This window comes from Doryrhamphus excisus, linkage group LG5 (genome assembly GCF_037039965.1).
Source record: "Doryrhamphus excisus strain RoL-2023G ecotype Guam linkage group LG5, RoL_Dexc_Guam_v1.1, whole genome shotgun sequence".
NCBI classification, from domain to species: domain Eukaryota; kingdom Metazoa; phylum Chordata; class Actinopteri; order Syngnathiformes; family Syngnathidae; genus Doryrhamphus; species Doryrhamphus excisus.
In genome coordinates, this window is record NC_136361.1 from 10,383,001 (window position 1) to 10,613,734 (window position 230,734).

At 41.4% G+C, this 230,734-nt stretch overlaps 10 protein-coding genes and 1 long non-coding RNA gene across 17 annotated transcripts; 6 read left to right on the forward strand and 5 right to left on the reverse strand.

Annotated features, from left to right (window-relative positions):
• Positions 1 to 23,729: 23,729 nt before the first annotated feature.
• mc5ra (melanocortin 5a receptor) lies at positions 23,730 to 38,124 on the forward strand. The gene is made up of 5 exons (XM_058053878.2): positions 23,730 to 23,905; positions 27,687 to 27,891; positions 29,353 to 29,459; positions 34,345 to 34,533; positions 36,994 to 38,124. The coding sequence occupies exons 2-5, from the start codon at positions 27,748 to 27,750 to the stop codon at positions 37,601 to 37,603; spliced, it is 1,050 nt and encodes a 349-aa protein (XP_057909861.2). The 5' UTR covers positions 23,730 to 23,905; positions 27,687 to 27,747; the 3' UTR covers positions 37,604 to 38,124.
• A 5,879-nt stretch (positions 38,125 to 44,003) lies between these two features.
• On the reverse strand, positions 44,004 to 45,574 carry mc2r (melanocortin 2 receptor). The gene is made up of 2 exons (XM_058054136.2): positions 45,225 to 45,574; positions 44,004 to 44,568 (listed from the first exon to the last, which is right to left on the reverse strand). Exons 1-2 carry the CDS (start codon positions 45,572 to 45,574, stop codon positions 44,004 to 44,006), a joined length of 915 nt encoding a protein of 304 aa, XP_057910119.2.
• An 8,202-nt stretch (positions 45,575 to 53,776) lies between these two features.
• zdhhc3a (zDHHC palmitoyltransferase 3a) lies at positions 53,777 to 87,953 on the forward strand. 5 transcript variants are annotated; one of them, XR_013627399.1, is made up of 8 exons: positions 53,784 to 54,002; positions 55,096 to 55,491; positions 60,071 to 60,195; positions 61,628 to 61,724; positions 61,837 to 61,918; positions 65,467 to 65,597; positions 81,403 to 81,706; positions 87,895 to 87,953. XR_013627399.1 is itself a non-coding variant. In XM_058052890.2 (7 exons), exons 2-7 carry the CDS (start codon positions 55,156 to 55,158, stop codon positions 65,728 to 65,730), a joined length of 837 nt encoding a protein of 278 aa, XP_057908873.1. In that variant the 5' UTR covers positions 53,777 to 54,002; positions 55,096 to 55,155; the 3' UTR covers positions 65,731 to 65,936. The 5 variants fall into 5 exon arrangements, 3 of the variants coding, with proteins under 3 accessions (XP_057908873.1, XP_057908872.1, XP_057908870.2); XR_009119878.2 differs by lacking the exon at positions 87,895 to 87,953 and adding an exon at positions 81,773 to 81,920; XM_058052890.2 differs by lacking the exons at positions 81,403 to 81,706; positions 87,895 to 87,953 and adding an exon at positions 65,665 to 65,936 and having other exon boundaries at positions 53,777 to 54,002.
• A 2,901-nt stretch (positions 87,954 to 90,854) lies between these two features.
• LOC131105115 (transmembrane protein 42-like) lies at positions 90,855 to 91,708 on the reverse strand. Its single transcript, XM_058052891.2, has 3 exons — positions 91,493 to 91,708; positions 91,166 to 91,312; positions 90,855 to 91,095 (listed from the first exon to the last, which is right to left on the reverse strand). The coding sequence occupies exons 1-3, from the start codon at positions 91,646 to 91,648 to the stop codon at positions 90,961 to 90,963; spliced, it is 438 nt and encodes a 145-aa protein (XP_057908874.2). The 5' UTR covers positions 91,649 to 91,708; the 3' UTR covers positions 90,855 to 90,960.
• A 285-nt stretch (positions 91,709 to 91,993) lies between these two features.
• Positions 91,994 to 94,327, forward strand: kiaa1143 (KIAA1143 ortholog). The gene is made up of 2 exons (XM_058053057.2): positions 91,994 to 92,209; positions 92,899 to 94,327. Exons 1-2 carry the CDS (start codon positions 92,096 to 92,098, stop codon positions 93,283 to 93,285), a joined length of 501 nt encoding a protein of 166 aa, XP_057909040.2. The 5' UTR covers positions 91,994 to 92,095; the 3' UTR covers positions 93,286 to 94,327.
• A 467-nt stretch (positions 94,328 to 94,794) lies between these two features.
• Positions 94,795 to 98,146, forward strand: LOC144898514 (uncharacterized). Its single transcript, XR_013627400.1, has 4 exons — positions 94,795 to 94,860; positions 95,358 to 95,428; positions 95,516 to 95,595; positions 95,898 to 98,146. It is a non-coding gene; the product is annotated as an uncharacterized LOC144898514 (long non-coding RNA).
• A 5,317-nt stretch (positions 98,147 to 103,463) lies between these two features.
• On the forward strand, positions 103,464 to 160,821 carry LOC131105180 (IgGFc-binding protein-like). Its single transcript, XM_078790508.1, has 38 exons — positions 103,464 to 103,521; positions 103,588 to 103,684; positions 106,175 to 106,225; positions 106,355 to 106,506; positions 108,710 to 109,368; positions 110,631 to 111,064; positions 111,819 to 111,982; positions 114,384 to 114,560; positions 114,626 to 114,851; positions 116,235 to 116,480; positions 116,653 to 116,754; positions 118,844 to 118,991; positions 120,447 to 120,567; positions 120,643 to 120,972; positions 123,312 to 123,483; positions 124,557 to 124,654; positions 126,438 to 126,568; positions 126,698 to 126,867; positions 128,148 to 128,362; positions 128,420 to 128,614; positions 128,691 to 128,876; positions 131,104 to 131,537; positions 134,895 to 135,013; positions 136,086 to 136,282; positions 136,458 to 136,596; positions 137,976 to 138,158; positions 142,893 to 143,038; positions 144,677 to 145,023; positions 146,163 to 146,386; positions 149,170 to 149,311; positions 151,874 to 152,210; positions 153,197 to 153,313; positions 153,396 to 153,497; positions 155,058 to 155,253; positions 156,201 to 156,464; positions 158,100 to 158,242; positions 158,317 to 158,385; positions 160,391 to 160,821. The coding sequence occupies exons 3-37, from the start codon at positions 106,177 to 106,179 to the stop codon at positions 158,347 to 158,349; spliced, it is 7,098 nt and encodes a 2,365-aa protein (XP_078646634.1). The 5' UTR covers positions 103,464 to 103,521; positions 103,588 to 103,684; positions 106,175 to 106,176; the 3' UTR covers positions 158,350 to 158,385; positions 160,391 to 160,821.
• On the reverse strand, positions 157,553 to 172,269 carry LOC131105187 (dysbindin-A-like). 2 transcript variants are annotated; one of them, XR_013627398.1, is made up of 11 exons: positions 172,076 to 172,269; positions 169,588 to 169,641; positions 168,456 to 168,506; positions 168,332 to 168,392; positions 167,155 to 167,287; positions 166,946 to 167,078; positions 165,193 to 165,215; positions 164,933 to 165,076; positions 161,568 to 161,696; positions 160,236 to 161,499; positions 157,553 to 159,446 (listed from the first exon to the last, which is right to left on the reverse strand). XR_013627398.1 is itself a non-coding variant. In XM_078790679.1 (10 exons), the coding sequence occupies exons 1-10, from the start codon at positions 172,129 to 172,131 to the stop codon at positions 161,306 to 161,308; spliced, it is 978 nt and encodes a 325-aa protein (XP_078646805.1). In that variant the 5' UTR covers positions 172,132 to 172,269; the 3' UTR covers positions 160,054 to 161,305. The 2 variants fall into 2 exon arrangements, 1 of the variants encoding a protein (XP_078646805.1); XM_078790679.1 differs by lacking the exon at positions 157,553 to 159,446 and having other exon boundaries at positions 160,054 to 161,499.
• Positions 172,270 to 174,353: 2,084 nt separating this feature from the next.
• Positions 174,354 to 200,329, reverse strand: LOC131105181 (uncharacterized). Of its 2 annotated transcripts, none has more exons than XM_058053046.2 (8): positions 200,145 to 200,329; positions 196,903 to 197,022; positions 189,788 to 190,409; positions 188,082 to 188,214; positions 186,482 to 186,654; positions 183,285 to 183,395; positions 182,964 to 183,169; positions 174,354 to 179,466 (listed from the first exon to the last, which is right to left on the reverse strand). In XM_058053046.2, exons 2-8 carry the CDS (start codon positions 196,945 to 196,947, stop codon positions 178,351 to 178,353), a joined length of 2,406 nt encoding a protein of 801 aa, XP_057909029.2. In that variant the 5' UTR covers positions 196,948 to 197,022; positions 200,145 to 200,329; the 3' UTR covers positions 174,354 to 178,350. The 2 variants fall into 2 exon arrangements, with proteins under 2 accessions (XP_057909029.2, XP_078646806.1); XM_078790680.1 differs by having other exon boundaries at positions 183,276 to 183,395.
• Positions 200,330 to 204,873: 4,544 nt separating this feature from the next.
• Positions 204,874 to 220,061, reverse strand: rbm42 (RNA binding motif protein 42). Its single transcript, XM_058053050.2, has 12 exons — positions 219,776 to 220,061; positions 219,302 to 219,358; positions 218,376 to 218,511; positions 216,372 to 216,438; positions 215,953 to 216,027; positions 215,725 to 215,873; positions 214,729 to 214,899; positions 213,065 to 213,205; positions 208,801 to 208,921; positions 207,578 to 207,675; positions 205,181 to 205,277; positions 204,874 to 205,060 (listed from the first exon to the last, which is right to left on the reverse strand). Exons 2-12 carry the CDS (start codon positions 219,355 to 219,357, stop codon positions 204,948 to 204,950), a joined length of 1,224 nt encoding a protein of 407 aa, XP_057909033.2. The 5' UTR covers position 219,358; positions 219,776 to 220,061; the 3' UTR covers positions 204,874 to 204,947.
• A 205-nt stretch (positions 220,062 to 220,266) lies between these two features.
• Positions 220,267 to 226,084, forward strand: LOC131105189 (uncharacterized). The gene is made up of 3 exons (XM_058053056.2): positions 220,267 to 220,462; positions 220,869 to 221,140; positions 225,321 to 226,084. The coding sequence occupies exons 1-3, from the start codon at positions 220,296 to 220,298 to the stop codon at positions 225,749 to 225,751; spliced, it is 870 nt and encodes a 289-aa protein (XP_057909039.2). The 5' UTR covers positions 220,267 to 220,295; the 3' UTR covers positions 225,752 to 226,084.
• The last annotated feature ends 4,650 nt before the right edge of the window (positions 226,085 to 230,734 follow it).

Sequence of the window (230,734 nt, forward strand, 5' to 3'; positions counted from 1 at the left end):
GCTGTGCCACCATCCTTGAAGGAACAGCAGGATGTGCTCGGATGCAAACGTTGAAGCTCTACAAAAGGCCGTAAAGTAATTCACACAATGTGTAACCTATGTTATACCTGTGAAATATAAAATTTTCCATCACACTCCTCCCTTTTGATTATTAATTAATCACGAATTACAGTACATTTACAGATAAACAAACATCAGACCGGGGTTGTCAGTAAACTAATTATCGTGAAAGTTAGGAATGTGGAAAACCTTATTATAATGTGTTCAATTGTTGCGATAGATGGTGGAGGTGTTGATCGACAGTCAGTTCAATTCATTTTGATATTTGGTGTCTGCCATGTGATTGGTTGGCAGTCCGTGCATCCTCTTGCCCAAAGTCAACCGGGATAGGCTCCAGCCTACCCACAATCCCAGTGAGAATAAGTGACACAGGAAAAGACGAATGGATGTCCAGGTGTCTTAAAGCGAATCATGTCCTTGTGCCTCCGTTGATGGTTTGCTGTTGTTCTATCGTGTTGTATTCAATCAGTCAGTCAGTCAGTCAGCCAGCCAATCCTCTTGATCGTAGCACTTGTTCTTAGGCTGCCGGAGCTCGCGGTGCGAACTCGTGAGCTCCATCCAAACACGCAGTTGAGAAGGTTGAGTGCGTCATGGACATTTCTCCGTTCTGGTTGTCGTTGTAGTTGTAGTCCTCTAGTGTTCAGGTAGTGTCTTTCTGCCTTGACCGATCTGTGTGCAGGTCTCTCATATGACCACGCTGACAGTGGAGTCTTCCCTCTGCTGGAACTCCAACACGTCCTCTCCATGGCCCCCAGGGCCAACAGATGTCAGGTCACTCGACACCCACCAAGAACATAGAAAGAAATGAATGAGCAACACAACATTTTACCATTACGCGATACATGTCAGATGTGTTCTCTACAGCAGTAGGCAACCTAAGAGCAGTAGGCAGCCATCATGTAGTGTCTGATTGAATACCAACACTTTGTTCATATTTTGGCCATTGAAGTTGATTGTAAATGAGCCTTAAAATTTTCGTCAGGAGAAAGCCCGCGTAAGCATGAGGAGAACATGAAACTCCACACAGAAAGGTTCTCAAACCTTCTTGCTGTGAGACAGCAGTGCTAACCACTCTGCCATCATGCCACCAATATCTATTTTAACTTGAATTTTCGAAAGTTGTCTTTTAACATCCACTCTCCGCATTTACGTTTTTGCCAAACAACACAAGGTTTCCCTGAACCAATACACCGTCTGGTCTCTGCCTGAATTTGCATTATCACACTGTAGTAGTGTTCCTTGCTCACAGCTGGAAATTTGGGTTTCAATGAACCATTTGCTCTCATTAGCATGACCATTGGCACTATGGAAGGCAAAGTACCAAATACTGTAATATAGTCAAGAAAAAACAAGATACAGTAACTTACCAAAATCTTCAGCGTGTTGTACAATCCATGGAGTGTCATTACTACTGCTGATCACTGATCATTATCAACCTCTAATGTTGGAACTCATACCTACCTTTGTTTCACTCACTTTGGTTTTGGAGAAACCAATTTTAGCAAAAAAAAAATATATCATGACCAATTGTTAACAATGATTACTCAACAAAATCACAATCTCCCCCCTTTTGACACATGTATTTCCCATGTGTCAACTTCCAAAAGCATTGGCAGTTCCCTGTAAAGTCAAATGATGGTTATCTTTCCTATACATCTGCAAACAGTAATATATGAAGCTGGACACATCAAACAAAGTTCAACAATTCAAACTCTGGATCCTGAAGAAGTGTCCTGTGGAACAAGTTAAAAGTTAAAATGATGACACACCCTGCCAGGTGTGTGAATGACTTCAAATGTTACAGTGTTAATGTTAGTACATGTTAGTACTGTTAAACGGTTTTAAACAAAAAGGATGTCATGTTTCGGCCACATATGACATTTGTCTTCTCCTCCTCCAGGAGAATGTGCTTTCCTAAAGTGGAACAATGAAGGTTAGGCTGGAATAGTTCATAGTAGTTTATGTCTTCCCACAACACAAGAACAACACTGAAAAAACAATCACATTTAAATTTCAGTCAATTTAAATTTTTGTCACAGTCCACTGTCCCCCGTGAAGAACCCTGCTGTCGGTGTGTCGCACTCATAGTCGTCATGTCAGGATGTCATTTGCAACACTTAAAAAGGTCCAAGGTCCTTTGAAAGTCGTATTGTCCTAATTTACAAGGCCTTTTTCATAATAGCTAATTTTTAGATGAAGGTTCTGCATACCCTAAATGAACTATCACATTTTAGCAGATGTAATTTATGCCTATTGATGCTAAAAGAGCAGAACAACCTAATATGTTTTTTGCATGCGTCTATTAGTAAACTAATCATTGGGTTTGTTCTGTATTGCAATACATTTGTTTCCCTTTCCCAAAGTGATGGTCAGGGATGGCTTCAGCCTCACATTCACAGTCACACAGACAAACAAGACAACACAACAATGAAAAACCAGCTGGACAGTCCTTTCGGAGTGTATTTTTGCCAAAAACACTTTTCAAAAAATCCAATTCCGGACTGTAATAAATTAGCAAATTCTTTGTGCATTCCCAATCAAATGTAAAATAGCATGCTTGTACAAAAAAAAGCCCACATTATTCCATTTGTCACTGTGTCTCTTTTAGATAGAGACCCATGAGGAATGGAATCATTGACGTAAAAAAAAAAAACAGTACCTGAGTAACCCAAATGTGCATAAAGGCAGCACTTATGCCCAGAACAAAATATTTGTGAGATAAACATTCCCTAACAGATATCCCTATGTCGATATCTTTTACCAAACTTCTCATCACCATAGAAAGGTATGATGTGCATTGAAGACCTTGAAGAGCATCAATTTGCAATAATTGTGTGTGTGCGTGCGTGTGTGTGTGTATGCGTGCATGTGAGAAAGTACATTCTTAACCTCCTCCACCAGTTGAGCACTCATGTCACCAGTTTGCATCTTCCTTTGATATGCATACAGCTGATTGGCATCTTGCTTCACCAAAGTGTGAACATCAGGGTCAGTGTCAGTTTTTACACCTTCACCTCCATCTGAATTAGAAAATAGGCCATTTGGTCCTTTGCACCATATGCCAACAAACTTAATTTTTGAAGTTGAATTTTCTCTGAAACAGAAAATCCAATGGTAAATTGTCTTCTGACCACTTCACCTGATTGGCCAACGAAGTTAACATAATTGCCATTCAACTTTGGAGAGGTTAGGAATTTGTCACTCTTAGTGAGTGTGTGTTTCATCAGAGTCGAAAGGAAAAAGAAATAACCTTGCCATATTTTGTATTCTTAGTCTTCTTATAGCATATTCTAAAAGAGAGAAGTAGATCATATTCTACGTAGTTATCAGCAAGAGGGGCTGATTTAAGCCAAGACTCTAAACAAAAGGAAGAAAAGGACAGAGCATGTAGATGTATATGTGTGTGTGTGCGTTACTGTCAACTTCAGTATCATCCTTGGCATCAGATGAGTCAGAGTAGCCACGATCCCATCACGCCCCACCTCCTTGCTTCCTTCCACCATGCTTGTTAAGAAAGTCCTCCATCAAGTCTTTGGTCCAAAGTCTCCTTTTGCTGCACATGCCAGGGTCATATTGCTGTTCCAGTCTCTTCTCTGGATGTCCTCCTTGCAGGTGGCCATTTGTTGCCACCCATTGATTCTGGTGCATGGCTTGTCCTTGCATCAAAGGTGCGATCCATCCAGTTCTAATTCGGCCACATTCCGCTTTAGTGGCTGGTGATGTGATTGTCGTCACCGTGAACACCATGTCAGCAAACGTCTTCAGAACTCTTCAGTGGTCAGGGAAAGTGGGACAACTTCACTAAACACAAGCAGGGCTGTTATGGCCTCCCTGCACGCCTTCCTTACACCATTGTCCCACTCATGGTCTCCACAGTCATTCACAAGATACTTGCTAAGCATCCGTTTGGATACGAGTGACAATGTATGTCTGGAAGGGATCATTTGCAGTCAGAACACAGTTCATTTGATGAATCTTCTTTAGGTCTTGGTGATGATGAAACTGGACATAATGGCATGGCTGATGATATTGGACTCATCGTGCATGTTGTTGTATCAGGATGTTGTTGTCAGGTTGTTGGCAGAGCATGGGTGGAGGTGTGCGATCAAGATCATGGTCCACTCTGAGACACTGAGGCACTGTAGGATACAGAGAAGAAGCCGCATTCTGAGAAGTTTTGTCTGTTCTATTCATGTCACTGTGAGAGACCCTCATTTGAGATGAGTTATCTACTTCTGTGAAAGAAGTAGATGTGGGTGTTTGGGTGTGATTGTTGGTGTTTTCAGGCATGGTTGGAGTAAAAGTGTGTGCATTTTGTGTGTGAGTATCAGCTTTGTTTGTGGTGATATTTCTATTCTGTTTTCTCTCCCTAATCTCTGCTTCTTCCTTCCACAAAGCCAGTGCAGTAAAATGGTCTTCAATGTCATCATAGTCTTTCTTTGACACCTTTGTTTTTACCTTTTTTGACCTTATGTAAAGGTTTATTTTTTCCTCAAGCACAATCAACTTGTTCAGGCTGAGAGATCCCTTTTCTGGGAATCCAAACTCAGTTATCCATACATCTACTGGGCGTAAAGCTCTTTCCCCGTATTTAATTTTCATGCATGTAATGATCGGGCTTGTGACATCTACAATGTCCTTGAATTTTTGTTTATTTGACTGATTTCCCATATCTACAAGTGTCACTACCTGTGCACAGTTACTTTTAGACGAGGCCGTCGCCCCGAATCCGAATTGTTTCCTGCTACAATTGGAAAAAGCTTAAAGGTGGTACTCAATCCTGAAGGTCAATATAAATTAACGTCAGCTTCTACCTACCCATTGGCGGTACTCAACCCTGAAATTGAATGGCAGGTATGTCTATGAGCATGACTGAATTCTGAAAACTGGTTTCAGCCTCAACATATCCATCGACAAGTTTTGCGCATTAATTTCAGCTTCTACCTGCCCTTTGGCGGTACTCAACCCTGAAATTGAATGTCAGTTATGTCTATGAGCATGACCAAAATCTGAAAATTGGTTTCAGCCTTGACATACCCATCGACAAGTTTTGAGCATTAATTTCAGCTTCTACCTGCCCATTGGCGGTACTCAACCCTGAAATTCAATGTCAGGTATGTCTATGAGCATGGTCGAAATCAGAAAACTGGTTTCAGCCTCGACATACCCATCGACAAGTTTTGAGCATTAATTTCAGCTTCTACCTGCCTAACAGCGGTACTCAACCCTGAAATTGAATGGCAGGTATGTCTATGAGCATGGCTGAAATCTGAAAACTGGTTTCAGCTTCAACATACCCATCGACAAGTTTTGCTCATTAATTTCAGCTTCTACCTGCTGATAAATGCCACTGCAGCGGGGTTGAGCCTTTTCTCAACCAGCCAGCCCTGCAGTGACACGTGACCAAATATATATATGGGAAATATTAAGGTGTGTGTATTGTTAAATTATGTCAGAATACAGTATTTATTTCAGGATTCTCACCGTGAAAAGGACGGAGTTCCACTCTTATAAGAGATTCCAGTGGAGATGGTCTGGATTCTGGACGTTCAGCCCTCCCTTCTCTTAGTCAATGAGGTAGAGGCTGGAAAATGAATTTACTTCCAGGATGATCAGTCGCTGTTCGTCGCAGGTCCAGATCCAATCAGCCAAGGAATCCCACTTCTGACACCAAATTGTTGTGGAAAAAATTTACCTTACTAAAAGAGAATGCCTGAAATAAAGACAGAGTTGCGCAGTTTATTTCTTTTGCAAAAGAGGTCAGACAGAAACATACATCATGCGTGGCAGTCTGTAGGTGTCTGACAAAGAGTGGCCTCTTGGTGGGAACTTTTATACTCCATAGCATGCAAATGAATTACATTACAAGAGAAAAGAGACATTCATGTCACTCCCCCGATGCCGCCCTCATGTAGGGGGGTTAGCCTACACACCCATTCCTCTGGCACGGTTTGTCACACCCATGTGAGATAACCTCCTAGGGTCAACCATTTGGTGGGACCTCTTGATGTCCCCTGTCCCGTGAAGGTAGAGCTTTGATCAAAGAATGACCTCCTCCGACACTGCCCCTAACCCCAGGTTACAGATAGCCTCCTGCTGTGCCACCATCCTTGAAGGAACAGCAGGATGTGCTCGGATGCAAACGTTGAAGCTCTACAAAAGGCCGTAAAGTAATTCACACAATGTGTAACCTATGTTATACCTGTGAAATATAAAATTTTCCATCACATCAGCCATCAGTCAAATGAGTGAATTCACCTCACATGTCTGGACCTTGTTTTTCTGCTGGTATACTGGAAAAGCGGGCAAATATTGCTTTATAATCATATTATTATAACCGACCCTAACAATACAGTGGTCATAATTTCAACCAGACCATTTTAAAATGTAGTAAAATGATTATTTTGGTTTTATTTTGTTGAAATAGAGTTTCCTGACAAAGTCAAAAAGCCTTGATGCAATAAACAAATGTTGTGTGATTCTTTTTATGCATTAATATGTAAAACGGGTCGGTGCCGACCCTAACACAAGAGGAGGGTTAAGGACATAGCAAACAGCTGCTGCGTATCAAGAGCCCATCGGATCTACTCTGACCCCACACACCCCCAGCATGGACTGTTTTCTGGCCTGGCGTCGGGGAGAAGGCTCTGCAGCATCCGCTGTAGAACAACCAGGTTGAGAGACAGCTACTTCCCCCTGGCCATCAGACTGCTCAATGCCAAATAAGCCCCTCTACCTGCCCACACACACACACGTAAAACTTTAATGATTATTATTATTATCATCTATTTATTCCCCACATTATTATGATTGTTATTTATTATTATTTATCTTCTTTTGTCTCTGGTATTATAGGGGAGCCAGGCTGTCACATTCCGGCTTGAGAGCTTTACGGTTCGACCCCAGGATGCAGAGATGACGACCCAATTGCAGGTAAAAATATATTTAATGATGCTATGCAGCAGAACAAAGCACTAGCATGACCGACTCAAACATGGCAATGACCCGACTGTTGGAAGAATTGTACATAAAGTTATTCTATTTTTACTATATTCTTATGACCTATTTTTACTATATTCTTATGACCTATTTTCTTATGACCTACAAATGTTTCATATCACTCACATAGCAATGTAAGATTAATGCTGTGACGCCTGCACATTTGGTGTATATCATGATTAGAGAAAACAGAACGTGACAGAACATTCTCTCACTAGATAGTTCTATCACACCCTCGTGGACAGGAAATAGCTACATGTGACCCAGAATGTATATGTGTGTGTGTGTGTGAGTGTCTCCGGAAGATCACATGCCAAAGAGGAGATACCCACACACTATGGATAACATGTGCAAAAGAACCGATTTCAACTGGAATAGTTAGACACCCCTTCCCTTAGCAGGTGAAACCACGTGTAACTCGGGCATTCCTGATTCAATAAATAGCGAAGAGAAATGGGGACTGTTCAGAGTTGGTTGGGAGGATTGTAACTGTGCAGTCTCCATCATCTCTCCTTGCAAGTAAAAAGAAACTCATCTCTCTGTGTCTTCCTTTGTACAGGCAGTGTTTTTTACAAGTGTTGGGGTTAAACCTGACACCGACCAAGAAAGGAGCGCGCACCTGAACTAAATAGAATCACAAATAATGGGAAACAGCTGCGGGAGATAATGGAAAGCAACTGAAAACAGAACAGAGCAACACAGGAAGTTAATACAAATAAGGGTATGAACTAGGAACAGAGGCAAAGAAGCAACTAAAGAACTAAGTGCCATAGTTCCTCCCCATATTGTGATTCACACCTTTCCAAGTGATCTGACCATATTTGCAAGATGGTGGCGGTAGCGATGATGATGATGCCATAACAAACCAACAGTAAGGAGCCGACATCTCTTACAATGCTAGCTAGCCTTGAGAGTAGCAGCTCAAAACCTGAACTTCATAGAAACTCTGCTTGAAGAAATTTCTCGGGCCGTAACAACGACACATAAAACACACCTAAAACTTAGGGCAATAATCATAAAACATTTCATCCAAATTGCAAACCTAATGTCATTTCATTTCTCTTTTAAAACACACTGAAATACATGGAAATTAATCATAATATTACAGTATACATTATTTTATTACAATACTTTAACTATTTCCACAGTTTTTGAATGTTTAATGCGATTTGTCCTACTTTTTCAACGGTCATTGAACGCACCGATGCACGATGCAAAGAGGGATGTATGGATGTATTTGGATGTATTTTCCCCCTTTTTCTTTCACCTCATACTTGTTCCTGAATGCTGATACCATGTGGGAATGCATAAAGGTAAGATTTGATGACTTTGAGTGCTAATGTGCATCATTGTGGTAGTTCCATGCTAAATCGCTAATGCTAGCACAACGCTGGACTTCAGCCACGGTCATCACACTGACAGCCCGTCAATAGCAGCTGGAACTCCAATTTAGCTGACAGTTCAATGCCAAAAATCAGCAGAGATGTAAAAATGTGAAAACCAATGGTTAGTTGGGCCACTCTTATGCCAAGGTAGCACTGTATATGACAATAAAAACAATACCTGCACTGCTCCAGTCTCTAGCAGGCCATGTAATCCGTGATAAGTCAAACACAGCGACAGTAGATCCAAATAACTTTGGTCTCACTACAAGAGCCATCTGCCAGGGCTTTGAAGCTAACTTTACCAATCTAAATACTCTTTTCTTTCTCCATTTCTGCTCAATATTTGATCCAGCTTGTGGCTACAGAGTTATCATGCTTCAGTCAAACTCAAATTCCCGCCATTAAAAGGAACTTTTAAAAGTCATTAAAGTGTTATCTTTGACAACCCTAATAATAATACATTGTCCTTGAACCGAAGTAAAGCTAAAATCATGCTGTTTGGTAACAATGGAAAAGACACGTACGAACAAATACAAATACATCCATAATAATAAATAATCCATAATCACAAATACTAGGTTTAAAAGCCATAGCATTTCAGTATGTGGAATCAAACCATGGAAAGGAGTAAGGACCTCAAACAATGCACAACAATGAGCCATTTAAAAAAACAATACAAGCAGTTGATGTTTGCTAAATACAAGGAAGAAAAGTTTTGAACGAGTCAAGATGTGTTCATTCGTTATGATATAACACCATTTTGATTGTTATATCAATGATCATTATTTGTTATGATTGTAAAAATCACCATGATGTCACTTTAACGTTATATTACCTTACACTTCTTTATGTGTATAAAAATGAAAAATCATACCTGGAATACAGGAAGTGAACAAATGTAACAATAATGTTACAATTGACAACTTAAAGCTGGTATTATTTGCGGATGATACCACTGCTTTTTGTTCTGGAGGGAGTACAGATGAAATCATTCGAAAGGTCAGAGAAGAAATGGTCACACTAAAAAGATGGTTTGATGATAATAGATTGTCCTTGAACCTAAATAAAACTAAAATCATGCTGTTTGGTAACAGCAGAAAGGACACACACCAGCAAATACAAATAGATGGTGTGGACATTGAAAGGGTGAAGGAAAATACATTTCTGGGGATCACAATAGATGAAAATATGAGCTGGAAACCTCATATTACAAATATACAACATAAGGTGGCCAGAAATATTTCAGTATTGAACAAAGCAAAACTTGTTCTCAATCAGAAATCACTCCACACTCTTTATTGCTCTCTGGTTCTACCATATCTTACTTATTGTGTGGAAATATGGGCTAATAACTATAAAAGCAATCTTCACTCGCTAAATGTACTGCAAAAAAGGTCAGTAAGGATAATTCATAATGCCGCCTACAGAGAACATACTAACTCCTTATTTCTAAAATCACAAATACTTCAACTTGCTGATACAGTTCATCTTCAAACAGCTAAAATAATGCATAAGGCTAAAAACAAGCAATTAGCTAAAAATGTCATCCAATACTTCTCTACAAGAGAGGAGAAATATGATCTCAGGGAAGAAGTACATTTGAAACACTTCTATGCTAGGACTACGTTATGCTAGCCATAGCATTTCAGTATGTGGAATCAAACTATGGGATGGATTGAGTAAGGACCTCAAACAATGCACAACGATCAGCCAATTCAAGAAACAATACAAGCAGTTGATGTATGGCATTGGATGCTCATATCACCTCATACTTCGGTACGAGATACATTGAAAAAATTAAAAAAAACAACAACCTTAAACTGTATTATGGAAAGCAGGAAGTGAACAAATGTAACAGTTAGTGATTGTAAAAGTACCAGATGGAGGGGTAGGATTTAATAAGCTTTGCTTCTTCCTACTCTTTTTGGACATGTGGAACTGTGAACTGATTATGGGATGCACTCAATTGGAATCTGATGCATGTTCAAATGAAATTAAACCATTACCATTACCAATTGTTACAATGTAACAATATCAATAACAATAACTCTTTTGGACATCTGGAACTGTGAAATGAATTGTGATGTATTCCATTGTTACCTGATGCATGTTCAAATCAAATGAAACAATTACCATTACCATAGCTGTTTTAAGCATTACCAGGTCAAGACATTTTACTAATTGTGATTTGTAGGAAACCAGAGTAGCAAAATAAAAAGTTGTGCTGGAAAAAGTCAAGCAGGGAACTACTCTACAACCAGGTAACCAATCAAGCCACTGCTGGAACTGCCAAGCAAGGCAAATGTACAGCCAAAAAGGACCAGAAGGCATACAACACAAGTAAGAGCTACACAAGGAAGGCAGCATGAAGGTACAATCTGGCACCGAATGCATCTAGGCACCTGGCACAAGTGCCACAGGTAATGAGATTGCTGGCAGGAATGTACCAGTGGCTCCTCCCCAGCGGGCAGCTCATGACCATGGGTGAGGGTGAGAACATAGATCAACCAGTAAATTGAGAGCTTTGGTCGGCCAGGCAACCACCCTCAACCGCCACCCAAAAACACAGTGCACCAGACCCTTAGGTTTGCTCCCGCAAGGTGGTGGGTCTACAAGGGAGAGATCCCATGTGGCTTCTTCAGGCTGAGCCCAGCCGGGCCCCACAGGTGAAAGCCCGACCACTTGGCGCTCGCCTTCAAGCCCCTCACCTGGGCCTGGATCCAGGGTAAGGCCCCGGTATCCCACATCCGGGAATCATTTTTCCCGATCATGAAAACTGATATTTAAAAAATGGTGTATATAACACATTCCACGGCGGCACGGCGGTCTAGTGGTTGTCTACCTTACAGCGAGGAGACTAGGGTTCAATTCCACCCTCGGCCATCTCTGTGTGGAGTTTGCATGTTCTCCCTGTGCTTGTGTGGGTTTTCTCCGGTTACTCCAGTTTCCTCCCACATTCCAAAAACATGCTAGGTTAATTGGCGACTCCAAATTGTCCATAGGTATGAATATGAGTGTGAATGGTTGTTTGTCTATATGTGCCCTGTGATTGGCTGGCCACCAGTCCAGGGTGTACCCCACCTCTCGCCCAAAGACAGCTGGGATAGGCTCCAGCAGCCTCCAGCGGGACCCTTGTTAAGAAAATGAATGAATGAATATTATGACTTCATTCCCATAATATACTTTTTTCCCCAAACTGTATTTTGTTTTGTTTACTAATAATAATAATAATAATACATTTTATTTGTATAGCGCTTTTCAAGATACTCAAAGACACTTTACAAAAGAATGAAGTTGAATAAAACAAGTAACAGAATAAAAGACACACCAAAATACAACATTCATTGGTTAATACATGAGTAAAAACATGAGTACAGTTAAAACATGAGTAAAAGCGGGGCGGGGCACAGCAGTCAGATATAAAAGGTTAGTGGGTGGGGCAGAGAGTTCCAGAGAATGTAAGTGATGGACGGAGTCGGGCTATGTTCTTAAAATGGAAGAATGCAGTCCGGGTTAACTGTTTGATGTGGGGTTCAAATGAGAGGGTGGGGTCTAGGAGGATACCAAGGTTGCGGATGAGCGGGGATGGAGTGAGGGTGGCGCTGTCAAATTGAAGATGGAAATTATGGGTGGGCGCTGTGGTGTTTTTGGGACCGATGATGATAATATCTGTTTTGTCACTATTAAGTTTGAGAAAATTTTGTTCCATCCAAGTTTTTATATCAGCTAAGCAGTTGGTGAGGGTGGAGTAGATGTTGGAGGTGATGGAGGTGGTAGAAATGTATAATTGAATATCATCGGCGTAGCTGTGGAAATTGAGGCCATGTTGACGGATGATATTGCCAAGTGGAAGGATGTAGAGGATGAAGAGAAGAGGACCAAGCACCGAATCTTGGGGAACACCTTGAGGTAAAGGGGCTATAGAGGAGGAGCAGCTATTTATGTACACAAACTGTTGACGATTGGTGAGGTATGATTGGAGCCAGGACAGAGCAGAATTGGTGATATTGAGGCTGGTTTTGAGGCGGGACAGGAGGATAGAGTGGATAATGGTTTCAAAGGCTGTGGTGAGGTCCAGGAGGATGAGGATGGTAAGATGGCCGGAATCGGAGGAGAGAAGAAGATCATTGGTGATTTTAAGAAGAGCTGTTTCAGTACTGTGTTTGGGACGGAAACCGGACTGGAAGGATTCAAACAGGCTGTTGGAGTTGAGGTGAGATTGAAGTTGAGCAGCTATGACACGTTCAAGGATTTTGGACAGGAAAGGGAGGTTGGATATGGGACGGAAATTGGAGAGGTTATTGGGATCGAGACCAGACTTTTTGAGTGTGGGGGTGATTGCCGCCAGCTTGAGAGACTGTGGGACGGATCCAGTGATAAGGGAGGAGTTAATGATACTTGTGATCAGCGGGGAGATGATGTGGAGGCAGGGTTTAATGAATGAAGAAGGGATAGGATCCAGGGAGCATGTTGGAGTCTTTATACCGGTTAGTATTTCAGTGAGTTGCACGGGTGAGATAGGTGTGAATTTGGAGAGTCGTTGGGTGGAGCCAGATAGCAGAGGGTCAGGGGGAAGCGAGTGAGCCGGGGGAGGGGGGGTAGGGAGCTGTATATTTTGGAAATTTTGGACTGGAAGTAGGTTAAGAAGTTGTTGCATTTGGTGGTGGTGAAGGATGAGGAGGAGTTGTCATTTGGCTTTAGCAGTGTGTTGATTGTTGAAAAGAGGGACTTAGGATTGTTGGAACTAGATGTAATCAGATTGGAGTAGTATTGTGAGCGGGCAGTGTTTAAGGCATCTTTATATTGCTGTAGAAAATCTGTGTAAGCTTGGAGATGAACAGTTAGGCCAGATTTCTTGTACAGTCTCTCAAGCTGGCGTTTACGGGTCTTCATATTATGGAGCTGAGGGGTGTAACAGGGGGCAGTGTGGGAGAAGGAGACCAATTTGTTTTTTTTAGGGGCCAGTTCATCAAGACATGAGGAAAGGGTATTGTTGTAGTCGGAGACAAGTTCAGAGGGGTCCTCGGACAGCGGGGGAGGGGAGATAGCAAATTTTGCAGTTAGAAGTGAGGTAAGGGCATGAGGGTTGATGGATTTGAGATTCCTGAAGGTTATTTCACGTTTGATTTTTTTTTTTACTATTATAATGACATTATTTCCCCTGCTAATATTATGACATCAATGTAAAATGACAACTTTTTTCCTTTTGAGAAATTGTTTGACTTTATTGTTGTAATTTAATTCATTCACTTTCTACCACTTCCTTACGAGGGTCGCGGGATGCTGGAGCCTATCCCAGCTGTCTTCAGGCGAGAGGTGGGGTACACCCCTGGATGCCCGAAGGAAAAGCGGTAGAAAATGAATGAATGAACACATTCCACCACAGGAGATATGTCCATATGTCATGTTACACCTATCAGTATCGGAAATTGAGTTGGACAATATCGGCATATTGGTTTTCAACAAAAAAGCCTCTATCTTCCCTAATTTGTATTATTCTTAGTTAAAAAAAAATATTGTACATTCTTTTTTACACTCACTTACACGTAAGTCATTTATATTCCTATTGTTACCATTTTATTGAAACATATTTAATAGGTCATTCACTTGTGCTCTTGTTAGCTGTTGTTATATCTTTAGAACACACAGAAAGAGAAAGACGAGCATTAAATAATAATGGTCATTGGAAAATGTGGGTCACGGGTTGAGATTTTTTGTGAATCCCTGATTTGAAACACATTGTCCAAGTGTAAATACAGTACATTTTCCATAGTGTCTGGAGTGTGGATTGGTGGCGCTGCACTGCCCACTATGAATCAATGACATTCATAACCTCTGTCACGAACTCCCTTAAACACACACACACACACACACACACTAGCTCTCTCATACAACCCCCCGCCCTCTGTCTTGTGTGTGTCTCTGTGAAAGTGTGTGACAAGAGCATCCTGACTTTCATTGGTAAAACCATGAGTGTGATGTTCCTCATCCAGACATCCACCAAACCACCCAGGATTTGAGTCCGGGCTCCTGTGAGAGGTGAGTGACTTCTTCTTCCATAGGTATCTGTACTGCACTCGGTTCGTCCACATACTTTGACATGCACTTGTCAAAAGTGACCATTTAGCGTCCAGGTGTCACCCTTAATATTCTTTTTCCCAACCGCTTAAATGCTAAATGAGTGAGCGAAGGGTAACGGATGACTTTATGGATGTAATGTATACAGTCAGTGTTGATGCAAAGGTGACTGCTGAACGGATAGAATGGATGGTACATTCACAAATAGTGGTGAGACCAATACAGGGAGCGATTCATGGACAACCTGACTTGACAATGTGGGACTGGCTCCAGAAGGTTCCATCAATTAAGGACAGAGAAGAAGCTCAAATACATAAATAAAAAGGTGAGATCAAAGGTGGACAACAAAAGGGTTGCAAAATGCTTGTAAAAATCCACATATTTATTAGTTGAACACAAGTCTACATGGAAGTGTAGGATTAAAAATAAGATTTGTAGCATGAAGCATCCAATGTAAACTGTATATATGATTCAAATCACTAAAACCAGAACCAAATACTAATTTGACTAATAATCTGCCGTAGTGTCAACCACAAAACTGCAATCATTTCTAAATTCATTTTCCGTGATCGAGAGAACCCACGTAATTAGAAGCGTGGAGTGGTGAAATGTGACTGTATTTTCTGCTCCTGTCTATAAGTAAAAGAAAGAAATTGAATAAATTGTTAACTCATTCAATCACAGCTGGGAGCGCATGATCGGCATTTTAAAGCAAGTATCGGGTGATACCGATCGGTGGCCGATCGATCGGCGCACCCCTTGTTGTGATAATATGTAGTATTCTACACCGGTCACGAGGCGTCAGTAATATTACATTGATGAAACATTGCAGGAAGTGTGCTACCCAGAAAAAAAACAAAGATCTCTCTCAATGTTAAAGGAGATCTGTTATGCTCAATTATTGAGTTGTGGACTTCTGTCTATAATGCTACACAGACAACTACTTCCTTACACTACATAAACACAGTTAGGACACTGATAAATTATAAATTGTTACTGACAGCAGGGCTCTACATTAAAAACAAAAATGACTTGCCCATGGGGAATCCTTAAGGTGAGAACTACTTGCCCGAACTTGCCCCATGTAAAATGAAAAGACTGCCATAATGATATCATATAAATATATCAATATATGCTGATAATTCATCAGATAATAGTACTGATGCATTGTATTTGGAGGAATGTCTGAAACGTATGTTAACATGGCATGCCATACTACCTTACACATGGTAGTCGTAGTTAGCAGTGATATTTATAAGTTGTGCACCACAATGAAACATTATTGAATAGACACATTTGTGTACTAGTAAAGTGTTTTGAATCCAGAAAAAAATGCTCAATGGTCAAACAATAATTTGTGAAGCAAAGGTGAGAAAAATCCACAGAGAAATGGAAGCGCTAGATTTTGTAGCTTGTGCAAAATCAGCACTTGGTATTGGATCTAATGGGTGGTGTTTCATTGTGACCACTTCAAATTGTCACAGCAATGTGATTCACTCACCTGTGCCATCGTTTGATTTGCTGCCGCTAATAAAATACTTGTTTAGGAGGCACTGGTTCATCACTTTTTGCTGTTTTCCTTCACAAGTTGTTGAAGAATTAGACCATGTTGGCAGGGACGCCATGATAGATGTTTTCCTAGTCAAACCATCGCTGATTGGTTGATCGCCAACAAGAACGGGTGTGGGTAAAACGCGATTCTGATTGGTCCATTTCAAGATTTGCAAGGATTGGTTTGCAAATTACCACCGGAATTACGCAGTCCGTGTTTTACCAACACCCAACAAGAACCACTTTTAAAAAAACTCTTGGCAGTATGGCATGCCAAAGTGCACTTCCCGAACAGGAATATCACTGATTGGATTTACTTGCCCCAATTTTGTTTTAACTTGCCCCGGGCCATCGGTACATCGTTATCGTCGAGCCCTGGACAGCTTGCGCGTCTGACTCTTCAACATGACTAAGTAACGTTGGAAAGCCATCTGGCTTCAGTAACAGTTTGGCGGATAGTTTTGGCAGCTTTGCCCATGTTCACAAAACAGTCCCATACTTTTCTTTTCACCGATGATCTGCAACTCCAATCACTTCTGACTGATACTCAACTCTTTAGGCAAGTTAGCTTGCAACATTAGGTACACTTGAAGCCGCACAATAGTGGCATCAAGCATTCTGCATTCATGGCTGGCATAAAATATTACTCCCCTCTCAATACGTTGCAGTATTCACCTTGAAATCTTAAACTTATTTCATAAAATAGATGGTGTTTTTAACAGGACACTTGTTTCTAACAGGTCTGCTTGTTTCGGGTGGTGGCTGGTGATACAAAGTCAGTTGGAAAACTGCTTTTAGTACTGAACGTGGTGCTTTTGAGAAAAATACAGTCAGCAAGGCTGACACATTATTCTTATGTTTATTGCCGTGTTTGCAACTTCACACAACTCATATTTATGAAATAATTATCATAAATATAGTAAATAATTGAACAATAAAGTCTCAATGATTACTTACACACATACACACAAAACTGAATAATAAACAATACATAACTTCTGATTTCAGATTTAAAATAATTTAAAATTTCTGAGGATCACAATAGATGAAAATATGAGCTGGAAACCTCATATTACAAATATACAACATAAGGTGGCCAGAAATATTTCAGTATTGAACAAAGCAAAATTTGTTCTCAATCAGAAATCACTCCACACTCTTTATTGCTCTCTGGTTCTACCATATCTTACTTATTGTGTGGAAATATGGGATAATAACTACAAAAGCAATCTTTACTCACTAAATGTACTGCAAAAAAGGTCAGTAAGGATAATTCATAATGCCGCCTACAAAGAACATACTAACTCCTTATTTCTAAAATCACAAATACTTCAACTTGCTGATATAGTTCATCTTCAAACAGCTAAAATCATGCATAAGGCTAAAAATAACCAATTAGCTAAAAATGTCATCCAATACTTCTAGGACTATACTGCTAGGACTACGTTATGCTAGCCATAGCATTTCAGTATGTGGAATCAAACTATGGAATGGATTGAGTAAGGACCTCAAACAATGCACAACAATGAGCCAATTCAAGAAACAATACAAGCAGTTGATGTTTGCTAAATGCAAGGATGAAGAGTCTTGAACCAGTCATGATGTGCTATATATATCACTATATTGACACTTACTATGGTACACATTATCTCATTGGATGCTCATATCACCTTGTACTTCGGTACGAGGTACATTATTAAAAAAAAAAAATTAAGCCTTAAACTGTATTATGGAAAGCAGGAAGTGAACAAATGTAACAGTTAGTGATTGTAAATGTACCAGATGGAGGGGTAGGATTTAATGAGGGATAAAACCATTACCATTACCAAAATAATGTACAGCTTTAAGCCATGCTCATTTACGATGAGCATGGCTTAAAGCCTGTTTATGCCCCCATGTCAATTTCAAATTTGTAATGGGAATGGTTTAATTTTATTTGAACATGCATCAGGTTACATGGAATACATCACATACATTTAATATTTACCTATGTGTATTCAAAATAATGTACAGCTTTAAGCCCCACCTCACTTAAACCTCATCCACTTCCGGGTTATGCCCCGCCCACTCTGAGCACGGATACGGATAAGGATACATCCCTACGTCACAGCAGGTCGATGTTAGGAGAAAAATGAGCATTCAGAGCCACCCCAAACTTTTTCAGGGCTCACTTCCAAACGCGCTAAACTTCATTATCTGAAACTTTGGTAACGTTTAACTCATGAATATAACAATATATACAATATAACAACATCTATAGGTCAGAAAAGTGGAAAAAGCATAATAGGTCCCCTTTAAATTTGTATCCATGTTATAATAATAATAATAGTAATACATTCATTTGTATAGCGCTTTTCAAAGTACTCAAAGACACTTTACAGTGAAGAAAAAAGAAATAAAAATAGAGTTGAGTAAAAATAGAGTAAACGATACATTAAAATACAATATCTGAAAACAATCATTCAGAGCTAAAACATGAGTAAAAGCGGGGCGGGGCACAGCAGTCACATATAAAAAGTTAAACATTAAAAACAGATTTAAAGAGGTGGGTTTTGAGTTGTTTTTTGAAGGTGGGAAGGTCAGGGCAAGCACGGAGTGAATGGGGCAAAGAGTTCCAGAGGGTGGGGGCAGCGATGGAGAAGGCTCTGTCTCCCCAGGTTCGGAGCTTGGTCTTACAGGGGAGTGCCAGGAGGTTGGAGTCTGAGGAGCGAAGGGGATGCGGGGGATTGTGTGGATGAAGGAGGTCTGTGAGATATGGGGGGGTCAGATTGTGGAGAGCTATTGTGGAGAGATTGTGGAGAGAAGGACTTTGAAATGGATACGTTGGGGGATGGGAAGCCAGTGGAGGTTTTTAAGGACCGGGGTAATGTGTTCACGGGTTAATTGTTTAACGTGGGGTTCAAAAGAAAGGGCAGGGTCCAGGAGGATACCAAGGTTGCGGATGAGCAGGGATGGAATGAGGGTGGCGCTGTCGAGTTGGAGACAGAAGTTATGGGTGGATGTTCTGATGTTTTTGGGGCCAATGATGATTATATCCAGGGCTCGACAATAACGATGTACCGATGGCCCGGGGCAAGTTAAAACAAAATTCGGGCAAGTAAATCCAATCAGTGATATTCCCGTCGGGCAAGAGCACTTTGGCATGCCATACTGCCAAGAGTTTTTTTAAAAGCGGTTCTTGTTGGGTGTTGGTAAAACACGGACTGTGTAATTCCGGTGGTAATTTGCAAAGCAATCCTTGCAATGGACCAATCAGAATCGTTTATTTAGACCACGGTCCGTAATCCACAGTCCGCGTTTTACCCACACCCGTTGTTCGCGATCAACCAATCAGCGATCGTTTGACTACGAAAACATCCATCATGGCGTCGCTGCCAACATCGTCTAATTCTGAAGGAAACAGCAAAAAGTGATGAACCTCTATCGTTGCATGGTTTTTATTTCCAAGGCAGCATGAAAAACAACTTACTGGCCTGATGCAGACTTAACTAACTAGCTGGGCGCATGGCAACCGAACTTCTCCTTTTTTCCCTCTCGTTCCTCTTCTTTGGTCCCAAAACGCCCGCTCCAAGACCGCGAGCTGAACATGACTGCCCCCCAGCGTCCATGCATGAAACTACAGCCCGGAATACAACACACACGCAACGCTACAGTATTATTTATTTTATTATTTTATTTATTTGAGATTCTCATGTGATGCCACAAAAAATTACATGATATCATTATGGCAGTCTTTTCATTTTACATGGGACAAGTTCGGGCAAGTAGTTCTCACCTTAAGGATTCCCCATGGGCAAGTCATTTTGGTTTTTAATGTAGAGCCCTGATATCGGTTTTGTCACTGTTAAGTTTGTGGAAGTTGTGTTCCATCCAGGTTTTGATGTCGGTTAAGCAGTTGGTGAGGGTGGAGTAGATATTGGAGTTGATGGAGGTGGTGGAGATGTAAAGCTGATGTAAATCGACGTAGCTGTGGAAATTGAGGCCATGACGACGGATGATGTTGCGGAGTGGGAGGATGTAGAGGAGAGGACCATGTCTGATATGTCTTATTTTCTCGTATTATGTCTACTATATTGGGTAAAAGGAGTGTAAAGGTGACTATAGGGGTGCTATTTCATGTGTAGAGGGCTCTAGTAAAGTTAAAAAGTGTATTTAGAAACTGGTAAATAGGTTATCGATGTCTTATTCTCTCTTAGTATGTTTACTATATTGGGTGATAGGAATGGAAAGGTGACTATAGGCGTGTTATTTCATGTCTAGAAGGCTGTGGGTATTGTAAGTATTTAGAGTTTATTGTTGTAAAATTATAGCTGTTTTTTTTATTTATGTCAACATTTATGTCAACATTCTGTCTCGTAATATTATGACTTCATTCCCATAATGTACTTTTTTCCCCAAACTGTAATTTGTTTTGTTTGTAATGACATTATTTTCCCTGCTAATATTATCACATCGTTATAAAATGACAACTTTTTTTCCTTTTGACGAATTGTTTGACTTTATTGTTGTAATTTCATTCATTCATTTTCTACCACTTTCTACCTTACGAGGGTCGCGGGGATGCTGGAGCCTATCCCAGCTGTCTTCAGGCGAGAGGCGGGGTGCACCCTGGACTGGTGGCCAGCCAATCACAGGGCACATATAGACAAACAACCATTCACACTCACATTCATACCTATGGACAATTTGGAGTCGCCAATTAACCTAGCATGTTTTTGGAATGTGGGAGGAAACCGGAGTACCCGGAGAAAACCCACGTGTGCACGGGGAGAACATGCAAACTCCATACAGAAATCATTGATGGTGGAATCGAACTCGGGTCTCCTAGCTGTGTGGCCTGCACGCTAACCACTTGACTAACGTACATCCTGATGTATAATAATACAATAATAAATAATTTACATTTTCCAATTATTTCAGCTTTTTCTCTCATAATATTTTAACTTATTGCCCAAGCAAATTTTACTAAAAACATTAAACTTAAATATATTCCAAGTCTAAGTAAAATGACATAATATTCCGAGTCGTTCTTCTAAAATTGCAACTTTTTTTCTCATAAAGGGGACCTATTATGCTTATTTTTTTGGCCCTTTGTGTTGAGTTGTGGTCTCCTATAGAGCAGCTACACACCATAACCAGCACAGAAAGCTTTCTAGATCTTCCAGTATCTGTACCTATTCCAGCGGCATTTCTTTGAATTTCGTGCTTCCCACAATAATTGACTGTTAAAATGTATTCCACTCACGCCCACTCACTGTGATTGGTCACACAAGATGTCTCTCAATGGTAAGTAGCTTTAGCATTTTAGCGTTCTGACTCTTCCACACGACATAACCTTGTAAAGCTAGTCCAGCTGCATAGTGGCCCATGTTCACAAAACATTCATCCATTCATTCATTTTCTACCGCTTATCCTCACGAGGGTTGCGGGGGTGCTGGAGCCAATCCCAGCTGTCTTCGGGCGGGAGGCGGAGTACACCCTGGACTGGTGGCCAGCCAATCACAGGGCACATATAGACAAACAACCATTCACACTCACATTCATACCTATGGACAATTTAGAGTCGCCAATTAACCTAGCATGTTTTTGGAATGTGGGAGGAAGCCGGAGTACCCGGAGAAAATCTACGCATGCACAGGGAGCGCATGCAAAGTCCGCACAGAGATGGCTGAGGGTGGAATCGAACTCAGGTCTCCTAGCTGTGTGGCCGATGCACTAACCACTCACAACCACAAAACAGTACAGTGTAAAATGCCATTGTCAGATTTAAATATTTTTCTTTTGCTGGTAGGGAATCAGGAAATCCAACCACTTGTGCCTGATGGTGGCGTCTTTGTGACATCACAAAGGAACAGTTATCCCAAACTTCTTTCAGGGCTCACTTCCAAATGTGCAAACCTCATTAACTGAAACTTTGGCATAGTTTAACATGAGAATACAACATTCAAACTATATTTATAGGTCACAAAAGTAGTAAAAGCATAATAGGTCTCCTTTAACATTTTTTTTCAAATTTTCCAACTATTTCAGCTTTCTTCTTGTGAAGTTTCCTCTTGTAAATTTAAGACTTTATTGACATAATATTTTGACTTTTTCCCCTACCTAATTTTCCAAAATGATTTGTTTGCTATTAAAATATATCCGGATAAAAACAAGGACTTTCTTTCTTTGACCCTATTGTTGTAAAATGATGTTTTCTTGTTCTGACAGAGGTGCAATATGTAGAAATTCTGCACCCACACTGAAATGTTTGTCATTCTTAGTTTTGTGCGTAACTGGTGATTGTCACATTGCCTTTTCCAAGCATAGAATATTGCTGATGGATCCTGACTGGCATGTCATAGTCTGTATTTCTGCTGTGGTCCTTTAAGTGTTTTGTTTATTCCACTGAAGCATTGCTTGTTTTTATTGGCGTTCTCATCTCATCTCATATATGGTTGTTATGTTACTTCTGGTCTTGGCGCCATTCATTGTGGAAAGCAAAGGAAGAATCTGGAATCCGTTTATTACAGTCCGTGCTGCTGGTTTGTCAGCTGGTGCCGTACAGATGTACCGTGGTCATCATCATCCCAAATGATGACACACGACTTTCACGGCCATTTGCAGCCCACGGCTCAATTTTTATTGGCACAGAGAGGATTCAAGCATATCGTCAAACATGACCGAGGCGGATTGAAGCCGTATAGTATAAGAGATAGTGTTGGAATAGTGAATGTTTGAAGAAGATATCCCAGGAGAAAGGGCAATGGCTGGAAGATTTGCGTGTGGATTCCGAATTACAGGAAAAGTGGCAAATGTCTTCTTTTTACATCTTGTCCTGGTTGTCTTCCATCCATCCATTTTTCTATTCATTTTCTACCGTTTATATCACTGGGATCACAGGGGTATGCTGGAGCCTATCCCAGCTGTCTTCGGGCAAGAGGCGGGGTACACCCTGGACTGGTGGCCAGCCAATCACAGGGCGCATATAGACAATAATTCACATTCAGTCACATTCATATCTATGGACAATTTGGAGTCGCTAATTAGCCTAGCATGTTTTTGGAATGTGGGAGGAAACCGGAGTACCCGGAGAAAACCCATGCATGCACGGGGAGAACATGCAAACTCCACACAGACATGGCCAAGGGTGGAATCAAACTAGGGTCTCCTCGCTGTGTGGCCTGCATGCTAATCACTCATCCGGCGTGCATCCTGTTGTATTTAAAAATGTTTTAATTTTTAATTCAATTAACCTAGCATGTTTTTGGAATGTGGGAGAAAGCCGGAGTACCCCGAGAAAACCCACGCATGCACGGGGAGAACGGAAAATCAGACCCAGGTCATCCCGATCTCCTGACTGTGTGGCCAGCTAGCTAACCACTCTACACCGTGCGGCCGTCCCGGCTGTTTATTATTGTTATTATTCTAAAGTGAGACAAATAGCCTGTTTTTTGTTGTTTTTCATTACATCGAGCAGCAAGTGTTGCCAAAAAGGAAAAGCCGTATAGAAAATTAATGAGTGAATGAATAGTTGTTGTGCCACTTCACAGCTCAATAAACTCTATCACAGTTTATCAACAACAACAACTATCTATTGTTTTAACGTGCGCTCCTCCTGTTTGACCCTTGGCCCCCACCATAGTTTGATTGAAGCATGATAACTCTGTAGCCACAAGCTGGAACAAATATTGATGGGAAATGGAGAAAGAAAAGACTATTCAGATTGGTAAAGTTAGCTTCAAAGCCCTGGCAGATGGCTCTTGTAGTGAGACCAAAGTTATTTGTATCTACTGTCGCTGTGTTTGACTTATCACGGATTACATGGCCTGCCAGAGACTGGAGCAGTGCAGGTATTGTTTTTATTGTCATATACAGTGCTACCTTGGCATAAGAGTGGCCCAACTAACCATTGGTTTTCACATTTTTACATCTCTCTGCTGATTTTTGCATCGAACTGCCAGCGAAACTGGAGTTCCAGCTGCTATTGACGGGCTGTCAATGTGATGACCATGGCTGAAGTCCAGTGTTTTGCTAGCATTAGCGATTTAGCATGGAACTACCACAATGATGCACATTAGCACTCAAAGTCATTAAATCTTACCTTTATGCATTCCCACATAGTATCAGCATTCAGGAGCAAATATGAGATGAAAGAAAAAGGGGGAAAATACATCCACATACATCCATACATCCCTCTGTACATCGGAGAACAGTGCATCGTTGCGTTCAACGACCGTCAAAAAAGTAGGACAAATCGCAGCTCCCATGAAACATTCAAAAACTGGGGAATTTCCAATTAATAGTTACAGTATTGTAATACCATAATATTTGCTGTAATATAATGATTAATTGAATGTGTTTTAAAAGAGAAATTACATTGAGTTTGCAATTTTGATAAAATGTTTTATGACAATCGCCCCGTGTTTTGGTATTGCCATTTGTACATTTCAAGAAGGAAAGGTGCATTGAGGCAGTTCTTTAATAATAATCCTTTCTGAATGTTCCCAAGAAATGATAAGCATGTCTGATGAATCCTCCAGCATCATGTGAGCATGTAAGTATGGTCAGCCCATGACTCAAGACGATGGATGAGTGATCAGTCACTGAGTTATATTTAAAAGCTCTCTCAAAAAGGATATGGAAAAACTCTGCTATGGTGGATATAAATAAGCCATCTTCGTGGCTGTGGAGGGGGTTATAAAAAGTCCCAAATGTCACCTGACATTCCTGCATGATCTGTTTGACAAGTCATGAGTCGGTGGTTGCCTGCAGGGAAGAGGAACCATCTCATTCCCTCTCATCAGCTGAGACCAGGACATGAACACTTGACGCCTTCTTTTCCCATAGCCACCGTGTCCTGTCAGGAGCATGCTTCATTTCCCAGCTGTCTCCAGAACAAAAGCACGTCCTGTGTGGGAGCGTGGCAAAACACCAGAAGATCGATTGGGCCATTCAAAAATCAGAGCAAGAAGAAAAACAGAAAAGAAGAAGAAGGGAAACTGGTGGGGGGGGGGACAGTAGAGAGAGAGAGAGAGACAAAAACAGCAGCAACAACAATTCCCATAACAACAGTGACAAACAGGACTGCATCAGTGAAATGTCAATGATGGCTAAGGGTAACATTTTTTTTAATTCTCATTAAATAATTCCACATATGTATAAACTACAAGAATGACATTGATCTTTAAAATACATTTTTTCTGCTTCATTAGACAAACACACATTTTGTAGTGGTGAGGTGGGCACAATTGGACAGCCGTGTGACAGCCCGGATGGATTTTGTAATAGAATAAAAAATCCAAACTGTCTAAAAGAACAGATTATTTGGTTCCAAACCCAACCGCAATATGTCCCTTTCTACAAAGTAGGATTCAATATGAATGAATTGAACCTTATAAATACATTTTTAACATTATGAGAGCCCTCTAGACATTAAATAACAGCCCTATAGTTGCCTTTACACACCTATTACCTAGTATGCATAATAGGAGTAAAAACATCTCATGTGTGTCATAATGAATGGGTTCCATAAGAGGACGGGAAGTGATGTTGGGGGTTCAGAGTTGACTTTCAGCTTTTCATTTCAAACCTTTACTGATAACCTTTATTTTTATTAAGTATAGTTTGTGCACACCGGTAAGAAGGACTGGAACAAATTAGGATTTGACCAAGTGTAGCTGTTGGTTTGTCCTAATCAAATATCATGACATGACTGCTAGCACTTTGCTACTACTATCAGGAGAACCAGAGTATAGATGGAGAGAAGCCACCTGATGTGGCCCAGCAAGGTGCACTGTATTTGGGCACACGCTCCGAACAGCTGGTGTGAGGCCACAAAGGTCTTTGTGCCTGCTGTGAAATGACTCGCACCTGTTGCTCCAGTGGTCAAACCTGGTGCTTATGTCACCAATCAATTACTGACACCTAGTGACCAATAATATATTGGTATATTGTATGACCAATACTACGCTACGCAGGACACAAAGCTAGTAGACCAGAGTTTGATTCCACCCTCGGCCAAATCTGTGCAGCTTCCTCCCACATTCCAAAAACATGCTAGGTTAATTGGGGACTCTAAATTGTCCATAGGTATGAATGTGAGTGTGAATGGTTGATTGTCTATATGTGCCCTGGGATTGGCTGGCCACCAGTCCAGGGTGTACCCCACCTCTTGCCCAAAGACAGCTGGAATAGGCCCCAGCACGCCCGTGACCCTTGTGAGGAAAAGCAGTAGAAAATCAATGAATTAATGCTTGCTTAAATACTCATAACATTTGAGTAATAATAGGGTACATTTAACCCCAAAACAGCAATACATATTCATTCATATGTGTTTGCAAAAACTTGTTTTTTGTGCTGCTTTTTTTCCATTTTAAATCGCAAATCTTTGGAATGTGTTTTTGTTGACTTAAAGAAATCTTTAACTTGTTCATCTGTGGAACAAGCACATCACATGGGTTTGCTGCATGCAGGGTAGGTTGGATTGCAAGGTTTATAGGGTGCATAAAGCACTTAATGTTTGCTTCCAATCCTGCCTCTGGCATCAAAATGTTGCGATTCATTCAGGGCTCAATGGCTGTCTAATTTCCCCCATTTTATGTAATCCCACATTTACCATTACCATATTGTGTGGAAAAATGGGCTAATAACTATAAAAGCAATCTTCACTCGCTAAATGTACTGCAAAAACGGTCAGTAAGGATAATTCATAATGCCGCCTACAGAGAACATACTAACTCCTTATTTCTAAAATCACAAATACTTCAACTTGCTGATATAGTTCATCTTCAAACAGCTAAAATAATGCATAAGGCTAAAAACAAGAAATTAGCTAAAAATGTCATCCAATACTTCTCTACAAGAGAGGAGAAATATGATCTCAGGGAAGAAGTACATTTGAAACACTTCTATGCTAGGACTGCGTTATGCTAGCCATAGCATTTCAGTATGTGGAATCAAACTATGGAATGGATTGAGTAAGGACCTCAAACAATGCACAACGATGAGCCAATTCAAGAAACAATACAAGCAGTTGATGTTTGCTAAATACAAGGATGAAGAGTCTTGAACCAGTCATGATGTGCTATATATATCACTATATTGACACTTACTATGGTACACATTATGGCATTGGATAAAAAACATTAAAAAAAACCCTTAAACTGTATTATGGAAAGCAGGAAGTGAACAAATGTAACAGTTAGTGATTGTAAAAGTACCAGATGGAGGGGTAGGATTTAATAAGCTTTGCTTCTTCCTACTTCTTTTGGACATGTGGAACTGTGAACTCATTATGGGATGCACTCAATTGTAATCTGATGCATGTTCAAATGAAATAAAACCATTACCATTACCATTACCATTACCATTACCATTACCATTACCATTACCATTACCATTACCATTACCATTACCATTACCATTACCATTACCATTACCATTGGAAATGCATGTATAGGTCCACAAGGTCTATTTCTCAATCCGTTCAAACCATCCCAGCATCAAAACATTGAGGCTCACATCCCAGGATTCCAACCTTTTCTCCATTTTCCATACAGCATTGATGTTCATTGTCATGTCTGGTTTGCAAATGTATCTGACTTTGACTTGTTCTGTCATTGGTACTGCCAGCCTGCAATGAAGTGGCCTGGGAGCTGAAAAAACAGTGAGGTGGACCAGAGCCCCAGCAGGGATGAACGTGTCTGCCAGGTCCTACCAAGAGGGGGCGTTCCTGGGTAACACCACTCTGGCTTACCTCCCCAACTCCAGCCTGCCTTCAGACAAGAGCGGCACCATGAAACCTGCATCTTGTGAGCAAGTCCACATTGCAGTGGAGGTATGTGCTCGCCAGGGTTGCTGTGTGGGGGCACCCTCTGTGGTCATGTGTGCAAAGCAAGGTGTCGCGCCATTCAGCCAGTTGTGTATCTTGTGTGTGTGAGAGAGAGAGAGAGCGAGAGAGAGAGAAAGAAAGAGAAGAGAGAGTATTATGGTCTAATACCGATTCTGTTCACAATTTTCATTGACAGAATTTCATGGACAGCCAAGGTGTTGAGGAAGTCCGGTTCGGGGGCCTTAGAATCTCATCTCTGCTACTTGCAGATGATGTGGTTCTTATGGCCTCTTCGGCCTGTGACCTTCAGCATTTACTGGGACCAGTTAATCCAGACCAGACAAATATTAGGAAAAGAGTACATTTTATAATGTCACACACATTTCTTTTGATGTGGATGCCACTCTTTGGCCCTGTGGTTGGTCCCGTGGTTAGCCCCTGGTTAGCTCCATGGTTAGCCCCTGGTTGCTCCCATTGTTGGCCCCATAGTTAGCCCCTGGGTGGCCCCATGGTTAACTCTATGCTTAGCCCTTGGTTGGTCCCATGGTTGGCTCCATGGTTAGCCAAAGGTTGGCCCCATGGTTAGCCCGTGGGTGGCCCCATGGTTAACTCGACAGTGTGCATCTGAGTGTGAAGCGTCTGGGATGAGACTCAGTACCTCCAAATCAGAGGCCATGGTTCTCAGTCGGAAAAGGGGTGGAGTGCTCCCTCTGGGTTGGGAATGAGGTCCTGCCCCAGGTGGAGGAGTTTAAGTATCTCGGGGTCTTGTTCACGAGTGAGGGAAAGTGGGAGCGTGAGGTCGACGGACGGATCGGTGCAGCCTCGGCAGTAATGCGGTCGCTGTACCGGACCGTTGTGGTGAAAAGAGAGCTGAGCCGGAAGGCAAAGCTCTCAATTTACCGGTGGATCTATGTTCCCACCCTCACCTATGGTCATGAGCTTTGGGTCATGACCGAAAGAATGAGATGGCGGATACAGGCGGCTGAAATGAGTTTCCTCCGTAGGGTAGCTGGACTCACCTTAATAGATAGGGTGAGGAGCTCAGTCATCGGGGAGGGGCTCAGAGTAGAGCCGCTTCTCCTTCACATTGAAAGGAGTCAGTTGAGGTGGCTCGGGCATCTCGTCCCGGACGCCTCCCGGACGCCTCCCTGGTGAGGTGTTGCAGGCATGCCCAGTCGGGAAAAGGCCCCGGGGCAGACCAAGGACACGCTGGAGGGATTATGTCTCACAGCTGGCCTGGGAACGCCTTGGTGTCATCCCGGTGGAGGTGGAGGAGGTGGCCGGGGACCGGGAAATTTGGGCTTCCCTACTAAGACTGCTGCCCCCGCTACCCGGACCCGGATAAGTGGAAGAAAATGGATGGATGGATGGATGGATGGTCTTTGTCAGTGCGATTTCAAAGGAAAGCAGAGACATCACTCATAGCCCATGTGAAAAACCAACATACTCCACTCTGCTTTCTCTCAGCTCTTCCTGATTCTGGGGATCATCTCCCTGCTGGAGAACATCCTGGTCATCACAGCCATCGTTAAGAACAAGAACCTTCATTCGCCGATGTACTTCTTTGTCTGCAGGTGAGGACTCACACACATCCAACAATACACACCACAATATTATATATTATGACTGCTGACACCAGAGCTGTCCAAAGTGCAGCCTGGGGGCCATTTGTGGCCATTTGCTTATGAAGTATGTCTTTTTCTAAGTCAAAGTTAAACAGGCTTAAACATTAAAATGTGAGGTTTTGTGATGAGTCAGTCAGTTGAGCGTGTGGATAGTGTTTGTTGATAGTTTGGAGGGTTTGGTTACTACGGTTACATTAGTTTGGAGTTCAGAGAGAGAAGATATGGAGCCAGCTAGAAAGAGGAAAATTTCTCCTGTGTGGGAACATTTTGACTTGATCAGTAAGCCAAATCCAACACTATTAAGAGATGGTATGTTTGTATTTCAAAACCTTTATTTGTACTGTTTCTCATTGTTATTGAGAGGAGAAGTGCGTATTGGGATACAATAATAACACCTCATCATGTTCACGAACATGAAGATGAAACTGGCCCTTCACCCATCCATGGTAAGGTTAATAGTACTGCATTATAATATTAATATATTACAGTAATACTAACACAACTTGTGTTCATTGTGCAAATGAAAGAGCACACGTTTTTATCAGCCACAAGAAAACAAGAGACAATGAGGCCCTTGTTGACATGGATGTCAAAGATAAAGCATAGTGGAGATGTATCAACAAAGAGGAATTGCCTCAAACCAAAAATTAAAAAAAATATTATTGAATAAAAATCAATTAAATCTCCCATATTCTGTCCAAGTTCCACAAGCATACATCTTCCTAGTTACACAAGCACTTTCCCTGAGCCCATGCCAGCTAGGTGACATAAGACCATGATGAAGCTAACCATAGCACATGATACATGGCATTTATAGACAAGAAAACATTCAGTATTTTATATATACTGTATATTTTATCTTACACTTTGTAGATTAATCATTTGGTAATACAATTTTTTGTAGTACATAATCATTTCCAAGAGCCAAAACAGATCAGCATTCACTGCATCACACATGAAGATCCAGCCGCCTGTAATTGTATCCCAGGCCAGCAGGTGGTGTCGTGTGCACATGGAGCTTCAAGAAATGAATCCATTCTCCAACCAGTTGACTGAAATGGTTGGAAGCCTCATGTGGCTTCATGTCGCCATCACTAATAAACACTGTTGATGAAAAGTTTAAAAGCATAGACTTTAAAAGGCACAATCTTGGCATAAATGTGATATTGTGTCAAGTGTTCACATTGTCATGATCTTTTGATAGCAAAGGCAAACAGCATTCTCTCTTTGAACGCACTGGGATTGTTGAGCTGCATAAGCAAGCTGATGATGCTGCTGCTGAGGATGGACGCGGTAAGACAGTCATTTGAAACTTCAGGTCTTCAAAGGCATCATCTTCTTCAAGGCCACAAAATCATCCGTTTGGAATTTTTAGGAGAGCACCAAACATGGTGGAAGAAATTCAATGTCCAATGTTACTGGCATGACAAAGAGATCCCACCTGACATGTTTTCCACACGGCACAGTGAAGGAGGGGCCATCATGATTCTTCAATGGGACATTAGAGCTTCAGATTGTGCAGGGGCGTCAAAAGACATAGCAAATGAAATGTGCAGATGTTGCATCAGTCATGAAGGGACATCCCTCAAGTCCGCTTGGGCATCTCTGTGTGGAGTTTGCATGCTAGGTTAATTAGCCACTCCAAATTGTCCATAGGTATAAATGTGAGTGTGAATGGTTGTTTGTCTATATGTGCCCTGCGACTGCCTCGCCACCAGTCCAGGGTGTACCCCGCCTTTTTGCATTGCATACCCGCAACCCTCCCTCATAGACCCACCACCTACGGGAGCAAGCATAAGGGTCCGGTGCATTGTGTGTTGGGTGGCGGTCAAGGGCAGGTGCCTGGGCGACTTGGTCTTCGGCAGCCAAATCTGGTTCTTGGGACATGGAATGTCACTTCTCTGGTGGGGAAAGAACCTGAACTTGTCGTCTGGGGCGATATGCCCCTGGTAGCGTCTCCCAAGGCAAACAGATCCGAGGTGACGGGACAGACTAAGAGTGATTCAGAAGACCCTTATGAACAAAATCAAGAGGAGGAACCGTACCTCGCCCGGATGTGGGATACCGGGACCTCACCCTGGAGCCAGGCCCGGGGGAGGGGCTCGCAGGCGAGCGCCTGGTGGTCGGGCCTTCATCCGTGGGGCCCGGCCCGGCCCAGCCCGAAGAAACCACACGGGATCTCCCCCTCGTAGACCCACCACCTACGGGGGCATGCATAAGGGTCCGGTGCATTGTGTGTTGGGTGGCGGTCAAGAGCGGGTGCCTGGGTGACCTAGTCTTCGGCAGCCAAATCTGGTTTTTGGGACATGGAATCTCTCATCTCTGGTGGGGAAAGAACCTGAACTTGTGCGAGAGGTTGAGATATTTCGACTAGACAGTTTGCGTTCCGGAACCAAACTCCTCGAGAGGGGCTGGACCTTGTTCTACTCTGGAGTTGCTGCAAGGGAGAGGCGGCGAGCTGGTGTGGGCTTATTAATAGCCCCCTGGCTTGGTGCCTCTGTGTTGGAGTCATCCCCGGTGAATGAGAGGGTCATTTCCCTATGCCTCCGGGCTGGAGAAAGGGTCCTGACTGTCATTTGTGCGTATGCGCAAAACGGCAGTTCGGAGTACCCGGCCTTCTTGGAGTCCATCAGGGGGGTACTGGAGAGCACCCCAGCTGGTGATTTTGTCGTTTTACTGGGAGACTTCAACGCCCATGTGGGCAATGACAACGTGACCTGGAGGGGCATGATTGGGAGGAACGGCCTCCCTGATCTGAACCCGTGCGGTGTGATGTTACTGGACTTTTGTGCGAACCACAGTTTGTCCATAACTAACACCATGTTCGAACATAGGGATGTCCATAAGTGCACTTGGCACCAGGACACCCGAGGCCGCAGGTCTATGATCGACTTTGTAGTCGTATCATCAGACCTGCGTCTGCATGTTCTGGACATACGGGTGAAGAGAGGGGCTGAGCTGTCAACCGATCACCACCTGGTGATGAGTTGGATTAGATGGCGGGGGAGGATGCTGGACAGACTTGGAAGACCCAAACGTATAGTTAGGGTGTGCTGGGAACGTCTGGCAGAGTCTCTCGTTCGTCGAGTCTTCAACTCTCACCTCCGGCAGAGCTTCACCTGCATCCCGGGGGGACCAGGATATTGAGTCCGAATGGTCCATATTCTGTGCCTCCATTGCTGAGGCCGCTGACTGGAGCTGCGGCCGCAAGGCGGTCGGTGCTAGTCATGGCGGCAGGCCCCAAACTCGATGGTGGACACCAGCTGTCAGGGCTGCCGTCAAGCTGAAGAAGAAGTCCTATCGAGCATGGATGGCTTGTGGGACTCCTGAAGCTGACAGGTACCGTCAGGCCACACGGCTCGCAGCAGTTGTCAAGGCAAAAACCCGGGTGTGGGAGGAATTCGGTGAGGCCATGGAGCACGACTTTCGGTCGGCCTTGAAAAGGTTCTGGCAAATCGTCCGGTGCCTCAGAAAAGGGAAGCAGTGCCCTGTCCACACTGTTTACAGTAGAGACGGAGGCCAGCTGACCTTGACTGGGGATCTAGACGGACGGTGGAAGGAATACTTTGAGGCCCTTCTCAATCCCACTGACATACCTTCCATAGAGGAAGCAGAGTCTGAGGATACATACGTAGACAGTGCCATCGCCGTGGCTGAGGTATCTGGGGTGGTCAAAACGCTCCTCAGTGGCAAAGCTCCGGGGGTGGACGAGTTCCGCCCAGAATTCCTCAAGGTTCTGGATGTTGAGGGAATGACTTGGCTGGCGCGTCTCTTCAACATTGCGTGGAAGTCGGGAACAGTACCTTTGGATTGGCAGACCGGGGAGGTGGTCCTCTTTTTCAAGAAGGGTGACCGGAGGGAACGTTGGCCTCCGCCAAGACTGTCCTTTGTCTCCGATTCTGTTCAGTTTTCATGGACAGAATTTCTAGGCGCAGCCAAGGTGTGGAGGGAGTCCGGTTCGGAGGCCTTAGAATCTCATCTCTGCTATTTGCAGATGATGTGGTTCTTATGGCCTCTTCGGGCTGTGACCTTCAGCGTTTACTGGGACCAGTTAATCCAGACCAGACAAATATTAGGAAAAGAGTACATTTTATAGATAATAATTACAATGTCACACACATTACTTTTGATGTGGATGGCACTCTTTGGCCCTGTGGTTGGTCCCGTGGTTAGCCCCTGGTTAGCTCCATGGTTAGCCCCTAGTTGCTCCCATTGTTGGCCCCATAGTTAGCCCCTGGGTGGCCCCATGGTTAACTCTATGCTTAGCCCTTGGTTGGTCCCATGGTTGGCCCCATGGTTAGCCAAAGGTTGGCCCCATGGTTAGCCCGTGGGTGGCCCCATGGTTAACTCCCTGCTTAGCCCTTGGTTGCCCCATGGTTGGCCCCATGGTTAGCCAAAGGTTGGCGCCATGGTTAGCCTCTGGTTGGCCCAACGGTTAGCCCCATGTTTAGCCCCTGGTTGCCACCATGGTTAGCCCCTGGTTGGTCCAATAGTTAGCCCCATGATTTTGCAGTTGCAGTAAGAAAAAAATGCACAGACAAGTCAACAAAGAGTAGGGTGCTTTGTTTGGTACTTGATGTGGCGGAATGATGCAACAATAGTTCCGTGTATCGCTGCGCAAAAAACGAGGAAAAATTTGGACAAAAAGTCTGGCCAAAAAGCAAAGAATGCCATGGCATACTAAAACCAAGGTGTTACTATGTGACAGCCGTTGACACACGTATATCAGTAAATAACTGGTAAGGACAGGTTTTCCTGATACAGTATTTCATACACTTCCATTCCGAGAACAAAACACTTCATGTTGAAAGTTTACCTTGTGTTGTTTTTCCAGTTTGGCTGTAGCTGACATGCTAGTGAGCGTGTCCAACGCCTGGGAAACGGTGGTGATTTACCTGCTCAACAACAAACAGCTGGTGGTGGAGGAGCACTTCATCCGACACATGGACAACGTGTTTGACTCCATGATCTGCATCTCCGTGGTTGCATCCATGTGCAGTCTGGTGGCCATTGCTGTTGACAGGTAACCTTCATGTCAATCATTGCTACGATCCAGTGCTTCTGCAGCCAGAACTTTCAAACTAATCTTGTGTTTCAATGTTGATGAAAAGGTTGGGTGGGGAATCATCGGCCCTGGGGGAACTTGGGGGCACTTGTCTGGTGCTCCGCTCGCTACAGGTTGGGTGACTGGTGACCCGGCTGGTCCAGTGACGAATTTAAGCTGTGCAAAAATGACAATACAGGGTTAATACAATTATTAACAACACTTTTACATTTCAGATTTGAATTTCCATAAATCTTCATTCACAACCAGAAGTGCTCATTCGATAAGATGGTAAATGCTGTTCCTCCTCCAAGGCTCTCAAAGCACTTTGACACATTTAGCTACTGATGACACAGCATCAGGACCAACTGGGGCTTCACTATCTTGCCCAAAGATACTGTACTTCCATATTATCACCGGAAGATCAAACCCGCAACTTTCAGGTTAGGGGACGACCACTCTACCGCCTCAATCAAGCTGCGCCATCATCAATATTTATTTTCTTGAAGCAGAATACCACGTTGCTCTAGAAAATCTGTCAATTAGTCATTGATCAATATTCGTCATCAAAAATGGTTTATCCCAGCTCACACTGAATCTGCTCCGGTCCTGATCCAGTCCAGCTTTCCGTAAAGTGCTACTTACAACGACTCCAGTAAACGAGCTCCGCTCCGACTGCAGCAAGCTCAGCTCCGGCTGTGGCAGCTTAACCAAACAATGCTCCGGTCTATGAAAAAAAGTTAAGACCCCAAACAGATTCTTACCATTCTGCCATACGACCACCGGAGACAGAGCTGCAACGCACACGGCTGGAGTGGGAGCCTACAACAGGGATTTCAACCTCAACCAGCCGCGATGGATTAAGTGTGAGCCATTCACAGTTTGGTGTGTTCAAACATTGCCCTTTAGCACTTCTTAAATGGGGATTCTTGTAGAATCTTATAACATTTATTTTTATTTATTGGGAAAACCAAAATAACTTATTTTGATAGGTATTTGCTCAATTTTTACATTTCTGAACTAGTCAAAAAGTGTCCCTCAGTATATCATATACACTGCAAATTATTTGCCATTTGCCAAGATTTAAAATCATATTTGGTAATAGTAATGGTAATGGTAATGGTAATGGTAATGGTTTAATTTCATTTGAACATGCATCAGATTACAATTGAGTGCATCCCATAATCAGTTCACAGTTCCACATGTCCAAAAGGAGTAGGAAGAAGCAAAGCTTATTAAATCCTACCCCTCCATCTGGTACTTTTACAATCACTAACTGTTACATTTGTTCACTTCCTGCTTTCCATAATACAGTTTAAGGTTTTTTTTTTTTTTTTTTAATAATGTACCTCGTACTGAAGTACAAGGTGATATGAGCATCCAATGCCATAATGTGTACCATAGTAAGTGTCAATATAGTGATATATATAGCACATCATGACTGGTTCAAGACTCTTCATCCTTGTATTTAGCAAACATCAACTGCTTGTATTGTTTCTTGAATTGGCTCATCGTTGTGCATTGTTTGAGGTCCTTACTCAATCCATTCCATAGTTTGATTCCACATACTGAAATGCTATGGCTAGCATAACGTAGTCCTAGCATAGAAGTGTTTCAAATGTACTTCTTCCCTGAGATCATATTTCTCCTCTCTTGTAGAGAAGTATTGGATGACATTTTTAGCTAATTGCTTGTTTTTAGCCTTATGCATTATTTTAGCTGTTTGAAGATGAACTATATCAGCAAGTTGAAGTATTTGTCATTTTAGAAATAAGGAGTTAGTATGTTCTCTGTAGGCGGCATTATGAATTATCCTTACTGACCTTTTTTGCAGTACATTTAGCGAGTGAAGATTGCTTTTATAGTTATTATCCCATATTTCCACACAATAAGTTAGATTGGTAGAACCAGAGTGCAATAAAGAGTGTGGAGTGATTTCTGATTGAGAACAAATTTTGCTTTGTTCAATACTGAAATATTTCTGGCCACCTTATGTTGTATATTTGTAATATGAGGTTTCCAGCTCATATTTTCATCTATTGTGATCCCCAGAAATGTATTTTCCTTCACCCTTTCAATGTCCACACCGTCTATTTGTATTTGCTGGTGCGTGTCCTTTCTGCTGTTAGCAAACAGCATGATTTTAGTTTTATTTAGGTTCAAGGACAATCTATTATCATCAAATCTTTTTAGTGTGACCATTTCTTCTCTGACCTTTCTAATGATTTCATCTGTACTTCATTCCACTTCTCATCCATCACTGTTTGTCTGCTATATGATATATTTAACTGAAATGGCTGATCCCAACAACCAGTCATTTATAAAGGACAATCTTGAAAAGCATCAGGGGTGTCCAACTCTTTCATACCACTGTAGATTGTCTAGATTGTTGTTTTCCACCGTCTTGACCAATGAGGTGAAAAAGCGAATCATCTGCAGGTACATCACCATCTTCTACGCACTGAGGTACCACAACATCATGACAGTGAGGCGAGCTGGCTGCATCATCGGGGGGATCTGGACCTTCTGCACGGGCTGCGGGATCATCTTCATCATCTACTCGGACACCACCTCTGTCATCATCTGCCTGGTGGCCATGTTCTTCAGCATGCTTCTCATCATGGCCTCCCTTTACAGTCACATGTTCATGCTGGCACGCTCACACGTCAAGCGCATCGCAGCCCTGCCCGGCCACAGCAGCGTCCACCAGCGGACCAGCATGAAGGGCGCCATCACCCTCACCATTCTCCTGGGCATCTTCATCATCTGCTGGGCTCCCTTCTTCCTCCACCTCATCCTCATGATATCCTGCCCAAAGAACGTCTACTGCTTGTGCTTCATGTCCCACTTCAACCTGTACCTCATCCTCATCATGTGCAATTCGGTCATCGACCCGCTCATTTATGCCTTCAGGAGCCAGGAGATGCGCAAAACTTTCAAGGAGCTCATGTGTTGTTTCAACCTCCGGACCTGCTACACCAACATCTGCACTCTGACCGCTGAGTGCTCAGCATCAGAGCGGCAATGTGTCGAGTGCAACGTCCAGTAGTTGACCGCCATTGGAGATTGTATACATACTGTACGTACTTAGATGCAGTAAACTGTGCAGGTACTGATATTAAATCATATTATGATATCATAGAAAACTTTTGGACTGTATAAGTGATACGTGATTTATCTGGTTCCTCTATCCTCCACTGAATCTGTGCCGTTTGCTTGCTGTGAAGCTCTCAGCGAGGGATGCTCCCATCATTGTTTTATGCCGCCAAGTGAATGAAATCCCTTTTCCGACTGAGACTGAGATCCATGGCCTCTGATTTGGAGGTGTTGCGTATCATCCCAGAAGCTTCACACTGCAAACCGTCAGAGCGGTACACCACTGGACAACATCTGCCGCAGTTCAGGTCGGTGGCAACTTCTTATTGCACAATTTCTGCACAATCTGAAATGTGTAAAAAGAGCCGGGCAGGGAGAGAAGGGGCTTTTTGCAGCTGCGTTGTTCTAAGACCCGCTTACCGGTAGGCCGACAGGGACTGTGATAAGCCCGGATGTCTGTATTAGGTTTGTGGTGTCAGGAATAAATCTTGGGGCATATTCTATCTTGGTTTGTGTATTGATCTCTCCCACCATCCACTCGACACCCACAAAGAACTCGCCTCGAAGTACTCGGAGGCCGCGAGTTTCCTTCATCCTATTCCTGCCTGGTCCAACATGCTACGCCACAGCCAGGGTCAGCAGCCCTGAGTCGGCTTTCAATTATTTTTTTTTACTGAGGACATGATCAATCTTATTGTTGAGATGACAAATTTACAAGGAAACCGAACGAGGACTGGGTGCATGGCGATGACCACACAAGAGATGAGGACCTATTTAGGGCTTTTGATCCTGTCTGGATTATATAAATCAAGACATGAGACAACAAGCAGCTTGTGGAACAAGAAAACAGGTCCCACATTTTTTGCATGGCAGAGGCAATGGGGCATACCGGATTTGTGCATATAAATAGGATGTTGCGATATGATGACCAAGATACGGAGGACACGGCGCCTATTCTGGAACTGTGGAGGATGTGGAACAATCTTCCGTCCCGCTTGTTCAATCTTGGCAGGGAGGTTTTGGATTGATGAGCAGCTCATTTCATTCAAGGGTCGCTGCTTCTTCCGGCAGTACATGGCCTCAAAGCTGGCCAAATACGGCCTTAAAATTATGGGATGTCAACACATCGCCCTTTCCATGCCTAGGAACTTGCTGTCTACACAGATGGGTGAAAAACCTGGCCATGCAGGTAGTCTTATGGTTGAGGGTCACACCCTCACAACTGATAATTTCTTTACATCATTCACCCTGGCTGATGAACTAAAAAACAAAAAGTCCTCGGTTGGAACACTAAGGAAAAACAAGGCCGAAATTCATCTGCAGCTCCTCAAGCATCAAGACAGAGCACTCCTCTCAAGCCTCTTTGGTTTCACCAAAGACAAAGTGTTTGGTCTCTTACTGGCCAAAAAAGGCAAGAACATGCTTGTGTTTAGCACAAAGCACAGGGATCCGCAAGTTGAGGACAGCAGCAAGAAAAAACTCAAATGATTCTTGACTAGAACAGGTGCAAAGGAGCTGTAGACCACCTGGACCAGGTAAGCACATGTTTTATCTTTGTTAGTGTTTTATAACACGAATCTTATTCATTATTTGTTGGTTGTTGATAAATTCTGTTAATTAACTATCAATTCTTTGTTGTGACTATCTATAGCTATAGTACATTTTGAGTTGGGATCACAACACAATACTACTTTAAATAAATACATACATAAAAATATATATGTAATGGTAATGGTAATGGTAATGGTTTTATTTGATTTGAACATGCATCAGATTCCAATTGAGTGCATCCCATAATCAGTTCACAGTTCCACATGTCCAAAAGGAGTAGGAAGAAGCAAAGCTTATTAAATCCTACCCCTCCATCTGGTACTTTTACAATCACTAACTGTTACATTTGTTCACTTCCTGCTTTCCATAATACAGTTTAAGGCGTTTTTTTTTTAATGTACCTCGTACCGAAGTACAAGGTGATATGAGCATCCAATGCCATAATGTGTACCATAGTAAGTGTCAATATAGTGATATATATAGCACATCATGACTGGTTCAAGACTCTTCATCCTTGTATTTAGCAAACATCAACTGCTTGTATTGTTTCTTGAATTGGCTCATCGTTGTGCATTGTTTGAGGTCCTTACTCAATCCATTCCATAGTTTGATTCCACATACTGAAATGCTATGGCTAGCATAACGTAGTCCTAGCATAGAAGTGTTTCAAATTTAGTTCTTCCCTGAGATCATATCAATAAAAATTTATTAATTTAAAACCAGTATCATAACATGCTTGTGTCAGAGTGAGATGTCTTTTTTATATTTATATTTGCTTCTTCCTACTCCTTTTGGACATGTGGAACTGTGAACTGATTATGGGATGCACTCAATTGTAATCTGATGCATGTTCAAATGAAATAAAACCATTACCATTACCATTACCATTACCATTACCATTACCATTAAGTCATCTTTTCTTTTTTCAGAGTGGAGTCAATGAATTAGTGGTAGCAATGTCAAGCTCTGTTGGTGGCCGACTTGAGGAGCCAGCAACATCCAGGAAATGAACTTGAAATGGAGGCAATGTCTGTGTTTGATCAGGTTGAGGATCCATTTTCCACAGTATCAACAACATACAGGCAGGACAGTGTATTTACAAATCATTTTACAGTCTCAGATGACATAACTGTGGGATATACTGCTTGCCTGAGGAAGAAGGAAACGAAAAGACTTGTCACACCCTTTTTTTTTTATTGCTCGACCTTCTTCTTTACAAATAATCCATAATTCTGATTAAATCTGCAATCCTTCTGGGTATCATGCTACCAAGAATAAATTGATCATGTTTTATTACACATTGGGAAATATTCATCCTAAATATACACAGATCAAAACTAGCTTCAATTCGACTTCTTGCCGCGGCAAATACAAATGAGCTCACTGAATGCAGAGTTGACAAAAATGTTAGAAAGACTTCAGGGAGATTTGTTGATACTGTATAATGGAGTAAAAATTCAAACAGAAACTGGTGAAAGGGAACAGAATGAAGCATTCATTCATTCGTTTTCTACTGCTTTTTCCTCACGAGGGGCGAGACAAGTACACCCTGAACTGGTCGCCAGCCAATCACAGGGCACATATAGACAAACAACCATTCACACTCACATTCATACCTATGGACAATTGGGAGTGGCCAATTAACCTAGCATGTTTTTGGAATGTGGGAGGAAACCGGAGTACCCGGAGAAAACCCACGCATGCACGGGGAGAACATGCAAACTCCACACAGAGATGGCCGAGGGTGGAATTGAACCCTGGTCTCCTCGCTGTAAGGTAGACAACCACTAGGTTAGCGCACAGACCTCACAGCTAGGAGGACCAGGGTTCAATTCCCACCCTCGGCCATCTCTGTGTGGAGTTTGCATGTTCTCCCCGTGCATGCGTGGGTTTTCTCCGGGTACTCCGGTTTCCTCCCACATTCCAAAAACATGCTAGGTTAATTGGCGACTCCAAATTGTCCATAGGTATGAATGTGAGTGTGAATGGTTGTTTGTCTATATGTGCCCTGTGATTGGCTGGCCACCAGTCCAGGGTGTACCCCGCCTCTCGCCCGAAGACAGCTGGGATAGGCTCCAGCACCCCCCGTGACCCTCGTGAGGAAAAGCGGTAGAAAATGAATGAATGAATGATCGAACCGGATATGAAGCCATTAGAAAAAGCTTTTTGAACTGGTCTAAACTGGTCTAAAGCCATTGGAAAAATGTTTTTTCACCAATAATTCTCAAATGGTAAGTCTTATCGACTTACAATCAATTCCCACCTGCAAATTTCAGTTCCCAAGATAAGCGTTTTTAATAAAAAAAAATTTTATGAACTGGTCTAAAACAGTATGAAGCCATTAGAAAAAGCTTTTTGAACTGGTCTAAACTGGTCTAAAGCCATTGGAAAAAATGTTTTTCACCAATAACACCCAAATGGTAAGTCCTATCGACTTACAATCAATTCCCATCTGCAAATTGCAGTTCCCGAGATACGCGTTTTTTAATTATTTTTCGGTTGAACTGGTCTAAAACAGTATGAAGCTATTAGAAAAAGCTTTTTGAACTGGTCTAAACTGGTCTAAAGCCATTGGAAAAAATGTTTTTCACCAATAATTCCCAAATGGTAAGTCCTATCGACTTACAATCAATTCCCACCTGCAAATTTCAGTTCCCAAGATAAGCGTTTTTTAATTATTTTTTTAATGAACTGGTCCAAAACAGTATGAAGCCATTAGAAAAAGCTTTTTGAACTGGTCTAAACTGGTCTAAAGCCATTGGAAAAAATGTTTTTCACCAATAACACCCAAATGGTAAGTCCTATCGACTTACAATCAATTCCCATCTGCAAATTGCAGTTCCCGATATACGCGTTTTTTAATTATTTTTCGGTTGAACTGGTCTAAAACAGTATGAAGCTATTAGAAAAAGCTTTTTGAACTGGTCTAAACTGGTCTGAAGCCATTGGAAAAAATGTTTTTCACCAATAATTCCCAAATGGTAAGTCCTATCGACTTACAATCAATTCCCACCTGCAAATTTCAGTTCCCAAGATAAGCGTTTTTTAATTATTTTTTAATGAACTGGTCCAAAACAGTATGAAGCCATTAGAAAAAGCTTTTTGAACTGGTCTAAACTGGTCTAAAGCCATTGGAAAAAATGTTTTTCACCAATAACACCCAAATGGTAAGTCCTATCGACTTACAATCAATTTCCATCTGCAAATTTCAGTTCCCGAGATACGTGTTTTTTAATTATTTTTCAGTTGAACTGGTCTAAAACAGTATGAAGCTATTAGAAAAAGCTTTTTGAACTGGTCTAAACTGGTCTAAACCCATTGGATTTTTTTTTTCACCAATAACTCCCAAATGGTAAGTCCTATCGACTTAGAATCAATTCCCACCTGCAAATTTCAGTTCCCGAGATACGCGTTTTTTTAATTATTTTTTGGTTGAACTGGTCCAAAACAGTATGAAGCCATTAGAAAAAGTTTTTGAACTGGTCTAAAGCCATTGGAAAAATTTATTTTCACCAATAATTCCCAAATGGTAAGTCCTATCGACTTACAATGAAGTCCCACCTGCAAATTTCAGTTGCTGAGATACGCGTTTTTTAATAATTTTTTTTTAATGAACTGGTCTAAAACAGTATGAAGCCATTAGAAAAAAACTTTTTGAATTGGTCTAAACTGGTCTAAAGCCATTGGAAAAAATGTTTTTCACCAATAACTCCCAAATGGTAAGTCCTATCGACTTGGAACTAATTCCCATCTGCTTTCCAACGGTACCAAGCATGACTCTCAATGACATTTGGCTCCCAATGAAAATGCACATTTCTATTCTTTCTTAAAGAATTCTTCAAATTTGGCTTAGCAGATATAGAGGAAACAATAATACAATTGACAGTGTCAACAGCAAGGAGTCATGTCTTGAATAAATGCAGTCTTTTTCTGCCAAGTGAAGAAGGAAATGAATGGATGGATGGATGGATGGATGGGCAAGTTGTTTCTTCAAGCAAAATAAGATTTGGTGTTTCAAATTCAAATAAGCTGCTTATATTGGGGGTTTAACAAAGGTAGGACACGGGCTGTGTACAGAATATGAGGACAACAGGAAGGTTAAATTGCTTGAAGTGTTGAAGGCAGATCAAGCGGAAAGCACAAGATCCGGCTCAAAAGATCAATTGGAAGTTTTGGTTGCTTGCGGTTCATTATCGTGAATGCTTCCAAATAAGTCTTGGCTAGATCAATTTCAACAGTTAAATGTACCAAGAAGAACGCTACACAGCTGCGGGGTCTTGTCTTCTTCTTGGGTGTAGGAGCGAGTCCGAGGCACTTCCGACGAGCTCAATGTTGTGATGAAGATGAGCTGTGAGGTCTGCGCGCTAACCACTTGACCGCCGTGCTGCCCGTGGTTTGAATTGTGTTTTTTAATTTATCAAATTATTTTATAAAAAACATTAAATTGAATAAATAATAATAATTTCATTTAATTTAATTAATAATTAATTTAAATTAATTTAAATGGACACATGAAAATGCATATACATTATTATACAATTAATAAAAAAGAAACCCTTTGACTTAATATATTAATGCTAATATATTTAAATTGATATTACTGTGTATAATATATTTTTATTTAATTTTATATTTATTATATATATTAAATATATATTTTATTTTATAATATATTTTATATTAATTTATTTTATTTTTTTAAATGATTCATCGTGAATTTTTTTTTTATGAATGATGAATGATTGATTAAATTAAGCTTTTTTGTGTAATGTGTGCATTATGTATGTCGTTTTATAAGAGAGTCAATGTTGAAATAAAGGCTGCATGCCTTCGGAACAAAGCAGCATCTTCCGGAAGGTGTGCCTCAGCTCGGTGCTGCGTAAGGCGTAGATGGCAGGATCAATAAGGGCGTGGCTCATCATCAACACCAAGTGGAGCTGGAAGAGCGATCTGTAACACTCACAGTACGGGTCTGTCGGGCACGCTGCCATGATGACCAGGTGGAAGAAAAAAGGCGCCCAACACACCACAAATGCCCCAAACAGGATGGTCAGCGTGAGGGCTCCTCTCACACCGCCACCCCGCCATCTCTGATGGTACTTCTCACCACCGCAGGAAGCCAGAGAGGCGATCTTCCTGGCATGGATTCGTGCCAGCATGAACATGTACACATAAAGGAAGCAGATGACGCCAAAGGAGAGAACGAAAAGGGCAACAAAGCAGATCATGATAAACTTGGACTCGTAGAAGTTCACCATGAGAACCGCCGACACCCCGCATGTTGTCCAGATAATACCTAAAACGCCCGCTGTCCGCCGCATTGTCATGATGTTGTGGTATCTGAGTGCGTGGAATATGGAGATATAGCTGCAAGGGAACCATAACAAATGATTATGGCATCAAAAACTACTGGAGTACTACAAGATACAGAACACAATGCAGTGGGGCTTTAATTACTGTGGAACCCACAGAGTCCAGCAGTCCAGATTGTCTGCATAAATAAGTTGAAACGACAAGATACACGACATCAATGCGAGACCATGGAAAAATCACAGACTAAACTCAAAGTTAATCCAAGGTTCTTAATCCAAGGGTCTCGGCCAGCTCTGTTATTGAAACCTGCACGTTAAACTTGTGATACTCGCTTAGCTGGCATCGGGAAGACTTTCCCGGTCTCGCACCATCTGGACGTCAACTTCTGCTTCAGCAGATCCGAGAGACCGCTGGGATCTGTGAGTCTCAGTGAGTCTCAGTGAGGCTTGCCTACCATGCAGAAGCCCTATGCCTCGTAGCAGGGTGAAACCCAGGCCACATCCATGCAGATCTGTCAGCCAGACCAGGACACAACCAGTAACCACAGTCGGTGCTGGTCCCAGCAAGAGCGAGGCAGCGTGCAGCTCGGTGATTGAGTGTGAAGGTTAACCATTGTCACGGAAAGCGGGATGATCGTGTTGGACTATGAAGGTTCCACTGTAATCTCCCCACCGTGGTTGTAAGCGTGGATGCTGTGTTCATGTACGTACCGGTCTGCTGCAATGGCCAGGAAGCTGAAAATGGAACCCACAAAGGACATACAAAGCAGCGAGTCCATCACATCGTCCAGCTTGGTCTCAGAGAAACCATCCTTCTTCAGTTGCCCCTCATCGGCAAACACAAGCAGCGCAGTCTCGCAGGTTTTGGTGAGGCTGGCGACCGTGTTGAACCCCGCCAGGCTACACATGAAGCAGTACATGGGGGAGTGGAGGTTCCGGTTATATATGACGGCCACCCCAACCAAGAGATTTTCCACCAGACCAACTGCACCGATGGTAAAGAAGATCGGGATGGGGACCTTCAACTCTGGGCAGTCCGACATGTTTGCTGTTGTGTTCATGGTCAGCCAAGATGGGGGCTATCTGGTTTACAAAGATGGACACTGTTGTTGTCCTCTGATGTTCTGGTTCAGTAAAGCCCAGAGACGTTGGTCAGTTGATGGCCCCCTGGGGGCACAAGGGAACATTCATTCCTTCTCGCTAGTTATAAAAGCCATTCCCAGAAGGCTTTCCAGACATGTGTTTGTTCTCAGGAGGATTGCTGCTGTGTTTGATGCCAGTCTGTCAGGATCACAACAAGCTGCTCTCAGAATTCTTAAGTCCTGAAAGACAAGATAGCAGGTTTTACTTTCAAATGTGTTCATGAACGTCTCCTTTCTAACGTGTTGATGTTGTCACACTTGCTAAACATTCTCCTGACATTCACGCTCACCTTTTAACTTCTTGCTTGAGCAAATAAATTAAAGCTGCAAGCAGCGTTGAAGGGACCTTCTTGGTGTTTGCTTACTTATTGTTGACATTTGCTCATGTGAAGTGTTTGGTTTCAATTGTATCTGTGGACTAGTGGTTAGCATGTTGGGCACACAGTCCAGAAGATCTGGAAGATCTGGGTTTGTATTGCCGTTTGGGCATCTCTGTGTGGAATTTGCATGTTCGCCCCATGCATGTTTTTTTTCGGGGAGTATAGCTTCCTCCCACACTCCTCCAATATGCATGTTCCTACAATATCAAATCAAATCAACAAATCAATTTTTCCTGCAAAGACATGCAACACAAAGTGCTTTACAGAATTAAAAACAATTACCACAATTAAAAAGAAAAACAATTACTAAGAAAGCCCCGCCCTCCCACCCTCCATACTAGACACACACACACACACACAATCACACACAGTAGGGAGACATGGCATGGCACTGAGGATCAAGTCCCCCCGACGGACCAGCACCCGGGCCCCCCGACTCCGACAGACGGGCGGACCCCCACATCAAAGGGAGGAACCCCCAGCCGGCCGGGTCGAAGGGACCCAAGGATGGCACCCCCTCAGCAGACCCGACACAGCCCCCAGTGTGGAGGACCCCCCCTGAGGAAACACTGGAGTTAAAAGCTAAAGACTAAAAGCATAAAATAGGACTAAAAAGATTTTAAAAAGTTTAAAATCTGAGTTAAAAGCCTGATTAAAAAGGTGTGTCTTTAATCTTCTTTTAAAAATATCAACAGTCTCTGCAGTCCTGAGGCTCTCCGGCTGGCTGTTCCACAGGTGGGGGCCATAGTGGCTAAATGCTACCTCACCGTGGGTTTTTGTTCTGGGTTTTGGTATTGTTAAAAGGCCAGTGCCGGAGGACCGCAGGGTCCGCATGGGTTGATATGGTAAAAGCAGATCAGATAAATAAGAAGGTGCAAGGCCGTTAAGACATTTAAAAACCAGTAAGAGAATCTTAAAATCCATCCTGAAGCGGACGGGGAGCCAATGTAGCCACTTTAAAACCGGTGTAATGTGCCCCCGCCCTACAATATGTACCGCTGCGACCCAAGTGAAGACGAGCAGCACAGAAAATGAATGAATGCTTTAGTTGAGCTGGAGCCTATCCCAGCGCTTCTTTGGGTGAGAGGTGGGGTACACCCTGGACTGGTCGCCTGCCAATCACATGCATGGAGTAGTCAGAGAAAACCCACCCACGAATGGGGAGAACATGCAAACTCCACACATAGATGCCCAAGTGAAGAATCGAACCCAGGTCTTAGGAGGGCACCGTTTGTCCTCATTTGTTTCACAGCACAGTTGAAGCTGACCCCATTGACTTCAGGTAAGAGGCCCAGCTTACATATACTGTATACAAACAAGCATTCATATTCATATTCACGTATTGGCATTGTTGTCCAAACCTTATACAGTACTTAGCGCTGAGCATACGTTCGGCAACCTCGCCACCATATTGGATGTGGCAAGGCTGTGTTGTGAAGGAATACATGTCAATGTGCTTACTTCCATTAAGCACCTTTCTACAAAGAAAATAAAGTTAAAGCGAACGTATTACACTCATTTTTCTGACACACAATACACACAATAAACAGCACAGAAAGCTTTCTAGTTCTTCGAGAATCAGCCCCTATTCAGCTGAATTTCTTTGCATTTTGTGCTTCCCGCGAAAACGTTTGTTTTAATGTATTCGCCTCCAGGCACACCCACTCCGCTGTGGTTGGTCCCACTCCCGAATGCTTAAAAGGACTTCTGGTTTGTGCCGCTAGCTGCGAACCCAAGTTTATTGGAGTTGATATACGGTAAAGGAATTGATAATAAGTCATTAGCATGGAGACCAAACAGTCAGGAGATCAGGATCTGTGTTGACTTTACATGTTCTCCCCGTGCGTGGGTTTTCTCCGGGTATTCCGGTTTCCTCCCACATTCCAAAAACATGCTAGGTTAATTGGCCACTCCAAATTATCCAAAGGTATGAATGTGAGTGTGAATGGTTGTTTGTCTATATGTGCCCTGCACCTTGTTTTCTTTCATTGAAGTAAACCAAGTCCATCCATCCATTTTCTACCACTTATCCTCACGAGGTTTGTGGGGGTGCTGGAGCATATTCCAGCTGTCTTCTGGACTGGTCGCCAGCCAATCACAGGGCACAATTTGGAGTGGCCAATTAACCTAGCATGTTTTTGGAATGTGGGAGGAAAACGGAGTACCCAGAGAAAACCCACGTATGCACAGGGAGAACATGCAAACTCCACACAGAGATGGCCGAGGGTGGAATCGATCTTGGGTCTCCTAGCTGTGTGGCCTGCACACTAACCACTCACCGCCGTGCAGCCTGGTATAACAAGTAAAAATGATAATTATCAAATGTTTCATTATATCATAATGCAATTATACATGATGGTATATGATATGTGGTATCTACTGGTCCGTTATGGTACAGTATATGATATATATTATCTACTCGTCTGCCATGGTACAGTATATGATATATGGTATCTACTGGTCTGCTAAGGTACAGTATATGATCTATAGCTTGCAGTTACAGCAAGTGGTCCTCTGAGTGTAACCATAACTGTGACGCGGGTGGCTCATGGTGAAAACGAGTTTGCAATACGAGCCCCTGCAATAGTGTAACAAACATATTGCCTGACATATGAGAATGAGTTAAATCCTTGATTTCCACTGAAAGGAATGGTGAAAAAAGTCTGATTCTCAATCAAAACATGCAGAATTAACCAATAAGCCTCTTAATTAAGTCTTAAAACTAACTCAATTTCAAACCTACCTTGTTTCGCATTTGTCCAACAGGCTGTCATAAGGATCTTATTTGAAGACCTTCCGTGTGTTCACGGTCAAAGTACTTTAGTGCTGGAATGAATGCTGCATGGGTGGACGTGAACAAGAGTGGCTTAGGTTTATGTGATAGCACATCACTGTTGTTGTAGCCTTGAAAGCCTGTCCCACCAAGGCTGCAACACAGAAAAGCAAAACAAAAACACAGGACAGCCAGGACAGCATGTGAAAACGGGACATGTCCTGGGAAAACATGACTACTTTGAGCTTAAAAATTCATACTACTTCCACATTCTGGTTCTGCACAACTCTGGTTCTACCATATCTTACTTAATGTGTGGAAATATGGGCTAATAACTATAAAAGCAATCTTCACTCGCTAAATGTACTGCAAAAAAGGTCAGTAAGGATAATTCATAATGCCGCCTACAAAGAACATACTAACTCCTTATTTCTAAAATCACAAATACTTCAACTTGCTGATATAGTTCATCTTCAAACAGCTAAAATAATGCATAAGGCTAAAAACAACCAATTAGCTGAAAATGTCATCCAATAAGAAGTACATTTGAAACACTTCTATGCTAGGACTACGTTATGCTAGCCATAGCATTTCAGTATGTGGAATCAAACTATGGAATGGATTGAGTAAGGACCTCAAACAATGCACAACGATGAGCCAATTCAAGAAACAATACAAGCAGTTGATGTTTGCTAAATACAAGGATGAAGAGTCTTGAACCAGTCATGATGTGCTATATATATCACTATATTGACACTTACTATGGTACACGTTATGGCATTGGATGCTCATATCACCTCCTACTTTGGTACGAGGTACATTATTAAAAAAAAAACCTTAAACTGGAAAGCAGGAAGTGAACAAATGTAACAGTTGGTGATTGTAAAAGTACCAGATGGAGGGGTAGGATTTAACAAGCTTTGCTTCTTCCTACTCCTTTTGGACATGTGGAACTGTGAACTGATTATGGGATGCACTCAATTGTAATCTGATGCATGTTCAAATGAAATAAAACCATTACCATTGCCAAAAACTCCCTATTCGAGCAAGGTACAGCCCCTCTTGAGGACTTCAGTCCCAGAACCTGAACTGCAGGTTAAGGTGAATCTGACTCTGTCGAGTAGGAATGTCACGACCTCTTGCACAAGCTCAGACCTCTTCCCCACCATGGCGGTGATGTTCCATGATTGAAGAACCAGATTTGGCCATTACGGTCAAAGACTCAACAAGATGCTGGATTGCCATCAGCAATTTTACCTGACAACTGGAGTACACGTCTTGTGCTGGAAAACACAGCCATCCCAGGGAGAGTGGACATCATAAGTGTAATAAGTGCTGGTGTTGTTATTGAAGGAACTAGCTTAAGTATGCGTATCAATCAAAATACAGCAAGATGTTATGTTATCATTTAAAATTCACCAAAAAGTGCAGTTTCCCTTGAAGGCTATGAGCAAGCAATGAATAATGAGCCTTTCATCACAACTGGATAATAAATGATTAGGCATCATATGAACATCCCAATCTTCTTTAATGAGGATGGCGATAAAGTGACAGTTTTTGTTGATTCATGATTTTCAGTCATTAATTTTCTATGCCGCTTGTCATCAATCGGATCACAGGGGTATGTTGCAGTATTTCCCAGCTGACTTTGGAGAACCAGTGGCCTACAGCAGCAAGCCCCGTCAAGAACATGGGCTGAATCCCCTCACATATAATGTGTTCCTCAAGGCTGACCATCCAGTGCTGAATACGTCCTGCCATTTCGTCCTGTCGACCTCACGCTCCCACTTTCCCTCACTCGTGAACAAGACCCCGAGATACTTAAACTCCTCCACCTGGGGCAGGACCTCATTCCCAACCCGGAGGGAGCACTGCACCCTTTTCCGACTGAAAACCATGGCCTCTGATTCGGAGGTACTGAGTCTCATCCCAGACGGTTCACACTCAGATGCAAACCGTCCCAGTAAACGCTGAAGGTCGCAGCCCGAAGAGGCCATAAGAACCACATCATCTGCAAATAGCAGAGATGAGTTTCTAAGGCCCCCGAACCGGACTCCCTCAACACCTTGACTGCGCCTAGAAATTCTGTCCATGAAAATTGTGAAAAGAATTGGTGACAAAGGGCAGCCTTGGCGGAGGCCAACGTTTACCGGAAACAGGCTAGACTTACTACTGGCAACGCGAACCAGACTCCTGCCCCGTTTGTACAAGGACCGGATAGCACGTGCTATCCGGAAATGACTTACATACAGTGCATCCGGAAAGTATTCACAGCGCTTCACTTTTTCTACATTTTGTCATGTTACAGCCTCATTCCAAACTGAATTAAATTAATCTCTTACCTCAAAATTCTACACAAAATACTCCATTATGACAATGTGAAAAAAGTTTTTTTTGACATGTTTTGAATTTATTAAAAATAGAAAACAAAAAAATCACATTTACATAAGTATTCACAGCCTTTGCCATGAAGCTCAAAATTGAGCTCAGGTGCATCTTTTTTCCACTGATCATCCTTGAGATCTTTCTACAGCTTAATTGGAGTCCACCTGCAGTAAATTCAGTTGATTGGACATGATTTGGAAATATAATAACTGTCTATATAAGGTCCCACAGTTGACTGTGCATGTCAGAGCACAAACACCAAGCATGAAGTCAAAAGAACTGTCTGTAGACCTGCGAGACAGGATTGTCTTGAGGCACAAATCTGGGGAAGGATACAGAAAAAAAAAACGCTGGAGCTCTGACAGAGTGACCATCGGGGCCTTGGTCACCTCCCTGACTAAGGCCCTTCTTCCCCGATCGCTCAGTTTAGAAGGCCGGCCAGCTCTAGGAAGAGTCCTGGTGGTTCCAAACGTCTTCCATTTACGAATAATGGAGGCCACTGTGCTCATTGGGACCTTCAAAGCAGCAGAAATGTTTCTGTATCCTTCCCCAGATTTGTGCCTCAAGACAATCCTGTCTCGCAGGTCTACAGACAGTTCTTTTGACTTCATGCTTGGTGTTTGTGCTCTGACATGCACAGTCAACTGTGGGACCTTATATAGACAGTTATTATATTTCCAAATCATGTCCAATCAACTGAATTTACTGCAGGTGGACTCCAATTAAGCTGTAGAAAGATCTCAAGGATGATCAGTGGAAAAAGATGCACCTGAGCTCAATTTTGAGCTTCATGGCAAAGGCTGTGAATACTTATGTAAATGTGATTTTTTTGTTTTCTATTTTTAATAAATTCAAAACATGTCAAAAAAAATCTTTTTTCACATTGTCATAATGGAGTATTTTGTGTAGAATTTTGAGGTAAGAGATTAATTTAATACAGTTTGGAATGAGGCTGTAACATGACAAAATGTAGAAAAAAGATTTGAACCCAAAATCTCAAGGGAGGTGTACTGCGAAGTGAGTTTAGTGAGTTAGTATACGTACGTATGTTGAGTTTAAAGCCGGGCTTACCTGTGCCACAAAGGTGGCTCTCTTGGAAAGCAGCTATATCACCATGGTCCTTATTTTTTCATGTTTGTTCACATATATGTGTGTTTGGTACAAATGAATTTGAAATGAACACGGTTTCCATCAGGCCTATTGGAACGCACAATCTAAATACATTGCTGTCTCCATTAATCAAGGGTGGGAGATAAAAGTGAATGTAAACTGCAGTATTACAATTTGGCCTGCAGGGGTCAACAGTGAGGCGTACGAATTACAACAAGGACTGCTCGAAGTAGAAGAATATAATGCAGGGGTCTCAAACTCAATTTACCTGGGGGCCACCGGAGCTAGGTTTTGGGTGAAGCCGGGCCGCATCAGGTTTAAAAAAAAAAACCCAAAACGCATTTATTAAAAACTGGAAAAAAATCAATTAAAAAAACTATCTTCAATGCTTTTGCTTCTGCTATACCCTACACTTTTTCAGTACTTTGGTTCCGGTTTTCCACACCAAAATATCTGATAAAACATTCCACTGTTCTCAAATATCTTAATTTTTATTTTTCTATACAGAAAATAAGATAAAAAAAATAAACAAATTAAGAATGAAGACAATAAATCAATCAATCAGTAATAAATAAGTAAGATAATAATAATAAAACAGCAAATAAGAAAAACATAAGAAACCACATACAGGTGGTAGAGAAATTATTTTTTTCAGATTCAAATGTACAGTATTAACAGTTATTTAACCTTTAACATGAACATTAATGAAACTTAATAATTTTACCCAATTAGCAAGTTAGCATCGTACTCAGTTCCATCTGGGAGCAGCGTCGTAACTTTAACAACATGTTTGATGAGATGATTTATCTTGACGTGTATTTTCCGTTTTATTCCAAATCATTTCCTGCATTTATTTGTACCCAGCGTCATAAGCCTTTAGCTTCATTGCTAATCCAAAGCAAAACAGGGCGGGGTAACAGGGTAGGGTAACAGTATGGACGGGGCAAAATCATGTTAATTGTGTCCGGTCTGCACACAGCTTTAAGCTGTCATTTCAACATTAAACTTTGGTATAAAGGTGGGGGCCTCAAACTAGCGTCTTGCGGGCCACATTTGGCCCGCGGGCCGCGAGTTTGAGACCCCTGATATAATGTATTTATTACATATAAGCAATATTAAAATATGAATGTGAATTCATATTTATTAAATGACCATATTATGTTTCAATTATGTTCCATTTCTAGCCATTTTTACGGAAACAACCAAACATACAAACTGTTGTTATTTTTCTCTGGATTGATTGGCTCACAGCATCACAGTACTTGGGCTGCCAAAAGCAAACGAAATGTAACGAGTCGCGACGTTGCTAATCAGATGTGTACTGGGGCAAAGGTATTAATTTTCTTTTGGTTGTCAACATAAAAGTCGCCCCTGACAACTGAAAACATTAAAAAACCACTTGTACAGCATTAGCCGCTGAACTACATTGGTTAAAATCACTGCAGTACATAGCTTAAGTTTCTCCTCCACTGTAGTGGGGGCGCTAATGCGCAGTACTTGGTGTACTAACGCTATTCAATAGCATAGAAGAAGAAATAGATGCAGGGAAACTGCAAGGAATGGTGTAGGGCGCTGCGTTCCCGTGAGGTGACAAAAATAATTAGGTAGTTGAACGCAATGTGAAGGCGGACCGATGTTTCCGGGTGGCAGTTGTGTGTCAGCTGAAGTGTTGTGACTGTTGACACAAAATGGCTAACAGGTAAGTCAATACTCTAGCTCGTTAGCTTTAGCAGCTAAGCGCAGGTTTGCTGATGGTTGTTTGACTCGCTAAGGCACATGTTTATTTCAGATGGGGGGGTGTCGCACAACTGGCGGGGCGTGCTAATTCCAAATGACCGTGTTTGTAGGTATGTTACGTGTCGACTTTACGTGGAACTTTACGAGTTGTTGTTGTAGTGTGTGTTTATTATGCTTTCCCACCTTGACTCCAAATGACACCGCTTTTCACCCCAAAAATGGAATAACGGTACCACTGACTAGCATGAGATACGAACAGTCCTGCCGGAAAACAGATTGTACAAATAAATGTCTATATTCTTCACAATTACGACTTTAACTGAATGGCATTTTTCTTTCGGCCGAAAAGGGGGTATGGCGTTAATGGCTGTCACTCTCATGGCTCGTGCACAGGCATACAGGCGCGGTTATGGCTGATCAGAAAGGGAGTTGGATATTCATTCATTCATTTTATGTAAATGGACCACTGTTGGCATTTTTTTTTTTTTCAAAATACCTATTTCCCATGGCGTCCATTGTTAGCTGGTTCATATTAACTACTTTAGTCGTGCTAGAATGCACAGAAAAGGGAATAATTTGTGTTCATGATTCACATAAGGCTTGGGAATGATGGGCAAATCTTTTTTTAAAAATGCGCAAATCATGGCTGCACGGCAGCCGAGTGGTTAGTGCACAGGCCTCACAGCTAGGAGACCTGTGGCCATCTCTGTGTGGAGTGTCCGGGAACTCCGGTTTCCTCCCACATTCCAAAAACATGCTAATTAAGGTTAATTGGCGACTCCAAATTGTCCATAGGTATGAATGTGAGTGTGAATGGTTGTTTGTCTACATGTGCCCTGTGATTGGCTGGCGACCAGTCAAGGGTGTATCCCGCCTCTCGCTCGAAGATTGCTAGGATAGGCTCCAGCACCCCGGCGACCCTCGTGAGGATAAGCGGTAGAAAATGAATGAATGAATGAATGAATGAATGAGCAAATTATCACTCAGACAATGAAGTGAATGTCTCTGGAAAAACAAATGTAAGTAAATGTGTGTTCCTTTTGCTCCTCCCCCAGCATGGACTGAAGCCAAACAGCACAGTGGGACCAGCAGTGGGTTTTTAGCATAGATGAAGCATGAAGAGTCCAGTACACAGATGCAGGGATGTGGAGCACGGCCGGAGCCACGCCTGGGCCGGATCCAGTTTCTTGCAAGCGGAGCAACGCATCCCCGTCTCCAAAGACGTCATCACCGCCTCCTCCGCCTCTGCCCTGTGGTTCATCAGGGACGCCTGCGGCATAATTTGTGCCATCATCACATGGCTGTTGGTTGTTTATGCAGAATTCGTGGTGCTGTTTGTCATGCTGCTACCCTCCAAGAGCCTGACGTACAGCGTCGTCAACGGCATTCTTTTCAACACTCTGGCCTTCCTCGCCCTTGCCTCACACCTCAGGGCCATGTGCACCGATCCTGTAAGTCACCTACTCAGATATCAGCAGTCACATACTTTCCAAAATACTGTATTTCTTCAGATACCAACATCCCATGTAAGAGACATCTTGCTTCATCAGTACCACCTTGTTTGGTGTATATCCCCCCATCACAACATAAACAATTAAAACTACACAGTGTAGCATTCTGCAGTCAAACACTTCAGCATTGAAGAAGAATCATGGAGGGTTGGGAGAAATAAAACAAAAGGACAATCTGATGTCCGTTCACAAGAAGAAAGCACGCATTGTTGTTGGGAATGAAAGCTAGTGAGGCGCTGGCGAGAAGGCTTTTGACTGCATTTATTCAATGCGGAGGAAGACGCAGGTTGTAAGACCATATCTATTTTATAGTAGGCTATAGTATTATAGGCTATTGTATATGTATGTTTATATATAATATCATATAATTCTGGCTTCTGGCTGGACCTCGATGAAGTGATGCAAAGCAAGAGTTGTCATTGGGGCAGACTTGAATGGGCATGTTGGTGCAGGAAATCGAGATGATGAAGAGGTGATGGACAGGTTCAGTATTCAGGAGAGGAATGCAGAAGAACAGATGTTGGTCGATTTTGCCAAAAGGATGGGAATGGCTGTAGTGAATACTTTCTTCCAGAAGAGAGAGAAACATAAGGTGATCTACTATAAGAGTGGAGGTAGGAGTACACAGGCAAACTACATCTTGTGTAGACGCTGTAATCTGAAGGAGATCAGTGACTGCAAAGTAGTGGTCGGTGAAAGTGTAGCCCGACAGCATAGGATGGCGGTGTGCAGAATGACCCTCATGGTGAGGAAGATGGAGGGCAAAGGCAGAGCAGAGGATTTTTAGGCAGGAGTTGAGACAGGCTCTGGATGGTCAGGAGGTGCTTCCAGATGATTGGACAACTACAGCAAATGTGATCATGGAGACTGGTAGGAGAGTACTTGGTGTGTCATCTGGAAAAGAAATCAGACAAAGAGACTTGGTGGTGGAGTGAGGGGGTGCAGGAGTGTATATAGTGAAAAAGGTTAGCTAAGAAGAAGTGGGACATGGAGAGGACTGAAGAGAGTAGACAGGAGTACAGAGAGATGAATGGTAAGGTGAAAGTAGAGGTGGCAAAGGCCAAACGAGGTCTATGATGACTTGTACGCTAGGTTGAACAGTAAGGAGGGAGAGATGGATCTATACAGGTTGGCAAGGCAGAGAGACAGAGATGGGAAGGACGTGCAGCAGGTTAGGGTGGTCAAGGATAGGAATGGAAGTGTACTGACAGATGCCAGTAGTGTGATGGGAATATGGAAAGAGTACTTGATGAAAGAGAGTTGATGAATGAGGAATACAAGAGAGAAGGAAGAGTAAAAGAGGTGTCGGCTGTGGACCAGAAAGTAGCAAAGATCGGTAAAGTGGAAGTGAGAAGATCATTGAAGAGGATGAAGAGTGGGAAGGCACTTGGTCCTGATGGTATACCTGTGGAGGTATGGAAGTGTCTAGGAGATGTAGCAGTAGAGTTCCTGACTGGGTTGTTGAATAGGATCTTTGGTGGTGAGAAGATGCCTCAGGAATGGAGAAGTGTGTTGGTGCCCATTTTTAAGAACAAGGGTGATGTGCAGAGCTGTGTCAATGTCAATGTCAATGTCAGTGCCATACAATGAAGTTATGGGAAAGAGTAGTTGAAGCTAGACTAAGACCAGAAGTCGGCATTTGTGAGCAGCAGTATGGGATTTCTGAGAAGACAGAGAAGGTCAGAGTGGAGCTGTATTGAGTCTTTGTAGATCTGGAGAAAGCCTATGACAGGGTGCTTAGAGAGAAACAGCGGTGTTGTATGAGGAAGTCTGGAGTGACAGAGAAGTATGTTCAAGTGGTGCAGGACATGTATGAGGACTGTAAGACAGTGGTAGGATGTGCTGTGGGTGTGACAGAAGAGTTCAAGGTGGAGGTGGGACTGCATCAGGGATCAGCTCTGAGCCCCTTCTTGTTTGCTATGGTAATGGACAGGCTGACAGATGAGGTTAGACAAGAATCTCCATGGACTGATGTTTGCAGATGACATTGTGATTTGCAGTGAGAGTCGGGAACACGTGGAAGACATGCTAGGAGAGTGGAGGTTTAACCTGGAAGAGAGGGAGAAGGGAGAAGAGATACAGAAGGTGGATAATTTTAAGTACTTGGGGTCAACAATTCAGAACAATGGAGATTGTGAAAAGGAGGTGAAGAAGTGTGTGCAGGCAGGATGGAACGGGTGGAGAAAAGTGTCAGGCATGATGTGTGGTAAATGAAAGGAAAGGTATACAAAACTGGTGAGACCAGCCATGTTGTTTAGCCTAGAGACAGTGCCACTGAGGAAAAGACAGGAAGCAGAACTGCAGGTAGCAGAGACGAGGATGCTGAGGTTCAGATTGGGAGTGACCAGGATGGATAGGATCAGGAAGGAGTACATCAGAGGGACTTTACATGTTAGAGACCTTGGAGATAAAGTCAGTTATCGGCCAGACTGAGATGGTTGGGGCATGTCCAGAGGAGAGATAGTGAATATATTGGTAGAAGGATGCTGCCAGGTAGGAGGCGTAGAGGAAGACCAAAGAGGAGGTTTATGGATGTAGTGGAGGACATGAGGGTAGTTGGTGTGAGAGAGACGGACATGGAAGACGGGGTTGGATGGAGGGGGTTGATTTGCTGTGGCTGAAAGGAAAAGCCGAAAGAGAAAGAAGACGTCCGTCCGAAATGAGTAAAAAAAATATTTCCGATAACCAATTTTTGAAAAAACGCTCCAATGAGGCGAGATTATCTGTACTGTGCTGATGAGTTGGCCTTTTTTTTCTTCCTGCCTGTGACCCATGTCGTAACTTCCCTGGAGCTTACTTGTAAACAAACATTCAGGATCACAATATTCCACATAAACCAAAATTCCCACTTTCTTGTAATGCCACATTTTCTGTTCCGCTTTTGCACTTCAGCATTCATGTAGTTTCTACAACGTGCCATTTTTAAAAAAGTGCAATCAGGTAACATTTACGTAAGGTATAATATTACTAATGATATAAATATTACCAGGTAAGAATTTTAAAATAAGCATATTCATGAAGATGATCATGCGGTATGATAAATAAGGCTGGGACGACGCAAAAAATAAGTCGATGCAAGAACTGCACGTCGATGCGTCATCACTCAGAATCAAAAATGGATGCAGCATCAAGTAGCAGCGAGTCCGGGGAGAAGAAAATATCTGTCAAAGGATGTCAAAATGATGGAAGTACTTTACACTAACCATTCAGTTGTCTGTGACCTGTGCAAAATGGAGACAGCGGGAGCTGCTTGTCTGCAGGATAAGACGTCGTAGGTTTTCAACTTTTTTTCTTTCCTTGTTTGCAAAGATTAACCCCATCATTAATCCAAACCGCACCACGTAACTTGTGCTCCAGCCTCACGCACACACACCTGAGTAGACGCACATACGTACGCACGTAGTGAGGGTGGTGGTGGAAAAGCAAGAGGGAAAGGTAAAGTGCTCTTGCAGGAACATACACACGCACAACTGCTGTTATTTTTTATTTATTTTATGTTGATATTTTGATTCAGATTGTGTTTTTTTGCACAATAGTTTTATTTATTGAAAGCAAGTTTAATTTATTATATTTTTTGTTATAGGATTCCACCGTGAACTTTATTATTGTATTGTTCAATACAATTAGTTTTTGAAGTTCATTTATTCATTTTCTACCGCTTTTTCCTCCTGAGGGTGGTCGCGGGGGGTGCTGGAGGCTATCCCAGCTGTCTTTGGGCGAGAGGCGGGGTACACCCTGGACTGGTCGCCAGCCAATCACAGGGCACATATAGACAAACAACCATTCACACTCACATTCATACGGAGTACCCGCAGAAAACCCACACATGAGGGTGGAATTGAACCCTGGTCTCCTAGCTGTGAGGTCTGCACGCTAACCACTCGAGCATCGTGCCGCCCAGTTTTTGAAGTTGTTAATACCAATATATTGGAAAGAGGAAATTTGTGTTTTATTCATTCATTCATTTTCTACCGCTTTTCCTCACAAGGGTCGCGGGGGATGCTGGAGCCTATCCCAGCTGTCTTCGGGCGAGAGGCGGGGTACACCCTGGACTGGTCGCCAGCCAATCACAGGGCACATATAGACAAACAACCATTCACACTCACATTCATACCTATGGACAATTTGGAGTGGCCAATTAACCTAGCATGTTTTTGGAATGTGGGAGGAAACCAGAGTACCCGGAGAAAACCCACGCATGCACGGGGAGAACAGGCAAACTCCACACAGAGATGGCCGAGGGTGGAAATTGAACCCTGGTCTCCTAGCTGTGAGGTCTGCGCGCTAACCACTAGACCGCCGTGCCGCCTGTGTTTTATTCATGGAGATAAATTAGTATTCATTACTATATAGGTCAAATTATGGGGATATAATCGAAATTGAATCAAATCGGATTTAAAAATGAATCATTAGATTAATCGATGCATCGAAAAACTATTTTCCAGATTAATCGATAATAATTAAAAAAAAACAATAATTTAACCCAGCCCTAATGCTAAAGTGTCTTTGTTTCTCTTAGGGGGCAGTGCCCAAGGGCAATGCAACAAAGGAATACATAGAAAGCCTTCAGCTGAAACCAGGACAAGTGGTCTACAAGTGTCCCAAGTGCTGCAGCATCAAGCCTGACCGTGCACACCATTGCAGGTAAGGCACGACGCAATCAGGGCCTGTCACGATAATGGCTAGATCCATGTATCAAACAAATGATAAATTGCTATGCATGTACTGGCTGTATGGGTGTCTGTTCGTCTCTCTGTGACACACAGGCTGGATGACAAGAGGATTCACTCTGCACCTGTCTGTACGCATAGCTTCTATCTCATTCAGCCTCTAGCTTTGGTAGCTCCTACCCTAGCTGCAGTTGACTAACATGATTGACTACACAAAAGCGATTTTAAGGTGAATGTCACAGTCACGATGTGGGAATATACGAGTTTTAAACAGAATGGACACTCTGAGAGCATTAACACAGACGACTGACATGGACAGCTTTCTCAAGTGGGGAAAGAAGTACTAATGGAGGTGCTCAGGCAGCGGCATCTTTGTCCCGACAGTCAATGCTTGCTGAGGCGTTTGCTCCGCAAATATAAACAAAACAGTGTAAAATGGTGCACGCCCATCGAGTAGACAGTGTTGCTGGCTGCTTTGCAAAAACATACCCACATGCAATCAACTTGTGTGAAGCTAATGTCTCACAGGTACACAGGACACTTGCAAAATGTCAATGACACCTCTCATGACTACTAAGAATAAAAAAATTGTCTTAAAAAATGTTGTGGTATGCTAATTTTTTTATTTTTTTGTAAAAATTAAGTCCGAATATATAGGCAAAAAAGTAAAAAAAAAAATCATAATCAAAAGTTGTAATTTTATAAAAGTAAATAATATGAGGGAAAATGTAAAAAAAAAAAAGTTGTATTCCAACAGGAATAAAGTAGCAGTTTTTCAAGAATAAACTTGTCATGGTCTGAGCAAAAATATCATTTTAGAAGCATAGAGTTGAAAGATTAAAGATGGCATCTTATTTATTGAAATATCAACTTCACTCTTTGCTCTTTTCACCATTTTTGCTTTTTAAAATTTTAAAAGCAAAAATATGGTGAAACAGCCTTTCTATATTTTATTCTAACTTTCCCACACTCATTTTTCCAAAAAATGTTTTGTTTGGTTCTTGTAATATTACAACTTTTTAAAAGGTATTTTTTTCTTTAATGTTTCAACCTTATGTTCCTAAAATTACCGTATTTTAAAATTAAAATTATGGCTTTTTTCTCGTTAAATTACAACATTTGGCTTTATTTTTCAAAAACTACTACCGATTTTTCCTTTTCCTTTGTTAGTTTTGGTGTTAAACTGTATTTTTTGAATGTGCTGCAGGCCAATAAATGAGCCACAATGACCTCTGGGCTGCGCTGTGGATTGCCCTGTGTCAGTCTGCAACGTACTCCTGAAATTGTGGTTCACTTGTATTTCTAGTATTTGTCCTGAGGTTTTTACTAGCAAAACTGTTTCCAGCATAAATAGCACAGTGTTTGGGGCTGCTTGATGTTCTAACTCATGTCCCTCTGTGCCCTAGTGTTTGCAAACGCTGCATACGGAAGATGGACCACCACTGCCCCTGGGTCAACAACTGTGTTGGGGAGAACAATCAAAAGTACTTTGTGCTCTTCACCGTAAGTTGGCTGCTTTTTTTAAGAACTGAGAATGCAGATGCTTTATTTGCAGTTGACTTTTCTGCTGCATGTACAGTGAGTCCTATTACCCTTCCTTCTTTTTCTCACCCAGATGTACATTGCACTGGTTTCTCTCCACGCTCTCGTCATGGTGGTTTTTCATTTTCTCTACTGCTTTGAAGATGACTGGACAAGTAAGTGTTTTTCCATTCACAATCAGCTCATAATTCTCTGATGCAGAAAAGTCCACACTATCCACTAGCAACGACTGGATGTTCAAATCCTCTGCCTCTCCCGCCACCCCAACCCCTTCTACGCCCCCCCCACATACTCTTCAAATCTCAAAACACTGAAAATCCAAGCCCAACCCTAGACCAGTCCCGCTTCTCCTCTCTGCTTCCCCGCATCCAATCTTCACTCCAGTGACCCTCATAACATCTCCAACTTAGCTTTTCATCTCCTTCGCCTTTGAGTTTCAAGAAAGGTGCTTATGAGTTCAAAGCAACGAAACAAAGCTACCTTTACTGTACCCAAAATGAACCGAGCTTCAAGGAATTTTTGGGCAAATTTTGCCCATCACCCACATGAACATGTGTCTTTCTCTTTTTTGTGCATTCTAAAGTTCTAAATACATAATGGGACACACTCATTCCGCCTAGAAAGCCCGCTATTAATTCAATGAAACTTGCTAATTTAACGTCCAACAAGGGTTTATGGTTTTACAGTATGTCCAAGCTATGACCGTGTAGTAACAGGTACGTTCATCATCACCATTATTTTAGTATTTTGGCCGTTTTAAGCATTAGCAGAACTTCCTTCCTGGGTGCATTGATTTCACATAGCAACATAGAAAGGAATGCTTCACTGGGCGTTAACCTTTCTAAACTCCAAAACAAAAACACAGCAGAAGTGGCGCCAATATGTAGCCATCCTGTTTGTGATGTACTTTTCTATTTGATAGTTGGGGAAATATGGTTTGTTTTTGCACTTGAAAAATGTTTTGTGTGCATTATTCCATGTTATTTCATATAATTATATGCTAACATATGTACCTCTGCTAAGATAGACATTCATGTCACACTGACTTGCAATGATCATCTGTTCAGCACAGGCCCCCAAACACAGGGCCGTGGAAAACCTTCAGGAGAATTAATATAAAAAAAGACATGTTCTTAATACTTTTGTAAATAACTACATCATATTTTGTATAAATGTACGGTTGTACATACAAATGTACCTCATTTATGCTGATCAATTGATTCCAGACCTGACCGTGATAAGGGAATTCCCACAAGGTAGGATTCTTTATTTATAATTGTATATAAATATACAACATAAGGTGGCCAGAAATATTTCAGTATTGAACAAAGCAAAATTTGTTCTCAATCAGAAATCACTCCACACTCTTTATTGCTCTCTGGTTCTACCATATCTTACTTATTGTATGGAAATATGAGCTAATAACTATAAAAGCAATCTTCACTCGCTAAATGTACTGCAAAAAAGGTCAGTAAGGATAATTCATAATGCCGCCTACAGAGAACATACTAACTCCTTATTTCTAAAATCACAAATACTTCAACTTGCTGATATAGTTCATCTTCAAACAGCTAAAATAATGCATAAGGCTAAAAACAACCAATTACCTAAAAATGTCATCCAATTCTTCTCTACAAGAGAAATATGATCTCGGGGAAGAAGTACATTTGAAACACACAAATATGCTAGGACTACGTTAAACAATACAAGCAGTTGACGTTTGCTAAATACAAGGATGAAGAGTCTTGAACCAGTCATGATGTGCTATATATATCACTATATTGACACTTACTATGGTACACATTATGTCATTGGATGCTCATATCACTTTGTACTTCGGTACGAGGTGCAATTTAAAAAAAAAAAAAAAAAAAACAACCTTAAATTGTATTATGGAAAGCAGGAAGTGAACAAATGTAACAGTTAGTGATTGTAAAAGTACCAGATGGAGTGGTAGGATTTAATAAGCTTTGCTTCTTCCTACTCCTTTTGGACATGTGGAACTGTGAACTGATTATGGGATGTAATCTGATGTTCAAATGAAATAAAACCATTTCCATTACAATTTGCTTATACAGTAAAGTCTCGTTATATCGATATTGTCGGGAGTCGGAAAAAATATTGATATAACCGGACTGTCGATATGTCCGATCCTGCGCCGAACTGCATTAAAAGTGGGCAATAATGCATATTATTATTAATTCTATAGTATAGAACAATGTGGAGCAGCTTAAATCAATCTTTGCTTAAGGATTTCAATACCAAAAAGAACACGGCGAACGGCTGCTTCCAGTCAACTTTATTTTTCACACTTCCACCACCAGAGCACAGCACACACACCGATTCCCGCACTTCCTGGTTCACAGGTCATGCTTAACCCGCCCCACATAGCTGGCCAAACACATGCCTGCAACAGAAGAACCAACTGCGTTCGTGGTTTCTCTCGTGTGTATAGAATCTATACAAACGAGAGAAACCACGAACGCCAGCATGTACATATGAAAAACAGTGATTATTGCAAGCGATAAAAAGATATCTGAATACAACACAATTAAATACATGTATTTGTACGCTTGTGTCTTTGTTGGAATAGGTGTGTATGCTATGTCAGTTGGTTCTTCTGTTGCAGGCATGTGTTTGGCCAGCTATGTGGGGCGGGTTGAGCATGACCTGTGAACCAGGAAGTGCGGGAATCGGTGTGTGTGCTGCGCTCTGGTGGTGGAAGTGTGAAAAATAAAGTTGACTGGAAGCAGCCGTTCGCCGTGTTCTTTTTTGGTATTGAAATCCTTAAGCAAAGATTGATTTAAGCTGCTTTTGTATCGATATAAGCAGACCAAATTGGCTGGCGGGAGATGAAAAGGACATCGTAGTAACCAGATTATCATAATAACCGGGTATCGTACTAACGGAACTAATTATATCATAAAAGACTAGAAATTTGCCGGGAAATGAAAATAGTATCGTAATAAGCAGTAATTCGTTATAACCGATATCGATATAACGAGACTTTACTGTATATGCGTGTGTTTTGACTAATCATAGGCTGTAGTCAACCACAAAAATGATCATTTATTCATTAATTGTTTGCAAAACCACATGGTTCAAACTTCTATGTAGAGAGGGATGGCTGTATATGAATTAAAATTTTTGACAATTTTATATCAAAATAACATCAGCTCACACCCTCCAGTCCGCTGTGGTTTTAATGCGAGCCGGTTCATGGACTCCCGCTGGAATAGAAGCTCCTTGTCTCCAAAACGAGTCCTCCACGCGCTTATCACCTGATTCAATTGGCTACGGGTGTCTGGGCATGTGAGTCTGGCCTCTGGTCTCACAGGAGGAAGAGATCACCTCTCCCGTCACTAACATTTTAGCATGAATAGTCAGACAAAAACCGTATGTTCTGGTTGTATTGATTAGCATCTTTGCATGCACGTTTGTAGCGTGCATTGTTCTCAAATCACTTGTCTTGTCTCTCGTTTATTTTGAAGCCAACAACGGATTTCTCCTTGACAACAGTGGACATGGTTCTGATGGGTGATGTGTAATTTGCGGCCACTCCTAAATTTTAATCTCAAACACTACAAGCCAATGTAGCTGCATCTGCAGGCCTGCAGACGATCCAGTAATAAGAAGTAAGAAGGCGCCATAGAGCATAGCAGCGTCTCATATGGTCCTCTTCCGTTATATCCCCGCTTCCCAGAGTGCAGTTCCTTCTCTCCACCAGCAACCGTCATCCTCCTCATACTCCTGTGCTTTGAGGGCCTCCTCTTCCTTATCTTCACCTCTGTGATGTTCGGCACCCAAGTCCACTCCATCTGTACCGATGAAACTGTAAGTAACCCATTTAGTTCACTAGCAGTCCTCCTCCTTTTACCTTCCAGCCTTTTTCCCCTGCCAGACCCTTTCTCTGCTCAATGTCACTCCTTGGTGGACAGCTGGATGTCTCATTTCTCTCCTCTGTTGAAATGCAGACAACTTGCGAGCAAAACAACTTCTGTGTCAGGATTTTGAAGTCCATTTTGCGCTTAAATGCCATTGCTTACTGACAGCCTGTGAACTATATCATAGTATAGGAAGTCATAACTATGAGATAAATAGTCAGAATGATGGTATCATTTGAAATTATGAGATAAAAAGTCACTATCACATAAAAAGTAAAAAGTTGGAATTACAAGATAAAACATCATGATATGGGGAAGTCATAACTGAAATGAGATAAAAAGGCATAATTACGAGTCATAATTATGTGATAGAAATGTGAAATTATGGGCTAAAAAGTCATTTTAAATAAAAAGTTAAAAATAATTCTAAGATGAAAAGTCCAAATGATGAGATACAAACTGTTCATGTGCCACCTTCCTCACACGCCACATGCGCATGTGTAGTTTAGCTCATTTGGACTTTTTATCTTACCACTTACCAGTGGAAACGGGCTTCCAAAGAACTGACAAACACATAGCCATCACAAAAACAATTCCGAGCGCACATCAACACTAACCAAGCGGGCGTACTGATGTCACAGTTAGCTTGCTTGCAATGGCTCGCCGTATTTCACCATGTTGGATTCTAGTACGCTGACAGGGGAGTTTATTAATTTGGTTTGCACTTTGTGTTAAACACCTCCCTTCTACGAGTACTATCAGACCCTGCAAGCCTGTCATACCAGGGTTGGTATAACTGTACCGGAGTACAGTCATCCCTCGCCACTTGGTGCTTTTTTACAAAAATATATTAATGAATAAATCATTGCTGTTTTGTGGTTGAATTACTGGTCAAACATGTACTGGTATATTTAAGCAAATATGTTTTGTTTTGTGTTTTTTTTTGCCTAAATGAACAATTTTCAAGCATACAAATGACGAAATGAAATAAAATCCGACTATAAGGCTTTCAGTAAACGCAGGGATTGGGATGTTCCGATCAGGGTTTTGTGCTGCTGATACTGAACCCCATCATCCGTTAGTGAAATCGTCCGATACCAATACTGATCCTGATTTGTCGTAGCCTCTATGCGGCAACATTGGCTCATGGCATTCACATTTCACAATTGCCACCTATTGTGTTTTAAGCCGCTATGTTGTGTAGGTTGGGTGGAAAAGTTACTTGCATGTTTGTGCCGTTTTTTTTCCAATGTACATGTTTTTAATTTATTATGTTGTGACTAAATGACTAGTGGTGTCATTGGCCTAAGTTTTTATTGTGGTACCTTGATTTTGGCTGTTATTTTTTGAATTAATTGTCTCTTTTATTGTGTCTTTAATGGTTGCTAAACTCGATGCTAACTAGTAGTGGAACTTGCACTGTGTATAATGCATGCTACGTAATCTGGTTGAAATGCTACTAATTGAATCAATGAACAGAAATGTGAAAGAATCCTACAATGTTCTTTATTGCCATATTAATTATTCAAAACCAGTAAGCTTTTTGACAATATTAAATATTGATGCATGTTTTCTGGTTTTTAAAGGACAGTTTTTGGTTTGTTTGTTTTGCTCAGCTTGGTTTTGCACCCAAACGATTATTATTTTGTTTCCTTTTTTTTCCCCAAAAAACCTTTATCCCGAGCAACTTAAGTAAAACCTGTGGTTTTCTGTTTATTAATTCATTGGTTCTATTGTTATATTTGTTCCACTTACCCCTTTTCCAAAACATTTATAATATACCATTTCAGTTAAATGTAATCTTTGCCTTAAGTTTGCCATCATTTGCCAACTTCATTCACAGCAGTTAGACTCCCTCAAGAACTGATTGTGTATGTTATATATGTAGCCCTAAAAATAACCACCAGTTACACTATGCAAATGTCCATTTAAGAACTAAAATGCTTAATTATATAAACCAATTGGTCATTATTTTTGAAAATTATTTAGCAAAATATTTTTCCCCCGATTAATCGACAAAAATTCAGCGAGAATACTTAATTATTATAATAAATGCCAAAATAGCCCTGTGATTGGCTGGCGACCAGTCCAGGGTGCACCCCACCTCTCGCCTGAAGACAGCTGGGATAGGCTCCAGCACCCCGCGACCCTCGTGAGGACAAGTGGTAGAAAATGAATGAATTACCAAAACATTCGATGCAGCCCTCCATAATACAAGGACTACCATTGATTTTCTTAATTGATTCATCTCAAAAGCTAGTTGTTTGGATAAATGGAGTAATGAGTTAGGACCTAGATGGACCAAATCACGTTTGAGATGCTGTAATGAGAGAAGATTTTTAAATGCAGTCAAATGCAAAAATAGTTTGGTATTTGGTAATTTGGTAATTGTTGCAGCTCCAATCATACACATCTGTTTGCCGAGTCTGGAAAAGTAGGGAATTTTAAAATGTCAAATCTGTAGGAGCCCTGGTAAACAATTGCGTCTAAAGGGGGCTATAGGGGTATTATTCTGTCTAGAAGGTTCTAATGATGTCAAAAAGCATATTTAGAAGGTTGTAAAATGTTTTTCCTTCTAACTGCAAGAATATTCCATTCATAAATAAGGAATTTGTTTGTTTATTTTGGAGTCACCACAGCGGGTCTTTTTTTTTTGATCCTCATACTGACTTTTTGGCTTGAGCCCTTTATATTCCGGATGCCCTTCATGACGAATACCGATGATGCTTACTAGTGGAGATTCAAACCGGAGGCGTCCGCTCAAAAGTCCAGAACAGTATCCACTATACCACGGTGGACTCTATAAATAAGCGATCCTATTGTGCAACAAATCACTTATCACAACTGATGCATTCAGTCATCGGCATTAGTTTATTGTTTTTTTTCCCACAACTTTTTCAGGAGCAAAAAACATTACGGTCTTGGTCTCGGGTGTCCAAAGTAAGTCCCGGGGGCCATCGACAGCCCACAGCTCGGCCCACATTTGAACATTACAAGAAAAACTCTCAGAAATAGTACCCTCAAACCAACCCATGTGTCTTCAGAAAAGGGTTGTTGCCAACTTTTGTGCATTTGCTATGGTCGTCATGCTAATTCTCACGGTTTACACATGCTTAAGATTTGGTAGCTTTGAGTACACCAAGTTAAAGACCTGAAAGTGTTCGTAGTAGTAGGGATGGTCAGGGTTTTATGCTGCCGTTCAGATGACCATCATCCGCAAGTGAGAACGGTTGATAATTATTGGTAATTATTACAAAATAAACTTTGGGGGGGATATTTCTTTTTTGCCTTTATTTGTGTGAATGCATTTTTGTTCAATTTGACACAAACTTGAATTTAAACTGTTGTATGTTTTTGGAGTAATATGAATGCACAGGGAAAAAATTGTTCAGGTTAACAAAATGAACAGAATCAAATAATAGAAACAAATATCTTTATGAAATAGAAATATGTCCGGCTTAAAGGGGACCTATTATGCTCATTTCCGGCCCTTTGTATTATTGAATTGAGATGTGGACTTCTATAGAGCAGCGACACACGATAACCGGCACAGAAAGCTTTAGATTCTGCATCTCTTTTTGCACCATTTCCATGGATTTCCTGCCTCCCACCCAAACTGTTTTGGGTGTGTTTAATTTACTCCACCCCGGCCCTCCTCCAGGTTTGCCCCCATACTGCTGTGATCAGTCACACTTCCAAGTGCTCCCAGGACTTCCGGACAGCTGCCGAGCTCATTTTGCCCAAATGTGTACACAAAATCAACACAGTTCGGACACTGATAAATAAGGAAGTCCGGCTTGCAGTGATGTCACAAAGAAAAACCGAACATGTAGAGCCACCCAAAACGTCTTTCAGGGCTCACTTCCAAATGTGGATACCTCTTTATCCGACTATGGTGTTGTTTAACTCAATAATACAACACTGTAACATTTGTTAGTCAGAAGAGTGGAAAAAGCACAATAGGTCCTCTTTAACATAAAAGTTAACATGTAACATTTCAATTATACGCTACTTTATTTACCAAACAATCAGATAGTATTGACATCATAAGGCTGGGCACACTGTGTTAATGTTGATTTAACAACCAGACACTAATAGTGTTTGGACGATAAGACATCATTAGTATCATGACAGTATCAAGACAGCAAAACTATTCAGTGACACTTGAAAAAGTGACTACATACCCCATAAACATGATATTCACTTCCTCGTGGGGCAAAAACGAGCTCCCAACTAACCACATTGCTTGTTTGTCTTAAATACAAATTGCCACTGTGCAAAAAAGTCACATTTGGAGTCCAAAGATCAGAAGCTAGCTAGCTAGCTAGCTAGCTTTCACCAGAGAAGCAAAGCGAGTAAAGAAAGATGCAAGAAAAGTCAAACAGCAATAGGTTTGATGGGTTAGGTTTGGTAGGTTTGGTGTAGCCTGTGTCAAGCTGTCAAACTGAAGCCATTGAGGTTTACCAGACTGGCGTTGATTCTTTGCGGCAATATGGGACAAAATGTCGCAACCCTACGTGACACAGCAGACATGTAGGGTTTGCAGTTGCACGCTGATCGTTTGGTTTGATTGACTTTGAAAGGCATTTATCGGCATGTGCCAGTTTACGATTTGTTTACGGAAAATCGGAAATCGGCCAATACTAATCAGTGGCTGATTGATCGGAGCATCCCTAGTAAATACCCATTTAGTAGCTCAGCATAGCTTTACTCACATTGGATAGATATAAAGATGTTTAATGAATGAAAATGTGAAGAATATCATAGTGGCCCCGCCGCACCCTGCACTCTTTCCGTGTGCGGGACACCCCTGGTCTTGGTGTTTCTCTGCAGCTGGAAAGAAAATCCAAGCAGGGACAGCGGCTAGCAGTTTGACACGGAGCTCACCAACTGAAGTTTGGCTATTTCTTGTTTCCAGGGCATAGAGCAGTTGAAAAAAGAAGAGAGAAGATGGGCTAAAAAAACTAAGTGGATGAACTTGAGGGCGGTGTTTGGACACCCTTTCTCCTTACTGTGGTTTAGCCCCTTTTCCACCCCTGACCATGGGAAGGCCGAGTCATACCAGTATGTGGTGTGAAAGGGGAGATTGAGTCTGCATCCCATCCAACACCATTTCAGCGGATGTGACAGTCACTACGTTTACATGCACTCCTTTTTTATAATTTTATTTTAAACGTGGATACCTGCATATTTGTAGTTCAATATTCGCGTCCCCAAGATTGTTGATCTTTGGTTTTAAAAAAAAATAAGTTTTTTTTTTATTTGTTTTTATTCCAGCAGGAATCAGGAATCTCTTCACCAGGTTGGTTGCAATTTATAAATATGTGATCGTAAAGTAGGGGTGCACAATGAGGTAATTATAACAGCAAACTGATAAAACATTAACAATAGCTCCTATAACCTTCCAATGAAGCAAGATTTCTTTTTCTATGTGGGTGAGGAAATCAAACGCTGCTTTATACCCCTGCCGGTGTCTTCATCATCCCCTGAGCTTGCTCGTTAAAAAAAAAAAAAAACATTCACTTTCGGAGGCAGAAATTGTGCATGCTCGTTGTACCAAATGAGAAAAAAAAAAAACATCAAGCACACAAAAGACCTTATCAGCCACCTGAAACGCCTGTGCCGCTGTGTTTGAAAAGTCCAAAAGGTTTGCCAGAGACTTCCATGGCATCACATCGGTTGCTCGGAATGCGTACCCGAATACAGTGCACCTCGCTGGGCCACAGCAGATGGCTCTCTCATCTCTGGACTCTGGTTCTCCTTGATTTAGGACTGTGATCATGTACAGTTGGTCAAAGTTCCTCTTACCTGCAGGTGTGCACAAGCTATATTAACCTTCCTCTTGTGTTAGCTTTCTGGTATCATCTCTTATGTTAACGGGTGGGTTTTGACCAATGTATTAAATCAGCTATAAAATACACTAAAAACAATAAGTTACCATCAAATTTGCTTCTCATGTCTTGGTTACCTTCTTAGGCTTCCTCATCCATGAAAATGTTGCTTTTAATACTTTTGGTGTGGGCATGCAGAAGTGCATTGGATAAGAACTCGGCAGAATAAAGTCATAATAATACGAGAATAAAATGTACAAGAAAGTTGAACTACTTGGAAAATTCATTAAAAAAATAACAGAAGTGTAAAAAAAACAACAACTGTAATTTTACAAGAATGAAGTCAAAATTTGAAGTGAAAAAGATTGTATTAAGGGCTGTGTAACAGTGGTTAGCACGCAGGCCTCACAGCTAGGAGAACCGAGTTCAATTCCACCCTCGGCCATCTCTGTGTGGAGTTTGCATGTTCTCCCCGTGCATGCGTGGGTTTTCTCCGGGTACTCTGGTTTCCTTCCACATTACAAAAACATGCTAGGTTAATTGGTGACTCCAAATTGTCCATAGGTATGAATGTGAGTGTGAATGGTTGTTTGTCTATATGTACCCTGTGATTGGCTGGCCACCAGTCCAGGACGTACTCAAAGACAGCTGGGATAGGCTCCAGCATACCCCGATAACCCTAGTGAGGATAAGCAGCATAGAAAATAAATGGACGGATGGAACAATGGGAGGGGGGAGAGCTGTCATTTTATGAGTATAACGGCAAAATACTGAGACAAAAAGTATTAAAGTACAGAGAAAAAAGCTGCAATTAACATATAATATTGTGAGGAAAAAGTAATGCCATTTTATTAAATTCGAAAATTTGATCATAAGTACAAAAAACTAATACGGTGCACCTTATGGTGTGGAAAATACGGTAATTGGGTAATTGATTAACTCTTGATTAATTGTTGCAGCTGTAATTGAAGCACCCATAAAAATGTCTATTATTGACATAGGCAGAAGTCCATCCTCCTTTACTCACGGTGCAACCAAATAGGAACTCATGTCACCGCACTACACTGACGACACAGGCATGGGAATAAACACTTTGACACTTCCATGCGTGCAAAACAATGCTATATTCCACTCATTTCTAACCTGCAATTGCATGTAAAGTGGCATATAGCATATAGCATATAGTATAGCAGGAATCCCACTGATGAGTGCATGGAAACGTACTGAGTGTGACGCCTGATAGTGACCACGGACAGCTTATTCTGTATGGAATACTTTTTTTGTCTGATACTTTATGTGACATTTTTATCTGTGAATGCTTTTGAAAACACGGATCTATTGGAAATATGGAAGAAATAACCACATTTGGTATTTGATCAGCTGTGACCTATTTGGTTTTTTATTTGCTACAGAAGATAGCCAAGCATAACTATTGTAAAAATCAACAACAAGGCATGATCTTTTTGGGAAATAAGTATTTGACCCCCTGATGATTTTTCACCCCCCCCCCCAACACCCCTGACAAAAATATGAACATTCCATAATTTTTATGGTCGCTTTATTTTAACAGAGTGTAAACATATCCAGGCAAAAGATAAGCTGATGTTATTAATGATGAAATTGATTGCAAAACCAGGGGATCAAATATTTCTTTTCCCCACTGAGACATGTCCAGTGGAACCTCGGTTAGCGTACGCCCAACTTTTGCCTCGGCTTACATACAATTTCTTGTTAACAGCTTGCATCCCAAAACGTCCTTAGCGTCTAACAAAGCAACCAGAAGACCACTACGTCGCCCCGTCTCTGATGGCATCAGTGGGCTCCCAGAAATGTTGACAAATCTTTTAGAGTTTTACTTTAGGGGTGCATGATGAAAATAATCAGGACAATATTAGGAATTCTGACATCATACCGATGAATCCCCTAACTTTAAAAAATAGTTCTGATAATTGATGTTCTTCAAACATTCCGCAGAGGCAAAAAAACGTGGATACATCCAAGCCACCTGAAACACCAACGACCACAATGCTTTGAAAGCTTCGAACACTCACATCAGGAATCATGTCTTCAATTAACCTTACGTGATTTCTTATGGGAACATTTGATTTGGTTCATGTTTCGGTTAGAGTCTAACCTTCTGGAACGAATGAATGATGCTAAACAAGGTTCCACTGTAGTATATATGTATATGGAAGGAGTCATATTGTTCTGTTGGGTAGAGCGGTGTAGCGATTTCCCATGTGCTACATCTTGCAAGTGGGGGACAGGAAGTGTCCTTTTGCATTTTTTTCTTTGAGAATTGTATTTATTTGAGAATTACGTGCCGGTTTTTCATGTTTCATTTAAACCCATTAAAGGTTTAAAAGAAAAGCTGAGCAATGGTTGTTTTGCATTTTCTTACCCGGCTCTACATTAAAAGAACCCAACCAAGGACTTCAAGGAAAAATGTACAGAAAAGCTAAAAAAGGCAGCTAAGAATGCACGAAATGGGATGCAACCATCCATTCATTTTCTATGCCGCTTAAGCTCATTAGGGTTGTGGGGTATGCTTAAGCCTATCCCAGCTGTCTTTGGTTGAGAGGCAGGGCACATATAGACAAACAACCATTCACACTCACATTCATACTTATGGACAATTTGGAGTCGCCAATTAACCTAGCATGTTTTTGGAATGTGGGAGGAAACCGGAGTACCCGGAGAAAACCCAAGCAGACATTCTGTATTCTGACTATATGGCAACATGCTAACCACTTGTCCACCGTGCGGACGGGATGCAACTCTTCTCCCTATAAAGCCTTTTGAAATACCTCCAAAAAGCACCAACATGCTCCATTTCCATACCACAGCGGTATTTTATTATTAAGCCAAAGAACTAACTTTCTGGCATAGTGACACCTTGCCACACCTAGCTAGCGACTAGCTTCACCATACGTTCGCTCACTACCACCAAAAGGAAATGATACATGTTGCTCTGTTTTGTTTTTGAGTTTGAAAAAGTTGACGCTAAGTTTAGCGTTCCTTTGTATGTTGCTATATGACATCAATGCACCCAGGAAATATGCTTAAAATGACCAAAATACGGTAAAATGCTTAACATGAATGTACCTGTTATTACATGCTCACAGCATGGATAGAACCTTGTTGGGCGTGTTTTAATGGCTTTCTGTATAGGCGGAATACAGTCTGTGTGCCCCATTACGTGCATTAATGCGCTGCATCTTCTTAGCTGTTTTTATCTCTTTAATCTTCCTCTTGTGTTAGCTTTCTGGTATCATCTCTTATGTTAACGGGTGGGTTTTGACCCATGTATTAAATCAGCTATAAAATACACTAAAAACAATAAGTTACCATCAAATTTGCTTCTCATGTCTTGGTTACCTTCTTAGGCTTCCTCATTCATGAAAATGTTGCTTTTAATACTTTTGGTGTGGGCATGTAGGCCTTTTTTTGTCACTATACCCCTCCATTTCAATTTCCAAAAATGGTAAAAATGAACCTCAAAAGAATCATATTCATAAATTGAAGGTTCTTTTGTTACCTGGGTATTATTGAGGGCTATAGAACATATCTCCTAAATCAATTAGTTTGATTTATTTTCTCATTTTAGTATTAATCACTAAAGAAACATCTATGGTGTTGGGGTGAATTTTGACCCATATATATTCATGTCAAGAAAAGGTATAAAAAGTGATTGTTTTCAGCAACAGAACTTTAGTATAAAGTGAAATGAAAAAGCAGAACAGGTCCAGATCTTGGTTCACTGTACTTCTTGCCATTCTTTCCATGATCCAAATTGTAAATGTGAAATCAGCCATCAGTCAAATGAGTGAATTCACCTCACATGTCTGGACCTTGTTTTTCTGCTGGTATACTGGAAAAGCGGTCAAAATGAGAATCCCCTGAAGCTTCCATGATGAGAAGAGGAGCTGGTTGTCATTGTGTTGGCTAATTGTACACTTATGATTTCAGTTTTGGCTCAAAATATTGCTTTATAGTCATATTATTATGACCGGGTCGAAACCGACCCTAACAATACAGTGGTCATAATTTCAACCAGACCATTTTAAAATGTAGTAAAAATGATTTTTTTGTTTTTATTTTGTTGAAATAGAGTTTCCTGACAAAGTCAAAAAGCCTTGATGCAATAAACAAATGTTATGGGATTCTTTTTATGCATTAAAATGTAAAACGGGTCGGTGCCGACCCTAACACAAGAGGAGGGTTAAAATGCACAGAAGAGCGAAAGACATTGATGTCTCACATGAGGATTGTGGAGTTTGTCCAAAATTTCCCCCAAAAGTGGAGTTTTTCTTTTGAGTCTTCAACCAGTCATGATGTGCTATATATATCACTATATTGACACTTACTATGGTACACATTACGTCATTGGATGCTCATATCACCTCGTAATTCAGTATGAGGTACATTATTAAAAAAAAAAAAAAACCTAAACTGTATTATGGAAAGCAGGAAGTGAACAAATGTAACAGTTAGTGATTGTAAAAGTACCAGATGGAGGGGTAGGATTTAATAAGCTTTGCTTCTTCCTACTCCTTTTGGACATGTGGAACTGTGAACTGATTATGGGATGCACTCAATTGTAATCTGATGCATGTTCAAATGAAATAAAACCATTACCATTACCATTACCAGTTGCAAAATTGGTTTGGGCATGCTTGATGCCTGTGTTTCTAGGGGACTAGTGGGAATGTTGATCCAGGTGGTGAACACAGCTTCACGGAAGGCATCCACTGTCTGGAACTGATGTCCATTTTTGTAAACTTCCCTTGCCATCCATCCCCAAATGTTTTCCATTGGATTTAGATGAGGGGAACATGCAGGAGTGCCCACATTCTGTTGAGAGTGAACTTATTCCTCTGGAAGAAGTCCTTAGTGAAGTGCAGCATTGTCCCGATGAAAAAGCCGGTCATTACCACACAGGCGAGGGCCTTCAGTCATGAGGGACGCCCCCTCCACATAGCCATAGCCATTTTTTTAAAATAATGTACCTCGTACCAAAGTAGGAGGTGAGATGAGCATCCAATGCCATAATGTGTACCATAGTAAGTGTCAATATAGTGATATATATAGCACATCATGACTGGATCAAGACTCTTCATCCTTGTATTTAGCAAACATCAACTGCTTGTATTGTTTCTTGAATTGGCTCATCGTTGTGCATTGTTTGAGGTCCTTACTCAATCCATTCCATAGTTTGATTCCACATACTGAAATGCTATGGCTAGCATAACGTAGTCCTAGCATAGAAGTGTTTCAAATGTACTTCTTCCCTGAGATCATATTTCTCCTCTCTTGTAGAGAAGTATTGGATGACATTTTTAGCTAATTGCTTGTTTTTAGCCTTATGCATTATTTTAGCTGTTTGAAGATGAACTATATCAGCAAGTTGAAGTATTTGTCATTTTAGAAATAAGGAGTTAGTATGTTCTCTGTAGGCGGCATTATGAATTATCCTTACTGACCGTTTTTGCAGTACTTTTAGTGAGTGAAGATTGCTTTTATAGTGATTAACAAGAACGGCACAGCTACTCATTACTCACTCCTTTTTTCAACATTTTATTTCTCCTTTAGAGGCAGGAATTCAGGGGTTGCTTTTAAACTGATCATCAGATGAACAGCCTATTTCATTTTAACGCTTGTTTGCAATAAATTGCTTCCACAAAAATCCACACCAATTTCTTTGCATTTTGAAGCGCCACTGAGAACCTTTAACAGTAGTTCTAACAGTGCAAAATGTATCTTGTTGCAAGTTTTTAACTGGTCTTAAAGTTAGATCAGGAGTGTATATTTAGATCGTTTGTCTAGATGTTAGTCTTTGGGGAAATAGAAGTGATATGCTTCAGGCCCTCACTTGCAGCAATGATCGATGAAGACCACAATCGTGTCCAATTTGAACCCCAGCTGGCATGAAGTTCAAAGTAATACTGCTATTTATTTCAGCATGTGCAGGGAATAAACCAGATCTTGTCGTCAGTGCGGGCCTACGCTGTCTACGTTTGCTCCTTTCGTATAATGTACAAAGTTAATGCTTTTGTGTTTCTGCATTCAAGCGGCATAGAAAATGGAAGAATGGATGTTTCTGCATTCAACAAATATCTGTTTGTCCTCGTCTGTCAGTCTGTTCCCAAATGATTGTGCCGTGTGCCCGCCCCCTCCTTTCCCTGCAATCTTCTCTCTTTTCTTGATAACTGAAGCTTTCTGAAGCAGACATCTTTTAATGGGGACAGAGGTAAGATGGCCAAGTAACTCTCACTCGCCGATCGTCATGCGCAGATCCTCAGCATGCAGGTCTCACTTCAGCTTCCAAGAGCCAACAATGCCATTGTGTGAATGTTGAAGGGTCTTCATGCACACCAAAGGTCCTCTTGTCATTAAATCACGCTCAACTACTTCCACATTCCCAACCCATTCAAACCATTCCAATATGAAAACGGTCTGGGAATTTGGACTGGCAATTTTCCACATCCCATATTGCAGTCAATATTCCAACCAAACCATTCCAATATCATATGTTTCCATTCATTCAGGACATGATGGCACATTTAAAAAAAAAAAAAAAACAAAACATATCACACTTTTTTCCATGACAAAATTCTCAATGAAAATGAATAGACAGTTTTCAAGTTCCTCATTTATCAACTGATTCAAACCATTCCGATATGAAAGCATTCAGGAAATTTGGACTAACCACTTTCCACATCCCCAAACTTCCCGCCTTTCCAGAAATTGTTCAAACACAATTTGCCATTTATATTTTAACCAAAACATTCCAACATCCAAAATTTCCATTGGTTCAGGACGTGATGGCAAGCTCTTAGCAGTTTCCCCCCCCAAAAATGCACACATTTTTTGTCATCACACTTTTACCCTGACAAAATTCCCACTGAAAATGCATGGACAATTTGGGGTTTGGGTTCGGGAACCAAACTCCAGTTGCTGCAGGGGGAGGTGGCGAGCTGGTGTGGGCTTATTACTAACCCTCCATCTTGGTGCCTCTGTGTTGGAGTCGTCCCCAGTAAATGGGACGGTCATTTCCCTACGCTTTCGGGTTGGGGAAAGCGTCCTGACTGTCGTTTGTGTGTACGCGCGTAAACGGAAGTTCAGAGTAGTACTCGGAGTCCATCAGGCGGGTGCTGGAGAGCACCCCAGCTGGTGACTCTGTCGTTCGACTGGGATACTTCAATACCCATGTGGGCGATGACAGTGTGACTTGGGGGGTCGTGATTGGGAGGAACATCCTACCTGATCTGAACCAATGCGGTGTGATGTTATTGGACAGTTGGTCCGAAACTAACACCATGTTCAAACAGAGGGATGTGGTAGTCGTATCATCAGACATGTGTTCTGGGCAAGCGGGTGAAGAGAGGGGCTGAGCTGTCAACTGATCACCACCTGGTGGATTAGATGGCAGGGGAGGATGCAGACCAGACAGACCTGGGAGACCCCGACATTAGGGTCTGGCAGAGTCTCTCGTTCGTCGAGTTGAAGACTCGATAGGCGGATCTGTAATGCGATCACTGTACCAGATTGTCGTGGTGATGGCAAAGCTCTTAATTTACTGGTCGATCTCCCACCTTCATCTGTACAAGCGGCTGAAATGAGTTTCCAATGTAGGGTAGCTGGACTCACCCTAAGAGATGAGCTCAGGGGTTCAGGGTTGAGGAGCTCAGTCATCCAGGAGGGGCTCAGAGGAGCCAGGTGAGGTGGCTTGGGCATCTAGCCCAGATGCCTCCAGAACGAGTTGTTCCGGGCATGCCCAGCTGGGAGAAGGCCCCAGGGCAGACCTAGGACATACTGGAGGTATTATGTCTCTGGGAAGGCCTTAGTGTCCTACCGGTGGAGCTGGAGGAGGTGGCAAGGGGACTGTGAAGTCTGGACTGCCCTACTGAGACCGCTGCCCACATGAAGAATTCTAACTAATTTCCTTACCTTCCGAACCTTCAGCTCATTCAGAACATTCTATTTATTTTTGGCATTTGGAAAATTGCCAATTTTCCGAGAGTTCAACATTTTCCAGACCAAAAATGACCACTGATCATAGTCATTTTTCCATATTTCTCAAAACATCTCAGCATCAATACATTTGGGATAAGAACGTTTCAATTTTCCCATAATTCCACATTGACCGTACAGCATTTTCGCTCTTCAGCATTCACACGTTTTGTCTACACAGATTTCCCAATTCCGCCAAACGCGACTGTGTGAAATGTATCCTACCATTGGAAATTTGGCTCTCAGACTGGACCAGACAAAATGAAGCTACTTAAATAAGTCAGTCCCTGACACGACCCTCCCATGTGTGCCGCATGGACCATTCCACCGCCAGGACGAAAAGTCCCAAGCACCACCATGAGACTTGGTGTGAATTATCAAAAGTGGAGTACAGTCTAAAACTCTGGTCCACCTCTGATGTGTTTGGATTGTGAAAGCATTTTTTTCTAGTTCTGAGTAAGAGAATTGATTGAATACCTTTTGCTGGGTATAAAGTCTGTATGGAATGGACCGCTGAGTCCCCCATCATGTAACATGTGGGGTATGTTGTCACATCCTTCTTTAGGGTGTCATAACATTGAAGTTAATGCTTTAAACCAGCAGTTTTTCAATGGGCTCAACCTGGGATTTTCCAGTGGTCATTAAGTGGTGACCCACTTTTATGTGTTATTCCTATTTTTATTATTTTTTTGACATTTTTAAAATTCATTTTCATTTGTTTTTAACTGTTTCATTTTTGTGATTATTTACACTTTAATGAAATAATTATTTTTTTTTACCTATTTAAGTTATTGTCATACTTATATATACTTTACACATAATAGTATTTTTTCCTTTATATTTATCATATACGTATTTCATTTGAGTCATTTTTTATTTTTAGTCTTTTTACACTGTCATTTTTCAAATTTTCAAATTTTTTGTCTTTTTACAGTTTTAAGTCATGTGAATATTTTATATTTTCTCTTTACAGTCATTATTTTTTGCACTTTGATTTAAGTCATTTTCATTTATTTTATTAGTCATTTAATTTGTTTTACCCTTAGTCACCTTAGTCATTTTATCATTAGTCATTTATTTATTTAAATGTTATATTAAACTTATTCAAGTCATTTTTAACTTTTTATGTTTTTTGTTTTAGTTAAGACATTAATTTTTATAATTTATTTACATTTTATCACATTTATTTTTTGCACTTATCATTTTCATTGTATTTACACTTGAAGTCATTTTGTTACATTTTACACTCATTTAAGCCATTTTTTACTTTTTTTAAATGTTGTCTTTTTTACAATCGTATTTACTTTTATTTTTGTTTTATTCACTTATTCACATATTTATTATACTTTTTTAATTTGTATTATTTATTTAATTTTTTTATTTCAGAATTTACGCTTAAGTACGTTTGAAGTCAGTTAATAATTTGTTTTAATTTAAGTAATGTTTTAAATTACACACTTGTATATTTATTTTTTATATTAGATCCTTTCGTTTGTTCATTGAATTGTATTTGTATTACAATGTCAAAAAGACCACAGAATGAGATAAGAAGTCAAGACATGAGTTAAATGTTATATCATTTTTTGGAATTTTTCACTTATGGTCTGCGACCCAATCAGAATGGATCCATTTTGGGTCCCATCCCACCAGTTTAGAACCGGTGCTTGAGATCTCTGCCCTGATTTGCTGGGTGTGTGCCATTCCACATCAGTGTGGTTTTCGATGTCTTTCATGACAACGACCTGAGTGAAATCTGGATTTTAGGTCCAAAAATATGAGATTTAAAAAGGATTCAACTTCAACATACAGCAAGCCAGAGCTTTACAAACGACCTCACCAGTTTGTAGTCCTGCATGTGGATGACAAACCTCAACTCCTTTGAGCCGGGACCCTTTTGTCTTTCCTCTGCAGGGAATCGAACGCCTGAAGAGAGAGACGGGGAAGTGGGAGAAGGTGCCGTGCTGGGAGGCCATGCGGGTGGCTTTTGGTGGCCCGTTGTCCCTTTCCTGGTGCAGCCCCTTCACTGGGCTGAGCTGCAAGAAGAGCCCTCCGGAGCCGTTCACCGTTCCACAGGGGGAGATAATTGAGGAGGACGTCATCGAGATCCCACTCACCTAGGCCGGTCTGGCGGCTCAGGAGGTTGCGTTTGTCGTCCGGTCGATTCACTCATGGACCATGATACCTGCGTCCCAAGTGGACCATTTCACCGTGATGAGTGAGTCCCCATTCAGTAAAAACTTGCAGGTTTTGAACAACTCTTTCAATGGCGCTTCTTACTCAGGTGGTGGGGGTATGCTGGAGTCTATCCCAGCTGACACCCTGGACTAGTCACCAGCCAATCACATGGCAGATATAGACAAACAACTATTCACACTCACATTCAAAGCATGCTAGTTGGTTGTGCTCCATAAATTCTCACAGGTACTTTACTTCTTTACTACGACTTTACCACTACTACTACTTTATTTCTGATTCTGTATGTATAGCGTCCTCAAAAATGTAAACATTTAAAAGCAAGACTGAATGATATACTTTTTTAAACAATGAAAGCAGCCTTAATACAAATTTAGGACTTTTTGGATCATATTGAAGACTTTATGAGCTTTGAATGGGACCTATTATGCGCATTTGGGCCCTTTGTATTGAGTTGTGTACTCCTATAGAGCAGCTACACACCAAAACCCAGAAAGCTTTCTAGAACCTCCAGAATCTGCACTTATTCCAGCTGTGTTTCCTTGAATTTCCAAAACAGTTAGTTTCCCAAGTGTTCCCGAGGACTTTAGGACTACTGCCGAACCCCGCTTTCTAATTTCTGCGGGTATAGGACTTGATAAAAAGTTAATGAAACTTTTGGAGAGCTAATTGAAAAGAGGCTAGGAGATACTGGTAGCTCATGAGGTCCTGAGGGTGGTGGGTGTTCTGGTGGGAGGCGTGCCTACAGCTTGTGCTCACTGTCACAAAAGACTTGGTGTTGGAAAAAACTCAAGCATTCAGAGCCATCCCAAACGTCTTTCAGGGCTCACTTCCAAATGCGCATTTGGAAAATTCACAATTTTCAGAGAGTTCCACATTTTCCGGACCAAAAATGACCATTGACCAATTATTACCTGAAACGTTGGCATGGTTTAACACGAGGATACAACATTCTAACTACATTTATAGATCAGAAAAGTGGAAAAGAATTATAGGTCTCCTTTAAAGGAAAAGTGCCCCTTTTTGTGAATTCTGTCCATCATCCACAATCTTTGTGTGGGACATGAACACACGTCTTTGTCTTTTCTGTGTGTTCTAAAGATATAAAAACAGCTAAAAAAAAAACAGAGGCAACGAAGAATGCACAGAATGTGACTCACCTATTCTACCTATCAAGCCTTCTGAAAAAAAATCTCAAAAAAAGCACCAACACTTCATGTACATCATGTTACCAGCATATCAATCAAGCTGCAGTGACAGTGTTACACCCAAGGACTCCTTTACACACCACACTGACTTACTACTAGCCAGTTAGCGACTGGCTTTACCAGGGTGCCGCGTTCCTTTCTATAATGCGCCCAGGAAAAAAGTTCCGCTAATGCTTAACAGAGCCAAAATACTGAATGTGTTACATTATGAATGGACCTGTTACTCAATGGTCACAGCATGGATATGGTAATGGTAATGGTAATGCTTTTATTTCATTTGAACATGCATCAGATTACAATTGAGTGCATCCCATAATCAGTTCCCAGTTCCACATGTCAAAAAGGAGTAGGAAGAAGCAAAGCTTATTAAATCCTACCCCTCCATCTGGTACTTTTACAATGACTAACTGTTACATTTGTTCACTTCCTGCTTTCCATAATACAGTTTAGGGTTTTTTTTTTTTTTAATGTACCTCGTACCGAAGTACGAGGTGATATGACCATACAATGACATAATGTGTACCATAGTAAGTGTCAATATAGTGATATATATAGCACATCATGACTGGTTCAAGACTCTTCATCCTTGTATTTAGCAAACATCAACTGCTTGTATTGTTTCTTGAATTGGCTCATCGTTGTGCATTGTTTGAGGTCCTTACTCAATCCATTCCATAGTTTGATTCCACATACTGAAATGCTATGGCTAGCATAACGTAGTCCTAGAATAGAAGTGTTTCAAATGTACTTCTTCCCTGAGATCATATTTCTCCTCTCTTGTAGAGAAGTATTGGATGACATTTTTAGCTAATTGGTTGTTTTTAGCCTTATGTATTATTTTAGCTGTTTGAAGATGAACTATATCAGCAAGTTGAAGTATTTGTGATTTTAGAAATAAGGAGTTAGTATGTTCTCTGTAGGCGGCATTATGAATTATCCTTACTGACCTTTTTTGCAGTACATTTAGCGAGTGAAGATTGCTTTTATAGCAAAAGCTTGTTGGTGTTTTCTCGGAGGAATAGGAATAGGTGTTTCCCATCATGTGAAAAAAGAAAGACGTGTGTGTTCATGTCACATTTAAGGATTTTGGATGATGGGAAAAATTTCCCTCAAAAAGTGCAATTTTTGACATTGGTCCCTCACTACATCACTGTTTGAATTTCGGGACTTCACTCTTTCATGCTTTATACTAATGAATAAATCATGCCCATTTTGTAGTTTATCAGCTTATTATTAGTCACATATGTGCCTATTTAAACATTTTTACTATTTTTGGACGAAATAAAGGATTTTCAAACATATACATAACTAATTTAACAAAAATGTAATTGGTCACCAGGTGTCAGTATGTTACATTGATGAGACAATAGCCTCCACAGGAAGTACAGTACAGAAACCGTAACATGCTAACATGGGTGAGTCTATATGATGACATATCTACTATATTGGGTAATAGGAGTATGAAGGTGACTATAGGGGTGTCATGTCATGTCTATGGGGCTCACATAATGTAAAAAAGGGTTGGGGTCTGGTCTCAATTAACCACCATAAACAAGGGATTCCTTAGCCGGTGGACACCCTGGTCCCCCCCAAAGAGCAGTGGAGAGACCGGATCCAAGTTGTAGGCTACCCTGTGTGGGCGACTTTGGGGGCAAAGTGGATGAAGTGGCTTGCTTGAAGTGGACGGTACCAGTTACCTCCTCGCTGCCCATTTTTTTTATTACCTTCTTGGTTGGTGGACCAGCCAGGACACCGCCCGTGTTGCTGCTAGCGTTCCAGTTCAGCATGTGCTGTGGCCAAACGCTAACAGTGTGAGACACTGAATATTCAAATGTTAGTCTTTATGAATATGATGAAAATGTTGGTGAAAAAACACATTTGAGTCCCTGCAACAAAGTACCCTTGCTTTTCTTTGTCTACTTCTTAGTGTTTATATTGCGAACCCGATGAAGTCGACCAACTCAGCAAGTCCTGGACCACTGTGTTCTTTTCTCTCGAGGGAACAAAACTTCAACAGTGCCCAGGCTCTGTGAGGCGGCCGTTCTAGAAACGAGAACTTGGGTGTCCTAACTTTATCCCAACATCTCTTTGGCTCTCAACGAAGGCGGTCGCATCTTTCCGCTCTCCTACGTTATTCCTTATCTTCCCTGCTTTGCTTGCTTCTTATGTCTTGTTTAAGCTACGTTCACACCGACGCCGAATGTCGCGCTTTGAATCGGTGACGAATTCTGCGCCATTTTTCAAAAAATCTCACAATCTCCTCAGATATGTTTAAGCTCTGATACAAAATTCGTTCCCGCTTTAGGCGACAAATTATTTCCCGAATCGCTACGGCTACTCACGCTTTGATGCCGATTGATCAGGATTTGTTACGCTTTAAATCACGCTTTGATACGCTTTAATACTCATTGATGGTGCGCTTATCACGCTTTAAATAACGCTCTGATACGATTATCAAGCTCTCTTGTGCATTGATAGGCTCTGTTAAGCTCTGTTACGCAATGGAAAATTTCGAGATCCCGACTGCATCCCGCCTCTGATCCAGAGCATATTGTATAGCGACCCTGACGTATTCATGTTGACGTTGTGCTCTTGGGTGTCCGACTGTTCCGGGTGACTGTGAATGCACCAGGGGGTGGGGGCGTGTCTGGTGGAGGAAATACTGTTGTGTTGCTGGCGGTGGTTGCAACGGCGTGGTTATGGCCGACAGTAGCCAGTATTATTGTTGTGCAATAAAAGGCTTGTCAGCGATCGCAGTCGTGTAATTTCCATAGCGTCGGCAACGACGCTACAATATATAAAGATGCAGCAGATCCATTGATCCTTTGAACCAAGCTCTGTTAAGCTTTCCTATGCTTTGAGCAAAACTTTGATAAGCTTTGTGACGCTTTGATAAGCTTTAATACGCTCTCCCCGCTTTACGCAATTCGTGACAGATCGCCTCAAGTTTTTAAACAGTTTGAAATTTTTTGGCGCTCTTGCCGAATGTCCCGAATTGCTCAAACCTTTCTTACGCTGTATTACGGTCTTTACGCTTTCATTAAGCTTTGTTACGCTTTGCAGCCGCTTTGCTCGCCGATTTAATTCGCCATCGATTCGGCGTCGGTGTGAACGTAGCTTTAGTCTCGTCTTATACTTTTTCAAGAGCCTCTCTGCACTCATTCATTCATTTTCTACTGCTTTTTTCTCATGAGGATCGCGGGGTATGCTGGAGCCTATCCCAGCTGTCTTCGGGCGGGGTACACCCTGGACTGGTCGCCAGCCAATCACAGGGCACATATAGACAAACAACCATTCACACTCACATTCATACCTATGGACAATTTGGAGTCACCAATTTAACCTAGCATGTTTTTGGAATGTGGGAGGAAACCGGAGTACCCGGAGAAAACCCACGCATGCACAAGGAGAACATGCCAACTCCTCACAGAGATGGCTGACGGTGGAATTGAACCCTGGTCTCCTAGCTGTGAGGTCTGCGCGCTAGCCACTCGACCGCCGTGCTGCCCCCTCTCTCTGCACTGCTCTCTAAAAACCTAAATCATGGAATTGATCCACTGGTCTCTCCACGCAATTGACACAATCTTTTCAATGAGAAGCTCAGGTTTTGGGGAGCCTGCCTGCCCTGACGGAACGAACACCGCCGGGTACGTGATGGACAGTTGGGTCAGTGGAAGCAAATCTTTCCATGGAGGACATGGAAGACGTCTACGTATTCGGGACCATGATACGATACCAGGTGTGTTGCTGATTGGATTGTGCGCTTTCCTGGTGTATCGCAGAATTCATATGACAGAGGCGGCGGATCGAGTTGGCCCACAGCTGCCCATCGGGAATGATTTGGTAGACGAAGCCGTTCACACTCAAAAACTGTGACTGTGACTGCCAATCACAACAAGGATGCCATCTTGGAGAAGTTTTCGGCTTTGCACATTCAGTTGGATCAATTGGGAGACCAGAATGGACACTAGAGTGACCTGGTCTATCGGATTGTGGCTGCCCCAACTAACCCAAACAATATTCTTAATCTGGATTTCGGCGTCCCCACCACGGCTAACCAAGGTCGTGTTGTGAAAACAACAGCGGGACGCTCTGACCCTCCATTATTTCTTCACGGAATGTTGTTTCTCTTCTCTGGGCCCACCACAAACTTCTCCATGGCAACTGCTATGTTTCGCAATGACACCCTGAGAACTGAGCTCCAGGTGGGCGGGGGAAGCGTTGCAGGTTCTCCTTCATTTAAGAGTCTAGTTTGGAGTTGTTGTTTTTTTTCCCTCCCCTCTCCTAGTGGTGCCCCCCTTCTTCGCCCCCTTCATCGCCCAATCATCCCGTCCTGTCACCCCTTGTCTCACTGCATAGTATGTTGTATATGTATGGATGGATCATTGCACTATTTCGCTTGTACTTCAGTATAAGTGACAAGAATAAAGGGTTAGTACATCATCATCATCATCATCACAAGGGCCACATAGTGAAACATTCGCTTTGTGAGGAAGACATTTTGCGTGCTGGGGGAAAACAAACAAGGAGCACACTAATAACCTTACCAGGCACCTGAAACGCCAGCTCCAAAAGGTTTGCCGGACCTCCGTAGTGTCACACCAGGTGGTCCAGAATGTGCCCGAATACAGTGCACCTTGCTAGGCCACACCTGGTGGCTCCTCCAACTATCTCCAACTCCGTCACCGCACACTGGCCCTCCTGATCGTAGTCATGTCATGATATTTGATCCGGACAACAGGTGCACTTGGGAACATCATCATTTCTTCCAGTCATCCTTACCCTCCAGGTACTCTGAGATCTACATTTTAAAAAAAAGTTAAAAAAGCAAAACGTTTGAAAAAAGGATATCGTGCATCTCTAAATTCAACCTGATGAAGTGATGCCTTCAAACGTGTGAGTGTGCATAATGTGTTGAAGAAAGAAATCCAAAACTTATCTCCCACGTCAGACATCATCCGAGGTGCTTTGATTTCAACGGGTTCCATTTTATGTATTATAGCTCATCTGACACGGGTGTTGCGCTTTTCGACATCTACTCCTATCCTCTGTGTGTGAAGCTTCCAAGTACAAGAGACTTGAATCCCCCGCATCGGATGGACTTCTGGTGGTTTTGGTTGTGAAAAAGATGGCACCCTGCAGTCTCAGGTGAGCACCAACAGTAGTTGTTGTCTAGACCACCACACCACCAACTGGCTTTTTGTCACACGGTGCCTTATTTTTCCCAAGGCAACATATGTCTCATCATGGGACCTTTGTGGATGGTACACCAAAAGCATGTCCATGTCGTGTGTGTACAGTTTTAACCATTTGGAAACAACATGTTTATCATTGTCTGTTGCTCCAAGTTTGAATTATACATGACCAGGGCTCGACAATAACGATGTACCGATGGCCCGGGGCAAGTAAATCCAATCAGTGATATTCCCGTCGGGCAAGTGCACTTTGGCATGCCATACTGCCAAGAGTTTTTTTAAAAGCGGTTCTTGTTGGGTGTTGGTAAAACACGGACTGCGTAATTCCGGTGGTAATTTGCAAACCAATCCTTGCAAATCTTGAAATGGACCAATCAGAATCGCATTTTACCCACACTAGGAAAACATCTATCATGGCGTCCCTGCCAACATGGTCTAATTCTTCAACAACTTGTGAAGGAAAACAGCAAAAAGTGATGAACCAGTGCCTCCTAAACAAGTATTTTATTAGCGGCAGCAAATCAAATGATGGCACAGGTGAGTGAATCACATTGCTGTGACAATTTGAAGTGGTCACAATGAAACACCACCCATTAGATCCAATACCAAGTGCTGAGTTTGCACAAGCTACAAAATCTAGCGCTTCCATTTCTCTGGATTTTTCTCACCTTTGCTTCACAAATTATTGTTTGACCATTGAGCATTTTTTTCTGGATTCAAAACACTTTACTAGTACACAAATGTGTCTATTCAATAATGTTTCATTGTGGTGCACAACTTATAAATATCACTGCTTACTACGACTACCATGTGTAAGGTAGTATGGCATGCCATGTTAACATACATTTCAGACATTCCTCCAAATACAATGCATCAATACTATTATCTGATGAATTATCAGCATATATTGATATATGATATCATTAAGGCAGTATTTTCATTTTACATGGGGCAAGTTCGGGCAAGTAGTTCTCACCTTAAGGATTCCCCATGGGCAAGTCATTTTTGTTTTTAATGTAGAGCCCTGATGACTTCAGTGCAGTTTGACTCCATTCATTACTGGAATGGGCATTTTGCAGTCCAAAACCTAAAATGCATAAATATGTGGGAGCAAGACATAAAAACTACATTCATTACATTTTAAACAGACTTTGGTCAAAATAGCAAAACTTGCAGATAATCTCAGCATGTAAAAATCATGCAGACATCTGATTCACGGAGGAGTCATGCAGGAGGGGTTCAGAGTAGAACCGCTGCTTCTTCACATGGAGAGGAGCCAGTTGAGGTGGTTTGGGCATCTAGTCCAGACGCCTCCCCAGTGGGAGAAGGCCTCAAGGCACACCGAGGACACACTGGAGGGATTGTGTCCTAACAGCTGGACTGGGACTGCCTTGGTGTCCTCCGGGAGGAACTGGAAGAGGTGGCCGGGGACCGGGAAGTCTGGGCTTCCCTACTGACAATGCTGCAACCCGGACCCAGATAAGCAGTGGAAAACAGGATGGAATGGAATGCCATCCATCCATTTTCAACACTGCTTATCCTCACAAGGGTCGTGAGCCTATCCCAGCTGGCTTCGGGCAAGAGGCGTGGTACACCCTGGACTGGTCGCCAGCCAATCACACAAATAGACAAACAACCATTCACACTCACAGCCAATAACCTAGCATGCATGTTTTTGGAATGTGGGAGGAAACGGGAGTACCTGGAGAAAAACCATGCACGCACGAGGAGAACATGCAAACTCCACACAGAGATGCCCAAGCGGGTCGAACCCAGGTCTCCGAGCTGTGTGGCCTCCACGCTAACCACTTGTACCGTGCAATTCCTGGAATGGAATGGACTTCCTTAAAAAGCTTTAATGACCACAACTATTTGGGGTCCCGGCAACGTCAGTGACTTAGCGAGTCAATAACAATAACAATAATGCATCAAAATTGACCAATACCAATAATTACCTCATATCAAGTATTTTACTTTGTTGGAATTATTTTTTTCTTTTTTAAATACAGGACAATACATGAAAAAAAGTTTCTCTTGACAGATCTGAAGTTGATTCAATCGATCTCAACTGGACTGTTGGGTTGTCTTAGAAGACACTTGGCCTCTCATCCCATCCCATCCAACCAGGCTTCATCAGTTCCTGCTCAAAGACTAGGTGGGACACACATCAGTCAGACTAGATAGGACAGCACTAGTCTCCTTAAATGTGCCAGATGTTTTTGGGTCCATGTGACCTTTAGTGATTTTTTTTGCACAAAAAATAATGTATCATAATCAATGTTGTTAGGAATGATTGACCTATGCCAGGCAGGCTCCAATTACTTTATATCAAATATTCTACTTTAAAACTCATTTTGGGAAAATATTGTTTATTTGCTATTTTTGTAATGAAGTTTTTTTTACAAAAACGGCATAAAACATAAGAAAACACATTAAAAAGTATAAAAAGTTGATATATCCAGATAGATCTGAAGTTGATCTCGAGATGTAAGTGTAATAAAATCTGAATATATAACGCTAACCAATATACAACGCTAACCTGGTTCGGCACGGCGGTCGAATGGTTAGCCAGTGGTGAGACCAGGGTTCAATTCCACCCTCGGCCATCTCTGTGTGGAGTTTGCATGTTCTCCCCGTGCATGCGTGGGTTTTCTCCAGGTACTCCGGTTTCCTCCCACATTCCAAAAACATGCTAGGTTAATTGGCAACTCAAAATTGTCCATAGGTATGAATGTGAGTGTGAATGGTTGTTTGTCTTTTCTGCCCTGTGATTGGCTGGCGACCAGTCCAGGGTGTACCCCGCCTCTCGCCCAAAGAGAGCTGGGATAGGCTCCAGCACCCCCTTGCAGCAGCACCTTGTTGAAAAAGATAAACTAGTCCTTCTTGCTGTCGTCCTGAGTCTGAGGTGTGGATCCATGAAGCACCAGCAGCCCACACAGCGTGACAGAGATGCCCACCCACCACAGAACCGCTTGACTTTCTCCAAAAATCACCTTCCCTAGTGCAGCCTCCATGCCCAAACAAAGAAGAAGACATATGAACTTACACAATGGAAACAGACTCTTTTCAAAGGCTTACCGATGAAATAAAGTTGCCTGCAGTGGTGGTGACGCTGGCTCTGGCTGAAGAAGAGCAGTAGCGGAGGGCCTTGGAGAAGAAGGTCCACATGGCGGCATTGCAAGCCAGCATCAGGCCCACGCACAACAGCCGCAAGGGGATGTGGAGCTGCAGACGTCAAAAAGTCATTCTCTTTACTTGGCTTACACACATTTATTCATTCATTGGTGATCCTTCTTATTATACTTCCTGTGTATATACTTCCTGGTTGTTGTTTATTATTTAATGGCACATTGAAGTACTGATTTAACTGTTACGGTTGTTTTCGTAAAAGTGGTTCTCACCCACCCAGTGACAGGCTGTAGATCCAGTGTGTGTTTCAAAGTTGCTCAGTGTAACTTGACACATCTCCTCCAGGTAGTCCGCACCGAGAGTGAGTTTAGCAGATAATGACGCAGCACTGCCCAAGCAGCCCGCCAACAACGCGTAAAAAGACCCCAACATTATGCCTTTCACTTTGGACCTGTTGGACTGACCGCCATAGCTGAGTGGAAAGTTGCAATGCAAATCTCTAAACCGGAAATCGGGGTTTTTCCACGCAAAAGCGCCAATAATTCAATTCAATACAGTCGTCTGCTGAAATATATTTATTGCTTCTAGTTTATAATATGTACGATTCTGATATTCACAGAAGACGGTTTCATGAAAGGGATTTTAAATATTTACTGTAAAAGTTAGCCCATTTACTTTTATTGTCTAAACCTTGCACCACAACCTTGTTCCGTTGCCCCACTCTGAATTACACCAATCGCAGTCGCTCCTGGTAGTCACGTGACCATACCGGGCGCATTTCAATGACGTGTTCCCGTTATGGCGGAAGCTCGAGCTGAAACAAACAAGGTAGCAAATTAAGACAGCGTTATTTGAGTCGCCGTGTCATATTCCTTCGTGATGAATAAGGGCAAGGCCAGCGGTGTGTCGTGGGTGAAACCAGCGGAGCCATCTTTTCTGCAGAAGTTTAAAAAAGATGTTGGTTACAAAGAAGGACCGACTGTTGACACAAAGGTATTACACTGTAATGGTTTGTCCTAACCATGTAGGCCACACAGTCAGGAGATCGGGAAGATGTGGGTTCGAATCTCTGCTTGGGTATCTCTGTGAAAAGTTTGCATGTTCTCCCCGTGCGGGCATGGATTTTCTCCGGGTACTCCAGTTTCCTCCCACATTCTAAAACATGCATGTTAGCTTAATTGTTCTGAGGCATAAATGTGAGTGTGAATGGTTGTTTGTCTGTATGTGCCCTGCCATTGGCTGACGACCAGGGTGTACCCTACCTCTCGCCCAAAGACAGCTGAGATAGGCTCCAGCATACCCGCCACGCTAGTGAGAATAAGCGGCATAGAAGATGGATGGATAATTTGTCCTAACGTGGACTATTTGGATGTCATATTGGTGTGAATATTGGGTTATTTTGGTATATAAGGATGTTGGTTAATTGGTCTTCCAAAAGCAGTTTATGTAACCAAACAAATGGAAAATAGCATGAAAAAATGGAAACTCAAATATCTCCCTATGTTTCCACAGTAAATAAAGTAACATGTGTATCTAACTTATCGTTCGGTTTGGTAAAAGTTACATGGTTATTATCTCGTAACATATGTTAGCTTGAAAAGTGAAAAGTAATCTTTGTACAGACAGGATTGTCAAAGTTCTTGACACAGATATGGAATGATTGTTTTGGATGGCCCCTGCAGCGACACACGATGCCAGCGCCGGATGACGATAGCGGGAGTGATCGGGAGGATGAATCGCCTCAAATCGTCGTCCTTGAAGACGGAGACCTGACCTCAGAGGAAGTGAAACATCTCAAAGAGGGAGCGCCACCAAAAGAAGGTTTGGAGAAAAGTAGGATTTTACCCCTGTTGGCAGAAAACCAGCCGCTTGCCGATGGGAAGATCCTCTTCAAGAAACCAGTCAAGCGCTCATCCTCAGACAAATTTCAAGGTATCACTGCCAGCTCCCGCAAGAAGAAGTGTGATGAAGCCGAGAGAGAGGATAAGAAGGAGGTGAATTCTGGGAAAAAGGTGAAAAACAACAGCCTTCTGTCATTTGGGTGCGATGACGAGGAAGAGGAGGACTGACTGGTTGTTTTCAAAGGGGATAATGGGACATTCGTAGAGAAATGATTCATAGGCTGTGTGTCGTTTTGTGTGCATAATTTCTGTATTGAAACGCGCTACGGTTATTCATCTATAAGGAACTACATTTTCTTGGCACAGAATAGAAAAACCTCATCTTTCTTGTAACAGTCTTTGACTCCATGTGGTCCACTAGGTATTAGGATTAGAGATGCACGATGTCTTAAAAAAAAAAAATCTTTAAAGTATAGTTTGTGCACAACTGGAGATAAGAAGGACTAATTAAGATATAACCAAGTGTAGCCGTTGATTTATCCAAATCAGATATAATGAAATTACTACTAGCACATCACTACTATCAGCAGAAGCAGAGTATAGAACAGAGGGAGCCACCTGCCATGACCCAGCAAGGTGCACTGTATTCAGCCACGCACTCCGAGCAGCCGGTGTGACACCCCAGAGGTGTCTGGCAAACCACTTTTCACGCACAATGTGAAAAGTGAATGTTTGCTTACAAAGTGAGCTCAGAGGAAGTAACAACAGGCCCACTTCCTGTTTTCCACCCAAATGGTCTAATTTACTCCACCCCCGGCCCTCCTAGGCTCGCCCACTCCGGTGTAATTGGTCACACTCCCAAGTGCTCCTGAGGACTTCCGGATACGTAGCTCAATGCGCCCCCATATCGGGAAGTCCGGATCGCACAGACGTCAGTAGAACTCTGTGTTAGAAAAAAACTAACATGCAGAGCCATCCCAAACTTCTTCCAGGGCTCACTTCCAAATGCGTATAAACATTAACATAAACATTGTTTAATAAAACATTCATAGGTCGAAAAGGTGGAAAAAGCATGATAGGGTCCTCTTTAGTGTTATCGTATATCGGACATCATTATTCCTTCATATCGGTCTGCTAATCATCGTGCATCCCTAATTCGAATTTTTCATTAAAATGACCAGAAAGATTGCATCATCTTCCTGTTCTTTTATTTCACTCTGAAAGAAGAATTGTCAATTCTGGTGACTTCAGATAAAATCAGATTTTTAAAGTTCTCCACTTTTATTGTAGCTTTGTTGAACAGAAAGCAACAGAATATCAACATAAGAGAATCCCCCCACAGAAAGAATCCCGTCATAACAACCAGATGGAGTGAAATTAGTATTTGATCCCCTACCAATAACCAATCAGAGCGCTTATGTGTCCATAAAACACAACACGGTCAGACTGTCATCAGACCTTCCATCACCATGGGCAACACCAAAGAGCTGACCTCAAGGACAGGATTGTAGACCGTAAAGGTAAAGGAGGAGCTGGTTGATGATGTCAAGGGCGTTGGGAGCGGAGCTGGGCGATTTTGTGCCCATTGCGAATGTGTAGCTATGGATGTTCATCTTGTTACATTTGTAGTTTACCATTTTTTCCATTATTTACACTCAGGAGCAGCTGTTGGCTTTGACATTTTGCTAGCGTAGCGGCAGTGAACGGCAAAAAAGACGGTATCAACCATGTTTACCGTCTGTCGTCATGGGGAACGTGAGATGGAAGCGCTCATGGCGCTAGCCGGGCTACAGCGCGACTACTGTGAGTGTAGCATAATTGCACTGAAGATTGAACAGTATATTTAACTTTATTCTATGTTTATTTAAAGATAATGTACTATTTTATTTCAGCGGCTATTGTTCAATAAGATTGGTTACATTTTAGTTAAACTTTGCATGTGTATTTGGCTTTGACTTTTGTCTAAACAACTTTTGTCAACACAAAATAGGGGGATATATATTTTATATCCATATTCAACCTACATATATCAGGATATGAGTTTTGGAATTTTCATTACCGGGTATTTAAACATAGCTTCCTGTATCAAATCAAATCAACTTTATTTGTAGAGCACTTTTCCTGTAAAGACATGCAACACAAAGTGCTTTACAGAATTTGGTATTGTTAAAAGGCCAGTGCCGGCGGACCGCAGGGTCCGCAGGGATTGGTATGGTAAAGCAGAGCAGATAAATAAGAAGGTGCAAGGCCGTTAAAACATCTAAAAACCAGTAAGAGAATCTTAAAATCGATCTCTGCAGATGTCCTCCTGTTCTTGAAATCTGTTGTGGAGATCCCTCATTGACCGCTGCAACATCTCAGCTGGGATAGTGTGAGTCTCATCCTGAATTCTCTTCTAACTCGTGTAGAGTTCTTGGTTGAGTCCTAAGTTGTAAAAACGTCAGAACTCCCTCTGCAGCTGTCAAACTATGACTGAACAGTTCAATGGTCGCCATGGAGATTTGAGGTCAGCAAAGAATGCAGCTCAAGAACTCTGAGGTGAATTTTATGTTTATGTTGGTATTTATACTCCTATTACATATTACTCCCAAATTTGTGGTTTTGTTTTTGTAATTTGAATGATTTGTAGTCATATTTATAGGTATTTAGTGCTCATTGCTTCTAGTGTAGCTAACATTTGCTAGCTACAGTTTGCTAATGACAGTTAGCTAATAGCTGAGCAAGCATAACATCAACAACAGTAATATAGAGTAGACAGTATTACTGATGCCTCATATTTATTGAGAGTGGTACTGTAGTACTACATAATGTGATATACACTTGTCCATTTATTATTTTAGGCACTGTGCAGCACAACCCACCAGCTCTCCTAAGATGCTGCCCTCAACAACTAGTTCCTTTCAGAATAGCAGTCGCAGCTTGGTCTTTGGTCTGGGCCCCCTTTGATAACCCTATAGAAAATGATGCTGTATAGAAGTTCATTGTACTCAACATTTCCAGGTCAACGTTTTGGCAATTAGACTAGAAATTGCACATTTTCTGAAATTTTACAAAAGTGTATGTGTGAGGTGGCACCCCTAAATCTCAATGGATTTCCTCAAAACTTTGCAAAAGACATTTTTATGTTCATTAGGAAAAAAATGGAATGCCAGCCAAATTTCCCATTCAAATGTGATGCACCCTAGTACACATACAACATAACATACAAGGTGTAGATACCATACGGGGGTGTAGACAGGTGATAAAAGGGGGAGAGGAAAGGGTAAAAAGTACAGTATTTACCGTCATTTCCAATTTATAGAGAATTTTTCTCTATAAACTCGAGAATTTATAGAGAAAATCATAGTTGTACATGTACAGCCATGGAATTATTACTTCTTCAATTTCTTGTTAATGTTAATGGTGAATGGTTTAATGGTCGCTACAAGTTTGTTACCTGAAGACCATCATGATCACGTACAATGCCATTGCTATTGATGGAAGAATTAAGGTGGATATGGTTATCATCAAGAAAACCATAGTGAGGACCAGGTTCACCATCAAAGTTCAGGCTTATCAATATTCCACATCCCAAAATTCCCATTATTACACGGTTATCGTTCAGGATTTTTGGAGCAGTTTATCTTAGTGAGTCTGACAGCTGTAAGAAGGAACTGAGAACTGAGATACTGGACCTGGACACACTTTGGCTGTATTATCAAAAAAAGCAAAAAAAGATCAAAAAGTTTAGCGGACTAAGGTTGATAAATATTATGCTGAATGTATGTAAATAGTACCATCATTGGGACATAGAAACAATCAAGTAAAGCCCAAGTACAGGAGTAAAACTAGCTTGATGCACACTGTATTTGTGTCTTGTAGCTAAACACAAAATAAATTAGTTTATTTTTAATTTCATAATAGGCTGTTTTCATCAAATCACCTTTAATTTAGCAATAAAGTCAGGGCTCTACATTAAAAACAAAAATGACTTGCCCATGGGGAATCCTTAAGGTGAGAACTACTTGCCCGAACTTGCCCCATGTAAAATGAAAAGACTGCCATAATGATATCATATATCAATATATGCTGATAATTCATCAGATAATAGTACTGATGCATTGTATTTGGAGGAATGTCTGAAACGTATGTTAACATGGCATGCCATACTACCTTACACATGGTAGTCGTAGTAAGCAGTGATATTTATAAGTTGTGCACCACAATGAAACATTATTGAATAGACACATTTGTGTACTTTTTGAACTTTGAACTTTGAACTAGTAAAGTGTTTTGAATCCAGAAAAAAATGCTCAATGGTCAAACAATAATTTGTGAAGCAAAGGTGAGAAAAATCCACAGAGAAATGGAAGCGCTAGATTTTGTAGCTTGTGCAAACTCAGCACTTGGTATTGGATCTAATGGGTGGTGTTTCATTGTGACCACTTCAAATTGTCACAGCAATGTGATTCACTCACCTGTGCCATCATTTGATTTGCTGCCGCTAATAAAATACTTGTTTAGGAGGCACTGGTTCATCACTTTTTGCTGTTTTCCTTCACAAGTTGTTGAAGAATTAGACCATGTTGGCAGGGACGCCATGATAGATGTTTTCCTAGTGTTTTCCTAGTGTGGGTAAAACGCGATTCTGATTGGTCCATTTCAAGATTTGCAAGGATTGGTTTGCAAATTAGCACCGGAATTACACAGTCTGTGTTTTACCAACACCCAACAAGAACCGCTTTTAAAAAAACTCTTGGCAGTATGGCATGCCAAAGTGCACTTGCCCGACGGGAATATCACTGATTGGATTTACTTGCCCCAATTTTGTTTTAACTTGCCCTGGGCCATCGGTACATCGTTATTGTCGAGCCCTGAAAGTCAATCAACCAAGCAAAAAAGTGCATTAAAAAAATGGGCACCATTCAGACATGCGTTAGATATCCTTGTGTACACAATTAATAGGCACACCCACCTCCACCTTGAGTACATATTGCTTTAAGAAGCACTCGCCATGTCACGTCATGTCAGTAAAAAACAATCATTCAAATGCTGGAATCCATCCATCCATCCATCCATCCATCCATCCATGGGAGTTCCAGTCCTTGGTCACCTCTTCTACTTCCAAAATTTGAAAAATTCCAACAATGTATATTTTGCACTGTTTATTCATTCGGTCTTATGACATGGAAGTGAGACAAAAACTGTTTTCAATAAGCGATTTATTGCAAACAAACAAACTGAAAGATGAAAAGTCCAAGACCCTTTGAAAGGGAAGATCTTGGCAAAATGTGGATTGAAAATGATTTTGTATTCACACGGTCATGATCACTTGATAGCAAAGACAAAAGAGTCTTCTCCCTCTCAGAACGCCGTGGGATTGTCGAGGTTGGATGGACTAAGACATCTGAAACTTCTTCCAAGATCCCGAGAGTCACGGAACAAAAAAATTAAGTGGTAGACCCAAATAATGTTACCGACCTTGAGTCAGAGGATCCCATTGGCTGCCCAAATGAAGGTTGTTACTGGTGCTAAGTGCAGTCCAATAACCAGACACAATCTGCCAGGGAAGACTTTTAAAGGCCTCGTCTCCTTCAAAGACACACATTTGTTTGGAATTTGCAGGAGAGTACCAAACATGGGACATTGAAAGGTGGAAGAAAGTTCCTTTAATGAATTCCAACGTTACTGGCATGACAAACACTTGAGATGTGTAAAACGGGAGGCACCCAAGTGTTTTATTTCGACCTGTCTTGCCTTCATTTTTGTCCAGATTGAGTTTTTATGCCGTGGCTGTCTGTGGACTCTCTGCTGTCCTGTTGATCTCACGTCCCCCCCAAGATTAGTAGGTCAACGTAGGTCTCAACACCTCAGTCCTTTCACTGTCCTGTGAAACACTGGTGGAGCTGAGCCATCAGAGAATCTAGTTTGAGCTTGCACCATCCATCCATCTATTTTCCTCCGCTTATCCGGGTCCGGGTCGCGGGGGCAGCAGTCTTAGTAGGGAAGCCCAGACTTCCCGGTCCCCAGCCACCTACTCCAGCTCCACCGGGAGGACACCAAAGCGTTCCTCGGCCAGCTGTGAGACATAATCCCTCCAGCGTGTCCTAGGTCTGCCCCGGGGCCTTTTCCCGGCTGGGCATGCCCGGAACACCTCACCAGGGAGGCGTCCGGGAGGCATCCGGACTAGATGCCCGAGCCACCTCAACTGACTCCTCTCGATGTGAAGGAGAAGCGGATCTACTCTGAACCCCTCCTGGATGGCTGAGCTCCTCACCCTATCTCTTACATAGATCTCGTGCATGGGAACATAGATCCACCGGTCAATTGAGAGCTTTGCCCTCCGGCTCAGCTCTCTTTTCATCACGACGGTCCGGTACAGCGACCACATTACTGCCGAGGCTGCACCGATCCGTCTGTGGACCTCACTCTCCCACTTTCCCTCACTCGTGAACAAGACCCTGAGATACTTAAACTCTTCCACCTGGGGCAGGACCTCATTCCCAACCCGGAGGGAGCACTCCACCCTTTTCCGACTGAGAACCATGGCCTCTGATTTGGAGGTACTGAGTCTCATCCCAGACGCTTCACACTCAGATGCAAACCGTCCCAGTAAACGCTGAAGGTCGCAGCCCGAAGAGGCCATAAGAACCACATCATCTGCAAATAGCAGAGATGAGATTCTAAGGCCCCCGAACCGGACTCCCTCAACACCTTGGCTGCGCCTAGAAATTCTGTCCATGAAAATTGTGAACAGAATTGGTGACAAAGGGCAGCCTTGGCGGAGGCCAACATTCACCGGAAACAGGCTCGATTTACTACTGGCAATGCAAACCAGACTCCTGCCTCGTTTGTACTTGAGCTTGCACCCAACATTGTAAAGAATTTCACTCTTTCGAGTCTTCTGGTGATCTCCTCAATAGTTGGTAGATGACAGTGTTGTCTGGAATCGGGACTAACATTCCGATTCAACCGGGCTCGTTCAAATGTTTTTATTTTGATTCCTAGTTTCCATACACATCTTGTATGTATAAATGTATAAATAGCAACAATCACCTTCATGTACATGATCGACATGATGAATGTTCACACCTTTGCGCTGCAGAAACAACACAGTACCTCGTCTTTGATGCTCTACATCGGACCTCCTCTAAGTAGCCAGAATCATGGAAGCTAAGCAATACATGACGTCTGTCTCATTCCAATGTAAGCAGGGTTTCAGGATGCTTGTGTTACTTGTGGTTGCCAAAAGGCCCGTGAGAAATGACTAACTTTTCTGACCTATAAATGTTTCCGATAATGAGCGTTGCACATTTGGAAGTGAGCTCTGAAGTTTTTTCTAATACTGGCTACCTGTGACGTCACAAGTTGTACAAGCTGTTAGAGCTGAGTGTGACCAATCACAGTGGAGTGTCCGTGCCTGGAGGCGTGCCATGGGTGGAATAAATGTAAAAAAAAAGAGAAAAAAAACAGTTTTGGAAATCCTGGAAGATCTAGAAAGGTTTCTGTGTTGGCTATTGTGTGTAGCTGCTCTATAGGAGTCTACAAAAGGATGAAAATGAGTATAGTTCCCCTTTAAACAATTCAGGGCCGCACGGTGACCGAGTGATTAGCTGATTCTGATCATTTGGATGGCTTAGCAAATACTTTTGGTGATATAGTTGATGTCCTCACATGCATCTTGGTCCAGTATTGGTGTAGCATCCAGAAGAACTGCTGGCTTGTTTTTTTCTTTTTGAATGTTTACTTGCACACTCCTACATATCAGGTATTGTTTTTCCTGCGCAGGCATGCAGCCTCACTTGTGTTGGTCTCAGTGTTCTCTTTCCCTCAAGCTTTACAATACGAAGAGTAGCGTTACCCAATGATAAATCTTTCTCTCATTGCATTGTATGTGATGAGAGACTCTTGCAGCTGTCCGAATTTATATGACTTAGCTTTTAGCTTAGCTTAGGGTCTGGGTGAGACTAGGCCACATCAGGTTTCCCCCCCCCCAAAAAAAACGCATTTATTAAAAACAGAAAAATTAATAAACTTTGCTTTGGTTTCGATTTTCTACAAGAAAAGCTCTGATAAAACATTCCACTGTTCCACTCAAATATCTTAATTTTTATTTTTCTGCACAAAATAAGATGAAAAATAAACAAATCAAGAATAAAGAAAATCAATCAATCAGTAATAAATAAATATAATATTAATAATAATATAATAATAAAATTAATAATAAAACAGCAAATAATAAAAACTTAAGAAACCACATATAGTTGGTGAGTAGACAAATTGTTTTTTTCAGGTTAAAATGAACAAAGCATTATTAGAGCCCTTTAGACATGACAAAACACGACTATAGTCACATTTATACTCTTTTTATTTACAACATATTGCGCAACTGCAGGGTCTTGAGACACATGCTAACTCGCAAACTAGAGAGCTAGCGACCTAAACGATAGCCTTCAAGTTATTTCCTTTAAACTTAAATCGCCAAAAACTTACCACTTCCACACGGATAGGGAGGATAACTATTAACAGTTATTTAATCTTTAACATGAACATTAATCAAACGTAATATTTTTTTCTGGGTACATGATACCATCCAGCATCCATATCAAACTTGCGTGGCCCGGGAGATGGAAGTCTGGGCTTCCCTGGCTAAGCTCTGATGACCTGACCTTGATGGTCATAAGTGGTAGATGGATGGATGGACAGCAGATTGTTGTTTCTTTTTAAGGTTGAAGTTTGTGTGGCTGTATCAGCCCAGTGACTGACAGGTGATGACTCCCAGGTGTAATCACAGAACGAAGCCGTGTATGGTTAAAGGCACGTCACCTCACTCAACCTCTATTCGGTAAATAGTAGTTAAATCAACTAGGATTACCAGTACTGCACTTGTATATCGATGTCACATTGCTGTGAAGTTTACCTTAAGGGTTTACCTCATGAAGTGTCATCCCATCAGTAGTTTGTCCTGATCCTGCTCAGGGGAAACAGAATGCGTGTACAATACAAGCAGTGTCAGGGTTGTCATTTCAGTATTTTTAATACGATTGATATGTTTCTATTAGGGTTGTGAAAGATAAAAGATAAAGATATCTGGTTTGATAAGTGAGAGATGCAGTTGCATCGGTAGCAGCCTCCTAGACCAATAAGAACCAGCTATAAATTCTTAGCTGACTCAATGGTAGCGACATTGCGAGACGAGCGACCAGTTGACAGTCCATCCAGCTGTCTTCGGGCGAGAGGCGGGGTACACCCTGGACTGGTGGCCAGCCAATCACAGGGCACATATAGACAAACAACCATTCACACTCACATTCATACCTATGGACAATTTGGAGTGGCCAATTAACCTAGCATGTTTTTGGAATGTGGGAGGAAACCGGAGTACCCGGAGAAAACCCACGCATGCACGGGGAAATGATGCAAGTGCACAATGAAAAAGATTATGTTTGGTGCCGTTTTAAGCCGTGAAAACGACCACAAGGCAGCAGAAATGTATTTTATAGGCGCTCGGCAGGCACTTTTATGTGCTCCAGGGCGAGCAGGAAGTCAAAAAGCGTGGAGCTGTGTAGCGTGCACAAGGTTCGCATTGAAGGGACATTTTTAAAATGAACTGCACTTTTGGATTTGGAATTTTGCCCATCATTCCCAATCCTTATGTGAAACATGAACGCACACACACACACACACACATATATATATATATATATATATATATATATATATCAAACTATGGAATGGATTGAGTAAGGACCTCTATATCTATATATATACTATATATATATATATATATATATATATATATATAGATATAGAGGTCCTTACTCAATCCATTCCATAGTTTGATTCCACATACTGAAATGCTATGGCTAGCATAATGTAGTCCTAGCATAGAAGTGTTTCAAATGTACTTTCAAAAGTATTTGTGATTTTAGAAATAAGGAGTTAGTATGTTCTCTGTAGGCGGCATTATGAATTATCCTTACTGACCTTTTTTGCAGTACATTTAGCGAGTGAAGATTGCTTTTATAGTTATTATCCCATATTTCCACACAATAAGTAAGATATGATAGAACCAGAGAGCAATAAAGAGTGTGGAGTGATTTCTGATTGGGAACAAATTTTGCTTTGTTCAAAACTGAAATATTTCTGGCCACCTTATGTTGTATATTTGTAATATGAGGTTTCCAGCTCATATTTTCATCTATTGTGATCTCCAGAAATGTATTTTCCTTCACCCTTTCAATGTCCACACCGTCTATTTGTATTTGCTGGTTCGTGTCCTTTCTGCTGTTACCAAACAGCATGATTTTAGTTTTACTTACAAAAAAAGACAAAAAAGTCTGGGATTTCTCTTACACATTTTATTTATTAACAATGATTATTTGTTACATGAGCCATTTTTTGTGTAATGTGTGTACATTCTGCAGTGTTTAAGGACACGTTGACATGGTGATGATTTGACTGGATGACTGACGTCCCTGAAAGGTCTGTTATCCCAAGCACAGCGCATCTCTAACAAAGCCACCAATATTCAATATGCTTTTCATTCAGGCATCACATCGTGTTGTTTATCTTTGCCTCACAACGTCCTTGATATGAGCCTCCCTCCTTTTTGTCTTCTGCTGCTTCCCCCGATGAACGCTTCACGGTAAGGATGCATCTTCTTTATGCTGATGGGACCAGTGATGTCCTGAATGCATTGAAAGTCATTGATGATGAATCTTTTTTATGGACGGCATCAATGTTGCATTCAATTACTCATAGATTCAAACTTCCAAAATTTTCCAGAAATCTTTTTCCACCATGGTGCCCCTGAGTTATGCTAGTTTATTTTGAATAAGAATTCCATAGAACTATTATAGTATATGTCTGTATTATATTGTCATATGTATATGACTGTAAAATATGACTGTAATGTAGTTAATGAAAAGGTCACCTGTTCATTCTTCATTCTTCGTATTGTTGTACCGCACTTTCCCTGACTTGGTGGCTTATTTCCACTCGTATTTCCACTTATTCTGGTTATTTCTCATATGGAAGTTGGATGCGGGTATGAACTCATTCACCCCCTGCAGTAGCGGCCATTTTAGATCATTTTCACTGATTGTTCAAGGTATGCAGAATATTGTGTTCTAGGGCTACATCAACATGGAACCTACCAAAAAGAAACTCTCATCTTTCATCAGGAAAAAAGGTTGTTTAGTAATTAGTCGGGATGTACACCACTTTCGGTACGAGGTACATTATTTAAAAAAAACAAAAACCTTAAACTGTATTATGGAAAGCAGGAAGTGAACAAATGTAACAGTTAGTGATTGTAAAAGTACCAGATGAAGGGGTAGGATTTAATAAGTTTTGCTTCTTCCTACTCCTTTTGGACATGTGGAACTGTGAACTGATTATGGGATGCACTCAATTGTAATCTGATGCATGTTCAAATGAAATAAAACATTACCATTACCATTACTATTACCATTACTATTACTATCTGTATGTGTATGTGTATGTGTATGTGTATGTGTATGTGTATGTGTATGTGTATGTGTATGTGTATGTGTATGTGTATGTGTATGTGTATGTGTATGTGTATCTGTTCCCCATCTAAATTATCTGTATTTGTAGTTGAAGTGGCTAAAGCTGTACATTATTTTAAGTCTGAAATTGATCAGAAATTGATCAGAAATTGCGATATGTTTATTATTCAGCTGTGAAGTTGATGATTCATGCAAACATGGCAATAAACATAATAATATGTCAGCCTTGCTGGCTGTATTTTTCTCAGAAGCACCTTGTTCAGTACAACAAGCAGTTTTGTACAACAAACAGACTTTATATCACCAGCCACCACCCGAAACAAGCAGACAAAAAAAAGAACACTGACTGATGCACGATTGTTCACAACGAGTAGTAATAAATATAATATTTTATGGATGGATTATGTGAAGTAATGACAAAATATACTCGTTTCATGATCGTTTGGGCAAAATTCAATATCCGTAACGAGTATTCGGGTCATCCATGTTATCCTTACTAGTGTCGCTGGAGCCTATCCCAGCTGACTTTGGGCGAGAGGCAGGGTACGCCCTGGATTGATCGCCAGCCAATCGTAGGGAACATACTGTATAACACCATGAATGATTTACAATATTTACAATTTTGACATTTGGAACTGAACTGTGTGTTTGCATTCATTAAAAGGGAACTGCACATTTCATCATTTCCAATCCTTATATGAAACATGAACACACAATTATTTCGCTTTTTTGTGCATTATAACACAAGTTATTATGAGTGTTTTTTGATGCACCCTAACAAGCGTCTATAAAATGCATTTCTGCTGCCTTGTGGCCGTTTTCACGGCTTAAAATGGCACCAAACATCATCTTTTCTATCATGCACTTGCATCATCACCCCCCTCCTTTTTTCTAATGCAAAAAACAAACATAAAAGACGTATAAATGAATTAGTAGTAGGCAGTGAATTAGTTAATTCCTTGTGAGAAGAGTGATCACTTTTGTGAAATTATTGTGGCATCGGAGCGAGCATTATGAAGGTTTGACTTTTGGATTCTTTTCAGTCTTCAGATCCGCTGTGGCGACTCCGTAATCAGGAAAAAAAAAGCCGAAAGAAACATTCATTCATTCATTTTCTACCGCTTTTCCTCATGAGGGTCGCGGGGGTGCTGGAGCCTATCCCAGCTGTGTTTGGGCGAGAGGCGGGGTACACCCTGGACTGGTGGCCAGCCAATCACAGGGCACATATAGACAAACAACCATTCACACTCACATTCATACCTATGGACAATTTGGAGTGGGTGGAATTGAACCCGGGTCTCCTAGCTGTGAGGTCTGCGCGCTAACCACTCGAACACAGTGCCGCCTCAGAAAGAAAGAAACAAATATAAATATAATTTTAACTTTAACTTGTGTTTGTTATCAAGAACCTGCATTGGAGGCATGTTATGACTTGCATTGAAAATGAATTTAACTAAACACTTTTTACAGTAGGAGGTTGCCTACAGCCACAGATTCACTTTGTGGATCTTATAACTGTAATAAAATGACAGTGTATACCTTCATTTTGTTTTTATGTGCATTTGTTTTGTAATTATTTACTATATGTCCCATTTTTCAATCAGCCATGGAAAGATATCTTCTCGTGAGCTTGACTGCGGCTACGCTATTGTCAGGTATTTTATATATATATATATATATATATATATATACATAGTATATATATATATATATATTTCATATAGGTATATCAGTCAGCATCATCGCCGGGTTGTCATCTTGATATCATTCCTTTTCTTCTCCAGTCAGTCATGGATGTGCGACAGGAAAGGAGTTCATCACGACGTTCCTCCCCAACTACCAGAAGGCCTTATGGAGAGTACTTTTCCTTGGAAATGACCATAAACTCCAGGTGGTTCTCACTGCTCCGGGCTCTGAGGCCAATGTCCACATTCAGGTCAGAAATATTATTAGGTACCATGTAGGAAAAAATGTTCATGTTTTTGTTCAGTGGTGGGCAAACTTTTGGACTCATAGGTCGTGATGGTTGGTAAGTGGCGGGACCCTAACCAGCGTAGGGACCCTAAGCTAGCTATGATGGCAGACCAGGACTGGGACCATTCATTCATTCATTTTCTACCGCTTATCCTCACGAGGGTCGCGGGGAGTGCTGGAGCCTATCCCAGCTGTCTTCGGGCGAGAGGCGGGGTACACCCTGGAGGTACGGACCGCCAAGGCATAGCACCCCCAGACTCCCCTCAACCACGGCATCAGGGCTATGGCAGTGTGGCAGACAAAGGAGCAGGTGAGGGGAGGAGGCCCGCACATGAGCAAGCGGAGGGGGCGAGCAGGCGAGTGGTGAGGCGCTCCACCGCGCCGGCCGACACCCGCGTGAGGGAGAGCCATAGCTCCAAGTCACAGGGAGGCCAAGCACCAGAGCCGAGGAGTTAAGACCAGCGCAAGGCCACCGACGGACCCCACCATCCACCGGGAGGACCAACCCCCCCCCCCCCCCCCCGCCCCCAGAACCAGCAGCGCTCCACCCACGTACCGGAGAACCATCCCCGACGAGCCCTAAGGCAAGACTGGGGATGGGCAAAGACAGGGACAGCGATGCAGCAGAGCATAGGACCAGTGGCAGCAGACACCCAAACGCCCGGAAGAGCACCGCCCCCCCAGCAGGCCCCACTCCGAGGAGCATGCTCCCCCACCCCCACACGCCACCCAGGCCCCCGTCCCCATGAGCAGGATCAGGCCCCCTCCCAACACACAGCCCGGTCCCCGCAGCAGCCACCACAGCGTAACAACCCCAAGCCACCACCGTAGACTTCAGGCCACCAGCAACGCGGACCCCACACTCACATTCATACCTATGGACAATTTGGAGTGGCTAATTAACCTAGCATGTTTTTGGAATGTGGGAGGAAACCGGAGTACCCGAAGAAAACCCACTCATGCACGGGGAGAACATGCAAACTCCACACAGAGATGGCCGAGGGTGGAATTGAACCCTGGTCTCCTAACTGTGAGGTCTGCACGCTAACCAGTAGACCGCCGTGCCGCCCTTAATAATTAGCTTTATTCAACCACAAAACAGCATAATTTATTCATATATTTTTGAAAAACTGTGACGAAGCTGCCAGATTTGAAGCGCTAAGTGGCAAGGGTCACAGAAGGGTTGGAAATATGAAATATAAAATAGTAAACAAAAATGAGAAACACTAAAACCAAAGGTAAGATACACCCAAATTCAGGGAAGAAGTACATTTGAAACACTTCTATGCTAGGACTACGTTATGCTAGCCATAGCATTTCAGTATGTGGAATCAAACTATGGAATGGATTGAGTAAGGACCTCAAACAATGCACAACGATGAGCCAATTCAAGAAACAATACAAGCAGTTGATGTTTGCTAAATACAAGGATGAAGAGTCTTGAACCAGTCATGATGTGCTATATATATCACTATATTGACACTTACTATGGTACACATTATGGCATTGGATGCTCATATCACCTCCTACTTCGGTACAAGGTACATTATTTAAAAAAAAACAACTTTAAACTGCATTATGGAAAGCAGGAAGTGAACAAATGTAACAGTTAGTGATTGTAAAAGTACCAGATGGAGGGGTAGGATTTAATAAGCTTTGCTTCTTCCTACTCCTTTTGGACATGTGGAACTGTGAACTGATTATGGGATGCACTCAATAGTAATCTGATGCATGTTCAAATCAAATAAAACCATTACCATTACCATTACCATTACCATTACCATTACCATTACCATTACCAAATGTGGGATATAAAATACAAATCATCTGCAGATAAGATCTGTCATATAAATATGAAAATGCTTTTCCGTCCATCACAGTCTCGCTCTGCTTTGTAAACAAACCCCCACTCTGCTTTGAATCAGCGCTTTGTCTTCCCTTGGATTATTGTGATGTCACGTGCGTCACTGGAAAGCACAGCTTTTCTAGTTTCGCAAACTGTTGGAATGAATTTGATTGAGCAACTGATTCACGACTTACCAGACCGGACCAGACCGGACCGGAGTTTGTCCCCCCATTCCCTCATGAATGTGCTGTTGTCATTTGGCATTTCTATCAAAGACAGGTAATGCTTTGACTAAATTTGACGTGATGTTGATCCGCAGATAGCGTCAGTGGACTTCTCCATGAAGTTGAGACTCTCTGCGGGAGAAAGCCGCTGGGTTTCCCTGCCGGTTGGAGCAGAACTGCAGCAGCAGTTTCTTACAGAGAAGTCAGCCGTCCGGATTTCATCAAGTGCTGACATCTCCGTGGTCGCTTTTAACCGGCGGGACCGGACAGGAGATGGCACCGTGGTTTCCCCAACAGGACAACTGGGAACCGAGTATCTCGTGTTCACGCCACAAGGAGGCACAAAGTGCATGGACAAGCTGCTGGCTGTTGTTAATGGCGACAGCCCCAACCAGATCACCATCATACCGAGCGCTGACGTGTCGCTGCGAGGTGGCGGGCAGTGGCGGCACGGGAAGGCGGTGACCTTTACCCTGGCCCCGCACGCATCCTACCTGGTACGCAGCCATAACGCTTGGACGGGGCTCATTCGGTCCCAGTTGCCTGTGGCTGTCCTAGCGGGTCACCAGTGTCTCGCAATGGGTTTGGGTTGTGAACACATCTATGAACAGCTCCCTCCTGTGGCGAGTTTGGGTAAGAACTACATGGTGCCCATAACAGGAAGCTGCCATGCCACAAACTTGGCGGTGATCGTTGCGGCCGAAGACGACACTGAGCTGACACTGAATGGCGGTCATCGTGCAACACGAAAACAGTTGAGTTTTTTTTACAGTGGTACCTCACTTTTTTATATTCATTCATTCATTCGAGGGTCGCGGGGGTGCTGGAGCCTATCCCAGAGGCGGGGTACACCCTGGACTGGTGGCCAGCCAATCACAGGACACATATAGACAAACAACCATTCACACTCACATTCATACCTATGGACTGCACGCTAACCACTAGACCGCCGTGCCGCTCTTTAAGCTTGCATATCTTTTTTTTATTAGCAATTAGCTTTATTCAACCACAAAACAGCATAATTCATTCATATATTTTTGAAAAACTGTGACGAAGCTGCCAGATTCTGGTAGGTCTGCGCGCTAACCACTCAACCGCCGTGCCGCTCAGTTTTTTTTATATTTACTTTTTACTTTTACTTTTGTATTTGTCACGTCCGGGCTTGCAAGTTTTGCGGTACGACCCCAGGATGCAGAGAGCAGGACCAAAAGTGCAGATAAAATGAATCTTTTAATGCGAATGGCAGCAGCAGGATACAAAACCCACCAAACGAACCAAACCAACGACAAGTCACAATGAAGCCACAACAGAAAGAGCACGCACCTGAACTAAATAGGGATAATGAAACTAGAAGCAGGTGCGTGAAACGGAAGGAAAACGGAAGGGAACAACAAAGGAAGTGGTTAACAAAATAAGGGCATGGAAACTGGAACAGAGGCAAAGAAGGAAACTAAGAGAGCTGTCACGAGGGAGTGAAGTATTACTCAAACAAATTAGGTAGGACTAGATCAGCTAATTAAATATCATGATAGTACTACTACCACATCACTACTATCAGAAGAACCAGAGTATCGCACCTGGCATGGCCCAGCAAAGTGCACTGTATTCAGATACATGCTCCGAGCAGCCCGTGTGACTCCACAAAGGTCTCTGGCAAACCATTTGCACCTTTCAAACACGGCAGTTTCAGGTGACTTCAGGTGTTTTTAGTGTTCTCCATGGATTGTTTTCCCTCCTTATGGAGCATTTGGTACAACTAGCTTCCTTGGAAAGGGAATGTCTGTTTCCAAGTAACCTCAGGCTGTTAGCGTGACAGGTGGGAGAAAAAAAGAGCACCCGAGTACGGTTAATCTGGTCTCATTGGAGTGTTTTTTAAAATCGTTATTGGAGATATTTTCAATCAGATCTATGGGCATGATGTCATAATTGCCTGACATGGACCCAACAAGTCCAATAATAATCATGTAAATGTGTACTGTAAATGACAAAGTATATTTACAAATCCTTCACCAACAGGACGCTGAAGACCGCTGGACTGGTGACCGTCCAGAAACTGATCAGCAGACATCCTTTAGTCGTCCAAAGCACCAAGAGAGTCATGGTGCTGCTTCTGAGCAACAACAAACCCCATGACCCATTCTTCATCGCCCTGACCCCCACCTGCAAGCTGTCCAATGACTGGACGGTGGAGACGGTGGACGGGTTCTCCAGCGCTGTGGCCATTCTGTCAGAGAGGGAGGGGTCGTCCAGCGTCAAGGTGTGCACAAGGGGACGCTGCCTGTCGCCTCGGTGGAATGACTTCATTTCAGATAAACGCTGGGTGTGGTCTAATGTGGCAGTGGGGAAGCATGAGAGTCATGTGACAGTGGAAGGCGACGCACGTATGGTGGTCTACGGCTACGGTTGGAAAAGTCGCCATGGATATGGAACTGCTGGAGTCTGCTCTTCAGGTGCACACACATGTAGAATCCCAATCCACATCACACATCCACATGCACTCCTGATCAACATCATAACAATGTACATTTTGCACTGTTGGACCTTAAAGAGGCTCTACGTAGAGGTTCAAAATACAAAAAATATAAATGGAAGTGAGACAAAAAGTTTAGTTCATCAGAAGAAAAGTTGTAGACCATAGCTCAAAAATACCCTGACACTCCCCGAAAGTTTCCACGAGACTAGTGAGAATGTTGGTCCAGGTGGTGAAGATGCCTTCACGGAGGGCATCCACTGTCTGGATCTGATGTCCATTTTTGGAGATGAAAATATGAGCTGGAAACCTCATATTACAAATATACAACATAAGGTGGCCAGAAATATTTCAGTATTGAACAAAGCAAAATTTGTTCTCAATCAGAAATCACTCCACACTCTTTATTGCTCTCTGGTTCTACCATATCTTACTTATTGTGTGGAAATATGGGCTAATAACTATAAAAGCAATCTTCACTCGCTAAATGTACTGCAAAAAAGGTCAGTCAGGATAATTCATAATGCCGCCTACAGAGAACATACTAACTCCTTATTTCTAAAATCACAAATACTTCAACTTGCTGATATAGTTCATCTTCAAACAGCTAAAATAATGCACAAGGCTAAAAACAATTAGCTAAAAATGTAATAATACCAGGTTTAAGTCTTTTGTAACTTTGGAGATATCATTGATGTACTGCATGTGTAGGATTTATGTGTGTACTTTTCCAGGCGCCCCTCCTCCTACGCCACCCAAGGATCCCTGTGAAGATGTCAAATGCAGAGAAAAGGAGCGCTGCGTGGATGGAAGATGTGTCCATGTGTCCACGGCGACCTGTCACGCGCTTGGTGACCCTCACTACATGACATTTGATGGAAGACGTTACGACTTCCAGGTAAGGTTGAGACATGCCGCTGACTCATAATAAATACATAATGTGCTTCATTCAGAATATAACGTCACAGGAGTGCTGGAGCCTATCCCAGCTGTTTCGGGCGAGAGGGTACACCCTGGACTGGTCGCCAGCCAATCACAGGGCACATATAGACAAACAACCATTCACACTCACATTCATACCTATGGACAATTTGGAGTGGCCAATTAACCTAGCATGTTTTTGGAATGTGGGAGGAAACCGGAAAACATGCAAAACATGGTTTTGATGGAGGTTGGAAATGTTCACAAGGAGCAAAGTCTCTATCAGCATCAAACTCTTTAGTTTTGGAGCAGGTTTTAGGCTTGGTAACGGGGTTGTATTGACTACTTGCCATGGTAACTTACAATTGGACTGCTACAAGTTCTGGTGAAACTGCAAAATATAAAATAAACACACGCTAAAAGCATGTTCAATAACTGTATTTTAGTTATCCACTGTGTGTTTCACCAACATTTACCAGACATATTAGCATTAAGTTCCGGCTGCAGAAACAACCGATCGCAAGGTTAATACCACCATTTGTTCTTCGCAAGGGGTGTTTAAAAAAAAAAAAAAAAAAGGTGTCAAAAACCTTTAAATAGCCTTATGCATCACTCCTGAAGTGGACGTAATCAAATTCCAAAATTTTAAGTTTCATCCCAATTATCACCCCCCACTAGTCTGGGGCTGTTTTGCTAAAAGCAACTCAGGTTGTGCAGCTGACCTGAATCCTATTGAGATGCTGTGGATGACCTTAAAAAGGCTTCATGCTGGAAAAGCCTCCAATGTGGCTGAATGACAACAATTTTGCTATGTATATATTTCTACTATTTGCATCCATTCTCGTCATTGTAAGCTACAGTGAATGTGTGACAATCTGGCACGGGCGATCGCGTTGTTTGAGAGATGGAATGTCAACTGGTTGCTAGCGTTGTGATACATGGTGCGTTTCTCTACATCAGTGTTTTTCAACCTTTTTTGAGCCACGGCACGTTTTTTACATTGTAAAAATCTTGTGGCACACCACTAACCAAAAATGTTCCAAAATGTCACCACGACCTCACACGTGCATCAATAAGTCTATAGGAGGAACAAGGTAGGTGTTGCCACACGGACCAATATTACATTGCTCTGCCAGTCTTTACACCACAGACACTCCACAGTAGCCACGTTTTTACATCACCACTTTTTCTCTTTCCGAATGACCTTTCGGGAAACAATGGTATCCATGGAAAGGAATATTCCAATCTCTTGTCTACATGCGCTGTGAAAATCAACCAGAATAGTCAATAGGGCATGCCCAGTAAAACGTAAACACCAACATCACGTGATACCGGCTTCCCCAAGTTTTTCTTTCACTTGTTGGAATAACTCCGTATTGCCAGTTTTTCGCCTGTCCAGTCTTGAAATTTAGTTTGAATCAAAAACAAACTTTGCTTAGTCCAGTGCCGATTGCTGGCCTCCATTTTTAAAAGTGAAGAACGTCTGGATCTGCATGTTACGTCATATCTGAGCATGCGCTGAAAGAACGCACCCGGGATCAATTTAAACAGGAAAAGATCAAATTCAATCTTGCTAATATTTTATAATTAAATTTAATTTTTTATAAAACTTGACTTATGAATAAAGTATAATAAACAACAGAAGAAGAAAAACACCACGAAGAAGAACTTTCCATTTGAGCGGGTACAAGATACCTCAATCGGATTGGTTAAAGGAATATTCCATCCCTGTTCAATTCTTTCCGTTTGAGCAAATAAACCAAATGCAATTGGAATATTTGGGTCCATGTATACTATTGACATAATGGCTATTGACATAATATTTGCAAATGATGATTAATAAATGTTAATAATAAAAAGTGATATTGGATAATTCCTCACGGCACACCTGACGGTTTCTCAAGGTACACTAGTGTGCCGCGGCACAGTGGTTGAAAATCACTGCTCTACAGTCATCTAAGATTTCATCTAAGGACTGAAAAAAGAACTGAATTCATTGGATGAGATGAGCAGCCTTTGTCAGACACCGGGTTCACCAACTGCTGTTTCACTTGGAGTCCACCTACGGGGTTCCGTGGAAGTCTTGCTTGTACTCCACCAATATGCTCTCACATCCAAAGTCTCCTTTTTTGAAAAACCGCATTGCAAAGCCTGTTCTGTTGGGGAGGTTAAAGACCCAGTTGAGTCTTTAGGACTCATTATCTTGCCGAGGATATTTTAAGAGAGCCACTGGGAACTGGGGATACCTTTCATGTCAAGAGACCAGGTCACCAAGGACTGCTGGTCCCAGGCGCTTTACCCACTGTGTGCAAATACCTCTCTCAGTTGTTCCCAGTTCAAAAGCTTTGGAGTTTTTGTGTGTCCGCGATGTCTCCCAGGGTGCCTGCACGTATATTATGGCAACACTTGCAGAGAAGGTACCCGGTCTCGTCCCCTTCACTGTGACCACCAAGAACGACCATCGAGGCAACCGCCGTGTTTCCTTCGTGAGGACTGTAACTGTAGACCTTCATGGGCATACCATAGTCATCGGCAGGCATAAAAAACAAGTTCAGGTAACTCACTAAATGACACTCACAGAAAAAATCTACAGGATTGTCATCTATTGTTCAATTCTCAGGTCAACGGTGAACTTCAGTACCTGCCAGTCACTTTGCTAGACGGCAAAGTCACCGTGAAGCATCGTAGCACCTACGCCGTCCTCAAAACTCACTTTGGTCTGACTGTGAAATACGACTGGAACATGCGGCTTTACGTCACAGTACCCTCCTCTTACTATAAACACCTAGGGGGCCTCTGTGGAAACTACAATGGAGACAAAGCAGATGACCTGCCTGAGCCAAAAGGTAAGCAGGAAGTACACAAGCAGCGCTGGTAATATACACGTTATCCTCAGGGAGCGGTGGGCAGACTGTGGCTTGTGGGCCGCATTAGGCCCGACAAGGGTTTTATCTATCCCACAGGGTGTTTCCAAATTCCTATTTTGAAACCTTTGCCTAACATCAAAGCTGTATCCAGCAACGTGACTTGCAGGGTTACTGTGGAAATCTGATGCCATCAAAAAGACGATCAAAGAACACAACACGTGGTGCATGTGATCCAATACTGCACCATGTGTGCATTCGAATTCAAATAGTTCTGCCGCAAGGCATGTTGGGTAGGCATGTGCTACTCTCTCCCAACGTGTTTGCTTGATTGCAAAATATGTTGAGGAGGTCATCATGGGAGTAAGCAAGGAGGGACGTTAACATACACTTGATATCCAATGTTTTGTTGTTCATAGCTTATTGTTGTTGCTGCTGGACTACCTAGCATGCTTGGCAGCCATTTGTAAATAACAGTTTTAAGTTATGGTAATGGTTTTATTTCATTTGAACATGCATCAGATTACAATTGAGTGCATCCCATAATCAGTTCACAGTTCCACATGTCCAAAAGGAGTAGGAAGAAGCAAAGATTATTAAATCCTACCCCTCCATCTGGTACTTTTACAATCGGTAACTGTTACATTTGTTCACTTCCTGCTTTCCCTAATACAGTTGAGGGTTTTTTTGGTTTTTTTGATATGAGCATCCAATGACATAATGTGTACCATAGCAAGTGTCAATATAGTGATATATATAGCACATCATGACTGGTTCAAGACTCTTCATCCTTGTATTTAGCAAACATCAACTGCTTGTATTGTTTCTTGAATTGGCTCTTCGTTGTGCATTGTTTGAGGTCCTTACTCAATCCATTCCATAGTTTGATTCCACATACTGAAATGCTATGGCTAGCATAACGTAGTCCTAGCATAGAAGTGTTTCAAATGTACTTCTTCCCTGAGATCATATTTCTCCTCTCTTGTAGAGAAGTATTGGATGACATTTTTAGCTAATTGGTTGTTTTTAGCCTTATGCATTATTTTAGCTGTTTGAAGATGAACTATATCAGCAAGTTGAAGTATTGACAAAAAATAAAAAATTACAACAAAAAAAACTTAAACTATATTAGAAAGCAGGAAGTGAACAAATGTAACAGTTAGTGATTGTAAAAGTACCAGATGGAGGGGTAGGATTTAATAAGCTTTGCTTCTTCCTACTCCTTTTGGACATGTGGAACTGTGAACTGATTATGGGATGCACTCAATTGTAATCTGATGCATGTTCAAATGAAATTAAACCATTACCATTACCATTACCATTACCAGACTAAAGCTTTCTGGTTTCTTTGTTGAACTCTTGCAGGCTCTCCCCTCTCAGCAGTACTAAAGATGATTCAGCAGTGGAAAGTGAAAGATTCAGATGAGCTCTGTCAAGATGGTTGTGGTGGACGCTGCCCCACGTGTCCACCAGAGAGACATTATTTCTTCAGCCTCACCACAAAATGCGGCATACTCACAAAGGCCGATGGTCCATTTTCATCCTGCCACAAAGTTCTCAACCCCTCTTTGTACCTGGCGGACTGTTTATACGACGTATGCATCAATAAGGGTAGGCAAAACAATGCAGGCACACACCAACCCAGGTTTAAAAAGACTTTTGGAAATATTTTGCCTTGTCGTCTTTGAATCTGCTGAATCGGCATTTCCTGACATCTCAAATTTCCCAGTTATGTAATCCATGTTTGGATGAAAGCTGTTGATTTGATTGTGTGCTTTTCCAGGCGCAAAACAGTTTCTCTGCGATAACCTGAAGAGTTATAACGACGTCTGTCTGGCAGAGGGAGTGAAGATCAATCCCGATTGGAGGATGATCACTAAGTGCCGTAAGTCGATGGGTTGAACACAATCTCTGCTGAATCGTTTGGACCACAGAACATTTTTGCAACAGGAAGTTACAAAAGGAAGAACATTTTATGCATTCATTCATTCCGGTTCCTTGTCAAATTGTCAGGCAATGTTTACATGCCTGAAAAATCCCAAAAGTCAAACCCCAAGTAACAACATTCTTAATTTAAGAAAAACTTACTTGCTGCATGGAAAGATCATTTCAATCGTTTTCAGTTTTTAACTCAAACCTTTTATTATTAAGGGAGAAAAAAATCCAAAGCGACATGGCCCTCTTTAAATTATAACTTAACTGTGGTTTATCACACCTGAGTTCAATTTCCTGATTACTGCCACACCTTGATCAAGAACTCACTTAAACAGGACCTGCCTGACAAAGTGAAGATCCCCAAAATCTGGACATCATGCCAAGATCAAAAGAAATTCAGGAACAAATTCAAAAAAAAACTGAGATGTATCAGTGTGGTTATAAAAGGTTATCAAGCCATTTGTTACAGAAAACATACTAACTCCTTTCTAAAATCACAAATATTTCAACTTGCTGATATAGTTCCTCTTCAAACAGCTAAAATAATGCATAAGGCTAAAAACAACCAATTAGCTAAAAATGTCATCCAATACTTCTCTACAAGAGAGGAGAAATATGATCTCAGGGAAGAAGTACATTTGAAACACTTCTATGCTAGGACTACGTTATGCTAGCCATAGCATTTCAGTATGTGGAATCAAACTATGGAATGGATTGAGTAAGGACCTCAAACAATGCACAACGATGAGCCAATTCAAGAAACAATACAAGCAGTTGATGTTTGCTAAATACAAGGATGAAGAGTCTTGAACCAGTCATGATGTGCTATATATATCACTATATTGACACTTACTATGGTACACATTATGGCATTGGATGCTCATATCACCTCGTACTTTGGTACGAGGTACATTATTAAAAAAAAACTGTATTATCGAAAGCAGGAAGTGAACAAATGTAACAGTTAGTGATTGTAAAAGTACCAGATGGAGGGATAGGATTTAATAAGCTTTGCTTCTTCCTAGTCCTTTTGGACATGTGGAACTGTGAACTGAATATGGGATGCACTCAATTGTAATCTGATGCATGTTCAAATGAAATAAAACCATTACCATTTCTAAAGCTTTGGGACTCCAGCCAACCACAGTGAGAGCCATTACCTACAAATGGCAAAAACGTGGAAATGTGATGAACAGTCTCAGAAGTGGCCGGCCGACCAAAATGACCCCAAGAACACAGTGACAACTCATCCAAGAGGTCACAAAAGACCCCACAACAACATACAAAGAACTGCAGGCCTCGCTTGTTTCTAGTTAAGAAAGACACCATGGCAGAGTTCCAAGACCCAAACCACTGCTGAACAAAAAGAACATTACAGCTTGGCTCCATTTTGCCATCAACATCTTGATGATCCCTAAGAACTTTGGGAAAATACTCTACAGTCTACAAAAGTTGAACTTTTTGAAAGGTGTGTGTCCCATTAAATCTGGTGTAAAAGTAACGCCGCAAAGGAGCAGTAAAATATGGTGGTGGTAGTGTGATGGTATTGGGCTGTTTTGCTGCTTCAGGACCTGCAAGACAAGGAACCATGAATTCTCCTGGAGGAAAATGTCCAGCCATCTGTTGGTGACCTCAAACTGAAAGCAACTTGGGTTGTGCAGCAGGACAATGATCCAAAACACACCAGCAAGTCCACCTCTGAATGGCTGAAGAAAAACCAAATGAAGACTTTGGAGTGGCCTAGTCCAAGTCCTGACCTGAATCCTATTGAAATGATCCTATTAAAAAGCGGCTGAATGATTGAGTGGGCCAAAATTCCACCATGTGGCCACAACATGCACATCAATAAGCAAGCAACGTGCAAAATAATAAGAAATCAGGAAGGGGACACACACATTTTCACACCACTGTACATACAGAAATATGAACGCTGATGTGATGTTTGTTAGCTGTTTGGATTTCATTTCAGCAGAGTTCTGACAAGAATCCTCATATTTCCCAATGTTTTTCCTAACAATTATCAATGTTTCCTTCCCTAGCCTTTTCCTGTCCAGCAGGGAGCCACTATGAAGCGTGTGGTACTGCCTGTCCTGCTTCCTGTGGGTCCACAGATAGTGGCGAGGATTGTGATGCCCCTTGCGAGGAGGGATGCCAGTGTAATGAAGGACTTGTACTTAGTGGAAACAGGTATTTGGGTATCAAAAGCATCACATTCAGATGTCATTTTCCAAACCTGGTAATGGTAATGGTTTTATTTCATTTGAACATGCATCAGATTACAATTGAGTGCATTCCATAATCAGTTCACAGTTCCACATGTCCAAAAGGAGTAGGAAGAAGCAAAGCTTATTAAATCCTACCCCTCCATCTGGTACTTTTACAGTCACTAACTGTTACATTTGTTCACTTCCTGCTTTCCATAATACAGTTTAAGTTTTTTTTTTGTACTTTGTACCAAAGTAGGAGGTGATATGAGCATCCAATGACAAAATGTGTACCATAGTAAGTGTCAATATAGTGATATATATAGCACATCATGACTGGTTCAAGACTCTTCATCCTTGTATTTAGCAAACATCAACTGCTTGTATTGTTTCTTGAATTGGCTCATCAAACTTGACACTACATTTTATTGCTTTATTGCGCTCTGGTTCTACCATATCTTACTTATTGTGTGGAAATATGGGCTAATAACTATAAAAGCAATCTTCACTCGCTAAATGTACTGCAAAAAAGGTCAGTAAGGATAATTCATAATGCCGCCTACAGAGAACATACTAACTCCTTATTTCTAAAATCACAAATACTTCAACTTGCTGATATAGTTCATCTTCAAACAGCTAAAATGATGCATAAGGCTAAAAACAAGCAATTAGCTAAAAATGTCATCCAATACTTCTCTACAAGAGAGGAGAAATATGATCTCAGGGAAGAAGTACATTTGAAACACTTCTATGCTAGGACTACGTTATGCTAGCCATAGCATTTCAGTATGTGGAATCAAACTATGGAATGGATTGAGTAAGGACCTCAAACAATGCACAACGATGAGCCAATTCAAGAAACAATACAAGCAGTTGATGTTTATATAGTATAGTAAAATAGTTTATATAGTAAAAATGTTTATATAGTAGTATATGTTTAATACAAGGATGAAGAGTCTTGAACCAGTCATGATGTGCTATATATATCACTATATTGACACTTACTATGGTACACATTATGGCATTGGATGCTCATATCACCTTGTACTTCAATAGGAGGTACATTATTAAAAAAAAAACAAAACTAAAAAAAACCCTAAACTGTATTCTGGAAAGCAGGAAGTAAACAAATGTAACAGTTACTGATTGTAAAAGTACCAGATGGAGGGGTAGGATTTAATAAGCTTTGCTTCTTCCTACTTTTGGACATGTGGAACTGTGATGCATGTTCAAATGAAATAAAACCACTACCATTACCATTACCATTACCATTACCATTACACTACAGAAGAGGGAAAGTGAGTGTTTAATCCTGAATCCAGATTCTGTACCTTTTACAAAGATATGACCAGCCCATCACTTTTATGGCAGGTTTATTAGAACCTCAAGAGACAGATATTTAATATAATGTCTAAAATGTTGTTGTTCTTCACTGCAGATGTGTTCCTCAGTCTAGCTGTGGTTGCCAGCATCAGGGCAAATATTACCCATCTGACTCCACTTTTTGGGCTGACAGCACCTGTACAAGCAGGTGTCACTGCCTCGGCGGCAACGTCAAGGTCAGTTGAACACATCTTGCCAGCGTTAATGTTTACATGATCCCGTGTTTGCTCTTTTGTGTTTCTCTGCTAAAGTGCACCCCGGTTACCTGTAAGAAGAACGAGCACTGTGCCCTCAAGGGGGGCGTGAGAGACTGCTACCCGGTATCTTATGCCACATGCCAGGCGACCGGGGACCCCCACTACCGAAGCTTTGACAAATGGAGATTTGATTTCCAGGGCACTTGCATTTATATTCTGTCTCAACACAGTGAAGGTGCAAACCAGGGTCTGACGCCCTTTCATGTGCTTGTCCAAAATGACAACAGAGGGCGTAACAAACGCGTTTCCTACACCAAGTCGGTTTCCCTTACTGTACTTGGAAACACTGTCAGCATGAGCCGTGCCTACCCGGGCAGAATACTGGTAAGTCTGGTATTTCTTTACTTTTCCTTGAGTTCTAACAGACAGTGACCTGTGATGAGGTTCATGGCTGGCGAGCCACCAACTGCTTTTTTATGTTAATCCAGGTTGCTCGTTAACAAAATAACAAGAAAAGAAGAGAATAATTCACATTGGTTCTTAAAAATAATGTTTTCAAATACTTCATTCATTCATTTTCTACCGCTTTTTCCTCACGAGGGTCGTGGGGGTGCTGGAGCCTATCCCAGCTGTCTTCGGGCGAGAGGCGGGGTACACCCTGGACTGGTGGCTTTGTCGTAAGACTCCCACTCCCATTTAAGAAATACGACGCGCATCCGTTACCGAGGGAATTAAACTATGATATATTTAAAACGAAATCATTTGAAGCATTTTAAACAATTATTAATTAAAAATATATTATCTACATATAAATAAATAGTATGCGAGAAATTAGACTAAATAAAAATGATATTTATATTTATTTTGTTGTAGACATTAATTTCATTCATTCATTCATTTTCTACCGCTTTTTCCTCATGAGGGTCGCGAGGGTGCTGGAGCCTATCCCAGCTGTCGCCAGCCAATCACAGGGCACATATAGACAAACAACCATTCACACTCACATTCATACCTATGGACAATTTGGAGTCGCCAATTAACCTAGCATGTTTTTGGAATGTGGGAGGAAACCGGAGTACCCGGAGAAAACCCACGCATGCACGGGGAGAACATGCAAACTCCACACAGAGATGGCCGAGGGTGGAATTGAACCCTGGTCTCCTAGCTGTGAGGTCTGCGCGCTAACCACTCGATCGCCGTGCCGCCCGTTTTCAAGTCCCATTTACATATATTTTTTTGTTGACTTAAAAACATTTGTGGTGTTTTGTTGTGATTGAAATATATGACCTATACATGAAATCTTTTCTACTTTGTTGTAAAAGTCTGATCCCCTCTTGGTGAGCTTTGATATATAATCTTCCGTCTTCATTTATCTTCATTTATTCATTCAGCAGAGCATAAATATATCTTTTATGCATCTGACTTACTGCTCTCCAGAAGCCTTTCTTTGCTAGCACCTTCCAGCTCACTTCAGGATGAGGAGAGTACTACTATGTGACAATTTCTGGCTATTTTTGTTACGACCCAGAGGAACATAACAGAGTTATGCACTTGTGGGGCTCCTGAAACAACTGACAGATACCAGCAAAGCCAAGTGGCACATGGACTTAGCGGTAGTTTGATGAGGCCATAGAGAAGAACTCAAAGAGGCTCTGGCAAACCAATCGACGCCTCAGAAAGGAGAAGCAGTGCCCGGTCCGCACTGTTTACTCGACTGAGGATATACTTGGATGGTGGAAGGAACACTTTGAGGTCCTTCTCTACCCCACTGACATACCTGGACACAAATGCGGACAGTTCCATGACCGTGGCTGAGGTATCTGGGGTAGCCAAAAACACTCTACACTCAAAGCTCCAGAGGTGCACGAGCTCCACTTTGAATTTCTCAGGGCTCTGGATTTTCAGGGACCGTCGGGAACAGTACCTGTGGATGGCAGGCCAAGGTGGTGGTCCCTCTTTGTAAGAAGGGTGACCCGAGAAAGTCTATTCAACGGTGCTGGAGAGAAGAGTATGACCTCGGCTACTGTGCAATGTGGTTTTGGTCTCGGTTGAGGAACACAGGACCACGTCTACACCTTTGCAAGGGTGCTGGAGGGTACATGGGAGTTTGCCCAACCAGTCACATGTGCATGTGACTTTGAAAAACTGTTTCTCTCATGAACGTTGGCCTCCTCCAGGGTGCCCTTTGTCACCGTTTCTGTTCATAATTTTCATGGACAGAAAGGCATCAAGACGGTCCAGTTTGGGGGCCCGGCGAGTGGCCCTGATGCCCTCATCAGGCTGCATCCTTCAGCGTTTACTCAGGTGGTTTGCAGCTGAGTGAGAAGCTTCTAGGATGAGACTCAGCTCCTCCGAATATGAGGCCATGGTTCTCAGTCAGAAAAGAGTGGATTGCAGCCTCTGGGTTGGTAGAGAGGTCTTGACTCAGGTGGAAGAGTTCAAGTACTTCAAGATCAAGTAATTCAAGACGGATCGGCACAGCGTCTGCAGTGATACCGTCGCTGCACCGGCCAACAAAACATTTTTCTTTTCACTAATCTGAGATTTTAAAGTATTTGCACCAAAAATATTTTATTTAGGAGGGGCAATGTCAAAGTAGTAAAGACCTTATTCCATTAACTTGGTATAACCTCTGGATGACTGGCTGTGAATAATGCATGAAAGATCTACGTCTGTGTGTGTAAAGATGAAGAATATTTTATTTCATTACCACGTTCCTCCAGATGAACGGCAGAGCCACCAATTTACCGTACACAACTGAGGATGGCAAGCTGTCCTTTTTCCGAAGAGGCTACTTTGGAATCGTGACGACATACTTTGGCTTGACTCTCAAGTTCAACTGGAAAAGCCATGTGGCCTTGACCCTTCCTAGTTCCTACGCTTCTGCTACGACTGGTAAGTTGCTTACTTTTGTATTTAGATTTACATTTCAAAATCACCAAAAATCAAGAATCCTAGTAGAAATTTCCTACCAGTTGAGATCAGCCATTAAGAATGTCCTGCATCATTAAGGAAGACTAGTTAATTTGTTGTAATTAAGGGGAGAAAAAGCAATTTTGTCAACTTCCACTAATATGTGTGATTTAATCATATTATACACATGCAATCACAAATGACCGCTACTGTAATTAAATCATCTTTCCCTAGTTCCGATGGATTGTGAGGTGGTATTCTAATAAAGGTTTCAAGCTCTAATGGTAATGGTAATGTAATGGTAATGGTAATGCTAATGCTAATGCTAATGCTAATGCTAATGCTAATGCTAATGCTAATGCTAATGGTTTAATTTCATTTGAACATGCATCAGATTACAATTGAGTGCATCCCATAATCAGTTCACAGTTCCACCTGTCCAAAAGGAGTAGGAAGAAGCAAAGCTTATTAAATCCTACCCCTCCATCTGGTACTTTTACAATCACTAACTGTTACATTTGTTCACTTCCTGCTTCCCATAATACAGTGTAAGGGTTTTTTTTAGGGGTTTTTTAATAATGTACCTCGTACCGAAGTACGAGATGATATGATCATCTTGAATTGGCTCATCGTTGTGCATTGTTTGAGGTCCTTACTCAATCCATTCCATAGTTTGATTCCACATACTGAAATGCTATGGCTAGCATAACGTAGTCCTAGCATAGAAGTGTTTCAAATGTACTTCTTCCCTGAGATCATATTTCTCCTCTCTTGTAGAGAAGTATTGGATGACATTTTTAGCTAATTGGTTGTTTTTAGCCTTATGCATTATTTTAGCGGTTTGAAGATGAACTATATCAGCAAGTTGAAGTATTTGTGATTTTAGAAATAAGGAGTTAGTATGTTAGTATGTCTGTAGGCAGCATTATGAATTATCCTTACTGACCTTTTTTGCAGCGAGTCAAATCATTTTCTTGCTACAAAATAATTTTTATTTTCTTCTTCCTCGAGTGATGACATAACACGATTGATTGATTCCATGTTTTTCCTGTCAGGACTGTGTGGAAATTACAACGGACAAGCGGGTGACGACATGTTGCAACCTGATGGCACTCAGGCTAAACACGCTAGCGTATTTGGTCACAGCTGGAAGGTATCTATATGTGGAGTAGGGCTGCCTAATGTACTGTATATTTTTAGCAATACATTATATCAGTAAAATACAAACATAAGTCAATACACGGTCTGTACGCATTATACTGATACTTTTTACTACAAATTTCTCAGGCTCATTGGATGATTTTGTTTTTAAAGGGGACCTACTATGCTTTTCCACTTTTCTGACCTATAAATGTAGTTAGGACGTTTCATTCCTGTGTTAAACCATGCCAAAGTTTCAGATAATGAGGTTTGCGCAGTTGGAAGTGAGCCCTGAAAGAAATTTGGGATGGCTCAAAACGCTGGCTTTCAGAGGGCGTTCTAACACTGGCGGTTTGTGATGTCACACATGGGCAGGCTTCCTTATATGGACATGCGCGGTAGGCCAGATATGCTCTCTGCTTCTCTCTTAACGTTGTTCGCAATGTCTCCCAAAAAGTGTTTCTTCGGGTATAAGGGAAAGCTACATTTGTTTACAATTCGTAAAGATACCACCATAAGGCACAAGTGGTTGGAGTTCCCCGTTACCAACCAGCAAAAGAGAAAGATTTCTGTGCTGGTTATTGTATATACCTGCTCTATAGGAGTCCTTAAAAAATGTGCATAATAGGTAATGGTAATGGTAATGGTTTTATTTCATTTGAACATGCATCAGATTACAATTGAGTGCATCCCATAATCAGTTCACAGTTCCACATGTCCAAAAGGAGTAGGAAGAAGCAAAGCTTATTAAATCCTACCCCTCCATCTGGTACTTTTACAATCACTAACTGTTACATTTGTTCACTTCCTGCTTTCCAAATAATAATATAATACAGTTTAGTTGTTTTTTTAATAATGCACCTCGTACTGAAGTACAAGGTGATATGACCATACAATGACACAAGTTTGATTCCACATACTGAAATGCTATGGCTTTTAACGTAGTACTAGCATATAAGTGTTTCAAATGTACTTCTTCCCTGAGATCATATTTCTCCTCTCTTGTAGAGAAGTATTGGATGACATTTGCTTATTTTGCTTATTTTTAGCCTTATGTATTATTTTAGCTGTTTGAAGATGAACTATATCAGCAAGTTGAAGTATTTGTGATTTTAGAAATAAGGAGTTAGTATGTTCTCTATAGGCGGCATTATGAATTATCCTTACTGACCTTTTTTGCAGTACATTTAGCGAGTGAAGATTGCTTTTATAGTTATTAGCCCATATTTCCACACAATAAGTAAGATATGGTAGAACCAGAGAGCAATAAAGAGTGTGGAGTGATTTCTGATTGAGAACAAATTTTGCTTTGTTCAATACTGAAATATTTCTGGCCACCTTATGTTGTATATTTGTAATATGAGGTTTCCAGCTCATATTTTCATCTATTGTGATCCCCAGAAATTTTCGTTCACCCTTTCAATGTCCGCACCGTCTATTTGTATTTGCTGGTGCGTGTCCTTTCTGCTGTTCTGCTGTTGCTGTTAGGTCCCCTTTAACAAGAATGTTGAAATAATTGGAACATTTTAAAAACCCTGCAAAGAAGGGGTTGGCAAAAGAGCTAAGAGCGAAGTTGATACTTATCATAGGCTTTTCATCTACTGTATATGACAAGGCTGAGATGCAGAAGGTTTTTGTAAAGAACTTATTTGCATATCTACATGTGTTGCTTTACAAACTATCAAAGTGGCAAAATTGCATCTTTTCATTTTTCACGACATGGCCCAAGCTGGAACGCTATTTGATCCTCTCTTTCCACATTGTGAGTTTTCTTTGTGTTGTGTGAATTTGTGCAGGCAGGAGGAGACCCCAGCTGCACCAGTGACTGCCCCGGTGGTAAATGTCCCGAGTGTGACCCTGCACTACTCCTGCGTTACCAGCAGGGGAGCTACTGTGGCATCATTGCTGACCAATCAGGTCCTTTCAGGTACCAGCGTCATTTTATACCCCTCTTATGTTAGCATTCTTGTGTTATGGACGCTAAGTTTCCTTTTAGTTAATGCACGGCTCATTTTGAAGTGGTGTGTTTTTCCAATGTATTTGTTTGTCCACACAGCGGCTGTCACAGCAAACTGGACCACGCTGGCTTCCTGACAGACTGCGTGTTTGATTTGTGCATGTACCAAGGCCACGCCTCCGCCCTGTGTAACAGCCTTTCAGCCTTCAGCACCGCTTGCCAGGAGGCAGGAGCCACTGTGGAGACCTGGAGAACACAAGAGCTTTGTCGTAAGACTCCCACTCCCATTTAAGAAATACGACGCGCATCCGTTACCGAGGGAATTAAATTGTGACGTATTTAAAACTAAATCATTAGATGCATTTTAAACAATTACTAATTAAAAATATATTATCTACATAAAAATAAATAATATCTGAGAAATTAGACTAAATAAAAATGATATTTATATTTATTTTGTTGTAGACATTAAACATTCATTCATTCATTCATTTTCTACCACTTTTTCCTCACGAGGGTCGCAGGGGTGCTGGAGCCTATCCCATCTGTCGCCAGCCAATCACAGAGCACATATAGACAAACAACCATTCACACTCACATTCATACCTATGGACAATTTGGAGTCACCAATTAACCTAGCATGTTTTTGGAATGTGGGAGGAAACCGGAGTACCCGGAGAAAACCCACGCATGCACGGGGAGAACATGCAAACTCCACACAGAGATGGCCGAGCGTGGAATTGAACCCTGGGTGTGAGATCTGCGCGCTAACTACTCGATCGCCGTGCCGCCCTAGACATTAAACATTCATTCATTCATTTTCTACCGCTTTTTCCTCACGAGGGTCGCGAGGGTGCTGGAGCCTATCCCAGCTGTCTTCAGGCGAGAGGCGGGGTACACCCTGGACTGGTGGCCAGCCAATCACAGGGCACATATAGACAAACAACCATTCACACTCACATTCATACCTATGGACAATTTGGAGTCACCAATTAACCTAGCATGTTTTTGGAATGTGGGAGGAAACCGGAGTACCCGAAGAAAACCCACGCATGCACGGGGAGAACATGCAAACTCCACACAGAGATGGCCGAGGGTGGAATTGAACCCTGGTCTCCTAGCTGTGAGTTTGCATGTTCTCCCCGTGCATGCGTGGGTTTTTTCGGGGTACTCTGGTTTCCTCCCACATTAATTGGCCACTCCAAATTGTCCATAGGTATGAATGTGAGTGTGAATGGTTGTTTGTCTATATGTGCCCTGTGATTGGCTGGCGACCACTCCCGGGGTGTACCCCGCCTCTCGCCCAAAGAGAGCTGGGATAGGCTCCAACAACCCCTGCAACCCTCGTAAGGATAAGCAGTAGAAAATGAATGAATGAATGAATGAACTACAAAATAAAATGTAGAAAAATACAACATAATATACATAAAGTATTTAAATGAATAACTTGAATTAAAAAGAAGATAATATGTATTTCTATGATTGTAAAGTTGAACAATACAGTATATGCATTCAGGCCTTTCTAACCTTTCCACTGCTTCTCCACCAGCACCATCGTGTGGTGCAAACAGTCACTATGAGGTGTGCGCCCCGCCCTGCCAGCCCACCTGCAGCGGTCTGGGCCCCCCCGAGGGCTGTGATGACAGCGCCCCCTGCACGGAGGGCTGTGTGTGTGACGACGGCTTCATGCTGAGCCACGACACGTGTGTTCCACTGTCAGAGTGCGGCTGTCAGTACGAGGGACAGTATTACCAGCACTCACAGGTAGACCAACCGGGACGCGCTGCTTGTGTGTCGCCGCTCACTCTCTTCCTCTCTCAGGTGTTCCATCCTGGAAGCTCATGTGACAGTCGCTGTGTGTGTGGCGACAGCGGACAAGTCCAGTGCAGCCCTCGGTTCCACTGTTCGCACAATGAGGAGTGCGTCCTGTCAGATGGGGCGGCCTCATGCGCTCCTAAAAGCTTTGCTTCCTGCTCTATCTACGGACTCTCAACAGTCCGATCCTTTGATGGACAGGTACTCCACATTTTGCTAACAAAACATGCTAGGTGTATGTGACAAAGCCAATTAGTGGGTTATGGGGTTTTTCCAGGCTTATCCTCTCCTGGGGAATTGCTTGTTCCAAATGTCGGAAGTGGAGGAGGGAGAAGATCTGGCAGATTATTCCGTGTTGCTTCAGCAGCAAACCCAAAAAGATGGTAACGTCTCTCGGAGTGTGGAGCTCCGAGTGTACGGCATGGAGCTCACCATGGAGGCTGGGACTGTGTGGGAGATCAAGGTATGATTAAGGAGCAGTGCTTTAGCATCGTAGCATTCAATCTATTTTGGCCATTTGAAATGGTATAAACGGCGGCATGGCGGTTGAGTGGTTAGCGCGCAGACCTCACAGCTTGGAGACTAGGGTTCAATTCCACCCTCGGCCATCTCTGTGTGGAGTTTGCATGGTCTCCCCGTGCATGAGTGGGTTTTCTCCGGGTACTCCAGTTTCCTCCCACATTCCAAAAACATGCTAGGTTAATTGGCCACTCCAAATTGTCCATAGGTATGAATGTGAGTGTGAATGGTTGTTTGTCTATATGTGCCCTGTGATTGGGTGGCCACCAGTCCAGGGTGTACCCCGCCTCTCGCCCGAAGACAGCTAGGATCGGCTCCAGCACCCCCGCGACCCTTGTGAGGAAAAGCGGTAGAAAATGAATGAAATGGTATAAACCAACACGGCATGATGTGAAATTATTATAGAACTGCTGGAGCACTTTTCTAGGTTGTAGCATGCTTTTTGATAGCATTTTATGTAGCATTGTCAGTTTAAAATCTCAGTCCTGCCATAGCACTTTCAATGCTTAGCGTAGCTTAGCTTAGCTTATCTTGTAGGTGGTAGCAGGCTAACTGTTGGTATGTCATCATTTCATCAATTTTTGGCATTTGAAGTGGTTTAAACCAACATGACCTGATGTCAAATCACTGTAAAACTACCATAGCACTTTCACTACTTTGCACTTTCCAGAAAGTTTATTATATATATATTTTCAGCGTTTATAATGGTGTAAAATCACACGGAATGATGTAAAACAACCGTAGCAGTTTTAGTACTTTGTGTTATCTTTCTGCTTTTGGTACTTCCATGTGAAAGTGCTAATTCTTTGCATTTTATCAATTTTTGGCATTTACAATATTATAAACTAGGGCTGTCAAAGTTAGCTGTGGTAGTATGTTAACTGTTACCATTTTACCCATTTTTGGCATTAGATTTGGATGGCCTGATGTCAAATCAAAGTAGAACTACCATAACATTTTCAGGACTAAGCACTGTCTTTCCAGGTCGTAACATGCTAACTGTGAACATGTTTGTATTTGAAATGGTGGAAAAAGACACAACATCATGTAAAATTACAATAGAACTGCTGTAGCGTGTTTGATACTTTGATACTTTGATACTGTTTGATAGTGCCCTTTCTCTAGCTGGTAGCATAGTAACTGTTAGCATTTTATTTAAATGGCATTGTGTAAAATTACAATAGAAACTGCTGTAGCATGTTTGATACTTTGATACTGTTTGACAGTGCCATTTCTCTAGCTAGTAGCATAGTAACTCTTAGCATTTTATTTAAATGGCATTGTGTAAAATTACAATAGAACTGCTGTAGCATGTTTGATACTTTGATACTGTTTGATAGTGCCGTTTCTCTAGCTGGTAGCATAGTAACTGTTAGCATTTTATTTAAATGGCATTATGTAAAATTACAATGGAACTGCTGTAGCATGTTTGATACTGTTTGATAGTGCCATTTCTCTAGCTGGTAGCATAGTAACTGTTAGCATTTTATTTAAATGGCATTATGTAAAATTACAATAGAACTGCTTTAGCATGTTTGATACTTTGATACTGTTTGATAGTGCCATTTCTCTACATGGTAGCATAGTAACTGTTAGCATTTTATTTAAATGGTATTATGTAAAATCACTATGATCACTATATATCACTATACATAACTGTCGCATTTTGGTACTAAGGTGCTAGGTATCACGCTAATTCTTATGTTGCCATTTTATTCATTGGTATTCATTCAGTGCTGTGGTAGTTATGCTACGGTTCAGTGCTATCTTGCCAGGTGTTGCCAACTGTTTGCATGATAGCATTGTATTCAATCTCAGTATTTTAAATGGTTTAAAAATACATGGCATAATGTAAAATCACATCAGAACAGCTTTAGCACTTTTAGTACTTTGTGCTACTCGCTAAGTAGCTTTATTTATATATGTGGTAGTATGTTCTTTGCATGTAGGGATTGTATCCTGTATTCCTCTCAGCATATGAAGTTTAAAATTACATGACAGGTGGTAGCATGCAGTATTAGTATTATTAGTATTAGTATTTTATCCTTGGTCAGTATAAAATCACAATAGAACCGCCATAGCACATTCAATGTATAGCGCTATCTTCCCAATGCTAACTGATAGCATGTTATTAGCATGAATAACATTCACACATTTGCCTTGTGATTCAGGTCGATGACATCAAAGTCTCCCTTCCTGCATCATTGGCGGACGGACAAGTGCAAGCGTATCAGAATGGCATCAACATCATCATCGAAACAGACTTCCATCTAAAGCTGATCTATGACTGCATGGCGGGCATCCGCTTACAAATCCCATCCACCTATCGAGGTTTAGCACGTGGTCTCTGTGGAAACTACAACGATGTGCCTTCAGATGACCCACTCTCAGAGGGAGGGAAACCTGCAGACATCTCAGCTTTGGTAGTGGACAAGGATGACGTCAACTGTAAGACAGGCTGTGGAGAAACATCCTGCCCTGACCCGGATGGACAAAAGACCACAGAAGCTGAAAAGACTTGTGACATCGTCAAAGATCCACAGGGGCCGTTTGCAGGATGCCACGCCACGGTGTGCCCAACACCCCACTTTGATGCTTGTGTCAGGTCTGCTTTGTATTTTGTTTCTGAGTCTTATCAACCGTTCTCCTTACATGTTGCTAACTGTTAGCATGTTGGAATTTTAACCATTTTCATCTCTATAGAACTGTCTTTTGATGTTACGCGATGTTACGCGATGTTACGCGTTAGCATTTTCGGCATTTCAGTAACCTCTGGTTTATGGCGGTTAATTGGTTCCAGACCCGACCGTGATAAGCGATTTTCCCCTAAGTAGGCTTCCTTAATTATGAATGGATTATTTTCATAATTAGAGCGTAGAAACCCTGTTCACAACCTTCAAAATCTGACTTTTAACATTATTAGAGCCTTCTAGAAAACACCTGATTCACTATAAATAGGTAATAATTTATAATTATATCATACATGTAACACCGCACATTTTACATTTTCATTGTCTTTATACTACACTGATCATCTTTTTTCCATTGAGCATCCAACTAGCAAAACATTCAGGGTAACAATTTTTTTTTTCAACCCAGTGGACCAAAGTGGTGCACCTTTTACATTTTGCCATTTTTCCTAAATCCCCTCTTCTCCAGCATTTCTCCCTTCCCTCAACTTGAGCCATATTTTAGCAATTTGCCATACTAAGGCGATCACTACCAATTTGGAAAAACTTGTGCAGTGGATCCCCGCAAATTTGCAGATTTTTGGTCGAAACTAATTAAACTAAGTAGGTTTTTCTTTAGAAAACACCTCATTCACTATAAATAGGTAATAATTTATAATTATACCATACACGTAACACCGCACGTTTTACATTTTTATGTCTTTATACTACACTGATCATCTTTTTTCCATCAAGCATCCAACTAGCAAAACATTCAGGGTAACAATTTTTCACAGTTAAAAAAAATTCCCACTTTTCCCGTAATTCCACATAGTCCACAACACATTTCTCAATGAAAATAAATGGACATTTCGGCACCAGAACAGTCTTGTATTATTGGGAAGAATTTACTAATACTAATTACAACTTGGGCGGCACGGCGGTCTAGTGGTTAGCGCGCAGACCTCACAGCTAGGAGACCAGTTCAATTCCACCCTCGGCCATCTCTGTGTGGAGTTTGCATGTTCTCCCCGTGCATGCGTGGGTTTTCTCCGGGTACTCCGGTTTCCTCCCACATTCCAAAAACATGTTAGGTTAATTGGCGACTCCAAATCGTCCATAGGTATGAATGTGAGTGTGAATGGTTGTTTGTCTATATGTGCCCTGTGATTGGCTGGCCACCAGTCCAGGGTGTACCCCGCGTCTTGCCCAAAGACAGCTGGGATAGGCTCCAGCACCCCCGTGACCCTCGTGAGGATAAGCGGTAGAAAATGAATGAATGAATGAATAATTACAACTTTTATTTAGCTTAGTTTGGTTCTCATATTTTCACTTTTTAAAAAAACATTACATTTTTTTTTTAGATTCTTGAAAAGTTGTGTCTTTTTTCTCCTTAAAATGTTATTTTCTGTGTGTGTATATTCTATGTGTTGACTTTTCTTTGTAAATTTATGGTCCTTCCCTCAACTTGAGACATATTTTAGCAATTCGCCATACTAAGGCAATCACTACCAATTTGGAAGGTCTTCTGAATCTCCTGATGTCGTTAAGAGTTTTGATCACTTCGACTGGTTGAAGTTATCTCTTGACACAGCAGTGAGGCTGACAGGGCCGTTTTTTGGACTTTGTCCACGTGCCCTGGCTTGAGATACAATATTTGCTGCAGATTTTTAGGCCACAACTCAAACCATTTCAAGAATTCGGGTCCATTTCGCCAGACTGAGTTGTCTCTTAGATCATCAGGGGTACATCCTCTTGTGATGACGTCGGCAATGTTGACCACCAGTCATGTTCAATAGGTCCAACGTTTGGTTTCCTTCCCTGTATCCAGCTGGCAAGGAAGGTCTGATATCTTTCAGTAGCTCCTAGGATGGTTTATCTGTCGACAAGGTGGTAAATCTTTAGTCTGCTATGTTTTTCCAGCTATTCCCTGAACCGGTCTGGAAAGACCGCCCCACACTTCCTTGACGGTGTTCCCCTTCTGATCTAGTGGGGTCAATTTGGCTTTTGATACAACATGCTGTACATTTGTCCATCCGATTTGTGTCCTTTTTGCTGGTACCCCAACAAACTACAGCAAAGTACAGAAGTGCAGGGCACTGGCAACCAGAGACCGGATTGAAGGACCTAAGCTTCCACAGGAAGTAGTCTGCTCATGCCCTTCTTGTAGACAGCGTTGCTGTTCTCCTTCCATTCTAGTCTGCAGTTCATGTGGACTCCCAAGTACTTGTATCAGTACACGACTGCCTGAAATTGACACAGGAGTCACCTTCTTCCTGAAATCCAGAATGGATTTTCTTTTTCTTCTGTAAAAAGTTGATGGCTATCATTATGTACAGTTGGCCGTCTTCTTCAGGAGAGCCAACCCCTTGAGCCTCTTTCAGCTGCTTAGGGAGGATGAAGGTTCCAACCGGCTTCGGGTTGTTGGTGTCTAGTTTCCTCACATTTTGGCCTGATTGAACCCAAGACTTTAGGACCTGATGGATCGTTTCAAACTCTTGACTGATTTTGTTGATTTCATCAAGGCAATTAAGGGAAGCAAAGATGTCATCAACGTAGCTGTCCTCTTCCAGAGGCCTGCGTCTTTCCTCCATTTGGGAGAAAATGCTGAACTTTGCGGTCTCTAGCATTGCAGCTGGCTGGTTTTTCTCCAACGTTACCCCTTGTGTTGGCATACTCCCCGATGTCTTCATCTTGGTTCTCTCTCTGGAGGAATCTTTGCAGATGCAACTCTCGGTCCTCCAACCACATTTTTTTGCTACATATACTCCTGTCCTAAACCTTAATAAAACGCCTCTGATTTGGTTAAATTCATACTCATTCCTTTAAATTTTTCACTGCTGTCACTCACACTCACATTCATACCTATGGACAATTTGGAGACGCTAATTAACCTAGCATGTTTTTGGAATGTGGGAGGAAACTGGAGTACCCGGTCTTTTTGATGCTATATAAGTGGGCGAATGCAAGCCAAGGCAAAATTTCGGTTGCTAACTAAAAAAACGCATTAACCGGATTTGATTTTAAACAAGGTACTAAAGTACTAGGTATTAAAAAGCTAGCAGTACCATATCGGTCTTGAAAAGCAGAAAGTAACTGGTATCACTTTGAAAAAAAAATAGCATGCATTTCTACTAACAATAAGATCCACATGAAATTCCATGGAGGAACATTGCAGTTCCAATGTGGAAAGGTTATCTGTGTGTACTCTTATTGGACTATTTCTTTTGCATGTAGTAACAATATGCCATCCTGAATACTAGTAACATATAATCACCTCTGCTTATTTCAAGGGAGATGTCCACCGCTGGAAAAGACCAAAGCCTTCTCTGTGGTCACATTCACAATTATGTCAGTGCCTGTCAACTTGCTGGTGCTAAGATAAGCAAATGGAGGAGCGATGGCCTCTGTCGTAAGACTCGTCTATTCTTTTACGCTTCTTCTATTCTTTAGATTTTTTGCTTTGCCTCACTTTGCGTGACAACCACTAAAAATTAACTAATTTTAAACAAAATTCTCTCAAAGTAGGTTTTTCTTCAGAAAACACCGCATTCACTATAAATAGGTAATCATTTATAATTATATCATACACACGTTTTACATGTTTATGTTTTTATACTACACTAATCATCTTTTTTCCATCAAGCATCCAACTAGCAAAACATTCAGGGTAACAATTTTTCACAGTTAAAAATTTTTTTCCCATAACTCCACATAGTCCACAACACAATTCTCAATGAAAATAAATTTACTTTTTTGACATATATTACATTTCTCAAATAATTCAGACCATTCCAACATCAAAACATTAAGGGTAACATTCATTCATTCATTTTCTACCGCTTTTTCCTCACAAGGGTCGCAGGGGTGCTGGAACCTAGAGTCTTGGGGCGAGAGGCGGGGTACACCCTGGACTGGTGGCCAGCCAATCACAGGGCACATATAGACAAACAACCATTCACACTCACATTCATACCTATGGACAATTTGGAGTCGCCAATTAACCTAGCATGTTTTTAGAATGTGGGAGGAAACCGGAGTACCCGGAGGAAACCCACGCATGCACGGGGAGAACATGCAAACTCCACACCGAGATGGCCGAGGGTGGAATTGAACCCTGGTCTCTTAGCTGTGAGGTCTGCGCATTAACCACTCGACCGCTGTGCCACCCTTAAGGGTAACAATTTAAAATTTTAATAAATTCCCACTATAATTCCTATTCCTAAACTATAACTCCTATAATTCCACATTTTCCAAAGCAAAATCAATTTTCCTCATCCCAAAAATTCACACTTTTCCTGTAAAGACTTAAATGTTTAAACTCTTTGACATTTGTATTCAATTTCTTTGTTCTCTACTTGAATGTGATAAGATAGTAAAAGCCACAATACAGGGGGTCTACAGGGGTCTTTCTTACGTGTAATGATGTGCACTGTTTGTATTCATGGAGATTGAATCACATGGATTATCATATTTCTTTGCAGCACTAACATGTCCAGCGGGAAGTCACTACGAGTTATGCTCCTCCTCCTGCTTGTCCACGTGTGTCTCTCTGGAGAGGTCCGATCCCTGCCCGGCGTGCCAGGAGGGATGTCAGTGTGACGATGGGCTGGTGTCGGATGGGGAGCGCTGTGTTCCTGTAGAGAAATGTGGCTGCGCAGTGGACGGACATTATTACAAGGTGACTGTCACCACATTTCACCTCCCACAGTTTTACCCTCTTTTCCCAAGGATTACATTTTATACATGCGAATTAACTTTTCTTAGCATTTCTTAGGACTTTTAGTAGTAGCAGTATTTTAATTATGTGTATTCTTTGCAGTAGTGGTCATTAACCAGAAGCAAACTCTTTGCAGTCAAACACATCAATCTTAATGGACGACTGTTCTGAGCACTGCGTCTGCCAATATGGACGCTTCACCTGCAAACCCACAAGTTGCCAGGACCAGCAGGAGTGCACCATCAAGGACGGCGTTATGGGCTGCTTCCCCACAGGTTAGGACTTTACGTGTAGAAAATGATCCTATTCATGCATCATGCCAGAACTTCCCCTGATCTCACTTGTATGAGATCACACAAAAACAAAATCAAACAAAAACTTTATTGAGCCTCAAAACCTGCAGCGGTGTGAACCCAAGGATGGCCTGAAATATCTGAAAGTCATTTTTTCTTTGCTATTTTCAATAATCTCCAACTGCTGGATCTGAAATAATTGGGATTTATTGAGAGATGTTTGATGACACAAACAGCTGTGGTACATAATCCACAGTTTATGCCGGTTAATTGGTTCCAGACCCAATTGTCATAACTGAGGTTCCGTGAAGTAGGATTCTTTATATATGGAATGGAATATTTTTGTAGGTAGAGCATAAAAAAACATAAAAAAAACTGTTTGCCACCTTCTAAATACTAAATACACTGTTAATCTTCAAACAGCTAAAATAATGCATAAGGCTAAAAATAAGCAATTAGCTAAAAGTGTCATCCAATACTTCTCTACAAGAGAGGAGAAATGTGATCTTAGGGAAGAAGTACATTTGAACCACTTCTATGCTAGGACTACGTTATGCTAGCCATAGCATTTCAGTATGTGGAATCAAACTATGGAATGGATTGAGTAAGGACCTCAAACAATGCACAACGATGAGCCAATTCAAGAAACAATACAAGCAGTTGATGTTTGCTACCTCGTACTTTGGTACAAGGTACATTATTTAATAAAAACAAAAAAAAACCTTGAACTGTATTATGGAAAGCAGGAAGTGAACAAATGTAACAGTTAGTGATTGTAAAAGTACCAGATGGAGGGGTAGGATTTAATAAGCTTTGCTTCTTCCTACTCCTTTTGGACATGTGGAACTGTGAACTGATTATGGGATGCACTCAATTGGAATCTGATGCATGTTCAAATGAAATTAAACCATTACCGTTACTTTTACCATTATTAGAGCCCTCTAGACATGAAATAACACCCCTATAGTCATCTTTACACTCCTATTACCCATAATAAGAGAAAATTAGATCATTAAGATCATCAATCATTAAAAGCCTGTTGTTCAGGTGAAGTCTGGTGCTTGTGTGTCACACAACATTACTGACATTCACTTCTGTTAGTGTAGAATACTACATATTATGATTATATTTGTATTTAACTTCATTTAGCCATTTTTATGATTGAAAATATTTTATTTCATCATTTCGCTTGAATATGCATATTTTTGTTGTAATAATAGCGTGTATTTAACCATGACACAGTATAATACATTTTTGAAAACCAGTGATTGAGTGACATTTTAAATATGAAGCTGAAAGTGGTGAAGGATTGATGGATACTAAATGACTCCAATTATTGTGTTAATCTTTGCTTCTCCCAGATCCTTGTGCGGACGTTGTGTGCAGGACAAAGGAGCACTGTGAAGTATCAGAAGGCCAAGGAGTGTGTGTGCCCGATACCAGCGTTTTATGCTGGGCCTTTGGGGACCCACATTACACCACGTTTGACGGCTGGAGTTATTCTTTTCAAGGAACCTGTACCTACCTTCTCCTCAACACAACAGGTTTGTCATCCACTTGAGATTTAAGATTTAAGGTATACAAACATCATCACATAGTTCTTTCCCTTTTCTGTGCATTGTAAAGTGAGAAAAGGGGTTAATACGAGCTAGCTACTACTGACCTGTATACAGTATTACACGAAGGTTGACGGTTGTGTTAATATGCTAGCAGCAGCTGAACAGGGAGAACATGCCTTGTGCTGAAAGATACTATTGGTGCTATTCCACCAGTCAGCATCCCAATGAGAGCGTACATTGGAAGTTTTTGGAACGGTTTTGTGTGTGTGTGTGTATGTGTTTCACTATAGCCTGATCTGCCTCGTACACAATAACATGATTCTCCGCCTGGAGGAAGGAGGCGTCTTGGAATGCGGAGTCCGCATCACTGAAGATGCCTATGTACCAAAAACCTTAACACCCAGATGTTAACAACCTATTTCAACATGATCAGGTGTTGATCCCGCCCTGCCAAAGATGATTGTTCACTCATTCAATTTCTGCTGTTTTTCCTCACGAGGGTCACGGGGGTGCTGGAGCCTATCCCAGCTGTCTTTGGGCGAGAGGCGGGGTACACCCTGGACTGGTCGCCAGCCAATCACAGGACACATATAGACAAACAACCATTCACACTCACATTCATACCTATGGACAATTTGGAGTCGCCAATTAACCTAGCATGTTTTTGGAATGTGGGAGGAAACCGGAGTACCCGGAGAAAACCCACGCATGCACGGGGAGAACATGCAAACTCCACACAGAGATGGCTGAGGGTGGAATTGAACTCTGGTCTCGGAGCTGTGAGGCCTGCATGCTAACCACTTCGGCCCAAAATGATTTTGTGTCTTTTAATTCCCAATTTTTTTGCAAAGTTCCATAAAAATTATCCTGAAGGTCTCCAAGCTTAAAGAATGGCAAATAGAACTAACTTAGAGTGGCCAATTAACCTAGCATGTTTTTGGAATGTGGGAGGAAACCGGAGTACCCGGAGAAAACCCACGCATGCAAACTCCACACAGAGATGGCCGAGGGGGGAATTGAATCCTTGTCTCCTAGCTGTGAGGTCTGCGCACTAACCACTAGCCCGCCGTGCCGCCCTCCAAAGATGATTGTGACAACCAAAATCATGTTGAGTACAGAAGTGGTAGAGCGTCTTGAGGAATTCCTCAAGCCTCTGGATGCTGAGGGACTGTCTTGGCTGGCACGTCTCTTCAACATTGCGTGGAAGTCGGGAACAGTACCTTTGGACTGGCAGACCGAAGTGGTGGTCCCCCTCTTTAAGAAGGGTGTTCCAACTATAGGGGGATCACACTCATCAGCCTCCCTGGGAAAGTCTATTCCAGGGTGCTAGAGAGAAGGGTACGACTGTTGGTCGAACCTTTGCTACAAGAGGTCCAATGCGGTTTTCATCCCGGTCACAGAACACTGGACCAGCTCTACACCCTCATGAGGGTGCTTGAGGGTGCATGGGAGTTTGCCCAACCGGTCTACATGTGCTTTATGGACTTGGAAAATGCATTCGACTGTGTCCCTTGCGGCGCCCTTTGGGGGGAGTACGGGATTGGTGGCGCGCTACTACGTGCTATCCGGTCCTGGTACAAACGGGGCAGGAGCTTGGTTCGCATTGCCAGTAGCAAGTCGAGCCTGTTTCCGGTAAACGTTGGTCTCCGCCAAGGCTGCCCTTTGTCACCGATTCTGTTCACAATTTTCATGGACAGAATTTCTAGGCGCAGCCAAGGTGTTGAGGGAGTCTGGTTCGGGGGCCTTAGAAACTCATCTCTGCTATTTTAGATTAGATTCAACTTTATTGTTATTGCTCATGTCACTGGTACAGGGCAACAAAATGCAGTTAGCATCCAACCAGAAGTGCAATTTTATAAGTACCTTAGTAGTAAGTAAATGTAGAAAAAAATGGACAGATCTATGTAAAAAAACTATAACGGGCTATGACTATAATACAGTGAGGATATGTACAGGGATATAAATGACTATAATATGGCTATTGCAGATTATACAGATTATAAACAGTGCACAGTATGGATGTGACAATATATAATAACAGTAATATGTACAGTATTGCAATGAAGTGACTAGAGTATGGCTATTGCAGATTATATAAATTGTATATTGTATATTGCACAACAGTATGATCTATGAATGCAACAAGATATAACAGTAGTATGTACAATAGTGCAATGAAGTGATGGGGGGGCATAGATCAGCGGGGGGATGTAAGTAGTGGAAGGGGTGGGAAATGGGTGCCAGAGTTCAACAAGGAGACAGCTGTTGGGAAAAAGCTGTTCCTGAACCTGGTGGTTCTTGTCCGTAAGCTCCTATAGCGCCTCCCTGAGGGTTGGAGGGCAAACAGTCTGTGCGCTGGGTGGTATGAGTCCTTAGCAATTTGTGATGCCCTCCTGAGACAATGCTTCCTGTAGATGTCCCTGATGGCAGGAAGTGGGGCTCCGGCAATGCGTTGGGCAGATTTCACTACTCTTTGCAATGCCTTCCGGTCTGCGACAGAGCAGTTCCCATACCAGGCTGTGATACAACTGGTTAGGATGCTCTCGATTGTGCACCAGGAAGTTCACCAGGATGTCTGAAGAGAAGTGGTTCTTCTTCAGGGTCCTCAAGAAGAAGATGCGCTGGTGAGCCTTCTTGACCAGACTGGAGCACTTGGTAGTCCAGGAGAGGTCCTGTGAGATATGGATCCCCAAGAATTTGAAGCTGGCCACACGCTCCACTGTCTCACCGTTGATGTAGATTGGTGGATGCATGGCAGCATTCTTCCTGAAGTCCACAATGAGTTCTTTTGTTTTTGTTGTGTTGAGTAGTAAGTTGTTGTCCTCGCACCACGCAGCCAGGCAGTCCTCCCTATAGGCAGACTCATCGTTGTTGTTGATGAGGCCAATCACTGTAGTGTCATCTGCAAACTTAATGATGGCATTGGAGCCATGTTTGGGTTTGCAGTCGTGGGTGAAGAGAGAGTAGAGGAATGGGCTTAACACACAGCCTTGTGGTACTCCGGTGTTTATGGTGAGGGTGGTGGAGCAGTGGTGGTCCAGCCGAACATGTTGCGGTCTGTTGGTCAGAAAGTCCAGTAACCAGTTGCAATTGCTATTGCAGTTGCTATTTGCAGATGATGTGGTTCTTATGGCCTCTTCGGGCTGTGACCTTCAGCGTTTACTGGGACAGTTTGCATCTGAGTGTGAAGCGTCTGGGATGAGACTCAGTACCTCCAAATCAGAGGCCATGGTTCTCAGTCGGAAAAGGGTGGAGTGCTCCCTCCGGGTTGGGAATGAGGTGCTGCCCCAGTTGGAGGAGTATCTCAGGGTCTTGTTCATGAGACGGATGAATCGACAGACAGATCGGTGCTGCGTATGCAGTAATGCGGTCGCTGTACCGGACCGTGGTGGTGAAAAGAGAGCTGAGCCGGAAGGCAAGCTCTCAATTTACCGGTGTATCTATGTTCCCACCATCACCTATGGTCATGAGCTTTAGGTCATGACCGAAAGAATGAGATGGCGGATTCAGGCGGCTGAAATGAGTTTCCTCCGTAGGGTAGCTGGACTCACCCTAAGAGATAGGGTGAGGAGCTCAGCCATCCGGGAGGGGCTCCGAGTAGAGCCACTTCTCCTTCACATCGAGAGGAGTCAGTTGAGGTGTTCCAGGAAAAGGACATGACCGAGGACACACTGGAGGGATTATGTCTCACAGCTGGCCTGAGTGTCCTCCCGGTGTAGATGAAGGGGGCGGCCGGGGACCGGGAAGCCTGGGCTTCGCTACTGAGGAAAGGAAAGCGGAGGAAAATGGATGGATGGATAGAAGAAGAAATTGTAAATGCCAGATCAGAAGAAGTGATGGAACAAAATTGTACGTCAGTCATTAGTAGTTCCTCTAATTCCGCCACATATGGAGAATAATTTGCTGACATTTTGGCAAACTCTGATTGGAACATTTTGATTTTGTCCTTAAATGGACGAACGGGTGTGATGTGGAAGAACTTGCAAAGATATCTGGCCTCAACCCTGTCAAATGACTTTGGGATGAAACCCAGGGGCAGTCCGCACAGGAGGGTTTTTAGGTCTAAGTATCGAAGGATTTGATGTTTTCTGCCTTTCATCCCCACAGAAATAATGTTCTAGGTGCTTCCAGAGTGGAAAAATTAGGCAACAGATACTCCTGATATTTTCTGTCTTCAATATTTTTTTGATCACATGGTTCTGCCTGTGTATCTCTTCACAGTGCCACAGGTAGATACTGTAAATATTACATATAATACATAATACCCTAGGGCGGCACAGCTGGTCTCCTCACAGCTAGGAGACCAGGGTTCAATTCCACCCTCGGCCATCTCTGTGTGGAGTTTGCATGTTCTCCTCGTGCATGCTTGGGTTTTCTCCGGGTACTCCGGTTTCCTCCCACATTCCAAAAACATGCTAGGTTAATTGGCCACTCCAAATTGTCCATAGGTATGAATGTGAGTGTGAATGGTTGTTTGTCTATATGTGCCCTGTGATTGGCTGGCCACCAGTCCAGGGTGTACCTGCCTCTCGCCCGAAGATAGCCGGGATAGGCTCCAGCAGCCTGCCTTTTGTAATATTACTATTGTAATGTTGTGTACCTTACTGTGAAATGTTACCAAATAAATAAATCCCAGGAATATTCCTGTGTGGACTCTCGTTTCCCACTTGTCGTCTGAAACAATAACCAGATGTTAACAACCCATTCCGACCTTACCAGGTGTTGATCCCTCCCTGCCTGCGGTTACGGTGACAACCAAAAATGAGCTTCGCGGGAACTCTGAAGGCTCTTTTGTGCGTTCAGCCACCGTGGAGATGATGGGCCACACGATATCCATTCCAAAGGATCAGAGGGGCTTTGTACTGGTAGGTTGTACTTTTATGAACACAACATATACTGTAAGTCCATTGAGGTCCCAGCAATGGGGCAGGACTGTAGAGCATTTAGTCCTGGGACACAGTTTCCAAAGAGGTTGCTTGTGCTACAAGGTCTTCTATGGAAGCCCGTTTCCACCACGGACGAAGAAAAATATCATAATTATGAGATCAAAAGTGGGCGGCACGGCGGCTTGTGGTTAGTGCGCAGACCTCACAGCTAGGAGACCAGGGTTCAATTCCACCCTCGGCCATCTCTGTGTGGAGTTTGCATGTTCTCCCCGTGCAAGCGTGGGTTTTCTCCGGGTACTCCGGTTTCCTCCCACATTCCAAAAACATGCTAGGTTAATTGGCGACTCCAAATTGTCCATAGGTATGAATGTGAGTGTGAATGGTTGTTTGTCTATATGTGCCCTGTGATTGGCTGGCGATCAGTCCAGGGTGTACCCCGCCTCTCGCCCGAAGACAGCTGGGATAGGCTCCAGCCCCCCCGCGACCCTCGTGAGGAAAAAGCGGTAGAAAATGAATGAATGAATGAGATCAAAAGTCAAAATCATGAGGTAGGAAAGTGCGAAGAAATTGAAATTACAAGATAAAAGTCAGAATTATCAGATTAAAAATTGAAATTACCGGTATAAAAAAGTTACCGGTCCTAATGATGATAAAACATCAAAATTATTAGATAAAATGTCCTAATTATGAGATTTGAAAGCCAAAGTTATGAGAAAAAAAGTCCAAATTGTGAGGTAGTCGAAATTCAAGTTGAAATTATGAGTTAAAAACTTCTTATTATGAGATAAAAAGACAATATTATGAGCTCAGAAAGCCCCAATAATGAGGTAAAATGTCGCAATTATAAGATAAAAAGTCAAAATGATGGGATAAAAATTCATAATTATGACATAAAAAGTCAATATTATGAGATTGAAAAGTCATTTTTTTCTTGTGAGAGCTACTAATTTCTGTAACATTCATTTTCATATCTTATTTAAAAGCAAACAAAGCCAATATGCTTGTTTTACCAGAACATGAACAAACTGAATGAAATGACTGAATGAAATGAAATGACTTTTGTATTTCACAATTTATTTATTTCTAGTCCTCTCACATTATTAACTGAAAACCTGAATGAAAAGCAGGTTTGCCCTCCTCTGCTGGGTCTTCTGCCTTCTGAACCGCAGATGCAGCACGCCTTCTTTTGTGCCCTCGCCATCCCGGAGGGGTGACAAAATGCTGGCACTCGTCCGTCACGTTGGCACCAGTGCTGAAATTGAAATCAGTGTGTACAAAATAAGTTTCAAGCACGGCACATATACTTTCTCGTCACGATCCACGCAAGCCGTCATTGGACAGCCAAACTGGGGAAGTGCAGAGACTGACATGCAACCACCACGTGCTTGCTCACGTAGTCAGATGTTGTTGCACGCGCATCACACGTCATCTGTAGCCTGATGCGCCCACACACAACCAAAGTTCCTGCTGCACTAAAAGTGTCTGCACTCCCAAATCCGTACTGGATGCCTTTCTGGCAAAGTGTTCTGGGCATGCCCAGCCACAATGAGGACCAGTAGAAAATGTACGGATGAACGAAAAACTCCTAACCACTTGTTCTTCTTTTTCCCGCTCCAGATTGATGGTATCAAGACTGGTCTCCCAGCTTCCCTTGAAGGAGGCAGCCTTTTCATCACATGGCAAGGAATGAGAGGCATACTCCAAAGTGATTTGGGAATCACCGTCACATTTGATTGGTCCACGCTGGTGATGGTTTCCCTCAGCAGCAGTTACTACGGTAACGTGGCCGGGCTCTGTGGCAACTACAACGGTGACAAGGAGGACGAGATGACCACCCGGGAAGGACACAAAGCGGTCAATGTGACCAACTGGGCAGGGTCGTGGAGCGTCCCAGATGGAGACCCATTCTGCTACCATTACTGTGACAACGTGTGTCCTCAGTGCTCTGAGGAAGACCGGATTAGGTAATGGCATCAAACCGCATCAGATATTAATTACTGTGTTTATGTTTATATGATTATTCCATGAATATGGCTTGGTAGAAGCACACCTCCAGCTCCAGCATACCCCCACACCCCTAATGAGGCTGGACACATGCAAACGATATGGACACCTTCAGTTGCAATGGATCTTCTTATTGTATGACAGTTAAATTATGTTCATGCAATGTATGCAATTTATTGAATCGTTTCCCTCCTTTCTGCTGGTGAAATAGTTCCAGACCCGACCGGGATACAGAAATGTCCGCAAAATAGGATTCTTTTTGTAAATGGAATAGTTTTAAAAACCTGTGTACCACCTTCTAAATGCAATTTAGAGCCCTCTATACATGAAATAACACCCCTATAGTCACCTTTACGCTCCTATTAGCCAACATAGTAGATATTTTAGTAAGAAGAAATAAGACTAGGCGGTCGAGTGGTTTGCGCGCAGACCTCAGAGCTAGGAGACCAGGGTTCAATTCCACGCTCTGCCATCTCTGTGTGGAGTTTGCATGTTTGCATGCGTGGGTTTCCTCCCACATTCCAAAAACATTAATTGGTTAATTGGCGACTCCAAATTGTCCGTAGGTTGTTTGTCTGTATGCGCCCTGTGATTGGCTGGCCACCAGTCCAGGGTGTACTCCACCTCTCAACCGAAGACCTCTGGGATAGGCTCCAGCCCCCCCCCCCTCCCCCCGCGACCCTCATGAGGTTAAAGCGGTAGAGAATAAATGAATGAATGAAGACTAGTGCTTGTGCGTGTGTTGCTGTAAATCTTTTCCACAAGTGCTAGGGGAGCTGAGCTAGTCTGAGAGTCTGGTACTTGTGTGTCTCACCGAATATGAGTCACATGACTGACACCGAGTGACCAGCGTAGAATACTACATATCATCATCATCATCTTCTGAATGCTTTATATTTGTGCTTCACTTCATTTAGACATTTTCCTCTTGAAAATACTTTCTTAAGGTAGGTTAAAAAAATGCGTACAAACAGGAACGTTAATGTTTGAAAGGGTCGCGATATGCGGAAAAATGTATTTTTGGACCACAAAATGCTTTTTTATAGAACACAATGGAGTCTACAGATACTGTCCTTTTTGTCTTTGAAATCAACTTCAGGTACTCTGGTCCGGAGTACTGTGGAATCCTGAGCAACAAGAAGGGAGCGTTCGCTGGTTGCCATGGTAGCGTGCCGGTAGGGGAGGCAGCGTCGGACTGTTTGTACGACGTTTGCGTCAATACAGGACGACGTGAAGTACTCTGTGAGTCCTTGAGCAATTACCTGGCTGAATGTCAGGAGGCGGGAGCTTCTGTGCTGCCTTGGAGACAGCAGGCCAACTGCAGTAAGTTTTTCACTATTTACTTTCAGAAATACAACTCAACTTTGACTCTGACTCATTTAGAAAGGTGGTACATCCCGGATTGGGCTCCAGTCAATCACAGGGGTTTGGCCTTTCTCTGTTTACGGTGGTGTGAAAAAGTATTTGCCCCCTTCTTGATTTATTATTTTTAAATAGAACTTTTTATTATTAATGTCAGGCTGCACGGCGGTCGAGTGGTTAGCACGCAGATGTCACAATTAGGACACCAGGGTTCAATTCCACCCTCTGCCATCTCTGTATGGAGTTTGCATGTTCTCCCCGTGCATGCGTGGGTTTAATTGGCAAGTCCAAATTATCCAAATACGAATGTGAGTGTGAATGGTTGTTTGTCTATATGTCCCCTGTGATTGGCTGGCCACCAGTCTCGCCCGAAGACAGCTGGGAAATGAATGAATGAATGAATGAATGAATGAATTATTAATGTTGGAAATAAATCAAAAGCTACATTACCCTGTGGGGAAAAAGCGATTGCCCCCTCCCCCTCAAAAGAATCAAATACTTGATTCACTTCAGCGAGTGACTCATAAAAACTGGAGTCTGTGAAACACATCAGTTTCCCGCGAAAAACTTGGCCACACTCCCAAGTGCTTCGAAGGACTTCTGGTTTGTGCCGCTGACGGTGAACCCAACTTTATAGGAGTTGATAATAAACGGACATGTTTCTTCTAATATTGTCGGCTTTTAACATACAGCCATATGTGTTGGATCCCGAATCCGATCCGGAATTATTTTTTTTATCTGTAACGTCTAATATGGTCATTGCATGTTTTATGCCGGACTGTCCATGTTTAAAATACTCTGGTAGAGCCACAGATTGTGGTGGGAAATGGCTATTAGCAACCCTGCTCCCTGTATGCACACTCTATAATGCTACACAGACGGGCACTTTTGCTCCATGACTTACACAAAATAAACACCGTTAGAACACTGATAAACTGTTACTTACTGCTTGCTCTTCTGACTCTTCCACACGACCAAGTAACGTTGGAAAGGTGTAGGGCTTCAGCAACAGTTTGTAGGCTAGTCCAGCTGCACACACGTTAAATACACGTTGACAGATTAAAATGCATTTCTTTTTGCTGGTAATCAGGAACTCCAACCACTTGTGCCTGATGTTTGCCTTGTTAAGTATTGCAAACAAAGGGAGCTTTCCCTTACACCCGATGAAACACTTCCTGGGAGACATTACTAATACCATAAACACAGAAGCAGAGCTTGGGGGAGGGAAGAGAGCATATCTGGCTTACAGTCACGGCTATGTAAGGCCTGCGCTGTGTGACATCACACACCTCCCATTTTACGCCCTCTGAAACCGAACGTTCAGAGCCATCCCAAACTTCTTTCAGGGCTCACTTCCAAATGTGCAAACCTCATTATCTGAAACTTTGGCATAGTTTAACATGAGAATACAACATTCTAACTACATTTATAGGTCAGAAAAGTGGGAAAAGCATAATAGCTCCCCTTAAATCAGTTTTGTGATGCAAATGTTTTACTGTTTTGAACGCATATTGTTTTGAGAAGATAAACGCTTTACTTTTCTGACCCCACCAACTCACTGGAAATACTGGTGGTCTTGCAAGCAAATAGCAAAAACTTGTCCTTTCAGTCACGACCCAGTTCATATGTTACGCGCGGAGTTCCCCAGGGGTCAATACTGGGGCCAAAACTGTTCAACTTGTACATCAATGATATCTCCAAAGTTACGAAAGACTTAAAGCTGGTATTATTTGCGGATGATACCACTGCTTTTTGTTCTGGAGGGAGTACAGATGAAATCATTAGAAAGGTCAGAGAAGAAATGGTCACACTAAAAAGATGGTTTGATGATCATAGATTGTCCTTGAACCTAAATAAAACTAAAATCATGCTGTTTGGTAACAGCAGAAAGGACACGCACCAGCAAATACAAATAGACGGTGTGGACATTGAAAGGGTGAAGGAAAATACATTTCTGGGGATCACAATAGATTAAAATATGAGCTGGAAACCTCATATTACAAATATACACTTGCTGATATAGTTCATCTTCAAACAGCTAAAATAATGCATAAGGCGAAAAACAACCAATTAGCTAAAAATGTCATCCAACACTTCTCTACAAGAGAGGAGAAATATGATCTCAGGGAAGAAGTACATTTGAAACACTTCTATGCTAGGACTACGTTATGCTAGCCATAGCATTTCAGTATGTGGAATCAAACTATGGAATGGATTGAGTAAGGACCTCAAACAATGCACAACGATGAGCCAATTCAAGAAACAATACAAGCAGTTGATGTTTGCTAAATACAAGGATGAAGAGTCTTGAACCAGTCATGATGTGCTATATATATCACTATAGTGACACTTACTATGGTACACATTATGGCATTGGATGCTCATATCACCTTGTACTTCGGTACGAGGTACATTATTTAAAAAAAAAAAACTTTAAACTGCATTATGGAAAGCAGGAAGTGAACAAATGTAACAGTTAGTGATTGTAAAAGTACCAGATGGAGGGGTAGGATTTAATAAGCTTTGCTTCTTCCTACTCCTTTTGGACATGTGGAACTGTGAACTGATTATGGGATGCATTTAATTGTAATCTGATGCATGTTGAAATGAAATAAAACCATTACCATTACCATTACCATTACCATTACCATTACCATTACGACCCAAACCAAATGAGGAGCAATTATTGACGATGTGCCAGATTGCTTGAGTTCCAGTGACGTGGTTCCTCCCTGTGTCTTTAGCTGTTGAGTGTCCATCCAACAGCCACTATGAGGTGTGTGGACCAGCCTGTCCAGCCAGCTGTGGGGCTCAACCAGAGGAGTGTCATGAAGGCTGCGTGGAAGGCTGCTTCTGTGACCCTGGATACCTACTCAGCAGAAATGAGTGAGTGCAAATAAAAGCTTCTTATTTTGATTTCAACTTTTGCAGGACACACATCGCTATTAACTCATGACTCAATCCCAGACATTTTTTAAAAGACAACCCCTTAATTAGCCATTTTTGATGATTTTTGACTGATTTCTCAAGGCACACACAATATTGTGTCCTATAGCGATTATAGACTTGTGTGATTCCTCCATTGAAATGATCCCTGCTGAGCTAAATGAAATGCATGAATGCGGGGTTGCATCATCACCTCTTTTTGCAAAAAATATGTAAAATCGGATAAATACATTGTTGGGATTAGCATTTGGGTTTATAAAATGTGTTTGGTATTGAATGGTAGCTGGGAGGGGGGGGGTCTATCCATCCCAACAGACTCAGTCCCACCTTTTTAATGCAACACACAGCATAGGACAACACAGCACTGATTAACTCAAGTTAACTAGATAGGGCAGCTGGGTGGGGGCTTGCTGAGTGGGGCTGCAGTCCACTCTCAACAGGCCCACTCTACACCCTGGCTTTTTAATGCATGACACTATGTAGGGAGGGGAAAGAGGAAGGATGATAAATCAAATTAAATAAATTCATAAATAAACAAAAATAAAAGAATAAAGGAAGTGGAAGTGGAAAACACTGTAGTTGGAGTGACAATAGGGAAGTAGTAAGACTCAAAGTGTGATTATTTCATTTGAGGTATTTTAAAGAATATTTTTCTTTTTCAATGTCACTGAAACAATACCTTGATGATACATTGATGTTTTTTATATCCATGTTAGCTTGTGATGACTGGTGTGGTGACTGTAGTTGGAGTGGTTTCATTCTTTCTTTTGTACTGGACTATTGGACTACGTACGTATGTACGATACGATGACTAGTAATGAACTCTTGGCATGTAGTCGGGTGCCTCAAGCTGGGTGAGGGTGGTTGGATGTGGGGTTTTCATTCTGGTAGAAAAGGAATAATATATGTTTTGTTGGGATGAGGTTGGAATCTGGGTGGTTGGGGGGGTGGGACTAGATAAGTCTTGGCTTCTTCCCATTCCCTTTGGAACATGTGTATGTTTATATGTACATAGGTATTTTTATTTGTGTTGATTTATGTTTGGTTTGTTGTGCTTTGGATGATGTTCGAAATAAAGAATGAGTTCATGTATACATCCTTGTTGGCATCCTATTAGCTGGCTAATACATGGAAAGAGGAAGCGGAAATAGTAGAAGTTCTTTGCCTAGTAACACAGTTACACCACAAGTCTCTGCTTTGTTATTGATCATGGCTGCAAAATAAGGCAACATGGAGCCAAAGAAAGTAGCAAGTGGATTAAGAAGGTAAGAAACATGATTGAATTCAATGGTAATGGTAATGGTAATGGTTTTATTTCATTTGAACATGCATCAGATTACAATTGAGTGCATCCCATAATCAGTTCACAGTTCCACATGTCCAAAAGGAGTAGGAAGAAGCAAAGCTTATTAAATCCTACCCCTCCATCTGGTACTTTTACAATCACTAACTGTTACATTTGTTCACTTCCTGCTTTCCAGAATACAGTTTACGTTTTTTTTTAAATAATGTACCTTGTACCGAAGTACGAGGTGATATGAGCATCCAATGCCATAATGTGTACCATAGTAAGTGTCAATATAGTGATATATATAGCACATCATGACTGGTTCAAGACTCTTCATCCTTGTATTTAGCAAACATCAACTGCTTGTATTGTTTCTTGAATTGGCTCATCGTTGTGCATTGTTTGAGGTCCTTACTCAATCCATTCCATAGTTTGATTCCACATACTGAAATGCTATGGCTAGCATAACGTAGTCCTAGCATAGAAGTGTTTCAAATGTACTTCTTCCCTGAGATCATATTTCTCCTCTCTTGTAGAGAAGTATTGGATGACATTTTTAGCTAATTGCTTATTTTTAGCCTTATGCATTATTTTAGCTGTTTGAAGATGAACTATATCAGCAAGTTGAAGTATTTGTGATTTTAGAAATAAGGAGTTAGTATGTTCTCTGTAGGCAGCATTATGAATTATCCTTACTGACCTTTTTTGCAGTACATTTAGCGAGTAAAGATTGCTTTTATAGTTATTAGTCCATATTTCCACACAATAAGTAAGATATGGTAGAACCAGAGAGCAATAAAGAGTGTGGAGTGATTTCTGATTGAGAACAAATTTTGTGTTTCAAATGTACTTCTTCCCTGAGATCATATTTCTACTCTCTTGTAGAGAAGTATTGGATGACATTTTTAGCTAATTGCTTATTTTTAGCCTTATGCATTATTTTAGCTGAACTATATCAATAAATAACTCATTGCAAAACACCAGAGCAAGAAAGGCTAAAGTGAGCTGAAATGTTCATGTATCATTGCGATGCATTTGCAATTGTTTTCATGTATGATTGTTCATGAATGATTGTAAAACTATAACAAGATGTTTTGTGTGAACATTTCTGGCTCTGTGGTGTTTTCTTCTGGGTGTGGCATCGTCCCACAAATGGAGCTTTGGGAAGGCCCTTCCAGAGCTGCTGACTGACTGTAAGCGTGTGTTCTTACCAGATGCGTTGAAAAGAAGAAGGCCTGCGGCTGTAACCACGGCGGCTACTATTACACGCCGGGCGAGACGTTCTGGGCCGACTCCCAGTGCCAGCGACAGTGTGTGTGTGATGCCGCGACACAAACGGTGCGCTGCCATGCAAAGGGCTGTCGAAGCGGAGAGCGATGTCGAGTGGTGGATGGAGTCCAAGACTGTTACCCGACCAGCTTCAAGACCTGCTCCGCACGTGGAGATCCTCACTTCTATACCTTTGACGGACGCAAGTTTGATTTCCAGGGCAACTGTGTGTACCGACTGGCCAGTCTGTGTGAAGACGCTGAAGGCCTTGAGCACTTTGAGGTACTGTGGTTTTTCTTGCGGATGGGGTGTCGTGTTTTATGCAAAATCCCAGCGATTCATTGAAATTCATTGAAATTCCTTGGATTTGCAAGGCTATTTTAAACCACCTTACATCTTGAATAATAAATACTAAAATAATGAAATAATATATTTATAAATAATAAAATAATTTTAGTTTATTTTCAAAAATTTTTTTACACGTATTTTATTTGAAGTAATTAAGTAACACTTTTTGAATTATTTATATATTGCTTCTTTTATTTAAGTCAGGGTTTCTCAAATAGTCTCAACTTGGGACCCACATTTTCCAGTCACAACCCACTTTTATTAAAGTCATTTTATATTTGTATTTATTTTTATTATTTTATTTATATTTTATGAATGTCATGAGAATTGTTTTTACACTTATTTAAGCCACTTATTATTTTTGATTTTCAATATGTTTGACACTTTTATCTTTTACACTTTAAAAAAAATCTTTTTAACTTTTATATTCCTTCTTTTATTTATCCAAGTCAAGGATTCTGAAATTTGAACTGGGCCCCACATTCTCCAATGGTCATGAAGTTGCCACCCACTATTATTGAAGTCATTTAACATTTCTTTAAATTTGTATTGTTTTTGTAATTTCTATTGGAAGTCCTTTTAAGTTTTTTATTTGTAATTTGTTATTATATACTTCATTCATATTGTATACAGCATTTTATTTATTTTTTTACATTTTTATTTTAATTATTTTACACTTTAAGTCATTTTTAGATTTTTTTATAATTTTATTACATTTTTATTTTAATTATTTTACACTTTAATTTAAGTTATTTTTTATCTTTTTTTACAATTTCATTTTAATCTTTTACATTTATTTATTGATGTAGTCCTTCTTTTATTAACTGTCTATAAGTAATTGTATTTGTGTAGTTTTTCATGAATTGTCCAAAAGGTTTGTGTTATCACGTCTCTGCTCAATGTCGTCACGACCTGTGCAGGTCCACCTGGAGAACATCAACCGTGGAAACAAAAGAGTATCCTATGCCAAAGTGGTGACGGTAAAAGTCTTTGGACACGTGTACACCTTCTCCGTGGAGCACCCCAATAAAGTACTGGTAAGAAACATGCAGTATACACGCACACACGAACACACACACACACACACACACAAATAAGTGACACTTGTGTTTGTTGCAGGTGGATGATGAAGAAAAGTCCCTTCCCTTCTCATCCAATCAATCAGTGGTTGAGGTTCATGGCAGGTACAGGTGGGCTGTCCTTCAAACACACTTTTTAAAGGTAAGACATCATCTAACCTTTCAATGCATTTAAAGTCAACACCCCAGGCCACACACTGAAAAATGGATGGATGCAAGCAATATCATCATCATCATCATCATCATCATCCATTTTATTTGGAAGCACCTTTCAGGGAGCCCAAGGTCGTTGTACATAGTAGACACATAAAAGAGCATAGAATAAGTTTAACTCTATCCTAACGAGGGTCGAGAGGCGGGGTACACCCTGGACTGGTGGCCAGCCAATCACAGGGCACATATAGACAAACAACCATTCACACTCACATTCATACCTATGGACAATTTGGAGTGGCCAATTAACCTAGCATGTTTTTGGAATGTGGGAGGAAACCGGAGTACCCGGAGAAAACCCACGCATGCACGGGGAGAACATGCAAACTCCAAAATAAAATAAAATAAAATGAAATTAAATGATATATGATATGAAATAAAATGAAATGAATATAAAATGAAATGAATATAAAATAAAATAAAAGGAAAATAAAATAAAATGAATATAAAATAATGGAATATAAAATAATGGAATATAAAATAATGGAATATAAAATAATGGAATATAAAATAATGGAATATAAAATAACGGAATATAAAATAAAATAATGGAATATAAAGTCATGAGTAACATTGCTATGCTAGTCTTGACCTTTTTCTGTTAGATTACAAGTTTTTTCTCGTAGTATTTGGACTTTATTCTTAAAATTACTGCAGATTTTCCAATGTTCCAAGGACCAATTAAAACAAAAAACAAAAAGCCACGGTCCCCAAATGTCCCCAAGGCTGCACTTTGGACACTTTGTAATGTGTTACCCTAATAATGCAAGTCCACCCCTTCAAATACAACAAACCTTTACGTTACATGGGTATTTTTTTACGAGGCCGCATGGTGGATTAGCGGTTAGCATGTAGGCCAGCCACACAGTCAGGAGATCAGGAAGACCTGGATTGGAATCTGCACTTGTCCATCTCTGTGTGGAGTTTGCATGTTCTCCCCGTGCATGCGTGGGTTTTCTCCAGGTACTCCGGTTTCCTCCCACATTCCAAAAACATGCTAGGTTAATTGGCCACTCCAAATTGTCCATAGGTATGAATGTGAGTGTGAATGGTTGTTTGTCTATATGTGCCCTGTGATTGGCTGGCCACCAGTCCAGGGTGTACCCTGCCTCTCACCTAAAGACAGCTGGGATAGGCTCCAGCATACCCCTGAGGCTAAGTGGCATAGAAAATGAATGGATGGATAAATGGTATTTTTTAACATCGTTTTTGGACTGTCAATAAGTCGAAGTGTCGCTTGTTAAGTCAGACAAGCACGGCGCCATCGAGTGGCGTCATGCCGCTCAATGAAAAAAAACCCAGCACGTCTCGGGAAGCGCATGTCCTGAGAAAACAGGACATTTAGTCACCAGAGCAAGTTGTAGGATAGTAAACAGCAGCAGGAAAACAAAAAAGTAGCAAAAAAAGAGCCAGCAGCGCCCATATTTGTATTTCCTGTACAGGAAGAGAGAAGATGTGTTGACAGGAAACGTGTGTTCATGCATCACAGGTGTCTTTTGACTTTGCGAGCACCGTCCGAGTGGAGCTGGCCACCAGCTATCACGGGACCACGTGTGGCCTTTGTGGAAACTTCAACAGCAATCCCACGGATGACTTGATGCTGGCCAACGGGAAGCTGGCGTCCGATGCCAATGAGTTTGGCGTCAGCCAATGGGTGGCCGACGTGCGGGGCTGCTCTAAGGGGTGTAAGTTACTTTCCTCTGGGAAATAATCCAACTGGTATTTCTATTGGAGAAGATATGTTCCTATTTACCCTTGCTGACTGTAAGTACTGTGGGTACAGACTGTACAAAGTGGGAATATACGTTCTTTATGAATATGTATAAACTGCAAGGTTCATAGTAGTGTCTTATATTATTACTGTCCAATGAATAAGAGGAAGATTAGTTAATTTGAGCTAGCTTACAATGCTGTCATTGGGACACACCAATGCATGGTTTGATATCCATGCTGTGATCATGCATACTACATGTAATACTTGCAGTATTTCGCCTTGTTTTGACGATTTAATACACAACCAAAACTTCTTTTAGGAGGCGCATTGATATACATACTTATGCTAGTTCTGTCAGATACAGCGACAACACTTACGATGTCCGCTCTCATTGGGCGTGGCCGTGTCTTCCAGCACAAGACGTGTGTTCCAGCCCTCAGGTAAATCGAGAGCAAGGTAGAATTGAGATGATGAATTGAGATGATTCATGCTAGCTGCTACAATCATTTTCTTGTTTTTTTGTGAGGGCTTTAGCATCAAAATTGGTATTTCCCATGACATTCATTGTTAGCTAGCTCATATTAACTTGTTTTTCTCGTGCTAGAATGAACAAAAAGGGAAATAAATATGTTCATAGGGATTCGGAATGATGGGCAATATTCCCCCAAAAGTGCAGTCCCCTTTATAGTGAATACAAAGATGTCAAGGTTAATCAGTTTTTGTACCTGTAGGTTTATATCCTAAGAAAATTAACTAATTTCCAATGGGAATTTTGTTTTGGAAATGTGGAATTACAAACTTCCGATATGCTGATTATTGAGCGACTGGTTCAGTTCAAAACCAAACCGTAAAGGCCAAATCATATAAAGCCAACTTATTGGTGCGTAGATCTGAACTGAAAATGGTTTGTGCCGCTAGGTGAGGACTGCGCCCAGCCTCTCCCCCCCGACTTTGTACCGCCGAGCTACACTTCCGCCTGTGATGTCATCACTGCGGAGAACGGCCCCCTGGCCGACTGCATCGGCCGAGTGGAATCGCAGCAGTTCCGTGACGACTGCATATACGACATGGTGCTCCATGGCGGCAAACAGGAAGCGGCCTGTCACGTCATCAGTGACTACGTGGAAGAATGCCAGCTGAAGGGAGGCTGCGTCAAGTCGTGGAGGACCAGGCAGCTCTGCTGTAAGTAAGCCTTCACAAAGCATCCATTCATGCGCTCATCGGGTTGGCATACTACATACATACTACATACATACTACATACATACTACATACATACTACATACATACTACATACATACTACATACATACTACATACATACTACATACATACTACATACATACTACATACATACTACATACATACTACATACATAACATAAAAAGACCTAGATAATTAAATGTTAACATAATTAAAAAAATATCCCAATGCCAGGTCATGATTAAGACATTAAAAAGTAACAAATTTTAGATGAAAAATGGAAATTGAGATAAAAAATAGAAATTGATAAAAGTCGAAATTATGAGATGAAAAGTTGAAATCAGAGATAAAAAGTATGAGATACAATGTCATAGTTATGAGATTAAAAAGTCATAATTATGAGGAAAAAAGTTGAAATTGTGAGATAGAAAATGTAAATTGTAAGATGAAAAGAAATTTTAAAAAAATCAAAATTACGAGTGAAAAAGTTCTATTTCTGATAAAAAAAAGGTCCAAATTACAAGATAAAATTTATGCGATTAAAAAAATTATGACATAAAAAGTGGAAATTTTGACTGAAAAATTCATTTGAGATAAAAAGTTATGATACTACAAATCATAAGATGAGTCAAATTTATGAGACTCATAATTTTGAGATTAAGTCATAATTATGAAATAAAGTCAATATTGGATTAGAAAGTTAACGAAAGTTAAATGAAAATTATGACATAAAAAGACCTAGATAATTAAATGTTAACATAATAAGCTAAATAAATAAAATATCCCAATGCCAGGTCATAGTTAAGAGAATAAAAAGACATTTCATTTAAACACATTTAAATGAAAAATGGAAATTATCAGCTAAAAATAGAAGTTGATAAAAGTCAAAATTATGAGATGAAAAGTTGAAATCAGAGATAAAAAGTATGAGATACAATGTCACAGTTGTGAGATTAAAAAGTCATAATTATGAAAAAAAAGTTGAAATTGTGAGATAGAAAATGTAAATTGTAAGATGAAAAGAAATTTAAAAAAAAAATCAAAAGTACGAGTTAAAATGTTGTATTTTTGAGAAAGAAAAGGTCCAAATTACAAAATAAAATTTCTGCGATTAAAAAAAATAATGACATAAAAAGTGGAAATTTTGACCTAAAAAATCATTTGAAATAAAAAGTTATGATCCTACAAATCAAAAGATAAAAAGTCAAATTTATGAGAGTCATAATTAGGAGATTGAAAGTCATAATTATGAAATAAAGTCAATATAGGATTAGAAAGTTAACTAAAGTTAAAACTAAAACTATCACAAGTTGATAAAATTTTGATGAAAATGATGACATAAAAAGACCTAATTTTGAAATAAAAACTAAAAAGTCATATTATATTTCCCTTTCAGTGGTTGAAAGGGGCTTCCATAAATACATGTACCTTTTCAAAGTAACACCACATAATACATAACACATACGTAGATAAAACATACAGCCTAATATAACATCATCACATTTCAATATGACTGAGGATGTGGAGAAATCCTTCCATCCTTCCTTCCTTCCTTCCAAGGAAACACCAGATGAGGCCTTCTGTGTTGTGTGTATGTGTGTATGTGTGTGTGTCAGGGATGCAGTGTCCCGCCAACAGCATGTACAGCGTCGCAGCGCCAGGATGTCCACTCAGCTGCGCGTCTTTGTCGTCACCCGTGGAGTGTAAAAGCCCCCCCAGTGAGGGTTGTGTGTGTAACCCTGGATACTTTTTCACTCACGTGAGATTATTTTATGGGTTTTCTTTCATTCCACCAAAAAGTGTCGCACTGAGCCTGATGGGGTTTGCTTTTAGGGCGGCTGCGTGCCATTGGCCCAGTGTCAGTGAGTGTCAGGGTTTCCACTCCGCCAAAATATCCCCAAGGTATGGCTTTCCTATCCTCATGTGGACTTTTCATCTGAGAACTTCATCTCAGTTATGACTTTAGCTCATCATTGTTCTTTTTTTATCTCACAATTTTCACTTTTTCTTTCATAATTACGACTTTTTCTCATCATTTTGACGTTTTTTTTTATCTCAGTTATAATTTATTATATTATTATAATTATACTTTTGACTTTTTATCTCATAATTACGACTTAATTTTGTCATAATTGTGACTTTATCCATTCGTATGACTCATCATTTTTCATTTTTTTAAATCTCAGTTATGATTTCTCTCATACTTTTGACTTTTTATCTCATAATTACAACTTAATTTTGTCATAATTGTGACTTTTTCTGTTAGTATGACTCATCATTTTTCTCTTTTTTTAAATCTCAGTTATGATTTATCCCAAACTTTTGATCTCATACTGACTGACTCTGAACTTTAGCTCATCATTGTACATTTTTTCAAAATTTTGACTTTTTCTTTCATAATTGCGACTTTTTCCTCATCATTTTGACCTTTTTTTGAAATCTCAGTGATGATTTCTCTCATACTTTAGACTTTTTATCTCATAATTACGACTTAATTTTGTCATAATTGTGACTATCTGTTAGTATGACTCATCATTTTTCATTTTTTAAAATGTCAGTTATGATTTATCTCAAACTTTTGATCTCATACGTCTGACTCTGACTTTATGACTTTAGCTCATCATTGTACATTTTTCTCACAGTTTTTACTTTTTCTTTCATAATTGCGACTTTTTCTCATCATTTTGACATTTTTTTTAAATTTCAGTTATGATTTCTCTCACACTTTTGACTTTTTATCTCATAATAGTATGACTCATAATTTTTCATTTTTTAAATGTCAGTTATGATATCTCTCAAACTTTTGATCTCATATGTCTGACTCAGATTTCTGAATTTGGACATTTTATCTCATATTCTTGACTTTTTGGTCATAATTCCAACTTTGCATCTCATAATTATGACTTTCACATATTTACAACATTTATTCTCATAATTGTTACGATCCTACCTCTTAATTATGACTTTTAATCATGACTTATCTCATAATTGTGACTTTTTCTCATTTTTATGTTTTTTTTAAATCTCAGTTATGATTTCTCTCATATTTTTGACTTTTTAACTCATAATTACGACTTAATTTTGTCATAATTGTGACTTTACCTGTTAGTATGACTCATCATTTTTCATTTTTTAACTCTCAGCTTTGATTTATCTCATACTTTTGACTTTTTATCTCATAATTAAGACTTCATTTTGTGATCTCATACATCTGACTCTGACTTGATGACTTCAGCTCATCATTGTACATTTTTTTTAATCTCACAATTTGGACTTTTTCTTTCATAATTGCAACTTTTTCTCATCATTTTGATGTATTTTTTAAAAATCTCAGTTATGATTTCTCTCATACTTTTGACTTTTTATCTCATAATTACGACTTAATTTTGTCATAATTGTGACTTTATCTGTTAGTATGACTCATCATTTTTCATTTTTTTCATTCTCAGTAATGATTTCTCTCATACTTTTGACTTTTTATCTCATAATTAAGACTTAATTTTGTCATAATTGTGACTTTATCCGTTAGTATGACTCATAATTTTTCAAATCTCAGTTATGATTTATCTAAAACTTTTGATCTCATACGTCTGACTCTGATTTCTGAATTTGGACATTTTATCTCATAACCTTGACTTTTTGGTCATAATTCCAACTTTGTGTCTCATAATTATGACTTTTCTGTCATATTTACAACTTTTTAGCTCATAATTATTACTATCCTACCTCTTAATTATGACTTTTAATCATGCCTTATCTCATAATTGTGACTTTTATCTCCTAACTTTGTTCGTTTTTATGTCATCATTCTGACTTTCTCTCATATTGTCGACTTTATCAGATAATTATGACTTCTTCTCTGCTGACTTGGATGTGTGTTTCCTAATGCGAATTTGTATCTCCTAAGGTGTGTCCATGTCCTTCAAGAGGACATCCTGCATGAAGACGGCGCCCATGTGGAGAAAGGGATTGTGGGAAAAAGGGGAGAATCTTTAAAGCTGCTTTCTGCAAGGGACTCAACTGTCTGTACGCCTGTTGCTATCTGGGGGGAAATAATGGGGGCTTTGCAGCAGTGGTGTCCAATGTGTGGCCCCGGGGGCCAACTGTAGCACAGAGCTTGTTTTTGTGGAAATAACATTTCTTAAAAAGTCAGCAAATTCTATGATAAGTTTAGGGGGGTTTTGGGTAAAACTGAATGGTTTTGTTGAGACCATCTCAGGATCTCTTCTTGTTCAAATAAAATGTCAGCAGTACCGCTGGGGTGGGCTCTTCATGCAGTGCTTGCTCACAAGGTCAAATCATTAGGAACACCCAAAGTCGCCAATTAACCTAGCATGTTTTTGGAATGTGGGAGGAAACCGGAGAAAACGGGGAGAACATGCAAACTCCACACAGAGATGGCCGAGGGTGGGATCGAACCCTGGTCTCCTAGCTGTGAGGTCTGCACGCTAACCACTCGATCGCTGCGCAGCCGGAAGTCAAATCCAAATCCAAAGTATTCAGGAGACGTGTTGAAAGAGGTTGTGATGACTATTCTATATTCTATGCTGGCCAACGTTGGATGAGACACACAAGCACCAGACTTCACCAATAGGCTTTTCATTGCCAAAACCCCAAGGGTACACTGACACTGGATGAGATGTTAAGAAGGGTGTACAGAAACGGAAAGATGGGGTTGAAATGTTGATTTACTTACTAAAGACTCGAGTGGATCATGAACACGACAAGCAGGAGTCACCAACGGCCGCCATATTTGGGGCCGACTAGTAGCAGGCAGCGTGTTTCCCCGGGTGAAGCATACTCGAGATGGTTCTGGAGCAGGTTAACCGGAAGGCGCGTCCCCCACAGAGTCACTGTCCTCCGAGCCCCCGGCCGCGTCAACCACCAACGTCATGTCGGGCTGAATGTCCTCCTCATCCGACTGAACCGTGTGACCGTCGCCGTCCTCGTCCTCTTGCACACATTCAGAGTCCTTATCAGAGCAGGTTTTGTCCAAGTCAGACTGGAGGTCCGGACCTGTTGGAGACGCGGACCCGTTAGCCGGGTATTGACGGAGTGAGCGTCTGGGTTTGAAACGGCGTCACCTGAGGTGAGGGACGACTCGGTGCTGGTGTCGTCTCCGGAGTTCAAGAAGTCATCCAAAGCCTCCTGGTCTGACGGGTCGGTGAACGTCATCTGATCCAGAACCCCCATCGCCGCCGCTTCTGCTGCGTCTGGATTGACAGCTTCACCTTACACTTCACTCCCGTTTCCTCTCATACGCGCCGTCGGCATCTACGCTTTCTCTCAACAACACTTGGTCTTTTCTAGAGTACCGTCTCTTTAAATTCATTCAGCAAAATGAAGCATTTAAAGAACATTGAAAGAACAAATTCATGCATACATTACACAATGATGAAAATTTGGGGTGTCCGATATTGGCTTTTTTGCCAAAACCTGATATGCCAATAATGTCCAACTCTCAATTCCCGATATCAGCCGATACAAGCATCATCATGCCGACATGCCCGGATTGTACCATTTAGTTGATCATTGATTCATTAGAAACCTGACTAGCAGCACAAACATGCCATATTGGTTGACATCATTTCGACTTTTATCAAGTTCCATTTTTTATCTCAGAATTTCCATTTTTCATCTAAAATTTGTTACTTTTTAATCTCTTAATTATGACCTGGCATTGGGATATTTTTTTAATGATGTTATATTAGGCTGTATGTTTTATCTACGTATGTGTTATGTATTATGTGGTGTTACTTTGAAAAGGTACATGTATTTATGGAAGCCCCTTTCAACCACTGAAAGGGAAATATAATATGACTTTTTAGTTTTTATTTCAAAATTAGGTCTTTTTATGTCATCATTTTCATCACATTTTTATCAACTTTAGTTTTAACTTTAGTTAACTTTCTAATCCTATATTGACTTTATTTCATAATTTCAACTTGTATTAGTTTTAACGTTAGTTAATATCTCACAATTTCAAGTTTTTTTCTCATAATTATGAGTTTTAATCTCAACTATGACATTGTATCTCATACTTTTTATCTTTGATTTCAACTTTCATCTCATAATTTCCACTTTTGTCAATTTCCATTTTTTATCTCATAATTTCCATTTTTCATCTAAAATGTGTTACTTTTTAATATTTCGTTACTTTTTTAATGTCTCCTGTGGCGGAATGAACACGTATGTGTTGTATACAGCATTTTTTAATTGTTGTTTTTCATGATCGGGGGGGGGGGGAATCCAAATTCATTTGAGATAAAAAGTTATGATACTACAAATCAAAAGATAGGTCAAATTTATGATTTCATAATTTTGAGATTAAAAGTCATAATTATCAAATAAAGTCAATATAGGATTAGAAAGTTAAAACTAACACAAGTTGATCAAAATTTGATGACAATGATGACATAAAAAGACCTAATTTTGAAATAAAAACTAAAAAGTCATATTATATTTCCCTTTCAGTGGTTGAAAGGGGCTTCCATAAATACATGTACCTTTTCAAAGTAACACCACATAATACATAACACATACGTAGATTAAACATACAGTGTAATATAACATCATTAAAAAAATATCCCAATGCATAATTAAGAGATTAAAAAGTAACACATTTTAGATGAAAAATGGAAATTCTGAGATAAAAAATGGAAATTGATAAAAGTCGAAATTATGAGATATCAACCAATATCGAATGTTTGTGCTGAGGTTTCTAATGAATCAATGATCAACTATGGACAATTTGGAGTCGCCAATTAAACTAGCATGTCTGTGGGAGGAAACCGGAGTACCCGGAGAAAACCCACGCTTGCACGGGGAGAACATGCAAACTCCACACAGAGATGGCCAAGGGTGGAACTGAACCCTGGTCTCCTAGCTGTGAGGTCTGCACGCTAACCACTCGACTGCCGTGCCACCCGCAGTGCAATCAATGTTTGTTTATATTCCTGTCTGCTAAACATACTGCTAATATGAATGCACTAGGAGCTACGCTAATAAAGTAGTGAGGAGCACTATGAGCTTTCCGCCGTTCTTTGTGAATCCATAATGTTTCCAAACTTACCATTTAACCTTCCTCTTGTGTTAGGGTCGGCACCGACCCGTTTTACATTTTAATGCATAAAAAGAATCCCATAACATTTGTTTATTGCATCAAGGCTTTTTGACTTTGTCAGGAAACTCTATTTCAACAAAATAAAACCAAAATAATAATTTTTACTACATTTTAAAATGGTCTGGTTGAAATTATGACCACTGTATTGTTAGGGTCGGTTTGGACCCAGTTATAATAATATGATTATAAAGCAATATTATGAGCCACAACTGAAATCATAAGTGTACAATTAGCCAACACAATGACAACCAGCTCCTCTTCTCATCATGGAAGCTTCAGGGGATTCTCATTTTGACCGCTTTTCCAGTATACCAGCAGAAAAACAAGGTCCAGACATGTGAGGTGAATTCACTCATTTGACTGATGGCTGATTTCACATTTACAATTTGGATCATGGAAAGAATGGCAAGAAGTACAGTGAACCAAGATCTGGACCTGTTCTGATTTTTCATTTCACTTTATACTAAAGTTCTGTTGCTGAAAACAATCACTTTTTATACCTTTTCTTGACATGAATATATATGGGTCAAAATTCACCCCAACACCATAGATGTTTCTTTAGTGATTAATACTAAAATGAGAAAATAAATCAAACTAATTGATTTAAGAGATATGTTCTATATCCCTCAGTAATAGCCAGAGGGCTAATAATTTATGAATATGATTCTTTTGAGGTTCATTTGACCATTTTTGGAAATTGAAATGGAGGGGTATAGTGACAAAAAAAGGCCTACATGCCCACACCAAAAGTATTAAAAGCAACATTTTCATGAATGAGGAAGCCTAAGAAGGTAACCAAGACATGAGAAGCAAATTTGATGGTAACTTATTGTTTTTAGTGTATTTTATAGCTGATTTAATACATGGGTCAAAACCCACCCGTTAACATAAGAGATGATACCAGAAAGCTAACACAAGAGGAAGGTTAAACGGTGCGGGGGGGGGGATACGAACGGCTTCCGTTCGTATTCAATACAAAACGCCAAATAATGATGGTGCATTCATGGCGCCTGGGGAACAGCATATGGGGTGAAGTTGAACATTAATAAAACGGCGCTTGAATCAGATTTTACCGATATCCACAAACGCATCGCGATGAATCTCGGCCTCACCCGTCAATTGCATGCGTATGCAGTGAAGTCGACCCAGTGAATGAGCCGCTGCACTCACATCGATGTATCGATTAATATCGATTATCTTCCACACCCTTAGTGTTTACTGTACTATATATTGCTTTTTAGAAGGATAATATGTACTGTATGTGTAGTAGAGTAGTAGTAGTAGTAGTAGAGAGAGAGGGACGGGTGCAGGTAAAGGTGTACGTACGTCTGGGAATGAATCCGGTGGAGCGGTATTGTTCCAGGTCTTGGTGAAAGGCTTCTTCGTAGACTTTTTGCCGTTGCTTCAGTTTCTGCTGGCGACTTCGCTCCAGTTGGGCGGCTTTGTGCGCGTGCTCGCTGTTGAGCTGGGCTGTGTGCACGGAAGACACGTCATATTTCACACGTTCTTCCAGGACGCTTGGGTGAGCTCGAGCATCCTTTTACTTCCCAGACTTGCAGCAATAACATGGAAAAACAAGAGCTCACCTTCCAGTGACTTCAATTCTCTCCTTTGGAAAGAAAGATCAGACAAACTCCCATTAGAACAGCAACACACTCCACATACAACAGATTACACTTTTTATCCTGTACATCAAAAGTAGAAATGGCCATATTAAAAAGATGCTTTGATAATAATAATTTATCCTTGAACCTAAATAAAACTAAAATCATGCTGTTTGGTAACAGCAGAAAGGACACGCACCAGCAAATACAAATAGACGGTGTGGACATTGAAAGGGTGAAGGAAAATACATTTCTGGGGATCACAATAGATGAAAATATGAGCTGGAAACCTCATATTACAAATATACAACATAAGGTGGCCAGAAATATTTCAGTATTGAACAAAGCAAAATTTGTTCTCAATCAGAAATCACTCCACACTCTTTATTGCTCTCTGGTTCTACCATATCTTACTTATTGTGTGGAAATATGGGATAATAACTATAAAAGCAATCTTCACTCGCTAAATGTACTGCAAAAAAGGTCAGTAAGGATAATTCATAATGCCGCCTACAGAGAACATACTAACTCCTTATTTCTAAAATCACAAATACTTCAACTTGCTGATATAGTTCATCTTCAAACAGCTAAAATAATACATAAGGCTAAAAACAAGCAATTAGCTAAAAATGTCATCCAATACTTCTCTACAAGAGAGGAGAAATATGATCTCAGGGAAGAAGTACATTTGAAACACTTCTATGCTAGGACTACGTTATGCTAGCCATCACTATCACTATATTGACACTTACTATGGTACACATTATGGCATTGGATGCTCATATCACCTCGTACTTCGGTACATTATAAAAAAATAAAAAAAAACTTAAACTGTATTATGGAAAGCAGGAAGTGAACAAATGTAACAGTTAGTGATTGTAAAAGTACCAGACGGAGGGTAGGATTTAATAAGCTTTGCTTCTTCCTACTCCTTTTGGACATGTGGAACTGTGAACTGATTATGGGATGCACTCAATTGTAATTTGATGCATGTTCAAATGAAATTAAACCATTACCATTACCATTACCATTACCATTACCATTAGAATTTCATGACAAATTCGTGACTTCAATGTGTCTTATACAGTGCATCTGGAAAGTATTCACAGCGCTTCACTTTTTCTACATTTTGTCATGTTACAGCCTCATTCCAAACTGAATTAAATTAATCTCTTACCTCAAAATTCTACACAAAATACTCCATTATGACAATGTGAAAAAGGTTTTTTTGACATGTTTTGAATTGATTAAAAATAAAAAACAAAAAAATCACATTTACATAAGTATTCACAGCCTTTGCTTAATACTTTGTTGATCCACCTTTGGCAGCAATTACAGCCTCAAGTCTTTTTGAATATGATCCCACAAGTTTAGCACACCTATCTTTAGGCAGTTTTGCCCATTCTTCTTTGCAATAAGTCTCAAGCTCCATCAGGTTGGATGGGAGACGTCTGTGCACAGCCATTTTCAGATCTCTCCAGAGATGTTCGATCAGATTCAAGTCTGGACTCTGGCTGGGCCACTCCAGGACATTCACAGAGAACGCAAATATCGGCCCGATATATATCGGCCGGCCGATGTATCGGTTGGTCCTTATTTAGAAGGTGGTAAAATGTTTTCTATGTGGAAGCAATGGAGGGCCATAAAGGTACATTAGTGTACTCTGTCGTGTGGAAGATTAGCAATGTATGAAATGAGTAGAAGGCATATGTTTCTTGTGTCATGAAGATGGTACCTCTTGTGCTTCTTATAGGTTTCCAGTTGGTCAAGATGATGCTGTTTGGACGTCTGCTGCTCACAGCGACAACACAGCGTCTCCAAGTGCACCAGTCTGCTCTCCATCTCCTCAAAGTCACCTTCTAAATGAGCTGGACAAAGGAAAAAAAAGACGCAGCATTTACCTTCCAGGTCGACAATATGTTGGTTCCCACCCCCGTCTGGCACCTATGGAAGCCGTGACGGCGTCGAGTTGGTCGATAAAAGCGGGTAAGCTTTGCAACTGCTCCTGTAGTTGCGTCAGTGCAGATCGTCTCTTCTCCCAAAGTGCTGACAGCATCACCACGTCCCCATCCACCACCTAGCAAAGAGAAAATACACACTTATTACAGCCACCTTCTTCTTCTTCATCCCCCATCATGGCAAGTACATGACCCTTCATAGTTCATGGTTATGCTATTAAAATTATGTTATGTTAAATTAAGCTTCTTCATAATAGTATATTGGGGCGGTCGAGTGGTTAGCGCGCAGACCTCACAGCTAGGAACACCAGGGTTCAAATCCACCCTCGTGGGAGTGGAGTTTGTGGAGTTTGCCTGTTCTCCCCGTGCATGCGTGGGTTTTCTCCGGGTACTCCGGTTTCCTCCCACATTCCAAAAACATGCTAGGTTAATTAGCGACTCCAAATTGTCCATAGGTATGAATGTGAGTGTGAATGGTTGTTTGTCTATATGTGCCCTGTGATTGGCTGGCCACCAGTTCAGGGTGTACCCCGCCTCTCGCACAAAGACAGCTGGGATAGGCTCCAGCACCCCCGCGACCCTCGTGAGGAAAAAGCGGCAGAAAATGAATGAATATTCATTCATTTTGTGGGAGGAAACCGGAGTACCCGGAGAAAACCCACGCGTGCACGGGGAGAACATGCAAACTCCACACAGAGATGCCCGAGGGTGGAATTGAACCCTGGTCTCCTAGCTGTGAGGTCTGCGCACTAACCACTAGACCGCCGTGCCCCTGAATGAATATTAATTTTTTTCATTTGACTCTAGTAAAATGACTGCTGCTTTTTCTTGTTACATGATGCTTGAAGAACGTCCCACAGGCATCTCCTTGGACACGTTAGCGGCGTTACTTTCATCTGCTGCATTGATTCCGTCGGATAAGAAAAGCTTTGTCAGTGTCGGCCTGATCCATGTCTTCATTCAACACACCATGCACACTCACAGCGTTGCAGCAAATTCATCCAAACATTGGACGACGTGTGTCTGCGGCTGAAACCAAATCCCATCAACACTATGAATGGTGCTGCTCATGATTAAACTTCTTCTTCTGGTGAATTACTCGCTGAGAAGATTTTGGTTCATTTAGCCAAGTATGAAAATAGTAGAAGAAGAAGTAGATTTACCTCGGCAGCCTGACCACAGTCTTTGGTTTTCTTGTGGAGCACAAACCAACTCTCCTCATACCTACACAAACACAACATTGGCACATCATACATCTCTTGTGTGTGTGTGTGTGTGTGTGTGTACCTGCTGAGGATGTCTTGTCCAGCAGTGAACTGAGGAAGACTTTCTTCTAACCTTGAAAGCAAACAAGACAAAGTAGAGGAAAGGCAATAAAGGACTTGGTCATGGATGGTTGGTTCCACGAAAAACACAAAAGGAAGACGGTAATCTCCTTTACGGCAGGCGGCTATTTGGTTCCACACCCCACCGTGACTCGTGAAGCAGGATTCCTGAATATGCTACAAATATTTTTATTTTAATGTCCTTGTATGGTCATATTACCACTTCGGCACGAGGTACATTATTTTAAAAAAACAAAACAAAAAACTTAAACCTATATTATTTTATTAGTTAATTTGAGTGTAAATGTGACTATAGGGGTGTTATTTCATGTCCAGGAGGGCTCTAATAAAGTTAAAAAGCATATTTAGAAGCTGGTAAAAATGTTGTACTTCCGTACGAGGTGCATTATTAAAAAAATAAAATAAAAACATAAAAATAAAAACCTTAAACTGTATTATGGAAAGCAGGAAGTGAACAAATGTAACAGTTAGTGATTGTAAAAGTACCAGATGGAAGGGTAGGATTTAATAAGCTTTGCTTCTTCCTACTCCTTTTGGACATGTGGAACTGTGAACTGATTATGGGATGCACTCAATTGTAATCTGATGCATGTTCAAATGAAATAAAACCATTACCATTACCATTACCATTAAACCTGTCTTATCTGCCTTATGTCTATTTTATTTGTTAATTTGAGTGTAAATGTGACTATAGGGGTGTTATTTCATGTGTAGGAGGGCTCTAATAAAGTTAAAAAGCATATTTAGAAGGTGGTAAAAATGTTGTACTTCGGTACAAGGTGCATTATTAAAAAAAAAACCTTAAACTGTATTATGGAAAGCAGGAAGTGAACAAATGTAACAGTTAGTGATTGTAAAAGTACCAGATGGAGGGGTAGGATTTAATAAGCTTTGCTTCTTCCTACTCCTTTTGGACATGTGGAACTGTGAACTGATTATGGGATGCACTCAATTGTAATCTGATGCATGTTCAAATGAAATTGAACCATTACCATTACCATTTTTAGGCTTGACAATGCTTCATTTTACATGTGTGCATATTACTGTAAACTGTAAACGGGCAGCAAACATACCTGGACTTCCTCCTGCTTTTGGACTCCTTTGTTTTGTCTCCAAGTGTTTTCAGGCTAACAGAAGCAAAAACAAAACCATCAAGCTGTGCAACACACAACAAAACAGACTCCACACCAGAAGGCCAAGGATGTCGACACTAAGGATCGACCGATACATCGGCCGGCTGATATATCGGGCCGATATTTGCGTTATTTACTTGAATCGGTATCGGCCGATAAGCGTGTGGGTTTGCCGATGTATTTTTCCGCCACATGATTTACAGACAGGCATCCGACGGGCAGCTTTGTGTTGCCAGAGGACAGAGTGGTGAATCACAACAAGGGTACGTTTTCAACAGGAATGCTGCTGAATGCTTCATCTTTAAAAGTGCCTACCGTTGGAATTAGGGAGCTGTTGATGTAGTTGGAGGCTAATATGTACAGCTTTTACCAACACCGCTTTAATGGCAACGTTGGCAATTCAGTCCCATGGTGTTTGGAGGAGTTTCATTCAGCAATCGCCGGGCTGAGGTTAAATGCGTGTTGTGTTATGTGTGTGCGCTCTCTCCGAACATGCATGCACACGCACACACAGTAGGAATTGGAGCAGCCGTGTCTGCTATCAGAGGTCTCTAGCGTGCACAACACCAACTTTAATGATGAGAGAAATGTTTTATATATCATACTAAATTGTGTCAGTGTGATGTGTGTGTTTGTGTGTGTGGAGGTGGGTGAGGGGGGTGTCACACTGCGGAGGAGCAGTCATCACATCAGTGCTAGATAAAACATAAACTACGACAGAAATTTTTTGCACACGGTTGAATATTTATTCCTTTTAAAGTTGATAATGCCGTTTAAATGTGTGTTTAAGAAAGCTGAATCCTACTGTGTTCAGTGTTTACATTTCAATAAATATTTGTTTCAATTTGAGACCTGTAATATTTGTTATCATTGTCATTTTTCATGTAAAATTGAGGGAGCAAAAGCAGTATCGGCCACAAATATCGGCCCAAGCAAAATCAGCCATCGGGTAAGCATGATGGAAAAAAATCGGTATCGGCCCGGAAAAAAAAAAACATATCGGTCGATCCCTAGTCGACACATCCTACTTTTACAAACACATACATAAATATTGAAGAGAAACTCTGTGTAATCTTCATATTGTCAAAAAAAACAACTTCCTTTCAATAGCAAAGTTGGAATATTCAAGAAAAAACCTTTTTTCCATTTTTTGACGATTAGGTGGAAGAAAAGATCAGCGGAATAAAGTCAAGTCAAGACAAATATTTGCAAGAAAGCTGAAATTGTAAGTACTCATAATATTATCTGAAGAAATGAGGTCATTTTATCAGCATGAAATTTGTTTTATTTCATTCCACTTTTGTTTTTTGTTTGTTTCTTTCGTCTTTTTCCCTGATTACGGGGTCGCAGCAGCAGATCTTTTTGATCCGTATACTGATTCTAAATTTTTTGTTTTTAATTTTTTACAATTCCAAGTTTTTTCCATTGTGATAATTTCCACGAGATTCCACTTTAATTCAGTTGTTATTGGCTAATTCCATGATTCTGTCCGCAAATATGGAAATAATAATAATTGTTCACGTCATACTCTAATAAGTTTCATTTTTAACAAGTAAATACTATGAGGAGAAATATTAAAATATAAAAATATTATGGGGAAAATTATATTAAAATATGAAGAAAAATATTTTGTTGCATAGAGTTGAAAAATTAAAGAGTTGGAAATTTATGAGAAACAAAGAAAAATCAAGTTGTAATTTCTGGAAAACGAGGTGGGGTTCTAATATTATGGGAATCTTATGGGAATATTATTGGAATAAAACACAGGAGGGAAGTGAAATTGTGGTAAAATAAAAATAAGAGCAGCTGTACTTACATTAAGTCATTTTCTAAAAAAAAAAAGTCATACTGTAAAGAGAAAAAAAATGTTTAAGTTATTTTTTTGAAGTCGTAAAGTTATGAGAAACCAAATAATAATAATAATAATAATAATAATAATAATAATAATAATAATAATAATAATAATAATAATAAAGTTGTCATTTTTGGAAAATGATGTTGGGGAAAAAGGTTCTAATATTATGAATAAAATCATATATTACATGATGAACATTTGCAAGAAGTTGAAATAAAAAAGCAGCAGAAATAAGGTAAAAAGAGATGTAATGTTAGGAGACATTTTTTAACGTTGCAATTTTTACAAGGTGATGCGATACCACCATGGTATCGATATTTGGATCGTTCCGCCCACCTCGACTTTCTCCCCAGATTGACAGGCAGAGTTGATCTTACATCACATGACCGTCAGCTGAGAGCAATCACTTGGAAAGGCTAACAACCTAGCTTTTTTAGCAGTTTAGCTATAAGACCGTTTATGTGTGCGTGGTAATTCACAACTCATGTGTCATGTACTATGTCACAGTCAAGGCCAGCGTTCGTTCCACTCTACTAAAATGTCGGCAAACAAGCACGGACGAATCATACCAACCCAGTGGTTAAATCCTGTTGCACCATGTGAAGTCTTTCCCTGAAGTTTTCAAACATGATTCCGCCGAGTGCTTTAATTCCCAAGATGTGCTGTGTTGTGGAATGGATCCGCTTTTACATGCTGATGCTCGTCTTCCGCAATTCTTCTTCTACGCGGCAGTAAACCCCGGAGACTCTTTACTGCCCTCTCTGGTCTCTTTGTGAAACAACATTTAATGAAACGGGGTATTCCTAATAGATTCATGCCAGTTTCTTTCAACTTCTACAGTAATGCCAGCAGCACTCAATGGTCTGTGTTGGGACACTATGGTATTCTATGGAGTGGAAGCTGAATTAAAGCAAAGGGTGGTCTTGGCCACTATATTGTACTGTATATTTTTATAATAATAATAATAATTCACTGGTTAAGTTATATGGATCTGCAAGGCATCCCTCATTTATCACATTTAATTGGCTTTAGGACCCGCCATTATGTACACACTGGACATGAAATAGTCACCTTTACACTCAGATTACCCAATCTAGTAGAAAAAAGCATTAATAACACAATATAATGTGTATAGACTCACACCTGTTAGCAACTTCCTTGTTGTTGTTACTTCCGGTACGTACTACGGTGGTGATTGTCTCAGCAATGGAACATTACTGACATCTAGTGACCAGTGTAGAATACTACATATGAACGTGTCTTTGAAGTTCTGACATACACTTTCGGTGCAACTTAGACACATCATCAGTGTTGTATCCTGGGTTCACTGGGTGTTTCGGGTCTCACAACAGACACCCTTGCCCAGGTGACCCAGCCGGGTTGATCAGTCCCGGCTTGTGTCTAAGTAGCTTTTGTTGTTCTCCACGGATCTCCCCGCTTGATCCACAGCCATCTGGACGCCTTTTCTGCTGCGTCAGTGATGTTCTTGATGGCTCTTTTGTTATGCTGACCCTTCACTCCCAGCATCTTGAGTGCTCTAATGAGAGACTGGCCTACAAATCCTCTGCACCCGACCTCGATGGGGTTGCATCGGGTCCTCCATCCTCTGCTTCGGCATTCGTCTGCCATCTCCTCATACTTGGCCCTCTTCCTCTCAAAGGCCTCCTCCATCCGGTCTTCCCAGGGAACAGTCAACTCCAGCAGGACCACTTGCAGAGTTGTCTCTGACACCAGGACCATGTCTGGCCTGAGAGTGGTCACTGCGATGTTCTCTGGGAATTTGAGCTGTCTCCCTCGGTCGACTTTCAGCTGCCAGTCTCGAGCTGTCGCCAGCAGCCCCCCTGCTTGATTCCGGCACTGCTTCGACTTCTCTCCAGCCCTAACAAAGACGATGGACTGCCTTGTTGGTTGTTGGTATTTACTGGTTGAGATTCCTGTGCTGATGGCCTCTGCAATGACCCGCAGTACTTGGTCATGGCGCCAGCGGTAGCGCCCGTCCCCCAGTGCCCTTGGGCAGCAGCTGAGGATGTGTTCCAGTGATCCAGGACTCCGGCAGAGAGGGCACAGTGGATTCTCTGCCAAGCCCCAGCAAAAGAGGTTGGACGGACTTGGGAGCACATCGTACACCGACCGGATGAGGAACTCAATCCGGCTCAGATCGCCATAGCTCTGTCCACGATATCTTCCGGTCAGCTGCCTCCTCCCATCGGGTCCATGCTCCCTGCTGCCGCATCCTTACTGTCCTAGTACAGCGGGCTTCCTCTACCCCTGCTCGGACTTCCTCCTGGATCAGCTGACGCCTTTCCTTTCCCTGGGCCTTGTTGAAGCGAGGTCTTTGGTAGCTCCCAAGGCCTGCCCGTCCGGAAGCCACTGTTCCTACCAGCTCACTGTGTCGTAAGCGGGACTCAGCCTGGTCTACCGCCTCATGAGCTTTCCACTTCCTGCCAGTTCGTACTTCTACGCCAGCCGAGGAGACTTTGATGTCATTAGAGTCCCTATACAGCAGCACCTCCCTTGCTCGGTTGGCCATAAACTCCTCCATCAGACTACTGAAGGGCAGTTTCAGCTTGTTGCTCCTCCCGTGCAAGGCGATGCTGCTGAGGCTTCGCGGTAAGCCCAACCACCTCCGTAGGAAACAGCTGACCTTCCTCTTGAAGCCCTCGACGGTGGTCAGTGGCACATTGTAGACCAGCAACGGCCAGAGTAGGCGTGGCAGGATGCCGTGTTGGTAGATCCAGGCTTTAAACTTGCCTGGTAATCCTGACTTATCCACTGCTGTCAGCCAGGTTCCCAACTCCTCTGATGTCGCTTGGAGTGCTCCGGTGTCCTTCAAGGTACAGTCTTGTCTTGTATATTTTATTCTCATCATTATGGCTTTGCCATTATATTTGGACTTTATTTCCATTATAACGTATTCTTCAACCTAATTATGAAAAAAATAGTTTATTTTCTCATATTACAATTTTAAAAAAATTATATATATATATAATTTTTAACTTTGTGCTTTATCTTTCCTCACTATATTCTCATGAAATGACCTTTTCGGGGTTTTTTTTTCTTCATATGTGGACTTAATTCATGTAAATTATTGCATATTTTTGTTTTTTTACTTCTGTTTTTCTTGCTAAAGCCTATATTGATAATGTGCTGCGGGCCACGCTTTGGACACCCCTGCGTGAGCCAGACATACAAAGATGAAATGATCATAAATACGTTTCAGGGCCACCATTCCATCCTGGAGGAGCATGCATCATCCATGTGTGAAGAACCCAGTTTGTATCTACAGTATTTCACGTGGACTTTTATTACTTAGCACACAAACAGAAGCCAACACCTTTAGAAGGCATGCACAGGTACACTACAAGCAGGACAGGAACGGCCAACAAACAAAAAAAGAGAGAAACATCAGTTTTATTTCAGCATTGTGACAGAGCCTAGCACAGACACGCCTGCTGACCATTTTACCTCTACATTGCTTTTCTGGACACTTGCAGTATCGCAGCAAATAGGCGGAATGTGTACAAGGTTTCCAACGTTGGTGTGCGCTAACATCGTAATACTACTGAGGAGTTTAGACAATTGTCAACATGGTAATGGTAATGGTTTTATTTCATTTGAACATGCATCAGATTACAATTGAGTGCATCCCATAATCAGTTCACAGTTCCACATGTCGAAAAGGAGTAGGAAGAAGCAAAGCTTATTAAATCCTACCCCTCCATCTGGTACTTTTACAATCACTAACTGTTACATTTGTTCACTTCCTGCTTTCCATAAGCATTATCCCAAAAGTTCTTGGGGATCAAGGTCTTGGGTTTTCTGGCAAAATAGAGAGCAGCCTTTATGTTCTTTTTGTTCAGCTGTGGTGTTGGTCTTGGAACTTGGAACTTGTCTTTCTTAGAGTCATGAACACTGACCTTAACTGAGGTTGGCTGGAGGGACCTTTACAAATCTCTTTAGACTGATAGATCTCAATTCATTTCTCGGTCATGTTTTAGTGGGGATTTAAAACTTGAAAAACTGAATTTTCAGCCGGTTTGCACGACGGTCGAGTGGTTAGCACGCAGACCTCACAGCTAGGAGACCAGAGTTCAGTTCCACCCTCGGCCATCTCTGTGTGGAGTTTGCATGCGTGGGTTTTCTCCGGGTACTCCGGTTTCCTCCCACATTCCAAAAACATGCTAGGTTAATTGGCGACTCCAAATTGTCCATAGGTATGAATGTGAGTGTGAATGGTTGTTTGTCTATATGTGCCCTGTGATTGGCTGGCCACCAGTCCAGGATGTACCCGGCCTCTCGCCTGAAGATAGCTGGGATAGGCTCCAGCACCCCCGCGACCCTCGTGAGGATAAGCGGTAAAAAATGAATGAATGTTTATGGGTTTTAACATTATTAGAGCTCTCTAGACATACAATAACACCCCTATAGTCACCTTTCCACTCATATGACTTAGTGGAAAGAGAAAATTAGACTCTTCTGTGTTGCTGTAAATGCGTTCTGTTGTTCGGGGACAGTTGAGTTTTAGCTTCCATTCGAGTAGCACTTTATGGATTATTGTGCCTGTTACAAAATATACAGTGATAGCTTGTTCATGGCAGTTGACTGATTACAGACCAGACCGTGATCAGGGAATATTCGTGATGTAGGATTCCTTATTTAAAAAAGAAATACTTTTGATAGTTAGATAATAGAAAATATCCTAAATATGCTTTTTAAACATGATTGGACCTCTCTAAAGATTAAATAACACCCCTATAGTCACTGTGTGACCAGCGTAAAATACACAGAAATATACTTCACATGTTGGCATTGGGAGAGTTCCTTGTTCTCAACTCCTTTTCATCAATATAACAATACTGACACCTAGTGACCAGTGTGGAATACTACATATCACCTTATAAAGCATCTTTAGAGACTGCCTTATACTGCCAGCATGTGACTTCATTTAGGCATTTTTATGCTTGAAAATGCTTCATTTGGGCCACTTCAAAATGCATATGAACCCCTACAGCCACCTTTACACTCCTACTACACAATATAGTATATATAATAAGACATAAGAACATATAGAAGACCTAAATAAGACTAAATGTGTTCTGGTGATGAGACAGGACGTGACGTTGGGTGTTCAGAGGTGGCTTTTGCAGTAATATTACTGACACCGAGTGGCCAGTGTAGAATACTACATATCATCACTACGTCTTTGAATGCATCATCTGAATGCCTTCTAATTCTATTTGACTTCACTTGGACATTTCGATGCTTGAAAATGCTTCACTTAAGCCACAATATGTCAAATTTGCTTCAGTATGTATATTTATTGAGCAACAATAGGTCGTATTCAAACATGAAACGGCGTATGATTTTGAAAAGACGGGACAACGGGAGCGCAAAGTGGCGAGGGGTTACTGTAGTGGCAAAATAAACATAAACCCAAGCTAAGCCAGAACTACTTAGAAGGATACAAAACAAAACAATGAGCTTGAAATGGGAAGTGGCTGACTGTCTCTAAACCAGGGGTGTCCAAAGTGCGGTCCGGGGACCATTTGGCCCACGCCACATTCTAAAAAAAATTATTTAGCAAGAAAACAATTTTTAAAAAAACATTGCAACAGCAAACATTGAAAAATCTGCAGTAATAAAACGAGAACAAGTGGTCATTTCATAATGTTATGAGAAAAAATAATAGCACCAAAGTACCAAAGTTGCAATTTTTAGGTTGGTTGCGGAAAAAGTTTAAATGTTACAAAAATCAAGTCCAAATATTATAGGAATAAAGTCATAAATAAGTACAGGAAGAAATCTTACAAGAAGCGAGGTCAGTTTTATGTTTGCAGTTTTATGTGAATAAACTTAATATTCTGCCCTTTTTAAATATTTTTGAAGATTAAGATATGCCTTTATTCGTCCCTCAGTGGGGAAATTTGTAGTTTTTTGAACATTGTATTACTATGAGGCACAAACAAAACAAGCTTATGTTGGACAAAAACAAATGTGTTGGTTGGTTATGTTGGTTCAACAACAAAAATTACAATTACAAAAAAAATTACTTTGTTGCTTTGTTTCTCACATTACCACTTCAAAAAAATTATTTTCTTCTTTAACATTTCTACTTTAAGCTTCTAAAATGCAATTTTTCCTCATAAAATTACAACTTTCTCTTAAAATTAAGACTTTTTCTCGTTAGACGAAAACATTTTTCCTCTTAAAACTTTGACTTGAGTCTTTTTTTGTTAAGGTATATTTTTCGAAGGTGTGGTGGGTCGCGCTTTGGACACCTCTGCTGATCAAACCGAACGCCTCCCTCCGTCATGGCGCACGTGGGCCTCCCAACATGGCGTGCAGTTTGAGTGTGAATCTTACCGTTTTAGACATAAGCGTTTATTTCCATAACAGCATAAACTGTATGTTCCGCATGTCTTACTTGTGTTATTTCTGCTCATACCGTGAGTGAACAAGCCATTTAAAACGCAAATAAAGCTCCTGCTTGTGTGTGTCAGACTAAATGTGTCCCCTAGGAGACCTTATCGGTGGGGGGGCAGATGTGTGGAGAACAGGAAGTGACGTCGGATGATCAATGTTGAGTTTTAACTATTATTATGATGTTATTATTATGTGGTTTAATGAAGTCATTGTGTGTTTGTTTTCCCAGACCAGACACTAAAAAAAGTGACACTTTGATCACGATACGCGGGGGATCCACATTTGAAAAGGAAGGCATTTTTGATAGCAATCTCGGAATGGAACTCGCTGGTTTGTCAGACGTTTGTAATCTTGTGATGATCCTGAAGTCGTTACGCAGCAAACAGTGAATCTGTAAACACATTAAAAGATGGCTCAGGTGGCTTTTAGCGCTTCAGAAGGACTCTTGGGCTGCTCCTGGTTTTAATGCTTGAGGTAGTAGACTTGGTCCGCCTAAGACGTTTTGTGGAGCCCTTGGAAGTGCTAGAGTAGCTGCTATCTTTTGTGGAGTCTTCAGCGCAGCCCTTGGAAGAGTTCTCAGAGCAGCTGCTGGCTGGTGAAATCAACTTGACAACATCTTTGCTAGCACCTTTTTTAGCACCCTTTGGACTGCACGCGGCAGCAGCATCGGCTGGTGGGCGGTTACGGACGTACGCTGATGTCGCTGAGTTGGTTAAAGCTTGAGGAGCGCTGGCGTCTCCCGCAGCTCTGATAACAGTCTTAGAAACGGGAGTCCTGGAGGTTGGAGTTGAAGCCGTCTGGTTTCTCCGTAGCCCTTTTTCCCGCATGTGTCGGTATATCATCTCGCCGACTGTGCCGAGGTCAGAGTCGTCGTTGACCTCCTGAGTGGCAACGTTGGCCAAATCCAACTTTCCGATTCGATCCATAGGAAAGTAACCGTCCCGTACTGGTGTCAGCTCTCCATACCCACATTTGACTGGCTTTTTTACCTGATGGCCGACATGTTCCACGTTGACGTCTTGGTTACAGCGAGCCTCCATCACCAGGGTGTCGCCATTACAGCAGTCAATGTCAAGCTGGATATTCCCGTTGGACTGTAGTGTTCGGTACTTCTTTCTCTCTTTTGTGGGATTGTCTGTGGGAAAATGATTGACAGGAGTCGAGCTCGTGTCTGGAGGAAGGCCTCGTCTTCTTCGGGACAATCTCATAGCCCCAGGGGTCTCATTGAGATGGGCTAAGTTAGTAGTCAAGGGCATTTGAATTAAAGTTCTTCCTGAGTTCTGAGGAGCTCTGAGAGTCTTGGGGTTTCTGTTGAACTGAGAAACATTCAGGTGTTGATTGTGAGGCAGCTGCTGGTTGCTGGGTGGGGAGTGGTGACTGCTGTTGGATTCCTGTGATCGCCTTCGGGAGTGGCCTCCAGCTTTACGGTTATTGCTCGGCCGCGAGGATCGCCGGCTGCCAACCCCCGTCTTCGGCTTCAAGGTCGACACAGATCTGACAAAGGAAGCTCTATGTTCAGCGAGTCTGGTCACCTGGGTGACCTGGGGGCACAGAAAGGTGGAAATTAGCCACTGAATATCGTGCATCAAGAACCGCTATGGACAGACCGAGTGTAGTCCACTACACACCTACCGATCCTAGAGGTGCACAAAGAACCACTACCCACCTACGGATGGTAAACCACTACACACCTACCGATCCTAGAGGTGCATCAAGAACCACTACACGCCTATGGATGGTAAACCACTACCCACCTACGGATGGTAAACCACTACACACCTATCGATCCTAGAGGTGCATCAAGAACCACTACACGCCTATGGATGGTAGACCACTACACACCTACCGATTCTAGAGGTGCATCAAGAACCACTACTTGCCTATGGATGGTGAACCACTACACACCTACGGATGGTAGACCACTACACACCTACCGATCCTAGAGGTGCATCAAGAACCACTACACACCTACCGATCCTACAGGTGCATCAAGAACCACTACACGCCTACGGATGGTAGACCACTACACACATGCGGATGGTAGACCACTACACACCTACCGATCCTGGAGGTGCATCAAGAACCACTACACATCTACCGATCCTACAGGTGCATCAAGAACCACTACACGCCTACGGATGGTAGACCACTACACACCTACCGATCCTAGAGGTGCATCAAGAACCACTACACGCCTACGGATGGTAGACCACTACACACCTACCGATCCTAGAAGTACATCAAGAACCACTACACACCTACGGATGGTATACCACTACACACCTACAGATGGTAGATCACTACACACCTACCGATCCTAGAGGTGCATCAAGAACCACTACACGCCTATGGATGGTAGACCACTACACACCTACCGATTCTAGAGGTGCATCAAGAACCACTACTTGCCTATGGATGGTGAACCACTACACACCTACGGATGGTAGACCACTACACACCTACCGATCCTACAGGTGCATCAAGAACCACTACACGCCTACGGATGGTAGACCACTACACACCTACCGATCCTGGAGGTGCATCAAGAACCACTACACATCTACCGATCCTACAGGTGCATCAAGAACCACTACACGCCTACGGATGGTAGACCACTACACACCTACCGATCCTAGAGGTGCATCAAGAACCACTACACGCCTACGGATGGTAGACCACTACACACCTACCGATCCTAGAAGTACATCAAGAACCACTACACACCTACGGATGGTATACCACTACACACCTACAGATGGTAGATCACTACACACCTACCGATCCTAGAGGTGCATCAAGAACCACTACACGCCTACGGAAGGTAGACCACTACTCACCTACCGATCCGAGAGGAGCATCAAGAACCACTACACACCTACCGATCATACAGGTGCATCAAGAACCACTACACACCTACGGATGGTAAACCACTGCGCACCTACCGATCCTAGAGGTGCATCAAGAACCACTACACACCTACAGATGGTAAACCACTAAACACCTACCAATCCTAGAGGTGCACCAAGAACCACTACACACCTACGGATGGTAAACCACTACACACCTACCGATCCTAGAAGTGCACCAAGAACCACTACACACCTCAATATTATTACATATCCTTTGAAAGGGAATTGTTAATTAACTAGGACATTCACATACAGAGTTTATATTATATAAAAATGTATATACATTGAAACTGAGCCCAATTTAACCTTCTTCTTGTGTTAGCTTTCTGGTATCATCTCTTATGTTAACGGGTGGGTTTTGACCCATGTATTAAATCAGCTATAAAATACACTAAAAACAATAAGTTACCATCAAATTTGCTTCTCATGTCTTGGTTACCTTTTTAGGCTTCCTCATCCATGAAAATGTTGCTTTTAATACTTTTGGTGTGGGCATGTAGGCCTTTTTTTGTCACTATACCCCTCCATTTCAATTTCCAAAAATGGTAAAAATGAACCTCAAAAGAATCATATTCATAAATTATTAGCCCTCTGGCTATTACTGAGGGATATAGAACATATCTCTCAAATCAATTAGTTTGATTTATTTTCTCATTTTAGTATTAATCACTAAAGAAACATCTATGGTGTTGGGGTGAATTTTGACCCATATATATTCATGTCAAGAAAAGGTATAAAAAGTGATTGTTTTCAGCAACAGAACTTTAGTATAAAGTGAAATGAAAAAGCAGAACAGGTCCAGATCTTGGTTCACTGTACTTCTTGCCATTCTTTCCATGATCCAAATTGTAAATGTGAAATCAGCCATCAGTCAAATGAGGGAATTCACCTCACATGTCTGGACCTTGTTTTTCTGCTGGTATACTGGAAAAGCGGTCAAAGATTGCTTTATAGTCATATTATTATAACCGGGTCCAAACCGACCCTAACAATACAGTGGTCATAATTTCAACCAGACCATTTTAAAATGTAGTAAAAATGATTTTTTTTGTTTTATTTTGTTGAAATAGAGTTTCCTGACAAAGTCAAAAAGCCTTGATGCAATAAACAAATGTTGTGTGATTCTTTTTATGCATTAAAATGTAAAACGGGTCGGTGCCGACCCTAACACAAGAGGAGGGTTAAACAACTTTTAATATTTTAAAATTCATAATAGTCATAGTCATAATATACTTGGAATAAATCCAACTATATCTCTGAATCAACTTCTCTGGTATAACCGTGATATTTAATTAATAAAAAGGTAATGAAATGGGAAAATATGGAAAGATAGAGGCATTACTAGACTTTAGCACATTATTTATAAATAGCAATTCTTTTAAAATCATTTAGTGTATTATGTGATGTGGTATAATATACCCAAAAGTCACCTCTTACATTATATCTTCCTAAAACAAGCAATTAAAAGATGTATATAGTAAGTCTGAATATTTAGAAAGATTTGATTCATTGTATGAATTTATTTTAACTGTTAAATAGGCTCAGGCAGTTCATCATTTCAGTTCATAATACAAGCAGTTGATGTTTGCTAAATACAAGGATGAAGAGTCTTGAACCAGTCATGATGTGCTATATATATCACTATATTGACACTTACTATGGTACACATTACATCATTGGATGGTCATATCACCTCGTACTTTGGTACGGGGTACATTATTTAAAAAAAAACCTAAAAAAAACTTAAACTGTATTATGGAAAGCAGGAAGTGAACAAATGTAACAGTTAGTGATTGTAAAAGTACCAGATGGATGGGTAGGATTTAATAAGCTTTGCTTCTTCCTACTCCTTTTGGACATGTGGAACTGTGAACTGATTATGGGATGCACAAATGAAATAAAACCATTACCATTAGCATTACCATTTGATATTATCATTAGTGTTGGTATTGTTGTCATAATTTATATTGTTTGGGGTTTGGAGTTTTCATGCATGTTAAGGCACTCGAAAATGTGAGGAAAGTCATGGAATTATAATAATAATAGACTTAGAGGTTTCAAAAGGGCCCAACAAAGGTTCTTGAAAACTTACAGATATGCAATGATCAAAAAGAAAACATACAACAGACCTTTTTATTCCTCCTGAGTTGCATGGAGAGGTGTCTAGGTCTTAGGTAGTGTTTCGTTGCTTCCTCTCTACTCCCCTCCTCCACTATCTCCTTCTTCCTCGTCTGTTCTTCATCCCACCTCTCTCTCCCTCTCCTCCTCTGTGCACGGGCACTTAGAGGGCAAAGGCTGTTGTCCTCCGCAGCGACAGAGCCTCTAAGATTCCGCACTGTAGAACAAAGCATTCCAAAATTGGCCTTTAAGTGAATTACGTCCCACAACATGTCGTTCTGTGCACACCGACCACATGGCAGAAATGAAAGACAATAACAAACCGTTTTTACCAAAAAGAGTCAAGTTCTTCCCCTCGGTCACAGGACTAACACGTCTCGTGGGGGCTGGTTCTTTCTCTCGGCCATTCAAGAAGGCCACGTGCCTTGGCAACGCTGCAGAACCTGAGGAGGCATAACGTGGTTTTACTTTCTTACATTGTCATTCCTATATTGGTCTGGTCTGGTCTGGTATGGTTGTTGCAGACATGCTTAACAAGTTACGTGAAGGAAACTCACATGGTTACATGTACACAATTCAAAATGTCTGAAAAGAGGTAGGTAAAAGCATAGCTGATTTAATGCCTATTACTGATCATTCCTTCACACCGTGAAGCCCAGGTAAAATGCTTCCGATGTGGTCTTTGGTCCAAGAGTAGCTTTACATAAGGACATTTGTAGCACACGTCTGGGATGGATCTGTACACGTCTAGGATGGGTCTGTGTGTAGTGATCCTTGATGCATGTCTGGGATCGGTCTGTGCACGGTGCTCTACAATCCGTCTGTGCATAATGGTTCGTATGAATCACTACGCACAGACTGATCTGACACATGTATCAAGAACCACTATGCACAGACCAATCCCTGGATGTGCATCAAGACCACTACACACAGAATTGATTCTAGACGCGCATCAAGACCACAATATACAGGCCGATCGTAGACGTGCATCAAGAACCACAGACCGATCTTGGATGTGCTTTAAGAACCACCACACATTGACTGATTCTAGACGTGCATCAAGAACCACAGCCTGATCTTGGATGTGCTTTAAGAACCAGTATGCACAGTCTGATCTTGGACTCGCATCAAGAACCACAGACCGATCTTGGATGTGCTTTAAGAACCAGTATGCACAGTCTGATCTTGGACTCGCATCAAGAACCACAGACCGATCTTGGGTGTGCTTTAAGAAACACTACACACTGACTGATTCTAGACGTGCATCAAGAACCACAGACTGATCTTGGATGTGCTTTAAGAACCAGTATGCAGTCTGATCCTGGACATGTATCAAGAACCACGATGCACAGACCAATCCCTGGATGTGTATCAAGACCATTACACACAGAATTGATTCTAGACGTGCATCAAGACCACAATATACAGGCCGATCGTAGACGTGCATCAAGAACCACAGACCGATCTTGGATGTGCTTTAAGAACCAGTATGCGCAGTCTGATGCTGGACTTGCATCAAGAACCACAGACCGATCTTGGATGTGCTTTGAGAACCAGTATGCACAGTCTGATCCTGGACTTGCATCAAGAACCACAGACTGATCTTGGATGTGTTTTAAGAACCAGTATGCACAATCTGATCCTGGACTTGCATCAAGAACCACAGACCGATCTTGGATGTGCTTTAAGAACCAGTATGCACAGTCTGATCCTGGACTTGCATCAAGAACCACAGGCCGATCTTGGATGTGCTTTAAGAACCAGTATGCACAGTCTGATCCTGGACTTGCATCAAGAACCACAGACTGATCTTGGGTGTGCTTTAAGAACCAGTATGCACAGTCTGATCCTGGACGTGCATCAAGAACCACGATGCACAGACCGATCCCTGGATGTGCATCAAGACCACTACACACAGACTGATTCTAGACGTGCATCAAGAACCACAGACCGATCTTGGATGTGCTTTAAGAACCAGTATGCACAGTCTGATCCTGGACTCGCATCAAGAACCACAGACCGATCTTGGATGTGCTTTAAGAACCAATATGCACAGTCTGATCTTGGACTCGCATCAAGAACCACAGACCGATCTTGGGTGTGCTTTAAGAAACACTACACACTGACTGATTCTAGACGTGCATCAAGAACCACAGACTGATCTTGGATGTGCTTTAAGAACCAGTATGCAGTCTGATCCTGGACATGTCTCAAGAACCACGATGCACAGACCAATCCCTGGATGTGCATCAAGACCATTACACACAGAATTGATTCTAGACGTGCATCAAGACCACAATATACAGGCCGATCGTAGACGTGCATCAAGATCCACAGACCGATCTTGGAAGTGCTTTAAGAACCAGTATGCGCAGTCTGATCGTGGACTTGCATCAAGAACCACAGACCGATCTCGGATGTGCTTTATAAACCAGTATGTGCAGTCTGATCCTGGACTTGCATCAAGAACCACAGACCGATCTTGGATGTGCTTTGAGAACCAGTATGCAGTCTGATCCTGGACTTGCATCAAGAACCACAGACCGATCTTGGATGTGCTTTGAGAACCAGTATGCAGTCTGATCCTGGACTTGCATCAAGAACCACAGACCGATCTTGGATGTGCTTTAAGAACCAGTATGCACAGTCTGATCCTGGACGTGCATCAAGAACCACGATGCACAGACCGATCCCTGGATGTGCATCAAGACCACTACACACAGACTGATTCTAGACGTGCATCAAGAACCACAGACCGATCTTGGATGTGCTTTAAGAACCAGTAAGCACAGTCTGATCCTGGACTTCCATCAAGTACCACAGAGCGATCCCTGGATGTGCATCAAGACCACTACACACAGACTGATTCTAGACGTGCATCAAGAACCACAGACCGATCTTGGATGTGCTTTAAGAACCAGTATGCAGTCTGATCCTGGACTTGCATCGAGAACCACAGACCGATCTTGGATGTGCTTTAAGAACCAGTATGCACAGTCTGATCCTGGACTTGTGTCAAGAACCACAGAACGACCTTAGATGTGCTTTAAGAACCAGTATGCAGTCTGATCCTGGACATGCATCGAGAACCACAGACCGATCTTGGATGTGCTTTAAGAACCAGTGTGCACAGTCTGATCCTGGACTTGCATCAAGAACCACGATGCATAGACAAATCCTGGACGTGCATCAAGAACCATCAATCCTGGTGGGTCTGTGCATCGTGGTTCTTGATGTGTGGACTCAGGTCTCAGTCCACTCCTTGTGAAGGTCCTCCAGTTACATTGGATATGACTCATCCTCTCTGTCATTACCAAATGTACTGTTCAAAGGTTGTATTGTTTATTGATTGTGGTAAATCACTAGTTTGAGGTTAAGCGGCATAGAAAACCGATGGATAGATGAATCACTAGTAGTATGATTACTTGTATTGATCATTTCCACCTCTTAAAGCCTGGGCTTGAGAGGCTTGATCAGTGTGTAACAGCATCCTGGTCTGGACCTGGTGGAGCCAAGTATCAAGTTTTACCTCTCAGGCAGAGAAAGGACAAGAAGTCCTCGGTTTTGGGTCGACGTCTGGTCAGACTGCTGACAGCGGCAGAGTTGTGGTTGTGCTGGCTGTATTGTGTTGACATCATCCTGAGTGGACACGGAGAACTGGGAGGGGACTGGGCAAACTTTCTTTGAGCTTGCACTTTTGGCCTGCGAGTACATGAGTTATGTCAATATTCCAAGACTTTGACTATAGCGGCCAGTGCAGGAAGGCATTGTCAAGTTCTCTGAAAAAGGACCTAATATGCTCATTTTTCAACAATTCTACTGAGTTGTCTCCTGTAGAACAGCTAAACACAATAATCCACACCGAAAACTTTTTTCGATTTAGCAGAATCTCCACCTATTTTAGCTGGATTTCCTTGGAGTTGTGCTTCCTGCCATTTTTTGCCTTTTTTTCTGCCGATGCTTTTTCTTGTATTTTCCAAAAATATTTCAAGTTTCTTGTAGTAAATCTATCCATTAAATCTAACCTTTATTCCCATAATATTTTGATGTTATTCTCACAGTATATGACTTTTTCCCCCAACCTAATGTTACCATTTTGTTACAATGTTACAAATTAATAATATTTTCTTAACTATTTGAACTATGCTACTAAAATGATTTAGTACTTTCAATAGTATTTAGTACTACTTACAATGTCTACTTACTATTTATAGTTTATTCTTGTAAGAATATTGTTTTTCCTTGTCATATTTTTCATATTTTGACTTTATTCCTCTAAAATTAGCAATTTTTTTTCCAAATATTTCAACTTTGTTAAATTCTATTACTAGAATGTGCCACCAGCCAGTAAAAAAACAAAAACATGTCTACTATATTGTATATTAGGAATGTAGAACTGACTATAGGGTTGTTATTTTAAGTCTAGAGGGCTCTACTAATGGTAAAACCCTCATTTCGAAGGTGCTAAACAGGTTTTCTATATCTTACTTTCTCTTATGTCGACTATATTGTGTAATAGGAGCGTAGGACTGACTATAGGGGTGTTAATTCATGTCTAGAGGGCTCTAATAATGTTAAAAAGCGTATTTAGAAGGTCGTAAACAGGTTTTCTATGTCTTATACTATATATCTTATTGTCTCTTACTTGGTCTACTATATTTGGTAATAGAAGTGGAAAGGTGACTATAGGGGTGTTAATTCATGTCTAGAGGGCTCTAATGTTGAAAACCGTATTTAGAAGGTCGTAAACTGGTTTTCTATGTCTTATTATCTCTTGTTTTAATTTATTCCGGTCTCCGGTTTAAATTATTCCCTCAGGACGTGCCCACTCCACTGTGATTGGTCACACGCCCACAGTGCTTCCTAAATATGAACCCTATAAGGAAGTCTGCCCCTCTGTGACATCACAAAAGGGGCAGTTTTACCACGCCTATTGAAACAGAGCGTTTTGAGCCATCCCAAATTTCTTTCAGGGCTCACTTCCAAATGTGCAAACCTCATTATCTGAAACTTTGGCAAGGTTTAACACGAGGATACAAGATTACAACTAGTACATTTACAGGTAAGAAATATAGAAAAAGCATAATAGGTCCCCTTTAAACACAAGCAAGCCAGAAAGGGCAGCTGACCTCCTATCTGGGTCATTCTTGTCACAAAGGAGGCTGGCAGGGTGGCGCTGAGGGCAGGTCTGCAGGGACCAGCTCCAGCTCGGGCTGGCTGACAACAGGGGGTGACGGTGGCCGATGCCATGAAGCAGGGAACCTAAACAGCGGTAGAAACGTAGTAAATAAAATAGTAAAATTAAAAAAATTGACTCACTTTCACAATATCACACAACAATGACTGCATGGTTGGTTGTTTTGGTTGCTTTGTCTGGCAAATATTATTAGGACGAAAGGAAGCAGGAAGCAGGAAGCAAGAAGGAAGCAAGAATGTCACCCAAAAATGGATATTTGCTGCAGTTTTAGTTTCCTACATAGTAGATTCTGAAATCAGTAAAGTGTTAGACCCAAACTAAGTGGAAAAACATACTACAGAAATAAACAAGCTTTATCACAAACAAAGAGTGTAGGGTGGACCTAAAGTCTAGACATATAATATACATACCGTACATGACGTCAATAATAATTCATCAATACATAAACGACAATCTGAACATCTTATACACAATAATACGTATATATGCCTTTTTTGTGCCCATCTTAGATTCACCAATGCTGGGCTATTAAACATGGAGCTGACAGTGACTACAGTGGTGTGTTTACTTCCCCTTGGGAGTATAGAGTATCGATCCTAGATTGACAGGAAATAGTAATGGTTTTATTTCATTTGAACATGCATCAGATTACAATGGAGTGCATCCCATAATCAGTTCACAGTTCCACATGTCCAAAAGGAGTAGGAAGAAGCAAAGCTTATTAAATCATACCCCTCCATCTGGTACTTTTACAACCACTAACTGTTACATTTGTTCACTTCCTGCTTTCCATAATTCAGTTTAAGTTTTTTTTTTTTAAATAATGTACCTCGTACCGAAGTACAAGGTGATATGAGCATCCAATGACATAATGTGTACCATAGTAAGTGTCAATATAGTGATATATATAGCACATCATGACTGGTTCAAGACTCTTCATCCTTGTATTTAGCAAACATCAACTGCTTGTATTGTTTCTTGAATTGGCTCATCGTTGTGCATTGTTTGAGGTCCTTACTCAATCCATTCCATAGTTTGATTCCACATACTGAAATGCTATGGCTAGCATAACGTAGTCCTAGCATAGAAGTGTTTCAAATGTACTTCTTCCCTGAGATCATATTTCTCCTCTCTTGTAGAGAAGTATTGGATGACATTTTTAGCTAATTGCTTGTTTTTAGCCTTATGCATTATTTTAGCTGTTTGAAGATGAACTATATCAGCAAGTTGAAGTATTTGAGATTTAAAAAATAAGGAGTTAGTATGTTCTCTGTCGGCGGCATTATGAATTATCCTTACTGACCTTTTTTGCAGTACATTTAGCAAGTGAAGATTGCTTTTATAGTTATTATCCCATATTTCCACACAATAAGTAAGATATGGTAGAACCAGAGAGCAATAAAGAGTGTGGAGTGATTTCTGATTGAGAACAAATTTTGCTTTGTTCAATACTGAAATATTTCTGGCCACCTTATGTTGTATATTTGTAATATGAGGTTTCTAGCTCATAGTGGCAACTAGTGTCACGTCAAATGGAAGGTTGAATCAAGTGAGGAATTCTAGCATAAACAGATGAGTGACTCATGATGAACGAGCAAAGGAGTCGCAATGAAGTGACAAGAACTATAAGGTACTGACCCCTCATGCCTTTGGTGGAGCGTGACCTCCGCCTCCTGGCTGGAACAGGAACGCCGGGCAGGGTCTGTATGTTCTGTGGTGTGCTCCTCTTCTTTACGGAGTGTTTGTGCTGGTCTTTGCATGTTCCTTGTATACTTTTTGTGTACTTTGAGTTCAACGTTGACGGTGAGTGTTGTGTTTTGTGTGACCGCAGCGTCCTGGTAGAAGAGTCCTTCCGGAACGTGTGCGGGTGTTCCCGTAAGCCGGGGTGTCGCATGGCTTTGGATTGTGTTTGCACGCTTTGTCGCATCGGAGTGCTGGTACGTTTGTGTGACTGCGTATTCCGAGACAACTTGGTTTTCTGTACTTTGTTGGTGTGATCAGGCGAGCGTTGCGACTTGGGGTCGACTTGAAGACCATCTGTGTTTTTCTGCATGTTCTGCAGCCTGTGTGAGACCCGCTGTTGTGGGCTTCTTTCGCCTGGCTTTTGCAGAGCACGTGAAAGCGACTTTTTACATGCATGCTGGCGTCTGTGTGCGCGTTCGTGTGTGGCACGGCGCGTGTCTCGGAATTCCCTGAGGGAGAGGAAAAGAACTTTGCGCACCAGACGTTCTTCACACCAAGGCATGCCATCGCTGATGTCCTGCAGAGTGACACATAAACGCAAAAACACACACATAAGTCAAATTCAACATCCGTCGCTTTGAAGCAACATGGAAGCATCTAAGTCAGGGGCGCCCAATATGCTGTTAGTTTTTTATTATTATTATTTGTTTAATTGCGTTTTTGGAACATGTCAAAGATAACTAAAGAAATAAAGTGGTCATCTTTCAAAAATTTTGAAAACAATATGTTGTGATATCAAGAGAAACAAAAAGCATAAAAGGTGCAACATTTGGGAAAGGGTTGCAAAGGAAAAGATTCACAAAAACAGAGTATATTTTATTTGTAAATATTTGTAAAAAATAAAAAAAATACATGAAATAGTTGAAGAAAAGAGCAGTAATTTAGCAAGAAATGTATAAATATTAGGAGAATTCAATTTTTAAATGTAGGGGGAAAAGTGGCCATCGTTCAAGAAAAAAAGAGAATTTTGCAACATTGTCATAATGTATTTTTGTCATTGACTTGTTAGAAATGTATTATTGCATAATTGAGTGACGAGTTGTGTCATTGGCTTAAGTTTTTGCTGTGTTACCTTTTTTTTAAATAACCGTCTCTGTTGTATATTTAATGGTTGCTAATCCCTGATCTGAACTAATGAATGATCTAATGAACTGTGGTTTTCTGTTAGTTAAATCATTGTTTTCTTCTGGCTGTTTCTTATATTTTGTTCCATATCCACCTTTTCATATAGTACAGGGGTGTCAAACTCATTTCGCATCGTGGGCCACATACGGCCTAGGGAGATGTCAAGTGGGCCGGACCATTAAAATTATACCATACTCTGCTATAAATAACCAAAATATCATGTATTTCCTTTGTTTTGGTGTAAAGAAGCACAAGAACATTAGGAAAATATTGAAATTTAATGAACTATCCTTTTACAAAACATTTCATGAAACACCTCATATTTCCTTAGACAAATGTGCAATTTACTTTTATCATTCACAAATATGCATTGCAACTGATCCCACTGATTGTACAAAGGCACAAAACTTTAATTGGTACTGAAAAATATAGTAATGCACTTTAAGATTAAATGAGACTTTTAAAGAAAGGGATTTTTTAACCCCTTACACATACGCATATAAAATCTAAATGTAATCCCTGCGTACACCTTACAAACTAAGGAGAGTGATTTTAAATGTGTAATGAAGAAAGTGTTCGCCTGTCCTGTAAATCTGTAAACTTCATACATGAAACATACATACACATACAATATATACTGAAAATTTATGGAGTTGTATGAAAAGTAGAATTCCATCACACAACTTTTGTTTTGAAGCTGCTGACTAACATTAAAGTGCACATTTTTTAAATCACCACAGTAAGGATTCATCTTCACAGAGCTGTATTCTTTCAATGCAAACAGTATCTAAGGCAGCATTTTAAAGGTGTTAGTCTAGTCTGGACTTGTATTTGTTCCTGAAACTTGGCATCTTTTGGCCTGTACAAGTGCATCAACACCAGGTCAGGTCATGTCCTGACTAGCTGTCACTTTCAGAATGTCATTTAAGTGCTTGTTTGTGAGCCTTGAACGAATTTTTGTTTTATTGATATTCATCACTGAGAAAATTTGTTCACAAAGGTAGGTTGTCCCAAACATGCACAAAATTTTAGCAGCCAGGGCTGTTAATTTGGGGTACCCTGGTGGTAGATACTGATAAAATCTGTCCAGACCTACAGAGGCAAATTTGCCCTTCAAATCTGCATCACACTGCAAATCAATTATCTCTAGCTGAATTTCGACCGGCAGATCAGAAGCTTTAACTGTGAAAGGTGAGCGAAAAACTGAAAATTCTGTCTTCGGTAGTTAGGTAGCTGGCTTTTACCGCTGCTTCACTGACTTCTCGGCTCTTGATGAAAGTTGACTGCTGTTTCCTCAGACCCGCCAGCAATTCGTTAATCTTATCTCTTCTCAGTTGTCCTTGCAAGCAGTCATATTTTTCGCTGTGATGAGTCTCGTAGTGGCGTCGAATATTATATTCCTTCAATACCGAAACTTGTTGCAAACACACCAAACACAAAGGTTTTCCGTGCATCTCTGTAAATAAATAAGACGTGGTCCATTTTTCTTTTACACTCTACACTCCTTATCTATATTTCTCCGTTTGGATAACGACATTTTGGCTAATGAGGGTGTAGGGAGAGGTAGAGACCAAGGTATTAACAACGTCTTAACAAGCAGCAGATGGGGCATTGATACCGTCTGCTGTTTTCAGTCTGAGAGTGCGCCCCTTAGCGGATAATCTATGAATTGCAGCGAATTAAAAATATTAATTCCATGTCTTTTATGCATTTTTTCCACTTTCAAATTATCCTGCGGGCCTGATCGAACCTCCTTGGGGGCCGGTTCCGGCCCGCGGGCCGTATGTTTGACACCCCTGACATAGTATATATAGCCCAAAACATAACCACCATTTACACTATGTACTATGTCCATTTAAGACATATAGTATATATAGCCCTAAACATAACCACCATTTACACTATGTACTATGTCCATTTAAGACATATAGTATATATAGCCCTAAACATAACCACCATTTACACTATGTACTATGTCCATTTAAGACATATAGTATATATAGCCCTAAACATAACCACCATTTACACTATGTACTATGTCCATTTAAGACATATAGTATATATAGCCCTAAACATAACCACCATTTACACTATGTACTATGTCCATTTAAGACATATAGTATACATAGCCCTAAACATAACCACCATTTACACTATGTACTATGTCCATTTAAGACATATAGTATATATAGCCCTAAACACAACCACCACTTACACTATGTACTATATCCTTTTAAAAAAATAAAATCCCTGATCTAAATAATTAAACCAATTGGTCCTCCGTTACTAAATGAAATGTTTTATTTTTTCTCATGAATTAATTATTTCTCCTTAAACAAGCAAATATATGTTGTTTCCGATTATTCGATTAATTGACAAAAATTTCAGTTTGATAGCTGCAGCCCTAATCATGAGAAACAAAGCAACGCATAAAGATGCAACTTTTGGAAAATTTGGTTTTGGAAAAAAGACAAATAAAGTTGATATTGTTGTCAAAATCTTGTCTTTTATGAGAGAAATCATAATTTAGAAATATTTTTTAATGTCATAATATCATGACAAAGAAAACGCATAAAGATGTATCTTTTGGGGGGAAAAAAGACAAAAATATAATTGTTCAAATTTAGTTCAATTATTTGTAAAAAAAAATGTTTTATATGCAAGAAGTGAAGAAAAGAGAAGCAATTTTACATTTAAAAAATATAACTATACCACACACCTCAATACCAAATGTTTCAAATAGACATAGTTAATGTCGCAGTATTTGTAAATACATTATATTTGATGTTTAACAACCATTTTTTGTGTTATTTATGTTGTGTTATAGTTGTTTAGATTATTGAGCTTCACAATAGCAAAAAATATTTGCGTCAAATTGAAAGTTAAGCTTGAAGAGTGTCTTTTCTCAGTTTTTAGTGGGAAACAGATATTTTCCTGAAACCTACATACAGTAAGTTCTACTGTTAATTACTAAAGAGCGGAAAACTTTGGACACCCCTGATGGAAGCAAAAGCACAGAGGCCAGATGCTTCTTGTTGTTACATCTCAGGAGGGTTCATGTCCCGCTCCTCGTGACAGATACTTTCCAAATTGTGACTGTTTCGAGGCTGTCACTTGGCAACTCCAAGCTTCAGCTCCCCCCAGTTGTGGAAAAAATTATTGGAGCACCCTGGTTTGTTCTTTTTCTTCTTCATTTTAATGCCTGGCACAACTAAAGGTACCTTATTTGGTCAAATATAATAATACTTCATACTTTAATAATAATAATGATAGTCATAATAATCACTACGATAATAATAGCATAATAACATAATAGCTCATACGAGTTGAACTTTTTGGCAGTACAATGCTATAGCTATTGATGTATGAACTTACAGGTCATTATTCGGCTCTTTGTATTGAGTTGTGGACTCCGATAGAGCAGCTACCACAATAACCCGCACAGAAAGTTTTCTAGACCTACCAGTATCTGCACCTATTCAGAAGTATTTCTTTGGATTTCGTGAAACGTTTTTTTTTTTTTTTATTTATTCCACCCATGGCCCGCCTCCAGGCACGCCCACTCAGGAGGACTTACAGTGTTTTTCCGCTTCGAAGGAGTTAATGGTATAGGAGTTTATAAAGAGTGATGTTTTTTTCCAATGGTAGTGGGGAAAGGCTTTTAGACATCACAAAACACCAGTGTTAGAACGCCCTCTGAAACCAAGCGTTTTGAGCCATCCCAAACTTCTTTCAGGGCTCAATTCCAAATGCACAAACCTCATTATCTGAAACTTTGGCATGGTTTAACACCAGAATGCAACATTCTAACTACATTTAAGCATTATAGGTATCATTTGGGGCTGCACGGCGGGCCGAGTGGTTAGCGCGCAGACCTCACAGCTAGGAGACCAGGGTTCAATTCTACCCTCGGCCATCTCTGTGTGGAGTTTGCATGTTCTCCCCATGCATGCGTGGGTTTTCTCCGGGTACTCCGGTTTCCTCCCACATTCCAAAAACATGCTAGGTTAACTGGCCACTCCAAATTGTCCATCGTTATGAATGTGAGTGTGAATGGTTGTTTGTCTATACCAGGGGTCAGCAACCCGCGGCTCCAGAGCCGCATGTGGCTCTTCAGCCTCTTTGTTGTGGCTCCCTTTGCATTCATTCATTCATTAATTTTCTACCGCATATCCTCACAAGGGGTGCTGGAGCCTATCCCAGCTGTCTTCGGGCGAGAGGCGGGGTACACCCTGGACTGGTCACCAGCCAATCACAGGGCAGATATAGACAAACAACCATTCACACTCACATTCATACCTATGGACAATTTGGAGTTGCCAATTAAGCTAGCATGTTTTTGGAATGTGGGAGGAAACCGGAATACCTGGAGAAAACCCACGCATGCACGGTGAGAACATGCAAACTCCACACAGAGATGGCCGAGGGTGGGATTGAACTCAGGTCTCCTAGCTGTGAGGTCTGCGCACTAAACACTCGCCTGCCGTGCAGCCGCTCCCTTTGCAATGCTTGAAAATTTTTAAACACCCGAGTGGGGAAAATGCATGTCTTTGTAATCCAACTTTGTGTGAGACCATGAATGCATCCTGACTGAGTTCTGACTGGTGATTGGATGAGCAGACAGGATGCTATTCAGTTCTCTCTCACACAGGTAAACATGAAGGAAAATAAGTAATACTTTCCCAGAGCTATTTGACAATTCTAAAAAATACATTTGAGATAACTTAAAAAAACTGCTGCATGGGAACTTGTTTGCGATGTAAACAAATCAAGTAAGTTTACACGTACATTTATGTAAGTTTATCGTCAATACTAGCAAGAGTACTACAACTTGTCTTCTTATCTGAACTACTTTGATACCCCCAAATTCCCTCCAATGTTGTTTTAAACATACTATGTTTTGCGGCTCCAGGCTATTTTTCTTTAGTGGGCAAGGGGGTAAAATGGCTCTTTTCATAGTAAAGGTTGCCGACCCCTGGTCTATACTATGTGCCCTGTGATTGGCTGGCCACCAGTCCAGGGTGTACCCCGGCTCCAGCACCCCCGCCAACCTCATGAGGAAAAGCAGTAGAAAATGAATGAATGAATGAATGAAGGTATCATTTAGGGCTGCACGGCGGATACGTGGTTAGCGCGCAGACCTCACAACTAGGAGACCTGAGTTCAATTCCACCCTCGGCCATCTCTGTGTGGGTTTTCACCGGGTACTCCGGTTTTCTCCCACATTCCAGAAACATGTAGGTTGATTGGCGACTCCAAAATAGTTCTTAAATTGTCCATAGGTATGAATGTGAGTGTGAATGGTTGTTTGTCTATATGTGCCCTGTGATTGGCTGGCGCCTCCCGCCCGAAGACAGCTGGGATAGGCTCCAGCAACCCCCGCGACCCTCGTGAGGATAAGCAGTAGAAAATGAAGGAATGAATGAATGATCATTTCATTGAAGTGATTTTGGTTATCATCAAGAAAAGCATGGGAGTTGCTACATATCAGCTCTTAAATGAAACTCTTGAGCTATTTTTGTTATCATAGTTGTACCAGGCATTAAAATGGATCAATAAACTCAAAAAACAAGGCTGGTCTAATCATTTTTCCATGACTGTAGGATCGCTGCTTTTTGTTGTCTTGGCAAGTTTAAGGTTATTTTGGTAGACCCATGCAGAGAAATGGTGGATATGAGCATCCCTACTGTGAAGCGTTCTGCTTTGGGGATGTTTCTCTCAGCTCAATCCCTCCCGAGATGTGTGCAACCAAACGTCTGAACACTGTGCTTGCCAACAATGCTATTAAATGATTCAATTTAATTTAAGCAATTTAATTAAACGTTTAGGAACAGTACTGTGTGCGGTATTTATACCTGTACAATATAGAATATACATTTGCTCACAAATTTTTTCTTGATGATATTCCGTTTGGGTCTGTCTGTACTCATCTTGCACGGTTGACATGAATCGTGGACAGGTGGTCTTCTGCTTGGCTTGCTCTGCTGGCCAAGTCGTGTCCTTTCCTGGAGCAAAATAGTCAAGAAGAAAACAATCACCTTCACAAACAATGGTTGAGGTTACATGTTCATAAATCATTGTGGAGGAACCAAATATGACAATCCTGCGCCACGTAGCGCTTTGAATTTCGCAAATCTAAACCACCGTCCCTCCTTTATGAGGGCTAATTGGTTCCGGACACCACCATAATCAGTGAATTTCCATGAAGTAGGATTCCTGATTTATAAATGGAATATTTTGATAGTATGGAGGTACAGATCTGGTGCCGATCTGCTGGATTTTAAAGATATTTCTGCCACAAGATAATATTTGTATAACTCTGGTGCGGTCATGACCATCAAACTCGATTCCCGCCACACCCAAGAAGAAGAAAAGGCAACACCAGCATGCAGACATGTCTGCAGTGTATCGTGGTAAAGTTAGTTTCAGGTTGGATGTTGGTTGTATGGCTGCATAGTGCAGTGAGGTGGAATTAGCACTGCGTCAAGGTGCAGCAAGTACCGCCCTCACCGTGGAAAGCCTGTTTACCACCTTCTTCATACACTTTAACATTCTTAGGGCCCTCAAGACATGAAATGGTAATGGTAATGGTAATGGTAATGGTTTTATTTCATTTGAACATGCATCAGATTACAATTGAGAGCATCCCATAATCAGTTCACAGTTCACAGGGATAATTGGAGCGAAGACTTAGAGCCAGGCCTTCTCCACCAACATCAGTGTCTGACCTCGCCAATGTGCTTTTGGAGGAATGGTCAAAAATTCCGATAAACACACTCCTCCTTCCCAGAAGAGTTGAAGCCGTAATAGCTGCAAAAGGTGGACCGCCATCGTACTGAAACCTATGAGTTAGGAATGGGATGGCGCTTAAGTTCATATGCGAGTCATGGCAGGTGAACTAATATTTTTGGGGCGGCACGGCGGTCAAGTGGTTAGCGCGCAGACCTCACAGCTAGGAGACCAGGGTTCAATTCGGCCATCTCTGTGTGGAGTTTGCATGTTCTCCCCGTGCATGCGTGGGTTTTCTCCGGGTACTCCGGTTTCCTCCCACATTCCAAAAACATGCTAGGTTAATTGGAGACTCCAAATTGTCCATAGGTATGAATGTGAGTGTGAATGGTTGTTTGTCTATATGTGCCCTGTGATTGACTGGCGACCAGTCCAGGGTGTACCCCGCCTCTCGCCCAAAGACAGCTGGGATAGGCTCCAGCACCCCCTGCGACCCTTGTGAGGAAAAAGCGGTAGAAAATGAATGAATGAGTGTATTTTTGAAGAAAATAATTGGCCATATTTCCAAAATATTTACATAAAATTAAGTGTAATTATTTATTTACATTACATCATTGAGCCTGAAAGTTTGTTTCTGGGGACCCCTGCCTTACAGCATGTTTGGGGATATCGTGCTGTTTCCCACATTTGAAAATACTGTACGACTGGCACTTTCAGGAAGTGACATCTTTATTTTATGATGTAAGATTATCTACATCAACAAATGTAACCATAGCATGGAATCCAAGCATATGGTTTGTACACTGGATCCAATTGTTCTGTTCATACCTGTCGACCCTCCCGGTTTCCCGTATGTTGCTCCCCCTTTTTCCGGAAAATATATGGTAATGGTTTAATTTCATTTGAACATGCATCAGATTACAATTGAGTGCATCCCATAATCAGTTCACAGTTCCACATGTCCAAAAGGAGTAGGAAGAAGCAAAGCTTATTAAATCCTACCCCTCCATCTGGTACTTTTACAATCACTAACTGTTACATTTGTTCCCTTCCTGCTTTCCATCATACAGTTTTTTTTTTAATAATGTACCTCGTACCGAAGTACGAGGTGATATGAGCATCCAATGACATAATGTGTACCATAGTAAGTGTCAATATAGTGATATATATAGCACATCATGACTGGTTCAAGACTCTTCATCCTTGTATTTAGCAAACATCAACTGCTTGTATTGTTTCACATTTTTTTGGCCAGGGTAACTCCTTGTGGCTTTAAATGGCTTTACACTGGCCAATAGGTCACACAGATTGTCTATATTCATTCATTTTCTACTGCTAATCCTCACAAGGATCGCGGGGGTGCTGGAGCCTATCCCAGCTGTCTTTGGGCAAGAGGCGGGGTACACCCTGGACTGGTCGCCAGCCAATCACAGGGCACGTATAGACAAACAACCATTCACACTCACATTCATACCTATGGACAATTTGGGGTCACTAATTAACCTAGCATGTTTTTGGAATTAACCTAGCATGTTTTTGGAATGTGGTAGGAAACCCACGCATGCACGGGGAGAACATGCATACTCCACACAGAGGGTGGAATTGAACTCGGGTCTCCTAGCTGTGAGGTCTGCGTGCTAACCACTCGACTGCCATGCAGCCAGATTATCTATATTCTAAGTACCAAATTTATTAACATTGAATCCTGTTTTGCGAAAACATACAGTAGTGCGGAAACCAATCAACAGCCATAAACAAGAAATTAATGTACGACAATTATTGGATTTGATAAGGTTTATCTCATTTTTTTTTCTTGCTGAACCTACAAAGAAATATATATATACACGTTGGTGTGTGTTGGTAATGACCCAAAGGGTTTTTTGTAAATGAAGATCCTCCAATGATGTGACAGATTGGAGTCCATGTGAGAGATTAGATCTCCATTATGTGGTGTGTGATATGAACATTGAACATTGAAGTCAATATCATGAGGGGTTCGATGTCCATAAGATGGCACGGGAACAATGGACATACTGCACAGCAAAGAACATACACAACCTTACATTAGATGATAACAATCATAATGAGGCTATCGTTGAATTGCTGCTATGAATGTGTCATGTGTTCCTATGAATGTCAAGCAAGTGCAGCAACAATGGGGGAAAAACGACATTTGTTTTTAGTGTCTATTAGGGACATCCAGGCCTCATACATGCTGTTATTCGTACGGCATCGGTGCTTAAATATACAGTTGCGTTAAATTCAATATAAGTGGCGGTCGTGTTGTTGAGTAAAGCCGTGGATTGTTTGCATATAACGGTAAATGACGTGTACGGGATGACATGTCCATTGTGGCTCAACAAAGCAGTCAAACAATGGCGTAGAGCACACCACCCACCTCAAGCAGGGCAGCCGGCCTAGCGGAGCCGTGTAGCAGCAGCAGCACACCGAGCCGTGCCGTTCCAAGCCAGGATAAGACACATTACGGAGGTCCCCGCCGAAGGTGGCGTGACCGTACGGAAGCCTCCTGTTAGCGGCTTGAGTGCGCGTGCAGCCCCGTGCGCAAGTCAATCCTCTCTTCCGGTCTTTTCAGTGGGCGTGGCCTTCACTCCCGCCGAGCCCACTTTCCGCATTTGGGAGGCCGTTTAAGATTTCTGGATTTCTATACAGAAATCCTCTCGTTTACCACAGTTGTTTCATTTGTTTTACTTATAAATTGAATATTTTCGTACATTGAACATGAAAAGCCTGTTTACAATCTTCGAAATATAGGTTTTAGCATTGTTAGAGTCCTCCAGACATGAAATAACACCCCTATTGTCAGCGTTGCAGTCCTATTATCCAACATAGTAGACATAATCAGTGAAAATAACAACTAATATATAATATAGACTCAAAAGTTAGTATTTGCAAAGTTCCTTCTGGACAGGAGTGATACGTGGATCGTTATCAATATCAATACTTCCAATTCCATCACTTAATGATCTGAAAACCTATTTAGAAATCAAAATTTTGATACTTTTTATACTTGTGTTTTTTGACATCATTTTCCTCTGAAACATTTGTAAATTGTAAATTGGGAATAAAGTTTTTTCATTCTGGTTAATAAATGTTTTATTGTAATGGTTTTATTTTTATTTATTGTTTAAAATACCATTTTCACATATTTATGTCCTGTTTTTACTGTTGTTGTACATTTAGGCGATATTTTAAATCACCCCGCTACCGCAATATACTTTTAAAATTACTTACTTCCATTCATAATAGACTTCTAAGTATATATTACACCAGATTACCAAGAGTATTTGCTCATCCATCCAAATGATGAGAATCAGGTATCCTAATGACTTGGCCTGGCCACAGGTGTATAAAACCAAATCCAGTGGTGAAATTTCCTGGCTCCTAAATATTCCACAGTCAACTGTCAGCTTTAATATAAGAAAATGGAAGAGTTTGCAAAGGAACAACAGCAACTCAGCCATGAAGTGGTAGGCCATGTAAACTGATGGAGAGGGGTCAGAGGATGCTGACGTGCATAATGCAAAGAGGTCGTCCACTTCCTGCACAGTCAATTGCTACAGAGCTCCAAACTTCACGTGGCCTTCAGATTAGCCCAAGTACAGAACACAGAGAGCTTCATGGAATGGGCTTCCATGGCCGAGCAGCTGCATCCAAGCCATACATCACCAAGGCGATGCAAAGCGCCAGATGCAGTGGTGTAAAGCACGCCGCCAATGGACTATAAAGCAATGGAGACGCGTTTTCTGGAGTGAATAATCACGCTGTTCCATCTGGCAATCTGATGGACGAGTCTGGGTTTGGAGGTTGCCAGGAGAAGGGTACATTCGGGACTGCATTGTGCCAAGTGTGGATTTGTTGGAGGAGGAATTATGGTGTGTGGTTGTTTTTTGGGAGTCGGGCTTAGCCCCTGAGTTCCAATGAACGGAACTTTGAATGCTCCAGGATAACAAAACATTTTGGACAATTCCATGCTCCCAACCTTGTGGGAACAGTTTGTAGCGGGCCCCTTCCTCCTCCAACATGACTATGCACCAGTGCACAAAGCAAGGTCCATGGTCCAAGACATGGATGACAGAGTTTGGTGTGGATGAACTTGACTGGCCTGCACAGAGTCCTGACCTCAACCCGATACAACACCTTGGGGATAATTGGAGCGAAGACTTAGAGCCAGGCCTTCTCCACCAACATCAGTGTCTGATAGTCCATAGGTATGAATGTGAGTGTGAATGGTTGTTTGTCTATATGTGCCCTGTGATTGGCTGGCGACCAGTCCAGGGTGTACCCCGCCTGTCGCCCAAAGACAGCTGGGATAGGCTCCAACACCCCCCGCGACCCTCGTGAGGAAAAAGCGGTAGAAAATGAATGAATGAGTGTATTTTTGAAGAAAATAATTGGCCATACTTCCAAAATATTTGCATAAAATTAAGTGTAGTTATTTATTTACATTACATCATTGAGCCTGAAAGTTTGTTTCTGGGGACCCCTGCCTTACAGCATGTCTGGGGATATCGTGCTGTTTCCCACATTTGAAAATACTGTACGACTGGCACTTTCAGGAAGTGACATCTTTATTTTATGATGTAAGATTATCTACATCAACAAATGTAACCATAGCATGGAATCCAAGCATATGGTTTGTACACTGGATCCAATTGTTCTGTTCATACCTGTCGACCCTCCCGGTTTCCCGTATGTTGCTCCCCCTTTTTCCGGAAAATATATGGTAATGGTTTAATTTCATTTGAACATGCATCAGATTACAATTGAGTGCATCCCATAATCAGTTCACAGTTCCACATGTCCAAAAGGAGTAGGAAGAAGCAAAGCTTATTAAATCCTACCCCTCCATCTGGTACTTTTACAACCACTAACTGTTACATTTGTTCACTTCCTGCTTTCCATAATACAGTTTAAGTTTTTTTTTTAAATAATGTACCTTGTACCGAAGTACGAGGTGATATGAGCATCCAATGCCATAATGTGTACCATAGTAAGTGTCAATATAGTGATATATATAGCACATCATGACTGGTTCAAGACTCTTCATCCTTGTATTTAGCAAACATCAACTGCTTGTATTGTTTCTTGAATTGGCTCATCGTTGTGCATTGTTTGAGGTCCTTACTCAATCCCTTCCATAGTTTGATTCCACATACTGAAATGCTATGGCTAGCATAACGTAGTCCTAGCATAGAAGTGTTTCAAATGTACTTCTTCCCTGAGATCATATTTCTCCTCTCTTGTAGAGAAGTATTGGATGACATTTTTAGCTAATTGCTTGTTTTTAGCCTTCTGCATTATTTGTACTAGGACAGTAGGGATGCGGCAGCAGGGAGCATGGACCCGATGGGAGGAGGCAGCTGACCGGAAGATATCATGGACAGAGCTATGGCGATCTGAGCCGGATTGAGTTCCTCATCTGGTCGGTGTACGATGTGCTCCCAAGTCCGTCCAACCTCTTTTGCTGGGGCTTGGCAGAGAATCCACTGTGCCCTCTCTGCCGGAGTCCTGGATCACTGGAACACATCCTCAGCTGCTGTCCAAGGGCACTGGGGGACGGGCGCTACCGCTGGCGCCATGACCAAGTACTGCGGGTAATTGCAGAGGCCATCAGCACAGGAATCTCAACCAGTAAATACCAACAACCAACAAGGCAGTCCATCGTCTTTGTTAGGGCTGGAGAGAAGTCGAAGCAGTGCCGGAATCAAGCAGGGGGGCTGCTGGCGACAGCTCGAGACTGGCAGCTGAAAGTCGACCGAGGGAGACAGCTCAAATTCCCAGAGAACATCGCAGTGACCACTCTCAGGCCAGACATGGTCCTGGTGTCAGAGACAACTCTGCAAGTGGTCCTGCTGGAGTTGACTGTTCCCTGGGAAGACCGGATGGAGGAGGCCTTTGAGAGGAAGAGGGCCAAGTATGAGGAGCTGGCAGACAAATGCCGAAGCAGAGGATGGAGGACCCGATGCAACCCCATTGAGGTCGGGTGCAGAGGATTTGTAGGCCAGTCTCTCATTAGAGCACTCAAGATGCTGGGAGTGAAGGGTCAGCATAACAAAAGAGCCATCAAGAACATCACTGACGCAGCAGAAAAGGCGTCCAGATGGCTGTGGATCAAGCGGGGAGATCCATGGAGAACAACAAAAGCTACTTAGACACAAGTCGGGACTGATCAACCCGGCTGGGTCACCTGGGCGAGGGTGTCTGTTGTGAGACCCGAAACACCCAGTCAACCCAGGATACAACACTGATGATGTGTCTAAGTTGCACCGAAAGTGTATGTCAGAACTAGCTGTTTGAAGATGAACTATATCAGCAAGTTGAAGTATTTGTGATTTTAGAAATAAGGAGTTAGTATGTTCTTGGTAGGCGGCATTATGAATTATCCTTACTGACCTTTTTTGCAGTGCATTTAGCGAGTGAAGATTGCTTTTATAGTTATTAGCCCATATTTCCACACAATAAGTAAGATATGGTAGAACCAGAGAGCAATAAAGAGTGTGGAGTGATATCTGATTGAGAACAAATTTTGCTTTGTTCAATACTGAAATATTTCTGGCCACCTTATGTTGTATATTTGTAATATGAGGTTTCCAGCTCATATTTTCATCTATTGTGATCCCCAGAAATGTATTTTCCTTCACCCTTTCAATGTCCACACCGTCTATTTGTATTTGCTGGTGCGTGTCCTTTCTGCTGTTACTAAACAGCATGATTTTAGTTTTATTTAGGTTCAAGGACAATCTATTATCATCAAACCATCTTTTTAGTGTGACCATTTCTTCTCTGACCTTTCTAATGATTTTGTCTGTACTCCCTCCAGAACAAAAAGCAGTGGTATCATCCGCAAATAATACCAGCTTTAAGTCTTTCGTGACTTTGGAGATATCATTGATGTACAAGTTGAACAATTTTGGCCCCAGTATTGACCCCTGGGGGACTCCGCATGTAATATATGAACTTGCAGATGTGTATTCTCCTAGCAGTACGTATTGCTTCCTGTCAGCTAAGTATATAAAATATATTCAATGCAAATACTGACAGGTTGGGCCTGTGTGGCACAAGTACTAAAGTAATAAATACAGAAAATTAAAGCAAAACCAGACAAGTCAAATGTGAAGATTCAACTTTATTTAAAAAGGGGAGGGTATACACTCTATCCAAGTCATCTTCCAATGGAAGACTATCTGAGGCCCAGCTTCTTCTTCTCTCTCTGCTTCTTCCGTACAACCTCCATGTTCCGGTCCTTCCACATGCTCTTCCTCAGTTTGATGGGGCGGCTACCAACATATTTCCCTGCACACACAAGAAAACAACACCGACGGCAAAAGGACCCCAAGTTGGGTAGGATTAGCATGTAAAGAAGCTTTGTCACTTTGTTACAGTTGTTTGGACATTGCCCGCAAAAAGACTGACCGTTCATCTCCCGCATGGCTCGGACATAATCATTTGGATCTTTGAAGCTGACAAAGCCGTAGCCTTTCGTCTTTCCTGTGCGCTTGTCTCTCACGACCTGGCAATCACAACATATCATATCATCAACCTAAAGCGTCTTATTCATTGGCCTCTTAACATTTATATGTCCTACCAGCTTTGTGCTTGAACCTTAAGCCATGTATAGGGAACATATTGGATCCATACAAGTTTAGAAATGCTGTGGGGCCTCATATGCCAGAAAAGCAAAATATGCAAACAGATAGGCCTGTCATGAACCAACAAATTTTCCTGGTGAATATTTATGCCACACATTATCATTGATTATTGATATTGGCCACATTTTTTGAGACCATTATTTCCATTAATTAGATGGTAGAGTAGATGGTACTCAAGTATGGGTTGTACTAGTACTAGGGATGCTCCAATCATGGATCTTATGCGACCTATTCCCACACTGATCATTAGGGTGCATCAAAAAACACAATTATTGAATTTTGATATGGCTGGGTACTAAAAGTGTTCCAATATATGTAGAAACAACACATACCAAATATTTTTCCAATACATGATTATTTATCTGTTTTTGTGGAATAAAGTGGTGAACAGTTCAATGGTCGCCATGGAGATTTGAGGTCAGCAAAGAATGCAGCTCAAGAACTCTCAGGTGATTTTTGTTTTGATTTATACTCCTATTACATATTACTACCAAATTTGTGGTTTTATTTTAATGTAATTTGAAGGATTTGTAGTCATATTTATAGGTATTTAGTGCTCATTGCCTCTACTGTAGCTAACATTAGCTAGCTACAGTTTGCTAACACACACAGTACACAGTATACAGTAATATAGAGTAGACAGTATTGCTGATGCCTCATATTTATTGAGAGTAATACTGTAGTCTTACATAATCTGATATACACTTGTTCATTTATTATTTTAGGCACTGTTTAGTGCTCATTGCCTCTACTGTAGCTAACATTAGCTAGCTACAGTTTGCTAATGACAGTTCGCTAATAGCTGAGCAAGCATAACATCAATAACAGTAATATAGAGTAGACAGTATTACTGATGCCTCATATTTATTGAGAGTGGTACTGTAGTCCTACATAATGTGATATACACTTGTCCATTTATTATTTTAGTCACTGTGCAGCACAACCCACCAGCTCTCCTACGATGCTGCCCTCAACAACTAGTTCCTTTCAGACTGGCAGTCTCCGCTTGGTCTTTGGTCTGGGCCCCCTTTGATAACCCTATAGAAAATGATGCTGTATAGAAGTTCATTGTACTCAACATTTCCAGGTCAACTTTTTGGCAATTTGCCTAGAAATTGCACATTTTCCGAAATTTTACCAAAGTTGTAAGTGTGTGAGGTGGCACCCCTAAATCTCAATGGATTTCCTCAAAACTTTGCAAAAGACATTTTTATGTTCATTAGAAAAAAATGGAATGCCAGCCAAATTGATATTATGAATTTAAAATTTCCTATTCAAATTTGATGCACCCTACTGAGCATCCATGAATGAAATTCCAAAGACCCTTGACTGCCAGGAAGCCCCAAGAATATCCATCCATCCATCCATTTTCCTCCGCTTATCCGGCCGGGTCCGGGATGCGGGGAAAAGTTACCACAGGGATAACTGGCTTGTGGCAACCAAGTGTTCATAGTGACGTTGCTTTTTGATCCTTCAATGTCGGCTCTTCCCATCATTGTGAAGCAGAATTCATCAATCGTTGGATTGTTCACCCACTAATAGGGAACGTCAGCTGGGGTTAGACCGTCGTGTAGTTTTACCCTACTGATGATGTGTCGTTGCAACAGTAATTCCCAAGAATAAGTAAATACTCATAAAAATAGTATCTATTTACTTAAAAGGCACCCACTTTTTAGGGTATTTTTTTCATGTGGCCCAGAATTCTTGGCTGCGCCCATGCTATTGGCTATTTGACTAATATTTTTGACTAAAACATATTTGACTTATTTTTTCAAGACAACATATAGCATAACTGGTGAAACTTTCCAGAGATTGAGCTGCCTTCTTTAAGGAGACTTTGGATGTGAGCGTACATTGGTGGAGCTCTAGCAGGACTTCCAGGTGGCACGTACCGTACTGTACTGTACTGTACTCCAGGCGTCAGTTCATCTTGTCCGATTAATTCTATTTTTCGGGTTATTTGCTGAGCCTTCTGACTGTCGCAGTTTGAAAACTCACTATACTCCCTCATGTCTGTGTTCTTGAAATAGCATATGAAATTAAAGCTTTTTAAAGTGTTACCCGTCAAGATCTTTTTAATTGCATGTGTTGGCTGATATGTTGCTTTTGTTTTAGCAGGTCTATGCAAGGAAAGTGGACAACGCAAGAAAGGAAAACCCACCTTTGCTTTGAGGAAAGATGGATACCTGCTGAAGGCTCGGGCCAAGATGTCATCATTGACCTCGTTGCCAAGGTCACCGCAGAAAATACGGAAATCATCTGCAATGCAGAGAGAGACGAATTTGCCAAGATCTTTATTCTGACAAAATAAATTGTTCTTAAACTAGCTGTCAAGAGCTCAGCCTGACATGTTTTATTCATTCATTCATCCACCACAGTTCTTTTTGGACTGGTAAAAAGGGAGTGAGCGCTTTGTTGTATATTCATTTTTAATTTGGCACTCTTATTTATATAAATTTGTTTGATATTTTAGTTTTTTAACATTTACTGCTTGTTGCCAATTTTGTTTTATATTTGGCACTCTTTTACAGTTTTTATTTTACATTGAGTGAGATTATGTTGTATTTATTGTTATTATACTTATTTTTAGATGTGACGCCCTGATTTAAATATTTGGCACCATCTTTTATTATTATTATTTTTTAAGATTGGGCACTATCTTTAACTTTTCTATTGGACATTTGGTGTTCGCTTCTACTTTTAAATTAAAAAATATATATATATTTTTAGATTTGGTGCTGTCTTATTAAATTTTTTTAATGTGGCGACATTTTATGATTTTTTGGTCCTATTTTATTTTTGTCTAATTTATTGTAGCGCTTTATTTTTTAAGAATTGGCACTCTTTCATTCATAATTTGTTTTTTTTTTACATTTGGCGCCATCTTGTTATTGTTATTTTTAGATGAGGTTCCATCTTTTGGCTTTACTTTAGATCTGATTTATAATTTTTGCTGTTTTTTTTTAATTTTTAGATTTGTCATTTTCATTTGATGCCATTTTTCATTTTATGTATAATTTTTAGATTTGCCACAATCTTGTTTTTTATTATTTACATACTTTTTTTATTGTATCCTCTATTACTGTAATGTTTTTTTTCGCCGTCTACTATTATAAAATTCCTCCATAATACCACAGATGTTACTTATTAGTAATTACCAATATTACTATAAAACATTTTCAGCTGCTCTTGTACTTCTCAGTAAAAGATCATCTTTTATTGTTTTTAAAGATGTTTTTACAAGGTAAAATGTATCTTTTCATGGGTCAAGGATGTCTCACAAGGTGACCAAAAGGTACAAAAAAACAATTGGAATAGAAATGATTAGGCCTTATGTAACAGGCATATGTAATACAGTGTCATGTTCATGTGTAAAGTTTCTACCTGTCTCCCAGTCCAACAGACTGGGGTCCTCCCAGGAAGTCCCTGCTGCTGTTCGAATACACTTCTTCACCTTCTCCGTCTTTGCCTTTCCCTTCTTGTCATCTGATGAACTTTCCACGGGCTAGAATACACAATTCACATAATTCCCATGAACATGCTTAGTGTTTTCTTTTTTTTTTTCTGGATTTTCCTTGGCATTACCGCTAGCCGTGACTTCACTGTATTTGCACTGCAGTGGAGTCCTGACAAGATACAGTCTGCCACAACACATTTCCTTATTACCCACCAATCATACTCCAGCTGGAAATCATGCATTTTGCACTATTGGATCTGAAAGAGTTTTCTAAGTAGAGCTACAAAATTCAAAAACAAGAAATGGGAGTAAGACAAAAAAAAAGCATTCAAGTGAAATGTGAGTTGATCACATGTTGAAACGGGGACCCTATTATACTTCTACCACTTTTCTGACCAATGAATGTAGTTAGAACATTGTATTCTCATCTTGAACCATGCCAAAGTTTCAGATAATGAAGTTTGCACATTTGGAAGTGAGCCCTGAAAAAGGTTTGGAACGCTCGCTTTCAACATTGTCTCCCTGTAACGTCAGAGTGAGCCGGACTTCCTAATATGGGCATGCCGGGTAAAAGTTGGCGGCTGTACAGGCGGTACAGTGATCAATCACAGCACAGTGGAAGTGGGCCGTGGGTGGAATAAATTAAAACAGACCCTCGATTGACACGAGCTAACACCAGTTAGATGCAGACACATATACATGTAGGGGAGCGGTACCACCCTTAGAGGGTGGGACCAGAGAACACCATAATAGCACTTAGTAGTTTCAGGTAGTGATGGCGACATGAAGCCACATGAGGCTTCCAACCATTTCAGGTCAACTGGTTGGAGAATGGATTCATTTCTTGAAGCTCCATGTGCACACGACACCACCTGCTGGCCTTGGATAAAATTACAGGCGGCTGGATCTTCATGTGTGATGCATTGAATGCTGATCTGTTTTGGCTCGTGGAAATGATTATGTACTACAAAAAATTGTATTACCAAATTATTAATCTACAAAGTGTAAGATAAAATATACAGTATATATAAAATACTGAATGTTTTCTTCCATTCCATAAATGCCATGTATCATGTGCTATGGTTAGCTTCATCATGGTCTTATGTCACCTAGCTGGCATGGGCTCAGGGAAAGTGCTTGTGAAACTAGGAAGATGTATGCTTGTGGAACTTGGACAGAATATGGGAGATTTAATTGATTTTTATTCAATAATAATTTTTTCTTAATTTTTGGTTTGAGGCGATTCCTCTTTGTTGATACATCTCCACTATGCTTTATCTTTGACATCCATGTCAACAAGGGCCTCATCGGCTCTTGTTTTCTTGTGGCTGATAAAAACGTGTGCTCTTTCATTTGCACAATGAACACAAGTTGTGTTAGTATTACTGTAATATATTAATATTATAATGCAGTACTATTAACCTTACCATGGATGGGTGAAGGGCCAGTTTCATCTTCATGTTCGTGAACATGATGAGGTGTTATTATTGTATCCCAATACGCACTTCTCCTCTCAATAACAATGAGAAACAGTACAAATAAAGGTTTTGAAATGCAAACATATCATCTCTTAATAGTGTTGGATTTGGCTTACTGATCAAGTCAAAATGTTCCCACACAGGAGAAATTTTCCTCTTTCTAGCTGGCTCCATATCTTCTCTCTCTGAACTCCAAACTAATGTAACCGTAGTAACCAAACCCTCCAAACTATCAACAAACACTATCCACACGCTCAACTGACTGACTCATCACAAAACCTCACATTTTAATTTTTAAGCCTGAGGGGTTTACAGTAAAGTCTGGTTATATCGATATTCTCGGGAGTCTGAAAAAATATCGATATAACCGGACTATCGATATATCCGATCCTGCGCCGAACTGCATTAAAAGTGGGCAATAATGCACTCGACATTGTTCTATACACACGAGAGAAACCACGAACGCCAGCATGTACATATGAAAAACAGTGATTATTGCAAGCGATAAAAAGCTATCTGAATACAACACAATTAAATACATGTATTTGTACGCTTGTGTCTTCGTTGGAATAGGTGTGTATGCTATGTCAGTTGGTTCTTCTGTTGCAGGTATGTGTTTGGCCAGCTATGTGGGGCGGGTTGAGCATGACCTGTGAACCAGGAAGTGCAGGAATCGGTGTGTGTGCTGTGCTCTGGTGGTGGAAGTGTGAAAAATAAAGTTGACTGGAAGCAGCCGTTCGCCGTGTTCTTTTTTGGTATTGAAATCCAAAGATTGATTTAAGCTGCTTTTGTATCGATATAAGCAGACCAAATTGGCTGGCGGGAGATGAAAAGGGCATCGTAGTAACCGGATTATCGTAATAACCGGGTATCGAACTAACAGAACTAATTATATCATAAAAGACTAGAAATTTGCCGGGAAATGAAAATAGTATCGTAATAAGCAGTACTTCAATATAACCGATATCGATATAACGAGACTTTACTGTATATCGCTGAGTGACGGGCAAACATCGCGGCAAATTCTGAACCTTTTCCCGAATCCGTCACGTGGTACAGCCGGGCAGCGAGGCTTCGGACGTCATCAATTCTGGCGCCTTCCCCCAATGAATCACGCCTCGGTACACGCTTCGCGGAAGTGCACACTCGATTACTCGACACACGCTTGGAAGCCCCGGCACCTCTTGTAACATCACTAGTTTCAGGGCTGTTTTTCTACCCATCGTCTCTTAAAAAGTGTTGGGGGGCTTTGTAATATCCATGTATTATCTTCATGAGTGTTCACTGAAAGATTGAAAACAAAACTTGAAAACTGCAGTCCGTCTTATCCATGTTCATTTCTCTCTACATGGGAACAAAAAAACCTGCTTGTTTTAATGTATAGAATGAACCCACTGTGGTCACAAAGCCATAAATATGATCATAGGCAATTAAAGTTTGTGGTGTGCACCGAATTTTGTTTAGAACAGGGGTCTCAAACAAATGTGGCCCGCAGGACACTAGTTTGAGGCCCCCGCCTTGATATGAAAGTTTAATGTTAGTGCGGCCCACGCAAGTTTGATATGGATGCTGTATGGTATCATGTACCCAGAAAAAATTATTACGTTTGATTAATGTTCATGTTAAAGGTTAAATAACTGTTAATAGTTATCCTCCCTATCCGTGTGGAAGTGGTAAGTTTTTGGCTATTTAAGTTTAAAGGAAATAACTTGAAGGCTACCGTTTAGGTCGCTAGCTCTCTAGTTTGCGAGTTAGCATGTGTCTCAAGACCCTGCAGTTGCGCAATATGTTGTAAATAAAAAGAGTATAAATGTGACTTTTGTCGTGTTTTGTCATGTCTACTGGGCTCTAATAATGCTTTGTTCATTTTAATCTAAAAAAATAATTTGTCTACCCACCAACTATATGTGGTTTCTTAAGTTTTTATTATTTGCCGTTTTATTATTATTATTATATTTATTTATTTATTACTGATTGATTGATTTTCTTTATTCTTGATTTGTTTATTTATTTTTCATCTTATTTTGTGTAGAAAAATAAAAAGTAAGATATTTGAGAACAGTGGAATGTTTTATCAGAGATTTTATTGTAGAAAATCGAAACCAAAGCAAAGTTTATTCATTTTTCTGTTTTTAATAAATGCGTTTTTTGTTGTTTTTTGGGGGGGGAAAACCTGATGCGACCCAGTCTCGCCCAGACCCTAGCTCCAGTGGCCCCCAAGTAATTTGAGTTTGAGACCCCTGGTTTAGAAATGAGTTTATGGTGAAATTACTGCTGATCACTAAAGAATGGGAAAGGCTAGAAAACATGTTTTTTCTGATGAAATAAGAGAGTCTCCTCTAATAATCTGTTGGCCTTGAACAAGAAGTCAAAATGCTGTAAAATGGCTGGTACTGAGAGTCTGGCTTTGAAGAAAATGTCTGCCATAAAGGTTTTAAGATCCAATAGTGCAAAATGTTCATTCTTGCAATTTTTCAAATGGTCTTAAGATGTTGTGCTTATTGGTTTCAATGTATATTGCAGTTGTAATTCAGAAAATCAAGGCCAAAATTAAAGTTTGGCTTTTTTTATAATTCCGGGAGTCACCCTGGGCATCTCGGACGTCCACTCCAACTTTCAGCTTTCATAGACTTCCTTTTTACAGCCAATTGACTTTTCACCTCAGTCATCAAACCCTGCTGTTACCTGTTGAAAATAAAGTTGAAGCGCGTACCTTGTGTACCTCTCTGTGAGGTTCGGGCTCAGGCATGCTGGGTCCAATGACAGCACTGCTCTCCTCGCTGTCCCTCCTGTCCAGGAGGCCTGCCGCCATCACTGCTGCCTGCTGCTCGGCGACCCGAGCAGCCAGCTCCTCCTGAGAAGGCAGCAGACCGCTTTGATCACAATGACATAAAACACGGCATGTTTTGCATAGCTAAGGTAATAACATTACCCCTACTTTGTGGACATCCATTTCTTATTATTTTTCAGAACTTAGCTAAATGTATCTGTCCTACTACGGTCAAAGCTCGTTCAACCTCATAAAGACATTTTAACACCCCTGGGTTGCCAGAGTGTAAGAACTGTTTGTCACTCTATTTAGCCAGTCAGCGGACATCTGTAGTTTCTCTTTTTCAAAAAAGCAACTAGTGGCAAATCCAGGGACTAAACTTTTAGAGAAATGAAAAACATGTATGGCTCTTGTTCATGCATTTCACTCATCTAGACATGAAATAACACCCCTATAGTCACCTTTACACACCCAGGGCTCTACATTAAAAACAAAAATGACTTGCCCATGGGGAATCCTTAAGGTGAGAACTACTTGCCCGAACATGCTGATAATTCATCAGATAATAGTACTGATGCATTGTATTTGGAGGAATGTCTGAAACGTCGTAGTAAGCAGTGATATTTACAAGTTGTGCACCACAATGAAACATTATTGAATAGACACATTTGTGTACTAGTAAAGTGTTTTGAATCCAGAAAAAAATGCTCAATGGTCAAACAATAATTTGTGAAGCAAAGGTGAGAAAAATACACAGAGAAATGGAAGCGCTAGATTTTGTTTTTTTCTGAAGATGAGTTTTGGTAAATACCATTATCTATTGAGACAAAGACGACAATAGTCTGTGTGCTTTGCAAAATCAGTCCAAATCATCAAAAATTTAATGTTTCACATGATGTGTATATTTTGCAGAGAACATGCATATAAATAAACTCGGGATGCACGGTAATCATGAGACAGATATGACGGAATTATGACGTCATACCGACAAATCCACTTCCATAATTGATCATTTAAAAAACACACTCCATGATGCAAGACTACACATATTGTTTTTTGTACTTTTTTTTATCCTGCCTGTGATGGTAACAGCCTGTAGTACCGTCCCCTGAGCTCACCTGGGGTGGGGTGGGGGGGGGACTATGGAGGACTCACAAAACCTTAGCCACCTGAAACGCCCGGGCCGTGGTGTTTTAAAAAAAAAACTCCCTCCCGCTCTATACTCTGCTTCTCCTGATAGTTCACCTAATTAGGATCAATTAAATGCTACATTTGTGCAAATCCTAATTAGTTCCAGTCCTATTACCTCCGGGTGTGCACAAAATACACTTCAATCTAAATTTTAAAAAGGTTGAGGTAAAAAAACAGTATCCGTAAAATCAGTATCTGTTTGGGCAAAAAATACATAAAAAAAGATATTGTGCATGTCTAAAATAAACTATAACAAAGCACAAAAAAGAAGGTAGTGTATGGGATTGGTATTGCAGTAGTACCAGTATCAAACATGAAAAACAAACAACTGAGGTAGTGGGCCAATATTTGACGTGAGAATAGCAAACCACCTTCATGCAGTTCTTCATGTTTGTCATTGATATCACAGATCCTACCATTCTGGCTTGCCGTTGGGCTCGAACATCGTTTTTGGGGAGTCCGACCGTGACAGGAGGGGCGGAGTAAACAGTAGGCGCAGCCTGGAAGACTGTCGGGGCCGACTTGATGGGAGACGGTACTCCCGGTCTTGTGGGTGGAGAGGATACCATGGACATCATATCGCTGACCTGAACAGAACATGTTGGAACATCAGATGTTGGAATTAGAGGTTATCACATGGTTTGTCTGGTATCAGGCCAGGTATCATGCCCTTCGGTCTCGGGCTGATACTGACGCTGATACTTGCAGTTGCAGTGGCCCTTGGTTTTCCGACTTGTATTTGCATTTTTAGTTTTTTCGATCATTTCAAGAGTGTCCTCATTAATGGAGATAAAATGTTCAATTTCTAATATTCTGTTTGCTATTTTCCCTATTTGTCTTTCGCCGGCAGTGTCAACCACTGACATGTTGACAAAGCACAGATGGCAGCAAAACAAACGCTTGTGCGCTGTTCTCTGATTGGTTGTTTCACGGGCACGATACCAGAGCATCGCGCTCTGAGTGGACAGCTACGGGGGCTGATACTGACATGGTTAAACTCTATATTTTATCAGTATCACTGCCCTGGGCATTGACACAGTATCATTTCGGCCTTTTCCCATATCATTCATGGGCGCTTTCTAGGGTACAGGGCCAATTAATACTTAATACTTACGTTTATCGTTTGGTTTCTAAACCTCGTTAATAGCAACAAGAAGGCATTTCTACAGATTTGAGATTTTTTTTTCGTTGTACAGTAAACCTCGGATATATCGGACTCGGATATATCGGAAATTCGCTCACAACGGACAGATAAAAAAGAACCGATTTCTCTGTTATGCATTTCCAATAAAAATTCATTGCATATATTGTATTTTTTATAACGGATTTCGCCTATTTCGGACAAAATCTCCAGTCCCGTTCCAATTTCCCTCGCATATATCGGATGGCAGCAGAAATGTAGCAATACTAACCGGGGGTGCAGCAGCCATGTGCTGGATGGGCGAGGAGACACCCTGAGGTGTTTGGCCCTGCAGGGAAGGGGCGATCATCATTGGCGGAGGTGGGGGCGGCCGTGGCAAAGGAGGCGCCGCAGGAGGCATGATATGGATCCTCTGAGGACCTGCATATCCAGCACACGTGTATCATCACATGAAGTCATCCAGAGCAGCAATCATAAACATCATGAATGTGCTTCTCACCAGGCCGCTGCAGGATGTGGGGAACAAAGGCCGGTCTCATCATCGGAGGAGGCGGGGGGGCAGGTACTGGAGGGACTGGACCAGACAGAGTCGATATCAACAAAGCATCCTATGTGGTTCAAGATGAATTCATCCTGGGCTACGTACACACTTGGGACTTGGGGGCAGCATAATGAAAAAATGATAAAGTCAGCCCTCACAATAGCTCACCGTTATTTTCTCCCTGTCCGTATGACAATATTTTCATCATCATTGGAATGTTTCAGTTCGGTACAGACATCTAGCAATTTCCTACACTGATGGTCTACTACAGCGCAGCCCAATCTGCGGCTAGCAATAGCCTTCCCTTGAAATACATAAATAAGAAACGAGTGCCAGAAGTCAGTAGAAACGAGAAAGAGATGGATGAGGATGATTACCTGGCCCAACAAAGGTCGGTGGTGGAGGTCCGACAAAGGCTCCCCTGGCCTCGAGTGTTTGCTGTACCTGAAAAAGAAACTTGGAATTAGCGCTACATTCACCCAGGTTTTACAAATATATTCATTAAATAATCACATTGCGGCTCTGCGCTGATTCATGGTTGACTACGGGATATTTGTTAGTCAAATATATATATCTGACATATTCTCACCTATAAATGTAATGGTAATGGTTTAATTTCATTTGAACATGCATCAGATTACAATTGAGTGCATCCCATAATCAGTTCACAGTTCCACATGTCCAAAAGGAGTAGGAAGAAGCAAAGCTTATTAAATCCTACCCCTCCATCTGGTACTTTTACAATCACTAACTGTTACATTTGTTCACTTCCTGCTTTCCATAATACAGTTTAAGGTTTTTTTTGTTTGTTTTTTTTAAATAATATACCTTGTACCGAAGTACGAGGTAATATGACCATACAATGACATAATGTGTACCATAGTAAGTGTCAATATAGTGATATATATAGCACATCATGACTGGTTCAAGACTCTTCATCCTTGTATTTAGCAAACATCAACTGCTTGTATTGTTTCTTGAATTGGCTCATCGTTGTGCATTGTTTGAGGTCCTTACTCAATCCATTCCATAGTTTGATTCCACATACTGAAATAATATGGCTTTTTAACGTAGTCCTAGCATAGAAGTGTACTTCAAATGTACTTCTTCCCTGAGATCATATTTCTCCTCTCTTGTAGAGAAGTATTGGATGACATTTTTAGCTAATTGGTTGTTTTTAGCCTTATGCATTATTTTAGCTGTTTGAAGATGAACTATAGCAGCAAGTTGAAGTATTTGTGATTTTAGAAATAAGGAGTTAGTATGTTCTCTGTAGACGGCATTATGAATTATCCTTACTGACCTTTTTTGCAGTACATTTAGCGAGTAAAGATGGCTTTTATAGTTATTGTGTGGATATATGGGCTAATAAGTAAGATATGGTAGAACCAGAGAGCAATAAAGAGTGTGGAGTGATTTCTGATTGAGAACCAATTTTGCTTTGTTCAATACTGAAATATTTCTGGCCACCTTATGTTGTATATTTGTAATATGAGGTTTCCAGCTCATATTTTCATCTATTGCGATCCCCAAAAGTTTATTTTCGTTCACCCTTTCAATAAATGTAATTAGAATGCTGTATTGTCATGTTAAAAGATTCAAACGGTTCAGATAATGAGGTTTTCAAGTTTGGCGGTGAGCATCGTGTCTGTTGCTGTAAATGTGTTCCTGTGGCATTGACCGGAAGCGACGTCTGGGGTTCAAAGTTCAGTTTTATCGTGGCGTGGATGATGTGTGAGGGATTATTGTTCCTGCTGTGAGATAATTCAAAACTGCAATGAAAGCCTGTTGTTTTTGAGATCCAATCTTGCACTTGTGTGTCTCACCCAACATTACCGACACCAAGTGACCACTGTATTTGTATTTGACCTAACTTTGTATGCCATTTGTATGCTTGAAAATGCTTCATTTAGGACGAATATGTAAAATCTACTTAAATATGCATATTTCTGACAAATAATAAGCCATATTCAACATGTATATTTTTGAAAAAAAAAACAACAAAAAACAGTGACACAGCTGGAAAATTCAAAGCAGCGAGGGACGACTGTATATTCATTTAAAAATTAAATTTATATATATTTAAAATTATATATATATATACACACACACACACATATATATATATATACATCCACATATATATCATGTCTAGTGGGCTCTAGTTGTGTTAAAAACTGTTCATGAAAATATTCTCTATGAAAATATGATCTTTATTGGCAGAAATTCACTTATAATTTAGTCGGGAAACGATTAACACTGATAAAGGAGAATTTTTTCCCATTATAAGACAAATACATGGAAATAAATAAGTGTACATATTTGTGGTTTGTATGAAATGATAGTTGGTGGCCGTCATTGCTTCTAAAAGTCACACAAACCTGTCTGTAGGTATTGGTGCCAATGATTGGTCGGACGACTGGCAGCGCCGTGACAGCCAGAGCAACGGGTACAGCCTCCATGACATGTGGACCTCCTGCCTTCGGCAACGGTCCACCCAGAACCTCTTGCTCAAACCTGCAGAAGGAGACAGTATATAAATGTATATAAATGATTCCTAATTCCTAAGTGGTTCCCGTTTCATTGTTTTGCATATTTGTCACACTTAAAAGTAAATGAGTCAATGACAACACAACTGAATACAAAATCCAGTTTTTAAACTTTGTCAAGGGAGAAAAAAATCCAAAGCTCCATGGCCCTGTCCGAAAAAGTAATTGCCCTCAAAAGCTAATAACTGGTCAGGCCATTCTTAGCTGCAACAACTGCAATCAAGCGTTTGTGCTAACTTGCAATGAGTCTCTTACAGCGCTGTGGAGGAATTTAGGCCCACTCATCTTTGCAGAATTGGTGTCATTCAGCCACATTGGCGGCTTTTCCAGCACGAAGCCTTTTTAAGGTCATGCCACAGCATCTCAATAGGATTCAGGTCAGGACTTGGACTAGGTCACTCCAAAGCCATTCAGAGGTGGACTTGCTGGTGTGTTTTGGATCATTGTCCTGCTGCACAACCCAAGTTGCTTTCAGCTTGAGGTCACCAACAGATGGCCGGATATTCTCCTTCAGGAGAATTCATGCTTCCATTTATCACAGCAAGTCTTCCAGGTCCTCGCGCAGCGAAACAGTCCCAGACCATCACACTACCACCACCATATTTTACTGTTGCTATGATGTTCTTTTCTGAAGTCCAACAGTCACTGTTGCGCCATATGTACACCTTCCAAAAAGTTCAACTTCTGTCTTTTTTACGGTGCAGTCATAAACACTGAGCCCCCCCTCCAATAAATAGGTAACAATGAGTGGTACTCACAGAGCCATCTCCGCCTCCATCTCTTTCAGACGGTCCTCTCCTGACTTTAGCGCCATGCTAGGACACACAAACCTTCATTATTCAGCATTACAAAAATTGTCAAAATATTATAGTAGATATGAAATATGTAAAAAAAATATGTACACAATACAGTTGGGTATTTGAACACATAATAATTTATTTAGTTTTAATTAAATTTTTTGACCGGCTTACAAAGCAGTACATTATTATACAAATACAATCAATGTTTTGCTTGGGAAATAAATGTTATTCTGTCTTTATAATACATTTAAATACTAGCATAGGAACATAACTACATAGGAAATGTCTCGTTTTGTATCTACTGTATAGCAAGGCAATGTTGCTCCAAATGGAAGTGCATAAAATGTCGGTTCTCATAATATTAGGAAACCACGATTGTTTGTCAGTGCAACTATGTTGCCATATAGTAGTTTGATAAGCCAAAGCACTCACCTGTACGTATAGTTATTGTGAAGTCTTGTCGAAACGAGGCTTTAAAACAAGCACCGTTAGCATTAGCTAAATGAATAGCAGTCGTCCTTGCTATCATGCAGTTAACATGGCGCTCGAACTATACAACTCATTTGTTAATTAGTACGATACGTCCGCTAAAAGCACATTTCAACACTACCGAGGTTCCGGGGAAAAAACTACTATCAATAACGAAACGATCGAGCCATTCACAAGCTTCTCGCCTGCAGGTTGCCGTGGCTATACTTGGCCTTGTATTACTGCCACCTGCTGGACTGGAGTGGTCACCTTTGTTAATGCTTCAGGGCTGTCAAATGCAGTGTTTGTGCACTAACTGGAAATGAACCTCACTGGTTTATTAATATTAATTAAATATTATTAATATATTTATTATTGCTTTATTTAGTTTTGCATGGTTTTTAATACCACAATAGCTACCCGCCTCTTGTTTTGGTCAATGCCGTCCACCGCTTAGTCCCTCCTCTTCCGCCGAGAAGCGGCGATGACGACGGTTGAGGAGTGCGAGCTTGGCCGCCATTTTGGTAGGCAGCACCCGGTACACTTCACTTCGAAGATGTCCTCGGCACATTGTTCAGCAATAAATTGTACTAATCGAAGATTGAAAAGACCAGATTTATCATTTTTCAAGTTTCCCAGAAACAAAGACAGGTATGTGTCATAAATGCGTTGTTGACTGATGACACTGGTAGTTATAAACAAACGGGATAGTGGCCAATACGCCAAGTGTGTATGTACTCAAAGTGTAGTTCCACATAGTCTATCTTTGTTGTGTGAGTGATGATGATTAATGGCGTTATGGAAGTAAATGTTGTTTAAATACGAGTTAATTATCCACATCTAGATTACTGTAAGAGTAATTAATGATACGCATGTGCTCCTTATAGAGTTAATTGGTGATAGCTTTTGATGAATTTTAGTTCATTTTCAAGCTTTCTGGGCTAAAAAAAATTGTAATTATACCTCAAATGTGTAAATCCAGACTCAAAATCCAGTTCATTATATATATATATATATTTTTTTTTTTAAATTTTCTTCATGTTTAAAATATCTTCAGATGTCAGCAGTGGGTTGTAAGCGCCAGAAGAACAGACCTGCTGAGTCGGACCACTTTCTACATCTCCAGAAACTGCCGCTTGTGCGCAGAACACTTCACCGAGGACCAGTTCTCCAACCGGCAAGTGAAGAACAGGCTGAACTGGAACGCCGTTCCGAACGTCTTTCAGTTTCCCGATCCTCCCGAGTCCGACTCAACACGACGTGGTCCCAGGAAGAGGAAGCGGGCTGCTGGCGACTCCAGCACGGATGCAGCAGCAAAGCAGCAGAAGGGTCGGTGTACACCTTTTGGCCATTTGGGAAAGTTTCTTAATATGGTAAACACAGGTCTTATTGTATGGCACCCTACTTGACATTAAAGTTGAGTCTAAGTGCCTGGGGAGATGATCTTTGGTCCTTCCAATACTGTTTTCATTGGGTCAGCCATAGCAAAACACTGAACTCACAATGACAATGGCAGTTTTGTGGTTGACTATGTAGTATCAATAACAAATATAGATACTAATTCACTCGTTCATTCATTTTCTACCGCTTATCCCCACAAGGGGGTGCCGGAGCCTATTCCAGCTGTCTTCTGGCGAGAGGCGGCGTACACCCTGGACTGGTCATCAGCCAATCACAGGGCACATATAGACAAACAACCATTCACACTCACATTCATACCTATGGACAATTTGGAGTGGCCAATTAACCTAGCATGTTTTTGGAATGTGGGAGGAAACCGGAGTACCCGGAGAAAACCCACGCATACACGGGGAGAACATGCAAACTCCACACAGAGATGGCCGAGGGTGGAATTGAATTCGGGTCTCCTAGCTGTGAGGCCTGCACGCAAACCACTCGTCCCCCGTGCAGCCATAGATACTAATATTTAAGCACATTTTATGAAGTTTATGTGCCCATATGCAGCATTTCCAATCATAAAAATGTCAAAATTTCAAATTTAAGGCATTCAGAAGATACATTGAAAGACTGTGATGGTGTGTAGTATTCTACGCTGGTCACTCGGTGTCAGTAATGTTAATTGATGAGGTGATGGCCACCAAATTAAGTAATGTCCAGAATAAAACAAGGAACTATCCCAATGCTAATTATGTGATATTGTCTCTAATTGTGTCTATTATATTGGGTGATAGGAGTATTAAAGTAACTATAGGGGTGTTATTTCATGTCAAGAGGGCTCTAATTGAAAAGTATTTAGAAGCTGGTAAACGGGTTTAATATGCTGTATGTAAATATTCAATTTATAAATAAGGACTCCTACTTTGTGGAAATGCCCTGATTGTGGTCCGGTCAGAAAACAGTTAACCACCATAAGCGAGGGATTACTGTACGAGTACGGGGAATTATAAACAACTTTTTAAATGCTGGGAAGCGGAGGCACTACACGCGACAGTAATGATGTAACCTTCTTTTTCTGAAATGCGGCGTTGCTTCTATGCCAGATGTAATGGGGGACACGCCTTCCAAAAAGTTCAAGCTTCCATTTATGACAGCAAGTCTTCCAGGTCTAAAAACAGCCCAGACCATCACACTACCACCACCTTATTTTACTGTTGCTATGATGTTCTTTTTTTTTAATGCGGCATTACTTCCAAAAAGTTCAACTTGAATTTTCCCAAAGGTCTTAAGGATCATCAACATTTTCTGCCAAAATGGAGACAAGCCTTGATCTTCTTTTTGTTCAGGAGTAGTTTTGGTCTTGGAACTCTGCAATGCAGATGTTACAGGGTCTTTTGTGACCTCTTGGGTGAGTCGTTGCTGCGCTCTTCACCACTGCTCCATGTTTTCACCATTTGTGGATAATGGCTCTCACTGTGGTTGGCCTGAGCACCAAAGCTTTAGAAATAGCTTTATCGCCTTTTCCACTTCAACTGTGTGACCAATCACAGTTGTGTTGTAACGAGGGGCAAGGGGCAGGCGAGTGTCACTTTTTCACCCAGAGACATGTAGCTTTGGATTTTTTTCTCCCTTAATAAAAAAGTTTCATTGGAAAAAACTGCATTTTGTGTTCAGTTGTGTTGTCATTGACTAATATTTAAATTTGTTCTTAAACATTTAAATATGACAAACATGCCAAAAAAAAAAAGAAATCAGGAAGGGGCAACCACTTTTTCACACCAGTAATCCCGCATGGCAGTTAATTGGTTCCAGAACCAACATTGATAAGTAACAGTAGGCTTTTGAACTTCCTCAGAGCTCTCTTGACATGACATAACACCCCTATAGTCACCTTAACACTCCTATTACCCTATATAGTAGACATAGTAAGAGAAAGTGATGTCGGGGGTTAAGAATTGAGTTTTACCTTGTTGTTGGCTATGACTGCAAAAGTAACCTGTGTTGTTAGAATAATTGTGAGAGATCCAGGATACTTTTTTTTTAAACCGATGCCTTTTTGCTTCTCAAGACCAATATGGTAGAAATAAATAACTTTTAAAAAAGTACTTTTTTAGATTTAGATTTAAAGGGGGGCTATTATGCTATTTTTTTCAGCCCTTTTTATTGAGTCGTGGACTCCTATAGAGCAGCTCCACACGATAACCAGCACAGAAAGCTTTCTAGATCTTCCAGGATATGTGCCTGTTCAGCTGTATTTCTTTGGATTTCGTTCTTCCCGCGAAAACTTTCAATTTCAATTTATTCCACCCACGGCCTGCCTCCGGTCACGCCCACTCGCTCTGGTTGGTCACACTTAGAAAAGGCTATTATCAACCCCGCCCCCTGTATGCACACTCTATCACCACAACGATTACATTTCATAAGCAAATGTAGCTTTCCTTTACACCCAAAGAAACACTTCCTGAGAGACATTTCTAACACCGTAAACGGAGAAGCAGAGCTTGGGGGGAGGGCTGAGAACGTATCTGGCCTACAGCATACGCCCATATAAGGAAGCCTGTCGATGTGTGACATCACAAACTGCTAGTGTTAGAATGCCCTCTAAAACTTGTTCAAAAATGGATTCTCAAATGAAAATATTGATACTTTTGGTCATGTTTGAAACTTTCATCTGTCGAAAGGATGACTGATCGTAAACAGAGCCAAGTCTGAATTATAAATAAAGTTTTCACGCATATAGTATTTAATAGTATTTTTTAAAATTGTTTAAAATACTATTCTCACATGGGCTGCACGGCAGTTGTGTGGTTAGCGCGCAGACCTCACAGCTAGGAGACCACCCTCGGCCATGTCTGTGTGGAGTTTGCATGTTCTCCCCGTGCATGCGTGGGTTTTCTCCGGGTACTCCGGTTTCCTCCCACATTCCAAAAACATGCTAGGTTAATTGGCCACTCCAAATTGTCCATAGGTATGAATGTGAGTGTGAATGGTTGTTTGTCTATATGTGTCCTGTGATTGGCTGGCCACCAGTCCAGGGTGTACCCTGCTTCTTGCCCGAAGACAGCTGGGATAGGCTCCAGCACCCCCGCAACCCTTGTGAGGATAAGTGGTAGAAAATGAATAAATGAATGAATGACTTACGGGCTGTCCAGTGGTTAGCGCACAGACCTCAAAGCTAGGAGACGAGGGTTCAATTCCAACCTCAGGCATCTCTGTGTGGAGTTTGCATGTTCTCCCCGTGCATGCGTGGGTTTTCTCCGGGTACTCCGGTTTCCTCCCACATTCCAAAAACATGCTAGGTTAATTGGTGACTCCAAATTGTCCATAGGTATGCATGTGAGTGTGAATGGTTGTTTGTCTATATGTGCCGTGATTGGCTGGCAACCAGTCCAGGGTGTACCCTGCTTCTCGCCCGAAGACAGCTGGGATAGGCTCCAGCAGTGAGGAAAAGCGGTCGAAAACGAATGAATGAACGCTACCTTTCAACATTTACCAAACAAATGAGTTGAAGTTGCATAAAGTATTGGATCAGTATCGCTAATACAAGCCTGAATTTGTGTATCCGTATCACTTTGGAAACAAGATCAGTGGTTTTGCACCTCACTAGACATCACAGGTATGTTCATGCCTCATGGTAGTGTTCCTTTATAGGGTACTTATTACGCTTTGTCCACTTTCTCACCTATAAATGTAGTTAGAATGTTGTATTCTCATGTTAAACGATGCCAAAGTTTAAGATAATGAGGTTTGCGCACTTGGAAGTGAGCCCTGAAAGAAGTTCAAGTTCAAATTCAAGGAAATACAGCTCAAATAGGTGCGGATTCTGGGAGATCGAGAAAGCGTTCTGTGCGGGTTATTGTGTGTAGCTTCTCTAAAGGAGTCCACAACTCAATACAAAGGTCCCCTTTAAAAGATCAGTTTTCTGAGCTATTTCTAACGTTATTGGATTTATGTTATTTATGTTATTGTGATTTTGTAGTTCCCTGATGTCCCTAGTTCCCTAATTATCATTGAAATGCAGCTACAGACGGAATACTCACCCAGTCTCATAGGTCCAACGGCCCCCGCCTCTGATGTCAAGAGTTGATGTGCAATCTTTCTTTCCTTCCAGTCACGGCAGGTACGTCCCCTGTCCTGGATGAACACACATACAGTAAGCCGGAGACAGACAGCCCCAGAAGCGACAGCCCACCTGTTAGTTCTCCCACATGCAGCACCCCATCACGGTCGCCATCGCCATCGCCCGAACCCGCGGAGCCACTCTCGGCCGAGACGCAGAGCGAGCTTTTGCGGAAAGAACGTCAGAGAACACGTCGCCTGAGAGAAAAGCTGTCCTCGCTGAAAAAGTCCATGGAAAAAGCAGCAGAAGAATCCAGATCTATCCAGGGCATCATCAACAATGCTAAACAGTTTCTCCAAGAGCCGGCCTTGTCCTTTTTTGCTTTGCAACTTGAGAATGGGACCAAGCCGGGTAAGAACTTTACAGTGTGTAAGAAGTGTCTCACCAGGATGGAAGCTGTCAGAGAAAAGTGTGCATCCTGACAGTTTTTCCGTTCACATGTTCAACGAGGAGAGAAAAATGGACCCGGACTACAATCCATACTGTGCCAGCTCACCTCCATTCATGCTTTATATGTACAATATACCTTTATATTCTCTACCCTTCAATAAATCAACTATAATTAGACTACACAGTGCCTTGCTTACTTGCTCTTACCAAGCATACCGGCTTTATCAAGGCTTTATTCATCACTCCTACATGGCAACGTCACACATACACTATACTCAACCTGGCAGATTTGGTTGAAAATATTATGGAAATAAAGTCATAATATTATGAGAAGAAAATTTACTAGAAAAAAATTGAAATATTTTGAAAATAAAACACCAAAAATTCATTTTTGTAATTTTACAAGAATAAAAACAAAATAGAGAATGTTGCAATTTTATAATATTTTTTTTTAAAAATGAGAAACAAAACCTTTTTGGAAAATTAGGTTGATGGAAAAGTTATAATTAGGGAATAAAGTCAGAATTACAAGACAAAATGTGTTAATAAAAAGTTGTAGTAAATAATATAACCATATAATAATAGTAAATACATGTAAAAAAAAAAACGTTCTTGTAATTTTACAAACATCTCTAACACTGAACAGTGACACTTTTTATTGTCACTTGACTACCGCAAGATGCATTCACATCTTTATTATGTGTACACAGACCAGATCAAAAAACAGCTAGAATTTACCTTTTGGACATTTGGATCTTATTGAGTTTTTTTTAAATAGAGCTACAATATGCAAAGGTTTAAGGCCATCGCTCCAAAATGACAAAAAAACTCTCCAAACCAGAAGAAAAAAATGTCTCAATAGACTAAGAATTGAGTAGCTCCACCATTCTTGTTAATCATTTCAAAAATTGGTTTGGTCACGCCTCCTCCCTGAGCTCGCAACTTATGGTTGTGGAGGAGTTTGAGTGTCCCAATGATCCTAGGAGCTAGGTTGTTGGGGGGGCTTTTATGCCCCTGTTAGGGTCAGCCATGACAAACAGGTCCTTGGTGAGGGATCACACAAAGAGTCGCTCATAATGACCCTGATGCACATTACATTACACTGGTGGCTACATTGGCTCCCCGTCCGCTTCAGGATGGATTTTAAGATTCTCTTACTGGTTTTTAAATGTCTTAACGGCCTTGCACCTTCTTATTTATCTGATCTGCTTTTACCATATCTACCCCCTTGATCCTCAGTGCCATGCCATGCCTCCCCACTGTGTGTGTGTGTCTAGTATGGAGGGTGGTAGGGAGGGGCTTTCTTAGTAATTGTTTTTCCTTTTAATTGTGGTAATTGTTTTTAATTCTGTAAAGCACTTTGTGTTGCTCTACAAATAAAGTTGATATGATTTGATTTATGATGAGATTAAACTTTGTTTAAACAAGTTTTCCCTTGCCCAGACATGGGTCAAAGTGGCCCCCTTCTGGAGCCAGGCCTGGAAAAGGGGCACGACGGCGAGCGTCTGGTGGCCGGGCCTATACCTGCCTGGCCGGGCACAGCCCAAAGAGGTGACATGAATGAGCTCACCACTCATGAGAGGGGCCAAAAGGGTCGGGTGCAGATTGAGTTGGGTGGCGGACGGAGGAGGAGACCTTGGCGGTCCGATCCTCGGCTACAGAAGCTAGCTCTTGGAACGTGGAATATCACCTCTCTGGTTGGGAAGGAGCCTGAGCTGGTGTGTGAGGTTGAGAAGTTCCAGCTAGATATAGTCGGACTCACCTCGACGCATAGCAAGGGCTATAGAACCAGTCCTCTGGAGAGTTTAACTCGGTGAACGAGAGGGTAGTGTACCTCCGCCTTCGGGTGGGGGGACGGGTCCTTACTGTTGTTTGCGCTCATGCACCAAACATCAGTTCAGAATACCCATCTTTTTTGGAGTCCCTTAAGGGAGTACTGGAGAGTGCTCCGTCGGGGGATTCCTTGTACTACTGGGGGACTTCAATGCTCATGTTGGCGGCGACAGTGAGACCTCGAGAGGCGGGATTAGGAGGAACGGCCCCCCCTGATCTGAACCCGAGTGGTGTTATGTTGTTGGACTTCTGTGCTTGTCATGGTTCGTCGATAACAAACACCATGTTCAAGCGTAAGAGTGTCCACATGTGCACTTGGCACCAGGACACCCTGGGCCGCAGTTGGATGACTGACTTTGTGGTTGTGTCATTGGACTTGCGGCCATAAGTAATGGACACTCGGATGAAGAGAGGGGCAGAGCTGTCAACCACCTGGGTGAGTTGGGTCTGATGGTGGGGTGGATGCCGGTCAGACCTGACAGGCCCAAACGTATTGTGAGGGTCTGTTGGGAACGACTGGCAGTGACAGTTTCAACTCCCACCTCCGGGAGAGCTTCGACCATGTTCCAAGGGAGGCGGGGGACAATGAGTCCATATGGGCCATGTTCCGTGTCTCCATTGTCGAGGCGGCTGATCGGAGCTGTGGCCGTAAGATGGTTGGTGGCTGTCGTGGGGGTAATCCCAGAACCCGTTGGTGGACACCATTGGTGAGGGATGCCGTCAAGCTGAAGAAGGAGTCCTATTGGGCCTCTTTGGCACATGGGACTCCGGAGGCAGCTGACAGGTACCGGCAGGCCAAGCGGTCCGCGGCTTTGGCACTCTCTGACCCAACTTGGGATAAGTGGTAGAAGATGGATGGATGGGTTTGGAACTGATGGCCATTTTTATAAACTTCCCTTGCCATTTGGATCAATTGGGAGACCAGAATGGACACTAGAGTGACCTGGTCTATCGGAATGTGGCTGCCCCAACTAACCCAAACAATATTCTTAATCTGGATTTCGGCGTCCCCACCACGGCTAACCAAGGTCATGTTGTGAAAACAACTTCTCCCAAGATATTGCTGCAGTGGGAAGCTCTGACGCTCCATTATTTCTTCACGGAATGTTGTTTCTCTTCTCTGGGCCCACCACCAACTTCTCCATGGTAACTGCTATGTATCGCAATGAACCTGCGAACTGAACTCCAAGTTTGGGCGGAGGAAGCAGGCACTCCCCCCACCCCTCCTCATCCAACGCCTTCGCCGCTATATCCCCCTCGTTGTCCCCCTCTCCCCCCCTTCATCACCCAATCATCCCATCCTGTCACCCCTTGTCTCACTGCATAGTATGTTGTATATGTATAGACGGATGATTGCACTATTTCGTTTGTACTTCTGTATAAGTGACAAGAATAAAGGGCTACATCATCATCATGATCATCATCCATCCCCAAATGTTCTCTATGGGATTTAAATCAGGGGAACATGCTGGATGGTCCAAAAGAGTGATGTTATTCTCCCTGAAGAAGTCCTTGGTCAAGCCAGCATTGTGAACAGCAGGATTGTCCTGTTGAAGAACCCGGCTGTTACCACATAGACCAGGGCCCTCAGTCATGAGGATGGGATGGTCTTAAACTTTCCTGCGGGACAGTGCAGGCGCCACACTGGTGAGGGAACGCTAGAAGGCTGCAGGTCGGGCGGAGGCGGCAACTTTGACGTTGGACAGGTAGAGATAGAAATCCTAACTCTGTGCAATTTTATTATTTTGGAATTTTGCCGCAAAACAGGTCATGTAGGCCTTCATAGCGTCTGTGCTCACGAAGTAGCCCTCAGCCTCAAAAAGGTTGGTGACCCTTGTGACCTAGAGCAATGCTGTTGGATCTATGTGCTGAACTGGGTTAGATAAACCCATCTGCCGGAGCCGCACTGTCCCAGTGCATATCCAGGTGCTGAACACTCTGGGGTCTCTGGCGACAGGTAAGTCTTTGATATGAATAATTGTATATTATGTTACATTGTCTGTCTAAAAGGCGGTTGAGTGGTTAGCGCGTAGACCTCACAGCAAAGAGACCAGGGTTCAATTCCACCCTCGACCATCTCTGTGTGGAGTTTGCATGTTCTCTCCGTGCATGTGTGGGTTTTCTCCGGGTACTCCGGTTTCCTCCCACATTCCAAAAACATGCTAGGTTAATTGGCCACTCCAGTCAGTCAATTTGGTTAAGAAAGGCATGGTAAAACTCTTCACAGAGGAGTGGGCTTCCTTATGGGCATGGCTGTTGGCACGATTCGCTATCTGATGTCCACCAAGCTTAGCGTCTGTGTTTACGAAACAAGCTCAAGCAGAAATTACTGTAGTCGGTGATTCCCAGCAAGAGAAAAAAAACTGTTGCCGAATCCAGAAGCGGTGCGTTCTCGCCAAATGTGCGTTAATGTCAGACACGCTGTATGTTCACGGTGGTGGGGGGAATCACAGTGCTCAACGAGGTCTGGAACACGGTAGTCCCACAAAAAACGTCCAATGACTACACTTCCACTACCGATGTTGTGGCAAGATTGTCTGCGGTCCACGGCACCAGTGGTGCCTCTAATAAAGTGTGTCCGACAATGAGTGTTCCTTCTCGGGCAGGCGAGGCTGGAGGAGCACCAGCAGTGCCTACTCTTTGAGTTCATACATGGTAAGTCAGGGGTCTCCAGCCAGTAGATCTTGAGCTGCCAGTAGCTCCTAAACACTTTTCAATTAGCTCTCCAAAGACTTTATTCATTTATTATCAACTCCTATATCCACTATATTACAAAGTTTTGTTCACAGTAGTCACGAAGTAGTGTGACTAGTGGAGTGGGCGTGCCTGGAGGCAGGTTATGGGTAGAATAAATGAAAACAAACAGTTTTGGTGGGAAGCACAAATCCAAGGAAATAAAGCTGGAATAGGTCCAGTATTGACATTTTTAGCTAATTGCTTGTTTTTAGCCATATGCATTATTTTAGCTGTTTGAAGACGAACTATATCAGCAAGTTGAAGTATTTGTGATTTTAGAAATAAGGAGTTATGTAAGAGTATGTTCTCTTAGTTAGTATGTTAGTATATTCAACTAACACAGCAGGTTAGTTGCTGCCATTTCAGGAGGGAAGTGGGGTTTTTCACTGAGATCATCCCCAATCTCAGGCTGCATCCAGTGATTGCTCTCGTCTGCTGCTTCTCTT

What these genes read in the sequence shown, in the direction of transcription:
- kiaa1143 (XM_058053057.2), top strand. Translation starts at nt 92,096, where the DNA reads ATGAATAAGGGCAAGGCCAGCGGTGTGTCGTGGGTGAAACCAGCGGAG. An exon ending in GACCGACTGTTGACACAAAG is followed by an intron (nt 92,210 to 92,898) that starts GTATTACACTGT and finishes TGGCCCCTGCAG; the next exon opens with CGACACACGATGCCAGCGCC.
- mc5ra (XM_058053878.2), top strand. Translation starts at nt 27,748, where the DNA reads ATGAACGTGTCTGCCAGGTCCTACCAAGAGGGGGCGTTCCTGGGTAAC. An exon ending in ATGTACTTCTTTGTCTGCAG is followed by an intron (nt 29,460 to 34,344) that starts GTGAGGACTCAC and finishes TTGTTTTTCCAG; the next exon opens with TTTGGCTGTAGCTGACATGC. An exon ending in GTGGCCATTGCTGTTGACAG is followed by an intron (nt 34,534 to 36,993) that starts GTAACCTTCATG and finishes AATCATCTGCAG; the next exon opens with GTACATCACCATCTTCTACG.
- mc2r (XM_058054136.2), bottom strand. Translation starts at nt 45,574, where the DNA reads ATGAACACAACAGCAAACATGTCGGACTGCCCAGAGTTGAAGGTCCCC. An exon ending in CTGGCCATTGCAGCAGACCG is followed by an intron (nt 44,569 to 45,224) that starts GTACGTACATGA and finishes GTTCCCTTGCAG; the next exon opens with CTATATCTCCATATTCCACG.
- LOC131105180 (XM_078790508.1), top strand. Translation starts at nt 106,177, where the DNA reads ATGGAAAGATATCTTCTCGTGAGCTTGACTGCGGCTACGCTATTGTCA. An exon ending in TCCGATCCTTTGATGGACAG is followed by an intron (nt 128,615 to 128,690) that starts GTACTCCACATT and finishes GGGTTTTTCCAG; the next exon opens with GCTTATCCTCTCCTGGGGAA. An exon ending in CACTTTGATGCTTGTGTCAG is followed by an intron (nt 131,538 to 134,894) that starts GTCTGCTTTGTA and finishes GCTTATTTCAAG; the next exon opens with GGAGATGTCCACCGCTGGAA.
- LOC131105181 (XM_078790680.1), bottom strand. Translation starts at nt 196,947, where the DNA reads ATGAGTACAGACAGACCCAAACGGAATATCATCAAGAAAAAATTT. An exon ending in CTCCACCAAAGGCATGAGGG is followed by an intron (nt 188,215 to 189,787) that starts GTCAGTACCTTA and finishes ACCGCTGTTTAG; the next exon opens with GTTCCCTGCTTCATGGCATC. An exon ending in AAGAATGACCCAGATAGGAG is followed by an intron (nt 186,655 to 188,081) that starts GTCAGCTGCCCT and finishes ATGTACTCGCAG; the next exon opens with GCCAAAAGTGCAAGCTCAAA.
- LOC131105189 (XM_058053056.2), top strand. Translation starts at nt 220,296, where the DNA reads ATGACGACGGTTGAGGAGTGCGAGCTTGGCCGCCATTTTGGTAGGCAG. An exon ending in TTTCCCAGAAACAAAGACAG is followed by an intron (nt 220,463 to 220,868) that starts GTATGTGTCATA and finishes AAATATCTTCAG; the next exon opens with ATGTCAGCAGTGGGTTGTAA. An exon ending in AGCAGCAAAGCAGCAGAAGG is followed by an intron (nt 221,141 to 225,320) that starts GTCGGTGTACAC and finishes CTTTCCTTCCAG; the next exon opens with TCACGGCAGGTACGTCCCCT.
- zdhhc3a (XM_058052887.2), top strand. Translation starts at nt 55,156, where the DNA reads ATGAAGAGTCCAGTACACAGATGCAGGGATGTGGAGCACGGCCGGAGC. An exon ending in AGTACTTTGTGCTCTTCACC is followed by an intron (nt 61,725 to 61,836) that starts GTAAGTTGGCTG and finishes TTTCTCACCCAG; the next exon opens with ATGTACATTGCACTGGTTTC. An exon ending in CCATCTGTACCGATGAAACT is followed by an intron (nt 65,598 to 81,402) that starts GTAAGTAACCCA and finishes TTTCCTCTGCAG; the next exon opens with GGAATCGAACGCCTGAAGAG.
- LOC131105115 (XM_058052891.2), bottom strand. Translation starts at nt 91,648, where the DNA reads ATGTTGGGGTCTTTTTACGCGTTGTTGGCGGGCTGCTTGGGCAGTGCT. An exon ending in GATCTACAGCCTGTCACTGG is followed by an intron (nt 91,313 to 91,492) that starts GTGGGTGAGAAC and finishes TGACGTCTGCAG; the next exon opens with CTCCACATCCCCTTGCGGCT. An exon ending in CAGGCAACTTTATTTCATCG is followed by an intron (nt 91,096 to 91,165) that starts GTAAGCCTTTGA and finishes TTGGGCATGGAG; the next exon opens with GCTGCACTAGGGAAGGTGAT.
- LOC131105187 (XM_078790679.1), bottom strand. Translation starts at nt 172,131, where the DNA reads ATGTTTGAAAACTTCAGGGAAAGACTTCACATGGTGCAACAGGATTTA. An exon ending in CAACAGGATTTAACCACTGG is followed by an intron (nt 169,642 to 172,075) that starts GTTGGTATGATT and finishes TGCTTCTGTTAG; the next exon opens with CCTGAAAACACTTGGAGACA. An exon ending in CGAGTCGTCCCTCACCTCAG is followed by an intron (nt 161,500 to 161,567) that starts GTGACGCCGTTT and finishes CGTCTCCAACAG; the next exon opens with GTCCGGACCTCCAGTCTGAC.
- rbm42 (XM_058053050.2), bottom strand. Translation starts at nt 219,357, where the DNA reads ATGGCGCTAAAGTCAGGAGAGGACCGTCTGAAAGAGATGGAGGCGGAG. An exon ending in ATGGAGGCGGAGATGGCTCT is followed by an intron (nt 218,512 to 219,301) that starts GTGAGTACCACT and finishes CTCCTTCTGCAG; the next exon opens with GTTTGAGCAAGAGGTTCTGG. An exon ending in CCACATCCTGCAGCGGCCTG is followed by an intron (nt 215,874 to 215,952) that starts GTGAGAAGCACA and finishes CTGGATATGCAG; the next exon opens with GTCCTCAGAGGATCCATATC.